General features: G+C 45.2%; 8 protein-coding genes, 1 non-coding gene and 1 pseudogene across 38 annotated transcripts; 4 read left to right on the top strand and 6 right to left on the bottom strand.

The window, feature by feature from the left end:
• Positions 1 to 5,685: 5,685 nt before the first annotated feature.
• On the bottom strand, positions 5,686 to 27,004 carry DHX38 (DEAH-box helicase 38). 5 transcript variants are annotated; one of them, XM_053606134.1, is made up of 27 exons: positions 26,865 to 27,004; positions 24,054 to 24,393; positions 23,250 to 23,437; positions 21,624 to 21,728; positions 20,941 to 21,088; positions 20,683 to 20,801; positions 20,511 to 20,587; positions 19,932 to 20,087; positions 19,230 to 19,391; positions 18,927 to 19,034; positions 18,533 to 18,645; positions 17,530 to 17,667; positions 16,716 to 16,902; positions 16,373 to 16,558; positions 15,878 to 16,018; positions 15,402 to 15,512; positions 15,191 to 15,307; positions 14,970 to 15,077; positions 14,446 to 14,558; positions 13,521 to 13,729; positions 13,264 to 13,418; positions 11,589 to 11,744; positions 11,360 to 11,494; positions 11,113 to 11,238; positions 10,271 to 10,366; positions 8,014 to 8,135; positions 5,686 to 6,185 (listed from the first exon to the last, which is right to left on the bottom strand). In XM_053606134.1, exons 1-27 carry the CDS (start codon positions 26,899 to 26,901, stop codon positions 6,101 to 6,103), a joined length of 3,738 nt encoding a protein of 1,245 aa, XP_053462109.1. In that variant the 5' UTR covers positions 26,902 to 27,004; the 3' UTR covers positions 5,686 to 6,100. The 5 variants fall into 5 exon arrangements, with proteins under 5 accessions (XP_053462109.1, XP_053462127.1, XP_053462119.1 ...); XM_053606152.1 differs by having other exon boundaries at positions 26,834 to 26,967; XM_053606144.1 differs by having other exon boundaries at positions 26,736 to 26,955.
• Positions 27,005 to 27,221: 217 nt separating this feature from the next.
• Positions 27,222 to 44,273, top strand: TXNL4B (thioredoxin like 4B). Of its 6 annotated transcripts, XR_008383117.1 has the most exons (7): positions 27,226 to 27,476; positions 30,385 to 30,553; positions 32,338 to 32,489; positions 34,223 to 35,967; positions 36,253 to 36,477; positions 37,617 to 37,829; positions 43,691 to 43,798. XR_008383117.1 is itself a non-coding variant. In XM_053606192.1 (5 exons), the coding sequence occupies exons 2-5, from the start codon at positions 30,422 to 30,424 to the stop codon at positions 44,064 to 44,066; spliced, it is 471 nt and encodes a 156-aa protein (XP_053462167.1). In that variant the 5' UTR covers positions 27,222 to 27,397; positions 30,385 to 30,421; the 3' UTR covers positions 44,067 to 44,273. The 6 variants fall into 6 exon arrangements, 4 of the variants coding, with proteins under 4 accessions (XP_053462167.1, XP_053462161.1, XP_053462183.1 ...); XR_008383116.1 differs by having other exon boundaries at positions 34,223 to 36,477; XM_053606192.1 differs by lacking the exons at positions 34,223 to 35,967; positions 36,253 to 36,477; positions 37,617 to 37,829 and adding an exon at positions 43,988 to 44,273 and having other exon boundaries at positions 27,222 to 27,397.
• On the bottom strand, positions 38,563 to 44,422 carry LOC128596610 (haptoglobin). Its single transcript, XM_053606176.1, has 5 exons — positions 44,280 to 44,422; positions 42,779 to 42,858; positions 42,386 to 42,487; positions 40,946 to 41,020; positions 38,563 to 39,493 (listed from the first exon to the last, which is right to left on the bottom strand). Exons 1-5 carry the CDS (start codon positions 44,285 to 44,287, stop codon positions 38,715 to 38,717), a joined length of 1,044 nt encoding a protein of 347 aa, XP_053462151.1. The 5' UTR covers positions 44,288 to 44,422; the 3' UTR covers positions 38,563 to 38,714.
• Positions 44,423 to 57,649: 13,227 nt separating this feature from the next.
• DHODH (dihydroorotate dehydrogenase (quinone)) lies at positions 57,650 to 69,545 on the bottom strand. 2 transcript variants are annotated; one of them, XM_053606240.1, is made up of 9 exons: positions 69,358 to 69,545; positions 67,079 to 67,291; positions 64,739 to 64,938; positions 61,085 to 61,167; positions 60,585 to 60,772; positions 59,790 to 59,894; positions 58,822 to 58,975; positions 58,487 to 58,646; positions 57,650 to 58,007 (listed from the first exon to the last, which is right to left on the bottom strand). In XM_053606240.1, exons 1-9 carry the CDS (start codon positions 69,442 to 69,444, stop codon positions 57,953 to 57,955), a joined length of 1,245 nt encoding a protein of 414 aa, XP_053462215.1. In that variant the 5' UTR covers positions 69,445 to 69,545; the 3' UTR covers positions 57,650 to 57,952. The 2 variants fall into 2 exon arrangements, with proteins under 2 accessions (XP_053462215.1, XP_053462206.1); XM_053606231.1 differs by having other exon boundaries at positions 59,781 to 59,894.
• A 4,369-nt stretch (positions 69,546 to 73,914) lies between these two features.
• Positions 73,915 to 140,680, top strand: PKD1L3 (polycystin 1 like 3, transient receptor potential channel interacting). Its single transcript, XM_053554190.1, is given in 30 exon segments — positions 73,915 to 74,203; positions 74,864 to 74,983; positions 76,960 to 77,099; positions 83,650 to 83,898; positions 87,162 to 87,293; positions 90,022 to 90,198; positions 92,468 to 92,595; positions 92,699 to 92,825; positions 93,430 to 93,558; positions 93,894 to 94,125; positions 98,060 to 98,178; positions 98,180 to 98,251; positions 101,579 to 101,809; positions 103,411 to 103,512; positions 103,779 to 103,957; positions 107,884 to 108,030; positions 112,740 to 112,939; positions 113,559 to 113,758; positions 114,518 to 114,695; positions 115,663 to 115,855; positions 115,930 to 116,161; positions 117,114 to 117,213; positions 120,651 to 120,791; positions 123,244 to 123,717; positions 134,454 to 134,581; positions 135,980 to 136,140; positions 137,470 to 137,680; positions 138,064 to 138,165; positions 139,680 to 139,811; positions 140,160 to 140,680. Coding segments are annotated over 30 exon segments (5,148 nt in total). The 3' UTR covers positions 140,283 to 140,680.
• A 136-nt stretch (positions 140,681 to 140,816) lies between these two features.
• IST1 (IST1 factor associated with ESCRT-III) lies at positions 140,817 to 210,123 on the bottom strand. 5 transcript variants are annotated; one of them, XM_053606490.1, is made up of 12 exons: positions 210,055 to 210,123; positions 208,105 to 208,166; positions 188,384 to 188,472; positions 153,021 to 153,123; positions 152,452 to 152,632; positions 151,945 to 152,032; positions 147,573 to 147,656; positions 146,922 to 147,032; positions 146,019 to 146,210; positions 145,352 to 145,444; positions 143,859 to 143,907; positions 140,817 to 142,081 (listed from the first exon to the last, which is right to left on the bottom strand). In XM_053606490.1, exons 4-12 carry the CDS (start codon positions 153,106 to 153,108, stop codon positions 141,882 to 141,884), a joined length of 1,086 nt encoding a protein of 361 aa, XP_053462465.1. In that variant the 5' UTR covers positions 153,109 to 153,123; positions 188,384 to 188,472; positions 208,105 to 208,166; positions 210,055 to 210,123; the 3' UTR covers positions 140,817 to 141,881. The 5 variants fall into 5 exon arrangements, with proteins under 5 accessions (XP_053462465.1, XP_053462458.1, XP_053462471.1 ...); XM_053606483.1 differs by lacking the exons at positions 188,384 to 188,472; positions 208,105 to 208,166; positions 210,055 to 210,123 and adding an exon at positions 170,902 to 171,023; XM_053606496.1 differs by lacking the exons at positions 188,384 to 188,472; positions 208,105 to 208,166; positions 210,055 to 210,123 and adding an exon at positions 157,998 to 158,539.
• Positions 154,095 to 156,403, bottom strand: LOC128596801 (26S proteasome non-ATPase regulatory subunit 11-like; annotated as a pseudogene). Its single transcript, XR_008383142.1, has 2 exons — positions 155,895 to 156,403; positions 154,095 to 155,809 (listed from the first exon to the last, which is right to left on the bottom strand). The product of XR_008383142.1 is annotated as a 26S proteasome non-ATPase regulatory subunit 11-like (transcript).
• Positions 158,857 to 158,981, top strand: LOC128580338 (small nucleolar RNA SNORA11). The gene has a single exon (XR_008378631.1). It is a non-coding gene; the product is annotated as a small nucleolar RNA SNORA11 (small nucleolar RNA).
• On the top strand, positions 171,140 to 197,012 carry ZNF821 (zinc finger protein 821). 14 transcript variants are annotated; one of them, XM_053606335.1, is made up of 10 exons: positions 171,145 to 171,237; positions 178,211 to 178,276; positions 179,400 to 179,487; positions 180,253 to 180,394; positions 180,781 to 180,897; positions 189,204 to 189,329; positions 192,569 to 192,714; positions 193,648 to 193,752; positions 195,085 to 195,251; positions 196,038 to 197,012. In XM_053606335.1, the coding sequence occupies exons 5-10, from the start codon at positions 180,858 to 180,860 to the stop codon at positions 196,690 to 196,692; spliced, it is 1,239 nt and encodes a 412-aa protein (XP_053462310.1). In that variant the 5' UTR covers positions 171,145 to 171,237; positions 178,211 to 178,276; positions 179,400 to 179,487; positions 180,253 to 180,394; positions 180,781 to 180,857; the 3' UTR covers positions 196,693 to 197,012. The 14 variants fall into 14 exon arrangements, with proteins under 14 accessions (XP_053462327.1, XP_053462310.1, XP_053462370.1 ...); XM_053606395.1 differs by having other exon boundaries at positions 180,253 to 180,381; XM_053606372.1 differs by having other exon boundaries at positions 180,289 to 180,394.
• ATXN1L (ataxin 1 like) lies at positions 198,930 to 210,132 on the bottom strand. Of its 2 annotated transcripts, none has more exons than XM_053606311.1 (3): positions 210,055 to 210,132; positions 208,105 to 208,166; positions 198,930 to 206,504 (listed from the first exon to the last, which is right to left on the bottom strand). In XM_053606311.1, the coding sequence occupies exon 3, from the start codon at positions 206,385 to 206,387 to the stop codon at positions 204,318 to 204,320; it is 2,070 nt and encodes a 689-aa protein (XP_053462286.1). In that variant the 5' UTR covers positions 206,388 to 206,504; positions 208,105 to 208,166; positions 210,055 to 210,132; the 3' UTR covers positions 198,930 to 204,317. The 2 variants fall into 2 exon arrangements, with proteins under 2 accessions (XP_053462286.1, XP_053462297.1); XM_053606322.1 differs by having other exon boundaries at positions 198,930 to 206,507; positions 210,055 to 210,131.
• Between the last annotated feature and the right edge of the window lie 1,251 nt (positions 210,133 to 211,383).

Raw genomic sequence — 211,383 nt, forward strand, 5'->3', positions numbered from 1 at the left:
CATGGCAATCAGGCAAGAGAAGGAGATCAAAGGAATCCAAATGGGGCTAGAGGAAGTCAAACTCTTCCCTCTTCGCAGATGTCATGATCTTATACCTGGAAAACCCCCAGGGACTCAACTATAGCGCTCTTAGAAGTGATCAAGGAATATAGCAGTGTCTCAGGTTACAAAATCAATACCCACAAATCAGTAGCCTTCGTGTACACCAACAATTGTCAAGCCAAAAACAAAATCAAACACTCTATTCCTTTTTGTTTGGTTTTTTTTTTTTTTTTTTTCAGTTTTTGGCCAGGACCGGGTTTGAACCTGCCACCTCCAGTATATGGGGCCCAGCACCCTACTCCTTTTATAATAGCACCAAAGAAGATGAAATACCTGGGACTATGTCTAGAAAAAGAAGTGAAAGATCTCTATAAAGAGAATTATGAAACTTTGAGAAAAGAAATAGCAGAAGATGTCAACAAATAGAAGAACATACCATGCTCGTGGCTGGGAAGAATCAACATCATTAAAATGTCCATACAACCCAAAGCAATCTATAGATTTAATGCAATCCCCATCAAATCATCAATGTCATACTTTAAAGATCTTGAAAAAATAGTACTGTGATTCATATGGAACCAGAAAAAACCCTGAATAGCAAATGCAGTTCTTAGAAATAAAAACAATTCTGGAGGCATCACGTTGCCAGACTAGGTTATATTACAAGGCTGTAGTGATCAAAACAGCATGATACTGGCACAAAAATAGACACACAGATCTATGGAATAGGATAGAGAATCTAGAGATGAACCCAGCTGCATATTGTCATTTAATCTTTGATAAGCCTAACAAAAACATGCAATGGGGAAAAGCATCCTTATTTAACAAAGGGTGCTGGGAGAACTTGTTATCCACATGCAGAAGACAAACTGGACCCACACCTCTCACCATTGACAAAAATTGATTCTCATTGGATAAAAGATTTAAATTTAAGACAAAAAACAATGAAAATTCTAGAAGAGATTGTAGGGAAAACACTTGAAGATATTGGCCTGGGAAAAAACTTAATGAGGAAGACACCCCTAGCAATTGCAGCAACACCAAAAATAAATAACTGGGACTTGATCAAGCTAAAAAGCTTTTGCACAGCTAAGAGTACCACAAACAAAGCAAATAGCCCTCAGAATGGGAGATTTTTGCATGTTATTAATCTGACAGAGGCCTGATAACTAGAAACTACAGAGAACTCAAACAATAAGAAAAGTGCAAACAACCCTCAATATAAGTGGGCAAGTGATTCGAACAGAAACTTCTCTGAGGATGACAGACAAATGGCCAACAAACATGAAAAAATGCTCATCGTCTTTAATCATCAGAGAAATGCAAATCAAAACCACTCTAAGATAACACCTAACCCCGGCAAGATTAGCCCACATCACAAAGTCACCAAACACCAGATGCTGGCATGGGTGTGGAGAGAAGGGAACACTTCTACACTGCTGGTGGGATTGCAAACTAATATAGCCCTTTTGGGGAGAATCCTGAAAGATTTAAATGTAGACCTTCCATTTGACCCTGAAATCCCATTACTAGGTATCTAACCAGAAGAATATAAATCATTTTACCACAACGACATTTGCAGTAGAATGTTAATTGCAGTTAACTTCATAATTGCCAAGTCGTGGAAGCAACCTAAGTGCCCATCAACCCATGGGATAAACAAACTGTGGTCTATGTATACCACGGAATATTCAGCTATTAAAAAAGATGGAGACTTTGGGCAGTGCCTATGGCTCAGTGGGTAGGGTACTGGCCCCGTATACCGAGGGTGGTGAGTTGGAACCCAGGCCCAGCCAAACTGCAACAAAAAAATAGTCGGGCGTTGTGGCAGGCGCCTGTAGTCCCAGCTACTTGGGAGGCTGAGGCAAGAGAATTGCCTAAGCCCAGGAGTTGGAGGTTGCTGTGAGCTGTGACGCCACGGCAGTCTACTGAAGGTGATAAAGTGAGACTCTATCTCTAAAAAAAAGATGGAGACTTTACACCTTTTGCATTTGCCTGGATGGACTTGAAATACATTCTTCCTAGTAAAGTATCACAAGAATGGAAAGATAAATATCCAGTGTACTCCATATTAATATGAAATCAATATATAAACAATTTCATGTTGCTAAGAACAATAAAACACTATTATAGTCCAGTTCGGGGGTACAGGGAAGTAGGAGGGGAAAGGGGGGAGGATGTATGGGAGAAGAAGGGAGGGCAGGAGGCGGGATCTCATCTAATGTACACATTGTGAGGGGGTATAACAAGCCCCCTGGGTGAGGGGCTCTTCTACAAATGGAACGTGACCCTGTAAGTGAGAACAATGTAACCTAAATATTGTACCCTCACATAAATTTGAATAAAGTTTAAAAATAAACAAAAATAGGGAGAGGACATGAACAGATTTTGCTCCAAAGAAGCCATACAAATGGCCAAGAAGCACATGAAAAGATGCCTGACACCACTAATTACTAGGCAAATGCAATTCAAGACTACAATGAGATGTCACCTATGAGGATGGCTACTATAAAAAAATATAGAAAATAGCAACCATTGGCAAGGATGTGAAGAAATTGGAAACCTTGTGCACTGTTGGTAGGAATGTAAAATGGTGCAGCCACTGTGGAAAATAGTATGGCCGTTCCTCAAAAAAAATTAAAAATAGAAATAACATATGATACAATAATCTGTTTCTGGGTATGTATCCAAAAGAATTAAAAACAGGCCCAGCAAAGTGGCTCACACCTGTAATCCTAGCACTTGGGAGACTGAGGGCAAAGGAGCTCAGGAGTTCGAAGCCAGCCTGAGCAAGAGCAAGACCCTGTCTCTACTGAAAAGTAGAAAAAGACTGTAGGCTATATTACAAGTCCACAGTGATCAAAACAGCATGGTATTGGCACATAAATAGCGACAGAGACATTTGGAACTGAATAGAAAGCCAAGAGATAAAACCAGTTTTGTACAGCCATCTTATATTTGATAAACCAAACAAAAGCAAACACTGGAGAAAAGAGTCTCTATTCAATAAGTGGTGCTGAAAACTGGATAAACACATGTAAAAGACTGAAACTGGACCTGCACCTTTCACCACTTACAAAATTGATTCAAGATGGATAAAAGATTTAAATCTAAGGCATGAAATGATAAAAACACTAGAAGAAAGTGTGGGAAAAACTCTTGAGGATGTCAGTCTGGGGAAAGACTTTATGAAGAAGACTTCAGTGGCAATTGCAACAATAAAAATAAACAAATGGGACTTAATTAAACTGAAAAGCTTCTGCACAGCTAAAGACAACAATCAAAGCAAACAGATAAACTTCAGAGTGGGAAAAGATATTTGCATGTTACGAATCTGACAAAGGTTTGATAACTGTGATCTATAAAGAACTCAACAAAAAAAGAGCAAACAATTCCATCTATTGCTGGGCAAGACATGAACAGAACCTTCTCCGAGGAAGACAGACGAATGGCTAAGAAACATGAAAAAAATCCTCATCATCCCCAATCATCAGAGAAATGCAAATCAAACTCACCCTGAGATTATCACCTAACTCCAGTAAGATTAGCACATATCACAAAGCCCCATAGTTGAAGATGCTGGTGTGGATGTGAAGAGAGGGGTACATTTTGACTCTGTTGGTGGGACTGCAAACTAATACAGCGTCTTTGGAAAGAAGTGTGGAGAATTGTCAAAGAACTCAAATTAGACCTCCCATTTGATCCTACGATCCCACTACTAGGCATCTACCCAGAAGAAAAAAAAAAATCATTTTATCATAGAAACATTTGCACTAGATTGTTTATCACAGCTCAATTTACAATCACCAAGATGTGCAAACAACCTAAATGCCCATCAACTCAGGAATGGATTAATAAGCTGTGGTATATGTATACCAGGGAATACTATTCAGCCATTTAAAAACATGAAGACTTTACATCCTTTGTACTAAGCTGGATTGAGTTGAAACACATTCTGCTTAGTAAAGTATCAGAAGAATGGAAAACAAATATCCAGTGTGCTCAATACTAATATAAAGCCAGTAGACCATCTAATCCAATGGTTCTCAACCTTCCTAATGCCACGACCCTTTAATACAGTTCCTCATGTTGTGGTAACCCCCAACCATAAAATTATTTTCCCTGTATTAAAGGATTGTGGCATTAGGAAGGTTGAGAACCACCGGATTAGAAGGTTGGATTGGACCCATAGGTTTTCTAACCTATCTAGCCCATTTTTTTTTTAACCTGAGAGATTTGAAGGTGAGCTTGTGACCAAACAGCTTGTTAGTAAAATAAAACTGTTAACTGGAGCCTCAGTCTTTTCCCTATCCTGTTGCATCCCTCATCTGCATCTGTAAATAGGTCACGTGCCAGTCAGCTTTTCTCCACAGAGCATGGAGACAAATTCTCCTCATCCTTCAACCTAGGGCCAAGATCAGAACTTCCCAGGCAAGCCTGGGGCAGCCTCTCCTCACAGCAGAGCCCTGAGCAGCCAGTTCCCAGCTGCTTTCTCAGTAGAGGAAGCTGGAGGGAGGCCTACCAGAGAGGTAGCCAGTGGTGTTGGCTGGCAAAGCTTGGTTTCCAAGCTCATCCACAAAACTGACTCATATTAACTTTTATTGAGTTGGATAAAAATTCAAATTCCAGGAGCAGAGAACAAAAGGGATTGGCGCTAAAAACACAGTGAACCAGGCCCCAAGGGGCTCCATCAGGCCCTGCCTAGTACCAAGGTGCTCCTGAGCGTGACGCAGACCCAACACAGAGCCTGCCGACCAGCACACCTGGCAGAAGCCCAACCCTGAGGAATCACAAAATACAGACCACGGTTCAATGCTGTATGTAGGAAAATACTTATGTATGTGTATGTATGTGTGTGTGCGCGTGTATTTGGTTTTTTGGATTTTTTTTTTTTTTGAGACAGTCTCACTCTGTTGCACTGGGGTAGAGTGCTGTGGCATCATCATAGCTCACAGCAACCTCAAATTCCCAGGTCAAGTGATCCTCTTGCCTCAGCCTCCCGAGTAACTGGGACTACAGGTACCTGCCACAACACCTGGCTAGTTTTTCTATTTTTAGTAGAGAGGAGGTCTTGCTTTTGCTCCGGCTGGTCTCAATCTCCTGAGCTCAAGCCACCCACCGGCATTGGCCTCCCAGAGTGCTGAGATTACAGGCATGAGCCACATGCCCATCTGGAAAATAGTTTCAAAACTATAAAAGAAAAATTGAGACCATGGTTAGCACAAAGGGCCAAATACCCAAAAAGCTACTTCAGCAGACTTAAGGCTGTTTAACAAGAGAGAAGACTAGTGATCCTAAGGGTCATCTTTTACATGAAAATAAGTAACATTTTACACTATTTTTCAGTCAATGGGTAGCCCATACACCTGCTGAGCAGAAACCTCTGCCACTCTGAGCTGACAGCCCACTCCTGGGGAAAGCTGGAGGGGCTCCTGCTCACGGCCCCAGCCCATCTCCCCTTGAGGCCAGCCCCCCACTGCCACCAGCCTCAGGAGCAGCTGGGCACCCCCAGAGCTTGGCCTGCAGAAATAAGGGTGGCATTCTAGGACAATGTACCCAAGGAAAGTTAGTGCAGGATTCTCCCCCTCCTTTCTTTATTGTATGATGTAGGGCAGTGAAGGAAAAAGGAAGCCAGAAATGCAATCACATTTTACAAATGATAAATTTATGTCCAAATTCTGAATTATAACCAAATTACAGTTCCTTTTAAGTCTGTTTTGCTGCTTTACACAAGGTTTAAAAAATAACTAGTCACAACCAAGTCACTCATTCACCAAGCGTCCTGGCCAATTCACTTGAATGGGGTCTAGCCACCTCTTGTTGCCCCGGGAGCATCTCAGCTGCTCTGCAGCCCGGCCCCTGCCACACTCCCACACGGAGGAACTGTCCCATCCTCAGTCACAGAGCCTGGTCCAGCAGGAAGTGCCCCGGGGGGGCGTGATGTGCACAGATGAAAGTACTCAGAGGAAAGGGCTTTGCCCACAGCCTTGGGGTGCTCCCCCACAAGAGGGCTCAGGACCCCCACCCTGGCTGCAATCCTCTCCAGGACAGCCTCGGCTCACAGGCCAAAGCGGGCTGGCGTGCGGCGAGGGGTCATGGGCTCCCCTTGCTCTTTTCTTCCTGGAGTGTAGATCTTTGTAGACCTGGAAACACAAAAGAGGGGTAGGAAATAGCACTCTTCACCCCAGTGTGGTATGTAGCAGGAGGCACGGCATGAGGCCTGGGCTGGGAACAGCAGGCCCTGAGGCTGAGGGAGGTCATTCCTGGCACATACCCAATCCCCTTGTCATCTCTGGGGTTGATGAGAAAAAATAAAAAAGCAGCTCACTTATTCTGACATCCATTAAGGAATGTCAAAGATGAGTTTCTTAACAAGCCCTTCCATAGACTCTAAGCGAGCTGTGGGGGCTGCCACTCCAGCTGTATAATCTGCCTTATCCCCATGGCCTTTCCTCAAGTGAATGGATGTCTCTGCTACGCACAGCAAGCCCCTCAGACCATATCTGACAGTTTAAGCTGGTAAGGTGACTCAGGGTGAGCTCCTCAACAGTTTCTTATGCTACCAAGATCACTCAAGATGGGCCAGCCTGGCTAAAGTCAGCTCTGGGATTAGAATTGGAGCCGCAAAACCACACACTATCAGCCCGAGCTCTGGGGCCAGCAAGGGTTGGAGATTGAGTTCAACCACGTGGACGATGATTCAATCATTCCTGTCTATGTAATAAGACCCTGATAAAAACTCTGGACAATGAAGCTCAGTGACTTTCCCGGAGTGGCAATGATCCTGTATGTACCGTCATGCACTGACAGGCAGGAGGATAACTTGACCCTGAGGACAAAGGAAGCTCCATCGTTGAGACTCTCACAGACACTGCTCTATGTCTCTGCCCTTAGAGCAGTGGTTCTCAACCTTTCTAATGCTGCAACCCTTTAATACAGTTCCTCATGTTATGGTGACCCCCAACCACAAAATTATTTTCATTGCTACTTCATAACTGCAATTTTGCTACTGTTATGAAATCATAAAGTAAATATCTGATATGCAGGATGTTATATCAGATATACCAGGTGACCCCTGGTATATTAGGCAACCCCTGTGAAAGGGTTGTTCGACCCCCAAAGGGTTGAGAACCACTGCCTTAGAGGGTTCTGATGTGTACCCTTTTGCTACAATAAGTAAAACTATAGGGTAGCAAATAATAAAACTACAGTGAGTAGGGTGCCGGCCCCATATACAGAGGGTGGTGGGTTTGAACCTGGCCCCGGCCAAAATGCAACAGAAAATAGCTGGGCATTGTGGCAGGTGCCTATAGTCCCAGCTACTCAGGAGGCTGAGGCAAGAGAATTGCCTAAGCCCAGGAATTGAAGGTTGCTGTGAGCTGTGACACCACAGCACTCTACCGAGGGTGATAAAATGAGACTGTCTCTAAAAAATAAATAAATAAAACTATAATCATAAGCATTTTACTTTCCTGAGTTCTATGGGTCATTCTAGCAAATTCATGAACCTGAGGGAGTCCACAGGGATCTTCAAATTTGTGGCAAGTTAGTTAGGGGTAAGAGTGACCTCCAAACCTGTAGTGAGTATTTGAGGGGAGAACAGTCTTATAGTCTTATGGAGGACCATGCCTTGACCTCTGGAATGTGGCCAACTCCAGGGGACAGCACAGACACAGGAACCCAAGACCCTGTTCTCCTGGCTGGCTCCACTGGGTAAAGCTGTAAGACCTGGCCTGCGACCAGGACCCTGAACCACCGAGGGCCCTGAAGACAACACCACGATGACTGGGAGCTGCAGGTGTACAACCACCCCCTTTACAGTTGTCTCCTCCCACTGCCACATGTGACCTCTCAGCACTCAAGCAGCTTCTGTCGCCAGTTCACCTTCACACATTTAACTGCTCTCAAATCCTTCCCCGGAATCAGGGCCTGGTCTCTGGCAGCCTCCCAGGGTGGGCTCCCCCAGCTCACCTGACGCTGCCCAGGGGACTGCGCTTCTCCTGCTCCTGCCGCCGGGCTCGCAGCTGCTCCTCAGCCAGCGCCATCTCCTCCTCCATGGCAGAGGCTTCCTCTTTGGCCCGGCGGCGGTTCTCCTAGACAAGGGAGAGAGTCCTGGCTGAGTCTACTGGGGACTATCGGGCAAGGAGCCTTGTCTGCACCCATGTCCCAGCTGCAAACCAAGTGCTGTGTCCTCCAGGCCAGCTCTCGGGGCAGGGGCCACACAGCTGCCTGCCCAGGCACCAAGGCAACCTGTTCTTTTGCGTCAGTGCCTACTTTTTTCATTGATGCATGATAGATACTGGACCATTCCATCTCAACCCAGTCATGTCTCAACATTCCACTCAGTTCCATAAATACCTTGTTGTTGTTTTTTAATCAAGTATACAAGTATGCTATAAAGCATAGGAAAATAGGGAAGACTTTACCATCTAGCAAGAGAGGACAGGCAGGAAGATGCATACAGGCCCAGTGTGGGGAAGACCATGCTAAGGGGGAAAGCCAAGGCCCAGCAACATTTTGTAACCCCAAATAATGGAGCTGGGCAGTGGCTGTCAGTGGACACAAACTCTGGAGGAGACAGAGGAACAGGTAGAGTCTGCACCAGGAGAAGTAGGAGTGATGCCACAGCCCTCATTAAAGGTGGGGCCACCAGCCCTCAAGTGTCCACTGATAGCATCTAAAAGAAGTCAGAGCACCACACATACGTATGCCTGCTTAACAATGCTGACCCACAGCTCGGCACCCATGCTCAGTGGTTGGGGCGCCGGCCACATACACTGGGGCTGGCAGGTTCGAACCCAGCGTGGGCCTGCTAAACAATGACAATATCAACAAAAAAATAGCCAGGCATCGTAGCAAGTGCCTGTAGTCACAGCTACTTGGGAGGCTGGGGCAAGAGAATCACCTTAAGCCTAAGAGTTTGAAGTTGCTGTGAGCAGTGACTTCACGGCACTCTACCAAGGACAACATAATGAGACTCTGTCTCAAAACAATAAAATAAAATAAAATAAAATGCTGACCTGGATCTAATCTAATCAAGCCTTTAGGCTACTTACTTGATTTATAGAAAGTACAGGAAATAGAGGCACAAGTCAAAGACCACCAAGAGGAAGCAATCAGCCTCATAGATCATATGGAGTATTCTGTAGGACAAATAACCTGGTTGTGCCAATAAACTAATGTCATAAAAAAGGATGGGTATGGAGCTTATTCTAGAATAAAAGAGTTAACACATATAGCAAACAATGGCAATATTTGGATCCTAATTCAAGCAAATCAATCATAAAGAATCTAGCCGGGCATAGCAGCAGATGCCTGTAGTCCCAGCTATTTGGGACGCTGAGGCAGGAGGATTACTTGAGCCCAGGAGTTTGAGGTTGCTATGAGCTAGGCTAGGGCCATCGCACTCTAGCCTGGGCAACAGAGTGAGAGTTTGTCTCAAAAAAAAAAAAATCATGGGCGGCGCCTGTGGCTCAAGGAGTAGGGCGCCGGTCCCATATGCCGGAGGTGGCGGGTTCAAACCCAGCCCTGGCCAAAAAAAAAAAAAAAAAAAAAAAAAAATCATAAAAAGTCATCTTTGAGATAAATGGGGAAATCTGAACAAGGATTAGAGACTTAGGTGACATAAAATATTAATTTTGTTAGGAGTAATAATGGCACAGAGGTTACATTTAAAAAAAAAAAAAAGTCCTTTTAATCAAAGACATACTTAAGTATTTACGGATGAAACAACAGGATACCCAAGATAAACTGAAATATTTCAGAAAACAAAAATGGCTATGTCGGGCGGTGCCTGTGGCTCAAGGAGTTGGGCACCGGTCCCATATGCCGGAGGTGGTGGGTTCAAACCCAGCCCCGGCCAAAAACCACAAAAAAAAAAAAAAAAAAAAAATGGCTATGTCGAGGGGCTGGGAACAAGCAAAACCAGACTGACTGACAGAATGCTGACAATTACAGAGGTTAAGTGATGAATTCATGTGGCTTGTTACACTGTTCTTTCCACTTTTACAAATACTGGGACTTTTCAAAAATAATGATTTTTTTTAGAGGCTCGGCTGATCAAGCAACTGCAGTGGGTCAGGGAGATCAGACAGACCGGCCTGGCTAGGTCACTGCTTTTGTGCATGGAGCGAGGAGTAAGGGGCCAGAGGACAAGTCTGCAATACCAAACTGAGGGGAGTCCACCGCACAGGCACACAGCACCTCAAGGGCAGCATGGGACACTCACCTGCCGAGACTTGCCTGCCTGTTTCACACTGTAGAACATGGGGCCCAGCTCCGCCAGCCACTCTCCATCCACGGCGGTCACGCACTGCATGTACTCCTGCGAGAGCAGAGCAGCAAGGTAGAAGTTACGGGGGGCCACAGGCCCACCCAGAGTGGGTCCATGATTAAGAGCCATGTGAGAAGGGCCCACTCCCAACCCTACAAAGCTGAAAAGGCAGGGAAAAGCCCCAGGTGCTGGAATTTTAATCCCTTCTCCCATACAAATTCCTCCATGCTTGAGAAAATATCCCTGGTATCTAGACAATTGGGTTGCTCCCAAGCGGCAAGTAGGGAACAATCCTGCTGGCACAGTAAAGTCACTTTAATCAAAAGTCAACACTGAGCGGCGCCTGTGGCTCAGTCGGTAGGGCGCCGGCCCCATATACAGAGGGTGGCAGGTTCAAACCCGGCCCTGGCTGAACTGCACCAAAAAAATAGCTGGGCGTTGTGGCAGACGCCTGTAGTCCCAGCTACTCGGGAGGCTGAGGCAAGAGAATCGCTTAAGCCCAGGAGTTGGAGGTTGCTGTGAGCTGTGTGAGGCCACGGCACTCTACCAAGGGCCATAAAGTGAGACTCTGTCTCTACAAAAAAAAAAAAAAAAACACAGAATGGTTTATAATAAAAGTCAACACAGTGGACAGCTTGTCCCCTGACCCCCAGCCCAAAAAAACCAACTCAAATGCCCCACAAAGCAGTGCACGCAGCCTCAACTCTCCCAAGCTAAAGCCTGCTCATTCCAGAAGGCAGCAAGCCTGGCCCAAACCGGTGAACCTATATCACGCAAACACTTCAGGAAACACTGACCTTAGTGGTCATGACCAACTCGTGATACACTATGTAGTCCGGGGTATAGCCCATTCCGAAGAGGGAACTGGTGGGGTGCAAGTGGCAGGGCATCCCTGTGCGAACATTCACGTACTCCCCAATTCCCTGGGGAAGAAACACAATGGGTAGCCACGTCAGGACAGCTGCCTGCTGGGGCAGCTACCCCAACATAGTACTGGAGGATCCAGATCTATCTGCAGAACCACAGCAGGCTCCTGCGGCTCACCTTGAGCTTGGCAGCCTGGTGGAAATAGGCAGCACAGATGCACTTCCTGACGACGTCCCAGTCAGTGCCACATGAGGCCAGGCTCATGCGCTGCTGTACCATGATGTCCTTGAGTTGAGCCCGCACCTCCCGGACCTGCAGTAGAACACAGGGAGGGCCAGGGAGGAGCCCTCCCTTCCCTGCTCCCACCTCCTGTCCCAACATCCCACTCATCTGGGCCACCACCCACCTTCCGCATGGCCTTGGCGTGGATGAAATGATCATTACACCAGATGGTAGAGTAATTATTGTTCTTCCACTGCAGGTAGACATTCAGGTAGGTCAAATGATCACTCTCAGGGACAGCAAACTTCTCCCGGATCTGATCACTCTCCTCCTCTCGACCCTGGGAAGGGAAAAAAAGGCCTTCACATTAAGCACATCCTGGAGGCTCTCGCACACATAACATGCAACACATCAGCCCTAACAATACAGAAACAACAGAGCTGCTTTATAAAACACTTATTCTAAAACGTGAGGAGTAGGGAACAACGAAACTAGAAGATAACCTCTTGCTGTTACCATAGAATGCCGCAGCACTAGGTTGTCATGGGGAGTTTAGAAGGTTATGGCCGGGCACAGTGGCTCAGGCCTGTAATCCCAGAACTCTGAGAGACCAAGGTGAGAGAACTGCTCGAGGCCAAGAGTTGGAGACCAGCCTGAGCAATGGTGAGACTCCTGTCTACCAAAAAATAGAGAAATTAGCTGGGCGTGGTGGCATATGCCTGTAGTCCTAGCTATTTGGGAAGCTGAGGCAGGACTGCTTGAGCCCAAGAGTTTGAGGTTGCTGTGAGCTATGATGACGCCACAGCACTCTAGCTCTAGGTGACAGAACAAGATCTGCTCTTGAAACAAAAACACAAACCAGGCTCAGTGCCTGTAGCTCAAGCAGCTAAGGCACCAGCCACATACACCAGAGCTGGCAGGTTCGAATCCAGCGTGGGCCTACTAAACAACAATGACAACTACAACCAAAAAATAGCCAGGCATTGTGGCGGGCGCCTGTAGTCCCAGCTACTCGGGAGGCTGAGGCAAGAGAATCACTTAAGCCCAGGAGTTGGAGGTTGCTGTGAGCTGTGATGCCAGGGCACTCTACCCAGGGCAGCAGCTGAGGCTCTGTCTCAAAAAAAGAAAAAAAAAAAAAAACACAAACCAAATGAGTTGATTTTTAATGATAATAAGTTTGTGTCTTAACCACTCAGCCACTACAGAACCCTCAGAAAAACCTTGCTTCCAACTGTGTTCCTACTGCCTGTTCAAAGCACCTAACCCTTGTTATCTTCTTTTCAAGGTGTGTTTTTTTTGAGATAGAATCTCAAGCTGTCGCCTTAGATAGAGTGCCGTAGTGTCACAGCTCACAGCAACCTCCAACTCTTAGGCTCAAGTGATCCTCTTGCCTCAGTTTTTATATTTTTTAGTAGAGACGGGGTGTCACTCTTGATCAGGCTGGTCTTGAACCTGTGAGCACAAGCAATCCATCCACCTCAGCCTCCCAGAGTGCGAGGATTACAGGTGTGAGCCACTGCGCCTGACCTCAAGGTGTATTTATATGTTCACATTTATTAAGGACTTTAGAAGGCAACTTAAACTTCTGTGCTGTATTTCAGAGAAAAGCCTGCTCTGGGGTTGTAAATGATAAGTACAAATGTCTTCATGACGAATAAAAAGTTGACATAAAACAAAAATCACTCTGCAGATTTCCAAACCTCTCCTGAGAACCACTAATCTAGCCCTTTCCTCCCCTGCCCCTAACATGTTTAACAAAAAAACAGCAAAGTCATTCTCTGTAAACTGATTCCCAGCCCTCGTTCTGTGTAAATAACCGGGGGTAGCTGTTTCCCTGCAGTGTGTCCTCAAGTACCCACCTTGGGCCTGTAGAAGATGGCAGGGACGGAAAGCATGGAGACGATGAGCAGGATCTCGGAGCTGCAGCCCATGTCACAGGACACGATGAGCATCTTGGACAGGGCTGGGTCCAGTGGGAACTCCACCATCAGCCGCCCCGTAGAGGTCAGACCACCTGAGAGAGGTGAGCAAAACCAGATATTCCGTGGCATGGTGGAGGAAAGTGAGGGCACCCAGCACCACTGCCCACCAGGCCCCTCTTTGGGGGCTGCCGCACCTGTGTTGTCCAAGGCCCCGAGGATCCAGAGCTGGTACATGGAGTTGAGCATGTTGTCCTCCGGGGGCGGGTCCATGAAGTGGAACTGCAGCAGGTCCTGCACCCCGAGGGACTTGAGCAGCAGCACCACATTGGCCAGGTTGGTCCTCTGGATCTCGGGTACGGTGGTGGTCAGGAGCTCATTCTTATAGGCACTTTGGGTGTAGAGCCTGCCAGGGAGAAGAGCACAGACCTGCTGTTATCTGTCCCCACACTGGCCTGTCAACCTCTTTCCCCTGCCTGGCTGCCCACACAGGGACCACTGCAGGGGGGAGATGGACCTGATCCCAGCTTCTCACCACAACCAAACCTCACAGCAGCCATACAGATGAAACCCCCCAGGGAAAGGTGAGAATTTCTCATTTCTTCTCCCCACCTCCCACTTCTGTGGATCACTCATCTCCACCTATTCAAAAATCCATCCCACCAGTTCAGCTCTTCTGCTGGTACTTGCTCCCTACTGACTCACTTCTGGAACCAGTGAGCCTGAGACTAGGAATATGAGTAAGTTTTATTGTCTTAATGTTTTTCTGTATTTACTGAATTTCTATAGTAAACATAGGATTTCTAAAACTCAGAAAAAGGAAGGAAGAGAGAAAAATAGGAGAAGTAAAAGAGAGCAAATGGCATCACTGGTTCAGACCTGTCTTGTGGGGGGCAGCAGGTGCAATTACCAAAATGTGCACATCCATTCACACAGGCCTGCCTCAGGCCTCAGAGCTCCCAGGAAAACATATTCCTTCCACTCAGTGGCATATGATGAGGGGACAAACAAGTGGCAGCCCCACCAACGGCCCATAGCCCCAGCCTTGAGGGTTAGCTCTAGGGCCAGCAGGCTCCACTCAAAGCAATCCCAGCACTGCCCCGGAAAGCACAGGGCTCCTACCTGAAACACTGACCTGGACCCGTCCTGCCAGCTCGCCCTGACCTCTGGTTGGCATTGGCCTGGCTGATGGGGTAGATCTGCAGAGCATCCATGCCAATCCTGGGGTTGAAGACCTAGGAGGGGCAGCAAACTGCTGAAGGACAGAGTGAGGGGCAAGGGGGGCAGCCCTGAGGTGAAGACAAACCCTAGCTGCTCCACATCACAAAGGAAATGTCTCAGCAATGAGGCAGCCACCTTGTGGAGCCAGGAGCCTCCATAAAGATCTCATAAACACCTAAGAAGTTTTCTCCATAAACACCAACTCTGTAATCTTTATTGAATTATTTAAATTATCTACCTACTCAAGAATTAAATGAGTCAAGTGCTTGGCAAAATTAGCACCCAGCATCAGCCTCCCAACACCACCACCACTTCCACATGTGTCCCACTCCCTGGGGAGAACAAGGGCCTGGGTTCCCACCCCATGAAAGATGAGTTAGCTTCAAGTAAAAACCCAGGGCCCTGCCCACTGTGGCTTTTCTTACCTTTAATTTGCAATAACCAGAATCAATGACAAACATGATGCCATCAACAGTCAGCGACGTCTCAGCGATGTTGGTGGCAACGATACACTTGCGAACACCATCGGGAGCCTAGAGCCAAGCAAGAAGTAGGAGCGGGGAGCTGAGTCCCTCAGGAGAGAACAGAGTCCGAAGTGGGGGCAAGAGCCTACCTCCCACCCCATCCCTGCCAGGAAAGTAAGCACCTTCTGAAAAATTTTGGCCTGGAGGTCAGAAGGCAGCTGGGAGTAGATGGGCAGCACGGCCAAGGCGGGTGCGTTCTCCAGCTCCTCCAGATGCTCCACGATCTGGTCCGAGGTCACCTGAGGGCACACAGGAGAGCTGTGAGACACCCAAGGCCCAGACTCTCAGACACGAGGCATAGCTGTTCACCCAGGAAGTGAGCAAGGCACGCACCTCAATGTCCTCTTGGCCGGGCATGAAGATAAGGATATCCCCTGGGGCCCCCGACAAGTGCACCTGGAGGGACTGCTTCACAGCAGCCTCCACATAATCTTCCTGAGGAGTCTGCAACACCAAAAGGGACACAGGCAGAGGCATGCGTCAGAAACACCAGCCAGGCGCCCCTCTGGGAGCCCACAGCCCGGCCCTAAGACTTTCAGGGCCTCAACACCTACAGGTGGCCTGACCTGTACAAAGCCCCTGAAAGAAGCCCCCATGCCTCCCTGGGCCCCACACTTCAGCTCCAAAGACACAATAAAGTAAAACCTCTCCCAGAGCACAGTCATTTGCCCCCAGAGCCCCAGAGCTGCAGCTGTTCCATTTGACCCTTGGGGCCCACAATCTTCCCTGCCCCAGTGCCCTCCCCACCCTGCACTCTCCAGCTGGCTTCTCCTCAGAGAGGGGCATAGCACAGACAGAGGCCTCAGTACCTTGCTGAATAGGATGTCAACAGGGAAAGTACGTCCAGGGATGTGGAAGATGGGAACATTCCCAAAAAAGGCAGCAAATTTCTCTGCATCCATAGTGGCTGATGTGACGATGAGCTTCAGGTCTGAGCGCCGAGCCACTACCTGAGAGAAAAGGCTGCTCAGAGGCTCCCATGGGTTTGGGACCCTTGGCTCCCGCCTTCCCGTCTCAATACCATTTCTCCCAAATAAAACAGAAGCCAAAGCTGATGGATCAGCCTTGTAGAGTCTTAACAACCCTGAAGACAGCAGAATGGAGCCATGGTCAAGAAAACCCCAAGTCAGCTAAGCAAAAACAGAGTAAACTACAAGGTCTGAACTCGGCAACCAGAGGCCTTGGGGGAAAACTGGCCTGTCAGAGACCTCTCAGCCCACCTGGAGCACCTCCGTCACCAACTACCAGCAGTGTGCTCATCCATGCCCCACGGACACAGAGGGACAAACCCCATAGCACCTCACCTCCCGGAGCAGCCCAAACAGCACATCGGTGTTCAGGGAGCGCTCATGGGCCTCGTCCATGATGATGGCGCTGTAGTGATCCAGGTCAGCTTCCCGGAGGGACTCTCGGAGCAGGATCCCATCCGTCATGTATTTGATCAAGGTGTTTTCTGAAGTGCAGTCTTCAAACCGGATGGCATAACCCACCTGAAGGTCACAGAGAAGGCTCGGAAGTCCTGGCCACTGGCTCACCACTAGCACAGCCCATGCTGAGGGCCACGCTTTAGCAGATCACACCCTCTGGCACAAATAGGCAGAAACCATCAGGGAATAACTACAGCCCTCAGCCCTCGCGCCCACTCACCTCCTCGCCAAGGTTTCCCCCCATCTCTTCGCTGACTCTCTTGGCCACCGACATGGCAGCCACACGCCGGGGCTGGGTGCACCCAATCATCCCGTAGTCTGTGTAACCATCTTCGTGCAAGTACTGGGTCAGCTGAGTGGTCTTGCCGCTCCCGGTCTCCCCAACCACAATCACGATGCTGTTGTCTCTACAAGGAAAAGCAGAGCAGGGCTCATCGGCCCGAGTGGAAGGCCAATCTGAGCCTACAGGAAGATGCCACCCACGTCTAGCTATCCAAGGAGCATGCCTGCAAAGGGAGGAAGACTTCACTGGGTAAAGTTCTTAAAAAAATGACGGGGGCGGTGCCTGTGGCTCAGTGAGCAGGGCGCCGGTCCCATATACCGAGGGTGGTGGGTTCAAACCCAGCCCTGGCCAAACTGCAACCAAAAAATAGCCGGGCATTGTGGCGGGTGCCTGTAGTCCCAGCTGCTCGGGAGGCTGAGGCAAGAGAATCGCGTAAGCCCAAGAGTTAGAGGTTGCTGTGAGCCGTGTGACGCCACGGCACTCTACCCGAGGGCGGTACAGTGAGACTCTGTCTCTACAAAAAAAAAAAAAAAATGACGGGAATATGGTGAGGTTTAAGCAGGTAAGCAGAGACAAAATGATGCTATCTGTGACCTTGTGTAGCACAGCCTAGGGCCACCAGGTCTGATGGAAAAATGACTTCCGTTTTCCATCAATTGCAAAAGACATAAGAAAAGAGCTCCTAAGTAAACACAGGAGGCAAAGGGCAGCCCTGATTCAACACTGGAATTTGGTCCCCTGGCAGAGTTACCTGATGATGGTGAGTAGCTCCTGCTGCACCGCAAAGATCGGCAGGTACTGCCTCTGCTCCAGGATAGACTTCTTCTTTGCAAACTCGCTGCTGGCTTCACTTTTTTTCTTCATGTGATCTGCAAACTTCTGCTCTGTCCTGAAACAGACACAGCAGTCTCAGCCCCACATCCCACCTTGTCCCTCCGCACTGTCCCTCCCAGCCTTCTTCCTACATCCAGGAAAGAGAAGAACTTGGACAAGAATCTCTGAGACACCGAAGCAGCCAGGTAATCTGAGCTATTTCTTGCCAGCCTAGGGACCACTGCTGTGGGAGGGAATCCATCATTCACAACATGCTCAATGCCCCAGAATCAAACAACTGAAGGTGGCTCAGAGAAGCTACAGGTTACCAACTGGGCACAGCCTCTGCCCTAAACAGAGTGTGAGCACAGGGGGAGCTGAAATCAATCACCCGGTCACTAACTATGGAGAAGGCCCTCAGACAGTCTCACCACAATACTTAAAGGCCTAAAATAGCCATACATGTCGCCTGAGGAGTTGTAGCCACAGAGTAACAGAGAGAAGTCACTACCTGGTAAGATAATCCTTCCTATTTTGGAAACTGTTCAAAATAATTCTGCTTTATACTGAAATTTGACTGAAGGAGCAAAACTCAGCTTTCCACCCTGAACACCCAAGAGACCTTTAAAAGCAGAGTGGCTAGGGTGGGGACTCTGATGTGAGACTGCCTGTGTCTGACCCCAGCTCCCCCGTTTACTAGCTGGGCAACCTCAGACAAGTCACTCAATTTCCCTGGACATCACTCCCCTCACAACACCACCAGCATAGAGCTCTTTGGTAGTGGCAATGTAGCAGTAGGAATGGTATCTAGGAAAAACAGGAAGACAAGAAAGAAGCCAGGAGAAAAGGACTAAGGAAAGTAGAAGATTCAGAGCAACATGGAAACAGTTCCCTCTCGGTTCTGCCTGGCACGCCCTGCACTGCTGGCAGAGGCTGCCCACCTGTAGTCCACCTTCCCATCTTCTGTCAGGCCTTTATCTGGCTCTTCTTCTTTCTTCACACCCATTATATCTCCCAGTTTGGTCCCAGCCAGTTCCCAGTGTTTGTGCTGAGCCTGAAAAAGACAAGCTCTACCCTGGAACCCCAGCAGGTGCAGACCCCCCCAGCCACACATTCCAAGCCTCGAGCCTCCAGGTGTCCCAACATCAGGCATGGCACCATATGACAAAGGACCTGATGAAGGAACACCATACCCTCCCCCCAGGGCTGATGCTCCCTGGGTGTTTTCTAACTTCTAACAGAAATCTACCCATGCAGCCTAATGAGATCTTTAAAAAGAAGAAAAAAGGAAACAAAGTGCACAGAGACTTCCAGCCCTGGTGACAAGAAACCAACCTTTTTGCGTTCCTTTTGCTCCCTATGCTTCCGCACTGTCTGGCTGCCTTTTCGGGCAATAATGGCTAAGTCAGAAGTGGCGTCCTTGACTGGAATCACAGGCTCTGGCTATTCCAGGTTGAGGAAAGAGAGAAATCTCCAGTCATTAAAATCACTAAGAAGGCCCATTTCAAAATGGCCCCGTCAACCAGAAGGGGCTGCTACCCTCTCAGGATATGGAGCTTTCTTCCCATTCTCCTTTCTTTCTCCTGCCACATCAGGTCTTACTGAGCCATACTGTCTCCAGGCACGGAGGAGACTCACCTGCTTGGTGAAGACAATGCGCCCATCCAGGAAGGGAGGCACCAGATTGTGCACCATGAGGTGCACCTTCGCCGCATTGTCCTCTTCAAAGTCCTCATCCACCTCCAGCCGGTGGACCACTCCACTGGTGAGCATGCGGTTAGTCTCCCAGCGCTCGTTGTCCTGTGGGGACACAAGAGGAGACTCAGACTGCAGCTGAAAGGGCATTCTGAAAGGTCATCAGGCAAGTTTGCAAGTCAAGGACTGACAGAGGGGCCACAGGGGGCCACAGAGACGTCACAGGCCTCTCTATGCACAGCTCCTGAGACAAAAGAATCACTGATCCCAAGTCATCTGCAGTGTTTTGTTCCAAGCAGCTAAGTCAGAACCTCTAAGGTCAGAACCCCTGGATGGACATACAAATGGCGAACATCCCTAGCCCAAACCATAGACACAAAGAACACAGACCCCAGAAGCAGGTCCCGCCATGCCAGTTACCTTCAACAGCAAACCCCCCCCCCCCCCCAGGAAAGGGCTGCAGGAGAGATGATCACAAGCAGGGGTTTTTTCTTAAATGACCAAATGGTTCCCCAGCTGCCCCCCATCCCCCGCACCTTTGGAGGTCTGCCTAGGACCTGACCCTCTCAGCAATGGAAGACAGGTAGGCAGGCAGCCATCCCCTCCCTGGCCCTGAGCCTGAGCTCCCATCACGGATGGCCTCACCTCATTGATCTGTCTCCGCTGAGCCGAAATCCGCTTCTGCCTCTGTTTGTGCAGGTGCTGCTCCCGCCTCCTCACATAGTCCTCAGAGGAGTAGGCCAGGGGGTTGTGGAACTCGTCGTACCCCTCGTCCATCATGTACCAGTCCCGGTCAGCTTGCTGCAGGCATGGGGCAAAGCAATGAGAGCAAGGGACAGATGGAGCTTATGCATGGGACGCACTGGCAGGGGAGGTGCTGGGTAGGAAGTCACTGGCACAGAGCAGCTACCTCCATTGGCCACCTGAAGAACCTCCAGAGGAGAAATAACACGTCTGACTGAATGCCAGCCCATGGTGACAGCACTTCGTAGACTCGCCACACAGTGGCACCAACACATCAAAAGTGAGGTCATCACCACCCAGTAGTGGCAGGCAGTGCAGGCTGGGCCTCTGCAGAGTGATTCTAAGGCCTCGGGCTGCCCAAGGCTCAGCTGTGCCTCATCAAAGCCCAATCGTGCCAGAGGGTCACTTGTGGGCCTTGGGCTCTAACACCTCCCATCACCCACACCCTCTGTTCAGCCCCTCAAAGGTGTCAGGCTTTACCCTCTGGTCATCCTCCCACTGCTGCCGCTCCTCTTCTGTGTCAAATGAAATTCCTTCTTCACCATCCTCGCGTCTTCCTGAAGGAGCACAGGTAGCAGGTCAGCCTGCACAGCCCTGGATACCCCCAGGGACACAGCCTGTGCTCTTCCGCCTCCCGCCTCCTAGGCCTTACCTCGGCCCCTGGACAGACGTGGGGTGGACCCCAGGTGTCTTCTGTCATCGGCCCACTCGTTGTATTTGTAGGAGGGAGTTGGAAGAGGAGTGTCATCTGAGTACTTGCTCCTCACAGACCTAGGAAGCAGCAGAACCAGCATCAAGAAACAGTCACTGAGCTACTAAGCCCTGCTCCCCGGGCTGCTTCCTGCTCTCCCTGCGCAGCCTCCCCACCCCCACCCTCAGAGAAACTGAGCTGCTGCACCCAGAACTTCACCTGTCTCGGTCTCGAGTGGGCAGCCGATGGCTCCGCTCAGAATCCCGATAGGAAGGTGTCGGGGAGGGTGATTCCCACTGTGAGCGCCTAGAGGACCCATAGCCACTGTCCTCTTCCTCCCAGGTGGACCTTGAAGGGGTGGCTGCATCTGAGGCCACAAAAAATACAACTGTGAGAAGCATCTAATTGAACTAAGACATAGCTCCAGAATGATCAACTAGCAGTCAATTCCCCAAATTTACTTTTTTCACTATTTATAAACCATGTACTTATTCATAAGGGATAAGATCATTTTGACAGTTTTTAAAGATAACTGAATTTTAATGATCCATGTTTCAAATTTTAAGGCATATTCAATTTACCTCTGCAAACATACCCTTATTAAATACAACCAAATTTTGTAAAAAATAGATCCTTCTTCTCCCAACTCCCTCTGTCCTTTATTGCCATCTGGAAACTAGCCATCCAGAGACCAGTGCATCACTTAAAGGAAGAATATCCATCTTAATAGACACAGGCAAGGCTATGCTCACGTGCCTCAGGACCAAGTATTCCAGGAGGCTCATGGTGGATCAGGAGTTTTGACTCAATGCCTCACAGCCAAACTGAAGATGGGAGTCACACATTCTGCCTTTTATACACTTCAATCCCTACAGACCACCCCAGGGAACAGCTAAGTCTACCTTTCGGCCGATGGCGTGGGCTCTCCGGCTCATTTCTTCTGCTGCTGCGCTCTGACTCCCCATCACGCTCAGACCTGCTGCTGTGCCTACTTCCATCCCGCTCATCTGTGAAAAGCCATATGCAGACCTCAAAAACCTGTGTCCTGACAAATGGCTAACATTTGAAAAAACACTCATCATCCCTGATCATCAGAGAATTACAAATCAAAACCACCCTGAGATATCACCTAACTCCAAGGAGAACAGCCCACATCACAAAGTCTCAAAGCTGCAGATGCTGGCATGGATATGGAAAAAAGGGAACACTTTTACACTGCTGGTGGGACTGCAAATTAATACAACCTCTTTGGAAGGAAGTATGGAAACTCTTCAAAGAACTCAAATTAGACCTCTCATTTAATCCTGCAAGCCCATTACTAGGCATCTACCCAGAAGAAAAAAAATCATTTTATCATAAGGACATTTGCACTAGATTGTTTATCGCAGCTCAATTTACAATCACCAAATTGTGGAAATAATCTAAATGCCCATCAACCCAGGAGTAGATTAACAAACTGTGGTATATGTACACCATGAAATACTATTCAGCTATTAAAAAAGACGGAGACTTTACATCTTTTGTATTAACCTGGATGGAGTTGCAACACATTCTTCTTAGTAAAGTGTCACAAGAATGGAGAAGCAAGTACCCAATGTACTCAATACTAATATGAAGCCAGTAGATGATCGAATACATCATCTACTGTATGTATGTAGATAACGTATTAGAAAAACTCAAATCAATTCAAGGTGGGGGGCAAGAGAATGAGGGAGTGAGGAGGGAGGAGGAAGGGGGCTGAGTGTGCTCCCACTTAATGGGCACGATGTTAGAGTATATGGGCACAACTCTTGGGGGGCAAGACATAAATATAAGAGGGACTCTACCTAACAACTGCAAACACTGTAACCTAATTCTTTGTTCCCTCAAATTAACCTAAAACAATTTTTTTTTAAAAGTGTGTCATTTGTAACTCTCTGGTGATTAGAGAAAACACAGGCCACCTACTCACTCTTCACCATGGGTGCAACCTGCCCTGCTCTAGAGTGACCCTCGGGCTCCTAAAACTCACATGTTCCCACGCTTTCAAGGGGAAAAAATAGTTACTCGCTGGAAAGTTTCAAACTCACAGTAATAGTTATTTTCCTGCAAGAATTCAGAAAAGAAAAGTTACAAATCTATAGTGAGCTTTTTAATAGTTGCAGGTCTGTAAGCTTTAAACTTAAATGATACTGAGCAAAGCCCGAGTTGGGCTGTATGTCTAGTTTGCTCCACTGCATTGTCCTTTCTCTGTCATTGACACTATTTTAACTCCAGTTTCATGTACCCATTACCTACTATCTCCTTTGTCACCCATCTTCAAAATAAAACGAGGACCACACACTCAAGCAAAACAGCTACATCACAGGCAATAGCTCTTTTCTTAAACTGCCTGCTATTCCCAGTCCCAGGGTCAAACCAATCAGGCCAAAATCATGCAAATAGGGTTCCCCAGTTATTGGGTGTGGTAAAAACTCTTGCAACGAGAAAAAGGGTGACTCATTTCTCCAAATGCTCACAGGCAATGAGAACTATGCTGGGCAGTCTACCTCTGTCTCTCTTGTGGTCATAGTCTCGATCCCGCGATTTCTCTTTCTTCCGATCCTTTTCTTCTTTGGATGAGGCATAGACACCATGTTCCCGCCGATCCCGCTCTCTCTGCCGACTGCGTTCCCAAAATTCTTCACTCACACCACCAGGATGGGAGGGAGTCTCTACCCGAGCAGACCGATAATGTCTGAAACACAGAGAACTAGTGGTAAAGGGCCCTCCACTGGAGGAAAACTGCCTGAAACCTTTAGCTCTGCCAAACAAGTGATCTTTCCTTTTCCACTTTATCTCCCTGGTACTGCAGGCATTTCTAACCTCCATCATCTACTCTAAGTCACCTTTCAGTTTTCCCAACAAATCTGAAGAAAACAACAATTCCTACCTATCATCAATTTATAAAATCACAATAAATTTTTTTTTTTTGAGACAGAGTCTCACTATGTCACCCTGGGTAAGAGTGCCGTAAGTGACCTCACAGCTCACAGCAACCTCAAACTCTTGGGCTCAAGCGATTCTCTTGCCTCAGCCTCCCAAGTAGCTGGCACTACAAGTGCCTGCCACAACACCTGGCTATTTTTTGGTTATAGTTGTCATTCTTGTTTGGCAGGCCCAGGCTGGATTCGAACCCACCAGCTCCAGTATATGTGGCTGGCGCCCTAGCCACTGAGCCACAGGCACCGAGCCCACAATAAAATCTTAAAGACTAAATTTCCAACAGAAAAACTGACAGATAAACATGAGATGTTACTTCCTGGCCACCATCTACTTCCCTTTGGGCCCCCATCCCATCCTGAGACCTTTACCTGTCTTTTCGGCTATTTCGGCCAGCCTGCTCACTGCCCTCCTCTTCAGCATCTCTCTGGTCATCCTTGCTCTCTTCCCAGTCCTTGTAGGAAGAGATTCTGGACTTCTTCTTGTCCTCCCCATCATCCTTCTCTTCTCGCTCCTTCCGTTTCAGGGAAGCCAACAAGTCCAGCCCCAGCAATGAAGGGCGAGGAGCAGGGGCCTTGAAGACATGCTGCTCGCTGGCCGCACTTTTGGTCTTGCAAATAAGACCACCAACCTGAGAGTCCGCAGCAGTCCCTTCCAATCTATGGATGGAGACATCCTCACTGGTGTCCGCCATCACAGGCTCTGGGACTTCTGTGGAAGAAAGGCAAACCATTTAGTACTGGATGTAAAAGAAGAGGAAGAAAGAAGGCTCAGCTTGGCTATATCCTAGGATAACTAGGATAATTATGGGTTTACTTAAGTGTACAGCCTTCACCCCCCCCCCAACTCCCAACAGCAGGAAGACTTTTACTACCTTTCTCCAAGATCTTTCCATAAAGTCACTGACAGACTCTTCTATTCCTACCCCAATAGACACCAAAATAGATGCATACCCCTCCCCCATACACACCAGGATCCAAGAGCGTACAATCTAGGCAAGGAAAGTCTTCACTAAGGGAAGAAAACGATGTTGTCTAGAATAGGAGTATAGCAGAAACCCCAATAAATCTGATTCAGAAGCCTCAATGAGAAATTAGGCTCTTGACATTTTCTACCTGCATGATCCTAAGCCAATAACTGAATCTTTGGTTAGCCATGATTTTACAACTGTAATGTGGAAATAATTTTTGCATTGTCTGGACTGTGGAGCTATTGTGAGACTCAAACAAGAAATTGTATGTGAACTACTCTGTAACTACAAAGAGTTACATAGGGTAATTGTTACAATATTTTATTTTCTATGCTCCTATGTATTGACTGGTCCCATGCCAATTTCTTGTAAGTTCTACTTCTCCTTCCCTTTACACAACAGATACAGCACAGCAGAGGTGGAATGCAAGGCTACCATCCATGATCTCCAGACTTTACTGGCATTTTTTGGATTAGTTGTATTTCACTGGAAGAAGATTAACTCATGACAGCCAAAATCAGTTTAATGACAATTCACAGACACCAAAAATTGCTGAGAAATACCATGTTAAAAATGGTGTTACTGAAGAGTATTTAAGTGACCAACTTCCTGATGCTAAACTTGTAACAAATTCCTCTTGGGCGGCGCCTGTGGCTCAGTCGGTAAGGCGCTGGCCCCATATACCGAGGGTGGCGGGTTCAAACCCGGCCCCGGCCAAACTGCAACCAAAAAATAGCCGGGCGTTGTGGCGGGTGCCTGTAGTCCCAGCTACTCGGGAGGCTGAGGCAAGAGAATCGCTTAAGTCCAGGAACTGAAGGTTGCTGTGAGCTGTGTGAGGCCACGGCACTCTACCGAGGGCCATAAAGTGAGACTCTGTCTCTACAAAAAAAAAATTCCTCTTTACCTCCAACTACACAATTCCTACTTATAAATGTTCAACTGTTTTAGATGATTGGATAATTCCCCTAACTCCAACAAGTTAATAAAGCAAAAGAAAAGTGGAAAAACAAGTTAATAAAGCAAAAGGATCAAGTACCATCGGAATCCAGAATTCTTTGTCCAGCTCTAATTAAACGCACAGCTCTATAGAAGTTCTCCCAAACAGACTGAACATGTAATAGAGACACAGAAACAAGAGATACATTTTGAAAATATCATCAAGCAGAACAGAAAAGGGAAAGCTGCATATTGATGACATCCACATACATGTGAAAAAGTCCAGACAGGAAGGCAGTATGTATACATGTATAAGTATGTATACAGACTCTGCTCAGAAGTTGTCTAAACTAGGAAATACACCCTAGAATGCCATTCTACAGAGGTGAGAAAAACTTGTATGTCTTGTTGACTGCTCTAGACCAGTGCCTGGCAAAATAAATGTTTGATAAATAGATGAATGAATTTAAACCTATTAAAGGGGAACAGGGAACCAAACATTTCTAGGAACAGCAACACAAGGCAAGGAGTTATACAAGGAGAACTTAACTCGCTCCTGAGAAGAACAAATAAAGAGTTAAAGAACAAAATTCTGGAGAACGAATGGCAAACAAACCACAAGCGGTACGAGAAAAACAGCGAGGAAAGAATCTGGATTCATTCAGTCATCAATTATTCATTGAATGCCCCCCATGAGCCAATGACTGATCTCGTCAGTGAGGATAAAGAAGAGAACAAAACAGAACTTCCAGCCCACCTGGTGCTGACATTCTACTAGAAGAGAAGGCCCGCCAGACTGCCCGAAGGAGACAGCACTGTGAGAGAGCAGACGAGGACCCAAGAAGCCCCACTGGGCCCGGCGGCAGCTGGGAGAGCGCTAAGGCTGAAGAAGGCTCAGGGAGACCCGGGTACCATCGTGGATCGCAGCGAAGCCGCTCGGGGCAGCGGGCTCTGACCACAGCAGATAGAAGGCCGGGGCAGGCAGGACGGGCGCAGCTTCCCCGAGGTGAAGACGGCCAAGCAGGTGACAGGGACGAGAGAGGAAATTCCCAAACCGGGCCCGGACCCGAGGAGAGGACCAATATCCACCGCCTGGAGCCGCCATGAATGGCAACGGGCCAGTCAGGAAGGAAAAAGGGGCACTCACCTCACCAAGCCCGACTCTTGGGACCCTCCCGTCCGGGTTCTGGGGAGCCGGCGCTGCCACCCCTCCCACAGAAGGCCTCAAGGAGCTAAAATCCGCACCTTGAACGCTGCCATTATTGTCCCTTAATACCTTGCGCGGTCCCCTCTATCCGTCCAAAAAATACCATAGAGAGCAGCCTGGAAAACGCAGATTCCCAAATCCAAAAGCGTCACAGAACGCGTTCAGCCTCTCCAGGCCTCCTCTGGGGCTCAGATCAGAGACACTTCCGAGTCTCCTCGCGACCAATCACGCTCAGCCTACGAGTGAGACCCCGCCCCTAGTCTGAGGAAGGTGCGGGAAAGGAAAAAAATGCCGACCATATTTAACGAGGGCGGAAGTGACCCGCGGCTTCCGGTCTTCGTGGGCGGTGACTAGTAGCTCCAGCTCCTGGCGCTCTACTGGGATTCCTTTACCGCGCTTGTGCGAGTTCCTCTTCGGTTTCCTTCCGGCTAAATTGTCCCGCGAGAGTTGCTAGGCAACAGTCTGGGATTACTTTGGCTTAGGGTTGACTGCCCAACTCCGGGCAGAAGAAAGGAGCCTCCGGCGTCCTGGCTCTTCCGGGAACGGGTGGCGGGTGTGGACAACCCTGACGTGCAAGCGGGGAGGCGACTTGGACGAGCAAAGTAAGTATCATCGTGCCCGGCAGTTGCGGGCCGGGAGTAGCGCAGCCACCCGGAAAAATACTTTCACGTACGACCCAATGTAAGTAAAAATCACCCGTCTGTTCACACGCTGAGGTCAACACTGACCATGTCTGGGGATGTTTATTTCCAGTTGTTTTTCTACGTAAATACGTACTTACAGTTTATACTTAGGTTCTGTCCAAAAGTGAGATCAAACTTTTTTTGAGACAGAGTCTCACTTTATGGCCCTCAGTAGAGTGCCGTGGCCTCACACAGCTCACAGCAACCTCCAACTCCTGGGCTTAAGCGATTCTCTTGCCTCAGCCTCCGGAGCAGCTGGGACTACAGGCGCCCGCCACAACGCCCGGCTATTTTTTGGTTGCAGTTTGGCCGGGGCCGGGTTTGAACCCGTCACTTTCGGCATATGGGACCGGCGCCTTACCGACTGAGCCACAGGCGCCCGGAACTGTACTAGCATTTATTTCTCCAAGCCCCTATTGAGGTCATTTAGATTGTTTCCAGGTTTTCACCCTTAGAAATGGCATGGGTATCATTCCTTCATCAGTCTGTGTCCACGTGTCTAATTAAGTGTATTTACCAAGAAATAATTTTCAGAAATGGGATTGTTGGTCGAAGAGTATATAGGCTTCCCTTCCAGGAGGGTTTTATCTCCCACCTTCCAGCAGGGGCCATCTAAACCTCCTGCCGTAGTTATATGCTTGCCATTATTGTGTACTACTATCTTGTTTAAACAACTTTTGCCATTTTAATGGATTTTTAAAACATCTTTTAATTTTCTTTGCTTACTAGTAAAGTTTGTCAAATTTATTCACTGTCCATTTGTACCTCTTCTTTTGGTGTACATCAGAATCCTCTGTTAGTGTCTTTTGCTGTGGACGTTTTCTTAAGTGTGGTCTCAGTTTCTCTCTCCTCCTTCCAACATTTGTCCAGTCCCACCCCTGACCTTCATGTTGACTCAGTGCCCTCCTCTTACTTCCTCCTCTTTATCAGTAATACAGAGAGGCTGCTGTCTGTCTGAATTCTGCTGGTGGGACAGATCCGTCTTCTCTTTGACATCCCCTTTCATTGGTAATTTGTTCTGCTAGTGTTTGATGAAGTTCCTTCTAGCAATCAGCATTACCATTTGAAGTATGACCCACTGCTGAACAATTTGATTTTCTTTGTTTTGTTTATTTAATTAATTAATTTATTTATTATTAAATCATAGCTGTGTACATTAATGCAGTCATGAGCACCATACACTGGTTTTATATACCATTTGACATATTTTCATCATGCTGGTTAACATAGCCTTCCTGGCATTTTCTTAGTGATTGTGTTAAGACATTTACACTCTGCATCTGGCTAAGTTTCACATCTACCCTTGTAAGATGCACCTAGGTGTGATCCCACCAATCACCCTCCCTCCCATCCTCCCCTGCCCTTCCCCTCCCTCTCCCCTTACCCACATTAGATTATAACTGGGTTATAGCTTTCATATGAAAGCCATAAATTAGTTTCATAGTAGGGCTGAGTACAGACAGTTGGATTTTCTATATGAATTTTTATTAACTCATCTCATTTTTTTTCTTTTCTTTCTTTTTTTTTTTTTTTTTTTTTTTTTCAGTTACAGGGTCTTACTGTGTTAGCCAGGCTGGTTTCAAACTCCTGGCTTCAAGCAATACTCCCATCTCAGCCTCCCAAGTCACTGAGATTACAGACCTGAGCCACCACATCTGGCTCTTAATTCATATCTTAAAATTAGTGATTTGTGACCAAAAAAACATAAAGAAATCTTCTCTTTTTGTTGGATTACAAAAAGATTGGCACTGAATTCAAAATGTCAGATATCCCAACGAAGAGTTTCTCAAAATTGGAATTTCTTCCAATCATGAAAATAAGAGCTTGTTGTAGTAGAAGAAATCCTGGACTATAAATTTGATGGCCTGTGTTATAGTACTTGTTCTTGTTTAACTATAAGCAAACTAGTTTGTAAAATGAGGAGGTCGGATTAGGCCCCTTGTACCTCAGTATTTTATGATTTGTTTATTTAATTGTGGTTTTATATAGATTCTTAACTGATCCGTTTGCCATGTGGTGAGGTGTACCTAATAAGGTATGCACTAAGAATTCTTAAGCCAATATTTGTGATAATATAGATTTCCATCAGTCAAAGACCTGTGTGAAATAGCGTGCTGCTCTGACACAGAATATGGAAGTTTTCTTTATAGAGGCATGGGAAGATCGTCATAGGTTAGATTTTAAAAAAATACAAAGTGCAGAAGAGTGGATAAAGTGTGTGTGCTAAACATGTGCTATTTGCCCCTTGAGAGCCACTATTCATCCTCCGCTGGACTGCTCTGGGGACCAGGAGGTCTACCTGCCTTAGCCACTCCCCTGCACTCTGGTTCCAGTTGGAGACGGGCACAGGCAGAGGCTGGAGAAGAGGAGAGTGCTGCATCCCTACTCAGCAGGCTGACCTGTGCGCGTCTCTTCCACTCACCTCTCTGCCTCACAGTTCTCCTGACTGCTTCTTCCCCTGGCTCCTTCAGGCCTCAGAGGACGAACAGCATTTCACTGCCCCACTGTTACTGAGTGCCAAAGTACTGTACTTCACCTTGGTGCTTTTCTAACTGGCCTTAATTACACTGTCTTCAGATTGCCAAGTTTGAGAGTGTCATTGTTTCCCTGCTGGAACACGGACTGATACAATAGGCTATCTTTTGGGGTAAAAAAGTAGAGAAAATATAGAAACTCTAGAAGATAAATAGAAAGTAACAAAAGCTGTTTCTTGGTGTGTGGGGGAATATGGGGCAGTGAGAATAGGCCCGGAAGCAGGGACAAGGACAGGGAAACTTTTCACAGTATACCTTTCTATATATGTTCTTAAAAGCCATGTAAATGCATAACCTCTAAAAGTTAATTTTTTAAATAAGGGTTCATGCATTCAATCTAAACTGGCTTTATATATTGCAACTTTATTTCAGAATTGATGGTGAAGATTAACATTTGAATTATTTCAAGATGAGCTTCCTATTGCCCACACTGACCTGCAAAAAGGAAGTAGACCAGGTGATAAAAAGTACTGCTGAGAAGGTGTTGGTGCTCAGGTTTGGGAGAGATGAAGATCCTGTCTGCCTGCAGCTAGATGATATTGTAAGTGGATTTTTTTAAAATGGTTTTTATTAAAAATCTGTATATTCGGGCGCCTGTAGTCCCAGCCGCTCGGGAGGCTGAGGCAAGAGAATCGCGTAAGCCCAAGAGTTAGAGGTTGCTGTGAGCTGTGTGACGCCACGGCACTCTACCCGAGGGCGATACAGTGAGTGAGACTCTGTCTCTACAAAAAAAAAAAAAAAAAATCTGTATATTGTCTGCAGAGTGCTTAAATCAGAGCAGGCAGGGCTCATTGTGAAGCTGCTTAGTCATCAGCGCACTGTGACTAAGAGGTGGCGTGTGCTGCCCTGAGCTGAACCCCCACATCTGTGACGGGCTGAAGCTTTCCTAGATGTCCTTCCTACTAACAGCTCTCAGTGCTCAGTTTCACCAAGGCAGTGGAAGAGCAGGAAACGTGATTAACAAGCACCTATGGACATTATCTTTTTTTGATGCCTTCACAGTAGAGTAATAACAGCCCTGTGAATACCAGGCAGGTCAAATAACTTCCCATGGGCACAGATCTGCTAAATTCTGGAGCTGAGATTCAAACTCACTTTTCTGTAACTGCCAGGACTCTTCCCTGTCTCCAGAATTCTCTGATCTTACAGCAAATTTTCACTTTCTGATTAGTATGAAGGAGTAGTACAGGACAGGGTAGGCATATTCTTGTCTGTATTTATCACAAAGAAAGACTAAACCGGGAGTAAGACTACTTCCCACCATTTCTATTGCTGCCATCACTGTAGAACCTGAGTATAAGAATCCTCATTTCTGTGGTTAAAAGTGATTGTAAAAAAAAAAAAAATAGAATGAGTGGGTAATCTGTTAACCTGGCAAAGAAAGGACCACAGGATTATACCCTCAGCTGTAGGGAAGGGGAACTATGACAGAGGTCAGTAGTAGACTCTGAAGCCACACTGCTGAAGTTCCAATCCCATCCCTACTGTTTAGTAGCTGTGTGACTTGGACAAATTACTTTATCTCCCTGTGCCTCAGTTTCCTCCTCTGTAAATGGGTACTCTAATAGTACATACCTCTGGGCGGCGCCTGTGGCTCAGCGGGTAGGGCGCCGGTCCCATATGCCGGAGGTGGCGGGTTCAAACCCAGCCCCGGCCAAAAAAAAAAAAAAAAACCAAAATAAAAATAATAGTACATACCTCATAGGAATGTTGTAAGGATTAAATGAGTTAACAAATGTTTTTGTTTGTTTGTTTGTTTGTTTATTTGTTTTAGAGACAGAGTCTCACTTTGTCGCCCTCAGTAGAGTGCTGTGGCATCACAGCTCACAGCAACCTCCAGCTCTTGGGCTCAGGTTATTCTCTTGCCTCAGCCTCCCTAGCAGCTGGGACTACAGGCGCCCGCCACGCCTGGCTAAGAATCAACAAATGTTAAGCCCTTAGGACAGTTAGCACATAGTAACTGTCATGTATGTGTTTGCTACTAATTATAATAGTTATTTCTAGGAAGATTCAGATGAAAGATTTTGCTAAGTTATTTTAAGTGAAAATAGATTGCTTTTACAGAAACAATTCAAGATAGAAAAAAATTAAAGGAAGACATACAGTATATTCGCAGTTTTACCCAAGGTCTTCTCGTAACCTTGTTGACAGTGATTCAGACTCTGGTTGATAAGGTTACGCTGTGTTTAACGTGGAACCCAAATAGGCTAGATTCTCAGCCCAGGAATTTTTTCAAACAAAATACTCTATTATAGTAAAAGGTTCCATAGAAGACACATTAGCTACTTCTCATATCATAACCTACATGTCTGTTGTCATTTGCAGCTTTCTAAGACCTCTTCTGACCTAAGTAAAATGGCTGCTATATACCTGGTAGATGTGGACCGAACTCCCGTTTATACACAGTATTTTGACATCAGTTATATTCCATCTACCGTCTTTTTCTTCAATGGGCAGCATATGAAAGTGGATTATGGGTAAGTTAGGGTGACTTACCTATAATTAATAGTGTCCTTTAAGGAGTTGCAATATCTCACCTATTTGCATGTGATGCTGGCTCTGTGAGTCTTATTATCAGTATTGTTTCCTCAGTTGGTATAGTCTATATTTTTTTACATAAAACTTTTGTACAAAATGAGAATGTTTCAGGTATGATTGGCAAATTCTAATTTCCAAATTAAATATGAAGGAATAATACAATTTGTGAAACACTGACCATCCAAAACTCTAAAATATAGAACAGTTATATTAGCTAAAGAAAAGAACTTAAAAAGGTTTCTAGGAATTTCATCTAAAACAAAATATGTAGTTGTTCTTAACCTTCAGGGCTGGCAGGTGGGATTTATAAAAGAAGCATTCCTTCTAGCAAACTAGGATATGCTTCTCTCTGGCTGTTTCCTATCTTCTGCCACTCGGAGAATTTTGAAACATTCTTCACCAAAGCCTGTCAAGAGTTAAGTGACCTGAAATCGTCTTTAATGCCTTCTGCTTCATCCAGTTACTGTCTAACTACTTTACATTCATTATTGAATGTATCTATCATTTCTTACTGTGGTTAAGGTGTCTACTTATCTAGATCTGTATACTTCTTTATCGTTGTCTATTTGAAAGTGCATTTTAGAGCTGTTTATTCTTCTAGGATCCGGTTGATGTAAGTATTAATTTGGTACAGACTTTTTGGAGGGCAATTTATGACCTTATGTATGGAGCACTTAAAAGTATTTAAACTTTTTAACCCATAATTACATTTCCAGAAATTTAATATGATGTTATAGATTAATGGCTTCAAAAGAAATATGTATTCGTTGAGGAAAAAGTACATTACCCAATAGTTTGTACAGTATAATTTCCAATACCGTGAGAAAAAGAATACATGCGCATTCACATACATATACACACATGTAAGATTGGAAGGGTAGGCGGCACCTGTGGCTCAGTCGGTAGGGCGCCGGCCCCATATACTGAGGGTGGTGGGTTCAAACCCGGCCCCAGCTGAACTACAACCAAAAAAAAAAAAAAAAATAGCCGGGCGTTGTGGCGGGCGCCTGTAGTCCCAGCTACTCGGGAGGCTGAGGCAAGAGAATCGCTTAAGCCCAGGAGTTGGAGGTTACTGTGAGCTGTGTGATTCCACGGCACTCTACCGAGGGCCATAAAGTGAGACTCTGTCTCTACAAAAAAAAAAAAAGATTGGAAGGATATATACCAAACAGTGACCTCTGGTCTCACTGGTGGGGGTTTTTTTCTTTTTATTTATTTTTGAGAGAGAGTGTCACTCTGTCACCCTGGGTAGAGTGCTGTGGCATCACACATCACAGCAACCTCAAACTCCCAGGCTCAAGCAATCCTCTTGCCTCCTGAGTAGCTGGAACTACAGGTTCCCACCACAACACCCGGCTAGTTTTTCTATTTTTAGAGACAGAGTCTCACTCTGGCTCAGGCTGGTAGCTCAAGCGACCCGCCTGTCTCAGCCTCCCAGAGTGTTAGGATTATGGGCATGAGCCACCCTGCCCAGCCTGATTTTATGTTTTTTTTTTAATATCTACAATAAGTATAGCTGATGTTTGAAGTTTTTTTTAATATCTATCAACTCAAGGATATTTTTGTTTATCTGAAAGTCTTCAGAAATATTAAAAGTTTATTATCATTATTATTATTATTAAAAGCTTATTAAAAGTTCTGAGAGTAGTTGTTTCTCTTCTGTGCTGTCTAGGTCTCCAGATCACACTAAGTTTGTGGGAAGTTTCAAAACAAAACAAGACTTCATAGATTTGATTGAAGTAATCTATCGAGGAGCAATGAGAGGAAAACTTATTGTCCAAAGTCCTATTGATCCCAAGAATATTCCCAAATATGACCTTCTCTATCAAGACATTTAACACACTAACTGCTGTCAAAGACAAAGAGAAAGACACGTCTGGAAACAGTACCTGAATCCCAGCTGTGCTATTTTTCTGGAGTCCTTCAGAAATGTGTCCAGTGTCCAGCAGAGAAGGGGTTTGACAAATGTGCATATAGAGTTCTGGCCCCTGGGGAGATCGCTCCTCAGCTCACCTGAGATGCCTAATGTCTGCTCCCTGCGAACCTCAGAGCAGTCAACCAGTCACTTTCCCCAGGGTGGTTTTTTTACCTTCTTTTTTAAATGGTGTGCTTTCCTTATACCTGAAGATAATTCAGAATCTTCCCAAACATTGTCTAATAAGCAATTCAATTTAACCATGTTTATTTGATACACAAGTAAATTGGAAAGTCATGCCCATAGGAGCAAAAATACATATTTTCTACACTAGATGTGCATACAGACATATACACACACACACACACAAAAGCTCCAGTCCTTATTACCTAATTTCTCTTAGAATAATTAATTCTCTACTGAATAGAGAATAGCTCTTCTTGCCCATTTTATTTTAGAGCCTTGCTGGCTCTGACTATTAGAGCACTACCATGTTTGGCTCATTTAACTCGCTTTTATGTTGTTACATTGCCAAAGAAGTGAGAACTTGAACCTACCTCTAGTACCAAATTTGAGAGAAACAAAGAATTAACCACTCTTAGTAAGTAGGTACAGATCTCTCCCAGAAGTTGCTGCCCCTTCCTGAGGCACAGAATTGTACTTCCAGGGCTCAAATCTAAAAGAGATGTCATAATTGTTAGAAAGAAATGTCACTGTTGGGGGATTTGCCTATTTTAAAAACTTTATGAGGAATTCTTACTATTCCAGGGTCACCTAGTACAACTTTGGTCAAGTTACTTCTCTTTTCAAAACCTCAAGGTGTTGACCTTCTAGGATGAGAAAATGGGTGGAGAGCTGGAGGGCACTGGGCCACCTTATCACCTGCTTAACAGCCCCTGACCACCTTGGGAACAGAAGCCCCATTCTGTTCAGGACAGCACTGTCACTGAAAGTTCCACCCTTTTTACCAGCAGCTTCCTTTCTAAGCCTCTCCTGCAGGAGGGGTGACTGCAGGACTTGGTTCTGGCCAGCATAGAGGGAAGACTTCTAGGTTGATAAAAAAAGAGAGCCACTCCAGGAATAAGGCAAAATAAATCCTGTCACCACCACCTCTGTCTTCTCTCCTCTATATCCTTTTGATGTTAATCATGATGCCATCTTAGGACCATGAGGCTGCCAACCTCAGGGTGAAAATACTCAGTGTGCTGAGAACGATCGAAAGAGCCTGGTCCCCAGTGATGTTATTGAGCTACTGAGTGAACTCTAGACCCAGCTCCTTCCAATTTCCATAAAAGAATAAAATGTCTTCATTGCATAAGTCACTGGTAGTCAGATTTTATGTTCCTTTGTCCAAATCCCACAGTATTTAATCTAGTAAGTACTCAGATGGAAAAACTCCAAACTTGCATGTGGAAAATTCTCCTGTCTTTCCTTCCAAAGGCTCTGGAGAATTTTTCTCAGAAGTCCCGTATTTTTGACCCTTCCCAGTTGCTTTCCATGCTGTAAGTATTTACTGAGTATGTCCTGTATGTCCCATCCTGTGCTAAGTGCTGTGTAGATACAAATGACTCATGTAGAAAGGGGAGGGAATTTCAGCACTGAGGAAAAAGGCCCCAGGGGCTGGAAGATGGCAGGGGGTGTCCAGGACAGCAAGGGCTGCTGGACAGAGAGGTCAGTGATCAAGAAAATGCCAGGGGTTTTCTGTTGTCATTATTTTGCTCGTGAGTAGTGACCAGAAACCACTGAATACACTTGGTAATTCTAAGTGTTTGACTATTTTTTTCCAGTATCTGGCTGTTACCTGTTTACCAAGTTCTAGAATGAAAGGTCCATGTCTTCACTGGTCTGCTAGCTCTAACCTGTTGAAATTTACCCATGGATCTTGAGAGTGCATGTGAGAGAACTGCACAGTAAAGGCCAGACCCTGATGAGCGAGAGAGCCACCAGTGACACTGCACCATCAGGAGGAGAATCTGTATTTTTGGCATGAGAAGGGGATGTGTTGTGGAAAGGTCAGTGTACTGAAGGCTTATATCGAGAAAGTTTCGTTAGATGAGCTTCCTGTTTATAAGAATTCCAGAACTGGGCGGCGCCTGTGGCTCAGTCGGTAGGGCGCTGGCCCCATATACCGAGGGTGGCGGGTTCAAACCCAGCCCCGGCCAAACTACAACCAAAAAATAGCCGGGCGTTGTGGCGGGTGCCTGTAGTCCCAGCTACTCGGGAGGCTGAGGCAAGAGAATCGCTTAAGCCCAGGAGTTGGAGGTTGCTGTGAGCTGTGTGAGGTCACGGCACTCTACCAAGGGCCGTAAAGTGAGACTCTGTCTCTACAAAAAAAAAAAAAAGAATTCCAGAACCTTTTTTCTGGGAGGCCAGCTGTCCCGACCTTTTTTGGCACCAGGGACCAGTTTCATGGAAGACAGTTTTTCCACAGAAGGAGGTTGAGGGTGGGGAGACAGGGGTGTGGGCACTGCTCAGGCAGTGATGGGAGTGATGGGAACGGCTGGTGGCTGTAAATACAGATGAAGCTACTTCACTAGATCACCAACTGCTCACCTGCTGTATGACCCAGCTCCTAAGTTTCATGGAAGATGATCTTTCTGTGGAAGACAGTTTTTCCACGAGCAGATAGTCGGGGACAGGGAGGGAGGCGGAGCTCTGCCTGTGACAGTGCTGCCCTCAACAGGAGGTCCATAGCCTGGGGACCCTGACCTGAATTGGAGGTAGACAGAGGAGACGGTGCTGGGGAAGTAACAAGACTGGGTAGCTGGTAACAAGTCTGGGTAGCTGGAGAGGCATACAGTAACTCACATGTCAAGTGGCAGATTGAGACAATGCAGCAACTTGTTGACTCCTCAGAAACCTTTTTTGATCTCTAAGATGGAGCAGTCATGAAAAGATGCAAAGGTGTGAAAATTCAAAAATAGGATTAAAAGAATCCCAAGACCCCAGGAAGATTGGATAAAAAGGAAATAACTGGGTAATTGGGAATATAGGATAGAGAATTGTCAATAACATGATAACCCATTTGGAAAGGGAGAGGGAAAAATCAAGTTTCATTACTGCAGGGCAGGCAAACCAGCTTCCATAATCTTAACTGCTGATTCGGAGTTCACAGGGCTTAGCCCTGCCCACCTGCTAATTCTCTTTGCAGGGATGGTCTTGGTGACTTTGCCCTGTCTGGGTGCCTCCGTGCTCCTTCATTTCAGTGGTCTTGATAAGAAGCCCCCAGGGATGGCCCACCTTTGTGCTTTATCCTCGATCGAGGCATCCGGCAGAGATCAGCCTGTCTGCCTCCCCACAGTGGCCCAGGGGTTGGAACCACGGTGGGAACCACCCTTAACAGCAAGACCCCTGTCTTTGGAAGGTAAGACTCAGATGGCTTGCATTTAGTTCCTAGTGAAGGCAGGTTTCTTCCAAGTAGGAAAAGCAGCTCCTACGGGGGAAGTGACTCCGACCTCCCCACTTTCTATGGAGTCCCAGAATGTTATTGCTGTTAGGGACTTTAGAGCTTGTGTGTTTTAAGCCCCTCATGGAAAAGACCAGGATGGTTGAAGAACTTAGCAGATTTATGATCTAAGCTATGATTCAAACCCAACAAGTCCAGAGATCCTTCCTTTACACCATCTTTGTTTTCTGGAGTGCTGGTAGTTTGGAACACAATAAAGTGCTGTCTGTGTCAAAACACTTTTTTCCATCCCATTTTGCTAACATCTTCCTCACCAGGCCTGCACCCGTTCTCCTAATTCACTTTAAAGAAGTGACCAGATGCAGTGAAAAGAGCTTCAAGTTTATGTTCAAACAGTCCTAGGTTCAAGTTCATCTTTACTACTGCATAGCTTTCTAACCCTAAGCAAATCACTCAATTTCTCCGAGTTTCCATTTCCATGTCTGTAGGACAGGGATCACGATGACTTTTCCGAGACCTGGCATTCAGTAGGCACTCAAGTGAGCAGGATTTCCCAGGGTGTCATCCTAGGGGTTTCCAGTTGACTTGGGGTCTTTTCTGCTACACTTCCTATAGACACTATACCATTCAGCTGCTGCTGGACCATAAATGAGAGAATAAGAAACACCTGGGACTGAACACAGCACAGAAATGAGCCAAGAGAAAACTTTATTGATTGACTCAGAACACAGGGCTGGTACCCATCAGCTTCAGACCATGTCTTACCCCTTCCAATCCCATCCACTTTTCCCTCCGCCAGAGGAATATCTTGCTTTCAGGCAAGGGCTTCTGGCCACATTTGGGTTAGTTGTCAGCTATGGTTTTCTGAACCCAGTCCAGAATGGAGGTCATCTTCACATATACGCCATACTCAGCCACAGCACAACTCTTATCAAAGCTCAGGATCCCAGCCGCGTACCAAGTGTCGTCATTCAGGTCGTGAACAGCAAAGGCGCTGCCAGCATCGCCATAGCAGGTATCTTCCTGGTACTTGGACATGCCAGCACAGAAGGTGTGCTCGTTCAGTATGGGCTGCACCCCCACAGGGCTCTTTGGTGCCTTCTTTTCGGGCACTGTGCTGTTTTCATAGTGAATCACGCACTTCTTTTGGTCAGCCACAGGCAGCATGACATACTTAAGTAACTCAGTAAACCTGAAGTTGGCATTTCGCCCCCAGCCAGACACATAGCCCATACGCCCCACTTCTGCATAATCCTTGGAAGGTAGGCAGATGGGCATCACTCTGTCATTAACAGGCACCTTCTGTTTGAGTTTGATGAGCCCAACATCTACCTTGGAGTAATCAGGGTGAAAAACCACCTTCTCAATCTCCACAGGCTGATTTTTCCCCAGGTAGAGTTTTAAGGTAGGGGCGATGTCTTTTGCTTTGGCATTTTCTGTGTGATTCAGGAAGAGATTTTTAGCCGTGGTCACCAGCCACTGTTCATTGATCAGCGTGGCCCCTGTGGTGAGATTGTGGCGGGAGACCATCTTGGCCTGCCAGGGAAAGCTGCCTTTGGCATCCACAGATCCACCCAGGATCCGCTGTACCTGGTCCACTGGGTTTTTGGGCTTTCCACATACTGTCAAGGAGAGCGAGAGACTCGTGAGCAGAGGAGCAAAAGGGGCTCCCAATCTGAGAACAAGGGAAAGAAGCACTGGCCCCAGCCGCTATCCAGGCTATCCTCCTCCTTTGCTTTCAGAGCTGGAAAGACTAAAATGCTTTGCCTTTACCATCTGCCCATCTCATTTCCAATATTTACGGTTTAAAATAATTTGGCTTTTTAATTACTAGCATCACAAAGCAGAGTTCTATTTCCTGCTTTCCTAATAACTCACAAGAGAAATGAGTAACAGAGATTTTTCAGCCCTGGATAATGAATTATATTTATAAACAATTTATCACAACAAAAGAATGTCCACAATTTCCTGATATGCACTGGAAGGAGTGGGAGCTGTGATAATTCACTCTCTCTGGATAAAGAGAGATGTGTAGCCTGGCTGGAACTCAGATTGTATAGATGGTGCAGTTAACACAAGGCAGTTCTACGCCGCTAGTAGCAGAAGCAACTGGGAAGGACCCTCTTGTTCCATGAGGGGCGCGGGGGAAGAGAGCCCCCAGCATCAAGAAACAAGTCTTGGCTCGGCGCCTGTAGCTCAGTGGCTAAGGCGCCAGCCACGTACACCGGAGCTGCGGGTTTGAGTCCGCCCGGGCTGCCAAACAATGACAACTACAAAAAATAAAAATAGCTAGGCATTGTGGCAGTGCCTGTAGTCCCAGCTACTTGGGAGGCTGAGGCAAGAATATAGCTTAAGGGTGGCGCCTGTGGCTCAGTGAGTAGGGCACCATATACCGAGGGAGGCAGGTTCAAACCTGGTCCCTGCCAAACTGCAACAAAAAATAGCCGGGCGTTGTGGCGGGCGCCTGTAGTCCCAGCTACTTGGGAGGCTGAGGCAAGAGAATCGCCTAAGCCCAGGAGTTGGAGGTTGCTGTGAGCTGTGACGCCACGGCACTCTACCGAGGGTGATAAAGTGAGACTCTGTCTCTACAAAAAGAAGAAGAATATAGCTTAAGCCCAAGAGTTTGAGGTTGCTGTGAGCTGTGATGCTACAGCACTCTACTGATGGTGACATAGTGAGACTCTGTCTCAAGAAAAAAAAGAAACAGAAGTCTCCAGCTTCCTGTTACACTACCGAGGGTTAAGATTTTGTGTCCTCTCTCCTGACTTGTTCCTGGAGCCTACTTTACCTTTGACCAAGGGCTGTCTGGGCTGGCTATCTGCATTCATGGGTCTCCTGATCTGGGGACAGTACGGACAGTGCATTCAGCCCATGCCCTCCAGGCCCAGATGAACAAGACTCTTAGTGAGCTCTGCCGGAGTTATCACCTAATTGCTTCATCTCTGCCTGAGCAGCTGTGGCTCCCTGATTTCTCCTCTTGGCTCTTGTGCACTGAGAGGAAGCCACCCAGGCAGGCTGTGTCTCTGTGACAGTTCCCTAGATGCTGTCCTGCACCCCAAGCCCGCAGCTCCCACCTGCTTCACATTCAGGAAGCTTCTCGCCAACAGCCTTGTTTGTCCACTGCTTCTCATGGTTTAAGGTGTACACTCCTGAAATAAGGAAGGAAATGAGCCAAAAGGGAAATCGAATGTGGACATAGAATGGAGAGAGAAAGCATTTAAAGAGAAGAATTTGAAAAGATGACAAGGAAAAAAGAGGAAAGGGGAGTTGCATCATGCTGGAAGCCAAGGACTGGTGCTCGTTCAGCCCAGTCATGGCCAGACAGTACAGGGAGGGCTCAGGGTTCAAATCCTGATTCTGCCACTTCTAGGCTGCCTGAACATGTGTGTGTCTGCAGGGTACACGTGTGTGTGCATGTGCATGGGTGCTGTGAAGCAGGGAGACTAGCTTTGTACTCCTTCCTGTATTCTCTGCAGCGCCCTGGGAGCTGTCATTGCCCTGCTCTGGGGACAGCTTTTTGCAGTGGATGTAAATGATGTCACAGATATTGCAGGTGGGTCTTAAGCCTGTGTGTGCCTCTGATGCCTCAGCAAAATGAGAATAATAGGCTGGGCACGGTGGCTCACACCTGTAAACCTAGGGCTCTGGGGGGTGAGGAGGGTGGATTGCCTGAGCTCAGGAGCTTGAGACCAGTCTAAGAAAGAGTTGATTTTAGTTTCTCTACTAAAAGTAGAAAAACTAGCCAGGCATCATGGTGGGCACCTATAGTGCCAGCTACTCAGGAGACTGAGGTAAGAGAATCTCTTGAGGGCGGCACCTGTGGCTCAGTGGGTAGGGCACCGGCCCCATATACTGAGGGTGGCGGGTTCAAACCCGGCCCTGGCCAAACTGTAACAAAAAATAGCCGGGTGTTGTGGCGGGTGCCTGTAGTCCAGCTACTCAGAGAATGGCCTAAGTCCTGGAGTTGGAGGTTGCTGTGAGTTGTAATGCTATGGCACTCTACCGAGGGTGATAAAGTGAGACTCTGTCTCTTAAAAAAGAGAGAGAGAGAGAATCTCTTGAGCCCAAGAGTTTGAGCTTGCTGTGAGCTATGATGACAACACAGCACTCAACTCGGCAACAGAGTGAGATTTTATCTTAAAAAAAATAAGAAAAAAAATCTCTTCAGAGGGGTGCTATGAGGACTAAGTGAGCCAATAAACATAAAGCACTCAGCACAGTGCCAACACTGGAGAATTTCTAGATAAAGGCTTCTTCCTGTGGTGTCATTTGTTCTTTGGCCAGAGCTCCTGTTAGAGAGTTCCTCCGAAATGGATGGGCTCCGTGGCACGGCTTCCTCTTAACAAAGAGAAAACCGGGGCCGAGAAAAGTGAGTGTGCCTACAAGACGACAGTTACTGGTCACCAAATGATTATTAGGATCTAAATGTGACCTTCCTGCCAGTCACCCTAGCCCACCATGGCATATTTGGGCGGGGTGTGTAGGGAGCCCAGAGACACTTGTGCAGGCCTCACCGTCGCCTTCAGTCCGCAGTCTGTAGTACTGCTTACACTGATAGCGAACCATGTGCTCCACGTAGCCATTTGCAATCTCAGGGGGCTTTGGGCAGCCATCGTCTGCAAAGAAAAAGAAGCCAGAGAGGAGATGAATATTCAGAAATTGCTGCCAGAGATCCATGAAAAGTCAGATGAAAGGAAACTGCTTCACACATTGACCTTCCTCCACCCTAAATGGAAGGCAAGGAAACAATGTCTCCTCGCATCTCTGGCAGGATCCCCAGTGTTCTTCGTGGCACTGAAACCCCTGAGATCAGGATGAGAAAGGGGGCACAGGGACTCCCCAAACAATGCAGATTTGGTAGGTCTGTGCTGGGGATGCACAGTTCCTGCCCAAACTCTAAGACCCACCTGCAATATCTGTGACATCATTTACGTCCACTGCGAAAAGCTGTCCCCAGAGCAGGAGGGCAACGACAGCTCCCAGGGCACTGCAGACAGAATAAGGAAGGAGTGCAAAGCTAGTCTCCCTGCTTCACAGCAGGCATGCACACACATGTGCACCCTGCAGACACGCACACACATGCACGCATATGCACACATCTCCCATTAAAGAGCCAGAAAAGAAAATCCATATAAGGGGTAGGACCAAGAAGCTGCCCCACCCATGTGAACTCTCAGCAGCTCCTGAGCACACCCAGCTTCCATAAGCTCCGTCCTGCTGGGAATTTGCATAAGCTTCAGAGAAGGATCACCAAGACAGGGAGGCATGTAGGTGGATGGGCCTCAGTTTCTGGCTGCATTCAGGACACTGTAAATTAGCAATAATATGTGACCTCTCCAGCAAAGAGAAACCTCCTTCAGGCAGCCCTAATGTACTGGGCTACAAAGATACTGCAAATAAAATGTAGATAACTTCACCTGTAATCCTAGCACTCTAGGGAGACAGAAGCAGGTGGATCGCTTGAGCTCAGGGGTTCAAGACCAGCCTGAGTAAGACAGGGTCTATTTATTTTTCTACTAAAAATGGAAATATTAGCTGCACTCTGTTGTGCATGCCTGTAGTCCCAGCTACTCGGGAGGCTAAGACAAGAGGGTTGCTCAAACCCAAGAGTTTGAGGTTGCTGTGAGCTATGAAGCCACGGTACTCTACCCAGGGCGACAAAGTGACACTGTCTCAAAAAAAAAGTAGATAACTTGAAGATAATATAGGAGTTTATTATGATATTCCCTCTACTTTTTCCATAATAAATGGTTTTTAATATATAAATTTTAAAACATTTATGTGATTGTTTACATTATTTTATGATTGTCTGCTTCTAGGAAATGGTATATCAAATCCCCAAATGTCAAAGATTACCTGGACGAGAACTGGCTTCCCGAGAGCAGGGTGCACAAGCCTCACTTCCCACCTGACCAGCTCACTGACGGGTATCGACCATTCAAGGATTGCTTGGTTATATTAAGTTTTTAGTCTTGTTATTTCAATTTTTAAAAAAACCTTTTGATTTTGATAATATCTAAATGCCTTAGTTGTGTCATTCAAATATTTCTCTTGATCTTTCGTATACATTTTTAAAAAGGAAAAATCAGCTAATATATATATATTCAGTAAGCCAGGAAGCCTACCACTGGAGAGGTGTCGCCTATAAAGACAAAAACTTCAGAACCTCAAGGAAGAAGATGCTCCTTAGAGTAAATCACCCTGGAAAGATAGCACTGTCTGAAAGGACTGGCTCTTATGAATACAAAAAAGAAGAGGATTTCATGCACTAAACCTCTTACTTCACCACTGTTTAGCCCTCCTGCCCTGATTCTTCATTCATTGTATTTTTGCATCTCTAACAATGAACACAAAGAAGGATGAAACAAAGAACCGGAGAAAAGGGAGGGGGGAAAGCTGGAGACCCACCTCATCATGGTCTGTCTGTCTCGCCCTGGAAGGAAAGTGTGGTGCAGATACCCGCTGCCCCTTTTATGCCTCTAGGATCGCGCCGCACCTCCCTCTCGATGTTGTAATTTCTGGGTCTACAAAACTTTGGCCTTGCTAAGGTCACAGCACACTGACATATTCCAGTAACAAAACCACAAACAACACCCCTGTTAAGAGCTGAGCTCTTGCTTCACGGTTGACTTTCCCATGTTGTTCTTTTACAAACAGCACAGAAACCTGGCAACTTCACGACCCCGTGTACCTGCCAAAGTGGTTCCTGAAATCAGAAACTGGGCAGGACAGGGTAGGGGGTGAGGGGGAACCATCAGTCTGCCTCTTTATTTTGGAGGATTTTCACACTGAAAAGGGTTGACTTAGAGTAGTTCAAACCCCTTATAGACCCTGCTACAGCCTCACTTAGAAGGGTCTAAAGAAAGCACTTCCTTTTCACAATAAGTTTCTCCATCCTATATGTAGACATCTCCCTCTTGCTTAAAAGCTCTCCAACTTGAAATCAGTAAACTGCATTTATTGTATCTTCTCCGATTTAATCACATGAAGCAGTTAAAGCTATAGTGTAGACTGACACAGACCATTCTTGGTAGCAGTGGTAATTTGGTGATTAGTCCAAAGAGGCGGATGAGAAAAATCAATGTTTCAGTCAAACATCTGCACCTATGTGTATCATGAGTACTATCAAATGAAAATTAATAGCAACTCAATAAAAAATTTCTTATTCATTAAAAAAAGAATAATAGGCCAGACATGGTGGCTCACGCCTGTAATCCTAGTACTCTGGAAGGCCGAGGCAGGTGGATTCCCTGAGCTCACAAGTTCAAGACCAGCCTGAGCCAGAGCAAGACATTGGCTCTAAAAATAGCTGGGCGTTGTGGTGGGCGCCTGTAGTCCCAGCTACTTGGGAGGCTGAGGCAAGAGAATCACTTGAGCCCAAGAGTTTGAGGTTGCTGTGAGCTGTGATGCCACTGCACTCTACCAAGGGTGACAAAGTGAGACTATGTCTCCAAAATAAATAAATAAAATAATAAATAAAAAAGTAGTAGTTCTTAAATTAGAATGTGCAAAGGAATCACTTTGGGATACCCATGCTGACACTGATACACTAGCAAAATACCCGGGAACAATAAAAATGCCCCTCAGTTTCTGGACACTTTATGAGTGTGGATAATGTGTGATATTTGTATAATGAAATGTTATACAGCCATGAAAATGAATAAATTATGCAAGAACATGGATAATCTTATAAATGTAGTTTTGAAAGAAAACCTCAAGTTTCAGAAGATTACATTCAGTATGATACCCTTCTTATAGAGCTTAAAACCAAATAAAACTTGGCAATGAACACCAAAATCACAAGCAATGAAAGAAAAAAATGGATAAATTGGGCTTCATTGAAATGAACTGTTGTGCATGGAGAGACAAACACCAAGGTGAAAAAACAATCTACAGAAAGCGAGAAAATATTTGCAAGTCATATATCTGATAAGGCTTAATATTCAGTATATATAAAGAACTCCTACAGCAACAGAAAAACAAATGCCACTAAAACATAGGCGAAGGATTTCAGTAGACATTTCCCTAAAAAAGATATATAAATGATCGAGAAATACATGAAAAGATGTTCAACACCACTGGAAACTGCCAACAGGGAAATGCACATCAAAACCACAGTGAGACACCACTTGATACCTACTAGAATGGCTATAAATTTAAATATATATAGAACAAGGGTTGACAAGGATGTGGAGAGATTAGAACTCTGGTATGTTGCTGTCGAGAATCTAAAATGGTGCGCCTGCTGTGGAAAACTTTTTCTTCAAAAAGTTAAGTGTAGAATTGCCATATGACCCAGCAATTCCACTTCTAGGTATATACCCAAAGAATGTGTTCATAGCAGCATTTTCACAATAGCCAGAAAGTGGAAACTGTCCAAGCATTCACCAACAGATGAATGGATAAACCAAATGTGGTAACTACATACAATGGATGTTACTCATCTATGAAAAGGGGTGAAGTTGACACATGCTACAACATGAATAAGTCTTGAAAATATACTGAGCAAAGAAACCAGACGTAAAAGGACAGATATCACATGGTTCCACTTATATAAAATATCTAGAATAGGCTGGCGGTGGTGACTCCTGCTTCTAATACTAATACTCTGGGAGACTGAGGCAGGAGGATCACTTGAGTTTGAGACCAACCTATGCAAAGGCAAGACTTTGTGTTTACTAAAAATAGAAAAATTTGGGCCGGTGCCTGTGGCTCAAGGAGTAGCGCCGGTCCCATATGCCGGAGGTGGCGTCATATGGGCGCCGGTCCCATATGCCGGAGGTGGCGGGTTCAAACCCAGCCCCGGCCAAATCTGAAAAAAAAAAAATAGAAAAATTAGCCGGGCACGTGGCACACACCTGTAGTCCCAGCTACTTGGAAGGCTGAAGCAGGGGGATCTTGTGAGCCCAGGAATTTGAGGTTGCTGTGAGCTTTGATGACACCATTGCACTCAGGGCAACAGAGTGAGATGCCTGTTCCCCACCCTCAAAAAATAAAATCTAGAATAGGCAAATTCATAGGGATAAAAATAGATTAGAGAGCAGTGCCTGTGGCTCAGTGAGTAGAATGCCAGCCCCATATACCAAGGGTGGCAGGTTCAAACCTGGCCCTGGCCAAACTGCAACAAAAAAAAATAGCCGGGCATTGTGGCAAGTGCCCGTAGTCCCAGCTACTCGGGAGGCTGAGGCAAGAGAATTAGGCCTAAGTCCAGGAGTTGGAGGTTGCTGTGAGCTGTAACACCAGTACTATCACCGAGGGTGATAAAGTGAGACTCTGTCTCTTAAAAAAAAAAAAAAATTGATTAGAGGCTGGGGGAAGAGAAGAATGGGAAATTATTGCTTAATAGGTACAGAGTTCCTTTTGAGGGTGATGAAAAAGTTTTGGAAACAGATATTGGTGATGGTTGCATAATATCACTAATGCAATTAATGCTGCTGGATTACACACTTAAAATGGTTAAAATCAGAATTTTATGCTACACATTTTATCACAGGAAAAATTCGAAGAAATAAGTTTTGAAAACATTTTTATTGGAGGAAAGAAAAAGCAAGCAAAACTTGGCAATATGTTAAATAGTCAAAGATACCAATGAGAACAAAACTATATGTGTATATATATATATATATTTTTTTTTTTTTTTTTTGAGACAGAGTCTCACTTTGTTGCCCCAGTAGACAACCATGGCATCACACCTCACAACAACCTCAAACTCTTGAGCTCAAGTGATTCTCTTGCCTCTGCCTCCCAAGTAGTTGGGACTACATGACCCCACCACAACACCTGGCTATTTTTAGAGATGGGGGTCTCACTCTTGCTCGGGCTGGTCTCAAACTCCTGAGCTCAAGTGATCCACCCACCTTGGCCTCTCAGAGTGCTGGGATTACAGGCGTGAGCCACCGTCCCCAGCCCCAAAACTATGTTTCTAAATTTAATGAAATGGAAAACACAAAACAAAAATGTTGCATGTCATGGGGAGGAAGGAGAAAGACATGAGAGAAAAACACATAAGTAAATGTAAATATAAATAAATTGGTATTAATGGTCCAGTTTGGGGACTGGGTGGTGGGTTCGTGAATGTGCATTGCGTTATTATGCATTAATTTAAAGACATATATGCCCATACCTATATACCACATGTGTATGTGAAATGTAACATTTGCTAAGTATCAAAGAACATTTAGAAATACGGAGGCTGGAGGCATCACCTGGAAGACTTAATAAGGAGGCCCTTTTGTCACCAGTTGGATTTGACAGGTAGGTCTGAGCGAGGACTAAGAACCAGCATTTCACATGTCCATAACTTCTCTCCATCCTTGTATACACACTGCAACAGACCACAGCTCTTCCCGTCACAAAGGGGAGCCTATTTCTTCTCCCATCGAATCTGGGATTGGCTCTGTGACTGTTCCACAAGAGTAGCGAACATAAGACCAGGATGGACTTGTAGTGCGCTTGTAAACTTGGGGCTTGCCTGCTTTTACTGCACCTGAGATCTGGGGGCCTCCTGTGAATGACCCCACGCTATTCCTCTGTTGCTGGAGAATGAAAGAAAGGTCCCAGGCATCCCAGCTGATACCCAGCCCCAAATTCCCAGAAGCCCTGCACTGATGTATGAATGAGCCCCTGTCAAGATCAACTGAAACTGGCTAGGACCAAAACAACCCCCAGCTAAACCCAGCCCGAACTGCTGACTCACAGAATCCTAAGCTATGCAGAAAGACTGCTGCGCCTGTAGTCCTATCTGCTTGGGAGGCTGAGGCAGGAGGATTTCTCCAACCCAGGAGTTTGAGGTTGTTGTGAGCTGTGATGCCACCACAGCACTCTACTAGCCAGGGTGACAGAGTGAGACTGTCTCAAAAACAAAAGAACCTCGTGTACCAGATTTAAACTGTGACCAAAGCAGTGATGCCCAGCAAAGAGGATGAGGAAGACCTTAAAGCTCTGGCCCCCAAAGGTGGAGAGGCCTGAGGCTCTTCCCTGCCATGAGCCCCTCCCCTGGGCAGGCCTTCAATCCCACTGCTGCCAGAGAGGAGCAGCCAAAGACCACGTGGGCTGTGGCTGGGAAACACATTAGGAAATAGACCAAGGAAAGTGCCTGACAGAGCATTTGGGCAAAGGAGCTCCTGAGTGTCAGCCAGATGCTGGGAGGAGTCGAACCATTCACTCTGTGTCATGACAGATCTCTCTAGAAGGAATGGTATTACAATGGGGCTCTGCTTTTGAGCAGTCAGTGCAAAATATCTGGGACTTGCATAAACTTGCTAAGCCTTGAAGTGAATTGCCCTCCACTGAGAAAGCTCTGGGATCCTCCCTCGTTGTAGGGTGTGATCCGCTGACTCTAGAGAGCTGTGTTTGTATTTGCCTCTGTATTTGAGAGGTGCTGGAAAACTCAGTTATCTTCATCCTCCACACATAGCACAGCCAGTGGCAGGAGGTAGAGTTTCAATACATGATTGAAACAAAGAGTGAATAAAAGACCAAATGAATCCCAGTGAACCCTAGGCACACACATGCACATGTATGTATATTATAAATAAATGTTTGTATGTGTGTGTTCATTTATTAATGATTATAACAGTCTCAAACAGAGATAAAATTCTGACCTAACCAGAGTGATTTTTTATAGGTTCTCAGACCTGGTATCTATGTTTTTTGCTCTGTTGAGGTAGAAAAAGGTCACCAGCTCCATTAAGTACTGCAGATTCCATACCTATACTCCCAGCTACTCAGGAGACTGAGGCAGGAGGATTCCTGAGCTCAGGAATTTGAGGTTACAGTGAGCTATGATCTCATCACTGCTCTCCAATCTGGGCAACAAAATGAGACCCTGTCTTAAAAAAAAAAAAGAAATGAAAAAAAGAACTGCAAATTCCGTGAGAAAAGTCAAAGGTCAGCATCTCAAGTAAACCAGGCAGCGCCCAGGTTACTACTGGATAGAATGTCTTCTGCATGCCTGGGGCAGGAAGGAGACATTCTGACCCTGGGCACACAGCTTTGTCCCTGTTCCCACCAAGCCAAGCAATTAACAGGACAGCAGGTGGAGAGGCCAGAAGAGCTTCACACCGTACCTTTTTTTTCATTTTTTTTTCCCTATGGGAAACTTTCCAGAGAGACTTTCAACACTCAAGAAACCTCTCCTTGGCTGGCAAGAATGTGAGAAGTGCAAACATTTGTGGTGTTTCCTCTCCTAAAGGCCCCGCCCTTCATGCCTCACTCTTCTGTTGCTGCCCAGATATTTCACAAATTCCAGATCATTCCTGCTCCACTCCTGCATATGGCCCTGTGCCCCAGTGTCCTCTTACACGTGACGACCCACACTGACTTTATTTCCCACATATCTAACGGCTGTTACCAAATTTTTCCTTCACTATCAAGGCTCAGTCAACATAACAGGAAGCCAAGACCAGAGGGTTGGAAACATTATAGTCTGAGAATGTTCTCACGATACGCTGGCTCCAGAGATCCGCACCTGGAGGAAAGAGAAATCCTGAAATGTATCTTAGCCAAGTGGAAAGCAGATAGCACCTCTTCCAGGAAAATATAAGATTATAATGGGCCTCAACCTGTCTAAGTATGAGAGGAAACACCAATCAATAGTGACTTAAGTATACGAGGTTTTATCTTCTTAATTAAAGAAGTGGGGCAGGGGGCTCAGTGCCTGTAGCTCAAGTGGCTAAGGCACCAGCTACATACACCAGAGCTGCCGGGTTCGAATCCAGCCCAGGCCTGCCAAAGAACAATGACAACTACAAGCAAAAAATAGCCAGGCATTGTGGCGGGCACCTGTAGTCCCAGCTACTTGAAAGGTTGAGGCAAGAGAATCACCTAAGCCCAGGAGTTGGAGGTTGCTGTGAGCTGTGACGCCACAGCACTCAACCAAGGGCAACAAAGTGAGACTGTCTCTAAATAAAAAAAAAAAGAAAAAATTAAAGAAGTGGGGAAGTAGGCAGACGGAACTGGAATTGGCTATTTCAAGAAGCTCTTTCCAGTTTTCAATGCCATCAGCCTTGGAAGGTGACCCTGATGCTTTGGTCTCAGATGGCTGCCAGAGTTCCAGCCACCACTCATGTTCCAGGCAGCAGAAGACTTCCAAGAAATTTCACACTTTCACATATATCTCATTGAATAGAATTTGGTCATATGACTACACCCAACTATGATGGAGAAGAGGAAATGTAGTCTATATTCTGGGAATCCAATAAAACTATCTACAAGATAACCAATCAGGTCTCATCAGAGGTTACTGTTCGAGATATAAGGAAACTAAACTAGATCCAATGTCTGTACTCTTCCCTCTACCCAAAGTGAGCCGTAGAGTCAGTATCAATTACATCCCCTGGTGCCCTCCTTCTGCATGGGATGGATGAGCCATGTTACTGACATATCTTCCAATCCCTCTTCTGGTGCTTCTGGCCATGGGTTACTAACTGCTGCCAAGGGTTGGTCCTGTCAAATTATGTCCCCACTTGATGGAAAGGCTGGACCTAAGAGATGCATCTAAACTGAGCTATCTATGCATGTAATTAGAACAAAGAGGAGTTGAGACCTCTCAAAGATAATAGGAGGTTTTCCTTTAATTAGTACTTTTGCAAGCTCTAAACACAATTGGGACGCTCTGTAATTTTTTTATGGAGTAAAGATTTATTTTTTTAAATTTCAGATTAATGTGAGGGTAAAAAATGATTAGATTACATTGTGTTTCTAAGGTAAAGTTCAAGTTGTAGTTCAGCCCCTCCTGGGGATGTGCTGCATACCCTTATCAGTTGTGCACATCAGGTGAGCACTTACCAATGCCCTCCCCTCCCCACTTCCCCCACTGGAATTTTCTCTTTTTTTTTTTCAGACTTTGTCACCCTTGGTAGAGTGCCATGGTATCATAGTTCACTGCAACCTCAATTTCTTGGGCTCAAATGATTCTTTTGCCTCAGCCTCCCAAGTAGTTGGAACTACAGGCACCTGCCACAATGCCTGGCTATTTTTAGGGATGGGGTCTCACTCTGGATCAGGCTGGTCTCAAGCTCCTGAGCTCAAGCGATCCACCCACCTTGGCCTCCCAGAGTGTTGGGATTACAGGCTTGAGCCAGTGCACCCGGCCTCCATACTTGAATTTTTTTTTTTTTTTTTGAGACAGAGTCTCATTATGTCACCCTCAGTAGAGTGCTGTGGAGTCACAGCTCACAGCAACCTCCAACTCTTGGACTTAAGCAATTCTCTTGCCTCAGCCTCCCAAGTAGCTTGGGACTACAGGCGCCCACCATAACACCTGGCTATTTTTCTGTTGCAGTTGATTAGCTGGCCCCGGGCCGAGTTTGAACCCGTCACTCAGTGTATGTGGTTGGTGCTATAACCACTATGCTGTGGGCGCCGAGCCCCTACTTGAATTTTTTTTTTTTTTGTAGAGACAGAGTTTCACTTTATGGCCCCCAGGTAGAGTGCCGTGGCATCACACAGCTCACAGCAACTTCCAACTCCTGGGCTTAGGCGATTCTCCTGCCTCAGCCTCCCAAGTAGCTGGGACTACAGGCGCCCGTCACAACACCCGGCTATTTTTTGGTTGCAGTTTGTCCTGGGCCGGGTTTGAACCCGCCACCCTCGGCATATGGGGCCGGCGCCTTACCGACTGAACCACAGGTGCCACCCCCCTACTTGAATTTTTTAAAGAAACTAATTGGAAGACTTAACCACTATCTCCAAAAACTTGAAAGTTTGTCAGACTCTAACACCGAGAGTCCAGTATCTCCGTCCATTTGCATTCCACCACTTTTTCCTTCTCACCAACACCTTCTTCAACATTGCCAGGCAGTGGTGCCTCAGTACCAGCCGGGCCCTTTGAGCCCCTCTGGCTCCTCCAAGGTTGCAGATACTGGGTGCAGTCTCTCCCAAGTCTCAGACCTCCCACATGATGGACAGTCCTGAATTGTATTCAGCTATTTGCTGAAGACTTGGTAAAGGGGGTTTTCCTTGATTCTGTTTTTCAATGAGGGAGTAATCACTTTGCTTCTCCCCCGTGTGCACACAAATGTGTGTGCCTGCAGTCTTTCTGTTTACCTCCCCTGGGAGCTAATTTTTCAGTAAACTTTCAGAGGGCAGAAGAGAAGCTTTTCCTTGGTCCCTGCAGTTTTGGTGCGATGGGCAGGGCCACCAAAGCCCCTCTGCCCTTCTGGGACAGAGTGAAGAGAGCCCAGACCCTGGCAAGCCAGCAGTAGAATTATCAAGGAGGAAAGGATTTATTTCAGAAGACTGGTCAAGTTGGAGAGGGAGGGACAGACTATCCCAAATCCACCTCACCCATCAACAGAGTCGGGGGGAGGTGTTTATGGAGGCGAAAATGAATAATGCATGAGGGGGGGTGACCATTATTACCTGTTTGGAGGGGAGTGCCAGCACGCAAGCCAGGGAGGAATCTGGTACATAAATCCTAAGGACAAAAAATGGTGGTTAAGTTCCTCCTAGGGCAGAAATTTTAGTGTTATAAGGAGCTAGGGGTTAATAGTGATCGTATGAGCTTTGTGTGCAGGCTCAGTGGTTCTTGGGCACAGTCTGTGGTGGAGTATCACTTATTTTTTCTGGACAAACAGGTGGTATAAGACTTTGTAGTAATCTCATGACTGCAAGGAGGTTCCACCTTTTCTGGAATAGAAACTCAGAAGGGAATGCATCAGTGTGATAGAACGTTACAAAGTTCTGGACAGCAATTCTTACTGTCCTGGGAACTTGAAACATAAGAGAACTACAAAAATTATTTTAAAAATGTTTTCTTGCTTATGAGCCAACTACACTTCCAGATATAGTCTTTTCTTGTGTCTTTGTCTTTCTGTGTTGTTGTCATCAAAAGCGGTACTGCAGGGCAGGACACAGTGCCTAACACCCGTCCCTATAGACCCATTTTGGCATGCTGGTCCTGCAGACTGGTCAGTTTGCAGTACCAATCAACACGTTTTTGTTCCCAATGTGCCAAGCTCTCAGAAGTCCCATCTCTATAGGGCTTTTGTCATCTCAACCCTCATAGCCTGGTTAGACCTGGGAAGGCCCAATCCCAGCAAGGCCTACTCAGTCTGTGACTGGGAGCCCCATACACACAAACTTGTGGGTTGCCAGAGGCAACATACACACAAACACTATCCTTAACTGTGGCAACAAGAGTCTTTCCCAGGGTTGACCTGTTCCTGGGAGTGAATGTTTCTGTGGGGGGTACCTTTGGGATTGCCTCTTCTGTTCCCTCTCCAGGAAATACCTCTTTCTTAACTAGTATAAAATAATTCCAAACCCAGAATACTGTATCCTGAAATTTCCATTAAGAGGCTAGTGGATTGAGTCACTATTAAAGTAGGTACACCATTGAAAATTCTAATTGTAAATGCCAGAAGATACATCCTTTAAATTAGACTCCTAACATAAAAAAAAAGTGTTAGCAATCATTGCTTTATTTGTATTTATGAAAAAGTTAAGCTTAAAAAAAGCATACTAGTGTTATGGCTAGTCTTAGAAATTCTCTTGACAAAATTAAAGAATAAAAATCTGACCTAAACAAAATTTAGAACCTGACCCGGAAGCAGCTTATCAGAAGGTCAGCAGGGAAATGATTTCTCTCAAAACACTGAGCATGGGTGACTTGATGTGCCTGCCCCCGGCCCGTTCCGATGCAGGGCTGAGCCCACTGCAGGCCACACTGGCAGGAGGAAAGGCCGGCAGGGTCATCGGAGACAGATGGGACTGGGTGAGCCCAGGGCAGACCCCTTCTGTTGTCCTGCCCCGTGTCTGGTTTCAAGCTTGTGTGCGCACACACAGAAGTGGATGTGGCAATCACTCTGGCTGCAGCCCAACCTAACTTGCTAAAACCTTCAGTTTCTTTTATCATTTTCCACCAAGGGAGAGCCATGATGCAAGCTATTCCCAATAGGAAAGTGGAGAAGGATGAACAACTTAGTCCATACCAGCTCTTGGAAATTCTAGCATGGAGCAATGTAAGGGAAAAGAGGCCTGCTCTCCAACGTCACAGAGAACACATATTTTGGGACAGCCCTCTCTAATGGCACTTTGGCAATAGCTATCTACAGTTAAGAGCATATAACCTTTGCCCCAGCAATACTGCATCTGGGAATCTACTCTACAGGAATTCTGCAGAGGAATCGAGAGATACGGAAACCTAGAGTCATTGAGCACCATCTGTGCTGGGGAAAGGAAACAGCCACACGTTTACCATGAGCAAACGTGGATGTATTTATTCTATGGAAAACCAAAAGGCTGTTAGAAATGATATGTGAAAGAGTGAGTCACAGCATACAATTTAACCAGCTGTTTATATTTAATGGGAAATGGGCAAATGATGTCAATTATGCACCCCACAAAAAACACACATGAAGGATGTTCATTGCGTTTGGAATTCCATGCACCATTCCACTCACTGGGCCATCATCAGCCTGGTGCTTGTCCTGGTATGTTCCAGCTCCATGAGTGGCTCTGGACTCTGAGAGTGGCTTCTAGTATTAAGAAAAAATAGATACCTCCTCGAACACCTGGCCCTCTGGGGTCACAAGAAGATATGGCAGCCTGTCATGGCTCTGTAGAGACAGAAGGACAGTCTCCAAAAGAGAACCTTCCCAAAGAATTCCCCTCTCCCACCTCCTTTCCTTTCCTGCAGAGTTCAGTCCTGAAGCTTCTCAGTGGGGCAAAGGGAGGTCCTCTGAAGAGGAGCAGGGAGGGCAGGTGGCTGCAGAGTAACAGCCCAGACAGACCAAGGAGCGTGCCCAGTGTGTGTGTGTCGACACCTGACGTGGGGTCAGAGCCACACCAGAGGACAGCAACCACACAGGGGACTGGCCAGCACAAGCACTGACCTACTGTTGCTCATTCCCATTTCTCCTCTCATGTCTTGCTTTTCCTTGAGTAGCAAATGGATATGGAGAAACAGAGGTGGCCACAAGCCATTTTTTTTTTTTTTGAGACAGAGCCTCAAGCTGTCACCGTGGTAGAGTGCTGTGGTATCACAGCTCACAGCAACCTCCAACTCCTGGGCTCAAGCGATTTTCTTGCCTTCCCCTCCCAAGTAGCAGGGACTACAGGCACCCACCCAGCTATTTTTTGGTTGCAGCTGTCATTGTTGTTTGGCGGGTCCCAGGCTGGATTTGAATCTGCCAGCTCAGGTGTATGTGGCTGGCGCCTTAGCCGCTTGAGCCACAGGTGCCCAGCTACACAAGCCATCTAGTAAAAGCAGCCACTGGGCAGTGCCTGTGGCTCAGTGGGTAGGGTGCCGGCCCCATATACTGAGGGTTCAAACCCAGCCCCGGCCAAATTGCAACAAAAAACTAGCTGGGTGTTGTGGCCTGTAGTCCTAGCTACTCGGGAGGCTGAGGCAAGAGAAACACCTAAGCCCAGGAGTTGGAGGTTGCTGTGAGCTGTGATGCCGTGACACTCTACCAAGAGCGACACAGTGAGACTCTGTCTCAAAAAAAAAAAAAACAGCCACCGATGACCCATGGCAGAGCCATTCCAGGCAGTGCACTCTGGTCAGACTGCCCAGCCCTGCTCCACCCAACAGCTTCCGAGCAGGACAGGACAAGTCAGTAGCCTCTCTGCCCCCATTTCCTCACATATCAAGAGGGAATATCAAGCCCTTGGCACAGTGTCCCAGCCCATCATCACTGCTCAGTGGACATTAGTTTCTATCATAGTGGCCCTTTCTTCAGGCTACCATATCTTTCAGAAACTGCATAACACACGAAGGCACAAATACACAAGGATGTTCACCAAGGTACTGTGATCAGAAAACACTGGAAGTTTTCCAATGTTAAACCTGGGTAAAGGAATGAGACAGGTTCACATGAACGTAATGTCCACGTGACAACAATAAAGTAAACCACAGGATCCTATCTGTGATGTTATTTGGACAAAAATGTAAAATAACTATATAGAAAATTGTACATTCCCTGTGTAAACAGGTTTACAAAACATTTACATTTCTGTGTGTATAAAATGTTTTTACGCAAGGGGAGATGCCTGGGAGGATACACACCAAACTACAGTCGCTTCTGGAGAGTGGGATCAGGTAGAACCAGGAGCATTCAAGTCAGGAGCACCCGGTTGTGTGAAGGGATCAGAATGCATGCCCGTTATAACCACAGACCGCCGACAGTGCGCTAGGAGATTCAGACCAAAGCACCCTTTACAAGGGTAAAGGGTTATGACCCTCAAATGCTTCAGAAATAATATATTTATCTACATGTTTTATGAGCAATATGAAAAAATATTAATTGGTGAATCAAAATGAAGAATATGCAAAAGTTCCTTTTTTTGAGACAGTCTCACTCAGTTGCCCTTGGTAGAGTCCTGTAGCATCATAGCTCACAGTAATCTCAAACTCTTGGACTTAAGCGATCCTCTTGCCCCAGCCTACAGGCACCTGCCACAACACCCGGCTATTTACAGAGACAGGGTCTCACTCTTGCTCAGGCTGGTCTCGGATTCCTGAGCTCAGTCAATCCACCCACCTCGGCCTCCCAGAGTGCTGGGATTACAGGTATGAGCCACTGCACCCAGGCTTGTATTTTTTTTTTTCCTAAGACAAGCACAGAACAAAGTTCATTGAGCTTTTTATTTTTTTTCATGGTACTATTCTTGCAACTGTTGTCTGTATCTGGTATGTTAAAATTTAAACACAAAATAAATAAAAATAGAGATCAAATGAAAGGCACTCGAGCTCCCAGGATGCCACTGAAGATCAGGTAGCAGAGGCCTGGGAGGACCTGCAGAGAATGGAGAAAGGACTGAGGTTTCAATCCAGGTTCCAAATGGCTTTATTTTTTCCATGACCTTTTTCTCCAAATATCCAATGTCTTTGCAATATTGAAGGATCCTAGGATTTGAATCTGGAAAGCATCACAGATGCAGTTTACGATCTGATCCAGGGACTGAAGAAAGCCTGCTGTGAAGGCTAATGACCCCAGGATTGCCTTTTACAGGGAGGCCAGGCTGTGGATTGGGGGACATGGCTTGAGGCAGTCTCTCCTGTCACCATCCAGCCAAGAAGGCTCGCTTGCATTTTCAGAAAGGTTCCAGATCAGGCTTCCTGGTAGACAATGTCCTCACCTCTGATGATCTGCTCCAATAGCATCTGTGACTTTGCCAAAACCCTGCTCTCTGGAAAAAGAGCAAACAAAGCAATTTCAGCAAACAAAGCAATTTTCAGGCCCTGCTCTCACAGGAGGCCCAGTTCACCCAGGCCCCGGCCCAGGCACCTCTCATGCCCTCTGCACTGTCTTCACCAAGAGATATTTCTACCCAGGTCTTCAGAGTAGGAAGGAAATTGGTTTTAAGTACATACAGCTCCCTGACATGGAGCAAATGTTACATAATCACAGGGAATGCTGCCAGGATTCCTCACACTCCCATTCCTTAGAGAAATGGATAACTGCCTGTAAACACCACAGCCATGAAAGTTAATCCCAAATCCCCTTGGCACTGTTTGTCTGTCAAAGTAACAGCACAATTTTCATCACTTTCAGAGTAAACCCCTCAAATCCTTTTTGAAGGAACAGTAAATAGATGAATGGCCTCTAAGACTGGAGTCAGAGTCAAAGTCTCCTAACTTCTGTCTCAGCTGCACATGGCCCGCTCACTTCAGAAGGGCCTCCAGTTCCCGCTTGACTCTGCAGACCAAGGGCGGCCCCTTGTAGGTGAGGGCCGTGTACAGCTGCACCAGGGAGGCCCCTGCCCGTATCTTCTCCAGCACGTCCTGCCCGCTGCTGACACCGCCGACCCCAATTATGGGAATTCTGCCTGCAGAGAAGCATGTGGTGACACCGTGAAGAAGGGTGTGGGGACAGGGACCCCTGAAGCTGTCAGGTTGGCTTTAGCCTGACAGCCCCCAAACACAGCAGATTAGGGAACAGTGATTCCCATCACAGCCCAGGAACCCGAGCCACACACAGGTCTGAGACACGGGAAGCCTTGCCTTGGGTGAGCGCATACATCTCCCGAATGGTTTGAGTTGATAAATCCCGGAGGGGCTTCCCACTCAGCCCTCCTGTTTCAGAGCGCAGGGCACCCTGGAGGCCAGCAGGGCGGCTCACTGTGGTGTTCGTGACGATCAATCCATCCACTCCCAACTGCAGTATGACACAGAAAAGCCCCCGAAACTCAGACTGCAAGACTCAGCTTCTCTGGAGGTCTGAGCTAGAGGCTGGGCTGGGCACCCCCACCTACAGCCCCTAGAACAAGGGCTGCAGCAGACCTCACTAGCCTTCTTTCTTTGAACAAATATCTGAAGGAGCCACAATTAGACAATAACAGCCATCACATACTGACCACCCAAAACATTCCACCGGGACAGTTTAATCCTTACAACAATCCACTGTATGGTGTCTTGCCAGTGCAGTGGCTCACGCCTGTAGTCCCAGCTACTTAGGAGGGGGATCACTTGAGCCCAAGAGTTTGAGGTTGCTGTGAGCTATGACAACACTACTGCACTCCTGCCCGGGCAACAGAGCAAGACATTGTCTCAATTGATCAATAATAGTGTCTTGTCTGAGACTCCTGGAGGAACCAAGGTTTTACCCATGACTGCTGGGCTCAGTCTGGGTTTTTACTACTCCCCTAAGCCAGAGAGACCCAGTGTTCAGAAAGGCTGCAAGAGACAGAATACTCTGGACCCAGCTGAAACCAGCCAAGAATACAAGCACAAAGGTTAAAGCCCTTGCTGAAGGAAGGTGAGGAAAGAGAAGAAAGAGGCATAAGAAAATGACTCATTCAAACATTCAGACATTCACTCTTTACTATGGGATGAATTCCACTGTGACAAGCACCAAACCAGCCTTCAATGTTACAGAGAGGAAGTCACAAAGGCTGCTGTTCTGGCCTTAACAGACGATGAGAGGTACCCTCCCCCTACCAGGCCCGGGCCCCCACTCAGACCTCTCTCACCACACTGGCAATGTCCTCCTCGTCCTGGGCAGTGAGGTCAGGGGCGATCTTCACTAGCACCGCCGGCCTACGCACTGCCTGCAAGGCATCCCTCTCCTGCAGCACCTGGGGTAACACATGGCCAGAGATAGGGACCCCTAGACCACAGCCCAATGGTGCAACTGGGACCTACAGCCACAGATCAGTGGGTTTTCACTCATTAGCAAACCAAAGCAGTGGTCCTCAACCTTCCTAATGCCGCGACCCTTTATTACCGTTCCTCACGTTGTGGTGATCCCCAACCATAAAATTATTTTTGCAATGAAAATAATTTTATGATTGAGGGTCACCACAACGTGAGGAACCATATTTAAGGGTCGCGGCATTAGGAAGGTTGAGAACCACTGAACTAAAGCATGAGCAATTTTTCCTTTTTAGGAAACCCAGTTACGTGAGGGACTCAAGATGGATTTGATTCAATTCTTTCAAACCAAGGAAAACCCACTGGCATGGACTACTAGGTATCTTAAAGTTTTATAGATTTTTGTTCCTAAAAGATAACCAGAAAATACTGCACCAAGTACGAGGTGATGAAGTTATTCAATTCATTCATTCACTGTGCTGGATGCCAGGGATAGAGTGATATGGTCTAACAGCAGGGACAGATAACTGAGCAGTTACTATTGCATATAATCAGCGTTGTGACAGATGGTCAGAGGTTTCTTCAGGAGGGTGTGGAGAGTGTCCTGACTGTCCAGGGGTTAAGGGCAGATTCTGGAAGGTGATGTGGGTAGGATGAGAAGTGTAATTTCCCACCTTGGTCAGCAGGTGGCGCAGCTCGGCCTTTCCCTGAAGGCCCCGCAGCCCAGCCGTGTTGGGGCTGGACACGTTCACTACCAGGTAGTCTGCCAAGGGGCCCAGCACTCGGACGCCCTCTGCGTAGTCTGAAGCAGCATCCTCTGACGTCTTATTCTTCCCCAAGTTTATTCCCAGTGGCAGTCCATCTATAAATATCGCTGGTCAAGATTTTGGGCCCACACGCCAATTCCTGTGCAACATGTTAAGGCTGTCCTTGTCTAAACAGTTTCCCCCTCCACACCTGAGCTGCTGGACCTACGGGCAGATGCGGTGAACCACCGCTGTGCTGCCTGCCTGCTACCAAAGACCCGGAAAATTCCTCTAGGAGAGGGGCCCGAGTTCCTTAGGGGTTTTCTCTAATTGCTCAATCATGTTTATTTCACTAACAATATTGCCAACGTTTCTCCCACGTTCCTCTTAAAAAATAAGAAGCACTCTGTAACGTAACACCACCTTACCTTCTGTGAGCCTGGCCTGCTTCTGCCGTCTGGCTCGTAACCTATGTTCTACCGCGGAGTGCCCATGACTGTTAAATCCGTACCTGCAGCGCACAGCAGACGGGAGGGGCAAGGTTAGAAGGCAAAGAATGCAGAGAGAGCGAGCTCCACCGCCATTTCCACTGTGTACTTTTAAAAACAGAAAAGAAGGGCAGCGCCTGTGGCTCAGTGAGTAGGGCGCCGGCCCCATGTGCCGAGGGTGGTGGGTTCAAACCCAGCCCCGGCCAAACTGCAACAACAAAATAGCCGGCGTTGTGGCGGGCTCCTGTAGTCCCAGCTGCTTGGGAGGCTGAGGCAAGAGAATCGCGTAAGCCCAAGAGTTAGAGGTTGCTGTGAGCTGTGTGACGCCACGGCACTACCCGAGGGCCGTACACTGAGACTCTGTCTCTACGAGAAAAAAAAAAAAAAAAATCAGAAAAGAATAGCCGAGCGTTGTGGTGGGCACCTGTAGTCTCAGCTACAGGGGAGGCTGAGGCAAGAGACTCACCTAAGCCCAAGAGTTGGAGGTTGCTGTGAGCTGTGATGCCACAGCATTCTACCGAGGGCAACAGAGTGAGACTGTCTCAAAAAAAATAAATAAATAAAAACAGAAAACAATCAGAGTCAGTTCTTAAGCTTCCTGGGACTCCTAGCTTGCCAGAACACCACCTAATACAAAGAGAAAGATTAAAATTTCTAAACAGGCCCGTCAGCCAACTACCATTGGCAACAGCACAGACTCATCAGCAGTAGCGTAGTGCTAATGGTTGAGGACAAAGAGGGTCACACTGGATTGGGACAAACTGAAAAAGAAACAAGGAGCCGAAGGTAGCTGCGACATGCCCTTTACTTAACTTGTGGCCAGTGAGCAGGCACCCAGACATCTGTCTTTACGCAGGTAGTGGGAGCAGATGAACTGGCACAGGAAACTGCTTCTCTCTCCAGGGCAGAAAGCCCGGGGGGGGGAGGGTCACGGTCAGAACAACAGTGGCTCCTAATTAAATGCTAATCACAGTTACTTAGGAACATGTGGCACCTGCCAGCTGAATCATACTTGTTCAAAACCATCGGGCACCTGCAGGCCTTCATTTAACTCATCTAACCCACAAGTCACTGCCCCAGACCTGCTAGATCCTGTATCCACTCCTCACCAGCCCCTGGTCCCACCCAGCTGAGCCCTCTGATAACTGAAGTTTCCCACCTCCCACCTGTGCTCCACTAGCCTCTATCTAGAGCCCCTGCTGCTGCTCCACAGCTGCGCTTTCTGCCTATGGAATCGTCCCCCTTCTGGCCCAGACAAATGCTCCTTCTGAAGGCTGCACAGAGCCCCCAGCTGCAGAGGACCCCCCCCCCGGCATTCATCTAAGGCTTCGTACCTATCTTCCTCCTGGCTCAGAATATGTAAGTACTTATGTGCTTAAGTTTCCATACTGGGTTATACTGTTCTTGAGGGCAAGAAACATGTCTTAACTGTTACTAGACAGCCTGTCACAGGCAGGGGCCCCATGTCTTTTTTTTTTTTTTTTTTGTAGAGGCAGAGTCTCACTTTATGGCCCTCAGTAGAGTGCCGTGGCCTCACACAGCTCACAGCAACCTCCAACTCCTGGGCTTAAGCGATTCTCTTGCCTCAGCCTCCCGAGTAGTTGGGACCACAGGCGCCCGCCACAACGCCCGGCTGTTTTTTGGTTGCAGTTTGGCCGGGGCTGGGTTTGAACCCGCCACCCTCGGTATATGGGGCCGGCGCCTTACTTTGTTACCCTTAGTAGAGTGCCATGGCGTCTCAGCTCAGAGCAACCTCCAACTCTTGGGCTTAAGTAATTCTCTTGCCTCAGCCTCCCCAGTAGCTGAGACTATAGGCACCCGCCACCAAGCCTGGCTATTTTCCCCAGCCCTTTGGGAAGCCAAAGTTGAATGATTGCCTTGAGGTCAGAAGTCCAAGACCAGCCTGGGCAATATGGCAAGACCACCTCTCTACAAAAAATTTAAAAATTATAGCCAAGTGTGGTGGCATACCGCTGTAGTTCCAGCTGCTTGAGAGGCTGAAGCAGGATTGTGTGAGCCCTGGAGTTTGAGGTTGCTGTGAGCTAGGATTGTACCACTGCACTCCTATCCAGGCAACAGAATGAAACCCTGTCTCAAAACCGAAAAAACACCTATAGTGAGACTGAGAGCCAGAAGTGGTCTAACAGGGACAGTGCACATGTTCTGTGGCAGCCAAATCACAGACAAATACATTTGCCTGGCCAATTCTGAAGAGATCAAGTCCCACCTGCAATGCAGCAAAACTGTAACTTGATCTTTAAAGCTGAAAAACTTCCCCCAAACAAGCACAAGTGCAGTTAAACTTCCTGTGTGTCAGTCTCCCAGGAGGCCGCGAATGGCCCCAGGGTGCCTATCAAAAGCTCCCCAAGGGGGAGCTTCAAAATTCTATTCCCAAAAAGTAGCAACTTCTTCTTTTTCTGGGTTTGCTACAGTAAAAACTGCCCAGGGATGACAAAGGGAAAAGGGCTTTATCCAGCCTGGGAAGATTTCTCGTACTAAAAGTAGCTGTGCGTGTTGAACGCTAAATTCTCCTGATTGCTAAGAGCTAGGGCTGTTCCCTCCATACCAGAGCTGCTGGCCACATGTGGCCCCTGAGCACTTGAAATGTGACTGGTGAAAAGTGGAAATGTACACCACCTTTTGAAGACTTGGTACAAGTAAAAAGAGGCAAAAACTGCTAATTAATTTTTATAATGATCACATACTAAAATCTGCAATATAAAGTAGTTATAATTAAGCTATAATTATAAATAATTTCACTGATTTATTTTTCCTGGGGTTTTGGGGTGTTTTTTTCAGGGTTGGGGATTTTTGAGACAGGGTCTCACTCTGTCGCCCTGGCTGGAGTGCAGTGGTGCCACCATGGCTCACAGCAACCTCAAACTCCTGGGCTCAAGCGATTCTCTTGCCTCAGCCTCTCAAGTAGCTGGGACTACAGGTGCCCGCCACAACACCCAGCTATTGTTAGAGATGGGGTCTTACTCTTGCTCTGGCTGGTCCCAAACTCCTGAGCTCAGGCAATCCACCCCCCTCCATCTCCCAGAGTGCTGGAATTACAGGTGTGAGCCACTGCACCCAGCAGAGCCTGGCTTTTGTTCAGGCAGGTCTTGAACTCTTGACCTCAAGTGATCCTTCTGCCTTGGCCTCCCAAAGTGTAAGGAATACAGGTGTGAGCCACCATGCCCGGCCCTTTTTACTGTTTTACTGTCACTCTGAATTATGTGTGGGACTCGAAGCGTTGAGTGAGGGCACCGGAGAGACAAGGAGGATGAGGCACAGCTCTGAAGTCCCAGGAGCCGAAGCCACACCCAGCCTCTCCTCCTTTGTGTATTCGGATCACAGCTCAGTGCTGTAGCTCTCTGAGCCCCCTCATATACACCTGTTACAGAAATAAATGAAAGCTGGTCCCCAAGGCTGCTGGTGAGAATAAATGTCTCGTACACAGTAGATGCTCAATAGGATTCCTGAACGTTCCAAGTTACAGAAGAACGTCCACATTGTCCCAGAGAAAAAAACAAGGCAGATCTTACATCCCTGAGAGCCCAGGTAGCAAGAAGGCCTCCCCTCTTAACTAACTCGGGCTCTGTCTCCTACCTGTTAATGATGGCTTCATCCTCAGGGAGGCGGAAGACTCTGGGTCTGGGGTTTCCTTCCTGAGGTTTTGGAGTCACACTTCCAATCTCAACAAACCCAAAGCCCATTTTATAAAGTCCATCCACAGCTTCCCCATGCTTGTCAAATCCTGCAGCAATTCCTACTGGATTTCGGAATTTATGGCCCAGAACTCTCACCTCCTGGGAAGAAAACGACAAAAGTCAGTACATAAGGCTATCCTGGTTTTTCTCAAAATGTGGTCCCTGACACACCTGCATCAGAAAGACCTGGGAAGCTTGTTAAGCATTGGATTGAAGGGCCCATGCCCAAGGCAGGGGAGGGAGGGAGAGGGAACCTATTATTTTTTGTTGTTGTTGTTGTTGTTGAGACAGTCTCTCTATGTCATCCTCGGTAGAGTGCCATGGCATCACACCTCTCAGCAACCTCCAACTCTTGGGCTTAAGTGATTCTCTTGCCTCAGCCTCCCAAGTAGCTTAAGCTACAGGCACCTGCCACAACATCCAGCTATTTTTTTTTTTTTTTTTTTTTTGTTATTGTAGTTGTTTAGCAGGCCCGGGCCGGGTTCAAACTCACCAGCCTTGGTGTATGTGGCCAGGGCCCTAACCCTGAGCTACAGATGCCAAGCCGAGAGAGAACCTATTTTTTTTTTTTTTTTGTAGAGACAGAGTCTCACTTTATGACCCTCGGTAGAGTGCCGTGGCCTCACACAGCTCAGAGCAACCTCCAACTCCTGGGCTTAAGCGATTCTCTTGCCTCAGCCTCCCGAGTAGCTGGGACTACAGGTGCCCACCACAACGCCCGGCTATTTTTTTTTTTTTTTTTTTTGGTTGCAGTTTGGCAGGGGCCGGGTTTGAACCCGCCACCCTCGGTACATGGGGCCGGTGCCTTACCGACTGAGCCATAGGTGCCGCCCGAGAGAACCTATTTTTAACAGAGCTCTCCAAGTAACTGTGATGCCTGGCTAAGTGGGGATGAGATCAGCAGGAGTCCTGGCTGGCAGGTAAGGGGTCTCGGCCGAACTCTAAATGAGCCACTGCAAGTGTGGACCCTTGCAGTGGTGTCACCATGACTGCTCAAAGGCCATACCCTCTGTCTTTGTGTGTGCCTGGGCAAACCTCACTTCCAAATTCACCCCATCTCTGCACCCGACTCTTTACTCTCATTTTACCTGATTCCAGGGTGAAAGCTAGCAGTTTCAGGTGAGAAAGCTTAAAGGAATGCTCTGTCTCATCCTACAGTGCCTTTTAGAGATTAAGTATGGCAAGTCGGGTAAAATGACACATTGCTTAACTGTGCAATGGGAAAGTGAAAAAGGGCCCCATTTAAAGGCTTGGCTCAGTGGCTCACACCTGTAATCCCAGAACTCTGGGAGACCGAGGTGGGTGGATTGCCTGAGCCCAGGAGTTCGGGACCAGCCTGAGCCACAGTAAGACCCCTGTCTCTAAAAAACAGCTGGGCGTTGTGACAGGTGCCTGTAGTTCCAGCTACTTGGGAGGCTGAGGCAAGAAAATCACTTGAGCCCAGGAGTTTGAGATAGCTGTGAGCTATGATGCAACAGCACTCACTAACAGAGTGAGATATTGCAAAATAAATAAATAGAAGGGTAAAGGCTGAAGTCCCCTAATATTTCTCAGTTGGTACCTATCCTCTTTAAAGCCAGAGCCTCGGGTCGTGCCTGTGGTTCAGTGGGTAGGGCGCTGGTCCCATGTACTGAGGATGGTGGGTTCAAACCTGGCCCCGGCCAAACTGCAACAACAACAAAAATAGCTGGGTGTTGTGGCGGGCACCGGTAGTCCCAGCTACTCGGGAGACTGAGGCAAGAGAATCGCCTAAGCCCAAAAGTTGGAGGTTGCTGTGAGCTGTGACGCTACAGCATTCTACCGAGGGCAACAAAGTGAGACTGTCTAAAAAAAAAAAAAAGTAAGACATGATTGCAAAAGGGACTTTGCCTAACAAATGCAATCAGTGTAATCTGGTTTATTGTACCCTCAATGAATCCCCAACAATAAAAAAAAAGAGCCTCAAAGGAGCAGTGGGAATTAAGAGTTCAATCTGAGCTATTTTTATTACATGTAATTTATAATTATACATTGCTTGTGGGATTTGTGTTGGGCAGTGTTCTCAGGTGTCCATCACAATGACGGGCTAGTTTTTCTATTTTCAGTAGACATGAGGGTCTGGCTTAGGCTGTTCTCGAACTCCTGAGCTCAAGGAATATACTCTCTTCAGCCTCCCAGAGTGCTAGGATTACAGGTGTCAGCCACCACGCCTGGCCCTCACCCTTCTATTTAATGAATAGGGTGTTCCTAGAGTACCTACCAGCATGTCAGAGTCCTGAAATGAGGCTCGAGGAAGGAGTCCCAGGGAGGTAAAGTGAATGGCCAGTCTGTGGGCTGACTCTGGGTCCAGCAGCCTCTGCAGAGCTGGCATCAGGTATTCAGCATAGAAACGCTCATCCCCCGTAGCTGTCAGGTAGGAAGCAAACAGAAGTCCTCCACCCCCCAGGATGACCAAAGCATCCCGGGCCTGTTTCTGGGGAAAAAAAAAAAAAAAAAACCCACCTACAAAAGGCCCCCCACTAGGCCAGGCTGCAGCATCCGTGAGTCCTTTATACTCACAGAGGGCAAAATGACAGGTTATGCGAAACAATATCCCTTGCTTTCTGCTGACTCTGGTGTCTACAGTCAAAAGCTGTATCCACATTTCTACTTAGACACACTCCTCTGGCCCTAAAAACTTTCCTAGGACTTTAGGCCAGACATTTAGAAGGGAGGCCGTACAAGAAGGGACGTACTGCCTCCATGAGCATGCAATTTTTACTGGTTGCCATGATGGGCAGGGCAATGCCATAGATTTTTGTGGACAGGGATCAGTCACACACATCTTTCTTCACTTGAGACTACCTGAAACATGAATTGTTCCACATCCTGTATGGCTTTTGAACATCCTACTGACATTGTGTGGGTAAAAAATTGTCTGTTCGTGTTATCTGAGCCTTGAGCCAAACTATGTTTCACTACAAAAACACAAACTAACCACAAAGTTTTCATACAGTACAATTACCTTTTAAATGGGGGGAACGACAACTGTACTGTGTTGTACAGAATATTAGTATGGATTGTTCACCATTTCAGAAAATCCCATCAGGAATAAGTGCTTAGCTTGAGGTGTCTGACAATACAACACTGTGGCACTCACGTTTCTAAGTAGAGGTTTAAACACCTAAGTATCACACATTAAATGTTATAAATTTAATTTCTCCTTTAGGTCACAGTAAAAATTGTTGGTTTTTAAAAATTATACATTGAAAGATAATGCACATATATTCCATTTCTGTATGATGGGGGGCCATTGCAAAATATAAAAATGGAGCTGCAGGTCTTACTGTATTGAGAACCACTACCCTAGCTCAGAAGTGGTTCACAATGCTTTTCTCTAATTAACGCTGCCAGATGCTAAATCACTCATTAGTTCAGTCTTTCATCTGAGAGACAGAAATGATCGTGCAAATATGTTGCTATGAAAGAAACAAAAGCATATGGTAATGGAAGGACTCAACCTAATCTGAGATAAGGAAAAGCTTCCTTGAGGAAATGACTTAAAGCTGATATTGAAAGAGTAAGTACGGGCTTGGCACCTGTAGCTCAAGCAGGTAGAGCGCCAGCCACATACACCAGAGCGGGCAGGTTCGAATCTAGCCCGGGCCTGCCAAACAAGAATGTCAACTACAACCAATAATAAAAATAGTTGGGCGTTGTGGAGGGCGCCTGTAGTCCCAGCTACTTGGGAGGCTGAGGCAAGAGAATCGCTTACACCCAAGAGTTTGAGGTTGTACCCAACCTACCCAGGGCGACAGCTGAGACTGTCTCAAAAGAAAAAGTAGGGGCGGCGGCTGTGGCTCAGAGCGGTAGGGCGCCGGTCCCATATGCCGGAGGTGGCGGGTTCAAGCCCAGCCCCGGCCAAAAACCACACGCACACGCGCACACACACACGTTAACCAGGAGGCAGAAGGGGGAGGAAAAAGAGTATGGCTCCCTCAGTGGCAGAAGAGAATAAGCGGAGAAAGTCTGTTTGGAACTGAGAAGTGAGGGAAAGCAAAGAATTAGGATGATGCAGGAGAAGGGAAATTATAGGTTTTGTTCTCTAAACCAGAAAGGGACACGGTCAGGTTTGCTTTTACGAATTCCTCAAAGCTGTTCCTGTAGATCACGCGTTCTTTGACTTAGAGTCCCCTGCAGACTGCAGGAACGCCTCTCATGACAATCATCAGCTATTTGAGCACTTACTACATTCCAGACCCCGGGAATACAACTCAGAACTCCTCACCTTAAGCCCAATAGATAGCAAAACTTTATCTAGACGGACTGGGACCACGTCTTATTCTAATTTCCTTCCGCGTAAGCGCCCCTGTGCTAGGCTCCATAAACACACGTCCACAGGCACGGACACGTCAGCATCTGCCCCGATACACGTGTGCCAAATGCACACACCTGGCCGGGTACACGCGTAGTGTATGAGCACTTACAGGTGCGCCCACTTCCCCCCAGCCCACGCCCGAGATATTCCCAGCCGCTGCAAGCCTTGCTTGCCGGACTCACTTTTAGATGTCTCCACGCCATGCTCCTTCCGCCACTGGACCCGCCCCTGCTCATTTCCATTGGAGGAGAGGGAAGCCCCCCCCCCATCTCCGCCCCTAGAGTTGCCAATTCACCAATCGCTAGGCAGAAGGGTAGGGCGAGGGCCTCGGCGGCGCGGACGACCACGCTCCGCCCCGAGGTTCTGGTTGGCTGCTCGCTCGCGCGCGTGCGCAGTAATGACGGTCTCGTGCCTGGGTGTCTCGGCTAAGTTTCTGTAGGGCGCGTGGGGTTGTTGTGGCTGAGCTGTCTGCAGTCCTGCACCTTCGAATAGGACGGTACCTGCGGAGCCTGGGCTCTAGGAGGGAGCGGAAGCTTCCTAGAAAGCCCCGAAGTGACCAATATGCTCCCCCGAGGTCACGCCGGCTCGCAGGAATTTGGGCGCCAGGCCGTTGTCTATGCCGGGGCCGCTCTGAGACTTTCGAGGGCCCTTTCCTGAAAAAAACTGTTACAACGTGTACATACATCAAAACATGGTGTTTTATACCATAAATAAGTACGATTTTTGCCAAAAAAAAATTATACTGTGTCAATATAAAGACGAACATTTAATACGTATGTAAACTTCCACTTAAAAGTTCATTTTTCTTCGGATTTTAGAGATGAAGGTGTTTTCTTGAGCCCCTGAAAGTGTTATGGGCTGTGTGCCTGCTGGCTAGGGTGACCCTGGTTTGCTTTGGGATTCTGGTGCGGCAGATGTGGAAGCTATGTTTTAAAACAATTTCTAATCAGGACTCTGAGTGTGCGGCTCTGCTGGAGTGTGGGGTATTGCAGGGATTTATGCTGACCTGTGTGGGGGCTTGATAGGATCTGCATTGAAGGCAGTTAACATGAGAAAGATACTCAGACTCAGTTATCTCAGGTGAAATAACAGATGGGAGCCTGTGAGAGGCATACACTGAGCCAGCAGCCTTACTTCAATTTCTGTCTGTTCTTGGGCAGGACTCAGGCGATAGTAATCTTTGCTTGCTAGGCATTCTGTTCTTAGCCACCAGGTAAAATCAGGCGGTCTGCGGCCCAGGAAAATGGGGGACATGAGATCTTGGACTGTGGTCAACAGGACTCCCAGAATCCTAGCCCTGAGCCTGCCAGGTGCCAAACATCCTGTGTAAACCACCAGGTTATTGCTAGCCTTGAAGGGTTTGAGAAACTTGGACTCTGGTCAACAAGCCCTCCAGAGAGGCCTGGCCTGAACTACCTACAAACCTAATCCCATATCACTGTGTCACTTTACGGTCCTCTGAAGCAATTGTGTCCCAGTCAAGAACATTAAAGTCTCTTCGGTAATTGCATCCTAGCTTTAGAAAATTGATCCTGTGGACTCTGTCAGCAGCATTTTGGAGAGCCTTTGGAGGCTCTGCACCTGTGTGTCATTTTTGGCCAGTTGTGTTGTTCCATCAGCAGAAATGGCTGGAGTGTTGTCAGAACAGAAATTAGAACAAAAGAAGGAGGGTGTATTTAACATAAGCCATACTTAAACTTCATCATTTGTACAAAACTATCAAATTTGAACACATTCACAGACCCACTGAAACTTAGAAGTCTACTGCAATAATTCACATGCAGCTGTCTCAGGATATAATAGAAATAACTGAAATTATCAAACTAAAAATTATGCTTATCAACCTTTTTATACTTTAATGGAATAAATTATAATTTAGTTAACATAAATTATTACTCAGGACAAAAGACTATGTTGATTCTTCAGTTCTAAGCTTTTTTTATTTTTTGAGACAGAGTGTCTCACTCTGTCACTCTGGGTAGAGTGCCGTGGCATCATCATAGCTCACAGCAGCCTCAAACTTTTGGGCTTCAACAGTCCTCTTGCCTCAGCCTCCCAAATAGCTGGGACTACGCAGGCTCACTCCACTATGCCCAGCTCATTTTTCTATTTTTGGTAGAGACAGGGTCCTGCTCTTGGCTGCTTTCAAACTCCTGAGCTCTAGAGGTCCTTTTGCCTCAGCTTCTCAGAGTGCAAGGATTATAGGTGTGAGCCTTTATGCCTGGCTGCTAAGCTTTTTTTTTTTAAGAGACCATGTCTTGCTATATCGCCCAGGCTAGACACTTTTGATTATTTAAATGAAACTTTTTTTTTTAAGAGACAGAGTCTCACTTTATTGTCCTCGGTAGAGTGCCATGGCATCACAACTCACAGCAACCTCCAACTCCCGGGCTTAGGCAATTCTCTTGCCTCAGCCTCCCGAGTAGCTGGGACTACAGGCACCCGCCCGCCACAATGCCCGGCTATTTTTTCATTGCAGTTAGGCTGGGGTCGGATTCAAACCCGCCACCATCGATATATGGGGTTGGTGCCCTACCCATTGAGCCACAGGTGCTGCCCTAAATGAAACCTTTTATCTTTTGTTTCCAGCTCCAGTTTCCACTGCTGTTCCACTATATACCCAGGGCACATAATATTCACGTGGAGGAGTTATTTCATTCTCTTTATAAATACTTCCCATTTTCTCACCTCTAGGCATTTACTAACATTGACTTTTCTGACAAGAGTCTTTGTCATCTAAACATGACCATCCTTATATGTTCAGTTCAAATGCTAGGAATAAATCTTCATCTGAACCTTCACAGCGCCTAAGCTGTCCCTCTATGCTGGCACTTTTCACTGCCTTTATTCATTACAATTAATATGTCTGTTCTTCTCTACTTTGACTTTTTAAAAGTAGGGATTAGTCTGTATTTAGCTTTCATTGATTGCTTCAGACGGTTTTTTTTTTTTTTTTTTTTGCAGTTTTTGAACAGGGCTGGGTTTGAACCCACCACCTCAGGCATATGGGGCCAACACCCTACCCCTTTGAGCCACAGGTGCCGCCCTGCTTCAGTGTTTTTCAAACTGAGTTGTATTTTGAGACAGAGTCTCACTTTCTTGCCCCCAGTAGAGTGCTATGGTGTTATAGCTCACAGCAACCTCAAACTCTTGGGCTCAAGCAATCCTCTTGCTTCAGCCTCCTGAGTAGCTGGGACTATGGGCACCTGCCATAACACCCGGCTATGTTTTAAGAGATGGGGTCTCTTTCATGCTCAGACTAGTCTCAAACTCATGAGCTCAAGCAATCCACCTGTCTTGGCCTCCCAGAGTGCTGGGCTTACAGACATGAGCCACAGCCCTATGATGATTTTTAAAAGTAACGTAAGCACCATTTGGATAAACTAATTTGATCCTAAAACCTGCCAAGCAATTTCAGTACTCACATTTGTTTGCATTTATGATCACTTTTTGGCACCAAGAAAGATCGAGCTGTGGTATATAAATGATGAATGTGCAACCAGTAAAGACCAAACAACATGCTGGATGAAGGTTTTTCGGCAAGTCAAAGAAAAGCAGTGAGAGATTGACTCTGACCTAGAGCATAAAATAGCGTGCATGCCAAATTCAAAGGAATCTGTGTAAGCATAAACCAGAACCATATTTATCTGCTATTCAGCACAGCAAATTTGGATTTCCTTGGTGTATTTGTATTTAATTTGTATTCATTCTTCCATTAAATATTTACTCTTTGGTTTTTATGATGGTGTTTGAACTTTAGGATAGAGTTCATGCCCAGTTTTGTTTGTATGAATTTGTAAAACAGTTTAAATCAATTCTAGCAGATATGGAGGCTGAACAAGTCTAGAGATCTAATATGTAACATGAAGACTATAGGTGATAAAATTGTACTATAAATGAGGTTGTGCTAAATGAGATTTTAACTGCTCATGGGTAACTAGGTGAGATGATATATTAATTTGCTTTACTGTAGTAATCTTCTATCTATATAATGTATCTTGTAACATTTTGTATATCTTAAATATGTGCAATAAATCTTATTTTTAAAAATCTATCCTAGGCTGGGCATGGTGGCTCACACCTATAATCCTAGCACTTTGGGGGGCTGAGGCGGGTGGATTGCTTGAGCTCAGGAGCCCTAGACCAGCCTGAGTAAGAGCGACACCCGTCTCTACTAAAAAAGAAAAAAAAGAAAAAGAAGAAGAAACAAGCCAGCTGTTGTGGCAGGCTCCTGTAGTCCCAGCTACTTGAGAGGCAAAGACAAGATGGTGACTTGAGCCCAAGAGATTGAGTTTGCTGTGAGCTATGATGCTACAGCACTCTACCCAGAGCAACTGAGTGAGACTTGATCTCCAAAAATAAACAAAAAAGTCTAACCTAGAGATCTATTTATCAATTCATAACAATAAAAATTGACTTAGATATTCATTATCTTCTACTCCCCAGAAGCTTAAACTTTATGATACATCTTCATTTACTAACGACATATCGAGTTGTGTAGACACAGGTGGTGGTAGCCCAGGTGTAAAAGCACATTGCTTGGTTAACCTCTGCAATTTGTTTTCAGCTTATAAAAACCACACCTGGGTCCACAAAACAAAACCTTTTGTCTCCTGGATAAATGTTCCCAGTTCACAAGAGAGTAATACCAATAAAACAAAGCCGCTAAGGTATCTATTTAAAGGCCCAGGCAGCTGCTGAATCCCCACACGTCTTCTTGCTCCCAGTTCACAGAGAAGATGTTCTTCAGAGGAAGCCCCTGGCTGTGGTTATATGTCAGAACAAGTATCATCCTAGGACGCATAAACAGCCCAGAGCTACATGAGAAAAATCATTGCTATCAGCTTAACAGATTTGCCTGCAGCTTTGAGAAAGCAGAAAGTCACTGTCGTGCCCAGGGAGGACACCTTGCTCATGTTTGGCATGAGGAAGTCCAAGACCTCCTCTGGGACTTTCTGGAAGAAGGAAAGAAGTGGTGGATTGGGAAAAATTTAAAGCTGGGAAACGGTAAGGAAAACAACCATCCAAGTAAGGCTCTCGGAGTTAGTGTTTAAAAGGGAATCTTCCTGACATTTTATTCTGGGACAGGAGAAAGAAAAGAATTTTAATCTTTCTGCTTTTGAGTACAAAACAATCACTTCTTTACACCCCTTCCTCTGAAATAGTCTCATTGTGTGCTATAGCCTTTGATTTTTGTCTGTGTCACAAAGGCGGTGAGATTTTTTTTCTCAGAGCCTATCTAAAGTTCGCTTACCTACTGTTTCACGAAAAGAATTGTACTTGATTCTAAAGAGGGACACCTTTCATGGACTTTTTATTTCCTAGTAATCATCTCTTTGTTATTCCGGGCTCCAAGTTATAGAATGCGAAAAACCAGGGAACAGAGTACCTACCTGTTTTCTTTCTCACATAGTAGCTTGAAGGTTATATGCCATAACCTTGAAGGTTAGAAATATGCTTCCAAGGCATTTTTTAATCTTCCTCATCATCTTCCTTGGTATCTGGGTAAGTTAGTTCCAAGCCTTGTGGTAAAGAATACAAATGAAAAAATACACAATCTATAATATGTGGTCAGAAATCCTAAATTTTCATCAACTGGAAGCCAGCCAAATTTGATTTTCATGTATTTTTTTAAATGTCTGACTTTTTAAGTGTGAAGCTCACCTGGATCTGGTCTCTCCCACTCAGCAGGTGTTCCAGCCTCTCCAGCTAATCCCATGGCCTGTGTCTACCTGTCCAGGAACTTCCATGAGATCTCATTCAAAGAAGACATGTGCTCACTGGAACATTATTTCATTTGCCAGGCTGGTAAGTGATGAAGTTGCATTCTATCAAAGACCCAGACTTTTAAAAAGTTTGATTCTAAATAAGGAGCTGTGTGGGACTGTCACCAGTCTGTGAGTGATAGGCCATAAGACGGATATAGGGATTCTGATTTTCACAAGATGGATGAGAATGAGCAACTGTGTTCACTTGGCATGATTAACTCATGCATCCCAGACTGGTAGTTGGGAAAGAATTATGCCATGAGTTCCCCTCATGGTTTGCCTTGGACAGTGTGTGGGAGGAATTGTATACATATTAGTAACTCCATGTTCCCCATGTGCACCCCTAATCCATGCAGCACTTGAGGTTTAGAAGGAAGGATAGGAAAGCTGAGGTGCAAAACAGAACATGGTTTAGGGAAATGAGAAGACAAAAGGGAAAGGCTGTTGTCAGTTCGAGGTTAGCTTCCTAAAAGTAGGAGACCGGAATTAAACTGCAGGTGTGTGTATCTCTGTGTGTGTGGCTATTGTTGTTACTGGTTTTTTAAATTTAGCATTGTTTTTCGTAGTGATGATTTCAGCTTTCATACTTACACAAAGCGTTTATTCTTAGCTCATGAATTCTCAGAGGCCTTGTGATAACTCAGATTATCTAGGTTAAAATTTTGTTCCACATCTTAAAAATCACAAATACATTCTTTTTTTTTTTTTTTTCTTTTGAGACAGACTCACTTTTTTGCCCTCAATAGAGTGCTGTGGCCTCATAGCAACCTCAAACTCTTGGGCTCAAGCTATTCTCCTGTCTCAGCCTCCCAAGTAGCTGGGACCACAGGTGCCACAACGCCCAGCTGTTTTTAGAGATGAGGTCTCACTCTTCTTGCTCAGGCTGGTTTTGAACTCATGAGCTCAAGAGATCCACCCGCCTCAGCCTCTCAGAGTGCTGGCTTTACAGGCCTGAGCCACTGTGCCTGGCTCACAAATACATTCTTATTAACATATGAAGATCTACAGGTCACTAAAACAAGATACATTATAATATTTCTTCTAGTAGAAGATAACAGGGCTGTTTAGATAATCCCCAGAAATCTACAAATCTTCTGGAACTAATAAACATGCTCAGCAATGTCACGAGATGCGACATAAACATCCCAGCTGAGACTAAGGGAGGCTTCTAGATGTTAGGTGTTGAGTAGAGGTAAGAAGTGGAGACAGTCACCCGGGGGGTGGAGGAACGAATAGACTCGAGACTAATGAGGTTGTCAGGCAGAGCAAAGGCAGGCCACTCGAGGCTCAGGGTCCTGAATTCAAGTTAAGGTACAGTCATTGTGGTTATGTGACTTTCTCTAAGCCGTGTTCAATAGCATGTCTGAGAAATTCTCGGATATGCACAAAGAGGCAAGTTCAAGAATGTGATTGCCCACTTCTGAACACCTACATCTCTACCAAGGAGAGTGGTGTAACAAGAAGAATATGTATTTAATTTATTAAAATGAACTTAATTCTCTGTCTTTTCAGTGTTGTTTTTTGTTTGTTTTGGGGTTGGAGGGTTGAAACAGAATCTCATTCTGTTGCCCTGGGGTAGAGCGTTGTGGCATCAGCTCACAGCAACCTCAGCCTCTTGGGTTCGAGCCATCCTCCTGCCTCAGTCTCCCGAGTAGGTGGGACTACAGAGACCCACCACGATGCCTGGCTAGTTTTTCTATTTTTAATAGAGATGCAGTCTCACTCTTGCTCAGGCTGGTCTCAGACTCCTGAGCTCAGGCTATTTATCTGCCTCGGCCTCCCAGAGTGCGAGGATTGCAGGTGTCAGCCACTGTGATCCCAGCCTTTTCTCAGTGTTGACCCGACTGTTGAACCTAATTTGAAATGTCAGATAGTATGAGGTGATACAAAAGAGCTACTGCAGAATGCAGATAGTATTGCTTTAAACACTTGGATAGTAAGGATTGATCTGTGCTTTCCCGGTTATCATAGTGAACATGTAATTATTATACATTTTGTATTGGCCTCCGGATGAAGGTGCCGGTCATGAAAGAAACGAACGTAATTCCCTTTCACACCAGAGACCCAAGAAGACAAAAAGAGCAGTTGCGATACCAAGGAACAACGTGACCTCAGGTACTGTGTCTGTCCTCTTAACATCAATTCCGGCCTCCAGGGTACACAATCCGAGTGAATGCAGAAACATGTTATCATAACATGCACCCAAGAGACGTCTGTTGCTTTCTTAATATTGCAATCTTCACTTTCTTTCATTGTATGTGCTCGTTTTCTTGACATGCCCTGGGCCTGTGGCTCAGTGGTTAGGGTGCCAGCCCTATATACCAAGGGTGGTGGGTTCAATCCTGGCCCCGTCCAAACTGCAACAACAACAAAAAAAAAAATAGCTGGGCGTTGTGGCAGGAGCCTGTATTCCCAGCTACTCGAGAGGCCAAAGCAAGAGAATTACCTAAGCCCAGGAGTTGGAGGTTGCTGTGAACTGTGTGATCCTGGCACTCTACCAAGGGCGATAAAATGAGACTGTCTCTACAAAAAAAAAGAAAGAAAGAAAAAGACTACTGCAAGAGAAGAGATTGAGCTCACCCCAAATACAGGGACTGGTTGGGGTTTCTAGCCAAGGAGCAGGGTAGGGGTGGAGGTGGAAGGTGGATGGAAAATTACTAAGAAGAGAGTCAAGGGCGAGGATATTCTTGCTCCGGGAAGGTGATCAGATATCAGGTTTAGTGGAGAGTAGGGAGATTCTCTCTAAACAGACTTAGCAGGATTCTTGCTAAAATTAGGCCATGCAGGTCTGGCAAGGATAGGACCAAGGTCAAGGCCTAATTGAGAAGAAGCCTAAATAAAGTTTGGTTAAAGATCGAGTCTTTGTTATTCCCAAATTCTAGCATTAGGCTACATTAGTCATGGTTTACAACATATAGTAAAGTGATTTTTCCCCTTTTCTTTCTTCATGTGATATATCTATATATATATATATATATTTTTTTTTTTTTTTTTTTTTGGAGACAAAGTGTCACTATGTTGCCTTCAGTAGACTACAGTGGCATCACAGCTCACAGTACCTCAAACTATTGGGCTTAAGTGATCCTCCTGCCTCAGCCTCCCAAATAGCTGGGACTACAGGTGCCCGCCACAACATCCGGTTATTTTTTGTTGCAGTTGTTGTTGGTGTTTAGCTGGCCCGAGCTGGGTTTGAACCCGCCAGCCTCAGTGCATGTGGCCGGCACCATAACCACTGTGCAACGGGTGCCGAGCCAATGAATATAGTTTTTAAAAGCAGAGAGACGATTTATGTAAACTGTAGTCATAAACTATTGAGAACTATTGTTAACTATTAAAAATCTACCTCTGGGGCGGCGCCTGTGGCTCAGTGAGTAGGGCGCCAGCACCATATGCTGAGGGTGGCGGGTTCAAACCCAGCCCTGGCCAAACTGCAACAAAAAAATAGCTGGGCGTTGTGGCAGGCGCCTGTAGTCCTAGCTACTTGGGAGGCTGAGGCAAGAGAATCGCATAAGCCCAACAGTTAGAGGTTGCTGTGAGCCGTGTGACGCCACGGCACTCTACCCGAGGGCGGTACAGTGAGACTCTGTCTCTACAAAAAAAAAAAAAAAAAAAAATCTACCTCTGGGGTGGGTGCCGTGGCTCATGCCTGTGATCACAGCACTTTGAGTGGCTGGGAGGGGAAGATTGCCTGAGGCCAGAAGTTCAAGACCAGCCTAAGCAACACAGCAGGCCCACATCTCTACAAAAGTAAAAACATTAGCTGGGATGTTGGGACATGCCTGTAGTCCCAGCTACTTAGAAAGCTAAGGCAGGAGGATCACTTAAGCCTAGGAGTTTGAGGTTTCTGAGCTGTGATGACACCACTGTACTCTAGCCCTGGTGAGAGAGCAAAACTCTGCCTCAAAAAAAAAAAAAAAAAAAAGGGGGGGGCGGCGCCTATGGCTCAGTGAGCAGGGCGCCGGCCCCATATACTGAGGGTGACGGGTTCAAACCCGGCCCCAGCCAAACTGCAACAAAAGAATAGCCAGGCGTTGTGGCGGGCGCCTGTAGTCCCAGCTACTCGGGAGGCTGAGGCAGGAGAATCGCGTAAGCCCAGGAGTTGGAGGTTGCTGTGAGCTGTGTGAGGCCACGGCACTCTACCGAGGGTGATAAAGTGAAACTCTGTCTCTACAAAAAAAAAAAAAAAAATCTACTCTGTAAAAATGACATTAATTTTCACATAGTTAACTACTATGATAGCCATTTGCCAGGTGAGAAAACTCTTAAGTTTCCGTCAGTTGGTCAAGGCTTCACATTTACCATAAAAGGGAAAAGCAGCTTTGAAATCCAGCTTCTTTATTCAACTCTGTCATCTTTGCTGTGTCTGAAAGACATGACGTCTGAGCAGAAGAGCACCCAGTAGTACCTGTAGTGATTTTGCTGCTAAATCTACATTGTCAGTCATATGAATAAGAGGGGGAATGTTACAAGATAAGCTAGGACATCACTGGGTAAATTTTAGCAGTGCGTATAGGCTCAAGCCTTGAAAGAAGTCAACCTAAGCTAATAGCAAATGGGCGTGTTACTGTGCTGATCTGCCTTCAGGTGACAATGTTCCTTCTAGAAAATGTGGAAAGAGGAAGCAAGAATGGTAATCTGGTACAATTTTTATAAATGATCATTTTCCAAATGATTTTTTGGTTAACAAAGATCTCCTCTCTGGTTAAAATTATGGGGCAGCTATTTCTTTTTTTTTTTTTTTTTTTTTTTTTTTTTTTTTTTTTTTTGTAGAGACAGAGTCTCACTTTATGGCCCTCGGTAGAGTGCCGTGGCCTCACACAGCTCACAGCAACCTCCAACTCCTGGGCTTAAGCTATTCTCTTGCCTCAGCCTCCCGAGTAGCTGGGACTACAGGCGCCCGCCACAATGCCCGGCTATTTTTTGTTGCAGTTTGGCCGGGGCCGGGTTTGAACCCGCCACCCTCGGCATATGGGGCCGGTGCCTTACCGACTGAGCCACAGGCGCCGCCCTGGGGCAGCTATTTCTGCAGTAATGTATACATACTGGTAACTTTATAATTGATTTAATGTTTGTTTTTTGTACCAAGGTCTTTGAACAGAAAACAAATGGATTAGACGTTACTGGTTTTCAATATTTCAGCTCCGGAATTCTAGTTTGTCTAGATTTATTGACGGAGGGAAATAATCACTTTGGTTTCTTGTGTAAAACAGTTTGCATTGTTTCTAGCCATAAATAAGACATCTTTAAATAAAATAGAAATAAGTATTTCTGTCTTTTTCTTGAACTTAATCTGTTTTCTTTTTTTTTTTGTAGAGACAGAGTCTCACTTTATGGCCCTCGGGTAGAGTGCCGGCCTCACACAGCTCACAGCAACCTCCAACTCCTGGGCTTAGGCGATTCTCTTGCCTCAGCTTCCTGAGTAGCTGGGACTACAGACGCCCGCCACAACGCCCAGCTATTTTTTGGTTGCAGTTCAGCCGGGGCCGGGTTTGAACCCGCCACCCTCGGTATATGGGACGGCGCCTTACTGACTGAGCCACAGGCGCCACCCTTAATCTGTTTTCTTTTTTCCATAGGAGTCGTTCCTCTTTCAACCATAAGACGCCAACCTGCTCTTGATAGACCTGTAAGTATTCACTTGCCCTCCCATTACACAGGTTGGAATATTAATCTCTTTGTCACAGCTGCTAGTTCCTGCCAAAATCTACTTTGTCTCATGGAGAGTTCTGGACATAGTTTCCTAATAAGGAAAATACTTAAGTACAGGAAAGAATTGGACTTCATGGGTGCTTTAATAAAGAAAACTTTTAAGTCCTTGAGTTTCATCTTGATATAATTATCATTTATTTGTTGGTTTGTTCCCTGATTCATTTCAAAAAGGACTCATGACATCTTAGCTATAGGCAAGGCAATAAAATTTAAAAGCTAAAAGAAGAAAGGAAAGAAATCAGAAAGAGGGCGGCGCCTGTGGCTCAAGGAGTAGGGCGCCGGTCCCATATGCCGGAGGTGGCGGGTTCAAACCCAGCCCCAGCCAAAAACCACAAAAAAAAAAAAAAAAGAAATCAGAAAGAAAGGAAAATAAAGGCAGAAGCTGACTCGGCTCCTGTGGCTCAAGCGGCTAAGGTGCCAGCCACATACACCTGAGCTGGCGGGTTCGAATCCAGCCGGGGCCCGCCAAAAAACAATGACAGCTGCAACCAAAAAATAGCCGGGCGTTGTGGCGGGCACCTGTGTTCCCAGCTACTCGGGAGGCTGAGGCAGGAGAATCACTTGAGCCCAGGAGTTGGAGGTTGCTATGAGCTGTGATGCCCCGGCACTCTACCGAGGGCGATAGCTTGAGGCTCTGTCTCCCCCCAACCCCCAGAAAAGGCAGAAGCTGTCTGCATATCTATAAAATTTCATCTTCAAGAAATTTTCAGTCACCCTGCCCTTGTTTCCTACGTAGAAACCCTTTAGTGGATGCCCAATAATAGGTTTATATTTATTTGACTCAATATTAGCTGTAAAAATAGTGTTTCTAGCAGTATACTAGAGAACAGAATGAAGTAAAAATCCCTCAAATCAGTATTCTCCAAGCTTTGTTCTGCAGAATAACTACCAATAACCCTTGAAGTTGAAAGAGTTAAAAATACCACTCTTGCATATTTAAGTTAAAGACATTTGAAAAACATAGGTGCAAAAAGATCACTCTGACTTTTGTAGTGTTTTTGAAATGCAAGATATAAAATTCTTGTGTGAAATATGCAACCATCAGTATCCTCATGGAAGAGGAGTCAGACCCAATTCTGTCTTGTTAAATTAGTTTTTTAAGCCTCCTTATATAATTTGCTTTTTCACAACTTTACTATTCTTTGTCTAATTCAGTGTATGAGTTACTGACTCCAACTGCTTTTTGGGGGGGGTTCTCATTTCCCTATGAGGGCTTTCATGCCACATAAAACCTATATTCAATAAACTTATATACTTTTTCTCCTGTTTACCTGTGTTCTGTCCATTTAATTCTCAGGCCCAGCCAGTACCCCAAGCAGATGGACCATTTTGTTTTCTATAAAATGGTACCAGAAGGGGAAAAACAAAGATTTTTGACTATAGGACTTCTCAGAGCCTTTCATATGTCCTAAGTCTAACCAACTCCTCCTCAGTGTTGTCACCACTGTCAGATCCCAGTCCAAACCACCATCTGCTCATCTCTAGTGTTCTTCTCTTGCCTCCTTTCTGTCCTCAAAACAGAATGGGTGAGCCTTTAAGACGCAGTGATGCTTTAACACAGGAGAAAGTTCATGCCACTGCTTGGCAAGGCCCCCAGGATCTTCCCATCTTGTTCAAAGTAAAATCTTTACTCTCTTCAATTGTCTGACATGTGACCCTCCTCCAACCCCAGGTTCTTTTCTGTCCCCTTCTCATTACCTTTGCTCATCTAGCCTCCTTGGTCTTTCTCAAACAAACCCAGCAGGCTGTGACCCCAGGGCCTTTGCACGCCTCAGATGCTTTTCTCAGAGTTCTTTATCTCCCTTTATTCAGCTCTCTGCACAAAAATGTCTCCTGACCTTTGAGTAAAGAGAAAAGGTATCTGTAACAAACCCTTTCTCTCCATCTGCTTACCCTTATTTTTTTCATCACACTTATTCAGTACGTGATAGAATCTGTCTGCCTCCACCATTACCATGGAAGCCTCACGAGGGGAGGAACGTGGCTCATCTTGTTCATTGCTATAGTCAACCCAAAATAAGTGACTAAGGCAAAGATCTCCATCAGTGGAGATTTAGTAAGCCAAAACTGAGGATGCACCTGGGAAAAATACAAATCACAGACAAATCTGTGGCTGTTTCTCCAAAAGGGAATGTGGAGTTTTCAGTATTTAAGGAGGAGTAGGGCATACAGAAAGGAAAAGAAAAAAGTGGGGGCTTGGGGATCATAGGATAAGATGGTTACATTTTTGTGAGACCTAAAAAAATATCCATTTTATATAAGATAAAGTGAATGTTAGAAGAAAAAAAGCAGGGGGGCATGAAGGAAGCATCACTTATGTAGACACCCTGGGTGGGTGGAAGAAGGTGTGATCCTGCCTTGTATCTGTTCTGCACCTGTGAAGACAAACTTGCAATTCATTATTAGGGTGGAATCGAATGGACTTTAACTTTAGGAGCTAGATGTAGCCTGCAGACCTAAAATTATCATTTTCATGTCCTGTCACATAGGACACCAGCAAGGAACTTCCTTGATGAATGATCCATGGGGCCAATTATTCCCAGATGCCTAAGGCCTCTACCTTCCCTTTTACATGAGAAGTTGGGGATCAGGGTTATCCTGAAATTTTTATTTTCTTTTACACTGTATTCCAGGTTCTCCAGACTATTGCTCAGCACCTTATAAATGTTTTGGGTTTTGTTTGGTGGTGATGGTGGTGGGGAGGTTGTTGTTTTCTAACTTCCCAAGTCTAGCAAGAAGCACCTTACAGATATTTAATAATTTATTGAATGATTGACAATAAATACACTAATGTCAATTGTGAATCTAAAAGAGATATTACAGCACGCGTACAGCTTTTTCAAAGTTGTTTGAGCACTGGCTCTTTTGACAGAAATGCCTATTAATATCTCACAGGACATGGATGTTTCAGAGCAATTTGGGAATTACTGCCTTAATTATTCCTTATTTGGTAAAAGTCACGTTCAACGTTTTCCTTTACTTATCTTTATCTGTTAGTTGGAGACACTGTGTCATCCCATCCACCCATTCCCTTCAGTACAACCGACAGTCACACCACGGGTCATACCGGTTGCACCTGTGCCTGCCCGCCAGCCTCTCCCTGTGAAGACAGAGCCCATCAGCCCTGCAGCTGTCACACACGCTGGAGAATCTCCGGCAGAAGTAACTTCAAGCCCAAAGGAGGACTCACATCAGGGTGTCTTCACGGCGCATCTGCAAACGTCCTTTCAGAATGCAGCCATTCAGGTAGACATGGAAAATTGGAGGCGCCACTGGGTAGCCCTGTGACACTGAAAAAGCACATCTATTTGTAACTTCTGTCATGGCGATGTTTCAAAAATGATGGTAATAAGAAGAGCCTGCCTTATACTTTTGCCTCCTAGCAGAACTGGACCTCGGAATGCCTGACAGGCCAGCATACAGCCCAGTGAAAAGCAAAACTAAAACAAGGCCGTAAAAATATTCCGGAATGAGTTTGTGCCCATGTCAGTACTTAACGACTTACTTTTTTTTTTTTTTTTTTTTTTTGAGACAGAGCCTCAAGCTGTTGCCCTGGGTAGAGTGCTGTAGCATCACAGCTCACAGCAACCTCCAACTCCTGGGCTCAAGAGATTCTCCTGCCTCCGCCTCCCAAGTAGCTGGGAACACAAGCGCCCACCACAACACCCGGCTATTTTTTGGTTGCAGCCGTCATTGTTGTTTGGCGGGCCTGCGCTGGATTCAAACCCGCCAGCTCAGGTGTATGTGGCTGGCGCCTTAGCAGCTTGAGTCACAGCCGCCGAGCCAACGACTTACTTTCTTTTTTTTTTTTTGTAGAGACAGAGTCTCACTTTATGGCCCTCGGGTAGAGTGCCGTGGCCTCACACAGCTCACAGCAACCTCCAACTCCTGGGCTTAAGTGATTCTCTTGCCTCAGCCTCCCGAGTAGCTGGGACTACAGGCGCCAGCCACAACGCCCGGCTATTTTTTGGTTGCAGTTCAGCCGGGGCCGGGTTTGAACCCGCCACCCTCGGTATATGGGGCCGGCGCCTTACCGACTGAGCCACAGGCGCCGCCCCCAACGACTTACTTTCTAATGCTGTTACGTGTAACACTTAAGCTAGGGAAGCAGCTGTGTTCCCCTGCCAGGCTCTGTCAGCAGCAGCAGCAAACCCTTCTAGACCACGACGCCTACTCACCATCCACCTTGTCTTTCAGCTCGTTTCCTTTCTCCCACAAACACAAAAAAGGGCAAAGCCGTTTTAACAATGTTGACTAAAGAAAATGACTTGCTTCCCCCTTTCCTTTTTTCTTTTTTTAAGTAACAGAAGCACTGTTTGTATGCAATCTAATACGCCCTGGCTGAAACATAATCCTATTTACTCTGAATCTGTTTTCAATGGTTATGGAAACTAGATGGTAGCTATGATCTCAGCAGTCTACTGGGGGCGGGGGAAGGTGGCGTACAGTAGTTAAAACAAAGAGTGTTATTTTTTTCCTTAAATAGAAATTTGAAGTATAGAATATCCAAAACAATATTTAGAAAAATTATTAGGAATATTAAGAGAATTTAGCAATGTTGCTTGAGTATCAGATCAGTATACTAAAGCTAAATTGTATTTTTATATATCAACAATGATCAGTTGGCAAATTAGATTTTTAAAAAAGATAACATTGCAGGTGCCTGGGTAAAACTTATCTGGAGACAACTATGTAACTTTTTAAGAGACATTTTTATTTTTAGGTTTTTTTTTGAGACAGTCTTAATACGTTGCCTTCAGTAGAGTGCTGTAGCGTCACAGCTCACAGCAAGCTCAAACTCTTGGGCTCAAGAGATTTGCTTGCCTCAGTCTCCCAAGTAGCTGGGACTACAAGTGCCCGCCACAATGCCCTGCTATTTTGTTGTTGTTGTTGTCATTCTTTAGCAGGTTCAGGCTGTGTTCAAACCCACCAGCCCTGGTGTATGTGGCTGGCACCCTAACCACTGAACTATGGGCGCCGAGCTATAAGAGATTTTTTTTTTTTTTTTTTTTTTTTGAGACAGTCTCACTATGACACCCTTGGTAGAGTGCTGTGGCATCACAGCTCACAGCAACTTCAAACTCTTGGGCTTAAGCGATTCTCTTGCCTCAGTCTCCCAAGTAGCTGGGACTACAGGTGCCCATCCTAACACTGAGCTATTGTTGTTGTTTAGCAGGCCCCAGGCCGGCTTGAACCCTCCAGCCTCAGTGTATGTGGCTGGTGCCCTACTCACTGAGCTACGGGTGCCAAGCTCATAGGAGATATTTTTAAAAGACAAGATAAATGGCGGGATATTCCATGACTCAGCCCGGGTTCTGTTCTGAAATGTCAAATAAGGCATTTGACAGGCATCAATATGACCTGGCCTCTATTGGCAAATGTGTATTTGGGTGGCAGCTGTGCATCTTACCCATGTCTTCCTGCCTGCTTCATTACCACACCTCAGTCCCAAAGTATAAAATTAAAATTGGGTGCTCCTCAATTCTAAGATCACTTTACAAATTACCCAGCCTCTTAAAACCGTCTGAGTGAGAAATAACCCTATCCGACTGTGTGGTTCCCAAGGCCAGGGATGGCTGGGCAAGGTGGCTCATGCCTGTGATCCTTGCACTCGGGATTAGGCTGAGGCTGGTGGATTGCTTGAGCTCAGGAGTTCCAGACCAGCCTGAGCAAGAGCAAGACCCTGTGCATGGTGGTGGGCACCTGTAGTCCCAGCTGCTCAAGAAGCTGAGGCAAGAGAATTGTTCGAGCCCAAGAGATGGAGTTTGCAGTGAGCTAGGATGCCAAAGCACTCTACCCAGGGGTGACAGAGTGAGACTCTGTAAATAAAAAAATAAATATAAAAATAAACCCCAAGGCAGGGATCTGGACTGACTGTGACGGCTCTAACCCCTGTGTAGAACACAGCACCTACCTGTGCACAGTAGATGTTTAGTAAAGGTTTCTTCTATACCTGATTGGATTACCCTGTAAGTGGGCTGTTCTGTAGAAATGAATCAAGGGGTGGATGCCGGAAGAGATGCCCTTGGGGTCGGACAGCCAGTTCTAAAGAGCAATAGCCTCTTAAGTGTTGGGATCAGGTCCAGTTTGCTGGGTTTGTTTTTTCAGGGAGGTTTTGCGCCTCCTACCTCCTGCTGTGTGGTATTTTAAGTAGTTCTTTCCTGAACTCAGGGAAGCAAACACCCTGGGAGAACATGCTTCTGAATAGAAAAGTTTGTTTTTTGTTGTTTAGATTTACAGGTTTCCTTCACCTTTGATCATAGCTCTGAGACTTCTTGTATAAATCTTATTTCCTAACTCATTTGCCCTTGGATTAATCATAACATTAATTTTCTGTGCTGTGTGGAAGGAGAAGAATTTGCAGAAAAGTTTCTGTAAGTAACTGTGTTGGAGAGCCTGCAGTTTGTAGGGCTTAATGTTACCAAAAATCAGCTCTAGTTAAGGCAATGTCTCAAACTACTAAAGCATGATAATTAAGTAATTTTGGCAAAATTCTTTGTTTCCGATAGGTCATAGATGAAATAGCAGGGAAGGTTAGCAGAGCGATTTATGGTCTGCAACCTAATAACACACTACAGGAAGCTTGTGAGCTCCTCAAGAAACTGACAGCCTCTACCACGCGATTTTCGAAGCCAGCTGAGGTAAGAGGAGGATGACCAAGACAGGAGAAAGGGGAAAGTGAAAACCCGCAGAAGAGAATCTGGCGTCATGCCCTGTGCGGACTTTGTAGAGATTGAATTTGCAAAGTAGCAAGTATATTTATATCTTTAAATCTAAAGATTATAGGCCGGTGTGGTGGCTCACACCTGTAACCCTCACACTCTGGGAGGATGAGGCAGTTGGATCACTTGAGCTCAGGAGTTAGAGACCATCCTGAGCAAAAGGCTTTCCTCTTTTAGCCAGGCTTTGTGGCAGGTGCCTATAGCCCCAGCTACTCGGGAGGCTGAGGCAAGAGGATTGCTGGAGTCCAGGAGTTTGAAGTTGCTGTGAGCTAAGACACCACAGCATTCTACCGAGGGTGACCAAGTGAGACTCTATCTCAAAAAAAAAAAAAAAAAATCTAAAGATTGTGAATCAGTTGATACGTAGTGACATCCTTGGACGTGCCGTGGTTATGTTCACTTGGTCCTTTGTGGGGTCACTGTTTCTCAGATGCATTTGTTAGAAGAAATAATGGGAGACAAAAATAGACCCACTCCTTACCATACATGGAGTAGGGCAGCTTTGAAACAGGCATCAAAAATCAGCATTCAGGGCGGCGCCTGTGGCTCAGTGAGTAGGGTGCCGGCCCCATATACCGAGGGTGGCAGGTTCAAACCCAGCCCCGGCCAAACTGCAACCAAAAAGTAGCCGGGTGTTGTGGCGGGCGCCTGTAGTCCCAGCTACTCGGGAGGCTGAGGCAAGAGAATCACTTAAGCCCAGGAGTTGGAGGTTGCTGTGAGCTGTGTGAGGCCACGGCACTCTATTGAGGGCCATAAAGTGAGACTCTGTTTCTACAAAAAAAAAAAAAAAAAATCAGCATTCATGTGATATCTGCAGATGTCGCCACCACATTTATCAATGTCACCTCCCTGTGATAGAAAGACTTCCTATGCATAAGTAAATTCAGATGGTGAGATTAATGGGAATTCTAATTTTCTTTACGTATTTTCTATATTTTTGAATATTTTATAGTAAGTATGCAAATGTAAACAGTTTTGGTTTACTTTTTAATGACAGAAGTAATACATGCTTATTTAAAAAATCAAAACAGGATCCTCTATAGTATAGTAGTGAAGAATAAAAAAAAAATCAGAACAGGGGCTGGGAGCTGTGGTTTACGCCTGTAATCCTAACACTCTGACAGACCAAGGCAGGAGGCTCGCTTAAGGTGAGGAGTTCAAGACCAGCCTGAGCAAGAGTGAGACCCTGTCAATATTCAAAGTAAAAAAATTTGCTGGGTGTTATAGAGTATGTCTGTAGTCCCAGCTACTTGGGAAGCTGATGTAGGAGGGTTGCTCGAGCCCCATGAATGTGAGCTTATAATGAGCTATGGTCATGCCACTGTGCTCTAGCCTGGGCAACAGAGTGAAAGCCTGTCTCTAAAAAAAAGAAAAAAACATATAAAGTAAACATCTAAGGCTTCATTACTTTTGTCCTTCTTGCCAATCCCATTCTCTGGATTTAATCACTGTTTTTACTTTTTTTTTTTTTTTTTTTTTTGCAGTATTTGGCCAGAGCTGGGTTTGAACCCACCACCTCCAGTATATGGGGTCAGTGCCCTACTCCTAAAAGAGGAGTTTTTTTTGTTGTTGTTATTTGTTTTTTGCAGTTCTTGGCCAGGGCCAGGTTTGAACCCGCCACCTCCGGTATATGGGGCTAGTGCCCTACTCCTTTGAGCCACAGGCGCTGCCCTTGCACATCTTCATTTTAACTTTGTTTACTATGTCTTAAATTTTGCCAAAGTTTTTTTTTTTTTTTTGCAGTTTTGGCCAGGACTGGGTTTGAACCCACCACCTCTGGCATATGGGGCCAGTGCCCCACTCCTTTGAGCCACAGGTGCCACCCCTATTTTGCAAAAGTTTTTAACAAATGTAACTGAAAATGTCAAAACAAGAACAGTAGCACCTATAGTAAATATTCAATAAATACTTGTCAATTTGCTTAACCTTCCCTTTTTTTTTTGAGAGAATCTCAAGCTGTAGCCTGGGTAGACTGCCTTGGCATCATAGCTCACGGCAACCTCCAGCTCTTGGGCTCAAGGGATCCTCTTGCCTCAGTTTCTCTATTTTTCTTTTTTCTTTTTCTTTCTTTTGAGACAGAGTCTCATGCTGTCGCCCTGAGTAGAGTGCCATAGTGTCGTACCTCCCAGCAACCTCCAATTCTTGGGCTCAGGTGATCCTCTTGCCTCATTTTTTCCCCACTTTTAGTAGGGACAGGGTCTTGCTCTAGCTCAGGCCAGTCTTGAACTTGTGAGCTCAATCCATCCATCTGCCTCAGCCTCCCAGAATGCTAGGATTCCTGGCATGAGCCACTATGCCCAGCCCATTGCTTAACCTTTCTTATTTGGTTTTTTACATTAGAACAATCGACATAAAGGATAAACTGGTGTTTTCTGTTCCATTTAGAATTTCTCTCTCTTCTCTATTTTATAAAGCATTCAAGACAGACCAGATATAAAAAGACAGTCTGTCTACTCGATATTTAAAAATCCTTCCCTCTAGGTAATATGAGATAATGTATTTTCTTTCCTTGCCAAATTGTAATATTGCTTTTTATAAACATGCATTGGAAACATGTAAAGAATATTGATCTGCTAATAAGAAGAACATAAATTTAAAACAACCACAAACAGCCTAGAGATGTGTGTTTGCTTTCTAATATTCCCAGGTTAGCATCATCAATTCTCTAATTTATCTAAGTGAGCAATTACTGAAGATGCCATTTCAGAACAGTAGCAGTCTGGGCTTTGGAAATCCTGTGAATGTCTGCCTCTCTCATTCCCCTGACAAAGCAGTGACAGCTGGTCAAGAAAGTTGGGAGGACTCCAGGCAGGACTTGGAGCAGGTAGGCACAGCGCCTGACAGTGGTAACTCTGCTAGAGACGTTTGAATCTTGAAAGGTCCAGCCTCTCCCTAGACCCATGTTTTTGAACCTTTTTTATCTCATGGTACACTTGAACCTATAGTTATACTTCCACACACATTTAAATTATGTCGATTAAAAAAAAAAGAAAGAAAGAGTAGGGGCGGTGCCTGTAGCTCAAAGGGATAGGGCGTTGGCCCCATATGCTGGAGGTGGTGGGTTCAAACCCAGCCCCTGCCAGAAACTGCCAAAAAAAAAAAAAAAGAAAGAAAGAGTAAATAGGGCGACGCCTGTGGCTCAGTGAGCAGGGCGCTGGCCCCATATACTGAGGGTGGCACATTCAAACCCAGCCCCAGCTGAACTGCAACAAAAAAATAGCCAGGCGTTGTAGCGGGTGCCTGTGGTCCCAGCTACTCAGGAGGCTGAGGACAGAGAATCACCTAACCCAGGAACTGGAGGTTGCTGTGAGCTGTGTGACACCACAGCACTCTACCGAGGGCGATAAAGTGAAACTCTGTCTCTACAAAAAAAAAAAAAAAGTAAATAAAGAATATACTTACTATGCTTTGAACTTCTTTCAAAAGTAATTTAATTAATGATCTTTAAAAATTATCGAGGGCCTGGGTGCGGGGCTCATGCCTATAATCCCAGAACTATGGGAGGCAGAGGCAGGCTTGTTGCCTGAGCTCAGGAGTTCCAGACCAACCTGAGCAAAAAACAAGACCCCAGTCTCTAAAAATAGTTAGGTGTTGTGGTGAGAGTGTGTAGTCCCAGCTACTTTGGAAGTTGAAGCAAGAGGACTGCTTGAGCCCAAGAGTTTGAGGTTGTTGTGAGCTGTGACGCCAAAGCTGTGACCCAGGGTGACAGAGTGAGACTGTCTTGGCATACCTAAGATCCTCTCACAGCACCCCGGTGTGCGGCACACTGGTTGAAAGTCACTGCCCTAGACCTTTAGAACTGTACTGCTGAGGAGCTCACTCTGCCTGTGCTAAGCCTTCTCTGGCAGCTCTCTCCACACCACACCTGGGAACCCGGAGTACCGTGTGCTGTCATTGAGTGGAAAGAACCTGGCCAAGGCGGTAAACACATGGCAGGTCATGTTTGCTAGTCACATGCAAAGATGGTCAACATCCTTAACCATTAGGGAAGTGTAAATCAAAACCCAAATGGGGTACCACTCTACACCAAAAAGACAGACCGTGATAAGTCCTGACAAGGTCACAGAGAAATTTGCAATCCTTACACATTTGGGGATTGAAAACCAAGCAGCCGCTTTGGAAAACAGTTGAGCAGTTCTTCAAAATGTAAAACATAGAAATGCCATGTAACCCAGCATTTCCACACACAAATACACACAAGAGAATCAAAAACATATGTCTGGGCAGCACCTGTGGCTCAAGGAGTAGGGTGCTGGCCCCATATGCCAGAGGTGGCGGGTTCAAACCCAGCCCTGGCCAAAAACTGCAAAAACAAACAAAAACATATATCTGTTTTAAAACTTGTACAGTAAGGTACATGGCAGCATTGTCCTAATAGCTAAATAGACAAAAAGTGAGAACAACCCAAATGTCTTTGATGTGGTCCATGGATAAATGGATAAATGTACCCGTACGAGGGAATATTATCTGGAAAGAAAGGACGTACAGAAACCTTCAACATGAGTGAACCTTGAAAACATTCTGCCAAGCAAAAGAAGCCCAAAGACCATATGTCATGATCCGTTTATATGAAATCTCCGGAAGAGGAAATTTATAGATAACACAATATAGATCTGTGGTCATCTAGGAATGGTGGAGGTGTGGGAGCGGGGTGGAAACGGAGAGTGACTGATAAAGGATATCAGGTTTATTTTAGGGAAGATGAATCCTAAAATTAGGTCATGGTAATGGTTGCACAACCCTGCGGATATACTAAAAAGTATTGGATTATATATTCTTTAAGTGTGCGAGTTGTTTATGTGAGCTTTATCTTAAAGCTATATTTTAAAAAGAAAAACCCCTATCATGAGCAGGTCTAGGGCAACTGTAATGGGCAAAGGAATGCTTCTTTGGGCTGGCTCTTAGTTGATACAGAGGATGGTAGTCTTTAGCCACATTACAAGGACTTTCCATGGAATTCCAGGGTCTTCTCCATTGAATGTCATCTATTGTCACATCACTATCAACATTCCCCTCCCAACCTCTAAAACCATTATTTCACTAACACAATACGTGGAGGTTGAATAAGTCACAAAGTGTTTCCCTCAATTCAGGTCGACGACATGCTAGAAATGTCCTTGGTGGCGCTTGGGAATATCCAGGAAGCGTTTCTGCAGCAGAACCAGTCTCCTGCGTCTGCAGTGACCTTGACCTCTTCCGCTGCCACTCTGATGCTGAGCAGGTCGACAAAGGAGGAAAGGAGGGGAAGAGTTTCATTTTAAGTTTTTGATATTTAGAGTACAAAATGTACAAAAATTGATTTCCATTTTAACTTTTTTCATTAGCCAAAACATATCCACTCTGCCTCTGAGCTCTTACACCCTGGGTCACCCAGCGCCTGTGAGGTTGTGCTTTCCGTCAGCTTCAGCTTTGGAGGAGCTCCTGAATAAACACCCAGCGGTTAATGTCCAAGTGAGTGTGAAATTGATTCCAATCAGAGTGAAAAAGGGGTTGGATGGCCACGCAGGCATTTGGTGGGGGAAGGAATATATCGTGAAATATAAGCCGGCCAGACCCAGCTGGAGAGGTTTGGGGGTATCACCTTTCACTTGACACTGGCAGGGAGAGAAACAGAGAGCAGTAAACAGATTTCTGGATTTGACCAAGCTTCTGTTTTGTGAACTGAAATGGTCTCAGCTTTTCACTGTTCACACGAAAGCTGAGATAATTATCTGATTAATTACTGACTTGCTGGACCAACTTAGTCATGTCAATACATTGTATTTCTTTCATCAATTACTTGACAACACGAATAGCATTACTACCTTATCCTGAGGGACAGAATGTTTATTCCCTAATAAAATAGTATCTTCCAGGTATAAAGATGTAAAAAAATAATTCTGAGGGTCCCAAGTATGATTCATCTTTGATTCTCATAGATGTTACAATGTGAAACCTTACTTCGTTAGAGATATCAGTAGGGGGACAAAATCCCAGCACGATATCTGATATCTTCAACCTATCAGGGTGACTTATAAATATTTCAGCACTTGATTAAACTGGACTTTGTTTCTAGGTTACAGGACTAGCTTTAAATCCCTTCAAGGATTTTGGTGATGGAAACATTTTGGGGAGCATTGGAAGCGTGTTACTAAGCTCTAATCGTAAATTGCTACAAGTCCGTGATTTAATGGAAGATATTGAGGTAGGAGTTGGTTCTTAGGGAATAAATTATATGCAAGTGCTTAGGATATTCTGGAGAAAAGGATGGAGGATGCAGCGACTTAAGGGAAATCATTTTTGGATTGATTGGCAGCACCTTTGTTTTGTTCTGAACATCTTTCCTTGGGAACTTTTACAAAGAGAGTCCTTACCCTTAGAAAAAGGTGTTTTAGGTCCCTTCACCCCTGGGAGTAAGTTAGCTACAGATATTCAAAGAGGAAGACTAGAAAATTTCACTACCTTATTAGTATAAAGGAGATTGAAAGACATTAATGGATGGACTGTCTTAACCTTGAAGGTGATCATCTATTATTCTAGATCATCCTCTGGAGAAATAGTAGCATGGAAACTCATCCCAACAGCTTCAACCTGAGCGCCGACCATTTCACAGTCATGGTGAACATCACCTCTTCGGAGAAATCCCTGATCGTGAGCATAGAGCCTGAAAGTCCCCTTGTAATGACACTCTATCTGGGGTTCCAGTATCAGCCTAACCACACTCACTTTCATCTGAACATCACCCTTCCCAAGGATCAGGTGTGGCAGAAAGGTAAAACCCCAAACAGATGTTGAGAACTTACCTTGAAATGCATTTCTTTCCTTTTTATTTTGAGATAACCTATAGATTCACATGCAATTATAAGAAATAAAACCACTCATATACCTTTAATCTAGTTTCCCCTAATGGTAACATTTTGCATAATTAAAGTGCAATATCACAACCAGGAAATGACAGTGATATAATGCATTGACTTTATTCACATTTCACCAGGTTTGTAAACACTCATTTCCCTGTGTCTGTCTTTACTTCTGTGTAATTTTTACCATATGTAGGCATATGTTACCATAAAATACACTTTTATATGTTTTGTTGTTGTTGTTGTTGTTTTTGTAGAGACAGAGTCTCACTTCATCGCCCTCAGTAGAGTGCCGTGGCCTCACACAGCTCACAGCAACCTCCAACTCCTGAGCTTAGGCGATTCTCTTGCCTCAGTCTCACGAGTGGCAGGCGCCTGTAGTCCCAGCTACAACACCAGGCTATTTTTTGTTGCAGTTTGGCTGGGGCCGGGTTTGAACCCATCACGCTCGGTATATGGGGCCAGCACTCTACCCATTGAGCCACAGGCGCCACCCTAAAATACACTTTTTTAAAAGGTGGGGGCTGGGCACAGTGGCTCAAGCTTCTAATTCCAGCACTCTGGGAGGCCAAAGCAGGAGAATCACTTGAGACCAGAAGTTCAAGACCACCTTAGGCAATATAGAAAGACCCCATCTCTACAAAAAAAAAAAATTGAAAAAAAAAAAAGCCAGGCATGGTGGAACACACCTATAGTCCTTTCTACTCAGATGGCAAAAGTGAAAGGATAGCTTCAGAGCATATCAATTTGAGACTGCAGTGACCTATGACTGTGCCACTGTACTCCAGGCTGAGTGAGACCCTGTCTCTAAAAAACAAAAACCAAAATGGATTCCGGGATGGAGGAAAGGATATTCTTGTGAGAAAGCACATTTAGTAAAATGTTAGTTGTAGAACCTAGTTAGTGGTTGTATGGGTGTTCACTGTAAAACTTCTCTCAATGTTTTTTTTTTTTTTTTTTTTTTTTTTTTTTTTTTTTTTGAGAAAGTTTCTTACTCTGTCCACTGGGCTAGAATGTCGTGGTGTCATCATAGCTCACAGCAACCTCAAACTCCTGGGTTCAAGCGATCTTCCTGCCTCATCCTCCTGATTAGCTGGAACTGTAGGCACCCACGACAATGCCTGGCTATTTTTTCTATTTTGGTAGAGACAGAGTCTCTATCTTGCTCAGACTGGTCTTGAACTCCTGAGCTCATGCAATCCACCCACCTCAGCCTCCCAGAGTGCTAGGATTACAGGTGTAAGCCACCTTGCCCAGCACACATTTTTTTTTTTTTTTTTTTGAGACAGAGTCTCACCTTGTCACCCTCAGTAGAGTGCCTTGGCATCACAGCTCACAGCAACCTCAAACTCTTGGGCTCAAGTGATTCTCTTGTCTCAGCCTCCTGAGTGGTTGGGACTATAGGCACTTGCCACAAAGCCTGGCTAGTTTCTCTATATTTAGTCCAGAAAATATAGAAAAACTAGCCTCTTGCTCAGTATGGTCTCAAACTTCTGAGCTCAAGTGATCCAACTGCCTCATCCTCCCAGAGCACTAGGATAGTAAGCATGAGCCACCACACTTAGACGCCAGCCTAAATTTTTATAATTAAATGTTGAGACCTACAGCAGAAGTAAAGTTCAGCACTGTGGATCGTATATACTTCAAATTTTATATATTGTAGATGAATATATTTGGAATATGTCGTATGAAGTCTGACAGTTGGTGAACTTGAAACTGCACTTACGTCGGCAGCACTGTATAAGCAGCTTGGTATGGTTTTGTAACCTTGGTACATCAATGTCCCACAGCTGTGTTTGTGTCAACATGCTGAGTGGTGTTCATTATTGTTGAGTGTTTTTGTATGCATTTGTGTGTTGCAAGGATGTCAGGGCTTGAATTGGAGCAACAAACAAACGTTAAATTTGTTGTTAAACTTGGCAAGCTTGGGTACAAGTGGATTGATTAAACATCTTTCTGAAAGGAAAAAAGGTGTCACTGATGAGAGGTCAGAGTTGCCAGTAATGAGCAGAACTACCAAAACATTACAAAACTGTGTTGAATTATACCAAAAAATCATCAGCTGACTTTGAGAAGCACAGCAAATGAAGTAAACATAGAGAAACAGGAAAATCTTAATTGAAAATCTTGGCAATGGGGCGGTGCCTGTTGCTCAGTGGGTAGGGCGCCAGCCCCATATACCGAGGGTGGCAGGTTCGAACCCCTTGCCAGCCAGCTATAAACAGCAGAGGCAACTGCAACAAGAAATAGCCAGGCATTGTGGTGGGCACCTGTAGTCCCAGCTACTCGGGAGGCTGAGGCAAGAGAATCGCTTAAACCCAAGAGTTGGAGGTTGCTGTGAGCTGTGACGCCACAGTACTCTACCGAGGGTGACAGAATGAGACTCTGTCTCAAAAAAAAAAAAAAAAAAAAAAATCTTGCAATGAGAAGGGTTTATGCAAAAATGGGCTTTTACACCATGACCATGCACCAGTTTACACAGCACGTCTAACGGAGTTTTTAGCCAGTAAACAAATTCTATTGGAACCAGTCCCTACTTAACTGATCTGGCCCCCAAGGACTATTTTCTTTAACCAAAGACAAAGGAAATACTGAAAGGAAGACATTTTGATGACATTCAGGACATCAGGGTAATATAATGACAGCTCTGATAGCCATTCCAGAAAAAGAGTTCCAACATTGCTTTGAAGAGTGGACTAGGTATTGGCATTGGTACATAGCTTCCCAAGGGGAGTACTTGGAAGGTGACCGTAGTGATATTCAGCAGTGAGGTATGTAGCACTTTTTCTGGTATGAGTCCACAGGTCTGTAATTGTCAGACCTCATATGTTTCACCTATCTTTCTAGTCTTAGATTTGGGTAAGACTATCTCAGTAAGTCTTGGTTTAAGACCAGAATGGCTACCTTGTAGTTTAGAAAAGCTAAATATTTCTGAGACATTAACAGTTAAAAATTCTGAGATTTATAAACAGTGCCTAGACGTGCTTGATCAAAATCGTGAATTAGCAATGGGCTTTTTTTCTGATTCAGAAGGTGGTCTGAGTTTTTCATGCTAATCTTGGCAGTGATATGTCATTTAGAGCTGAAAGGGACCTTAGAGATTCTTTGTTTGAAAGACAAGGCTCCTTGTTTGAAAGAAGAGAAAACTGGGGCCCAGAGAGGTTGGGTGACTTGCCTTGTCCCTTAACCAACGCCTGGTGACAGAGCTGGGCCTCACCTTGGACCCCTGGCGTGCAGCCCCAGACTCTGTTCCTGGAACCATGCCGTTCCTACCGTTGGGTTTCTTTTGTTATCTCAGTTTTCTTTTAATTTAGATGTATGATTATTTCATTTTCCTAAATCTCATAATAATTCTAATTCCTTAGACCTACATTTTCATTTATCAAGAGTATGATCCTGGTGGCGCCTGTGGCTCAGTTGGTAAGGCGCTGGCCCCATATACTGAGGGTGGCAGGTTCAAGCCCGCCCCGGCTGAACTGCAACCAAAAAATAGCCGGGCGTTATGGCGGGTGCCTGTAGTCCCAGCTACTTGGGAGGCTGAGGCAAGAGAATCGCTTAAGCCCAGGAGTTGGAGGTTGCTGTGAGCTGTGTGAGGCCATGGCACTCTACTGAGGGCCATAAAGTGAGACTCTGTCTCTACAAAAAAAAAAAAAAAAAGAGTATGATCCTTTACTGGAAAAAGGAGTAACCCATGATGTATCACGGATCATTTTCTTTTAGATCATTTGTAATTCTTGGCTTATCATTTCCTCGTTTGTAAAATAACAATAGACCCCTGAAAACAAAAGTTCTACGAGTACTTTAGTTCCGTCTGAAATATAACTAAGCTGTCTTCTCCGCTTGAAGATGAGGAATACACGTGGGTGCTGACCCCAGAGAGCCTGCAGTATGGGCCTGGCACCTACTATCTAACAGCCCTGCGAGAAAGCCAGGCCAGCGCTCAGCAGACACCCACCCTGGTCTCCTGTCGTCACAGCCCTCACTCAGTGTTACTTCTGGGACAGCTCCAATAGGACGTGGAGGAGCAGTGGATGCCAAGTAAGAAACCAAGCCTCCCCTCGGGCCTCTCTTCTGCCTTGGCTGCCCATTAAACATGGCGTATCTGTTATCACAGCCCAGAAAGAAAAATAGTCAGCAGGGAAATAAATCAGCCTGGGAACAAGGAGAAGGGTTGTGTGTGGTGGGCTGGGAAGGAGTGTCTGTTTGGAGCAGGACCAGGCTTGTGCTTTACCTTAGTAATTTCTTTCTCACATACATTCCAGGGTGAATCTGACCATTGTAGATAAATAAGGAAAGTGGTATCTGGGAGCTGCAGCAGTCTGCAAGTATTAAATATGTTGTGGATAAATGAAATAAATTTCCTGCTAAACAAAAGAGAATTTTTATAGCTAAAAAAAGTGTTTGCAGATTTTTGTACATTCCAGGCCCGTCGGGGACAGATCGTCACTTTGGTAATTATCACCTTGTTCTAGGTGTCTGACCACTTGAAAACGTATGTATTCTTCAAACCGCCTGCCTGATTGGTGTCTTGGTTCAGTAACACAAAGACTGTGGTGCAAGGTCCTAGAACTCAGGAAACTGTTCATAAGACATCGAGATGGCATCCGGATTGGGAAGAAACGAAAACAGGATCCCCAGCCTCAAGCAATGATTTCTAGGGTTTTTTGTTTTGTTTTTGAAATGAGTCTTACTCTGTTGCCTGGCCATGGTATCAGCCTGCCTCACAGCAGCCTCAAACTCTTGCACTGAAGTGATTCTCCTGCCTCAGCCTTCTGAGAAGGTGGAATTACATTCTTTTCTTTTCTTTTTTGAGACAGAGCCTCAAGCTGTCGCCCTGGGTAGAGTGCTATGGCATCAGAGCTCACAGCAACCTCAGACTCCTGAGCTCAAGTGATTCTCCTGCCTCCACCTCCCAAGTAGCTGGGACTACAGGCGCCACCACAACGCCTGGCTATTTTTTGGTTGCAGCCATCATTATTGTTTGGTGGGCCTGGGCTGGATTCGAACCCGCCAGCTCAGGTGTATATGGCTGGCACCTTAGCCACTTGAGCCACAGGCGTCAAGCCATCTTTTCTATTTTTAGTAGAAACAGGGTCTCTTGCTCAAGCTGGTCTCAAACTCCTGAGCTCAAGGAATCCTCCCACCTCGGCCTCTCAGAATACTAGGATTATAGGCATGAGCCACCACACCTGGCCTGTGATTTCTGGATATTTTTCAAGCAAATCCTCAAATTGGGAGCTTCTTAAAATGCAGGTTCTAGGCCTGATATGGTAGCTCACACCTATAATCTCATCACTCTGGGAGGCCAAGGTGGGAGGATCCCTTGAGCACAGGAGTTCAAGACCAGCCTGAGCAAGAGTGAGATCCCATCTCTACTGAAAACAGAAGAACTAGCTGGGTGTTGTGACAGGCACCTGTAAATCCCACCTATCCAAAGAGGCTGAGCTAAGAGGATCGCTTAAGCCCAGGAGTTTGAGTTTGCCATGAGCTATGCTGACGCCATGGTACTCTAGCTTGGGCAACAGAGTAGGACTCTGTCTCAAAAATAAATAAATAAAAATAAACGCTTCTTTGTGGTAACTCTGGGGCCAGGCCTGAGCTTCGGCCCTTATCACGAGCTCCTGGGTGAGGCCAGTGAGGCCACACTTTGAGTGGCGAAGCTTGAGAGCTTCTGCCCTCTCACTGCACAGACCCATCGATGGCAGGAGGCATCTAGTATTTCCCACCTCCTTGAAGCTCTTCGTAGTGGTTGGAGCTATGGAAGGAACAGAGCTGCCAAGTGCGGCCCGAGAGTTCTTCCGAGGGCAGAGTATGGAGGTAAGGCATCCAGACCTCACCTGAAGCCTTGGAAGGGGGTTGGAGATAATGACAATATTTTAGGCTTTTCATCCACAAAACCAAACACACAGAATTGGTGGCTTCCACTTATTCACCTAAGGGTACATTTTTTTTTTGTAGAGACAGACTCTCACTGTACCGCCCTCGGTAGAGTGCCATGGGGTCACACGGCTCACAGCAACCTCTAACTCTTGGGCTTACGCGATTCTCTTGCCTCAGCCTCCCGAGCAGCTGGGACTACAGGCGCCCGCCACAATGCCCGGCTATTTTTTTGTTGCAGTTTGACCGGGGCTGGGTTTGAACCCGCCAGCCTTGGCATATGGGGCCGGTGCCCTACTCACTGAGCCGCAGGCGCCGCCCGTAAGGGTACATTTTTTAAAAAATATTTATCATGATAGGCAGGCGCCTGTTGTCCCACCTACTTGGGAGGCTGAGGCAAGAGAGTTGCTTGAACCCAAGAGTTTAAGGTTGCCATGATCTGTGACGCCATGGCACTCTACCAAGGGTGACAAAGTGAGACTCTGTCTCAAAAAAAAAATGTATCATGAAGAAATGTTACAACATATGGAACGTTATAGGAAGTAATAAACATTAAATGCATACTCAGCTTCATCAAAGTTAGTATTTTGCTCCATTTAGTGCCAATTTTGTTTAAATAAAACTCAGGAGAAACGGAAGCTGTCGGTGTATCCCTCTCTTGTCTCATACCTTCCCTTCCTCCAAAGGGTAACCACTGTCCAGGCTCTGGTGGTGTCTGTGTTTGTTCTGTCAGCAGATTCTTTTTTTTTTTTTTTTCAGTTTCTGGTTCGGGCTAGGTTTGAACCCGCCACCTCTGGCATATGGGGCCCGTGCCCTACTCCTTTGAGCCACAGGCACCGCCCTGTCAGCAGATTCTTAGTGAATATCTGTCACCACATGCTGTGCACAGGTCTAGGACCTGGAGATACAGCAAGGAACAAGACGGTGTCCTCTTGAGCTTGCATTCTAGAGAGAAACTGAAAGTGAATCGTTTTGCAGGCTCTTGGGCTTCGCGTGCGTGGTACCACCCTGTACGTATGCTCCTCTGTTCACTCAGCGTTTGCCCAGGCTGGTACATCTGCCTGTCATTCACTTCTGTTGCGTACTATTCCATTTGTCTGAGTCTACTCATGACACTATGCACTTGTTCCATTGCTAACTTGTGTGTTCTGTTATTGGGCATACAGGTTGTTTTTATTTTTGATAGTCATAAACAGGGCAGACCAACTGTTCCTTTTCATACATCTTTGTGCACATGTGCAAAGTTCCCTGGGGCCATGTGTTAATATACATAGAATTGGAATTGCAGGATCAGAGTTTGCACGTCTTTAGCTTTCCCAGATGTTGCCAAATTGCTCCCTCCTCAGTTATACCTATTTATACTGCCACCAGCAGTGAATGAGCGACACCAGTGTCCCTTTCCATCTCTTAATTGCGTGTGTTTTCTGTTTTAGCTTCGTTCCTTCCTTAGCCCTCTGACTAGTATCAACGGCCTGATTCTAATTCCAGGTTGGCCCGAGGAGCACAGTTTTGAGGACCCAGTGTTTCTGTGACCACCTGACCTTCTTCAGTAGTGACTTCTTCATCGTCCCCAGGACCGTGAATGTGGAAGACACAATCAAACTGTTCCTTCGTGTGACCAGCAATCCTGCTGGGGTGTCCTTGCTGGCCGGCCTTTTAGGATTCTATATGATCACAGCTGTGTGGGCCTGGAGACAGGATCGAGCAGATAGGCAGAAGGTAATGAGAGTTTGATTGCAGAAGCTTTATCATGACGTCTTGAGTATATTAAATTAGACTAGGGGGAACCTTTGTCAAAACAAGCAGGTATCATGATACTAAGTAGCCTAGAAATTCAAGTGAGACTTTTATTTATATCAGATTAAAATGAGGAAATAAATGACTAGGTTACATGTTTGAGTTTGTTAGGTAAAGTTGAAGTAATAGTTGAGCCCTTCACCCAGGGGGTATGCTTTTTAGGCGCGAGCTTACCAAGCTCCCTCCCTCCTCCCCACTTGAATTTAATTTTGTTTTTCTCTCTTGTGGGGGTGTAGTTGTTTATTTATTGGTTTCATATTAGTATTACATACATTAGATACTTTTCTTTTTTTTTTTTTTTTTAGACAGAGTCTCACTTTGTGCCCCTTGGTAGAGTGCTATGGTGCTAAGAGCCACTTCTTGGGCTCAAGTGATCCTCCAGCCTCAGCCTCCCAGGTAGCTGGGACTACAGGCACCCACCACAACACCCATCGGTTTTTAGAGATGGGGATCTCCCTCTTGCTCCAGCTGGTCTCGAACTCCTGAGCTCAAGCAGTCCACCTGACTTGGCCTCCAAGAGTGCTAGGATTATAGGCGTGAGCCATCACTCCTGGCCTTATACTTTTCCATTGTTGTGATACTTTACTAAAAGAAATTAAGTGAGACTTTTTTAAAAAAAATTTACATCTACTGTCTTAGAACCTAAGAACTTAACTCTTTAATGTCTATTTTTTTTAGATCCAAGGTTGTACCCTCATGAGACTCAGAAAACACCTTGGGAATTCTAGAATATGCAAAGTATTTTTTTGTTACCCCTGGGTATAGAGTTGCCAGCTTTATTTTCTTAATTTTTTCTTTTTTTTGAGACAGAGTCTTACTATGTCACCCTCAATAGAGTGCTAGGGCATCACAGCTCACAGCAACCTCCAACTCTTGGGCTTAAGCAGCGATTCTCTTGACTTAGCCTCCCAAGTAGCTGGGACTACAGACGCCCACCACAATGCCCAGCTATTTTTATTGTTGTTGTTGTTGTTGTTGTTGCAGTTGTCTTTGTTGCTTAGCTGGCCCGGGTCAGTTTCGAACCCACCAGCCTAGGTGCACGTGGCCAGTGCCAGAACCACTGTGCATGGGCGCCGAACCAGACTTGCCAGCTTTAGTAAATTAAAGTACAGGATACTCAGTTACATTTACATTTTAAATAAATAGTGAATGCAGTTTTAGTATAAATATGCCCCAAATTAGTCACTGTCTGAAATTCAAGTTTAACTGGGTAGCTTACGTGTTAGCTGGCAATCCTTCGTGAGTGGGCGGCAAGTAGGTTTTAGAGGCCCAAGACTTGATCGGTTGATTCTGTGATATGAGCATTTCATTTTAGAGGCATGAGCTCTGGAATTTCAGGCCTCATCCTCCCTGTAGTCACCTTACTCAGGTCTGCTTGCTTGCTGATCATCCAACCACATCTCAGCCTTGCTGTGCGTGGGGTTGCCAGACCTGCACAGGGGGGCATCCTCCTGTTTGCTGGGGGAAGCTGGAGGCAGTGCTAAGTGAAGCTGCTAAGTGTCTCGGTTCTGCTTTTCCTGTAGGTGAAGGTTACTGTCCTGGCTGATAATGACCCCAGCTCTCAATTTCGCTACCTTATTCAAGTCTACACGGGGTATCGAAGAAGGGCCGCTACAACAGCTCAGGTCAGTAAGATAAATGCTCTTTGTTCATTGCTCTGTGTTCTCCTGCCACATGTGACACACCCTGACTTGGTGACACCCAGACACTTTGCAAGGAGTCACAGAGATCGGTGCTTCCTGGCTCTAAGTTGTAAATGTGAAGAGCCCTTTGTGCTCGCCTGAGATTCCAAAGACTTAAGTGCTGTTTTCTATGTCTTCATCTTTCTTCTTAGCGATAAACCAAAGAATCGTGTTAAGATTTTCCTGTGTTTTATCTTTTCACATTTTAGGTTGTTATAACCCTCTACGGATCAGATGGACAGAGTGAGCCCCATCACCTCTGGGACCCCCAGAAGACAGTCTTCGAACGGGGAGGACTGGACGTCTTCCTTGTCACTACTCTGTCCTCTCTGGGGGAACTCCATGGCCTTCGGCTCTGGCACGACAATTCTGGCATCAGTCCTTCTTGGTAAAACACCTGCATCATCAGGTGGCGCTTGTGGCTCAAAGGAGTAGGGCGCTGGCCCCATATGCCAGAGGTGGCGGGTTTAAACCCAGCCCTGGCCAAAAACTGCAAAAAAAAACACCTGCATCATGCTGGCTGGTTGATTTTTCTTTATGGCTCATCAAGGAAAAAAGAAAAAGCATGGTCACAATAAATAACTAATTCTTTGGGCCAACTAGGAACAAATGACTACTAGATTTAAGTTTTTTTGTTGTTGTTTGTTTGTTTTTGTTGTTTTTAGATTTAAGTTTTAAAGCTATCTACAAAGAACAAACCCTAGAAGGAAATTTTTTTTTTTTTTTAGATAGTAGAATGATAGATATTTTTTCTTTTCTATTCTTTTCTTCCAATGTTGTCATGTTTCAGAACAGCAAATAACAATGAAATATTGCCCCAAATTAAAAATATTTCTAAATACAAAATAAAAATCTTTTTTTGTTTTTTTTGAGACAGAGTTTCATTGTGTTGCCCTTGGTAGAGTGCTGTGGCATCACAGCAACCTCAAATCTTGGGCTTAAGTGAATCTCCCGCCCCAGCCTCTTGAGTAGCTGGGACCACAGGCACCCGCCACAATGCTGGGCTATTTTTTTTGTTGCAGTTGTCATTGTTTTAGCCGGCCTGGGCCGGTTCGAACCCTCCAGCCTCCATGTACGTGGCTGGTGCCCTACCTACTGAGCTACTGGCGTCCCCAAAATAAAAATCTTTAAAGAGCAAATTTTATAAATAACTATCTACTGAATTTGCTTTGAGTCAAAATTAAGACATTATGGAGAAGGAAAAGAACAGAGGAACCATGTGAGATGTGCTCAGGGGGGTTGGATGGAGAGACAGCGATAGCACGTGAACCTGGCAGGTGTTTGGTCGAAATGATTTGGCATCTTCCTTCGGCAACAGCTTGAGAATTAGGAGAAGGTGGTGGAGAAAGTAGATGACAAAATTAATTAATAAAGATTATTGGGGGCGGCGCCCGTGGCTCAGTCGGTAAGGCGCCGGCCCCATATACCGAGGGTGGCGGGTTCAAACCCAGCCCCGGCCAAACTGCAACCAAAAAAAATAGCCGGGCGTTGTGGCGGGCGCCTGTGGTCCCAGCTGCTCGGGAGGCTGAGGCAAGAGAATCACTTAAGCCCAGGAGTTGGAGGTTGCTGTGAGCTGTGTGAGGCCACGGCACTCTACCAAGGGCCATAAAGTGAGACTCTGTCTCTACAAAAAAAAATAAATAAATAAAGATTATTGGTTTCTTGGAGTTAGGTGGGGAAAAAGAAGGGACAGGCACAGGCAATTAAAGGAATGAGTTGCCAAATGTTGCTGAGAAGAGCTTGCCATCTGCCAAAGTTAAGTTTTTATCTGCTATGCTAGACAGAGCAACTACCAGGCCCATGGTGCATAATCATCTCCTTGCTGCTTCCATTCTGTTCGAGTATCTACAAAGCAATTCATATATTATCATTTCAGGTTTGTTTTGTCTTGTTTTGTTTTTGAGGCAGAGTCTCACTCTCTCTCTCTGGGTAGAGTGCCGTGGCATCACAGCTCCCAACAAACACAAACTCGGGCTCAAGCAATCCTCTTGCCTCAGTCTACTGAATAGCTGGGACTACAGGTGCCTGCCACGATGCCCGAGTAATTTTTCTATTTTTAGTAGAGACAGGATCTTGCTCTTGTGCAGGCTGGTCTCAAACTCCTAAACTCAAGCAATCCACCCTCCTTGGCCTCCCAGTGTGCTGGGATTACAAGTGTGAGCCAACCTGCCCAGCCATCATTTCAGTTTTATTTGTAAAGGTGAATATATATAACAAGCCCTAGAAAAGGTGCTAAACATCACTAGTCATTAGGAAATACAAATTAAAACATAGTGAAAGCACTAACCACCCACCAGAATGGCTTATATTAAAAGTTCTGGCTGGGTGAGGTGGTTCACATCTGTAATCGTAGCATTCTGGAAGGCTGAGGAGGGTGAATTGCTTGAGCTCAGGAGTTCAAGTCCAGTGGCAGAGTGGGAATCTATAAGAAAAACTTCTGGGCAGCCCCTATGGCTCAAAGGGGTAGGGCGCTGGTCCCATATGCCAGAGGTGGCAGGTTCAAACCCAGCTGTGGCCAAAAAACTGCAAAAAAAAAAAAAAGAAAAACTTCTGACAAAACCAAGTTTAAATGAGAATGGCAGCACCTGGAACTCTCAGGCCACTTGTGGATTGTGAAATGATACCATTTGGTTTTACCACGTGACCAGAAATTCCACTCCTTGGTATTTTACACAAGATAATTGGTAATAGGATTATAAAAAAAAAAAAATTTTTTTTTTTTTTTTTTTTTTTTTTTGAGACAGTCTGTGTTGCCCTTGGTAGAATGCTGTGGCATCATAGCTCACAGCAACCTCGGACTCTTGGGCTCAAGAGATTCTCTTGTCTCAGCCTCCCCAGTAGCTGGGACTACAGGCGCCTGCCACAATGCCCAGCTATTTTTGGTTGCAGCTGTCATTGTTTAGCAGGCCCAGGCCGGACTCGAACCCACCAGCCTCGGTGTACATGGCAGGCACCCTACTCACTGAACTATAGGAGCCAAGCCAAAGATACTTTCTTATTTATGTTTGTATTCTCAATAGCTATTTCAGTGTCATGATTCTATTAGGATTGAATATATATTTGTTACAGTTAATTATAATTAATACTCTAACAATAAATATTTATTACGTTTAAATTCTCAAGGTTACGTGTCACCTCTGGAGCTTCCTGTCAGCTTGGTGTTAAAGCCCTTTTCTTTATGAGACAGGGTCTCTTTCTGTTGCCTGGACTATAGGCACAAAGCACCATGCCTGGCTAATTTCTGTGTTTTTTATAGGTACCAGGTCTCATTATGTTGTTCAGGCCGTCTTGAACCGGTCTCAAGTGATCCTCTTGCCTTGGCCTCCCAAGGAGTCAGGATTATAGTCATGAGCCATCATAGTTGGCCTACAGGCTCATTTGAAGGCTTTCTCTATTTAATGTTTATCTGTCTTTTTTTAATGCTAAAAATGATATATGGTTTAATGCAGAAAACTTGAAAAACCAAAAAGCAGAACTACCTCACATGAAAAATAAATTCCCGGCTCAGTGCCCGTAGCACAGTGGTTACAGCGCCAGCCACATACACCAAGGGTGGTAGGTTCGAACCTGGTCCAGGCCAGCTAAACAACAACAAAGACAACTGCAACAAAAAAATAGCCACGCATTGTGGCGGGCACCTGTAGTCCTGGGTACTTGGGAGGCTGAGGCAAGAGGATCGCTTGAGCCCAAAAGTTTGAGGTTGCTGTGAGCTATGACGCCACGGCACTCTACCAAGGGCAACATAGTGAGACTCTGTCTCTAAATAAATAAATTAATTAATTAAATTCCCAGAGCTGGACGTGGTGGCTCATGCCTGTAATCTTAGTACTCTGGGAGGCTGAGGTGGGTGGATTGTCTAAGCTCAGGAGTTCGAGACCAGCAAGACCCCGTCTCTAAAATTAGCCAGGTGTTGTGGCAGGCGCCTGTTAGTCCCAGTTACTTAGGAGGCTGAGGCAAGAGGATTGCTTGAGCCCAGGAGTTTGAGGTTGCTGTGATCTGTGATGCCATGGCACTCTGCCAAGTGTGACAAAGTGAGACTCTGTCTCAAAAAAAAAAAAAAAAAAGGCAGAAAACCCCAAAGCACATACTGAACTACCCACAGTTATTGGGAATGCGGCGTCTGGTATCTGACACGCAAGCTCCCTTAGAGGACCAGAAGAGAGATGAGATCAACTCTCCTTTTATTCTTAGTTCTTGCCTTGTGTGAAATGATTCATTTACTAGGATAGCCACTGGTGGTGAAAAGTGACTTCGCCCTGCCTAGCAATTGATCCAAGCCCACCTTGCTAAAGGATTATCTTCATTTTATTATAGGTATGTAAGCCAGGTCATTGTCAGTGACGTGGCAGTTCAGAGGAAATGGCACTTCCTGTGCAATTGTTGGCTGGCCGTGGACCTAGGAGATGGAGAGCGGGACCGGGTCTTCCTACCAGCCTCAGAGAGAGAGCTCTTTTCCTTCAGGTACTGCCAGGAAATCGCTATTCGTAGTAAATGTTGATGTGCTGTCTGGATAAATATACCTTGACTACCTGATACATTTCTTCCCATCAGTATTTTTGGTCCCATGATATCAGGGCTCTTGGCTTTTTACACGTGGGAATAAGATGACAGACTTCAAAAAGTCCAAGGACCTTATATAAAAATGCCTTAAAGCCAGTTGCCGTGGCTCACACCTGTAATCTCAGCACTCTGGGAGGCCAAGGCGGGAGGATTGCTTGAGCTCAGGAGTTTGAGACCAGCCTGACCAGCAGTAAGACCCCCCCCCCATTTCTACTAGAAATAGAAAAGTTAGCTAGGCACTACTTGGGAAGTTGAGGCAGGAGGATCCCTCGAGCCTAGGAGTTTGAGGATGCAATGAACTATGATGATGCCACTGCGCTATAGCCCCGGCCACAGAGTGAGAAGCTATCTTTTTTTTTTTTTTTTTTTTTTTTTTTTGTGGTTTTTGGCCGGGGCTGGCCTTGAACCTACCACCTCTGGCATATGGGACCGGCGCCCTACTCCTTGAGCCACAGGCGCCACCCGAGAAGCTATCTTAAAAAAAAAAAAAAAGCCTTACAGGCAGAAAAGGTGGAACTGTTTCTTTCAGAGCCTAACTCCCCTCTCCTTTTTAGAAATTGTGCTTAATTCTTCCTCATGAATGCTTCCTTCTTCTATGACTGGGTAGTTGGCACTTCCAGAATGGCGAGAAATATTTTACTATTTATTAAGAACCATTCCTATTACTGTTGCTACTCCCCAAACTCAGTGGATTAAAACAGCCATCTTATTTTCTCATGATTTTGTGGCTCAGAAGTTCAGGAAGGGCTTGACTGGACAGTTTTCCCTTGGGCTCCTTCAGAGTCTTTTGCAGGCTCCATGGTGTCAAGAGGTCCAGAAATGGCTCATGGCCATGGCCAGCAGGTGGTGCTGCTGGTCAGCTGGAGCGCCTCTGTGGCTGTCCAGCATCTGCAGCTGGCCTCCCCAGCTGGCAGCCTGAGGATAGCTAGATTTTTTTTTTTTATGTGGTGCCTGGCTTCTTCCAGGATGGGCATTTCTTTTTTTTTTTTTTTTTTTTTGGTTTTTGGCCGGGGCTGGGTTTGAACCCGCCACCTCCGGCATATGGGACCGGCGCCCTACCCCTTGAGCCACAGGCGCCGCCCTAGGATGGGCATTTCAAGAGAACTGGAAGCTCTCCTGCTTGTTATGACCTAGCTTTGAAAAATCAAATTCATGTGTGGTGCCTATGGCTCAAGGAGTAGGGTGCCAGTCCCATATGCCAGAGGTGGCGGGTTCAAACCTACCCCTGGCCAAAAACCAAAAAAAAAAAAGAAAAATCAAATTCAATGAGCAGGGACATAAACCCTACTTTTTTTTTTTTTTTTTTTTTTTTTTTTTTTTTGACAGAGTCTCACTCTTGCCCCGGGTAGAGTGCATCATCGTAGCTCACAGCAACCTCAAACTCCTGGGCTCAAGCGATTCTTTTTTGTCAGCCTCCCACGTAGCTGGGACTTCAGGTGCCACCACCCCACCAGGCTATTTTTGCTGATGGGGTCTTGCTCTTGCTCAGGCTGGTCTGGAACTCCTGAGCTCAAGTAATCCGCCCGCCTAAGTCTTGCAAAGTGCTAGGATTACAATTATGAATCACCACACCTGGCCTAGACCCCACTTTTTGATGGGAGAAGTAACAAACTGCCACAAGAACACAGATTTCATTTTGGTTATTTTGTTTCCCATAGCAAAGGTCGTATGGTGTGAACATTTGCCTGTGTCCTTTAGTAGTATGGAAGCTCACATTTGACAGGTGTGCTAAAGTCATATCACATTTTATGGAGAAGGGAAATTTCACCAAGAAGTACCCCAGCAGATTTCCCACTAGGCTTCACTGGACAAACAAAAACACATCTCTATCCCTAAATAATGACACTGGGAATGGAATCACCTTAATTGGCTTAAAATATTCATTATTCACTGCCTGGGGTGGAATTACCCATGCTGCTACTTGTTACTGGAAAATCAGGTTTCTACTAGAAAACAGGAAGAAGGAAATAAATGGCTGTTGGATAGGCAAGGAAGAGTGTCTGCCAAGCTGCAGGGACATTCTGGTGTCCTCTAGATATGCGCTGAAATTCTTTGGGCTATGTGCCTAGGAGCACAATTTCTGACTTGAAAGGTATGGACATTATAAACAAAAATGACAGTCTGACAATTCCAGGGAAAGAAGAAATCATGCCACAGTGGGAAGTGTTACATACTGACTGCAGGGTGTCAATTGGGGGAGTTTGCTTTTAATGTAGGTGAGATCTTTCTAAAAGTACATATTAGGCCGGGCGGGGTGGCTCACGCCTGGCATCCTAGTCCTCTGGGAGGCCAAGGCAGGTGAATTGCTTCAGCTCAGGAGTTTGAGATCAGCCTGAACCAGTGAGACCCCATCTCTAAAAATAGCTGGGCGTTGTGGCCGGCGCCTGTAGTCCAGCTACTTGGGAAGCTGAGGCAAGAAGATCCCTTAAGCCCAGGAGTTTGAGGTTATTGTGAGCTATGACACCATGGCACTCTACCCGGGTAACAAAGTGAGACTCTAATTAATTAATTGATTTAAAAGTACTTATATTGTATTTTATTTTAATTTCTTTTTCACTTTGTTGCCCCAGGCTAGAGTACTATGGCGTCAGCTTAGCTCATGGCAGCCTCGGACTCCTGGGCTCATGTAATCCCCTGCCTCCACCTTCCTGAGTGGGAGGGTTATAGGCATGAGCCACTGTGCCTGGCCTAAAAGTACATATTTTAAATCGTCTGTTGCTTGTGTATAAGAATAAACTGGTAGAAATTGCCTCTCGTTTATGAAAACATAAGTGGTAAATAAGTATCTCCCTTCCTACACCTGACTCCATTCTAGTATTTTTTATTTTTGAGGTGGGATCTCCCAGTGGTGCCCAGGCTGATGTCAAATTCCTGGGTTCAAGTGATCTTCCCGTGTGATGCCATGGCACTCTACCGAGGGCCATAAAGTGAGACTCTGTCTCTACAAAAAAATAAATAAATATTTCTATTGTATATCTTTATTTACTTTTTTTTTAATCTTTTTTTTTTTTTTTGTTTTTGTTTTTGTAGAGACAGAGTCTCACTTTATGGCCCTCGGTAGAGTGCCATGGCATCACACAGCTCACAGCAACCTCCAACTCCTGGGCTTAAGTGATTCTCTTGCCTCAGCCTCCCGAGTAGCTGGGACTACAGGCGCCCGCCACAACGCCCGGCTATTTTTTGGTTGCAGTTTGACCGGGGCCGGGTTTGAACCCGCCACCCTCAGTATATGGGGCTGGCGCCCTACCGACTGAGCCACAGGCGCCTCCCATCTTTATTTACTTTTAACCTCCTTTTCTTTGGTTTCATTTAGATGTATGTCTTGCAAGCCCCTTATAATTATATTTTTAAAATAAGATCTAACTCTCTTAATATATGAGTTTAAAATATTTACATTACAATAACTGATTCATTTGGACTTTGCCATCTTATTTTGCATTATTTGGTACAACCCTTTCTCTTAGATTGACACGTTTTTGTATAATGTTTCCTATATCCTATATTTTTAATTTTTCCTGTTTTAGAAATTACATTGTATTTCTTGCTCCAGTTTGTCCTCTTCTTCCTTCTCATTCTTTTTGGTGATTACCTTTATCTTTTAAACATTTTTTTCACTATTAATTTTCTAAAAAGGGACCGGATGTGGTCATTCACACCTGTCATCCTCGCACTCTGGGAGGACCTGTCTGAGCCAGAGCAAGACCTTATCTCTAAAAATAGCTGGGTGTGGTGGCAGACACCTACAGTCCCAGCTACTTGGGAGGCTGATGCAAGAGGATCACTGGAGCCTAAGAGTTTGAGGTTGCTGTGAGCTATGACTCTACCCAGAGAGTCAACGTCAGAATCTGTCCCCCCCACCAAAAAAAAATTAATTTATGACAACCTACCTGTATTAATGTAAACTTAATTTTGATAGTATATAAAAACTTTGATACTATGTAGCACAGTTCCTCTCCTTTGTATGGGTATTGTCATACAAATTACATCTTTATATACCTTGTGTCTTCATCAACACAGATTTATAATCACTGTTGCTTATATGTAGTTACCTTATATGGCAGATGGGGGGAAAGTTACAAACAAAATATATATTTACACTGCCTGAAGCTAAAACAATAGTTTTTAAAATTTTAAACTCTTTTTTTTTTTTTTTTCTGTAGAGACAGAATCTCACTTTATCACCCTCGGTAGAGTGCCATGGTGTCACACAGCTCACAGCAACCTCCAACTCCTGCCCTAAAATTTTAAATTCTTATACAATGTAAATTATCCTTGTCCTCAAAAACCGTTTATCCTGTGTCCCCCAGGCTAGAGTGCCCTGGCCTCAGCCTAGCTCACAGCAACCTCAAACTCCTAGGCTGAAGGGATCCTCCTGGCTTGGCCTCCTGAGTAGCTGAGATTACAGGTGCCAGCCATAGTGCCCAGCTAACGTTTCTGTTTTTCGTAGAGTCTGGGTCTTGCTCAGGCTGGTCTCGAACTCCTAACCTCATGGGATCCTCTCACCTTGGACTCCCGGAGTGTTAGGATTACAGTCGTGAGCCACCATGCCTGGTCTAGAGCACTTTGAAACTGAAATCTTATGTTTCTCCTGCTCTAATTTATCTTTTTAGACACACATTTTCCTCCATGATTGTGGAAAAGTTCACCCAAGATCACTTGTGGCTCTCCATTGTGACTCGGCATCCCTGGAACCAGTTCACGAGGGTCCAGCGGCTGTCCTGCTGCGTGACACTGCTTCTCTGCAACATGGTCATCAACGTTATGTTCTGGCAGGGGAGCGGCGCGGCTGCCAACAGAGACCAGCAAATATGTATGAGCCCTAATGCATGGAGTTTGTATTACGCAATCCCGTCACTGTGCTCAGCCCTGCTGGATTGCTGAAGCAGAATCATGGTGTACTTCATTTTTCCCTCACTGCCCTAACATTAGAATACTCTAACAATGGCAGCGCACAGTGCCTCACACCTGTAATCCTGGCACTTTGGGAGGCCAAGGCAGGTAGATCACTTGAGTTAGAAGTTTGAGACCAGCCTAAGCAAGAGTGAGACTGTCTCTACTACAGATATGTGGCAGGCACCTGTAGTCTCAGCTACTGGGGCAGCTAAGGCAGGAGGATTGCTTGAGCCCAGGATTTTGAGGTTACTGCGAACTGTGATGCCACAACACCCTACCCAGGGTGATTGAGCAAGACTCCACCTCTAAAAAAAAAAAAACCACTCTAACAAATTTTCTCACTGTTCTCATTCATTAATAATTAAAGCAGTCTTAGGAACACATCAGGATTTTTATTGCCGTGGTAATTTTCTATCCCTAGATAAACATAGTTAAATTCCTAAATTAATAATAATACTTAGACCTAGAAAAAGAATGATTTTGTGATGCTTTTTTAATTATTGAGAACGAAGGTGGATGGAATGCTTTTCTTTCAGTGAGTCCATTTGCTGTGACCTGGTCTGAACTGTTTACCAGCATCCAAACTGCTGTCATCCTTTTCCCAGTCAATCTTGTCATTGGGCAGCTCTTCCCATTGATTCAACCACAGGAAACTCTGCCTCTCTTACCTCCCATCCAGGCCTCCAGCCTCTCGGATGCTTCTGTTGAGCCCTTCTCTCTGAAAGAGGTAGTTCAGGTAAGGTAAATGATATGCTCCCCTTCCCTGTGAAATGGAAAAGAGCAGTGGAGAGGATCTCCTGGAGGGCTACTCAGGGCCTTAATATCTTTCCCCTAATTCCTGTCCACTGAGTTGTGACCAGTCATACCTCTAGCTTTTACTCTTGATTACGAAGTATCGTAGGACAGGGTGGAAATGCATTATGTGCTACTCTGGAGTTTTTAGTTTTTGACGTTTGCTCAAACTGTCCCTTCATTCATTCCATAGTCTCTCACATATTTTTATGGTTTTTTTAGTTTGTTTGTTTTGTTCTGTTTTGAAGACAGAGTCTCACTCTGTTCTCGTGGGTAGAGTGCTGTGGTGTAATAGCTCACAGCAACCTCAAACTCATGAGGTCAAGTGATCCTCTTGCCTCAGGCTCTCCCGTAGCTAGGGACTATAGGTGCCCGCCACAAAACCCAGCTAGTTTTTTGTATTTTAAGTCCCATTCTTACTCAGGCTGGTCTCGAACTCCTGAGTTCAAGCTATCTGCCCATCTTGGCCTCTCATAGTGCTAGAATTATATAGGAATAAGCCACCACCCCTGGCCAGTCTCACAGTCTTGAATCTACTGGAAGGTGACTGCTTTCTGAAGAACCATGCAGTGAAAAACTGAGCTTTGTTGCACTAAGCAAATCCCTCTCTAACTATAAGAAACAGCCCTACTATCTGTAATTGCTCCCAGTCCTGGGTTAATGTGCAGCAGACTGGTTTTTCACATCGTGTTTCTGTATTCAGGAATTAAAGGAAACTGTGGGATTCCTGCTCAGGAGAAATCCACATCTACTCTCAGAGTACGAACGATCTTCATGGAGTTCTTATGACATGAACACGCTGGTGACACTCTTATCCAGCCTCATTTATTCTCATTTAGAGGGTGAAGGCTGTCCTCAGGCAGGACCCCACTGGGCAAACGGTAAAGGTCCGTGGATTTTAGTAACTCATCTTCGTCTGCCTTCCCCTCTACTGCACGTCCCCTACTTTCTGACTCATTTAGAACCAGCCAGCACGATACAACCTGCTGCTTGTTTTAATTTCCTTAAGCTTCCAGGAAAGAGCCAGTAGTTCTGATTATTTTGATGGCTTCTAGACAGTCTATCTGGTGATAGTACAGGATTAAGGGCGGCACCTGTGGCTCAAAGGAGTAGGGCCCTGGCCCCATATGCTGGAGGAGGCAGGTTCAAACCCAGCCCTGGCCAAAAAAAAAAAAGCACAGGATCTAGAAGAAAAAACTACAAAAAAAAGCTCTCTGTATCCGACCCCATATCCCAGCTGCTTCATTAAAGGCTGTTGCAACTTGTCCTTTTTCTTCCATACAGTGGCAAGATTATGCAGTTTATCAAACTCAAGTATAGTTTGAGTCTCCTGGGCACCTACCAGTATAAGTTGAGTGTATTGCAGTTCTAGAGAAATAGCTCAATGAGGCTTTAAGAGTCTTTAAATTAAAGTTCATAATTTTACATTTTTTTTTTGTTTGTTTGTTTTGAGACAGTCACCTCAAACTCTTGGGCTTAAGTGATTCTTTTGCCTCAGTCTCCCAAGTAGGTGGGACTAAGGCGCCTGCCATAACACCTGGCTATTTTCTGGTTGTAGTTGTCGTTGTTTGGCGGGCCCAGGACTGGATTTGAACCTGCCAGCTCTGGTGTATGTGGCTGGCACCCTAGTCACTGAGCTACACTGAGCTACAGAGCCAAGAATTTTACAATTGTTAAAAATTCACCAGCATCCTCAGAAGACAGGAATACCATTGGTGTTGCCTCCACTCTCCATTAGTACAGGGAAAATGTCCCTGTGTCATTAATGAATTGCTCATCTCTACCACTAATTGCTACTTACTGAAATCTTCCACTTGTGAAAAGTGTCAACTTGAAATGTATTTTCAGCGGTTCCAGAAAACCACCGTCACTTCTGCTGTTACCTGCTCAGAGTTTTGCAGAAGCTGGAATCTCACTTAGATACGCTGGGTCTCACCCAGCCTCAGCGGCCTTTTGACTTCCTAGATGCGGCCAGCCAACTTCAGAAACTCGAGGAACTCTTGGAAACACACATTCTTCCCCCGGAGCAAGGGCCATCCAGGTAATAAAGCAGCCCTGCAGTGCCTTCTTGCAGCTGTTGGGTACAAGATTGTTCCTCCAACTTTTGTCCTTCAGGGAGGTGACCAGTTTCCCCATCCTGAGCCCAGAAGAAAAGAACCCCGCCATTAACGGCCTACCCAGATGCTTGACTCACATCTGCTGGCTCCTCCTTGGTGTCACTAGCCTGGCTTCAGCCTTTTTTACAGCACTTTATAGCTTGGAATTAGACAAAGACCAAGCCACTAGCTGGGTTATTTCGATGATTTTATCAGTACTTCAAAACGTCCTCATCAGCCAGCCAGTGAAGGTATGTGGGAAATGAAACAAAACCATTATAGTCTGAGAAAGTTTGGGAAACTTCGATGTCCTTGGTTTTTTTGTTTTTTTTTTTTTTTTTTTGGTAGAGACAGAGTCTCACTTTATGGCCCTTGGTAGAGTGCCATGGCCTCACACAGCTCACAGCAACCTCCAACTCCTGGGCTTAAGCGATTCTCTTGCCTCAGCCTCCCGAGTAGCTGGGACTACAGGCGCCCGCCACAACGCCCAGCTATTTTTTGGTTGCAGTTTGGCCGGGGCCGGGTTTGAACCCGCCACCCTCGGTATATGGGGCCGGCACCTTACTGACTGAGCCATAGGCGCCGCCCAATGTCCTTGGTTTTTGACAATTTAACAACAACACCCCCTCCCTCAAAAAAAAAAAAAGAAAAGAAAAGAAAGAAAACCTCAAGAAACAGAACTAGGTAGAGTGGCCTTTGTTAAGGATGTTTGTGAGACAGCCGAGCATTGGTGGTTTGCAGCTATAATCCTAGCACTCTGGTCTGGGAGGCCAAGGCAGGTGGCTCCCTTGAGCTCAAGAGTTCAAGACCAGCCTAAGCAAGAGCAAGACCCTGTCTCTATTAAAAATAGAAAAAAATGGCCAGGCATTGTTGTGGGTGCCTGTAGTCCCAGCTACTCCGGAGGCTGAGGTAGGAGGATTGTTTGAACCCAGGAATTTGATGTTACTGAGCTGATGCCATGGCACTCTACCTAGGGTGATGAGACTCTGACTCAAAAAAGAAAAATTGGTTTTAGACTCTTGGGGCCTTTCTAGGTCCCCATCATTATAAAGAAAATGAGTATGAAATTAGTTACTCATCCATAACAGGAAAGGGCCAAGTAATTGAAATTTATTAATTACCCACCTTTGCCTTTACACATGACGTCCTAAGCTCAGGTCTGCACTATCTGCTCATGGCGGTCTCCTGTGCTGTTACTGCTAGGTGATCTTCCTCACATTCTTCCTCTCCCTGATGACGAACAGGATGCCGTGGCTTAACAGGGAGAAGGAACAACAGACGAGGAGGGCCTTGGCACTCTCAGGTAACTCAGGTAGTTCTAACTGCTGTCTAATTTTGCAAAGATCAAATTATATCATACTGGTAGGATTCTAGTCACCTTACTGACTCAGATGGATTTATCCCTTCAAAGATCTTGTCTCTAATTAGCTGGTTGCTCCTCTTCTGCCTAAGACAAATTGGCGATGTGTCACCAAAACTCAATGCATCCCGGCTCAGTGCCTGTGGCTCAAGGGGCTAAGGCGCCAGCCTTATACACCAGAGCTGGTGGGTTCGAATCCAGCCTGGGCCCACCAAACAACAATCACAGCTGCAACCCAAAAAATAGCCAGGTGTTGCAGCAGGTGCCTGTAGTCCCAGCTACTTGGGAGGTAGAGGCAGGAGAATCGCTTGAGCCCAGGAGTTGGAGGTTGCTGTGAGCTATGATGCCACAGCACTCTACCCAGGTTGACAGCTTGAGGCTCTGTCTCAAAAAAAAAAAAAAAAAAAACTTAATGCATTCTTCCCTAGATCTTCACACCTTCTCTCAGTGCTTCAGCTCCCTCAGAGTTTTGTTTTTTTCTTTTTTTGAGATAGTGTCTCACCATTGCTCTAGGTAGGGTGCTGGGGCATCATAGCTCACAGCAACCTCAAACTTTTAGGCTCAAGCAATCCTCTTGCCTCAGCCTCTCCGGCAACTGGGACTACAGGCTTGTGCCTCACCTGGCTAATTTTTCTACATTTAGTAGAGTTGGGAGTCTCACCCTTGCTCAGGCTGGTCTCAAACTCCTGAGCTCATACAATCCACCTGCCTCAGCCTCCCAGAGTGCTAAGATTATAAGTCTGAGCCACCACACCTGGCCCTTCCCCTGTGGTCTAGAAATCCTCTCTCTTCCTCTCCTGAGCCCCAGATGCTGTTTTCAACTGTTTGCCATCTATATCTGAATGCCTGCAAGTGTCTCAAATTAAACCAAATTGTTAACCTTCCCCACAACTCCACTTCTTTACTATGTTTTCTCATTTCAGTCAAGAGCATCGCCATTCTCTAAAAATGTCAGAGTACCTAGTCCTAAATTCCTCTTATTTTGCATTTAGTCACCAAGCCTGGAAATATCTACCCTCTAAATAAGATTTGCTGAAATCACCTGAATGCAACTCGCAAACTCAACATTGGGCAAAAAAGCAAGTTGTAGAAAAATTAGCACAACTTTAATCGTGTAAAAACAATGTATGTGTTGACTAGAGGAGATATATGTATCTCCTTTTTAAATTTATAGATAAAAGACAGAGACAAGCAAGGCAATGATAAACACTAAAATTCAGGAAAGTCTGACCTGAGGAAAAGAAGGGATAGCAGGCCGCAGGGCACACGGCAGGCTCTGTGTTGGCCAGCACTTACTTCTTCAGCTGAGCAGTGAGAGACTACTATGCTGTAGGCACTCCATTCCTTGTGAGGTTAAAAAAATTAATAATCTAATTTTTTTTTTTTTTTTTTTTTTTTTTTTTGAGACAGTCTCACTCTGTTACCCAGGCTAGACTGCCTGGAGTCACAGCTCACAGCGACCTCAAAGTCTTAGACTCAAGAGGTCCTTATGTCTCAGCTTCCCAAATAGCTGGGACTACAGGCACCTGCCACACACTTGGCTAGTTTTTCTGTTTTTAGTAGAGATGGGGGTCTTGCTCTCACTCGAGCTGGTATTGAACTCGTGAGCTCAGACCCTGCACCCACATCGGCCTCCCAGAGTGCTCGGATTACAGGCGTGAGCCACCTCGCCCAGCAAATAATCTGACTTTAAACCACCTTTCTTGCCCTCATTTCATTTCTCCATGCGTTTTGAACCATTGTGCTCTCTGCCCACAGTGACTCTTTTTCTTATCCTCACCTTTGTCCTTCTGGAGACTTGTGTCCCATCCTCCAAAACAAATGTCAAATGTCATTTGCTCTGTGACAGCGTCTCTGACTTCCTTGGGGAGATTTATTTGTTCATGCTTCAGGATCCCGTGGGACCTGGCACATACATGCTCACATGTTCTCTGTCGTCCTCTGAGTCCCTCTCCCTCTCGCGCTTTTGATTGTGGTGTCTCTGGATTCTTCTACTCACAGGGTTGTCTGCAGATCAGCAGCATCGTCATCTCCCAGCAGGGTCAGAAACGCAGATTCTCATTAGGCCTCACCCAGCGTTCCCAGGCGATTCCTATGCACAGGAAAATCTGAGGAACATTGCTGTAGAACAGTGCTCCCTAACACTGACTAGAAGTGTTCGTTTCTAGTCCAAGATAAGTATAGGAATTGAGAATAAGCATTTAGAAATTTAAAGCAATTTGGCAGGCTAATTTTGCACCTGTTGAATCTAGTTTTCAAATAGGGCTTGTGTTTTATATGCTTCGGTTTTATTTTATTTTTCTAGCAACTCATTTTCATTGTACAAAAAGTATCGATCCCTGGGCGGCGCCTGTGGCTCAGTTGGTAAGGCGCCGGCCCCATATTCCGAGGGTGGCGGGTTCAAACCCGGCCCCGGCCAAACTGCAACCAAAAAATAGCCGGGCGTTGTGGCAGGCGCCTGTAGTCCCAGCTACTCGGGAGGCTGAGGCAAGAGAATCGCTTAAGCCCAGGAGTTGGAGGTTGCTATGAGCTGTTGTGAGGCCACAGCACTCTACAGAGGGCCATAAAGTGAGACTCTGTCTCTACAAAAAAAAGTATCGATCCCGGCTTGGTGCCCATAGCACAGTGTTAAGGCGCCAGCCAAGTGCACTGAGGTTGGCGGGTTTGAACCTGGCCCGGGCTAGCTAAACAACGACAACTGCAACAACAACAAAAAAACGGCCAGGCAATGTGGTGGGCACCTGTAGTCCCAGCTACTTGGGAGGCTGAGCCAAGAGAATCACTTAGTTTGAGGTTTGAATCCCCGAGTTTGAGGTTGCTGTGAGCTGTGACACCATGGTACTCTACCAAAGATAACATAGTGAGACTGTCTTAAAAAAAAAAAAAAAAGTATCTATCCCTAGTGGATTGGAATTTTTCTGAAAACACCTCCTTCACCATAAATAGTTTGAGAAGCACTGCATATGTAGCTTTATTCCTTATTTCTTTTTTTTTTATTTTTGAGACAGAGTCTCAGTATGTCACCCTCAGTAGAGTGCTACAGCATCACAGTTCACAGCAACCTCTAACTCTGGGACTTAAGTGATTTTCTTGCCTCAGCCTGCCAAGTAGCTCAGACTACAGGTACCCTCCACAATGGCTATTGGCTATTTTTTTGTTGCAGTTATCATTTTTGTTTAGCAGGCCTGGGCCAGGTTTGAACCCACCAGCCTTGGTGTATGTGGTCGACACCCTTACGGATGAGCTATGGGCACCAAGCCTATCCCTTATTTCTTCAACATGTGACAGGGGGTGCTCTCAGTGGATCCCCAAGAAATGTTGGTGAGTGCACACTTAATGAAATGTAACATTTCTTTTTTCTACATTTGAATTGTTGACAGCAAAGTGTTCTTCACCAGTACCCGGTTTGAAAGATCGGAACAACCCCATCTACGTAGCCCCAGCTGTGAAGAGTCCAACTAAGCACCTAGAGAAAACCTTGAAAAAGAAGAAACTCTTCAAGATGACTGGAGATATTCTGGGTATGGAGAGGGAACAGCAAGAAAGGGGGAGAGAGAATAAATGGAAAATATAGAGGGTGAAAAGGTATCTTTTAAAATTTTTCACTTTGTGGATCCAGGCACAGTGACTCACACCTGTAATCCTAGCATTCTGGAGGCCAAACCAAGAGTGATACCCTGTCTGCACTAAAAATCAAAAAAACTCGCCAGGCATAATGGGGGGCGCCTGTATCCCAGCTACTCAGAAGACTGAGGCAAGAGGATGGCTTGAACCCAAGAGTTTGAGGTTGCTGTACCGAGGGTGACAAAGTGAGACTTTGTCTCAAACAATAAGAGATCTTTATCTTGTAAAAATTGAGACTCTAGTAAACAAGATGCTAGGGTAAAAGGATAGATTGCTGAACTTGGAGTCTTGCGATTGTGTTGTATCCTTGTGTTAAGCCACCCTCTCCACCTACAGAATGCAGTAACAATATTTGATCTACATGCTTTACAGGTTGGAGGGGAAATGAAAATGCTTTGGACAATGGCTGTTCTGTAGGTGACAGGTGACTGGCTTCAGCACGGCTAGTACATGTTGGACTCCCTAGACCAAAGAGCCTCCATATGCGGGCGGTGCCTGTGGCTCAGTGAGTAGGGCGCCAGCCCCATATGCCGAGGGTGGTGGGTTCAAACCCAGCCCTGGCCAAACTGCAACCAAAAAATAGCCGGGCATTGTGGCAGGCGCCTGTAGTCCCAGCTGCTCGGGAGGCTGAGGCAAGAGAATTGCATAAGCCCAAGAGTTAAGAGGTTGCTGTGAGCCGTGTGACGCCATGGCACTCTACCCGAGGGCGGTACAGTGAGACTCTGTCTCTACAAAAAAAAAAAAAAAGCCTCCATATGAGGCTTTCACTTCTGTGAACACAGACAGTTGAAAGGAACCAAGAGAGCATTCACAAGCATGCTTAGTTCTAGGAACAAAACATAATATTTTTGTGTAGGATTTTTATTATTTTTTTTTTAGAGACAGAGTCTCACTTTATCGATCTCGGTAGAGTGCTGTGATGTCACAGCTCACAGCAACCTCCAACTCCTGGGCTTAAGTGATTCTCTTGCCTCAGCCTCCCAAGTAGCTGGGACTATAGGTGCCCGCCACAGCGCCCGGCTATTTTTTGTTGCAGATTGGCTGGGGCCGGGTTCAAACCCAAAGCCACCCTCGGTACATGGGGCCAGTGGCCTACCCACCAAGCCATAGGCACCACCAGATTTTATGTATCTTAAATAAAACTTAGTGACAGCATAATTGTAGGATGGCATTATATCTGTATACCTACGTATGTATAGATTAACTTCTAATCCAGTTTTTCTGCCACCTGCATACTCCTCAGCTCTTACTTATTTTGGCAGGAAAGATGTCTGTGGATTACTTGTATAATTGTTATCCTACAGTTATTTTGTTATTTATTTTTGAGACAGTCTCATTTTGTTGCCTGTGGTAGAGTGCTGCAGCATCATAGCTCACAGCAACCTCAAACTCTTGGGCTCAAGGAATTCTCTTGCCTCAGCCTCTCAAGTAGCTGTGACTACAGGCACCTGCCACAGCATCCAGCTATTTTTTGTTTTTTTTTGCAGATTTTGGCCCGGGGCCGGGTTTGAACCTGCCACCTCTAGTATATGGGGCCGGTGCCCTACTCACTGAGCCATAGGCGCCACCCCAACGCCTGCTATTTTTAAGAGATGGGGTCTCATTCTTGTTCAGGCTGGTCTTGAACTCATGAGCTCAGGCAATTCACCTGCCTAGGCCTCCCAGAGTGCTAGGGCTACAGGTGTGAGCCAGTGTGTCTGGCCTATCCTATAGTATTTTGATTTTGAGACACAGTCTTACTATGTCGCCCTTGGTAGAGTGTCATGGCGTCTCAGCTCACAGAAACCTTAAACTCTTGGGCTTAAGCGATTCTCTTGCCTCAGTTTCCCTAGTAGCTGGGACTGCAGGCACCTGCCACAATGCCCAGCTATTTTTTTTGTTGTTGTCGTTGTTTAGCAGGCCCAGGACGGGTTTGAACCCACCAGCCCTGATGTGTGTGGCCAGCGCCCTAACCACTGAGCTATAGGCACCAAGCCAATCCTATAGTTTTAAAAGGGAAAAACATAAATATAAACTCAGATGATTTTATTATTTATTTTAGGTTTCATAAAATAAATGTTTTTGTCTGACATAGGATCAGCAAGGGTTAATAATGATCAGGTTGGGGTGATGCCTGTGGAGTAGGGCGCCCGTCCCATACACCAGAGGTGGCGGGTTCAAACCCAGCCCTGGCCAAAAACCACAAAAAAAAAAAATAATAATAATTATCAGGTTGAACCATGTGAAATTGCCAATTTCTGGCTATTTTTCACCTGCAAAACTCTATAGGCTTAGAAAAAAATGAAAAATGTATAGAGGATATCTACGCTTAACCGTTCAATTATGATTTTTTCTCCCCATCTAAACCAGTACAAATCCTCTTCCTTATCCTGTTGATGACTACAGTCTACTCTGCGAAGAACTCCAATAGATTTTACCTCCATCAGGCTCTCTGGAAGAGCTTTTCCCACCATTTTTCGGAAATCAAACTGCTTGAGGACTTTTACCCCTGGGCTCACCGCACCCTCCTTCCTAACCTGTATGGGGGTTACAGAGGTGAGAGAGCCACAGTCCTGGGGCCCGGCCATGCAAATATGGGGTACGGTTAGTTTTCCCAACATCCCTGGCCAAGAGCCATGAGAACTGGAGAAGGATCGTCAGGCTTCTCTGCTATGGGGCATCTCTGTGGACGCCCACAGGGGCTGTTCCCTGGACCTCATCTCAGTAGGTTCAGTTATATGTGGTCCGTGTTCACCCCGGCCCATGGGATGCTGATTCCCACTGCTGAGTCTCACCTAGAGGCGGACTAATGAGAATGAAATGGATTCAGTTACAGCATGAGTAGTAACTGGATTGACCCCTGGGACTCAACCACAATGTAGCAAAGAAGGTTTTTCAGTGAGTGCAAAACCAGGAATGAATGTGGTCTCACTGTAAGGGCCTCCATATGAGATGCTATTTTGACCTCCTGGGCAATCTTTCCCAGCTCTGTGATTATATCCGTGTGAATTTTTCTTGCATGAGCATCCAGTGCAGGTCCACAAACATGATTGAACGCAAATAATATGTTGGGGACTGTCCTTGGAGCTGATGATAAAAAGATGGATATAGTATGATTTGTACCTTCTAAGAAACTCACCGTCAAGAGGAGAGTGACACCATCTAAAATTGAACTAAATGGAATCAACATGCAATGAAGGAGAGTTGCCATCTATAAAAACTCTTCTAAACACACCAAGTGTACCTTTAAGACTGTAAACATTTGCTGAGATAAACACACATTTTTGATTTTTTTTTTTTTTTTTTTTTAGAGCGCTTTGCCCTAGACAGTAATGAAGACATGCTAACAAATTTCTTTCTTTTGTTTTTGAGACAGTCTTGCTCTGTCACTCTGGGTAGAGTGCCTGCCAGGGCATCATCACAACTCACAGCAACCTCAAACCCTTGGGTTCAAGTGATCCTCTTGCCTCAGCTTCACCAGTACCTGGGACTACAGGCACCCACCACCACTCCTAGCTAGTTTTTCTGTTTGTAGTAGGCACAGGGTCTCGCTGTTACTCAGACTGGTCTCAAACTCCTGAGCTAAAGGGATCCTCCTGCCTCAGCCTCAGCCTCAGCCTCCCAGAGTGCTGGGTTTACAAGGGTGAGCCCTCACGCCTGACACAAATTTCTTTCCTAAGGTACACTTCTTTTTCCATATTTTTCAGCAGTTACCCAACCATTTTGTCATTATATAATTTTATATCTTTTTTTTTTTTTTTTAGAGACAGTCTCACTTTATCGCCCTCAGTAGAGTGCTGTGACGTCACAGCTCACAGCAACCTCCAACTCCTGTTTAGGCCATTCTCTTGCCTCAGCCTCCCAAGTAGCTGGGACTATAGGTACCCGCCACAACGCAGTTTGGCCAGGGCCAGGCTCTAACCCACCACCCTCAGTATATGGGGGCCAGCACCCTACCCACTAAGCCATAGACACTGCCCTATAATTTTAGATCTTACATTCTAGAAATTGTTGTGTTCATTAATCTCAGGATTGGTGGCTTCCTGATGAGATTTGGATCTTCGGCATGGTGGTGACGCCTGTAGCCCCAGCTACTCAGGAGGCTGAGGCAGGAGGATCACTTGAAACCAGGAATTTGAGATTGCTGTGAGCTAGGCTGAGGCCACAACTCTAGCCTGGGGCAGCAGAGTGAGGCTGTCTCAAAAAAAATAAAAATAAAAAATGTGTGTTTATCTTAGCAAATGTTTACAGTCTTAAAGATACACTTGGTGTGTTTTTATAGATGGCAACTCTCATTCATTGCATGTTGATTCTATTTCAATTTTAGATGGTGACAGTTCTAGGATTAGGGCGCCTTCCTGATTGCAGTTGGTAACTGTGTGCTGAATACAATACTGACTAAAAGAAACTAGAACCCTGTGTGTCTGAGGTCTGCACCATCACAGCAGGTGTGGCCTCCTCTTGGAGTCCTTGGCTTTGTAGTGTAGTGTTGTGATCCAAAACCAGATTTCTTTCTTTGTGGGTCTCCCTGGGTCCCCAGTTGCCAGCCGTGTGATCTTGGGTAAATTACTCAACCTATGTGCCTGTCTCCCCATCTATGCAATGGAGATAATTTTAGGATCTACCCTCTAAGACTGACATGAAGATTAAAAGGTTGATAGAGCTAAGTGCTGGGCGGTGCCTGTGGCTCAAGGAGTAGGGCGCCGGTCCCATATGCCGGAGGTGGCGTGTTCAAACCCAGCCCTGGCCAAAAAATCACAAAAAAAAAAAAAATAGAGCTAAGTGCTTAGAACAGTGTCTAGCACGTGATATTGACTGGGTAAGTGTTTGCTATTATTAACTGGGCCACTTGGAGTTCTGGTTAACTTACTAGAACTACAAAGTTTACCTAAGTTTACACGAGTTAGGGAACACATACCTTTGTTCTCTTCTCTTCCTACCTAGGCGTGTAGTATGTTTTTCTACTTTAATTTGCATTTGTGTCCTTTAGTAATGTTCAGAATTGTTCCCATATGGTTTTTGCGCATCTCTTGTTAGATTTATTTTCTCTTTTGTATTACTACTACATACTATAAATGAGATAGTTCATTTATTTTTTATACCTTCTAAGTAAATATCGTGTGGCTCTGTGAAAGCTGTTGATTTACGTTTATGTAGTGCCCAGCCACTTTGGTGAACCATCTTTTTTGTAAGTACGGTTGGGCCCGGAACAGCATGGGAGAAACAAGGACACTGACCACCTCCTGCCGTGGAAAATCCACGTGTAACTCTTAACTCTCCAAACACTTAACCCCTGATAGCTTGTTTCAACTGGAAGCCTTAATGATAATATCGACAGTTGATTAACACATTTTGTATGTCATCTGTATAATATACTATTTTCTTACAACAAAGTGGGCTAGAGAAAAGAAAATATTGTTAAGAAAATCATAAGGAGGCCAGGCACAGTGGCTCATGCCTGTAATCCTAGCACTCTGGGAGGCCAAGATGGATGGATAGCTTGAGCTCACGAGTTCGGGACCAGCCTGAACAAAAGCGAGTCCTCATTTCTACTAAAAATAGAAAAACTGAGGCAAGAGGATCACTTGAGCCTGAAGTTAGAGAGTGCTATGAGCTGTGATGCCATGGCACTCTACCCAGGGCGACAGCTTGAGACTCTGTCTCAAAAATCATAAGGAAGAGAAACTACATTTACTGTTCGTTAAGCAGAAGTGGGTCATCATGAAGTTTTCGTCCTTCTCATCTTCACACTGAGTAGGCCAAGGAGGAGGAAAAGAAGGGGGTGGTCTTTCTGTGTCCCAGGGTGGCAGAGGCAGAAGAAAATCTCCTTATAAATGGGCCTGTGCATTTCCAACCTGGGTTGTTCAAGAGTCAACAGTAATAACTTTTCAGTTGATTCTCTTAATATATCTATATATATATATCATTTACAAATTGTGATAATTTCACTTTCCTTTTTTTTTTTTTTTTTTGGTTTTTGGCCGGGGCTGGGTTTGAACCCGCCACCTCCGGCATATGGGACTGGTGCCCTACCCCTTGAGCCACAGGCGCCGCCCAATTTCACTTTCCTTTTAAATTTTATATGTCTTTTTCTTACCTAATTGCATTAGCTGGTACCTCTAAAAATGTTTTCAAACATAGTGATGAAAGTGTGCATTTTTGTCTTATTACTAACTTAGGCAATTTATAAAATTATTTCTTTTATTTCTCATTAGGATTTATTACTGATGGGAACTCCTTTCTTTTGGGCAATGTTCTCCTTCGTCAGATTCGCATTCCCGGTGCCACACCCTTCCCAGCTAGAGTATTTCCCCAAGAACAAGTGAGGCCATCTCACCAACATCAGGAGGATACAGACAACTATGGGGTTAACTGGGGGCCCCCCAGCACAAACATCACAGAACCAGATAGTATTTGGCACTACCAGAAGCAGGAGACCCTGGGTGGTTATCCCATCCAAGGGGAATTTGCCACTTACTCAGGAGGAGGATATGTTGTGAAACTTGGAAGAAACTCCAGTACTGCAACCAGGTGAGCAAGCCTGAGCCCTGAACAAGAGGGCTGAACGTTCATGCCGGCCAGTTTGCTTCTGGCCATTTATAAAATGATTAAGGATTCAGGACCTGGCCAGACAAGGTGGCTCACACCTATAATTCTAGTACTCTGGAAGGGCGAGGTAGGTGGATCAGCTGAGCTCAGGAGTTTGAGACCAGCCTGAGCAAGAGTGAGACCCCATCTCTACTAAAAATAGAAAAATTAGCTGGGCATCATGGTGGGCGCCAGGAGTCCCAGCTACTCAGGAGGCTGAGGCAAGAGGATCACTGAAGCGCAGGAATTTGAGGTTACTGTGAGCTGTGATGATGCCACAGCACTCTACTTAGGGTGACTGAGGGAGACTCTGTCTCCAGAAAAAAAAAAAAAAGAATTCAGGACTTATTTGAACAGTTTAATAGCTACTCTATTGTCTGTAACATTTGTGGCACTTTTATTTTAGACTTCAAAGGAAATATACCTGTTCAAAAATTCTTTAAAAAAAAGTGTCAAAGCACTGAAGAAAAAAAAAAAAAAAAAACAGAAACAGTGTCAGAGCATTAAAGGAAAGAAAATTTTTTTTTTTTTTGTAGAGACAGAGTCTCACTTTATGGCCCTCGGTAGAGTGCCGTGGCCTCACACAGCTCACAGCAACCTCCAACTCCTGGGCTTAAGCGATTCTCTTGCCTCAGCCTCCCGAGTAGCTGGAACTACAGGCACCCGCCACAACGCCTGGCTATTTTTTGGTTGCAGTTTGGCCGGGGCTGGGTTTGAACCCGCCACCCTCGGTATATGGGGCCAGCGCCTTACCGACTGAGCCACAGGCGCCACCCGGAAAGAAAATTCTTATTCAGGCTGGGCGCCTGTAGCTCAAGCGGCTAAGGCGCCACGTACACCAGAGCTTGCGGGTTCAAATCCAGCCCGGGCCTGCCAAATAATGACAACTACAACCAAAAAATAGATGGGCATCGTGGTGGGTGCCTGTAGTCCCAGCTATTCAGGAGGCTGAGGCAAGAGAATCACTAATAAAAAAAAAATTATTACTCAGTTTCAAACTATGAGTATGTTTTGCTTAATTTGCTAAAATTCATTTTCTTGTATGGAAAAATGAATATCAATTTCAATCCTAGTTGTAGTTAAACTCAGGTAACTCTAGTTTGGACACACTGTCATCTTCAGTTGTAAAAACAAACACTGTCCTTCATGAGCCATCAATTCAAAATTTAAATGCCAAAATTAAATTTCCAAAGATTTTTTTTTTTTTTTTGTAGAGACAGAGTCTCACTTTTATGGCCCTTGGTAGAGTGCCATGGCCTCACACAGCTCACAGCAACCTCCAACTCCTGGGCTTAAGCGATTCTCTTGCCTCAGCCTCCCAAGTAGCTGGGACTACAGGCGCCCGCCACAACACCTGGCTATTTTGTTGTTGTTGTTGTTGTTGTTGTTGCAGTTGTCATTGTTGTTTAGCAGGCCCCAGCTGGATTCAAACCCGCCACCTTTGGTGTATGTGACTGGTGCCGTAACCACTGTGCTACAGGCACTGAGCCCATAAAGTATTTTAGAGAACTAGACTGGAAAATGTGGCTTCCTACCTGGTGCGGGGCAGTGACACTGAAAACATCAGGACGTTTCCCACTTTGCAGCGCTGAAGGGAGAAAGTAGCCGGCCCTGTCCTTCCCTGTCTCCCCAGAGTTCTGCGGCATCTTGAACAGAGGCACTGGCTGGACCAATGCACAAAATGCCTCTTTGTGGAATTTGTGGTCTTCAACGCTAATGTGAACCTGTTCTGTGTTGTGACCTTGATTTTGGAGTCCAGCGATGTGGGTATGAAGGGCTCTGCTCTCCTCCCTCAGGGATCTGGGGCTGTGGTTCAGAAGTCTGTCCCCTGCAAACCTCTGTTAAAATCTGATCTTTAATGTTGGCGGTGGGGCTCATGGGAGACATTTGGGTCATGGATGATCCCTCGTGAGTAAACTAATGCCCTCTCTCCCTTAGGGGCACATTCTCACTCTCAAAAAACTGGTTGTTAAGAAAGAGCCTTCCCCTCCCTCTGCTTTCTCTCTCTTCATGTGAACTCTATACACACAAGATCCTCTCACCTTCCGCCCCCGGTAGATGCAGCTTGAGACCCTCCCCAGATGCAGATGCCCAACCTTGAACCTTCCAGTCCTCAGAATTGTGAGCCAAATGAGCCATTGTTCTTCATAAATGACCCAGGTATTCCACCTTTTATCTCGTGGCACACTTGGATCTATAGTTAACCTTCTGCCACACACTTAAATTATCAAAAAAAAAAAAGTAAAAAATGAATATACTTACTATGCTTTGAACTACTTTCAAAAATAATTTAATTAATGATCTTTAAAATTTTTCCCAGGGCTCAGCACCTGTAGCTCAAGCCGCTAGGGCGCCAGCCACATATACCAGAGCTGGTGGGTTCGAATCCAGCCTGGGCCTGCCAAACAATGACAACTATAACCAGGTGGCGCCTGTGGCTCAGTGAGTAGGGTGCTGGCCCCATATGCCGAGGGTGGCGGGTTCAAACCCAGCCCCGGCCAAGCAACAAAAAAATAGCTGGGCGTTGTGGTGGGCGCCTGTAGTCCCAGCTGCTTGGGAGGCTGAGGCAAGAGAATCGCGTAAGCCCAAGAGTTAGAGGTTGCTGTGAGCCGTGTGACATCATGGCACTCTACCGAGGGTGGTACAGTGAGACTCTGTCTCTACAAAAAAAAAAAAAAAAAAAAAAAAAAACAATGACAACTATAACCAAAAAAAAAAAATAGCCATGCACTGTGGTAGGCGCCTGTAGTCCCAGCTGCTTGGGAGGCTAAGGCAAGAGGATTGCTTAAGCCCCAGAGTTTGAGGTTACTGTGAGCTGTGACGCCACAGCACTCCACTCAGGGCAACAGCTTGAGACTGTCTCAAAAAAAAAAAAAAAATGTTCCCGGCACACTGGTTGAAAATCACTGCTTTATAGTAACACAAAACACAAGAAGGTACCTGGGTCTCTCAGGAGAAGGCCTAATTTCTTTCTCTATCTTATTCTACTAATTAAAATATATCATTTTAATTAGTTATGCATAAATATAATTTTTCTTAAGAGACCATCTCACTATGTTGTCTTGGCCAGCCTTATCCTCATGGGCTCAAGTGATCCTCTCTCAACTTACCCTCCCAAGTCACTGGGATTAGACATGTTACCAATGAACCCAGGTCATAAATATAATTTTTAAAGTCAAATAGTTCAAGGAAAAAAAAACCCAGCAGTTCTCAGTTCATCCCTACCTCATCCCTACTCCTTTAATTCTTTTAGAATTTACAAATTATTATCATTTCACGAATTATCAGTATAGATATTATATTTTTTCTGTGAGGATGAAGACCCTTTCTTACACCTACACATCTCCTGAACACACACACGCTAATACACATCTTTCCTCTTGTTATTCCCATACGGTAATATATGTTTAGTTTGAGTATTTCCACTGGGATTATGTTTTTCAAAGATGAGACATGTAATATGTTATGACTAGATTTCCTTTTATTTGCAATAAAAGGTTATACTTGTTGTAAAAGAAAGGGAATTTAGAATTTCTAGTTTCTTATTTCCCTTTCATTTACTTGGTTTTGTATGTATTTATCATTGGTTCATCACCAAACTCTTCCTAGAAACAAAAAAACCTCTCATTCTGTCCAATAGTATCACATAAAGTATCGCTTTCCTTTTGTCTTGGAGACTCCCTGCCCTCCCAATACGGTCTGGATTGGTTATTCCCTCGGCCTGCTCCCTGCAGCTGTCATCCCGGCTCTCCCTTCACATCACCTTTCCCTTTCTCCTCTGTTGGATCGTGTCTTCCTCTCTTGGTTGCTTCATTTTGCTAAAGCACATCCTCCAGTAACTTCCTGGGACTACGCAAGGGATGTAAACTTTTGGAAGCCTTACGTGTCCAACAGTGTTTTTATGGTGCTATCACATTAGATTACTAATTTGTTCCAATACAATTTGTTTCTCACAGCACTTTTTTTTTTTTTTTTTTTTTGAAACAAAATCTCCCTCTGTTGCCTTGGGTAGAGTGCTATGACATCATAGCTCACAGCAACCTCAAACTCTTGGGCTCAAGTGATCCTTTTGCTTCAGCCTCCCAAGTAGCTGGGACTACAGGCACCCATCACACCACCTGGCTAGGTTTTCTATTTTTAGAAGAGATAGGGTCTCCTTCTTGCTCAGGCTGGTCTCAAACTCCTGAGCTCAAGTGATCCACCTTCCTCAGCCTCCCAGAGTGATAGTATTATAGGTGTGAGCCAACACGCCTGGCCTGTTTCTCAGAAATTTTGAAAAGTATAGCTCCACTGCCTTCTAGCTTTTTAGGTAGCTATCAAGAAGTCTGATGATGGCTGGGTACAGTGGCTCAGGCCTGTAATCCTAGCATTCTTGGAGGCTGAAGCAGGAAGATGGCTTGAGCTCAAGAGTTCGAGACCAGCTTGAGCAAAAGCAAGACCCCATCTCTACTAAAAAATAGAAAAAATTAGCTGGGCATTGTGGTGGGTACCTGTAGTACCAGCTAAGCAGGAGGCAAATGCAGGAAGATTGGTTGAGCCCACCCAAAAAGATTGCTTAAGCCCAGGAGTGTGAGCTTGCTGTGAGCTAAGCTGAGGCCATGGCACTCTAGCCTCTTTAAAAAAAAAAAAAAAAAAAAAAAAAAAGTGTGATGATGTCATTCTGAATCTCAGTCCCCACCCCCCAAAAATATTTAGATTTCTCTTGTCCTCAGGGTTATGAAAGGACCTCGTGGTAAGCCCTTTTTACCTGGAAACTGTCCCTAAGTTCTGAGACATTTTCTCCTTGTTAATTTTTCTTGTTAATTTCTTCTCCATTTTCCCTGTTCACTTTTTCTAATATTCCTAGCGTTTTGATGTTAGAACCCCTATTCTGATTTTCTTACGTTTTTGCTTCCATTTACTATGTTTTTCTTTTAATATATGAGAGGTTGCTTCAACTTTATCTTTCAAAGCATTTGCTGCACTTTTCCTTTCTATAATGTTTTAATTTCCAAAAATTGTTTTTGTGCTATCAATATTCTTTCTTTCAGTCTCCTGTTTTTATGTGGATGCAATACCTTTTGTTTATTCTCTGAGGATATTTTAATGTTTTTTTCCCTTCTCCTTCACTTTCTCTAATTTCTCTGAGCTGCTTTATTTTATTTGTTGTTTTGATCTACAGTTTTTTTTGTTGGTTTGGTTTTTTTTTTGAGACAGAGCCTCAAGTTGTCACCCTGGGTAGAGTGCTTTGGCATCACAGCTCACAGTAACCTCCAACTCCTGGGCTCAAGCGATGATCCTGCCTCTGCCTCCCAAGTAGCTGGGATTACAGGCGCCCGTCACAACGCCCGGCTATTTTTTGGTTGCAGCCATCATTGTTGTTTGGTGGCCAGGGATTCGAACCCGCCAGCTCAAGTGTATGTGGCTGGTGCCTTAATCTACAGTTTTTTTTGTTAGAGGTTCAAGTGTCTGGCTGTCCATTCACGTTTAAAAGACCGCAATAGGCCAGGTGTAGTGGCTCATACCTGTAATCCTAGCAGTCTGGGAGGCCCAGGCGGGTGGATTGCCTGAGGTCAGGAGTTCAAGACCAGCCTCAGCCAGACGGAGACCCAGTCTCTAAAAATAGCCAGGTGTTGTGGTGGTCGCCTATAGTCCCAGTTACTTGGAAGGCTGAAGCAAGAGGATCTCTTGAGCGTGAGAGTTTGAGGTTACTGGAAGCTCAGATGCCACAGCACTCTACCAAGGGTAACCAAGTAAGACGGTCTCAAAAAGAAATAAAGACAGGAACAAAATGTACATAAATGCTAATTAGCAGCTCTGTGCCCTTAGTTTGTCATCTGGTATCTGTATTTTATTTGGGGGGGTCAGTTTTCACAGAGGGACCCTCCAAACTCCTGCCTGGAGGATCTGAGAATTATACTTCTCAGACCAGGGAAGGGAGGAGAACTGAGAAGGGTCTCACCATGCAGTATATGAACTTTCCCTTAATTCTTTTTTTCAGTAAGCCATTGCTTCGATGTACCCGATGTCCGTGAGTCCAGATTCTCTCTAGTTCAACATCAATGGGAAATAAACCATTAGTCTGGGGGTGGTGTAAGGCAGGATGGGCAGCAAATGCTTGGCTGGTGAGAAATGAAATCTAGACTAATTGTTTACGTTCAGACTTTCAATCCCTGCTATTTCCATCTCCACCTGAACCTGTCCCTTCAAAGATACCTGATACCTCCAATTTCTGAGCCTTTCTAGGGTTTTGTGGTGAGAATTGGCTTACTTCTGGGGTTCCTAGACTGCTGAACTCTTTCCACTTTCTCAAATTGGCTAAGTCAGCATTATTCCTCTACTTTTCAGCTTCCCACAGTTGGTCACTCTCGAATCTGCCCTCCTTCATCTGTGTCATTTTCTTTTTATTTTTTGAGACAGAGTCTCACTTTGTTGCCCTTGGTAGAGTACTGTAGCGTCACAGCTCACAGCAACTTCCAACTTCCAACTCTTGGACTTAGGTGATTCTCTTGACTCAGCCTCCCGAGCAGCTGGGACTACAGGCACCTGCCATAACGCCCGGCTATTTTTTGTTGTTGTTGCAGTTTGGCCGGGGCCGGTTTCGAACCCACCACCCTCGGTATATGGGGCCGACGCCCTACTCACTGAGCCACAGGCGCTGCCCTAACTATAACAACTTAATGAGGATTTTTGGTAGGGCCAAAAATTAGACAGGAGTAAAAATAAACAGGTGGAGGCTGAAGCTTTTTAGTTCACCTTCATTTAAACATCAGGGTATTCATGGGATACTAATAGTGTCTGAAACAGCCGTTCTAACTGGGTACGGTGGGGTCAACAGCAATCTCATTTAATGTTCATTTTCAGTTCTATAGGAAATGCTAAATGGAGTGTAGAGACACAGAATCATTTGAATTGCTGGTATAGGAACAGTTGGTGTTATTAAAATACATTGAGGAGAAGAGGGCAGAAGTTTTACAAGACTCTTGACCCCAGGTGTTCTTTGTTACTCCCAGGTGCTTTCTTCACATCTCTAAGACTGGACAGTTTAACTTCCCTTCAGACATCAAAGAAGGGCTTTGCCGGGTCTGTCACCTCACAAGTCATCTATTATCTACTAGTCTGTTACTATGCCTTCATACAGGTGAATTGAAAATGTCAGACGTGAGAAATAGTAAGGGTTGCCAGATTTTATCTGGGGAGCTCTACAATGACATGTTATTAGAATTACAGCTGTGATTTTGGTCCTTTCTAGAAACCTGAATTCACTTAAAGGTTTACTTACTGCCAAACTATAGACTTAATTCTTTAGTTTTCAAGAACTAAAGAACTAAAAACATTACTTTATAGGCAGCGCCCATAGCTCAGATGGCAAGGCGCCAGCCACATACACCTAGGGTGATGGGTTCAAACCTGGCCCGGGCCTGCTAAGTAACAATGACAACTGCAACCAAAAAATAGCTGAGCGTTGTGGTGGGCACCTGTAGTCCCAGCTACTTGGGAGGCTGAGGTAAGAGGATCGCTTAAGCCCAAGACTTTGAGGTTGCTGTGAGCTGTGATGCTACAGCACTCTACCGAGGGCAACAACTTAAGACTCTGTCTCCAAAAAAAGAAAATTACTTTATATACAGTTTTTCCTACCCCTTATATAAGTGATACTAAGTGACGCTATAAGGGTGAACAAAGAGCAAGTACGCAGAAGCACAGATGATTGCTCTCAAAAGAGAAAATATCTATGACACAGTAGTTTTTGCCTTTTTTTTTTTTTTTTTTTTTTTTGTACAGACAGTGTTTCACTTTATGGCCCTCGGTAGAGTGCCGTGGCCTCACACAGCTCACAGCAACCTCCAACTCCTGGGCTTAAGCGATTCTCTTGCCTCAGCCTCCCGAGCAGCTGGGACCACAGGCGCCCGCCACAACACCCAGCTACTTTTTGGTTGCAGTTTGGCTGGGGCTGGGCCTGAACCCGTCACCCTCGGTATACGGGGCCGGCGCCCCACCGACTGAGCCACAGGCACCGCCCTGCTTTTTTTTCTTTTTTTTTTTTTGAGACAGATTCTGTCACCCCAGGAAGAGTGCTATTGCATCACAGCTCACAGCAACCTCAAACTCTTGGGCTTAAGCAATTCTCTTGCCTCAGCCTCCCAGGTAGCTGAGACTACAGGTGTCCACTATTTTTCGTTGTAGTTGTTTTAGCAGGCTGAGTTCGAACCCTCCAGCCTCGGTGTATGTGGCCAGCACCGTAACCACTGTGCTATGGGAGCCAAGCCTACACACAGAAATGGTTTTTATTTAAGTTTAAGTCTATGGTCTCCAAGAAAACGAATTAATATATAAAATGGAAGTTTTATTAGAGGCTGCCTGTTCTGTAAACGGCATTTGAGTGACTACAGAGCAAAAGCAAGACCACAACCCATTTGTCCTACTTAGATCTGATCAAGTGCCCAGCAGTGTGCTTTGCCTTGTAGAAGGCAGTAGTGCTCGTAAAGCCTTATCAGGGAGAGGCCTTGCTAATCTTTCTGACCGCGTGTGATGTATTTAGGGTCGGCGGCTGAAACGGCAGAGCTGGAGGTTCTTGAGTGGGAAGAGAAACATTCTGGACACAAGCATAATCCTTATTAGCTTCATCATCTTGGGGCTTGACATGAAGAGCATTTCTCTTTATAAGAAAAACATGGCACAATACCACCATGACCGGGACAGGTAAGAGGGAGCCTGATAGCCCTACCTTGTATCTGAAGTTTCTTGGTTATACCTGTGTATTCTTTGAAATTCCCTCTCTTCCTCCTTCAGCCCAGCCAGGTGTGTATTTGTGTAATATCAGAGTTAAAACAGAACTTGAGTTAACGTCCACATCAGCTTTCTGGGTACAAACCATTTAACTGCTGGTCCCACTGGAAAGTTCCTCTGCCTTCCTAACACTTAGGTATATGCTTGTCAAGGACAATGCATTTACATTTCCCAGAGCAAGGTCCTGGCATTGGTCATTATTTTGCAACCCAGAATGCCAAGGCATAAAGCCTAAGGCATGAAAAATAATTATCTTTTAAATAATAAAACCACAGCACCTCCTCCATCCATTAAATGCCAAGGGAATAGTTTTCTGGGTAGGGATGATGTCCATCCATGAACTCATCCATACCAAGAGAAGTCTGTTGCCCCTTTGGGCACCTTCTCCAGTCTTTCTCATGGAGAGAATCCAGTATTCCCATAACACGTATTGCCAGTTGGTGCTTTGCTAATCTCTTCAGTGACCAGTAGTCTGGGCTGCAACCTTTTCTTGCAGTACTGTCCTCGTGGCCCTATCTAAAGTTGTTCATACAGGAATAGTAGGTCTGCAGCTTGAATGGTGATGGCAGCCACCATCCAGCCTGCTGTGTGGCACTGCCCAGCTCTTAAGCAATGAAAGAACAGTGACCAGGTGCCAACTTGCTTGTGTTTGTGAGGGCCTTTCCAAGTAACCTAGTTTCTCCAACACAAAATTCTGAATGTTCTCACACAACAAAACCTAATTTGGGGAGCAACCCCCCTCACCTCTCGTTTACCATCCATCATTCTATTATAAGCACTATTAATCCTATTAGACCTACTCCCAGAGAATGGAGTTCAGGAAACAGATCAGCATGATGGCTCTTCTCATTGTGTTAACTCATCTCCTTCTGGGAGCAGAGATTAGGTCCAACTGGAGAGTATAGGAAGCTAGTTTTGATTTCCAGGGTGAATTTGGACTAAACAAATCAGCTAGAGGTCACATTTCAAGGCTTTCTCAGCTCCTAACTAAACTGACCTTTGCTAACATTCTCACATCGTAGAGAATGGTACGTACAAGGGTCACGTACCATTCTCACGTACGTACAAGGCATCGTACAAGGGTCACGCTAGAAAGCAGAGTTCTTCCATCAGCAGGCGTTCAGCCTGACAGGGCTTAGAGCTGCTGGGCTTCAGGGGCAGGAGCATGGGAGAAGGTGCTATCACAGGACCTGCCAATGGCCCATACTTCCTATTGAGTAACCATCAGCTTTCCTGGTACAGGTTCATCAGCTTCTACGAGGCCGTAAGAGCCAATTCTGCTGCCACGCACCTGGCAGGCTTCCTGCTTCTCCTGGCAACTGTTCAGTTATGGAGTCTGCTGCACCGTGACCCCAGGCTACAGGTCATCGGCAGGACACTGAACAAAACCTGGGATGAGGTGGTGGGCTTCCTGCTGATCATCTTGATCCTGCTCACCAGCTATGCCACTGCTGTAAGCCCCCATACCCAGTGCCTCCCTCCCCAGTGTGCTGTGACCTTGGAATCACATCACTTCTCTTAGAAAAGGGCACAATACAGAAAACCCACGAGTTCTGGAGAAAAGACAGTAGAGTAAGCAAGCTGGGTTTAGTTACAGGCTTAGAGCCAGGCGTTTGTCTCCTCTCTAAAATGGGAATAAAATGCAGCTCAGAGGGTATGGGGAAGGTCAAATAAACCTAAATGACAACACTAATTACAAAGGCATTTTGTATAACTGGGGGGCATAGGAATTTTGAGGGCCACAAGGCGTTTCTTTCCATTCCATCGGTTCTCTGTTGGCCACCTCAGCACAGAGATCTGCACTCCCTCCCACTGACTGGCTTTTCTCCACTTTAGTTTAACCTGTTGTTCGGATGGAGCATCTCCAACTATCGAACTTTTGTCAGTTCAGCTATGACTGTTGTTGGTCTTATGATCGGAATTGCTCACCACAATGAGGTAAAAAATAAAACCCATCTTCGTTTCTCTTTACTTGGCTCAATGTATCTAACAAGAGGGGAATTGCTTATAAAAATAGTCCTTGGCTAGGCACGCTGGCTCACACCTGTAATCCTAGCGCTCTGGGAGGCCGAGGCTGGTGGACTGCCTGAGCTCAGGAGTTCCAGACTGGCCTGATCAAGAGTGAGATCCCATGTCTAAAAATAGCTGGGCGTTACGGCAGGCGCCTGTAGTCCCAGCTACTTGGGAGGCTGAGGCCAGAGAATCGCCTAAGCCCAAGTGTTTGACGTTGCTGTGAGCTATGAAGTCACAGAACTCTACCACAAAGAAGAAAAAGGAAGTAAGTCTCAAAAAAAAAAAAAGAAAAAGAAAAAGAAATTGTCCTTTCCTAATAAGCACTTATTCGTTCCTCCCTCACTTCCTTATCTTACTGCGGAAGGACACTGGGTCTGAACTTGTTCTCTCATACCTGGCCGGGTGCTTGATTCTTTCTCAATAGCCCTTTTAAGTGTGTAATGGAAGTGACTTAGAAAACTGAGGGAGGGCTCTCTCTCTGTCTCAGTCTCTCCTCTCTCTCCCCCTCTCTTTTTCCTCTCTCTCTCTTTTCTCCCCTCTCTCTTCTTTTCTCTCCTCTTTGGTGCTGCTCTGCTGCATTCCTCCCTCACCAATAAAAATCTTTTGTACAAGCAAAAAAAAAAAGAAAACTGAGGGAGGTACAGCTCCAGGAAGAACTGCATTATTTCTGTTTGAAATAACTGCAGTGGCAAGGGAGGCTCATTCACGGTCTCTTACAAAGCACAGGTATCTTTCTCTTCAATAAACGGTTTGACGCTTGCCAGAAAAAGTCAATGGAAAAAAAAATCCTGTTAAGAAAAGCCAGTTTTGGGCGGCGCCTGTGGCTCAAGGAGTAGGGCGCCAGTCCCATAGGCCAGAGGTGGCAGGTTCAAACCCAGCCCTGGCCAAAAAAACAAAAAAACAAATAAAAAAAAGGCACTGACTATCACTGAAACTTTGGGACATCATTCTTGTGGTTCTCCCCATGCGCCTGGTATTTGAAAATAAACCTTTCTCTTAAAAAAAAAAAAAAAAAAAAGCCAGTTTTTTTGTGGTTAACCTGTTAAAATGTTGTCAGACTACTGTGTTTTAGAGCCTGAGTTCCTTGACATGGTACAGTCTGCATTTTCACTGCTGGTGTGCAAGATTGTCTCAATATGCATCTGCTATCCCTTGAAACCTCTTTTTGTATTTTCTGAAACTATCAAAACTCACATGAGATTTGAATCATAATTCCACTGTGACTCATCTGTTTTCTTCTTGTGTAAGCTGTGATGTCAAAATTATTTATAGTCAGTCATTCTGGTCCTACCGTCCATTAACTGTTTTCATTATCTTTGTGCCTCTCTCCCTAGTTTCCTCTAGGTACACTTAGGAGTAGATCCTGAACATTAGCGCAGAGCTGTTTGTAAAGTAGAAACTAAGCTGCCCGTCACTCAGTGTTCTTATTGTCTTTCCAGGTTTTCGCTTTAGATCCAGTCCTGGGCTCTTTTCTGATCCTCACCAGTGCTGTCATGATAGTGCTTGTGATAATTAATCTTTTTGTTTCGGCCATTCTAATGGCCTTTAGAAAAGAAAGAAAGTCCCCTAAGGTAGGTAACTGAAAAATTATCGCGATTTTCTATCATTGGAAAAGTCCAACTTTAATCTCCAGCTCTGAAGATTACAGACTGACATATAGGGTATCAGAATATATATTAGTTTCAACAGCTCTGCCAACTATTTTCCTAGGAAAACCAATAAACCAAGACTTATAATGTTCTATAGCCACTGTGTGATAAAGAGCTGGCCCTCAACCATTAAATAGCAGAAACAGACAGTAAATAGTATCTTTACTATTATACACTTACTAATTTTTGTTATCTTTGGTGTTTCTTTACTTGAACATTAGCAATTAATTTCGATTTTTCGTTCTTCTCCTTTGGTTTTCAAATACTCAGAAAGAAGCCACACTGGTAGATACTCTGCTACAGATGCTCTCAGATTTGCTAGGAATCCAGCGACACCAGGACACCTCATCTAAGCAAGCAGCCCTAACAGCAATGTGCAATGACACGTTTTAGAAGATCAACTACCATAATTCTGTGACTTCCCATCTTGGCTTATTATTTCCTAGCATATTATTACTTACCTTTGCATGGGATAGCTTAGAAAATTATTGATGTATATAATATACTTTGTTCTTAGTGAGGAGTAAAAATCCCCTTGGTGCCACGTTCTTGCTTATGGATCTTGGCACTGTCAGGATGGGATAATACTGCTGCCAAGCATTAAGTAACAGAACACTCATCACCCATGCCACAGGACGGCTGTGAGAAATCAATGAGTCAGAAGTGAGCTCATGGCAACCCACTAAAAATAAAGATAGAAGCATGTGCCTTGGCTGATGTGGAGCCTTGCCACAGACGAGTAACCAAACTCACAGATGCTATCTGGGCTTAAATAGAGAGATCAAAAGACAGCTCCCTTTCTGAGGGAGCCCAAAATGAGGCTGGCTCTAGCTTATGGAACAACATGGATAACTTGCTTAAAATATTCTCCACTAAAATCCAAATTTGTACTTCCTGGTTTGACCCAAGAGTGGAGAAAGCAGGACACAGGATCTTCTAACTTTATTAGCAGCTACTGAGCTATGAGATACAAACCAGAACCATTAAAGAAAAGTTGCTCGAAACAGGTATGTACAGATAGACTACACAGAAGTGAAGCCATCCCCGTGAGGGAGCACGTGAGCTACAATAGTGAGAGTCTCATCCATTCAGGAAAGCAGGGAACTATAGCCATGTGGGCACCAAACATTTATCTCAGATCAGTTTTAATGATTCTATTAGTTATAAAGTTTTCAAATGAAAATGGGTACCCATCTTTTCCTGTAGGCTTTCCAGCTCACTACCCAAGAGTCTTGAGTACTTCTATTAAGGCAGCTGGAAGCCCACGTAGGCTCGAATGGCAGCTTGTGCCCAGTATGTGGCCTGTCCTCCCTCTGCCAGCGATGCAATCCAACAGAACATGCCATGTGGGAAACAAAAATTGCTATGGTGCTGCCCTCTTGTAAAAGGGAAACACAGTACTCAAAATAAAACAAAGGCCACAGAGGGCTCCCTGAGAATCCAGCAGAACTAGGCGAGGCCTTCAACTTTCCAAACAAACTTTGCAACTGGATCCAGGTGGAACAGTGCCCCGCAGCAAGGAGTGTAGATACCAGCAAGAGGGCCCAGCTACCAGGAACTGTCAGAACAATGGCTTCCTATGATTCTCTCACCTCCACCCCCTGGACAGAGGGGCTTGTCTCTATATCTGGAACCTTAATATGAGACCAAGAGGCTCATGGGGCCCTCTCTGGTGGCTCTCCCCACAATGTACTCATCTTCCACTCCTGTGGAGAGGCTGAGAGAGAACCTGGGATCCCTCTGACAAGAAATGGACAAGCACAGCTGCCAGGAGCCAGCTGTTCCAGCCACAGAGTCTCCAGCTATTAGTCTCTTAGGATCAATAGAGAACTGGAAAGCAGCAGAATCTGGAGAAGTAGGAAGAGAGCCCAGAGGAAGTGTGCTCAGTGATGGTTAATACATGAAACGGAATTTCATGGAGATTCTTTGTTACATGGAGAATCTGCTCAGTCTCAACTCCCAGGACTTGGAAATTGCCTAGATTAAGGAGGCCTATGTTTTCTTTTTCAGTTCTTCAAACCTCCGGGAAAGATCATCAAAGTCAATGTCTTCGGATGCTGAGGTGCTGGCACCAGCAGATGCGGTGGGTAGTGTGTCTGGCACAGATGGCAACTCTGGTAGTACGAAGTTGTCGTAGTTATCCACAGGCCGGGAAGGGAGCTTTGCAGGGGCTTCTGGTTTGGGTCCAGGACCTAATTAAAATAAGGCAAGAAGCACAATGTTACGAATGCCAGAGAAATGGCTCAGCTCCCTTTTGGCATAAAAAAATCAAAATACAGGAGAAAACACTTGTTTTTATTTTATTTTTTTTTTTTGTAGAGACAGTCTCACTTTATGGCCCTCGGTAGAGTGCCGTGGCCTCACATAGCTCACAGCAACCTCCAACTCCTGGGCTTAAGTGATTCTCTTGCCTCAGCCTCCCGAGTAGCTGGGACTAAAGGCGCCCGCCACAATGCCCGGCTATTTTTTGGTTGCAGTTTGGCCGGGGCTGGGTTTGAACCTGCCACCCTCGGTATATGGGGCCGGCGCCTTACCAACTGAGCCACAGGCGCCGCCCGAAAACACTTGTTTTTAAAACATTGAATTAAAATCAATAATAGGTCATGCAAGGTGGCTCACGCCTGTAATCCTAGCACTCTGGGAGGCCAAAGTGGGTGGATTGCTTGAGCTCAGGAATTCCAGGCCAGCCTGAGCAAGAGTGAGACCCCATCTCTACTAACAATAGGAAAACTTCCCAAGCATCAGGGCAACCACCTGTAGTTCCAGCTACTTGGGAAGCTGCGGCAAGAGGATCTCTTGAGTTCCCAAAGGGTCACTGTGAGCTATGACGACGCCATAGCATTCTATCCAGGAAGACAGAATGAGATTCTCAAAAAACAAAAAATACTGCTTCTTTAAGAAGAACCAGAATACTACTTAAGGCTGAGGGAAGAAAAATTGTATAAGCAATGTTTATGTTTGTATTATCTGAAGTAATGGACCAGTATTTCTAGTCTTCTGCTTTGTATTTTATGTTAAAATCATCCCCCCATTTACCTACTGTTTCTATTTATATCTTAAGTTCCAGAATAGGCAAAACTAAATTATGGAAAAATCAGAACAGTGCTTGCCTATGGAGGGGAAGGGTGAAGTTGACTGGAAAGAACAGAAGAAAACTTCTTGGGGTGTTAGAAACATTCTATACTTTTGACTCCAGTAGCAATTGTGTGTGTATAAAAACTCAGTGTGACTTTTAATGTAAATTGTAATTCAATACAACAACTGTCTCTAATGTTAGAAGTATCCTCCCTCTGGCTTTCTGAAGTGTTTTTTATTTTTTAATTGCATGGAGAACTACATGAACATGCAACTGAGAGCGTATACTTTTCACCTCTTTAACATCTCTCCAATGCCTGGATTAAAAAAGTTTTTTTTGGTATTTCCAGGCACAAGAGAACCTGAAGCAGAATAACAAAGAACTTGAAAGTGACTTGATCTTAAACTACAAAATCAGAATAGTAATGCCAGGTATGGCTGGTTCATTCCTGTAATCCTAGCACTTTGGGAGGCCAAGGCAGAGTGAATCACTTGAGCCCAGGATCTCGAGGCTGGGCCTAGGCAACATAGTGAGACCCCATCTTTACCAAAAAAAGAAAAATCAGCCAGGCATGGTGCTATACGCCTTGTAATCCTCCCTATTAGGGGGGCTGAAGCAGGAGGACTGTGTGAACTAGAAGTTCAAAGCTGCAGTGAGCTGTGTTTACACCACTGCTCCTCTAGCCTCGGTGACAGTGTTATCAATAACAGAAACAGGGAACTTGGGAGATTCTTTTATCTTTGGAAGCAAGAAGCCTTAAGTTCTGTTTTAGCCATACCAATTCTGAGAAAAGAGTAGGAATCGTGGGTAGAATACACCACGGACATGGCTACAGTCTCTAAGGGAAGAACGACAACAACAGAGGGTTCAGGGGTGAACCTTGACACACTCACCGACAATCTGTGCAGAAGAGACATTCTCATCAGCATTAATGTCATCAACCTGCAACAGAAACAGTATCAGAGGGAAAAGCAATGGCATCACTAAAAGTACCTACATAAATAAGCCTCTGTTTTCTAAGAGCCAAGTTGCTCACCAAAAGCAACAGAACCTACTGCAAAGAAACTGCCCCTTCCCCCTCCACTTCTTCCAATGAGTTAGATGCCAAGATACCATGCTGAACTCTTGACTGCCAAGCAGAGAAAAGGAATATTCTTAACAAACCATGACACCTTTTTTTAATGATACCTTCACCTTCCAGGCCAAGAGGAAGCACTAACAATTAAATATATATATAAGAACCAAGTCCTCAGACGCTGATAAGACCTCCTACCTCATTTCCAGAAACAGCTGTGGGTCATGCTTTGACACATGCAAGACCAAAGCGTAAGACCAAGTCAGGCTCGTTGTAAAACAAATCAGCTAGAGCTAAAAACAAAAAGCAGCTCAGGAATAGGGAGATTTTCCTAGGTGATTTACATACCACATGCCTTATCAATTTCTCAGTAAAGTATGAGATGGAAACAGGGTTCAAAAGGCATATATAATGAAGAAACAAGTTTGCAGAAAATTAATTTTTTTTTTTGTAGAGGCAGTCTCACTTTATGGCCCTGGGTAGAGTGCCATGGCATCACACAGCTCACAGCAACCTCCAACTCCTGGGCTTAAGCGATTCTCTTGCCTCAGCCTCCCAAGTAGCTGGGACTACAGGCACCCGCCACAAAGAAAATTAATTCTTAATAAGACTGTTACAACCACATACAATTCAAGGCATCAAGTTTTTAACTACAAGACTAAAAATGTGAAATCAATGATCTAGGCTGAAATTTGCTAACTAAACTCTTACGTAAAGGAATAGTGACCACACTTTTGTCTTACTGCTGGGCTTAAGCGATTCTCTTGCCCCAGCCTCCCTAGTAGCTGGGACTGCAGGCGCCTGCCACAATGCCCAACTGCATATACATATATAAACACACACTTTTTTTTTTTTTTTTTGGTTGTAGTTGTCATTGTTGAACGGGGCTGGATTCGAACCCGCCAGCTCTGGTGTATGTGGCTGGCGCCTTAGCTGCTTGAGCTACAGGCACTGAGCCAACAATGCTATTTTAATAATTACTATATCTAATACCAAGACTATTAGTCAATGTGATTTTATGCCTAGCAAGCAAAAAAAAAACTAAGTGCCTTTGTAGGGTACAACAACTCTCTAAGAGGTCTGCAGCTCCTTCCCAATTCCTGGCTTAACTGCACAAACAGCACTGCCACCAATGACGCTGCCATCACCACCACTCCCCAGGTAGCATTAAAGCAACACAAGAATCCCAAAGCAAAAGCAATGCTGGTACTAGGAGTTGATCAAAACTTTGCCTTCCCTGTGATCATTATTTTGCACTCTCTTCATGGGATTCACTCTCCTGTTGCTTACAAAGGAGGCTCAGGCACTTACAGATTCATACGATGGGGGAGTTGCTGGTATCTGAGGTGGATGAATATTGGGAAAGGCCTGATAAGTCCCCACTGGCAATCCATTGAAATCCGACTGCAAGAGGAGAAAGGCAACATCAGAGACACTGCCCCCAATCTCTGAGTTTGTGTACAGGGAGGGAGAAGTATATATATCCTCACATTGAACATATATATTCAAGATGCCCAAAAAGGACATGTGGTTGGAAGGATTCCAGATTTTTAAAGATGTACAGCCAATAGCTATTCTTCAAATTACTTAATCAAACACTTCATCATCTACAAAGGAAAATTCTAATCAGACTTCCACACTAGCTATGTAGGAAGTTTTTCTGCCTGGTAATACAGGGTGGTTTATTCATTTGTGGAAAAAGCTACTAACATGATTGCAACAGGACCAAAAGATATTCAGTAAACCCAAAGAAAGTGTTTCTCCAGCACCATCTCTCTAGATTTGATTTTCTCACTTTATTACCTATAGCTGAGCCAAGACTGAGTCCCAGTGCTATTTTTTCCACAATGTCATCATCACTAAGCTAATTCCAAATGTTCTTACTGCTAAATGATCCTAAGTATATTCACAGAACAGATTTGTCATCTCCTGTAACATTTTATAAAACTTACATCCAGTTATTTGTATGTGTACTTACTGGTCCCTTTGGCAGTGGATATGAGAAAGGTGTATTTGGAGAGGGCATGGGCATGGGCACTGTTCCATCAGGTCCACCCCCTGGTGCTGTGAACCCGCCCCCTCCTCCGCTTCTTCCAGGGCCACCTTTCTTCACATCATCTGTGAATCCAACATCAATAAGATCTGTCTCTATACCAGGAGGAGCTTCTGCCTGAGAAAAAGAGAGAAACCTCTATCATTAGTCCATGTCCAAGGCCAAGTTCCCCAGGAAACAGACTCTGAGATGGAGATTAGCATTAAGGAAGTTTATTGGAGAGTGCTCTAATGATCAACTTCTGTGGAGAAAGTGAGGAAGCAGAGTTGGCTAGTTGGAAAATCTAGGCTGCCATGTACATGCAACAAAGCTGCGATGGGCCTATAGGTTTGCCTCAACAGGAGGTAAGGGGTGACTGAGCAGCACACAAGCACCCAACATATACCTTACACTTTAACTGCTGATGATTATTGTTTGGGTATTTTACCCTCCTTAGATGTAGTGCTGTAGGCCTCCTGGGACAGAGAACTTGTTAAGTATCTGTGTAATCTCAACCTCTGGGCACTCTCTGGTACAGGGTGGGTACCCTAACCCTACTGTTTAGGTCTTGAGACATTTCTTGCTTTCCAAAGAGGAGTTTTCTCAATTCCATGAAGTTCACTGAAAAGCAGCAATACATTCTAACAAGGTTCATACCTTCTCAAAGTGCTTATAGGCATCTAATCTGATTCTTAAGTACCCTTTGAGATACGCAGGCATATTCACTGTCACCCAAAAAGGAGTAGCTGGACCGAGGCTTAAATTCACATGCACAAAGAATATGGTTATTTTTTCAAAGAAGGTCATACTTAGAACCTCATTTTCCTTTGCACTCTGGTATGAACTTACCATGACCACAGAGTCAGGCTCATAGGGTACATTGTAATTCTTGGCAATTTCAATTAGGTATCTCTCCACCAGGATTTTGGGAGGGGCCTCCACACTCAGTTTGTGCATTAGCTATAAGTAAAAGACCCATGGTTAAGATGCATCTGTTATCAACCAGCCTAATCCTAACCTGTCTCCCTATTTAAACCTACTTCTTCCTATTTTATAGGTAAAGTTGAGAAAAAGAGAGGCTCAGAGCAGTCAAGTGATTTTTCAGAATCACAAGGCACGTCACAGCACTTATGTCTCTCTCTTACATTCTCTAGTTACACATGACCCAGGTGTTGGTAAACGACCAACACTGCTGCCTTGCACATTTCAATTCATCCGTGCTTCTGCCCCCAACCCCCACTTCCTGCCTTCACAAGTCACAAGGAGCGAGGAAAATGGAAAAGTCAGTAATGACAGAGAGCATCACAATTAGAATTGCTGGGCAGGGGTAAGGAGCTGACCGCACTGCCAGGCAAACAGCTATTCTTCTCACCTCACAATGCAACGTGCTTTCCTAGATTAACTGAGCCTCACAATGGTATCCACTAGCATTCCCACAGGCAATAAAATAACCTCTTCCCACCCACTCATTGCTTCATGTTTACCAAGTTCGCTCATTACCCTGTCGTTCACAGTTCCAATCTGATTGGTCCTGCACAACTTGCCATATTCCTTGCTATACTTGGCACAGAGCTGATCGGCAACCTATAGAGAAAAAAGAACAGTGTATAAAAATGGAGCCCATTCCTACAGACTGCTTCAAGCTTCCTTCTATTGATAGTTAACATGTTTCTATTATAGGATTTCAAAAAAAACTGGAGTCTATAAATCTTTAAGGAGTATACATTCATTCACTTATTTGTCTATTCATCCACCCAGTGAGCAGAAACTAAACATCGAGCACTATCTGAGCGTTATAGAATGCAACAAAATGATGAACACACAGACGTTTGTTTCCACTCTTACAGAATTAATACAGTCTTTAGGGAAAACACATTAACACACAGATAAAGGTACAATTGCTGCTGTGACAAGTGCTGCCAAGGGTAAGGGACCCCACGCTATCACCAGCTTATGAGAATCAGATCTGGTCACAAAACTAAGGCTTTCTGAAGGAAATGTTTGAAGAATGAAGAAGATTCCAGGAAAAGAAAACAGTATGTACAAAGAAAAACCAGGGCCAATCCTCAAGCCTAAAATAAAAGCAGTGAGCCGCTAGGCTAGTGCAGCACCCGAGCGAAGAGCGTGGTAGGAAATGGAGTAAGAAAAGCAGGTAGGTGGGAGCCAGACAATGCAGGGCCATGCAGGCCATAGTAAGTTTTGTTTCCATCACAAGTGCAATAGAAAGTAAGAGGTAGTGATAGGATTAGATCTGTGTTTTGAATAAAACCTTCAGGTTGTTCTGATAGAATGGTAAATAAACTTAAGGAAGCCAAAATGAGTTCAGGGAGAATATTTAAGAAGTTACTCCAATAGTCTAGGCAGGGACAATAGTAACACTGAACCAGAGCAGTCTCAACACTCTGGAAGCCCAGTGGGGGAGTTCTTCCTGTTCAATATATAGACCTTCAGGGGTACCTGGTACTTATGATATAAATGCCATTTGTCTTTTGACCTACTGTTTTTGTTTTGTTTTATACCATACAGAGAGTGGCATTCACGTTATGTGACATATTTTAAGCTTTTTCTACTATGAGATTTTTTTTTTTTTTTTTGGGATAGAGTCTCACTTTGTCACCCTCGGTAGAGTGCCATCGCATCATAGCTCACAGAAACCCTGAACACTTGGGCTCAAGTGATCCTCTTGTCTCAACCTCTCAAGGAGCTGGGACCACAGGCACCCACTACGATGCCCGGCTAGTTTTTCTACTTTTAGTAGAGATGAGGTCTTGCTCTTGCTCAGGCTGGTCTCAAACCTATAGTTCAGGCAATCCACCCACCTCGGCCTCCCAGACTGCTAGGATTACGGGCCTGAGCCACCATGCCCAGTCCTATGAGATTATTTTTAAAGGAGGAATACAGAAGAGACTAAAAATGAGATTGAGGTTAAAAATCTATGTAAGAAGCAGTTGCCTCTACTCTCCCCTTTCTCTATCCACAAAACTCAATGATTACTCTCCCCACCCTAATAGAAAACAGGATGATTATCTGGGGAAGTTAAACTAAAGGGACTTGGGACTCCACACACAGGAGAGAGCAGAAATACTTAATGACAACAGGAGAATTAAGTGGAAGTCTACATATCAACAGTGAGACTTGGGGCTCCCTTCTTCACTGGGCTCTCAGAAACACTGACAGCCAACTCGTACCTTCCAGGCAGAAGACAGGAGGGTTCCTTTGGAGAAAATGATCAACCCAAAGAAAGAAAACTAGTTTCTAAAAAAAAAAAAAAAGAAAACTAGTTTCTGACAGTCTGGAATTCCCCTAAGAAAGGACTTAGGTAAATCACTCAACAACGAAGGTATCTGGCATTAAACCCCATCCATGCACACAAGAGGTTCTGACCTGTTTTTCAGTGCCTCACTCTTAAAGGTAAAGGACCACTAACCCTTTGGAAAAGGCTGGACTATAAAACTGAATGTAGGCTCAGCACCTGTGGCTCAAGTGGCTAAGGCGCCAACCACGTACACCTGACCTGGCGGGTTCGAATCCAACCTGGGCCCACCAAACAATGATGGCTGCAACCAAAACATAGCCGGGCGTTGTGGCGGGCACCTGTAGTCCCAGCTACTTGGGAGGTAGAGGCAGGAAACTCGCTTGAGCCCAGGAGTTAGAGGTTGCTGTGAGCTGTGATGCCACAGCACTCTACCCAGGGCAACAGCTTGAGGCTCTGTCTCAAAAACAAACAAACAAACAAAAAAAAAAAAACTGAATGTAAGACTAATATATAGAAAAAAGATCGTGAAGGAAACAAATATGACAAAAGGGTAAAAGTTAAAAAGAAACTTAAAATTGGGCGGCGCCTGTGGCTCAAGGAGTAGGGCGCTGGTCCCATATGCTGGAGGTGGCGGGTTCAAACTCAGCCCTGGCCAAAAAAAAAGAAACTAAAATTAATATTTTCAAAGAGTTCAAAGGCATGAAATAAAAATGAGAGACTATGGCTGGCAGGGTCTGCTAAGACCTGTGGAACTGGTGGCAAACGACTGAAGAAATATAGTTAGAATCGATGAGAAAGAAAGAGACAACATAAGAACAACGTCATGTTGTTTGGCGGCCCGGGCTGGATTAGAACCTGCCAGCTCAGGTGTACATGGCTGGTGCCTTAGGCTCTTGAGCCACAGGCGCGGAGCCGAAACAACATAAGAACATTTTTGATCAGGGTGGCGCCTGTGGCTCAGTGAGTAGGGCACCAGCCCCATATACCGAGGGTGGCAGGTTGGAACCTGGCCCCAGCCAAACTGCAAAAAAAAAAAAAAAAAAAAAAACATTTCTGATGAAGGAGTAAACGTTATTAATTTTATAAGTCTCAACCCTTAAGTACATGTCTTTTTAATATTATGTGTTGCTAACTCAAACTATGCATAAAGCTTTTCTGCTGCATACTAAAGTATAAAGTGGTCTCAAGAGAGAAAAAGAGACCTTTGAATAGAATTTTCAAAGGTAGGAACTCAGGGGACCACTGCTATTGTTTTTATAATCATTAACTTCAAGGGTCTGAGCAATCTTGAGAAATCCAAAACCTGAGTGGGGGCAGACTCCGGACGAAGGTCATACACAGATTCCTAGGGAGTGGTTAAACTCTGGTAGTTCCCTGTGGAGTAAAACGCTACTAGGGGCAATCTCCTCTGAAGAATGGGTGGGAGAAAGGAATTTTCCTCTCATCACCACCACAGAAGGTCTTCCTCGGCAATAAGGGACATAAGCCCTCCTGCCCATATTTCAGGGCTTCGAGCAGTTCCCTTGATCTCTGCCCCAGCCGAATACAAATCTCCACAATGGGTATCTGCTTTGTCTATTTACTGGGCAGAAAACAGCCTAGTTAATGTATCTTTCCAGGCCTTGCCACAGCCTCTTCTATGGCATCATTCCTCAGTGTTCACAGACCCAGCAGGGGTGTTTATAAAGTTTTATCCCCAATAGGCCAGAGTTCTAGGAAAAGCAGGAAACTTGCTCAGATAAGAAATTTAGCAGTGGCTGGTTTAAAGGCAAACTAGACGACTTCTCTTTGTTCCGAGTCACTCAGCTTACTTTCTTAATTTTTCCCTTTTTCTGGGGGTGTTTTCCCTTGCCAGACTGGGATCTTTGTCCTCATTCTGACTGCATATGGCTACTTGGGAGGCTAAGGTGAAAGGATTCCTTGAGCCCAGAGTTCAAGACCAGCCTGGGCAACATCGCAAAAACCCATCTCCAAAAACAAACAAACAAAAAAAAACAAGACTATTCTCAACAGACTGGGGTCAGAGATAAGATTGAGACAATCTCCTACAAACTACTACAAAAAGGCAAAGATGTAGAAAACAGACACAACTCAACTGAACTTGTAACCTAACAGACAGCACCACATCTACGAGGTGATGTGCAATTTTCTGGTTAATGCCCACCTCCTCCACTGAACTTCAAGCTCTAAGAGTTGCTCACCACTGTTAACGGTACCACTCACCTGGCTCACAGCGGCCACTAATAAATATTTGTAGAATTAACAAATGAAGCAGAACCATCTGTCACCTTAGATTACTGTAATTTTAACTTTGCTGGTTTACGATTATATAAGAACTTTTCTGTTTGCATACAGGTAAAGGACATTATAATAAAGATAATTTAAGACAAAACTGGAGATACATAAAACTTCCTTCCTTAAAAAATTATTCAAGTTTACAGAATACTGTTCTATGATCTGAGGCCTAAAAAGGAAAAAGAAATTTACAAAACTGTTTCGAAAGCAGCATGAGAAGGGTACAAAATACCTGGTCAAATGAGCAGAAGTGACTTAGATTAACCAACCTTTTCAACATTATGAAAAACTGAAGACAACACTGAAACTGGTTGTACTCACTATTTTCAATTCAGCCACTTCTGACTGGAGTCTAGGAGCAGCCCAGATCAACGTAGACACAGATTCAGCCAGGCCAGAATCTAGCTCCCTAATTAAGGAGAAAGTTAATATAATTTAACACTCTTTAAAACAAATCAACAAAACCCTAGTTTTGTATCATATACTTGATAGCCTCTAAAGCTATTTCACCAATCTGAGTTCTCACAATAACTCTAGGCTTCTAGCCATTTTCATTAACTTATTCTACTTTTAGGGAAATTCCCACTACACCCAAGGCCATAAAGTCAGGAAATGGCTGAGCCAGACTCAAACTCAATTTCAGATTCTGTATTTTCTCTTCAACAATTTATCTACATTCAGATCAGACCTTCAAGCCGACTGGTAGGAAAAAGATCTTCGGGTGTGTGATATAGTCCCTCAGTGTTCGCCCCCTACATGTAGAGATCTATATTACTCCTTTCTCTAATTCCAGAAGTGATTTAGGTCTTTGAATCAAAAATCTCTTACTTCATAGACTGGATGAGGCCAAACCGAGCCAGCAGCAGGTCACAGTACAGCTCCAGGATCTCCATGGCTTCCACAAGGTAGTCTTCCCGGATGATGTGCTCCACACGGATCCGAGCTCGCTCATCTTTCCCAGCGGCCAGATAGTCAGCAATCTCCTTCCTGGCTTTCTGGGCCAGTTCCGCTAAGATACAAATTCCACTCCAGTTACAGAGCAATGGTACCTGGTCTGTGAGCCAACCTCCATCCCAACAGAAAACTGGGAATTTCTACTATATCCTAGCTCACTCTCCCTTAGGAAATTTAGTTCCATCCCATCTACCCTAGAATTTGCTACTCTGTCTCTAGGTAAGAAGACAGTTCTGTGGCTTGACATTTCCAACTCAGGAGTAATGTTACCCATTCCACAGCAACAGACTATGTCTGTTAGACAAAATGATTCAGTCTAACTAGTTACAAAAGGCAGAAATGGAAATCTTAAAAGATATGAAATCTGTCATTTAGTACTGGGGTGCTGGCTCTTAGTGATATATTTTGGGAAAGAAAAGGTAAAGCAATCATGTACTACTCACTTTTTTTTTTCTCCAGTAGTTTAAGACGATTTATGACTAATCTTAAATTGACTCGTAAGCGCTCAGCTTTAAATCCAGAGCCCAGCATGTTGTGCTAGTCCTCCTAGAAAAAAAAAGCAACACAGTGACTATTTTCAAGTCAAAATTATTTCAGAAACTAACACCACTTAAAGGTGAATCATCTGACACAACAAACCACCAGTTCTCTAAGACAAGGAAATAATATGAACTAATTCACATTTTTTACAAATCATTTTGGTTGTTGTGGAGAAAACTGATCAGGGAAAAGTAATACTAGAAGGAAGAAGACCAATGGGAAGGCTAATACTATAGCTTAGACCATGGCAGTTTAGTAGTGATAGTAGCAACTGGATTTGAAATCTAATTTGAAGGCACAGCTGAAAGAACCTGCTGACTGATGAAATCAGCACCTAGGTATTGGCACCAGAATGAGATGATAAAAGGACAACGCAGCAGCAGAAGTCCTCCTATTCTCCTAGTGCTCCCAAAAATCTCAACCCAGAAGACTAAGATGGGAAAAGATTAGCAAATTTATACCCAAAACCAAAAAAATGTTTTCTTTCTTTTTTTTTTTTATTGTTGGGGATTCATTGAGGGTACAATAAGCCAGGTTACACTGATTGCAATTGTTAGGTAAAGTCCCTCTTGCAATCATGTCTTGCCCCCATAAAGTGTGACACACACCAAGGCCCCACCCCTCTCCCTCCGTCCCTCTTTCTGCTTCCCCCCCATAACCTTGTCATTAATTGTCCTCATATCAAAATTGAGTACATAGGATTCATGCTTCTCCATTCTTGTGATGCTTTACTAAGAATAATGTCTTCCACGTCCATCCAGGTTAATATGAAGGATGTAAAGTCTCCATTTTTTTTAATGGCTGAATAGTATTCCATGATATACATATACCACAGCTTGTTAATCCATTCCTGGGTTGGTGGGCATTTAGGCTGTTTCCACATTTTGGCGATTGTAAATTGAGCTGCAGTAAACAGTCTAGTACAAGTGTCCTTATGATAAAAGGATTTTTTTCCTTCTGGGTAGATGCCCAGTAATGGGACTGCAGGATCAAATGGGAGGTCTAGCTTGAGTGCTCTGAAGTTTCTCCATACTTCCTTCCAGAAAGGTTGTAGTTTGCAGTCCCACCAGCAGTGTGAAAGTGTTCCCTTCTCTCCACATCCACGCCAGCATCTGTAGTTTTGAGATTTTGTGATGTGGGCCATTCTCACTGGGGTTAGATGATATCTCAGGGTTGTTCTGATTTGCATTTCTCTAATATACAGAGATGATGAACATTTTTTCATGTGTTTGTTAGCCATTCGTCTGTCATCTTTAGAGAAAGTTCTATTCATGTCTCTTGCCCATTGATATATGGGATTGTTGGCTTTTTTCATGTGGATTGAGTTCTCTATAGATCCTAGTTATCAAGCTTTTGTCTGATTGAAAATATGCAAATATCCTTTCCCATTGTGTAGGCTGTCTCTTTGCTTTGGTTATTGTCTCCTTAGCTGTACAGAAGCTTTTCAGTTTAATGAAGTCCCATTTGTTTATTTTTGTTGTTGTTGCAATTGCCATGGCAGTCTTCTTCATGAAGTCCTTCCCCAGGCCAATATCTTCCAGTGTTTTTCCTATGCTTTCTTTGAGGATTTTTATTGTTTCATGCCTTAAATTTAAGTCCTTTATCCATCTTGAATCAATTTTTGTGAGTGGGAAACGTATGGGTCCAGTTTCAGTCTTTTTTTTTTTTTAGTGTAAGCCTTTTTCCTTTTATTTAGAATAATCTTTTTTTTTTTTTTTTTTTTAAGCAATTTCCCCACTCCCAAGTTGGGCCAGTATAGATTACATGAAAACTGGCACACCTATTGGCTGGAATACAGATGCACCAAATGAGGATTTAAAAACGTTCTGAGCGAAAAGTAGAACAAAAAGAAAAAAAGAATCTCCTAGCATTTCCCCCAAGGTTTCACTCTCCCGCCACACACACTCTCCAAAGGACCGCTACAGATCCAACTCTTTGTCAGTTTCTTGGCTTTGTTGTAGAGGGAATCCACTACTTTGCTCATGTTCTGAATTGTTTCCAGAGCAGCTTCATAAGTTTTATCTACTGGGGGTTCATCGAAAATAATCAGGACACCCTCCCCCTGGTCCAAAATCCCATGAAATTTCTTGTCAAGGATCATCTGTGATAATTTCCTTTCCACATCGCCCTTCGAGAGTTTGATGAGACTAGATATGTGTGCAATCTGTACTCGGGAAAAAGACTCAATGACTCGAATCAGATTCTGTTCCAGTAAGTTATCATACAACTTGGCCAAGTGTGTGCTGATAATTGGGTCATCCTGGAGCTCTGCCCAGTATTCTGTCAGGGCCTTTTCAAAATCTGCCAGTGATCTGTTCTTGCTAGCCTGAGCCACGCATTTTAATGCTTCTGTCTGCCTCCCTGCATACCGAAGTGCAAGCTTCCCGCTCACCAAAGCCTGGACATGTTCTGGGGTGTTGAGCATGATTTTGAACAGCAACATGTACTTCAGAGATGTAATGGCCTTGGGGCTATCAATGGAGTCATAACCTTCAAATGCCTCATAGAAGTATGAGTACGCAGTTTTCCAGTCCTTTTCCTCTGCTGCATGGATAATACCTGACTGCATGTCCAAGGTGGCCTGCAATTTAGGGGGGCAGTAGATGGCATTTGCTGTGGTTCGAGCAGAGGTTAAGGCAGCTTGGGCTTTCGACAAGTTGCTCAGGGCGTGGTATGTTTTGCTTTCTAAAAGCTGTACTTAAGGAGTAAGGCGCCAGTCCCATATGCCGGAGGTGGCAGGTTCAAACCTAGCCCCGGCCAAAAACAAACAAACAAACAAATAAAAGCTGTACTTCTACCAAAAGGGCTTTGTCATCCATCTTTTTCAACTCCCGCAACAGCTGAGAACCTCCAAAGCTTGGCATAAGAAAGTCCTTTTCTCTGATTTGGCCCATTCAATGCACTGTAAACACAGCTCAACCTCCTGCCCTGTAGCTGCTTCCGTATCAAGAAACAGATCAAGAAGAGATCGGACCAGACTGGCTGCTTTAGCCTTGCTGATGGAATTCAAGAAGGGTCGTACATACTTCAGGAGTCCTCCAAGCTCTGCAGCTTGTCCAGTCTTTGCCAGAAGAGATCCCAGTTCCAGGATGCTCTGCTATTTGACCTGCACTGCCTCCTCATCATTTTCTTGAATGTCATGCTTCACTGGGAGAGGAAAATGCAAATCCTCTTAAAATTCGATGGAGTGGAGGATGTCGATGGAGGCCTCCCAGTCAGTGCTGAGTAGAGACTGGGCTCTCTGGAACTCCACCACCATCACCCCCGCCATCTTACCGCTCTCACACGGTCCCCGGCCACGGCCAACGACGCCAGAAACACCCAGTTTCAGTCTTTTACATGTAGACATCCAGTTCTCCCAACACCATTTATTGAATAGGGAGTCTTTCCCCCAAGGTATGTTCTTGTTTGGTTTATCGAAGGTTAGGTGGTTGTAAGATGTTAGTTTCATTTCTTGGTTTTCAATTCGATTCCAAGTGTCTATGTCTCTGTTTTTGTGCCAGTACCATGCTGTCTTGAGCACTATGGCTTTGTAGTACAGACTAAAATCTGGTATGCTGATGCCCCCAGCTTTATTTTTATTACTAAGAACTGCCTTAGCTATACGGGGTTTTTTTCTGTTCCATACAAAACGCAGAATCATTTTTTCCAAATCTTGAAAGTACGATGTTGGTATTTTGATAGGAATGGCATTGAATAGGTAGATTGCTTTGGGAAGTATAGACATTTTAACAATGTTGATTCTTCCCATCCATGAGCATGGTATGTTCTTCTATTTGTTAATATCCTCTGCTATTTCCTTTCTGAGGATTTCATAGTTTTCTTTATAGAGGTCCTTCACCTCCTTCGTTAGGTATATTCCTAGGTATTTCATTTTCTTTGAAACTATGGTGAAGGGAATTGTGTCCTTAATTAGCTTCTCATCTTGACTGTTATTGGTGTATACAAAGGCTACCGACTTGTGGACATTGATTTTATATCCTGAAACATTACTGTATTTTTTGATGACTTCTAGGAGTCTTGTGGTTGAGTCTTGGGGTTCTCTAAGTCTAAGATCATGTAGTCAGCAAAGAGGGAGAGTTTTACCTCCTCTGCTCCCATTTGGATTCCCTTTATTTCCTTATCTTGCCGAATTGTATTGGCTAGAACTTCCAGCACTATGTTGAATAGTAAAGGTGACAGAGGACAACCTTGTCTGGTTCCGGTTCTAAGAGGAAAAGCTTTCAGTTTTACTCCATTCAGTAAAATATTGGCTGTGGGTCTGTCATAGATAGCTTCAATCAGTTTTAGAAATGTGCCACCTATGCCTATACTCTTCAGTATTCTAATTAGAAAAGGATGCTGGATTTTATCGAATGCTTTTTCTGCATCTATTGAGAGGATCATGTGATCTTTATTTTTGCCTCTGTTAATATGGTGTATATCGTTTATGGACTTGCGTATGTTAAACCAGCCTTGCATCCCTGGGATGAAGCCTACTTGATCATGATGAATGACTTTTTTGATGATAAGCTGTAATCTATTGGCTAGGATTTTGTTGAGAATTTTTGCATCTATATTCATGAGTGAGATTGGTCTGAAATTCTCCTTTTTGTTTGGGTCTTTTCCTGGTTTTGGTATCAGGTTGATGTTTGCTTCATAGAATGTGTTGGGGAAGATTCCTTCTTCCTCAATTTTTTGGAATAATTTCTGCAGTAAAATGTTATCTTCTTAATTCCTCAAATTCTGCTACTAAAACTCAGCCTTTGGGAAAAAGTTAGTGCCCAACATCACAGAACTATCATTACCATGTACTCATGTACAGAATTATACAAAGGAGTGAAAAGCCCACGGGGGAAAGAAAACTGCTCTACAAAATTCTGTAAGAGAAAGCTATTTACCAGAGCGGCGCCTGTGGCTCAGTGAGTGGGGCTCCGGCCCCATACACTGAGGGTGGTGGGTTCAAACCCGGCCCCGGCCAAACGGCAACAAAAAATAGCCAGGCGTTGGGAGGCGGAGGCAGGAGAATCGCTTGAGCCCAGGAGTTGGAGGCTGCTGTGAGCTGTGATGCCATGGCACTCTACCCACGGCGACAGCTTGAGGCTCTCAGAAAAAAAAAAAAAAAGCCAGGCGTTGTGGTGGGCACCTGTAGTCTCAGCTACTTGGGAGGCTGAGGCAAGAGAATCGCCTAAGCCCAAGAGCTGGAGGTTGCTGTGAGCTGTGACGCCACAGCACTCTACCAAGGGTGACACAGTGAGACTCTGTCTCTTAAAAAAAAGAAAAGAGGGTGGCGCCTGTGGCTCAGTGAGTAGGGCACCAGCCCCATATATCGAGGGTAGAGGGTTCAAACCCGGCCTCGGCCAAAACTGCAACCAAAAAATAGCCGGGCGTTCTGGCGGGCGCCTGTAGTCCCAGCTGCTCGGGAGGCTGAGGCAAGAGAATCGCCTAAGCCCAAGAGCTGGAGGTTGCTGTGAGCTCTGTGAGGCCACGGCACTCTACCGAGGGCAGTACAGTGAGACTCTGTCTCTACAAAAAAAAAAAAATAAATAATAAAAAAAAAGAAAAGAAAGAAAGAAAGCTATTTACCAAGATTTTCACTGAACAGTCAATAAAACCATCCCTCCTCTGCCCACAAGTTACAGTGAATAAAACCATCCTTGCGTATGTTGCGTATGTCCCCTAGGTATATGGGGCTGGTGCCTTACCGACTGAGCCACAGGCGCCGCCCTGTGCATTCTATTTCAAGATAGCACAACTTTAGTGGTACAATCAGAATATACGGCCTGAAGGATGGCTTGTTTGTAACACACCCAACAGGAATCTGAGGTCATCGTGATTAGGGGCAAAAAACTTGTGGCCTCCCTACAAATTCTCTATATACAAAAAAGACATTGTAAAATATATGTGGTGGGTGTATGGGTGATCACTGTATACAATTCTTTCAATGGTAGTGTTTATGTTTGAAAAATTGCCTGATAAAATATCAGAAAAATTAAAAAAAGAAGACAGCACCATTTCAATTTCTCTCTATTAACTGTGGATTCAATCTTCAAAATATGTAATATCCAAACAAAAACTAGGTCCAACAAAGTGAAATGAAAAACAAATCAAACAAGATCACCCACCTACCAGGTACACTGCACGGGTATATGGCACACTGCCCTGGTGAAGGACACAACATCTCAGACTCTAACCTTACAAAAGCAAACTATGTAACCTGATCGTACATACCCTTGTATTATTCTGAAACTTAAAAGAAAGTAAAAAAGGATAAATATATGAAGAAAAGCAACAACAACAAAAAGGAAATCCAATGTAAGACAACACTAGGAAGAGTACTTGTCTACTTGTGAATAAACCACTAAAGGAAATATCAAGTTTAATTTCCTTATGTAAAACTGCTTCCAGAAGCCTTTATGTTACATTCAAAAATGAACTCAAGTTCCAATTTAAAATGAAGCTCAGCTCATATGTCACAAAGTATTTGGTCTCCATTGTACTGAATTATGGTCAATTCATCCAACGAATATGTACTGATTACCTGTAAGTCAGACACTGCCTAGATGCCAGAGATAAACAAATACTGTACAGTCTCTTTCCTCAAGGGAACTTATATTCTATTGAAAAAACAGCTAAGAAAATCTGGCAACTATAACATTATTGGATAGAGACTTTAATTTCAGATTCTAATTCTGAATCAGGAGTGATTTTGTTCCCTACAGACATTTGGCAATAATTGGAGATGTTCTGGGTTGTTGCAACTGGAGAGGATGCTACTGCCAACTGATGGGCAGAGGCCTGGGGTGCTGTTACACATCCTAAAATGAACAGGACAGTGCACCTACAACAAAAAACTACCCAATCCGAAATGTTAATAGCGCCAAGACTAAGAAAACTATTTTACAGAAAAGACACCCAACCTGTTTAGGGAGAATATGAAATGCTTTCCAGGAGGAGGAAAGACTAAACTGATCTTAAGGACAAGGTGTCTGAAAAGAGCTGGATATAAATATCCCAGGCAGAGAGAGTTGTGTGTGCAAAAACCTTAGCATAGGAGAGAACAAGGTGCTTCCTGGGAGACACAAGTTGGTACAGGTGAAGTCTGGCATAGTTTATACCCTAACACGCCTCTCATAGCCGTAACTTCAAGACTTCAATTCAACATTCATAAGATGTCAAACACTGTAGTAGGTTCTGGTGCTACTTAGATCCAGATGGTATACTTGTTCTCAATGCATCCATAACCAGAAATAGATGAGAAGTGGGAAGACGGCCAGAAAAACAGTAAATACTACTATTGTTTACTCTTTACCAGCACTTGCCCCCAAAATCAGTCAGCAACTAAATGGTAAAGAATGAAACCTAAGTGAATCTAAATTCAAAACCCAAGTAAATAATCTTAATCATACACTACTGTATCATTTTCAGCACTATAAATCACAATACATTTTTAAAACCCTTTTCTACAAATATTTACTGACTGCCTACTACACTCGCACAGGCACTGGAGACATACTGTTATACTAAGAAAAAGCCCACAGTGTCATTACCATCCTAGTGGAATTTACACTTGGAGAAACTTACCGTGTCACTAACTGTAAAATAATAACTGTAGTCAGAGCAACAAAGAAATAAATGGTGTTCTGGACTTGACCTCTTCAGCCTTTTGCTTGGAAATTGTCTCAAAGATGCAAGATAACAAAATTGGACATCTCATACAAAGTCACAAGGTATGACAGAAGAGTGTCAAAATTTTCATGTGGTTCTTAAATAGTCTATGTCAGGATCTATAAGCATCAATTTTGTGAAATGTCAATGCCTGAAAATAAAACTTTAGTCTTGTATTTTAAATATTTCCAAAAGGCTTAAAAGCATACATATTTTTGGTCACGTGTGATGATGGCTCATCCCTGTAATTCCAGCACTTTGGGAGGCCAAGGCATGAGGATTACTTGAGCCCATGAGTTTGAGATCAGCCTAGGTAATACAGCAAGATCCTGTCTCTACAAAGAATTTAAAAAATCAGCCAGACATGGTGAGTCCTAGCTACAGAAGGCTGAGGCAGGAGGATCACTTGGGCCCAGGAGTTCAAGGAGGTAGTGCACTCCAGTCTGGCCAAAAGAGCAAGACTCTGTCTCTAAAATAAACAAATATAGACACACTTACCCTAGTAATTCCACTCCTAGGAACTTAACCTAAGCAACAGACCATGCAATATATATATATATAGTTTTGTTTTTTTTTTTTTTTTTTTGAGACAGAGCCTCAAGCTGTCACCCTAGGTAGAGTGCTGTGGCATCACAGCTCATAGCAACCTCCAACTCCTGGGCTTAAGCGATTCTCTTGCCTCAGCCTCCCAAGTACCTGGGACTATAGGCGCCCGCCACATGCCCAGCTATTTTTTGGCTGTAGTTGTCATTGTTGTTTGGCAGACCAGGGCCCGATTTGAACCCACCAGCTCAGGTGTATGTGGCTGGTACCTTAACCGCTTGAGCCATAGGCACCAACCTAGAATTCGGTATACCAAAAATTTAGAATAAAGTATATAATGAAATAGCGTTGTTTATTAAATTATAGTACCTAATAGAACTTTACATAGCCATTAGTGTGTTTTAAAACAACATTTGATGACATGAGGATGGATCAATGATATGACATAGTATTAAAGGTTGACTATATATATGAAGTATGATCTCACATTCTAAAAAAGCACATATTGGGGGCGGCGCCTGTGGCTCGGTGAGCAGGGCGCCGGCCCCATATACCAATGGTGGTGGGTTCAAACCCAGCCCCAGCCAAATTGCAACAACAACAAAAAAAATAGCCAGGAGTTGTGGCAGGCGCCTGTAGTCCCAGCTATTCGGGAGACTGAGGCAAGAGAATCACCTAAACCCAGGAGTTGGAGGTTGCTGTGAGCTGTGATGTCATTGCACTCTACCGAGGGTGATAAAGTAAGACTCTGTCTCTTTAAAAAAAAAAAAAAAAAAAAAAAAAAGCACATATTGGTTCAGTGCCTATAGTTCAGCAGCTAGGGCACCAGCCACATACACTGGAGCTGATGGGTTCGAATCCAGCCCAGGCCAACACAACCAAAAATAGCTCGGCATTGTGGCAGGCACCTGTTGTCCCAGCTACTTTGGAGGCTGAAGCAAAGGAATTGCTTAAGTCCAGGAGTTTAAGGTTGCTGTGAGCTATGACGCCATGGCACTCTCCCAAGGGCAGATATAGTGAGACACTGCCTGTGGCTCAGTGAGTAGGGCACCGGCCCCATGTACCGAGGGTGATGGGTTCAAGCCCAGCCCCGGCCAAACTGCAACAAAAAAATAGCCGGGCGTTGTGGCGGGCACCTGTAGTCCCAGCTGCTCGGGAGGCTGAGGCGAGAGAATCGCGTAAGCCCAAGAGTTAGAGGTTGCTGTGAGCAGTGTGACGCCATGGCACTCTACCCTCGGGCGGTACAGTGAGACTCTGTCTCTACAAAAAAAAAAAAAAAAGTTCATCAAAATTAACATACTAGAATAGGTATCTCAAAAGAATTAGACACTGAAGGACACAAGTAACAAAGGAGGAACATTAGTGATGTGAAGGAAGGATGTGGAGACAGCTTTCTCTATTTTGCATATTTGCCTAAGATGGTCAGCATCCACCAACGTGAGTTTAGGACCAGACTTAAAAAAGAAAGGATACCAACAGTCACGAGAATAACAGAATACTAAAATTCTCTGAAAATGGAATTAAAAATGCTTTATGCTGTAATTATTAATAGAAATCAAGCGCTGTAAATGAAGTTGAAAATACTGAAGCATGTAAAGTTGCCTGTATTTCACTATTAATCTTCTGACTGGGGATGTCTGAGGCAGAGTTTATGGAAGCCTACTATAGAAGACAGATAAAAATAAATACGAATTACTACCTTATAATTCATTAACAACATTTATTTATTCATAGGGCCTTTTCAAAGACTCTAACAGGGCGGCGCCTGTGGCTCAGTGAGTAGGGCGCTGGCCCCATATACCGAGGGTGGCGGGTTCAAACCCAGCCCCGGCCAAACTGCAACAAAAAATAGCCGGGCATTGTGGCGGGCGCCTGTAATCCCAGCTACTCGGGAGGCTGAGGCAAGAGAATCACGTAAGCCCAAGAGCTGGAGGTTGCTGTGAGCCGTGTGACACCACGGCACTCTACCGAGGGCGGTAAAGTGAGACTCTGTCTCTGCAAAAAAAAAAAAAAAAAAAAAAAGACTCTAACAATGAGGGGGTCACTGGAAACACAGGGCACCTACAACCTGGGCAATTTGAGGAAAATTTAATAAAAAGTATTGACAAAGATAAGGTTTAGAGAAACCAAGGAATGATAGTGCATTGCCCCTGAGGCATTAACACCTTTAGACCTGAAAAGGGGAAGAAAGGCTGCCTGTAATAGAAGTTGTAGGGGCGCCTGTAGTCCCAGCTACTAAGAAGGCTGAGGTAAGAGGATTGCTCTAACCCAAGGATTCGAGGTCGTCGTGAGTTATGACAACACCATGGCACTTTACCCAGAGCAACAGAATGAGATTCTGTCTCAAAAAAAAAAAAAAGAGGGGAGAAGGGGGTACAATGGGGAAGTAGAACCAAAGTAGCTATATGAAGAGGGCCAGAAGAGAGAAGTCATGGTCTTTGGTAAGAGACATAGACAACTTACAACAACCCTGCCAGGAGAGGGAGGAAGCAGAAGAATAAACATCCAGCCCTCAGGTCTTCTGCTGGTACCTCCCAACTACCCTCAACTGGACACCATCAGGCCAAAGAGCCCTCAGACTCAGTGCACATGGGTACTCCAGGGACATAGGTCAGAGGGGAAAGATGTCATATGGCATCTGTATTTATGAAAGCCCAAAGAAGCTGAGACCTAGATCTACCAAAGCAGCTCCAGATTTACATGTAGTAACACATCAGTGAACTAGACCAGAAAACTGAATGTACATGAATTGTCTAAATAGTGTCTTTGGGGCGGCACCTGTGGCTCAGCTGGTAAGGCGCTGGCCCCATATACCGAGGGTGGCGAGTTCAAACCCGACCCCGGCCAAACTGCAACCAAAAAATAGCCGGGCGTTGTGGGGGGCGCCTGTAGTCCCAGCTACTCGGGAGGCTGAGGCAAGAGAATCGCTTAAGCCCAGGAGTTGGAGGTTGCTGTGAGCTGTGTGATGCCACGGCACTCTACCGAGGGCCATAAAGTGAGACTCTGTCTCTACAAAAAAAATAAATAAATAGTGTCTTTGTAGGTTCTTTCTACAATAATATAGTGAACATATTTTAAGTTCTTACAATATACTCTTTCAAGTCCCTTCCAGCCCTAAGATTCTAAAGAACACTAGATATGTAATTGTTCTAAATTATATGGAACAGGCAAAAGGCACAGATTGAGACTAATCTATAAGCCCTCTCTTAGGAATCTTTTTTCTTTTTTTTTGAGACAGAGTCTATGTTGCCCTCCATAGAGTGCCATAGCGTCACAGCTCACAGCAACTTCAAACTCTTTGGGCTTAAGCGATTCTCTTGCCTCAGCCTCCCAAGCAGTTGGGACTACAAGCGCCCACCACAACACCTGGCTATTTTTTGATTATAGTTGCCATTGTTTTAGCTAGCCCAGGCTGGATTCGAAGCTGCCAGCTCCGTTGTATGTGGCTGGCACCCTGGCTGCTGAGCTACAGGTAAAAAAATAAATCCAATAGCTATTTTCTCTCTTTGTCTTTTACTTCCTCTCTTCTCCCTCTCTTTCTTTCAACAGAGGGTTTCACTCTGTATCCCAGCTAAAGAACAGTGGGATTGTCACATCTCACTGTAACCTCAAACTCCTGAGCTCAAATGATCCTCGGGCCTCAGCCTTCCAAGTAACTGGACTATATGTCCACACCACCACAGATGGCTAATTTTTCTATTTTTTTTGTAAAGACAGGGTCTCTCTTTCTCAGGCTGGTCTAGAACTCTCATCTCAGCCTCCCCAAAGTGCTAGTGTAAGACTACAGGCCTGGCTTGGTGCCCGTAGCTTAGTGGTTACAGCACTAGCCACATACACCAAGGGTGGCAGTTCTGAACCAAGCCCGGGCCAGCTAAACAACAATGACAACTGCAACAGAAAAATAGCCGGGTGCTGTGGTGGGCACCTGTAGTCCTAGCTACTCGGCAGGCTGAGGTAAGAGAATCACTTAAGCCCAAAAGTTTGAGATTGCTGTGAGCTGTGACGCCACAGCACTCTATTAAGGGCAACATCCTGAGACTGTCTCAAAAAAAAAAAAAAAAAAGACTACAGGCCTGACTCCCTGCACCCAGCCCAAGTCCAGCAATTTTAGCAAATAATTATTAAGTAAGTTACTATATACCAGAACCTGTACTAGGTTCTGTTAAATATGAGGTAACTTTTTTTTCTTTAATTTTTTTTTTTTTTTTTTTAATTTGGCCGGGGCTGGGTTTGAACCCACCACCTCCGGCATATGGGACCGGCGCCCTACCCGCTGAGCCACAGGCGCCACCCTGTAACTTTTTTTTCTTAAAAGGTTGAACTGGAGACTGGGTCCAGTGGCTCACACCTGTAATTATAGCATTCTGGGAGGCAGAGGCTGGTGGATTGCTTGACCTCACGGGTTCAAGACCAGCCTGAGCAAGAGTGAGACCCCATCTCTAAAAATAGGCAGGCACTGTGGCGGGCGCTGTAGTCCCAGGCAATTGTGAGGCTGAGACAAGAGGATCACTTGAGCTCAAGAGTGTGAGGTTGCTGTGAGCTATGACAATGCCACGGTACTCTACCAAGGGCAACAAAATGAGACTTTAAAAAAAAAGGGGGGGCTCAGCGCCTGTGGCTCAAGCGGCTAAGGCACCAGCCACACACAACTGAGCTGGCTGGTTCAAATCCAGCCTCGGCCCGCCAAACAACAATGACAGCTGCAACCAAAAATAGCCGGGTATTGTGTCAGGTGCCTGTAGTCCCAGCTACTTGGGAGGTGGAGGCAGGAGAATCGCCTGAGCCCAGGAGTTGGACGTTGCTTTGAGCTGTGATGCCACAGCACTCTACCCAGGGTGACAGCTTGAGGATCTGTATCAAAAAAAAAAGGTATAAACAGGAAGAAAATGAAAATACAACAAAAATTTGTGGGATGTAGCTAACGGAGTGCTTAAAGGGGAATTTATAACACCAATACTTTTATTAGGAAAAGAATAAAAGTCTCAAATTAGTAATCTCGGCTTCTACCTTAAAGAATCAGAAAAAGTAAAATAAACCCAAAGCAAGTATAGGTAAACAAAAAAAAATAAAACACATGACAAAAATCAATGAAACTAAAGAAAAATAGAGAAAAATCAAGGAAACCAAACACTGGTTTTTCAAAAAAGCTTTAAAAACTGATAAACCTCGGCTCGGTGCCCATAGCACAGTGGTTACAGCGCCAGCCAAGGCTGGCGGGTTTGAAACTGGCCAGGGCAACTAAACTACTGCAACAAAAATATAGCCGGGCGTTGTGATGGGCGCCTGTAGTCCCAGCTACTTGGAAGGCTGAGGCAAGAGAATCGCTTAAGCCCAAGAGTTTGAGGTTGCTGTGAGCTATGACACCATAGCACTCTACTGTCTCGAAAAAAAGAAATTGATAAACCTGTACAACAAAACGACAAAGCGGGGGTGGCACCTGTGGCTCAAAGGAGTAGGGCGCTGGCCCTATATGCCAGAGGTGGCAGGTTCAAACCCAGCCCCGGCCAAAACTGCAAAAAGTAAAAATAAAATAAGTTGTGCTTTTAAAAAAAATAAATAAATAAATAAATAACAAAACGACAAAGAAATAAAAAGGAAAACAAATTAGCACAATCGGGAATGTTCTGGTCAAGTTACTATTGTACATCTCCAAACATACACGTAGCATACATAAACTAATGTATGTACATGTGAATATACACATTCATTTTATCCAACACCTAATTTAAAATTCTGTCATTCAGAGATTATTGGAAGATCACTCCATGCCTCAACCATCCTTACTCTCATTCATTCACAGAACAAAACACTTATTGAAGGGCTGTGTGCGGTGGCTCACAACTGTAATCCAAGCATTTGGGAGGCCAACGCGAGTAGATTGCCTGAGTGCCCAGGTTCAAGACCAGCCTGAACAAGAGTGAGACCTAGTCTCTAAAAATAGCTAGGTGTTGTGGCAGGCACCTGTAGTCCCAGCCACTTGGGAGGCTGAGGGAAGAGATTTGCTTGAGCCCAGGAGTTTGAAATTGCTGTGAGCTATGATGCCAAGGCACTCTACCTGGTGTGAGAAGTGAGACTCCATCTCAAAAAAAGAAAGAAAAAGAAAAAAGGCTCTGTGCCCTTAGCACAGTGGTTACAGTGCCAGCCACCTGGCGACATAGAGAAAGAGACTCTGTCTCAAAAGTAAACACTTATTGAGTGCTATTCTGCAAGGCACTATGCTAACCCTCTACAGACAAAAGATTTTTTTTTTTTTTGAGACAGCTGTCGCCGTGGCATCACAGCTCACAGCAACCTCCAACTTCTGGCCTTAAGGGATCCTCTTGCCTCAGCCTCCCAAGTGCTGGGACTACAGGTACCCGCCACAGCCCCTGGCTATTTTTTGGTTGTAATTGTCATTGTTGTTTGGCAGGCCCAGGCTGGATTCGAACCCACCAGCTCTGGTGTATGTGGCTGGCGCCTTGGCCGCTTGAGCTATAGGTGCCAAGCCAACAAAAGACATTTAGAAGACAGCTAAGCCTTGGTGCCTGTGGCTCAGCGGCTAGGGTGCCAGCCACATACACCAGAGCTGGCAAGTTAGAATCCAGCCTTGGCCTACCAAACAACGAGAACTACAAGCAAAAAATAGCCAGCTGTTGTGGTGGGCACATATAGTCCCAGCTATTCGGGAGGCTGAGGCAAGAGAATCGCTTGAGCCTAAAAGTTTGAGTTTGCTGTGAGCTGTGACACTCTTCCCAGGGCGACACAGTGAGACTTTTGTCTCAAAAAAAAAAAAAGACAGCTGACTTTATAGCCTTCCAAGAGCTCACAATCTAGCAGGAAGAAGTGACATAAAACAACTGTTAAGACAAGTAAACAACTATAACATAAACTCTAACAAAGGCTTATCAACTAGTGTTTGCAATACTAATTCTGAGTATTCTATCTTGTTTATATGAAGTCAGACAATTAAGTTTGTGAACTCATCCTAGAAAAATTATTATATATCTCATTGCTGAATATCACTAGTGTCACAGATGGGCAAGGGTAGTACTTCAAAGGTGACCATACCGATATTCAGCAATAATGTAGGTAGCACTTTCCTAGGATGAGTTCACAAACCTAGTGGTCAGATCTCATATACTAAAACATGCTATTTTTATTAGTATTAATATCATTATTATTACTGGCACACACAGGTTGGTAGTCTTATGTGCCATTCTTGGCTCTTTCCAATCCCTCACCTTAACCCTGCCACAACCCTACCTAGTCCCTCTTTTCTCACTCACTCAGCACCCAGAGCCTTGTGATGCTAGACAATCTCTCCATCCTGAATAAAGGAAGTTTTAAAAGCAAGGATTGAGTCTTTTCAGGTTAACTGGGGGAAGAGAGGAGTCAGAAACTTCCAAACTAGTGATCCTGAAAGCTTGAAGTAGCTAAAACTAGCAAAAATAAATAACTGAAGAGAATCAGAAGAGGGACAAGCCTTATTCTGTTGCTCCAAAAGTACTACATGGTGAGAGGACAGAGCAAAGTGCATAGCGGCCACAGAGATATTTTACAACACATGCAAATACTTTAATGTTTGAAATGTATTACTTTATTCTGAACACTTTTTCTTATAAAATAAGTGATATGAACAGATTTAGGTATGACTTATTTATGAAGATATGTACAAGTTGCCACAAAGTTATATTTTCACACCACAAACCATAATCAAATCTTCACTGACCAAACTAATCAAAACAAACAATTTTATAAAATAATAGACAGTATAACCAACAGCATCATATATAACCCACAAAAACGTACAGGCTCTTTGCTGGGCACCTGTAGGGTGCCAGCCACATACACCGGAGCTGGAGGGTTTGAATCCAGGCCTGGCCTACCAAACAATGACAACCACAACCAAAAAATAGCTGGGCGTTGTGGCAGGCGCCTGTAGTCCCAGTTACTTGGGAGGCTGAGGCCAGAGAATCGATTAAGTCCAAGAGTTTGAGGTTGCTGTGACCTGTGATGCCAGGGCACTCTACCCAGGACAACAAACGTACAGGCTCCTACAGGAAAGAGCTAGAAATACTGTAATGAATAGGCATTGTGAAAGTATCTTTATCTTGGGCGGCGCCTGTGGCTCAGTCGGTTAAGGCGCAGGCCCCATATACCGAGGGTGGCAGGTTCAAAGCCGGCCCCGGCCAAACTGCAACCAAAAAATAGCTGGGCATTGTGGTGGGCGCCTGTAGTCCCAGCTACTTGGGAGGCTGAGGCAAGAGAATCGCTTAAGCCCAGGAGTTGGAGGTTGTTGCGAGCTGTGTGAGGCCACAGCACTCTACCGAGGGCCATAAAGTGAGACTGTCTCTACAAAAAAAAAAAAAAAGAAAGTATCTTTATCTTAATTCGTTTCTCAATAAAATTAACATAAAAACATTACAAGGCCGGGAGCGGTGGCTCACACCTGCAATCTCAGCACTCTGGGAGGCTAAGGCAGAAGGATCAATTGAGATCAGGAATTGGATACCAGCATAAGGAAGAGCAAGACCCTGTCTGAGTGTCTTGGCAGGCACCAGTAGTCTCAGCTACACTGGAGGCTGAGACAGGAGGATTGATTGAAGCTACTGTGAAACAAACTGAAGCCTGGGGCAATAGAGACTCAAAAAAAAAACAGACACGAGGACAGGTATAGATGAAACAAGACTGGCCATAATTTGACCGTTTTTGAAACTAGATGAGGAGTGACTTCATTATAGTCTTTACTTTTTGAAATTTTTCACAATGAAAAGTTAAAATACACCGCCATTTAAAAAATTACAATTCCCCAAAAGACCAGACTCGCAGCTTACTACTACAGAGTGCAGGTAGCTGTGTCTTTTGTGATTATCCTACATTCCCATTACCTAATAAATGGATGCTCTTGGGTCCGCATCCTGGTTAAAGTTTACACCTGTGCGTTCCAAGTACTCACATCCAGCACCCCAGAAGAGGAGCGCTGAGAATACGGACAGGGGCAAGAACAGGGCCACAAGCTCCTCACAAGGTCTCAATGCACACGTAAGGGGGTCGGAGAAAGGGAGCAGGGACCGCTGCTTGCTTCAGCGCTAGAAATGGGTACTTTCCACCGACTACAGAGGGCCCAAGTCCAGGCCCCCCAGGGAAAAGCCCAGGAGGCCTCCCACTCGGCAGAGACTGCCGAGACCCGGAGGCAACCTAGCGGCACTGAAGACACCGACCCTCCCGAATCTCTCAGGGCAGAGGAGACCAGACAGGAGTGCAGCGAAAGAGCCCAGGCCGAGCCCGCGGCGTTTCCGCCCCAAGGAAGAGACGCCTCGGAGCAGGGAGAACAACAGGAAAGTTCAGCAGCTTCGAGTGTCCAGGAACAGGGGTCTCCAAGCAGCCCGCGGCCCTGCCACGCCCTTATCCCCCTAGCTGGGGCCTCCTCCCACGCCGCGGCTCTCCGGCCCTGACCTCTGGCCTCACCCCCCACTTCCAGGATCCTTCCCCATCTCCTTATCTTCCACCTCTAAAGTCGTTTGAACCCCGGCACTACCGCTGGCTGGGGACTACTAAAGCCCGAGCGTAGAGCGTAAAAGAAAACGAAACCCTCCTCAAGAATGCCACACTCACCTGACCGAATCCAGGAGTGAAAACAGCAGACACCACCCTCAGAACCACAGATCAGCATCCAAGATGGCGGCTCCCTCGGCCTCGGGATCCAGACCACGGGCGGAGGGATCCATGGGGCCGGGATAGCCACGCCCTCCTTCCCAGGGATTGGCTACGCTCCCTCCGCTGCCGGAACCCAAGCACTGAAGGGTTCAGGGCTCGCCTCCTCGGCTCTGTTTGGAGCTGGCGCGGCGGGGAACTACTTCCCGCGGCGGAGGCACGGGCTGTGGCGTGCGGAGCAAGTGATCCCCGCGAGTCACCTGCTCTGGGTGCGCCCTGGATTTCGCCCCGGGCGGGGTAAGGTGGGGTTTGTGACTGGTTTTGACTTAGAGCCCATGCCCTTTTACCGGGTTGTTCCAGCCCCCAGAAAGACCGGCTCTAGAACAGCTTCTCAAACGTCAGGAGTTACTCCCTGAGATTTGGTCCTGTCCGCTGCTCGGCTCTCCTTTCTCCCTCAAGGGCTTTCACCCGAGTGGTGGTTTCTGTCCCCGAGTGGCGTGGCCGAGCGGGTTTCGACCCCTCTCTGGAGGTTCACCCCGGTTTATCCAACTCTTCCCCCTCCGTTCCTCCCGTAATTATCAATAACTTCTGATTCCCCTTCCCCTCTATTCAGCCAAGTCTGATTGCTGTTTCAACCAGAATCTCTCCGGTCTGTGTTTGATTGGGTCATGTTTCTTCAGCACCCCATTCTCTGGCAATTTCTCTTATTTATCTCTGGATTCGGAGGAAACTTTTTCATTTGGTTATCCTTGTTTTTTAACTGGAAAACCATTCACTGGGTTTAGCTGTAGAAAGGGCTCCCCGAGGAAGTAATCCTGCCCCCTGCTGTAGAGGCGCAGGTGCATAGTCCGAAATTATGATTTGCTGGATGGGACTGGGGCAGTCGTGTGACCGGGACGAAGCTGCGCGTTACCATAAGAGGTTTAGGTGAATTTAGAAGTGCCGTGTCTCTGTAACCATTTGCAGCCTTTCGAGATAAGACCTGAGGGGTTCCAGGACCTCGAAGTACACGGTGTTTAGTCCCTTTAATATTTGCAGATTTTTTCTTCTGTAAATACGTGCATATATAAACTGAGCCACTACTACAACATAAAGAAACAAAGAGGGCCAACTGCTCTGATTTAAAAAACCCTGGAAACACAGAAACCACATGTAGTGTGTGTGGGCCTTGTTTAGATATTCTTTCAAGCTAATTATAATAGGTGTTTGTGAGACAATCAAGGAAATTATATTATGGAGTAGGTACTAGATGATACCAAATAACCTAAGAATTGTTATTTTGTTAAGCCTAAAAATGGCATTGAAAATAAATAAAAATAAAAATGGCATTGGGATTCTGTAAGAAATCTGTTATCTCTTAATTTTAAGGAATTCATACTATATGTGGGGATAAAATGGCAAAAATCTTAATCTTTTTATTTATTGATTTATTTATTTGAGACAGTCTCAGAGGTTAGAATGCCATGGCCTCAGCCTAGCTCACAGCAACTTCAGACTCCTAAGCTCAAGCAGTCCTCCTGCCTCAGCCTCTGGAGTAGCTGGGACTATGGGTGAGTACCACCACCTGGGCTAATTTTTCTGTTTTTAGTAAAGATGGGATCTGGCTCTTGCTCAGTCTGGTCTGGAACTCCTAAGCTCATCCTTCCACCTCTGCCTCCCAGAGTGCTGGGATTACTGGTGTACATCTGGCCAGAAATTGTTGTTGGGTTCAGAGTTTCGATTTAGGTGATAAAAAAGTTCTAGAGGGCAGCGCCTGTAGCTCAAAGGAGTAGGGCACTGGCCCCATTTGCTGGAGGTGGCGGGTTCAAGCCCAGCCCTGGCCAAAAACTGCAAAAAAAAAAAAAAAAGTTCTAGAGGCAGATAGTGGTTGTACAACAACGTGAAGGTACTTGTCACTAAGCTATACACTTAAAAATGGCTAAAATAGAAATTTTATGTATATTATGAATATGTGTGTTAGGCCCTAATCCAATAGGACCATATCCTTTAATAAGGAAATTTTTTTTTTTTTGGTTTTTGGCCAGGGCTGGTTTTGAACTCGCCACCTCCGGCATATGGGACCGGCGCCCTGCTCCTTGAGCGACAGATGCCGCCCCTTTAATAAGGAAATTTGGAGACACACAGGGAGAGCACCATGCAAATATATCAAGGCAGAGATCTGGGCGAGGCATCTATAAAGGAAGACGTGCCAAGAACTGCCAGAAAACCACTGGAAGCTGGGAGAGTCAGAGAACAGATTCTGGGAACAGATTCTTTCTGACAGCCCTTAGAAGGACCTATCCCTGCTAAGTCCCCAGAACTGTGAAATAATAGGTTTTCTGTCGTTTAGGCCACCAGTTTCTGGTATTTTGTTACAGTATCCATAGCAAACCATATGTCCAGGACTAGAGTTCCCAAGAAGTTCTACCACTTCATCCTCCTAGTGTCTGAAGTGCCCATTTCCTCATACTCCCCAACTATGGGCATTATCAACCTTTCAAATCTCTCTGAAGCTAAGAGAAAATAATCTTAATTTGTAAGCTATATTAGTAAGATTGACTCTCATGATAGTCTTGCCTATCTTAATGGCACAGATTATTTTAAAAATAAAATGTTTTGCCATGTTATAGGTCAACTATAGGTATATAGTTATATATACTATGTGTGTGTGTGTATATATATATGGGGGGGGCAGTGCAGTGGCTCACACCTGTAATTCTATTGCTTTGTGAAGCTGAAGCAGGAGGATTGCTTGAAGCCAGGAGCTGGAAACCAGCCTGAGCACGAATTTGTCTCTACAAAAAATTCAAAAAATTAACTGAGTGTGGTGGCATGCACCTATAGTCCTAGCTACTTGGGAGGCTGAGTCAGGAAAATCACTTGAATCCATGAGTTTGAAGTTTCACCCTTGAAAGAGGAAGTATTAATTTACACCACTACCACCATTGTATGAAAGTTTCTATTTCCCTAAGCTCTCCGTGGCACAATGTGTTTAGATAGTATTTGGGATGATGTTAGTGTACTCTAACCCTGGCAACACAGTGAGACCCTGTCTCAAGAGACTCTGCGTCTCAATTTTTCTCATCTATAAAATGAGAATCGATTCAACTGTCTTAATAGAGTTGTGAGGATTAAATGTGTTGATTTTTGAAAAGATCTTAGAACGTTGTCTAACAGATAATGTTAAATGCTACCAGTATTCCTCCAGTGATATTACCTGCATGTGAAACCACATGTATGTCTTTTTTGTACATATCGTAGCATTCTGTACATACCATACTATATCTAGCTTTAAGATACATATATTGGAGGCCGTCTCATATCAGTAATTATCAATAACTTTCTTTTAAAGGACTACATAATATTCCATTGTATATGTATACCATAATTTTTAAAGCAGTGTTCTGTTGACATTTAGTTTATTTCCTGTTTTGCTTCTGTGACCGGTGCTGTATTGACTAGCTATTTGCCTGCATGAATTGTACTTACTGAGTAAATTCCCAGAAGCAGAAGAACTAGGTCAAAGGGTACGTACATTTTTATTTTTAATAGATAATTGCCAAATCACCCTTGAAAGAGGAAGTATTAATTTACATCATTACCACCATTGCATGAAAGCTTCTTTTTCCTCAAGCTGTCCATGGCACAATGTGTTTAGATAACAGTTGGGATTCTTGACATTATTGCAATGTCATTCAAACCATAAAAATAAAGATGAACTAAAAGTGTCATCATTTATTTAGAAAAATTGCTTTCTACTCAGGAGTTGCTTGGATTCAACAAGCACCTGTGTGTCCTGAGTTTTAGCACAACCCATGTGTCTAATTATTTAGATCCCATAACATAGTACTTGTGGATTATACCACATCAGCCTGTTATTCAAAAACAATATCTCTTTCTCTGGCTGAACAGACAAGTTTCACTCAGAAACTAAACATAATAAAAGAATCTGACATTGCTTCACTTGAAAATCCTATGTTAATTTTGGGACGAAAATTAACATATGACCTTGCTTTGGTACCTAACAGGTACTCTTTATAGTGTAAATGATTATTACTAGTGGCTGCAACTAAAACCTGATACAGTGTTTGAACCAAATAGAATAAAAGTCTGTAATAGTCCTGCAAGCCAAAATCAGTCAGACATGTTTTTGTACAGACTCTTCCTCTACAAATAAGGTTTTTAAATTATTAAAGAGTATTAAAAAAGGCTGGGCACAGTGGGTCATGCCTGTAATCCTAGCCTCTCGGTAGCTGAAGTGGGAGGATTGCTTGAGGCCAGGAGTTGGAAACAAGTCTGAGCAAGAGCAAGATCTCACTGCTACAAAAAAATAGAAAAATTGGGGGGAGGGGGGGAATAGAAAAATTAGCTGGACACTAGTGGCATGTGCCTGTAGTGCCAGCTACGGTGAAGGGTGAGGCAGGAGGATTCCTTATGCCCAGGAGTTGGAGGCTGCAGTGAGCTATGATGACACCTGGGCACTTTACCCAGGTGACAGAGGAGAAGGAAGAATGGGGAGTTATTTTTTTTTTCTGCTGGGGCTGGGTTTGAACCCGCCACCTCTGGCATATGGGACCAGCGTCCTACCCCTTTGAGCCATAGACGCCACCCTAACATTGTGGGGGAGGGTTGTTTTTTTTTAGAATGGGGAATTATTGCTAATGGTATCAGATTTGGGGTCGAGAATGATGAAAATATTCTGGAATTACAATAGATAATAGTGGTTTTTTGTTGTTTTTGTTTTTGTTTTTGAGACAGAGTGTCACTATGTCACCCTCAGTAGAATGCCATGGCATCACAGCTCACAGCAACCTCAAACTTCTTGGGCTTGAGCAATTCTTTTGCCTCAGCCTCCCAAGTAGCTGGGACTACAGGCACCTGCCACAACACCCAGCTATTTTTAGTGATGGAGTCTCACTCTTCTTGCTCAGGCTGGTCTCAAACTCCTGAGCTCAGGCAATCTACCAACCTCAGCTTCCCAGAATGCTAGGATTACAGGTGTGAGCCACCTCGCCTGGCTACCTTAATTTTTTTTTAAGTATGAAGTTCTTAAAGTTGTCCTACTATTACTTTTGGAATGTAAAGCCCTTAATACAAAATGGATTACAAAGGTATTTCAAGGGGAAAGTTAATACAGTTGAAGTGGCAAAATAGCATAACTCTGTGAACAAATTGAGGAACTAGAAGTAAAAGCAAAGCTGAAAAACTCAAAAAGTCTTCTAAATCTAGAACAAGTTTAGGTGAGAGCAGAGGAAATTCTTTTAGAGATGAGTTCTCACTACATTGTGCTTTAACTTAATGAGCTCAAGTGGTCCTCCTGCATAGCTGGGACTACACTTGCCAGCTACCATGCCTAGCTTAAAATAAGCTAATTCCTTAATTTTTTTTTTTTTTGCATCATTATATATTTTACATGTTAGGAAACAGAGGCTTATTATACGGAAGTGACCTGCCCAAGGTCAACAGGCTGGTCAGTTTGGCAGAGCTGGGACACAAAGCTGCATCTTCGATTACCAGATCTCATCTTTCCACTGCGTTCCCGGCTTCTTCAAGTCGGCGACGTCAGAGACAGGCTTAGCATTCCACAAGAAGACAGAATGAGAGGAAGGAAAGGAAGGCAACAGGAAAACAGAAGAGAGGGGGACCATGCCACGAGGAGGTGTTTTATCAGCAGTTGAGTTCACTTGCCCCCAATGCCTTTAAGTGGCAACAGTGCCACAAGTTTCCCTGCCCTTGGGTCTACAGCTGTTAATGAGAATTATGTTAGAGAACTAAATGCCCAAAATAAATCTCAAAATTCTTTCCTTCCTTTGAAGGAAGGGAAGAAATCTCAAGATTTTTCACCAGAGCTTCGGACAGCTGAACTTAGCCCCTCGAGGCCCTTGGCCCTACCGTAGGATCTCATTAAATGCCTCGGGAACTGAAGAAACCTGAGGTGTGGGGGAATGAAAAGATGAGGGTTGGCGACGGTGGCAGGGAGCGGGCCAAGCTGAGCTCAGGAGAAGGGGAGTCTGCGGTAGAGCTGTGGTTGGGGTATATGGGTTTTGTGGCTCAACTCGATGGTGGAGTCGGAAACCAGGATCAGGGCTGATAGTCAAGGTAGAGTTTACGTGTCCAGGAAGGTTTAGGGCACCTGAGGAGCGGAGAGGGCCGGAGAAATAGCGACGAGGGTAGGAGGCTGGTGGTCTCCGAGCTCTCGGATGCCGCCGCGGCCCCCTCAAACGTCTGTGATTGGATGCTCCTTAAATCCCGCCCCCAGGACCCCCATCTCCTTCAGGCCCCGCCCACAGCTCCGGGCGCGCGCCTGGGGAGCGGGGAGGGGGACCAGGCTGGAGAACGGGGGAGGGGAAAGGAGAGGCTCGTGCACGCGCCCCGCTCGCTGCGGGTGCACGAGCAGCGCGCCCCCGCCGCCCGCGTCGCCATCTTTTTCCCCCGTCTGTCTGTCTGTCTGTCGTTGGTTTTGTCCGTCTGCAGCGCCGCCCCTCTGCTCCCCGCCACTGGCTCGGCCTGGAGCCTCCCTCTGCCCGCGAGGGCCCAAGTCCCGGAGAGCCCCGGTCCGGCTGGCCTGAGCTGCGGCCCGGGGCCCATTGTCCGGCGGTCCGTCTGTCCGGAGGCGGGGCCCAGGGACCCGGAGCGCAGCGGAGCCGAGGCGCCGGGTAAAAAGACCCCCGAGTCCTTCCCCCAGGGCCAGGCACTGGATGTGGGGCTCCTCGTCCCCCTCTGGGTCGCAGGCTGTCGGTCCTTTTGTCTGTGTCTGGGGAGGAGGCCAGGGGCTAGCTCTGGCCTGGGGCGGGGGCAGCCGAGGCTCAACCCCCTTACCCGGCTCCCCACCTTGGCGGGTCCTTTTTGTCCCTCCGGAGGTCTCGGCGCGAGGGGGAGGCGTTTGTGCCCCCGCCCTCCGCGCGTGGGCCTGGTCGCGCTCGAGCCGGGCGCGCGGGGACGGCCGGGGCGTCTGACAGGCTGGGCTGCAGCTGGGGGAGGGGAGGATGGGCGTGGGAGAGCAGCCCGGAGGTATCTGTCCCCGCTTCTTGGGCTCCGGCTCGCAGAAAAGCTTCTAAATTTAGATTTCAGAGAAGACTGTGTTGTCTAAGGGTTTGTCTGAGCCGCCTTGGAAGACCTCTGGGTCTTTTCTGGTAATTCCTGTGAATTTACCTGGCTCGTGCTTGGAGAAGACCAGGGAACATCTCGGCTGATTAATTACACACAGACCCAGCGGGAGGTTGGCTGGGGGTAGGACAGGGTGAACAGCCAGGCGGCTAAGTGACTAGCTTTCTTGTTCTCTCCTTTTTAGCAGATACAAATCACTTGGATTCAGGCGAGTTTACTTTGCTCCGTGGGAACTGCACCAGAGCTGGAGGTGGGAATGCACCCTTTTCTTAATGCTGGGATTTCACCCGTTTTGTTTAAATCTGTGTGTGCCCTGGAAGCTGCAACCTAACCTGTGAGAGAGCAGAAGCGCTGTTCAGGGGCGACATTGCACTCTCCCGAGGACTCTTAACCTTTAGGCGGACAGAGCTGCCTGCCTTTTTAACAGAATCCCTTTAGACCAGAATCTCCTCATCCCATTTTTCTTTGGGATGATGATATTTAGGCAGCTATCCATTTACATGTTTAGTTTGGTTTCCAATTTGGGCTTGAAAACTGAGGCAGTGCTAAAAGAAAAATGGAATGAGTGACCTTTAGGGCAAACATGTCTATGTGTTTTGTTAGCTTTTATCGTCTGACAGTTGTGGAGCCTTAGAGATCTTGCTTTGTGGTCAAGAGCGTCCTTTCAGTGCTATTTTATTTATTTATTTTCAAGAGGCCAAGACTCTCTAGGCCTTTATTGTGGGTGTTTTTGTTGTTGTTGTTTTGAGGGGGGGAGGGTCTTTGCTTATTTTTCCCTTGAGCCCTCAGGTGTGAAGTCCCATTGGGTACCATCTGGTCGGTTCCCCATTTGTCCACTAGGAGGATTAGGAGACGCAGTGGAGACTGCGATTTTAATATGTCCATGCTCATCTCTGTCTTTGGACTTTGTTATAGTATTGAAAAGTTGCCTCACCAAGATGATTTGAATAGACTCTGACTCAGATTATGTAGCCTTATTTCAGAACGGACTTTGTTACCTTTATCTCACAGTTTCAATTTCTAATCTTGATGGGAGAAAATGTAAAGATTAGTCAAGATTCTATTTTTTTATACAGTAGAGAGGTGTATTTTAGAAAAATCAAAATACAACCTGCATTTCATTCAATTTTCTACTTTGTAATTCCACAGGCACATAAAAAAGACCTAAAGCGTGATAGTCGTTAACTGCTTCCATTAATAAAATAACTACTTGATTAGAAAGAAATGATATACACTAAAAAAACTTAGATCAGAGAACACCTTAGCACTAAGTATATTGTCCTCTAAATAGTTAAAAAAAATTATTGTATACATTTGGAGTTTTTGTTTGTTTTTAATTAAAGGTCTAAAAAAGAACTGTGTTTGATATGCAGATATGATAGAAGACTGCCTGAAAGCTGCTTCCTTTGCCACTTCCTGTGGAGGCCTGTCTTTGCCATTTGCGGTTTCTTTCTTCTTTTGGTAAGGGGAGGCAGGGTCTGATTACAGGTTTGAGGTCTTTTCCTAGCTCCAGAAAGGAGTTAGTTGGGATAGCAGGAGGTGAATCTTTAACTGGAGTGCAGAGTACAGCTAGTAATAGCCTGTCATAACTCCTCTTAAGGTTATAAACTACAATTTTATATTTTCTTATTCAGTGTGAATACAATTTTGAGAAGACAAGAACTGAAAGAAAACTTAGAGGGTGACCAGATCCATCATATTCCTGTCTTTGGTGGGAAGGAGAATCCATCTGTTTTTATTCCATATCTGTTTATTCGCTCTGTCTTTCAAAAAAGTGTTATAACTTTGACTACAAATCCATTTCAGATCCTTCAGCGATGCTTATGACTGAGACAGTCTTTCTTGTAGTTAACCAGTAACCTCCGGTCTTAAGTATCTATCCCCTCCTATGTGGGAAGGGGGAAAAATGCATGTCTCTACAGCACTTCTCTGGGGAGCTTTTCTCTTTATTCTCCCACTGGTCTCTTTGCTACACAGAGGCTGAACTGAGAAGAGGCTGTAATGTTATTAACTCTGACCGCCTCTCTGGGACACGTGAGCAGGGCCAGGTTGGTGTTCCACACTGGGCTGTTGCATTAGTATTCAATGGTGTTGATGGCATCTGGCTCTTCTCGTGACAGCTCATCTTCAGTGTTATAGGTTTGATTTCATTTAGTGCCCTGTCATCCACTCTGTGTCTGCATCACTAGATAAAGGCCTTTATTTCCCATGCTGTTTTGATTACAGATGCCTAAGAGTTTTGAGACATTTCCTGTCTCATAGGGATGTGATACCTTTGTTACCTCTGGGCAAGATAACTTCTTGAAACACCAAATGGAGGCTCCCATTGACACAGACTGCAGAGCTTGACTTCTAGTGAGCATGTGATGTGAGCCACCATCCTCCTTGGCTTCCTTTTATAGTTCATGGGATTATCTCTTTGAGCCCACAGTACTTCTAACTCTGGTTGCCTGAATTTGCTTTCTTTTCTACCCTGTGACCTTGATCATCATCACTTAGCAGTATTCTGGATTCCAAAGATGGATTTAGAGTGTAATTCTCTAAACCCTCTGAAAGACTTCCCTCTTATACTTTTCAGGACCTTTATATTGTGCTAGAGATTAATTCATTTCTTTCTTTCTTACATTAGTTCCATTATTTATAACTGGTGAGTGTTATATACTCAGGGGATTTTTTAAAAGTCTTTTTATCTTTTAATTTTGTATATTTTGTAGGGAAAATGACGTGCTAACCATATCCTTTGTTTAATTGTAGGTTAGCACCGTGCAAGGAGATAGTAACATATCCAGTCGTGAAACTGGGAAAGGCCAGAACTCTCAGATCTGGGAAACATGTCCCGTCGGAAACAAACAAATCCAAACAAAGTTCACTGTGAGTATTGGGCTTTATCTTCTGGAAGCTGGGAATGTTGGGGGCTGGAATGGAAGAGTAATCTGAATTTAGGGTGAGAAACTCACACTAATTTATGGGGAAGAAAGGGTTATTGTCAGATTTGATGAATTTAAAGTATATCTGGTGTGGGTGCAGGGAAGCCAAGGTGGGAGGATCATTTGAGCCCACAAGCTCAAGGTGAGCCTGGGCAACATAATGAGACCCTGTATCTACAAAAGATAGAAAAATTAGCCATATGTACTGGTGCATACCTGTAGTCCCAACTACTAGGAGGCTGAACCAGGAGGATCATTTGAGCCCTGGCATTTGAGGTTGTAGCGAGCTATGATTATGCCACTGTGCTCTAGCCTGGGCAGCAGAGCAAGACTAAGACTTTGTCTCAAAAAAAAAAAAATAAAGTGCGTCTGGTTCCTGGAGGAAGTATTAGAAACCTGTCTTAGTTGGCTCAGCGCCTGTGGCTCAAGCGACTAAGGCGCCAGCCACATACACCTGAGCTGGCGGGTTCAAATCCAGACCGGGCTTGCCAAACAACAATGACAGCTGCAACCAAGAAACCTGTCTTAGCAGTGTGTGTGCTTTATTTATCCTTAACGTTCACATTAACAGAGGATACCTCCTCTGTGCAAATCCTTGTGCAATAAGACACAAGGCTGTCAAGTCTGTAAAATAATGTAAGATACACAAGACTATAATGTAGTCATATACACACATATGCCACTATGAGAGTTTTGAGACAGACTGTGTTATGGTCCATTATTTTACTTCCAAGAAACCCAGTCAATGGCATCCTTTCTGATTCATCTGTGCAAGGTTCAGCTTGCTCAGCTTATTGGTGTTGCTAGGAGGGCTTCATTTGTTTCTGTTGGCACAGATTTTACATTTCTTGATTTTTGTGTATCTCAAAACCTTTGTAATAACTCATGTGCACACACATTTATATAAGATAGTAGGGATGCTGTAGACTGTGTGTACTATAGAAGTTAAGAGGAGGGGAGCTAAGAGAGCTCCATAGACTGAGATAAGGGAAAATGATATGAGCAAAGACACATGAGGGAATGCACATGTATTCAGAGGATGAGGAGCCTTTGTGTGAAGCAGAAATTTCATTTTTCCAGAAGTCGTAGTTAGAGGTGTTTAACTCTACATTATAGAAGCCTGAATGCAGGCCAATTTCAAAATAGAACTACTGAAGATTTGTAAGCAGAGAGAATGCAGTAACATTTAGAATCCATTATTTTGATACTGTGTAGCAGTATGTGGGATGGATCAGATGAGGGAGAGACTAGAAACCAGAAGACCAGGTATGCACTATTGCTTTGCATTGTTTCTGCACTTTCATATGTGTCAGTAGCACCTCCTTAGTTGACCACCTCCCTACATTGACCATCTACTTAAGTCGACCTAATTTTCATATACCACATGTATGTACCATACAATAGGCCTAGTTTCTTATGTTGACCACCGCCATATGTCCAGTTTGTTATAGTCCCTTAGGTGGTCAACTTACTAAAAGTTCTACTGTATTTTATTTTAGTAATTACATTGTAGGGCTGGGCATGGTAGATCACACCTATACTCCAGCACATTGGGAGGTCAAGGCAGGAGGATTGCTTGAGGCCAGGAGTTCAAGACCAGCCTGGGCAATGTAGCAAGACCCTGACTCTACAAAATTTTAAAACTTAGCCAGGCATAGTAGCATACACCTCTAGTCCTAGCTACTCAGGAGGCTGAGGTGGGAGGATCTCTTGAGCTCAGGAGTTGGAAGTTTCGGGGAGCTATGATTGGGCCATTACACTCCAGTCTGGGAGACAATGGGACCTTATAAAAAATTATAATTACATTATAAACTTCTATAGGACAGAAAGTATATGATATATATATTTCTTTATCCCTCTGTACTTCAAGCACTGCTTATAGAGGGTGTTCAAAAAGTGCTTTCTCAAATTAACATTAGTATCTATACAGATTCAAGATAATTGGGCATTTTCCTATCATCCGGAGAGATAAGCATTCTCCTCCAAATGTTCATAAAAAACAAGTAGCTCCCTATTATTGTGGAGGACTGATTGAGTAAAGTGCAACATATGATGAGAATTCAGAGGTATAACAAAAGATTTTTTTTTTGTTTGTTTTTTTTACAGTTTTTGACCGGGGCTGGGTTTGAACCTGCCACCTCCGGCATATGGGGCCGGTGCCCTACTCCTTCGAGCCGCAGGCGCTGCCCTATAACAAAAGATTTTTTAAGGCAAAAACCTATATTTGAGAGTATAGATGAGTCAAGGAGTTAAGACAAAAAAATTAAAATTCATTAAAAACATAACATATGCTAGGCACTACGTACTTTATCTTATTAGGTAATTTCAAGAGTAGGGGAGAAAATAGTATGAACAGAGCATTTAAGAAGGTTTTGACATCTTACATATTAAGAGAGTGGGATAGCAAACCTACAATTTATTCTTCTGTTTAAGTCCTGGAAAGGTTGTGTAAGATGGAACCAGTTGGGTGCTTCTAGGAGTGTACTCTGGAATAGGTGGATAAGCAGGGCTACTTAATATAAAAGTGAATGGTTTGGAAAGGATTTAGAAATTGCTGCTGAAACAGCAAAATGCAGTGAGCCTGAAGTGAGGATTGTCAAGAGAGATAGAATGAAGCATGTCTAGCATAGGTCTTTCAGCACAGGATTTCAAGAGGATTGTTTTTTCCTCTTTGGTTGACGGTGAGTATTGATAAAAGATACAAATGTGACCCTAAGACGGCAGGGCAGGAAAAGCACTCTTAGTAGAGATGACGGATTCACAAATAAGGCAGTTAGAATTGTGAGTGTTCACTTCTAAAAGCCACCTGGCCAGTGAGATTGATTAGATTTGAGGAAAGTAGCTATTGGAGTGATGGCATCATTGTAGTAAAGCCAGTAAAGGCTTGTGTGCCCTAGGCCTGCTACCCACGTGACATATGTCCAGCAGCTGCATCTCCTTCCACCATAGTCAGTCAGAGGTGAGATGAGATGGAAAACAGATGGACAAACAGGCTGTGGAGCTGGGGAGAGTATGACTCATCCCAAGTTGCAGAAATGCAGTTACCAGCACCAAGGGAGTGAACACGGTATGGTGGTAGAGTGGGTGGGACTTTGCAGGCTCTTCAGTGGTGGCCACTGAGAGGGCCTTTACTTTGGGGCCATGAGTACAAACATTCAGCTACAACTAAGTAGCAGGACACCAGGGAGGAGCTGTTTTCAGTGATGCATTTGGGCAGAGGTGAGTGGTGAAGGTTTCTCAAGTGATGGACTAAGCTTGACCAATGAAGAAAAGACACTGAGATATTCTGGTTTCTGAGGATCTTCTATTTGTTATTTGGGGACTGAAGCTAACCCTGCCCTTTGGCAAGTAGAAATGCGTTATTTTAGTTTTCTAACTGCTTGAGTCTCCAAGCAAATGTATTGAATTTAATGCTGCTTGTCTATTTAAAGTAAATGGAATGGACTCAAAGTCTGGGAGGCAGGAAAGTCTGCAGAAGCTTTACTTAAATGTCAAAACCTATGAACACTTGAGCAGAGTAATGGCTGAGCTTCACTACATCTGCTTCTGGGAAGAAGAAGATAGTGTGGCATGAAACTAAAAGCCTGCCTAAAAGGATGTGCTAAGAACCCCACTGCCGTAGCCCAGCAGTGTTTGTCAGGACTGCTTTAGAAGCCAGGGGACAGGCTGCTTTGGCAATTACTTGGTTTTCCTCAGGACAGTTTTTTTTTTTTTTTGGCCAGGGCTGGGTTTGAACCCGCCACCTCCGGCATATGGGACCGGCGCCCTACTCCTTGAGCCACAGGCGCCGCCCTCCTCAGGACAGTTTTTAAATCTAAATACTGGTGTGATCCTTTTGTCAGAAACATCTAGACAGACTCTTGTATTTTGCCCACTTCACTTCATTAATAGACTTGGAATAAAAGCCCAGAATTGTTGTTAGTCATAGAGAAACTGCTGATGGGCTGAATTTTCTATTTTTGATCTTCTCCCCTACTTCGTACTTCCCCATCTCAGCCTCTTCTGAGTACAAATTACTGTCAACTGTTTGTAGAGAGGTTGAAAATACAGTCCCTTGCATACTTTCATCTGACTGTGTTTGAACCAAGCAAACCACTAAGAAAAGGAAAAACTTCTTTTTCTTTGGAGACTTTTGTTTTCAGATTGCCTTGCTAAATACATGAGTGACTAAAAAACTTCAACTAAAATCTTTCAAAGAGGAGGAATAAACATCTTTAAAGTCTTGTTTTGTCTTCATTCATTCTGTTAAGATCCTTGTGAGGTAAATGGCTATGTTCCCGACATGTGATAGCACCAAAGACTGTCAGCTAGAAATAGAATCCTAAGCTTCTCATTCTCAATACTACTCATTTTTTCTGAATTCAACATCTGCTCTCTGAGAGCATATCTTTCTGTTGCTTTACTTAATTTCATTCAGTTTGAAATTGCATTTATTTAACTGGACCAAAGATCCTAGAAAGAGAATTGTAAAATCTTTTCTTTTCTTTCTTTCTTTCTTTATTTTTTTTGTAGAGACAGAGTCTCACTTTATGGCCCTCGGTAGAGTGCCGTGGCCTCACACAGCTCACAGCAACCTCCAACTCCTGGGCTTAAGCGATTCTCTTGCCTCAGCCTCCCCAGTAGCTGGGACTACAGGCACCTGCCACAACGCCCGGCTATTTTTTGGTTGCAGTTTGGCCGGGGCCGGGTTTGAACCTGCTACCCTCGGTATATGGGGCCGGCGCTCTACCGACTGAGCCACAGGCGCCGCCCTATTTATTTATTTTTTGCAGTTTTTGGCCGGGGCTGGGTTTGAACCCGCCACCTCCAGCATATGGGGCCAGCGCCCTACTCCTTTGAGCCACAGGCACTGCCCCCAGATCTTTGCTTTTCTAATAACTTTCATTTTAGTCTTCTCATCTGTTCTTCAGATGAGAAGAACAAGGCTTGCATGGCCTTGTTCTTATTTAATCTGAAAACTTTAGCCAAGTCAGACAAGTAGTATTTTAGTGATCCCAGACCAAAAACAGGAGATTGAGCACCTTCCTTTTTAGTGTGGAGCCAAGATGATTCTTTCTCAACTGTTAATAGACAAATACCCATATTAAATAAGAAAGGTGTCCTATGTTAATATTTAGGGACCAGAGGATTTGTTTTAACCTATTCCCAACAGTCTCAAGATAGAAGGAAATATAATTCTACATTAACTCTATAACTTCTTACTCATGAGTATCTTCTATGGCTCACATTGTACTTGAGTTAACATGACATACTTTTAGCAAGTCTCACTGCCTTATCATGAAAGGATAATTCTGGACAATTGGATTTGGAGATTAGGTAAATAGTGACTCCTGGAGGATCATTCACATGTCTTTTCTTAGGAGGCCAAAATCACTTCTTTTTTATGGTTTTTATGTATGTATTATGCTTTATGGTGATATTTAAAATAGGAGCACCCCCAAGAAATAAACTTTACCTTCGCCTTTTTCCCAAGTCAGAAATAGAATAAAATGTAAGAACAATAAAATGTAATAACATAATAAAATGTAAGTGCCTCAAGCCTGTAATCCCAGCACTCTGTGAGGCCTAGATGGGTGGATTGCCTGAGCTCAGGGGTTCAAGACCAGCTTGAGCAAGAGCGAGACCCCCATCTCCAAAAATAGCCAGGTGTTGTGGCAGGTGCCTGTAATCCCAGCTACTTGAGAGGATGAGGCAAGAGAATCGCTTTAAGCCCAAGAGTTTGAGGTTGCTATGAGTTGTGACGCCACGGCACTCTACCCAGGGCAACAAAGTGAGACTCTGCCTCAAAACAAAACAAAAGAAAAACACCCTCCTTTTTTTCCACAAATGCCAAAATGGAATGACAGAATTAATTTATCCCAATTATCCTAGGTGAGATTGCCAGCAAGAGTCGTAGATAGGGAAATCACATTGAATAGACTCCTGTGTTCTTTGAGGCCTAAATGTGTAGACAACATCAGTAGACAAAAATGAATATTTTTTTTTTGCAGTTTTTGACCGGGGCTGGGTTTGAACCCCCCACCTCTGGCATATTGGCCAGCGCCCTACTCCTTTGAGCCACAGGTGCCTCCCTGACAAAAATAAATTTTGACATCAAGTCGATGGAAACTAAACTGAATTATTGGCTCATCTTAAAATGTTTTTCTAGTAATCCAATGATGATTCCCTATTAAGAAAGCGGAAAATTTTATTTATTCTTAGTATATCATAAACCTAGCTACCTTCTGGGTAGGTTTCTTTAGAGACCAGAAGTGTCACTGATGAGACTGGTCTGTCCCTTGATAATTACATGCCAGTACATAACGTGTTCCTTAGTGTCATGTCTGCCTATGCTTCTAGGTATGAGAGAACATGTACCTACCCAAAGAATTCAGTAATACTACAGCTGGCCACAGTTTTGTGGTCACAGTGTAACCAACGTGGAGAAATCAAATATTTTATTTCTGCAAAAGGAAGAGGAAGCATTCTAGCACAGAATTCATTTTTTGCCTTCTCTTGCAGTAATTTGTATCCAATGTGTCATCTTAGATATTTTGAAAATGGACTTCAAGCATCTTATTTTTCCTTTTCTTGATGGCTATGTAGCTAGGAGTACACTTTAACACGAACCACCTCCATTCCCACCCACAGTATGAGTCATAGTAGCCATAATGTTTGTTACTCTAATCCAGGCATGGTAGTCATGTCGTGGTACCCTAACTATCATTTTTCTTTTTATCATATACTGGCCCCTAGAACATTATTTTGCTGTCTGAGTTACATGTATCAGTTTCTCATGGTATGACCATTATTCTCACCCAGAGATCAGCCTTTGTTTTCAGCAAAACCACTCTGATGAACCTTCTACTTACATCTTACGTTATACAGTTTAAAAATATGGGTACCAGAGTTGGACAGACCTGGGCTTGAATACATGATTCCACCATTGACCTTAGTTTTCTCCACAGTACAATATAGGTAGTAATACATGTATCTAACACACAAGAGTTTTGCAGAGAATTAAGATAACAACTATAAATCATTCAACATCAAGCCTGGAACTCATGTCAGATAGTAACTCTTACTAGTGTTCAGTACTTAGCACACAGTAAATGCTCAGTGAATATTTGCTGAGCAGTGACTGGGTTAATCACATGAAGTCTGCTAAATGTCAGTTTGTTTGCTGCCGGAGGACCAGTAGTGCAGGGCAACTTACCAGTCCATCCCTCCCACATCTTTGTGTCCTGTCTCAGACCCTGAGCCTGCTTCCTTTCCTTTCTTCTGTAAGAAATGGCATGGTCTATCGTCAGACATTTCTTTAGGGCTTTTTATCATTCCCTCTTGCTGGGGTGAGTGGAGACTACAGTTTCTACTCTGAGATAATAGAAACCTTGAGAAACCCAATTCTCTTTTCTTATGCCTGGTCTCCTGGAAATTCTAAAAACACTTACGTGTTAACTCTTCAACAACCACATAGACTCCAGGCAGAGTTCATCAGAAGTAAATGCAAAATCCAGGATGGGTCTAGGGCTTTTAGATTCTTAATATGAAAAAAAAAAAAAAGACCACATCAGACCAAGGAAACTAGATAAATATTATTTGTTGTAAATTAGTGTGTTTCAGGAAGGTTGTTCTTCAGCAGAAAATGAATTCATATATTATCGGTTCTTTGAGTCTATTATTCAACCAGTTGTTGAATTACACATTGATAGTTCTGATACACATGAGAAAGAATAGAAAGTCAAGGAAGAAGTTCCAGAGCATGTCTTGGAAGGAGAGTGGATGAAAGATGCGATGAGATTAGAAAGATTGCTATTTAGAAGGATTCTGTGAGGCGCTGAGGTAGACACTGAGTTAGGACTGTGATGCTGTATGTTAAGGTACAGAGATTTTGCCCATATTTGTTGCCCTATCTTCATCCCATTACTTTGCCTCTTTTTTTATCTCCCCAATCCTCATGGAAGGTTGTAAATGGAATTGAGATTCTGCAGTTAATTTTGTGAAGTAGCAGTTCATCACCTTTTGAAAGAAGTCAAGATTAGGAGGATTTAAGAGAGACAAGTGATGCTTTCTAGAGCTTCTGGCTTACTGCCCAGGAAGAGCAGCTACGCCCAGAAGCTGTTGGAGGCAGCAAGCTGATTTGGAGATGAATGACCCTACCACAGGGTACCCGCCTGTCTCCTACTTCTGAACAGTCTGACCTTCCAACAAGCTTGCCTGGGGATATGCTGCTCAGCTGGTGGCCTGACTATTTTTCCTTGTGACCACCAGGGGATCAAGTATTTGCTGGGCTAGAAGAGCAAGCCCGCCAGGCGATGATGAAAACTGATTTCCCTGGAGACCTTGGCAGTCAGCGACAAGCTATCCAACAACTAAGAGATCAGGACTCCAGTAGCAGTGAGTTCTGCACCTTCTGGTAATGACTCAGGGCAATGGGAGAAGAATTATCAGCGTGTGTGTGCTCTGGGGATTGCGCATGGGGGTTGGGAGGAAGACTTAAAAAAAGGAGATGTGTGGCTCCTTAGTGTTCCCAGAGGTGTTTTGAAGTGTGTGGGCATATGTTTACCTAGAGAGAGAAGACAGATGTGGCATTATGCTTTTTAATTCATGGACTGTAGTACTTGGCACAGTGCCATATACAGATAGGTTTGTTGGTTGTAATAGACAGGGGCATAGAAATAATTAATGCTCAAGCAGCCCCTGTGTCAGGTCAAATGAAAAGAAAAAAATTCCCCGTCTCCTAGGATCTATTTGTAATTAATAAAATATAAGGGTGGCATTAATGAACTCTTGCTTGAGAGATGAGTTTTAATGTTACATAAAAAGATTCAGGGGTGGGCACCTGTAGTCCCAGCTACTTGGGAGTCTGAGGCAAGAGAATTGCCTAAACCCAGGAGTTGGAGATTGCTGTGAGCTGTGACACCACGGCACTGTACTGAAGGTGATAAAGTGAGACTCTTTCAAAAAAAAAAAAAAAAATTTAGGGCGGTGCCTGTGGCTCAATGGGTAGGGCACCAGCCCCATTTACAGAGGGTGGCAGGTTCGAACCCAGCTCCAGCCAAACTGCAGCAAAAAATAGCCTGGTGCTGTGGTGGGCGCCTGTAGTCCCAGCTACTCGGGAGGCTGAGGCAAGAGAATTGCTTAAACCCAGGAGTTGGAGGTTGCTGTGAGTTGTGACTCTACGGCCTCTACTGAGGGTGATAAAGTAAGACTCTGTCTCTAAAAAAAAAAGAATATAAAAAATTCACTTAGTGTTGAGATTATACAGCATATAAAATGCCAGAGTCAGTGTCTTCCCACACCAATACCCTGAGTAGATCTTTGTTCTTAAAGACAGAAAAGACAGTGGCTGTTACAAGGTGAGCCTCATGAATTATCTTGCTCAAGACCTGCCTGAATAAACGTGTTTCGAGATATGTTATTTCCTAGGAAGATTTCTATACTTTCCTAATCTCATCCATTTGATACTGGGTAGTATTGATGTCAATTCAGAGTGACATTTCTGATTTTTCTTCACATTTGAGACTGGGTGAGAACAAAGAGAGAGAGAGTTCTGCAACCATGTAGGAACTTGTTTCCACCCAAACTAATAATTAAGGAACATTAACAACAAAGAGTAATTTGGCAACTAATTGGTCAGGTACAGAAAAATGGTCCCCAAAGTACTAGAAACCCTGTAGAAGCCACCAGTTTCTTGAGTAACAAGTAGTAATAGTAACATCTGCAAAAGTCTAATAGGTTTCAATTCTAGAAAAAAAGCATCGTCTCTCTAGACAGAGCACACTTATTTTTTAAAATACTTCTAGTAGGGATATTTGGACTATTGATAAATCACAAAAATGTGTTCGATACACCACTGTATTAGATTAAGCATACAAGTATTTCAAATAAGAACCTGATGAGAAAAGGTGGTATGACCCAATCTATGCCAACCTTTCGTTATTGAGATAGACTCAAATGAAAGGAAGTTCTGAGCTGGGAAATAAGGCATAAATCTACTCCAAGGTCCCAATCCAGTCCACCACCAACCATCTGGAATATTTAATACAGACACTTGTAACTACTAGCAGACGATTTGGTTAGACTTTCTCATGAAAAAAGGGAACGTAAACAGTTTTGCCCAGTAAAAAAGGAAACATAATGAGTGTTACCCCCATACTAGTGGGTTTAGAAATTATATAATGGATGGTAGAGAGAAGATAAGCACTGTTATCTAGGAAATCGTAGTCTGAGCGGATAGCCTGTTGACACTCTACCCTGCATTTCTCTCTTACATCAGGCCCAGAAGTCCAGGGTCTCAGTGGGGTTGGGATAGGGCTAGAGCCTGACAGCCTCCCTGGGTTTGGCTTCCTCTTGTGATCTTTAAGGTTATTTTTTTCCTTTCAGGAAGAACTCCCCTTGTTACTTTTTAAAACTTTGCCACCCTAGGGCGGCGCCTGTGGCTCAGTGAGTAGGGCGCCGGCCCCATATGCCGAGGGTGGTGGGTTCAAACCCAGCCCCGGCCAAACTGCAACAAAAAAAAAAAAAATAGCCGGGTGCTGTGGTGGGCACCTGTAGTCCCAGCTACTCGGGAGGCTGAGGCAAGAGAATCGCTTAAGCCCAGGAGCTGGAGGTTGCTGTGAGCTGTGTGAGGCCATGGCACTCTACCGAGGGCCATAAAGTGAGACTCTGTCTCTACAAAAAAAAAAAAAAAAAAACTTTGCCACCCTATTTTATAAGTAATAGAGAAGAAAAATCAGTGTACACAAACCTTACAGATTCCCTAGCCACCAGCAGACCTCCCCACAGCCCCAACCTGCCACACAAACTAAAACATACTCAATTCTTAACATTAGTCACAAGAAATTATAGCTCATCCTAAGGTGAAGAATGGCCAGTTCCTTCTACTTAAGGCATTCAGTTACCCACCATTTAATTCAAAGAAGCTGCAAGAACAGTGGACTGACTTAGCTTAGAATGCTATTACTAGCAGAGGAGGAGATGAAACAGTGAGTCCAACGTCAGTGAAAACTGCCTGAGGTTGGTCGCTTGCTAATTTTTCCACTGTGATGAACAGCTCTTTCCCTGTGAAGTGACATCATTTTTAACTAATTTACCATTGTCTCTTTTACTGATAAGAGAGATGAAAAACTTGCTAGTGTGTCTGTAAGTGTACCTTAGAGTTTTTTGGGACAGATAAATTAGTTGGGGTCAGAGTAGAGTAGTAGAGTGACACCATGGAAAAATTATAAGGGGGAAGAAGTCAGTGATCAAATCAGAAGTGCTGGTAAGTTGGAGGTGTGTTGTGCTATGAGAATGAGCTCCATGTGAGGTGTTTGGGGAGGTGTGATGTGAAGTGTGAGATATTTGAGAACCATGCATAAGAAGGATTATTTGTATGATAATGTAGAGGGCCCAGTAACCATGTTCCAATGCAGTTTTGCCTCACATTTTCTCTTTAGTGTGTATATGACATAATAACAGCTATAGCTAATTTGCACTTGACTCAGATTTGTACCCAACTAAGCAGTGTTATAAACTATGTTACCGGAGATCTGAAAATGGTTTTCTATTATAGCTGCAAATTCTAGGGTGGATAACAGCTCAGGACATATTCATGCCCAAATCAGAACAAGTGACCCATTTGTGTGTTTCAGGTGACAGTGAGGGTGATGAAGAGGAGACCACACAGGATGAAGTCTCTTCCCACACGTCAGAGGAAGATGGAGGGGTGGTCAAAGTGGAAAAAGAGTTAGAAAGCACAGAGCAGCCTGTTGGTGGGAACGAAGTGGTAGAACACGAGGCAAGTGACAGATGGCTCCTGAGTCTGGAAACATCCTGCCCTGATGCTGCTCAGCCTGTGAACGGGCTTGCCTCTGACAGTCTCCTGTTCCTGCTCACAAGGGCTCTTCCTTTGTAGCAGCGGGACACACACCTCTCACACACAGTTCTCATTACACCAGCTTTCCTTTTCCACCCACATATCACTGCACACACACATAGCTCTTCCTCCTCACGATCCCCATTCCCTTCCAGGCAGAATAGCCACTTTCAGGAAATGGAAGGCTTACTTCCATGGGGTACTCTTGAATATGCTTACAAATGTAAGTCAAAGTGTTGACTAAATTGTTTCCTGAGGATTCCTGTAAAAAGCATGACAGGAGTGGGTGGCACCCATAACTCAGTGGTTAGAGTGCCAGCCCCATGAAGCAGGGGTGGTGGGTTCAAACCCAGCCTGGGCCTGCTAAACTACAATTAAAAAAAAAAAAAAAAACCAGGCGTTGTGGTAGGCACCTGTAGTCCCAGCTACTTGGGAGGCTGAAACAAGAGAATCTCTTGAGCCCAAGAATTTGAGGTTGCTGTGAGCTGTGATGCCACAGCACTCTACTGAGGGTGACAAAATGAGACTGTCTCAAAAAAAAAAAAAAAAAAAAAAGCATGATAGGAGGGAAGCTAATCCTTTCTCTGCAGAGTTTACCTTAAGGAGAAAAAACAGACCATATCTCTCTCTGGGGCAGTTCTATGTCCTACTGACTAGAAGCCTTGAAAAAAAGGGAGATGGGAACAAATTTAATTCCTTTTCAACTATTTGTCCTTTGGCCCACAATGAGAAGCTAACAGTGTGACGTGACATCAGATTGGGCTCCTTTTAACAGGATACCCTTTTTAATATCCTGGGAGGGCAATGAAGAGACTAGTAAAGAGTCTTAGTGAGCTCCCGTCTTTTGAATCGCAGGTCACAGAAAATTTAAATTCTGACCCCTTGCTTGAACTCTGCCAGTGTCCTCTTTGCCAGCTGGACTGTGGGAATCGGGAGCAGCTGATTGCTCATGTGTACCAGGTATGGTGTAGGGAGCTACATGCTTGTCTGACCACTGGCAGCTTATTCCCAGCCCAGATTCTGCCTTGGCCTCCGCCTTGGCCTTGGCCTCTAGCTCCTGAAGGAATCTTGGATTATTGCTTCCAAGATGACACTCCAGTCCTCTAATTTTCAAGAATATATATGGGATAAATACATCCTGGGTTCCCAAGCAAACACACAGTGAAAATTAAGTATTTTTTTCTATATTATTCATATTTTAAACAGTGAAATAGAAACTAACATCTAGGCGGCGCCTGTGGCTCAAGGAGTAGGGCACCGGTCCCATATGCCGGAGGTGGCGGGTTCAAACCCAGCCCCGGCCAAAAAAAAAAAAAAGAAACTAACATCTATTAATAATGAGGGTTTGTTTTAAAGAAAAAATTTCAATTTGTTAACCTGAATGTTTCTGAAATATTAATGAAAGTTACGATAAGCAAGTAGATCAGAATCAGACTTTCTGTGTTCTTGGTCCAGTCACAGAGCACCTTGCATCATCATCTTGACAAGGCATTAGCACACATGGCAGCCTGGATTGTACCATGAAGATACTTGGTTCATGAGAAGAAATATTTCTTTGGAAGACTGTCTTTAAAAGATTGAGGACAGGACAGGTGCAGTGGCTCACACCTCTAATCCTAGCACTCTGGGAGGCCAAGGCGGCTGGATTGCTTGAGTTTAGGAGTTCAAAACCTGACTGAGCAAAAGGAGACCCCTGTCTCTACTAAAAATAGAAAAACTAGCCAGGCATTATGGCAGGTACCTGTAGTCCTAGCTACTCAAGAGGCTGAGGCAAGAAGATTGCTTGAGCCCAGGAGTTTGAAGTTGCTATAAGCTATGACACCATAGCAGGGTGACAGAGTGAGACTGTGTCTCAAAAAAAAAAAGAAAAGATTGTCTAGGTTGAGGACAGGCAGAATGTAAGTACCTATTGTATACCAGTATTCCCAGCCAGCTTCTAGATTTGGCCTTCATCACTCCCTTAACATGTTTTTGTACCTGCATAATGAAGTAAGGAGACAGAGGCCCTGTCAGGCTCTGAAGAGGGCTCTGATGCCCCACTGGGTCCTTAAGCCAGCCATGTTTCCCAGAATACAGTGAAAGCTGAAGCTAATGAAATCTGACCAACAGTCTGAATGACCAGGCCCTTCTGAAGGCCCACTTGCACAAGAAACTGAACTTTCTGGGGACTGAACAAAGAAAATAATTCCAAGTGCCCTGTTCTGAGACATTTTTCCCAGAAAGTAGTTTCTTAGTGGGTGCAAACTGTCTTGGAAGTAGTGCAAGCTTGACAGATTAGGCTCTGTTTTACAGCACACTGCAGCAGTGGTGAGTGCCAAGAGCTACATGTGTCCCGTCTGTGGCCGGGCTCTTAGCTCCCCAGGGTCACTGGGTCGCCACCTCCTCATCCACTCGGAGGACCAGCGGTCTAACTGTGCTGTATGTGGAGCCCGTTTCACCAGCCATGCCACTTTTAACAGGTTAGCCGGGCACCTACGCTTGTTGTGCTGGGAGCAGATTACTGGGTGTCGGTTCTGCTTTTCCAAGTCATAGTGAAGGCAAGAGATAGGTAATGCTTAGGTAACTGAGTCACGACTATTGGGAAATACAAGTAAGAGGCTGGGAAAGATTCCTTTTCCATTAGATAACCCCAAAGTAAAATGAATTCCCCTTTCTTTTCCCATCAGAATAATATTTTAAATTAGAAAGAGATGTACAGAAGCCAAGACTATACATGATAAAGCATGAAGAAAGAAGTTACAGGGTTCTGAGAGGACCGTGGCATGAGGACGTAGTCTCTACCGATTCCTAGTTAAACTGGGACTATGTGAACATTGTGTCCTCATCCTGTTTGGGCAGAGTTGCCTTTGCATTGCAGGCAGTGCCAGGAGAGGAGGAGGTGACTCAGTGATCTGTACCTCGACCAGAGGCGGTCTCCACCTCCAGAAGCCTGGCCTCCCACAGCAGGACTGCCCTGCAGAGCTTTCCCAAACACCATTCCAGCTTGAGCGACAGCTTCACATTGTTAGGGTTCCTCTGATTCCTGGTGCATTGTGGCATTAACTCCAGGTGGGCAGTAAGAGATGGTAGACACCCTAGCCCAGAGAGGATGAGGGCTAGAGAGAGAAGAGGTCTGCCAAGCATTCAAATTGACCCCTAGCGGTGAACTTGAAGCAACAGGTCTCTCAGGAAAAGAGTAAGCCAGGGCTGAATACCTGAGCCTTGCTGGAAGGAAACACTAACCATCCAAAATTTTTGCTTTCCAGCGAGAAACTTCCTGAAGTACTTAATATGGAATCCCTACCACCAGCCCACAACGAGGGCCCCTCCAGTGCTGAGGGGAAGGACATTGCTTTCAGTCCTCCAGTGTACCCTGCTGGAATTCTGCTTGTGTGCAACAACTGTGCTGCCTACCGGAAGCTACTGGAAGCCCAGACCCCCAGTGTACGCAGGTGGGCCCTACGTCGACAGAACGAGCCTTTGGAAGTACGCCTGCAGCGGCTGGAACGAGAGCGCACGGCCAAGAAGAGCCGTCGGGACAATGAGACCCCCGAGGAGCGGGAGGTGAGGCGCATGAGGGACCGCGAGGCCAAGCGCTTGCAGCGCATGCAGGAGACAGACGAGCAGCGGGCACGCAGGCTGCAGCGGGATCGGGAGGCTATGAGGCTGAAGCGGGCCAATGAGACCCCGGAGAAGCGGCAGGCCCGACTTATCCGGGAGCGAGAGGCCAAGCGGCTCAAGAGGAGGCTGGAAAAAATGGACATGATGTTGCGAGCACAGTTTGGCCAGGACCCTTCTGCCATGGCAGCCTTAGCAGCTGAAATGAACTTCTTCCAGCTACCTGTAAGTGGGGTGGAGTTGGACAGCCAGCTTCTGGGCAAGATGGCCTTTGAAGAGCAGAACAGCAGCTCTCTGCATTGAACCACACCCTCCTGGTTGCCCCCCTACCCACCTTCCCCACCCACAGCCACAGGGATCAGTGCTGCGGCCATCCACAAGGCCCTGTCTGCTGTCAGAGGCAGGCCTGGTGTGTTGCAGGTGGATCTGTGTACCCCTTGCATGTGGGAAGGAACAGGATGATGTGGTCAGGAGGGACCTGGCTCAAGGCAGCTCTGGACAGGGAGCAGGCACTCCAGAGAACTGGACTCCCCAGTCCACTGTGGCTGGCCATGCTTATAGGACCGTGGGGCCCCAGTGTGGCCTATGAAATTGTGAAGACAAATAAATTAATTTTATCTTTACTGGTCCTTTCCCTCATGAAATGATCTAGGAGAGAGTGGGTACAGGCATCCAGGCAGTGACTTCTGGTGTTTGCCCTTTTCTGAGGGAGGGTGCTTAGGCTGTTCAAGCAGAGGTCCCTTATTTGGGTCTTTACAGGTTGATGAGGAATAGTTGATGTTGAAGAAGAACCAATGCTAACTTTGAGCATCCATTCCCACAACCATCCTGAAGGTAGCTGCCATCCCAAGGACTATTTAAACCTGGCTTACCTTTTCCAAACTCAGAGTAGTAGAAGGCTTTCCTGATAACTGGCATTTTCTAAAGACTATGCAGTACTTTGAACTAGGTGCAGACAACTTTCCTCAGCAACGCTGTCGAACATTTAAAATTCTCTCTCAGCAGTCAGCTGCATCTAGCAATATGTTCATAGCAATGGCTGAAATATTAAGGTCCATAGAACCAAGGAACTCACATTTAAGAGAAGAGGTAGTAATCCATCTTTTTATTCCCCAGCACCACGGTAGGCTAATAAAACCCACTGAGGGGCTTGGCACCCATAGCACAGTGGTTACAGCACTAGCCACATGCACTGAGGGTGGCGCGTTGGAACCTGGCTTGGGCCCACTAAAACAACAATGACAACTGCAACAAGAAAATAGCCAGGCGTTGTGGTGGGCGCCTGTAGTCCCAGCTACTTGGGAGGCTGAGGCAGGAGAATCACTTATGCCCGGCAGTTTAAGGTTGCTGTCAGCTGTGACGCCATGGCACTCTACCCAGGGTGATAGCTTGAGACTGTCTCAAAAAAACAAAAACAAAAAACCCACTGAGGAAAATCCAGTATTAAGGTGATGATAAAAGAGCTCAAGTGAATAGTAGTGAAGGCTTAGAGTTAAACGGTTACTCTGGCGGTTTGTATGGCTGCAAAACTGTGGAGAAGATGAGCTGAGGTCATTTCTAAAAAGTTCCTGTGATGGTACAGAACAAGCCCAGAACTTTCCTAGCCTGCACCAAAGGTTGTGTACAGTTTAGATAATTACAGATCTTGAGGTCCAGAAGGAAGTGCCCTAGTTAAATTGTAGCCAGAAAAATAACTATGCCAGGAATGTGGACCTCTTCCAGTATTGGAACAGGGAAACCTGGGTTCCTCTCTGGCCTCCACAGGGCTAGTGCTATTTAATTGTGTCAACTGACGCCCACCAAACTAGGGTTAATTCCTACCAGGTGTGCTCAAGTATTTGCTCTGAAACATACATTTGCAAGAAAGTACTTAATACAAATGCCATTTTCCCACAGAGCTCCATACTGGGATGCTTCAGAATGGCTGAACTCATTACATGCCAAGATTATTCTGAGTGTGCTACAGGGATTATCTCATTTAATTTTTACAACAAATTCTGAGTTAATACAAACTGAGAAGTTAGATATCTGTGTTCAAAACTGCTCAGCCACTTAATAGCTGTGTAACCTTGGGCATGTTATTTAGCCATCTTGGCTTCCCCTTCCACAAAATGATGATACTGCTATGAAGCACTACAAAGCATGCTTTATATTAGGATGGTTTGTGGCAGATAATAAAATGTACCATAAATGCCACTTACAAGTGGTAAGCTTTCTAAGTTGTAGGCAGTAACACTGATAGGGCCTGACTTCCTCCAGCAATTTCTGGTAGTATTCCTGAATAAAGAATTGGGGGGAAGGCCAGCAGTGAAGACACCCTCAGATCCTTGTCATTGGTTCTAACATTTGAGTCTACAGGTAGACTTCTGGGTCTCCACCAACAGATGGGAGCCCATGCTTCATGCCATCGGCCCTGAGCTCACCACACAAAGATGGGTACCATTTGTGCTCCATTATAAGTGCTCCCAAAAGGGGTTCTATCCCCCACCCAAAGGCCACCACCTAAGGCTGGGATAGGAAGAAGGCGCAAACACCAAAAGGAAAAGCTAGTAGTTTATATAGATAGATATATAGATATATATAGATATTGATAGATAATTGTGTTTACATAGTCCACAAGTTAAATGCAGGTATCCATAAGAAGAGCATTAACAATAAAAATACAATCTGTGTGTAGCCAAGTACAGAGACTTAAAATGGTAAAACAGCAAAAAGGATTTCACAAAAGTACAAATATACAGTACAAATTGATTTATTTAAAACAGTTACAAAAAAGCACAACAAAATAGAGATTATCCTTAGAATTATTAATGCTTTGTTAAAGATCAGGTAGGATTAGAGGGTAAGAAATGGTGTTGGGTGGGGGAGCACCTGACTAGTTCTAAGGCTTTAGATACAATGCAGTTGATTACATATTAATTCAGCCATTACATACTGGGGATAGTAGTTGGGGGATCAGTAATTTATCTACAGGGAACTCCTACACAAATCAGATCCAACCAGACCTCCCCAGTGCCATTCTCCTCCATTCTGTAGAACCCTAAAGCCACCTGGATGACAACATTCCCATCCATCTTTCTCCACCCCATTCCCTATCCACATATTCTTCCCTCTCCTAAGGTGCTGTGCAAGCTGAGAGCAGTCTGCTCTCTGCAGCTGGAATATATACTGTTTTGGCTACAGGGATCCTGTGTGACTAGGAAGGTTGTTGGGGACAGCCTTATTTTAATACTTCAAGTTAGTCATGAGTACAGTCCGTCTCTTCCCCAACACAATCTAGATTCTCTTGAATGCAAGTATCAACAAGTGAGGGATCAACCCTGCCTTCAGCAATACCAGCAACACACTAACCACTCACAGCTCACAAGTACGTGCAAACTCCCTGTCCAGGGGGGTAGGTGTAAAACCACTGTGTCATCAGCGCTCTCGCTCACTCTCTGTGAAGAACCTTGGTCCCCATGACAGTCATAAAGACAGAAATAAATGCAAGTTTGACAATAGGTAAAGGCACATGGGCTGCTGCCACACACTGCAGACAGGAACCCAATCTGAGGCCATTTTCACTGCTGGGCATTTGCAGTGGAATGGCTTCGGGGGTCACACAGACTGGGTTTGTAATCTACCAGGGAGGGATTTAGGCTTAACAGGAGACTAATAAACCTTTAGTGTGAAAAGTGCATTTATGACTACTGTTCCTGCTGGGGAGGCAGTAGGGCAAACTGCAACACCTCTCCTCCTTCCACCCCAGGCACTGTGCATAGTCTGCAGGTAAGGAGAGAGTGCAGTCAACTCCAGCATCTCAAGGGCCAATGTCATCCTAGGCCCAGACTAGGCTTCTGGTCCAAAGAAGGATCCTAGAGTTGAAAGAGCAACTGACAGCTGCAAAGACCCAGATGCTTATTTTATTATTGCATAATGTGGGAGACCTTCCCTACTCCAGGCAGCTGGAGGGTGAAGGCTTCCCAGCAAAGGGCTAATAGGTTCCTGATCAATATTCAACCTCCTAAGGTTCAGCTCTTCAACTGTAGTGTACACTTTTTCCCATTTGGAAGGTACTGTAGCTTCAGTGTGGTTTAGTAAACTTAGTTGGAGGAGGCCAAGATGTCGCCCTAAAATTTGGCCTCTGTCCTATTTACTTTGTTTATATGACTAATCTCCCACAGCCAATTCAATTATTCAGGTTATCTTTACTCCAATGGAGCCAGGCCCTTTGTAAGCCAACCCATGTCCACTTTCACCTCCAGTGTGAAAACTAAACTCTTCAATATGCCTGCTCGTTGTAGGTCTAAATCACACCACTATCCTGTGCTTCCCCTTAAACCACTTATGATGTTCACTGATAAAAATAAAATTAAATCCTACTTGAAGAGCTATTTCAGCTGAACTTCAAGCCCTCTCCCAACTCCAAAGTCCATGTCACTGGAACTAGATGAACCTTGCTGGGATATGGCCCTAATTTCCCCTTCATTTAGTCTTTAAAACAGGATACAAGATACCATAAAGGAAAGAAATTACTACAGAAAACACACACTATTAGGACCTACTTGTCTCCCTCAAGATAGACATTTGGAGTCAAAGGGCTCTTGACAGCACTGAAGCCGAACCCCTTTGGATTTGCCAGCCCACCAGCAGTATTTCATACCATCCCTGTTCAATATGACTTTGCCATAAAATAACACTGGCACAGCACAGGTAAGAATGACAGAATGCCTGGATTGAATCTACATGGTCAAAGACATGGAAAGACCAGACTACAGAGGACAGCAGGCAGGACACTGAGCAGACAGCAGCAGTGGCAAAGCAGCACAGAGCAAAGCCCTTGGTGTCATCACCAGCTAGGACCAAGAGTGTAGGGTCACTCCGGATGTGCTGGGGCCCCTCCCCTCAGGTACCAACACTCAGCTCTTAACTCCCAAAGCCCCTTGCCCACACCAACCCCCGCCCCCATGTACAGTAATCTTGAAAGGAATGACGACTCAAGACTTAGGTTATTACCCATCCTTTACTGGATTCCCCTTCTCCTGAATTGGTACAGACATTTCTATACAGTGCCAAAGAGTGAGCCGTCCTCTTTCTATCCCTAAGCTCTGGGAATGTCCTACCAATGACAAGGGACTGGCTCTAGCCTTTGTTTGGGAATTGCTTATTCCCAAAAAGCTGACAACATCCCCACTAAAAAGTTCACTCTCTCAAAACCACCCTCACGTCTCTTGCAAACTTAGGATATTCCTGTAAGGAAGAATGGACACACCACAGGTTACTCTTATTTCTCATGCCTGGAAGAAAAGATTGAAGCAGAGGGAAAAGGAAAGGGGGATGCACAGCTCTGACCAAGATTTCGACCACAGGCCTTCTTTTCCTGGGGGACCATACTTTATGAAAGATACCTTTGCAGCTCAGCAAAATTGAGTATTAGTATGTTACACAGGCATGGCATATTATGGGAGCTACTAGTATTGCTTTACTAGCAAGAGACACAACAGGAACAGTAGCAGAAAGGGCCCAACTTGCCAAATTCCTTAAGAATTTCCCTTTCCAGGATTCAGCAGAAGTTGCCTGGCTGGACCTAAACTACTTGGCTGGTATCTGATTAGATACAACTTTGCTCCCATAATGAGGAAGCTTGGTTGGTGTCCTTGGTGGATGCTTCTTGAGCATCTATTGTGTGCATGTCACCATATTCAGTTGATGAGACTTCCTATGAGGAAGAATGCTTGCAAGAAACCCATGCAAACAATAAGCCTTAGGAATGAGCTGCCATGAAACAGCTAGAGATGAGGCCCTCTCTCAAGGCTCTCATCTGAGAGGATTCCTCAAGACTCAACCCCACAGGCCCCCACTGTAGGAAACAAGCCAGAGAAAGCAGCATTCAGAGAGAACAGGGGACAGAGAAGGGAAAGCAGATCCCAAATGCAGTACAAGGTTTGTGTTTGGTTCTGACATGAACTGGAGACTGAAGTACTCACAGGTCAGCAGATTCCTGTGGATGGATCCCCAAAGGCTGAGTGACTAGGTATTTGCTTTCAGGGAATAAAACCATGAAGCATAGGGCTTGTAGCAAACAAGCCAGTTTCAGTCCCTCTGTACCCCCAGGAGAACAACCTTTAGCACCTGAACACTAAGAATGACTCCATTCTCAGAACTTCCCCTCCCCTCAGGAGGTAGGTAAGATTATTTATCCCCATGTGGAAGCTGGGGAGGAAGTGAAAGAGCGAGAGGTCAAAAGACTTGCCTTAAGTCTTTGACACAGCAGAGATCAGACCTTAGAGGTTTGGACTCCTGGTGACAGGCTGGGCCTCTATAAAGGATCATACCCTGGGAGAAGCCTAACCAGAGAGCTGGGTGGACAATACCCTGAGTTGCCTTTAAGAGTCTAAAGACCCCCAAAAAAACAAAAAAACACTCACCCACCTGAAAGCTAGTGGGGAGCCTAATTCCCAATGTCAGTGGAACCCCACAGTCTGAGCTGATGTGAAAGTATGAAGAAAAAAACGTGGGCTTGACATGTAGGGGGCAAATGCAACTAAGATTGCAAATACTCTTTGCAGAGGAATGCACCACCACAAGGTGAAACTTCTTCAGGTACTGAAACGTTATCAAGACTATCCATCTGCTTAGAGCTGGTGGGAGGAGAGGATGGCTTGGAGATGCCATAGAACAGGATGGGAGGGGCTGTGTAAAAATGCCAGGATGGGCATTGCCTGGCCAGGTGTCATTTGCCCTGGCCCGGGCATAGTTCCCTTCTTGTTTCTCCACCAAGCTGTTTGGCAGTGGAAGAGGAGGGGACATGACTGAGTTTTTAAAAATAAAGACTACAGCTGAAGGGGAAACCAGAGAGACCCCTACACACCAAAATCTAGAGGTCCTGGTCAGAGTGGACAAAACCAGTTTTGCAGAAGAGGAATGGCAGTGCAGCTACAAAGGAGGCCCAGGTCAAGACACCATGCAGAGAGGTCAGGGCAGCAGGAGGGGAGGGGGAGCGCAGGCACTTAGGCACAACATAGACAGACAAAGGCGGGGTGTAGGTGCCTAGAGAAAAGGGTCCACTGGTTCTTTCAAAAGTCACCATTACCAACTAAAGATTCAGTGAAATTTCAAAGCAGGTCTGGCATGCTGAGTTGGAGGAGCTTTATGAGGTCAGCTCCTACTCCAGAAGGCCTGCCTGGAACTCAACAGCCTGGCTATCAGATCTTTCTCCCAAAGTTCTCTGACGGGGTCTGCAGCAAGGCAGTACTTCACTCTGAACCCTGGAAGAGCTTCTCTCTCTCCTGCCCCCAAGCTGCTAAAAGCCTTATAGGAGGAATGGTGAGGAGAGGTGGGGAAGGGCTGTGATGCAGAGGATCAAGCAGAGTCCTTAGGTGAGTGCTCCCCCCACAAACCCAGCCAGACATCTGTAACAAAGTCACCCTTTAAAGTGCACATCTCTCACAAGAAGGGTTCTGGGTGGGAACCCTCTTATTTCCAACCTTGGGGCCTCCTGCCCTTCCACACAAAAAAAGAAAAAAAACCTTCTGACAGTTTAACTGCTACTATAAGCTGTGGATCATCATTTTTGGCTCTTTCTATACTCCCTCCCCCTGCCACCTGCTACCAAAGCATGGACTTCCCCTTGCAGGAGCTAGGGATGGGGAGGAAAGAACAGGGAGGCCCTGATTTTGGAATGTTTCTTATCCTATGTGCACCCCCTTCCTTCCATGGCCCAGGTCTGCTGCTCCCCTGCACAGTACCCTCTGGGGCTGTCCAGAAAGGATGCCATGGGGTAATAAGCAACAGATTCTGCCTTGGGAGGCTGACTTCATGCCTCCTCTTTCCCCCCAAATCTCACTGCCAGGAGAGCCATTCCCTGCTCGTTGTGTGCAAATCCTCTGCCTGCTCACAGTGAGGCTTAGCTCTGGGGTAAAGCCCCAGTCTTGGTCTGGGAAAGAGGTTCATTTTCCCGCATTGGAACGTCCTTCAATGGACAGCTTTACCTCCTGTGGAATGAAAGAGGGACGGAGCAGCGCAGCCCGTGCCTCCTCCCCTTGCATGCTATATCTTTGGAAGTTCGGGGCTGGCCAGCAGGCCTGAGCACCAGGCTCAGGCTGGGAGGGCTCTACCACACGGGAGCCCTCTCCTGCCAGCTGGCTCTTCCCCTCACTGTCACATAGCTCTCTGGGTCCCAAGACTGTCCTCTCAGGCCTTTCTCGGGGGTGACCCAGCTGGGCTGGGGGAGCACAGCTGGCCTGAGAAACTGAGTTACTGTTCAAGCTCTGTAAACTGATAGAGATGCAGACATCTCCCACCTGTAGCCGATGGCAGGGCAGAGAGAAGAGTTGTGCAGTCCGCCCAGGGCTGCAGGAGGACCAACCCTGGCCATATACAAAGAAGGGGTGCTCGGGGGGCACCTCGATGCTCACTTTGCTCTGCTGCTCACCAACCACAAAATGCAGCATGACAAATCCAGGCCATTGGCTCTCCTGAATGTCCACGACTGTGCTAGAGTCAATCTTCAGCCCCCCGCTCACTTCGGCACTGCGCACAAAATCCTGGGTCTGGAGGTCCTCCACCCGCTTCAGCTCTCCTGTAGCCAGCTGGATGATGGCGCCTTTCATGAAATGGGAGGGCAAGTGGGAGGAGGTAATGGGGGGTGGCGTTGGCTCCTTGTCTGGAAAAGTGGCTCTGCCCTGCATGTCCAGACTTGATGCTACCAGGATCTCTGAGCCCACGGGCAGCAGGCCTGGGTCAGTTCCAGTGGGCACCAGGTTGCCATTGGCTACAACCATTGCTTTGGGTAAAGGTCTGTGTTTTACTGGTTCCTGATGGGACTGAGGGTAGAACCCACGGGTTTGATTTTTTTCTGGCAGCTCTGTCGGGTTCCTGGCTGACCCTCGCCCCTCACCCTGATGGTCAGGGGTATGATGGGACAGGTTGAGGGGACTGGGTTCATCCTTCCTCTGAGCTGCCACCACACGATAGTCCTGAGACGCTAAAGCGCCAACCACCCGCTGGACCTCAAGGTCAGTGTCTGGGGTCCCTCGGTGTGCTGGCGCCGCCACCTCTACCCGTGGAGTCTGAGAACCTGAAAACAGCTGTCCATCCACCACACATTCTACAACTGGCACCAGTCCCTGGCCTTCGCCCTTGGTGTTGGGGGAGTCAAGGGCTTCACTTTCCCGTCTTACTATATTTCGTTCTCGTTGTCTCTGTCCTCCATTGGCAGCAGCTGCTTCCAGAGCAGGCTGACCCTCCTGAGGCATAAGAACTGGGCTGGAACCTGCTGGAGGGGTTTCATGCAAGGTATACCCAGCAGGTAGCCTGGACATCTGATAATAAATGGGCATCCGGCCTGGAGCAAGGTCCAGTGGCTGAGTACTTGAGTGATGTGGCATCTGCCCAGGTGGGGAGGTGGCTGAGGGGGCTTTGTTAAAAGAGTGGGCAGGCGATGAAGCCTGTGGGGGAGGAGTGGCTCCTTCTGCCAGAAGTGAGGCATATGGCACAAAGTGTGGAAGGTGAGATGTGGCAAGGTTGGCAGAAGGAGAAAGGAGGGGACTCGGTAGGAAATTAGGTGGCACAGCATAGGGAAGGCTATAAGGAGACCCAATAAACTGCAGCGAGGTGGATGGGAGCTGAGCATAGTGGATTGGTGGGTAATGGATTCCTGGATGTTGAATCAGTGAAGACGCTACATTAAATGTGGGAGGCAAGGGGCTCATATTCACCACAGAAGGGAGGCCAGTTGGTGAGAAGGTGGCAGGTGGCACAGCCACCTTATACAGCATGCCATACTGGTCCACTGTCAGACCGGTGATGGCCTCAGCTCCATCACCCCCCAGGCTGACTCTGGCTCCTGCCTGGCTCTGCCCGGCCACCACAACCCCTTGGGACCATTCAGAAGCTTCACTGGAAGGTGTGTGGTTAGTGGAGCAGCTGGTAGTTCTCCCCATATCCTCGCTGGTCACGGGGAGGTCTCGTTTCTTTGGTGGAAGGCATTCCTGACTCCTCTCATGAACAGGTTTCATATTGCTTTGTGGTGTTCCTGGAGCCTGGTAAGGGTTGGCTTGCTCCTTGGGGCATCAGAAGGGGCTTCTCTGTGGCTTCCCTGCACCCCTCTTTGCTGCTGGCTGGGGCACCCACATCTGCTAGGGAACAAATCAGAGGCAAAGAAAAGTAACCTACAGATGAACCAAGTCAAAGGAAAGAACAAGAACTGCGCCCAGAGAGTAAGATATAACAAAAGGGAATGCTGGAAAAAAAGAGGTATGAGAAGGCGCAAAGAGATTTTACCCACCCCATCCCACTCCACCCCCACTCATCCACCTGGGACATGAGACAAACAGGGAGACCACAAAGTGCTACAAGGACAAGCATTCAGTGATGCATAAATAACCCATGGGATCCACAACCCCAGAGAAAGCAACAGCTTCACAATCAGTCGCTCCTCTCAGGAGCACCTCAACGCTTCTCAGCCTTCTTCTCTAAGGAACCTCTGAACACATGGTCTCTGCTGCTGGCTCTTTTTAAGTTTTTCCTTCTGGTAAGAAATACTAATGTGCCATCTACTTTCCCTGAACATATGACCTCATCCTTTCCTTTCCAAGTCAAAGCTTCCTTTCCCTAGCCTAATTTGGGTTATGATCTCACCTACTCCCATCCCTCCCACTCCAAGACGTGCTAAACTGTCATCCTCCTCTGCCTCATATCACCAGTACCTCAAGGACTAAGGTAAGTCCTGAGGTCTGCTTGTGCTTTTTAAAAAACTTTGCTCCTTAAACATGTTATGAAAATTACTATCTTCTGGGCGGTGCCTGTGGCTCAAAGGAGTAGGGCACTGGCCCCATATGCTGGAGGTGGCAGGTTCAAACCCAGCCCCAGCCAAAAACTGCAAAAAAAAAAAAGAAAATTGCCATCTTCTTAGCCCCATGAAATGTTCTACATTCCAACCTGGGCTCTATAGTGAGAAACATTATATAAGTTTGCTCCACAACTTAACTGTTTTTCTTCCTCTCCAAAGAGCAACAAAACTCTTCTGAGCTCACATAGACTTCCTGTTCCCTAGTCTCGCTAGACTTCTTTTCTTCTCATTGAACACCTTCAAATTTCCTTTTTTAAAATTCCCTTTCTTTTGCCAATCGCTACTTTCCCATTGTAGGTCTGCTCTAGGTACAATTTCATAAAATTCTGATTCCATTCTTCTAAACATGCCTTTTTATTTCTTTTTTTTTTTTGTAGAGACAGAGTCTCACTTTATGGCCCTCAGTAGAGTGCCATGGCATCACACAGCTCACAGAAACCTCCAACTCCTGGGCTTAAGCGATTCTCTTGCCTCAGCCTCCCGAGTAGCTGGGAGTACAGGCGCCCGCCACAACGCCCAGCTACTTTTAGGTTGCAGTTCAGCCGGGGCCAGGTTTGAACCCGCCACCCTCGGTATATGGGGCCGGCGCCTTACCAACTGAGCCACAGGCGCCGCCCATACCTGTTTATTTCTATGTCTGTATGATTCATAAGAAAAGTTCTCTCCTTTCTCTTACTTCACCTTTCACAAGTAGTTTGTCCAATATTATAGAGGAATATTTTGGTCTGAATAGTTCAATGCACATGAATTTTGATGCTTATTTCTTCCAATCAGACTCTAGTTCTTTGGATCTGAAAAGAGATTTCTATGACATGACATTCTGTCTTTCCACTTTTGAAACCAAGATATTTTTCTGCAACAAGGAATTCAAAGTGCCTTATTACCTGAGCTTCCAGTGGTGCTTTTGAGCAGCTGTAGTAAGTGTCCTCCCGGCTGACTTAGGAGCCTAGAAGACAGAAATAGGAATGAAGTAAGCAGCAGGCTGACCTCTGATTCTCCCCAGGGTCATCATGAAAGGTAACTCCAAAGCAAAGGATGAGTCCTTGCTGCACCCTCTTCTCCAGAGGTAACAGCACATTTATCTAGAATGCCTAAAAAGGTGAATAGAAAACAAAGCCATCTCTTAAATTCTAATTTGTAATAAGACAACCCGGGGGGAAGAAATGTCCATGTGTCAAATTTCATTATTTTTCTTTAATATCATATTCTCCATTCTCTACTCATGCCTATTCCCAAAAGGTTACATTTACTTCCAAATTTTAGTTAAGTGCACAAATAAAAATGGAAGACTTAACATTGTTCCCAAGTGAACAATGGGAAGCAGGAAAAAACTCCATGGATTTCACCTTTATGCAGGGCCTGTAAAAACACAGATGTGGAGGTTACTGAAATGAAAAAAGAGGTACTAGATGAAAAAGAACGATTATTTATGTTTCTGGGGCAGAAAAAGAGGTCAGAGGGGAGTCACTCACAGGGAACACTTGCTAACAGATTTTCAAGGTAAAAAAAAGGCTGTGTGCATATAAAATTTTCGGAGTGACAACTTTATACCAAGTGCTGTACCAGATGTGAAAAAATCTTATAATATCACTTTGGTCCTCATGTAGTTGTCACCAGGGAAACTAAACTATCAATATCTGAATTTACACTTGCCAGAAATGTCAAAGTACTAATGAATGGTGCCTAAACCTCTGAAAAGAGAACAAGTAGTACCCGATGAGTAACTATCGACTGTCTTGTCCAAGTCCTACAAAACACTGCCAGTCTCAACCCAAACCGAAGGAGACCATTCCCTCTTAAGATTGGCGAGATGCAGGTGTACGGAAAAGGTAGGACAGGAAAACACAGTGTGGAAAGATAAATTCCTAATTCCACAAACCCAAATTACAGAGTAGACACAAATCATGCATCTGTTCTCTGCCAGCAGTTTCAGTAACTGAAAAGCAGTGCGCTTTCTCCTTCATTCCCAACAGAAATTGGAGTCATAGCTTCAATTCCAGAAGGACCCATGCTCTCTGCAACTAAAATATGAAAAAAAAAATTGCCTCTAGGTCGCTGAATAGTAGCAAACAGGCTAATAAAAGCACTGAAAGAGGCAAAAGGTCTGCGGGAAGGACAACAAAGAGCCAAGCCTGTGTGCCAGGTTCCCACAACGCAAAACAGATTTCAGAATCTGAAACCTCGGCCTCTGGAGAAGCTCAAATGAGGATTTCTCCAGGGGAAGACGCCGCTTGTAACCCCAAACTGAGCTAACGGGCTGTTCCGGAGACCTGCCAACGCTGCCAGCAAAGCTTGGAAAGAAGCTCCTCATTACTCTTGGGTCGGAATCAAGAGGTTGAACTCAGCCGGAGACCCGAATTTGCTGAGGGGTGAGATGCGCCCAACAGAAAAGGGAAAAGCTTGTGAAGAGACTAGGGGTTATGGCTTCCTGATCCTGCAATCCTTGTTCCAAAAAAGGGTAGGGCCCAAAATTGGGAATTCTGCGTTTAGAGAGTAGGGAGCCGACCCTTCACCAAGGGGGCAGGGGCGAGGCCCTGCAGGCGATGCTTCCTTGTTTGGGGACCCCCCTTCCCGCCCCGCAGACTCAGACACTCTGGCCCGCGAGGACACAGCCGCGGGGACGCTAGGGCCTGAGGCTGCCTCCCCGGCCGGGCCAGAGGGAAGCGCGCGAGGGTCTGGGTTCGGCCTCTTTCGCTCCCTCTGTCCGCGGTTCCCGGGCCCCGGCCCGACGGGGCAACTGGCTCCTGGGGGCCACTTCCTCCGGAGCTACGAGCCCCGGCCTGCCTGGCCTCAGTTAGGCCAGCCTAGCGGCCACCACTCCTGAAAACACTCACCGGCCCATTTCACAGCGCTTCCCAGGCTCCTCCTGCTCGTCCCGGAGCCGCCGCAGCCGCGGCCTCCGCCATCCCCGGCCCCGGAGCCGCCCCACACCCAGCGCCCCCCCAGCCGGGCGCTCGGAGATGGCGTAGCTCGCCCCGCCCCTGGCGCGGAGAGATTGCCTCACGCCCCGGGCCGGAGAAAGACGCCCAGGACTGCCCCGGACGGGAGGAGGCTGACCGCCCGCCTCGCCTTCGGCGCCCTCGCTGCCCTAGGTGATGGGAAAGCAAGCTACTTTCCCTGGGACCCGGTCACATGAAGAGGGCTGAGCCCGGCCCCCGCACTCTGACCCCACAGTGACCCCTTAAGTAAATTCCGGGGATCCCAAACAGAGCCTTGGGGTGTAGCCATCAGCGACCCCTCTTTCCTGGACTTCCCGTCCTGACTTGCAAAGTCTCCTCCTGGGAACCTGGGGAACCCCAGGCCACCCAGACCTAGGCCAGTAAGGAGATCCCTCCTGGGAAACCAGGGGGAGATAGGAACTCAAAGAGTTGAGAAATGGCCTTGAGGGTGGACGGCACTTGGGGTCTAGGGGCAGAGCGAAGCAAGTAGTGGAAGACCTGAAAGTTTATGAGATTAAGACGGGTTTAGCACAATGGGAAGCAACTTGGTTTTAGTGGTAAGGGGCCTTGATAACGTGATGCAGTGTTATTAGGTTACCATTCGTTACAAATTGACTTCCTAGCATTATGAACATCTGATTAATTTAAGTGAAAGTAAAAATGAGACTTGGCCTGGTAGCTCGCGCCTGTAATCCTAGCATTCTGGGAAGTCAAGATGGGTGGATTTTCTGAGCTCAGGAGTTCCAGACCAGCCTGAACAAGAGGGAGACCCGTCTCTACTAAAAATAGAAAAACTAGCAGGGGGTTGTGGCAGGTACTTGTAGTCCTAGCTATTCTGGAGACTGAGGCAAGTGGATCCTTTTTACCTAGGGTGACAGAGTGAGACTCAAAAAAAAAAAAAAGTGCCAGTTGGATTTGTGTTTGAATTACAATTATGCAAAAAAAAAAAAGTAGTTATGCATACTTTTCACAAAAGCAAGAAAAAAGAAAAAATATGGTTGACTACTGGAGAGATTGGATTCTGGGTGGATATTTTTCCTTCTACAAACTCTTCAATAAACAATTGATTTTTGTTTGGTTAAAAAGTATTGGCCTGCAGGTACATAGGCTCAGGTCTGTAATCTTAGCACTCTGGGAAGCTGGGGCAGGTGGATTGCTTGAGCTCAGAATGAGACCCGGTCTCTGGGTGTTATGGTGGGCCCCTATGGTCCCAGCTACTCAGGA

Source organism: Nycticebus coucang, chromosome 2 (genome assembly GCF_027406575.1).
Source record: "Nycticebus coucang isolate mNycCou1 chromosome 2, mNycCou1.pri, whole genome shotgun sequence".
In the NCBI taxonomy this organism is placed as follows: Eukaryota; Metazoa; Chordata; class Mammalia; order Primates; family Lorisidae; genus Nycticebus; species Nycticebus coucang.

Bases quoted from the DNA above. Each gene is read 5' to 3' on its own strand.
- DHX38 (XM_053606134.1), bottom strand. From the start codon at position 26,901: ATGGTATTTTTTGGACGGATAGAGGGGACCGCGCAAG. The intron at 21,089-21,623 runs GTAGACTTAGCT...TTGTGGCCTCAG, and splicing joins CCCACGCCATCGGCCGAAAG to ATGCAGCCACCCCTTCAAGG. The intron at 16,903-17,529 runs GTAACTCTGCCA...TTTTCCTTGTAG, and splicing joins GAGCTACTCACCATCATCAG to AGACAACAGCATCGTGATTG.
- TXNL4B (XM_053606192.1), top strand. From the start codon at position 30,422: ATGAGCTTCCTATTGCCCACACTGACCTGCAAAAAGGAAGTAGACCAG. The intron at 30,554-32,337 runs GTAAGTGGATTT...TGTCATTTGCAG, and splicing joins GCCTGCAGCTAGATGATATT to CTTTCTAAGACCTCTTCTGA. The intron at 43,799-43,987 runs GTATCGACCATT...TCAGTAAGCCAG, and splicing joins CCTGACCAGCTCACTGACGG to GAAGCCTACCACTGGAGAGG.
- LOC128596610 (XM_053606176.1), bottom strand. The intron at 42,488-42,778 runs GTGGGTCTTAGA...TTTTCTTTGCAG, and splicing joins TGATGTCACAGATATTGCAG to ACGATGGCTGCCCAAAGCCC. The intron at 41,021-42,385 runs GTGAGGCCTGCA...TCCTTATTTCAG, and splicing joins ACTGCGGACTGAAGGCGACG to GAGTGTACACCTTAAACCAT.
- DHODH (XM_053606231.1), bottom strand. From the start codon at position 69,444: ATGGGGGGGGGGCTTCCCTCTCCTCCAATGGAAATGAGCAGGGGCGGG. The intron at 67,292-69,357 runs GTGAGTCCGGCA...TTTTTTCCCCAG, and splicing joins TGGCGTGGAGACATCTAAAA to AAACAGGCCCGGGATGCTTT. The intron at 64,939-67,078 runs GTAGGTACTCTA...TTTTCTTCCCAG, and splicing joins TTCAGGACTCTGACATGCTG to GAGGTGAGAGTTCTGGGCCA.
- IST1 (XM_053606490.1), bottom strand. From the start codon at position 153,108: ATGCTGGGCTCTGGATTTAAAGCTGAGCGCTTACGAGTCAATTTAAGA. The intron at 143,908-145,351 runs GTAAGTGCCTGA...TTTCTGTTGCAG, and splicing joins CTCCCCCATCGTATGAATCT to GTTGATGACATTAATGCTGA. The intron at 142,082-143,858 runs GTGAGTGTGTCA...TATTTTAATTAG, and splicing joins CTCTTCTGCACAGATTGTCG to GTCCTGGACCCAAACCAGAA.
- ZNF821 (XM_053606352.1), top strand. From the start codon at position 180,858: ATGTCCCGTCGGAAACAAACAAATCCAAACAAAGTTCACT. The intron at 192,715-193,647 runs GCAAGTGACAGA...TTTGAATCGCAG, and splicing joins ACGAAGTGGTAGAACACGAG to GTCACAGAAAATTTAAATTC. The intron at 193,753-195,084 runs GTATGGTGTAGG...TCTGTTTTACAG, and splicing joins TGATTGCTCATGTGTACCAG to CACACTGCAGCAGTGGTGAG.
- ATXN1L (XM_053606311.1), bottom strand. From the start codon at position 206,387: ATGAAACCTGTTCATGAGAGGAGTCAGGAATGCCTTCCACCAAAGAAA.